Source organism: Dama dama, chromosome 6 (genome assembly GCF_033118175.1).
Source record: "Dama dama isolate Ldn47 chromosome 6, ASM3311817v1, whole genome shotgun sequence".
NCBI lineage: Eukaryota > Metazoa > Chordata > Mammalia > Artiodactyla > Cervidae > Dama > Dama dama.
In genome coordinates, this window is record NC_083686.1 from 45,992,658 (window position 1) to 46,236,450 (window position 243,793).

General features: G+C 40.8%; 2 protein-coding genes and 1 long non-coding RNA gene across 21 annotated transcripts; 1 reads left to right on the top strand and 2 right to left on the bottom strand.

The window, feature by feature from the left end:
* Positions 1-13,572: 13,572 nt before the first annotated feature.
* LOC133058886 (uncharacterized) lies at positions 13,573-80,556 on the bottom strand. 2 transcript variants are annotated; one of them, XR_009693417.1, is made up of 5 exons: positions 80,360-80,556; positions 39,902-39,941; positions 25,617-25,933; positions 19,539-19,605; positions 13,573-14,144 (listed from the first exon to the last, which is right to left on the bottom strand). It is a non-coding gene; the product is annotated as an uncharacterized LOC133058886 (long non-coding RNA). The 2 variants fall into 2 exon arrangements; XR_009693416.1 differs by lacking the exon at positions 39,902-39,941.
* Positions 47,189-176,126, top strand: LNX1 (ligand of numb-protein X 1). 3 transcript variants are annotated; one of them, XM_061145953.1, is made up of 11 exons: positions 47,189-47,413; positions 66,085-66,577; positions 136,943-137,181; positions 137,674-137,826; positions 144,266-144,468; positions 146,848-147,219; positions 162,671-162,805; positions 166,320-166,497; positions 167,509-167,737; positions 174,966-175,124; positions 175,529-176,126. In XM_061145953.1, exons 2-11 carry the CDS (start codon positions 66,186-66,188, stop codon positions 175,662-175,664), a joined length of 2,196 nt encoding a protein of 731 aa, XP_061001936.1. In that variant the 5' UTR covers positions 47,189-47,413; positions 66,085-66,185; the 3' UTR covers positions 175,665-176,126. The 3 variants fall into 3 exon arrangements, with proteins under 3 accessions (XP_061001936.1, XP_061001937.1, XP_061001938.1); XM_061145954.1 differs by lacking the exon at positions 47,189-47,413 and adding an exon at positions 47,428-47,532; XM_061145955.1 differs by lacking the exons at positions 47,189-47,413; positions 66,085-66,577 and adding an exon at positions 75,116-75,250.
* An 882-nt stretch (positions 176,127-177,008) lies between these two features.
* Positions 177,009-242,214, bottom strand: FIP1L1 (factor interacting with PAPOLA and CPSF1). Of its 16 annotated transcripts, none has more exons than XM_061145957.1 (18): positions 241,893-242,211; positions 240,707-240,751; positions 240,564-240,603; positions 237,180-237,237; positions 236,038-236,141; positions 231,331-231,395; positions 230,696-230,803; positions 230,134-230,264; positions 229,779-229,847; positions 222,619-222,728; positions 207,229-207,322; positions 205,338-205,494; positions 193,768-193,794; positions 191,697-191,751; positions 189,968-190,023; positions 186,224-186,437; positions 178,154-178,291; positions 177,009-177,377 (listed from the first exon to the last, which is right to left on the bottom strand). In XM_061145957.1, the coding sequence occupies exons 1-18, from the start codon at positions 241,975-241,977 to the stop codon at positions 177,230-177,232; spliced, it is 1,704 nt and encodes a 567-aa protein (XP_061001940.1). In that variant the 5' UTR covers positions 241,978-242,211; the 3' UTR covers positions 177,009-177,229. The 16 variants fall into 16 exon arrangements, with proteins under 16 accessions (XP_061001940.1, XP_061001939.1, XP_061001947.1 ...); XM_061145956.1 differs by having other exon boundaries at positions 230,696-230,806; positions 241,893-242,210; XM_061145964.1 differs by lacking the exon at positions 229,779-229,847 and having other exon boundaries at positions 241,893-242,212.
* Between the last annotated feature and the right edge of the window lie 1,579 nt (positions 242,215-243,793).

Below are 243,793 nucleotides of genomic sequence, written 5' to 3' on the forward strand. Positions count from 1 at the left end.
TTATGAGAGTGTTGTTGTACGAACGGTCAAGATAATGCCATGCAGACCTTTTCTCCTGCTGATTTCAATTCACGGAGTATCAGAAGGATGCACAGAATGCCTGTCACTCAAACTCTCGTCCTTCCATGGATCAATCTTTTCTCAGCTGCTTAGACAGAGGGGGATTAAGAGCAGAATTGGCAGTTCTACGTGACTTTTCTCAGTGACAGCCACTCCTACTACTACAATGCAATTTTTGTGGCCCTTGAACCTTCTGATTTAAGTAGATAAACCTCTTTCTTTCTCTGGACTAGCCCAGTGGGGGAAATACCTATGGATACACATTCTGACTGCTTAATACTGAGAATAGCCCACACGAGGGAAGGAAATTCCTACATCTATTTATTCACGCCCTGCATGAGAAGTCTCTGCCACACTCCTGGGCTGGTGACCTAATACTGGGAAACCTAATCTGTCTTCTAGAATGCTCCTGGGAGCTCTTTCATGGCTTCAGTGTCCAAAGCTTCTTAAGGGCTAACAGAGCCCAAAGGATTCCTACATTGCATATCCCCTAAGTAGAGTGCATACCCATGTTTTCAAATATGTCTCCTGCCCCACAAGAAAACGCACAGGCAGAAAAAGAGTTAAGCACATTTTCTACTCTTATTTTTTGGCCTGGGGGTTGCCTAGCTGAGTCCTTATCACTGGGATTATCTCTTGGCTCACTGGCGATTTTGGGACTCACTCTCCTACGCTTGGCAAGAACAAAGTATTGTCTGAGGTCCAGGGCCAAGCTTTACTTCTCCCTCACTCTTCTGAAAGCTGAGAAGAGCCTTTGGACTGTGCGGGTTGTAATCCCTACCCAGACTTCCTCCACTCCATTACCATACTTCTCTGTTACTCTGACTAAATGTCCCCTTTGAGCCAACCTCACAGAACTGGTTCTCTGGGTTTGCAACAATGACCTTCCAGAAACACCCTGAGCTCAAACTGGCTCGAGCCTCATAGGCTCTGCTTGGCCATCTGGCAAAGAGGCCCTGCTGGTGCCAAAGTATCCGACCCCACCTGAGATCTGATCCAAGTCACCTGACATGGAATCCTGCTCTATCCCGCAACGGGACAGCCCAAGAGTCCCCAAGGATTTGCTGAAAGAGTCCAAGCTAGTGCTGTTTCTGACAAACTTCACTGTGTAAATTTCTTTCCATGGACCATGAACAAATATATAGGCTTAAATCTATATACATGCATAAATACCTCAATACAGACTATGTTGTTTCAATTTAAATCATTTTTCATTCATTTCTTTTTATCACTAAAGTCAAGTTGAAAACAGTGCATTCAATGCACCCATTGGGCTTTGTTTCTATAGAGAGGGTTAATATTATTACGACTTTTAAAGTAAATGCTTTGAAGACTAATTAAAAAAAGTTGTCACAAGCTGGCACCTGGGGGCTAGGAAACACCTAGAAAAGGTGCTTTGAGTTCAGCAGGTGCTTAATTCACAGAATAATGATAGTCACTTCTGAGTTCTTTTCACGTGTCAGACCCTGTCAAACTCTTCACGTGGCTTGGCTTATCTGGTTTAATTCTCATGCTTCTGAAGACTACTAAGGTCATTTCTATGTTTCAGATGGAAAACTGAGGCTTAAAGAGGTTACATCATTTGCCCAAAGTCACTGAGCAGCAGAACTGGGTTTGAAGCCAGGTCAGTTACATGGCAGTTCTTAACAGGGGGGAGAAGGGAAGGCGGTGGCAGGGTCAGAGGTTTCGGGCAGCTCACTGCTCACAACCCCTCAAGCTTCATGATCAACTCTCTGTGTCTATACTGTGGCGCTCCTCTGCTTAAAGGACATAGAACCAGTTTTTCAGAATCTGCAGTCATATTTTCTGTCCATTCTTGTTGACAGTTGATTGAATCATACAAGTAATGATTTCCCAACCTCGCCAACACTGGCATTTAGGGCTGGATAATTCTTGGATGTGGGGAGCTGTCTTGTAGAATATTTTGCAGCATCCTGGCTTCTGCTCACTGTATGTCAGTAACATCTCCCAAGTTTTGACAATCAACAATGTTTCCAGATTTTGCCAAATGTGCCCTGGTGGAGAACCCTGCACTGGATACTATGAGAGGTGAGAGGAATTAAAAATTTCTCAGAGGTGATGGTGAGATTCCCCAGAGGACAGGAGCTTCTGTGAGTGTGGTTGGGAGGCCTCTGGGATTTCTTCACACAAAGCTGTCCCTCTCCTAGTCACCCCGCAATCCTGACCTCAAGCTAAGTGGAAAAGGTCAAGGCTCCAATCATCCAAAGAACTTCTCTGTAGCTCAAACAGTAAAGAATCTGCCTGCAAAGCATGAGACCCGGGTTCGATCCCTGGGTCAGGAAGATCCTCTGGAGAAGGGAATGGCAATCCACTCCAGTATTCTTGCCTGGAGAATTCCATGGACAGAGAAGCCTCATGGGCTACAGTTCGTGGGGTCTCAAAGAGTTGGACACAACTGAGCAACTAACACACACCCCAATCACCCAAAGGAAGCCTCAGGCCCCATAGTCTTGCAGGTGGGTAGAGCAGAGGGTCCCTCCAAAAGGCCCTGATGGCCATGATTGACCTTCCCAGTGTCACCATTCTGCTGGAAAATTTGCATTGATATGGGAAATGGTCCTTTCGTCCATAGCCATCTCTGTAGCATTCACTTGACCCCAAGTATAAATGGCTATAGAGTGACCATGCCAGATGTGACTTTAGGGTACATGGGGTATGTGAGAAGTATCCAAGCTGGCCCTGGTGTCTCATGACTCATCACAAGGCAGCCAATGGAACACCAGAGTCCTTTGTCTCAGGCCCCACATTGGACTTCAAATTTAAAGTGTTAGCATCCTTTCCGATGTTATAAACATGCTGAATTTTTGCATGTGGTCAAAAGCACTCATTTGTTCAACATATACATTTAAAATGTATCACACTTTTCATATGTCTATTTTGGAATTTCTTTTATTTTAAATATCCTAAGAGCCTCAAAAAGTGGGCATGATCTGGGCCTGTCAGACATGGCCTGCTTGCATCATGATAAGACAGCCAGGCACACAGCAAGAGTGCTCTCCAGGCGCCTGAAGGCCCTGGGCCCCCAAGTCATTCCCCACATGCTCTGGTTTGTTATTGCCATTGTTGTGTATTCGCTAAGTCATGTCCAACTCTTTGCAACCCCGTGGACCATAGCACACCAGGCTCCTCTGTCCATCACTATCTCCATGTTTGCTGAAATTCGTGTCCGTTGAGTTAGTGATGATATCTAATCATCTCATCCTCTTCTGTCCCCTTCTCCTTTTGCCTTCAGTCTCAGCCAGTATCAGGATTTTTTCAAATGAGAGCTCTGATTAGTTCTATCAAAATCATCTATGCAGTGTCTTACATTCCATGATAACCCTTTAAATAAAAATATCTCTGGGAGAAAGTATAATGACCTCTCAAAACTCAATCATGAGAAAATAGACAAGCCAATTTAAGAAATGATTAAAAGATTTACACAGTCACTTTGCCAAAAGATGATTTACAGATAATAAGTAAACACATGGAAAAGATGCACGACATGATTAGTCATTAGGGAGAAGCAAATTAAAACCAGACTGAGACACCATTACATACATATTAGAATAGCTAAATCTTAAAAAAGAATGACCATACCAAACGCTGGAGAGTACAGGACCAAATACAGGAACTGCACCTACTAGTGGGAAAAAAAAATGGTACAACTACTTTGGAAAACAGTTTGCAGTTTCTTAAAAAGTTGAACATATACCTGTCATACAATCCAGCTATTGCACTGCTCAGAATTTACCAAGAAATGAAGGCTTATATCTACATAAAGACTTGGGCACATATATTCACAGCAGCTTTATTTGTAATCACTTCAAACTAGGAACAACCCAATGCCCATCAACAGTGAATGAATGGACAGACTATGATACATCCCTACAATGGAATACTACTCAACAATAAAAAGAAAGAAACCATTAATACATACAATATGAATGAATCTCAAAAAGTATTATGCTGAGTGAAAAAAGTCAGACAAAAAAGATCATACTGTCTGATTCCACTTATGTGGGGCTCTAGAAAATGCAAATAATCCATAATTAAGAAAGCAGATTGATGGTTGCCTGGGGATGTAGAGTGGAGGAAAGAGTGAGAGGAGGGATTATAAAGGGGCATAAGGAAACTTTAGGGGGTGATGGACATGTTCATTATCTCGATTGTGGTGTGGATAAAAAGAGTTACCTGTTGTATCAGTAAACAAAGGATGTTGCAACCAGCAAGCTAGCAGCCACTGCAGCAACCCCCCACCCCTACCCCAGGATTCAGGATAGAGGAAATCAGCATCCTGGCCCTAGATATTACTAGTTAAGATGCATATCAAAGGAATGATTTTAGTGAGCCCAGACTCTTGCATCTTCCCATAGATCAAAAGGCACTAAATTCATTAACTTGAGATGTGAAGTTTTCTTTAATAGTAATCTGATTACCTGGGTTTTGTTGCAGAACTTCTATACATCCTGACTCCTCCCTTGCCTCTGTGGAGCAGTCCCCCAGAGCTATCTGAGAGGCTGTCTTTCATGCTTATATCTTCAGTTTTGTCCGCCGAATAAAACATAACCCTTAACTTTTAGGTTGGCATTGTTTTCAGTCCACAGTGGTGATTTCATGACTGTATCTGGATGCCAAAATTGATCATACTGTACACATTCAATATGCGCATTAGGATGGAGATCGGGCACTAGGGTGTTGTGAGGGGAACAGAGGCACTGTCATTAATTAAATCCACCTGGGCAGTTTCTCCATCTCCCTCTCCCTGGGCTAAGCACAGAGGCTGTAGCCATCACTCTTGAATGCTGCCTGGATTATATCACTAGTCAAGTGTGAGAAACCCATAAAAAATGCAGCAGCTTCTGCGTGGGTGAAAGCCGGGCTGTGACATCCTCTCATACTACCTGAAGGGCACCTCTTGTCTGGGTAAGTTCTCTTGGGGCCAGAGAGATTAGATCAAAATATACTAGATTTATTAATACTTGCAGGGCTAAAAATCCCTCCTTCAAGAGGAGAGAAAAGAGGGTCCCTCTCCACTAGAGTAGAGAAAGTGGCTGAGCAGCTTGGATCCCCTCCAGACAATTCAGGCTAAAAGAACCATGCAGTGTCCCAGTGTTCATCGAGGAAATCAAATGCACACACACACACACACACACACACACACACACACAGAGCGGCCCCAGAGCCCAGCCGCCTTCCAGGCTGGGGTCTGCAGGTGCAAACTCCAATTAGAGCAGCCGGCCTTCCAATACCTTTTCATCCCAAACAAGGACTGGGTCTCAGCCCCCGCCAGGGATTGAAGAAGGGCCCGGAAGCACTGCCGACCAGACTGGACAAAACAAAGACTGTCCAAATAAAAGTAGTTCATGTGAGTCGAACCTGAAATCCTCCCTTCATTTTTAATACTCTTGGGAGAATTAACCAATGCGCACTTAGTGGAAAATCAGTCACTGGCCACAAGGAAACAAACTGCCTTCCAAGGCGCTCCACTTCCTCCCCTAAGTTGGGGAGATTTCTTTTGCAAACCAGCGAGGCGCAGTATTTCTATAATGGCACAGTCTCCTTGGTTCTCTCCACCGTCAACAACGGTTCACCCTAAGCTGATGTTACTTTCAGGATTACGGATGCAGTGTGGTCCCTTTGTGGCTCTTTAACATCAATTTCCCATCAAGGTTTAAGAGAAATAAGCCTAATGGTTAGCAAATAAGTGTATGTTTGATATGCTTGCCAAGCCTCTATCCTCAGCAGAAAAATATTAAGACCACAGACTCATTTTCTCCACTCCTCCTCTTTTTCCTCCTTATTTTCTTTTACTGACTTTTAAACAGAAGGCTAGAAAGGTCAAGAAACTTAAATGGAGCTCGGTGCTTCCTCTATAGTCAAGCCAGCTTGTCCCACAGCTAAGGAAGCACTCCAGAGGTGGGAAGACATCTCTGCAGGGGAGTCACACTGCCTTCTGAGCTCTTTGGGTGCTTAGCCGCCAAGGCTACCACCCCCCTTCAGCGAGGGCTTCCTCCCCTTCCTGACAAGCTTGCTTGTTTTCTGCTATCTAAATCTCTGAAGGAGTATCAGCAATTAGAAATATAAACAAAAGGATGTTTAAAACGTTCTCGACCTTTTTAGTCTTCTCTTTAAAACTTTAAACATTTGTTTGAGGTCAGAAGGTCTGCGTTTGAGTGGTGCTTCAGTCTCCATTGGCAGCCTGACCTTGAACAAGGCGAACATTTCCTGCTCTGTAAAAGCGGAAGTCCAGAGTTCATCAATTCAAAGGCATTCATTCTTTCACATCTTAACATATCTGAAACTACGTGGTCTTTTTGTTTTGTTTTACAGTTGATGGTGTGTCGTGGTTTAACTGGCAGCATTCTGTTTTCTTTTGGGGTGGTACATAGAATAAAGGTGAATATTCCACCCGTTGGCCTCTTAGAAGTGGTGAAATACAAGAATAATGATACCTACCTCATGATATCTTGAGGACTGGGAAATGCTGCAGCTTTACAAGGTTGATGTGAAAAAGTAAACAGAGTGTGAAAGGATGTGAACAGTGCAGACGACTTGCAAATTAGGGGATTGTTATCATGACTGGGAGTATTTTCTTGCTCCTGGAATAGATCAATCTTTTTACTTTTGAAGTTACTCAGGAAATTTCATAAAAGCTGCACCCGTGATCCCCTATGACTATATTTTTCATGCAATGGTTGTTACAAACAAATTAGTTTGGATCATGATATGTTTTTGTCATTGGAAATAGATTCCAAAAAGAATTTGAGAACTACTGCTTTGGGAAAAGCAAAACACAAGTTTCTGGGGGCCAGAGCAGTCCTTCCTCCATGTCTGTGATGTTGCAACTGTGAGGTTGCATGTGACCTGATTATTGGGATTCTATTATTTGCATTTTGAGATTCTTTGCCAGTAGAAATTGGATTTCCTCTCATAAAACTGCTTTCGCATATGTTCTGTCATTTCAGTGGTAAAAGGGATGTGTAACAATTGAGGTAATAATTCAGTCCTAAATTATTAATATACCCCAAGATTCTTTCATGTAGTTCATCCAGATTATCACCTCAATTGCCCTTTTTTGCAGGGGTGGGGGGAGATGGGATGGGGAGGGGGAGGAAGGAAGGTTACCTGGATCCTCTGTACAAGAGAAAGCTTATAACACCTTCACTCCAAACAGATGTCTTAAACTACAGATCTTGGCCATGTTTCCTTATACATGTTTGTTTGTTCCTTGATATAAAGGAACAGTATAAATCCAAGACATTTCTGTGGAGTCTAAATACAAGTTTAGGGTGGGATCTGTTGATTATGTGTGTAGGACTGAATATCTGCTGAGGGTTTGCTCCCTGAGAGCAAAATACAGCAGTCTGTGGTCCTATTGCTGACTTCCTATCCAAGTAAGTAAATAAATGGAAGGGCTAGAAAACCAGGATTCATCAGGCTCCTTTTAAGCACTATTTTATTAGGTGCTTGTGCTGTTTCAACATACTTAAACATGAGCGTTACTGTTTCCATGTCTCTATGATCAAAACCTGGCACTTGAAGGTAAGATGATCTGTGTTAAGGTCACAAGAGTTTCAGAACAGAATCACCCTAACATCCAAGTCCTGTCTCAAAGCCCAGCTCTTCTATTCTAAGGGGCAAGAAGGGCCAACCAATGTCCCCAAGATGTCGTGACAATCACCCTGCCATCCGCTTGTCCTACTGCTGATGCTAAGTCACTTCAGTCGTGTCCGACTCTGTGCAACCCCATAGACGGCAGCCCACCAGGCTCCCCCATCCCTGGGATTCTCCAGGCAAGAACACTGGAGTGGGTTGCCATTTCCTTCTCCAATGCATGAAAGTGAAAAGTGAAAGTGAAGTCGCTCAGTCGACTCCGACTCTCAGTGACCCCATGGACTGCAGCCTACCAGGCTTCTCCGTCCATGGGATTCTCCAGGCAAGACTACTGGAGTGGGTTGCCATTGCCTTCTCCGGCTTGTCCTACCACCTTCTCTAAAGGGAACAGCAAACCTGACTACTTTATTCACATGGTTATTTTCACAGTGATATGCAGAAGCAGATGCTTGCTAATTTTTTTGAGACCGCAAAGTTTCATTTTTCTCTAAGACTGAAAGGATACATCCCTTTCATCCCACCACTTCTCCTCTCTTAAAAAATAAGAGAAAAGTTAATAGAACAGCGGTCTCAATGAGAGTCCCCTTCGGTTTCCATTCTGAATAGCAGATATTGTCCTCAGGGGTTATTACTTTCAGAGAGCTGGCCAATAGAGATTAGTATCTCCTTTGTTTAAATGCAGTGTGAGAACACAGATTTTAATTGACCCGCTCAAGGTCACACAGGAATTAGCAGTGGAGCCAGAAGCGGGCCCAGTGCTCGAATTCCCCTTCTCTGGCCACACTGCTGTTTTATGTACACTCAGTAAATATTTACAGCCTTAAATATCTTCCCCATTGCAGTTAGGACAAGAAGTACTTTCATATACGTGCATGTGCATGCAAAACAGATGTGAAAAATGTAAACTTGAATTACATGGACACAACACCCCTGATTGTCAAGTACGGAGTAAAACCCAGAAAACCTAAGATTCAAGACTACAATTTTGTCCTTTCCCACCTCTTGGTGGTTCTTCAATGTTGTGAACAGAGAGTACGCCTTTGACTAAGAGACCTAAAATCTGTGTCCACCTAGAAGAGCACTGATGAAAAAGGACGAGGAAAGCCTTCTCTGCGTTGCAACCTTCCCAAGTTCATGATGCCCTAAAACAGCCTATGCTGGGAAAAGGAGTAAAGCCCATTACAAGATGGCTGAGTTTTGTGTTGGAAAGAATGTTGATCAGATCATGCCCTACTTCCTGAGACATTTTTTATATTAAATCATATATAACTCACACCAAGATAGTGATTCTACTTCTCTTTATATGTGTGTTAGTTGCTCAGTCATGTCCAACTCTTTGCAAAACTGTAGCTGACCAGGCTCTTCTGTCCATGCAGTTCTCCAGGTAAGAAGACTGAAATGTGTAGCCGTTTCCTTCTCCAGGGGATTTTCCTGACCTGGGATCAAACCCAGGTCTTCTTCAGGTGGATTCTTCTCCAGGTGGATTCTTTACCGTCTGAGCCTTGAAATACTATTGACCCTTGAATAATATGGGGATTAGGGCACCAACGGTAACCAAAGTTGAAAATCTGCCTATCACTGATAGTCAGCCCTTGGCATTCACATTTCCTCTGTATACACAATTCACATCCACAGATCCAACCAATGTTCAATTGGGTAGCACTGTATTTACTATTGAAAAAAAATTGCATGTTAGTGGACCCACGCTGTTCCAACCCATATTATGCAAGAGTCAACCGCAATTGCAATATATTAACACTAAATGGACTCATTCTCTTCTAATTGCATATATTCTTTAATATACGATACTTGAAGGAGAATATCTATCTGAATGGAAGCTTAGATTTTTAAAATTAGATTTTTAAAATGTTGTAGTAAGTTATATGATATAACCTCAAATCTGACTAAAGAAAAAGAGAGATTTCATTGGCGCACGTAACCAGGCAGTGCAGAGCAGGGGTTCTGGCTGAAGCAGCGTCAGTATTTCCTTCTCTCTCCACATCTGGCCTCTGTATTTGTAACACTTTGGCTTCTGGGTGTGTTGGTAGCATTCTCTCCACCCCCACCCCCTGTGACAGGAAAAATGGATGGTGGGCTTCATCCTACCAGCTTGTGTTTAAAAAGATGGAGGATACTACCCTTCTAACTCTTATTCCAAGGTACTGGAGAAGGATTCTGATTCACTTGATGAGCTGGCCACCCCTTGGACCAATGCCTGTGACCAGGGAGAAGAGGACTGTTGTCAATGGAGGCTGGGTCACACACCCATCCCTCCTGTAGGGGACGGGGTGAGTCAGCCGGGCAACAAGCCACCATGATCGCAGACCCACTAGGACTCTGGAGAGACAGAGCTCTCCAGAGGAAAAGGAATGCCACTGCCAGAAGGAGGAGAATAAAAGGAGCTGGGCAGATACAAAATATTAATTAGCTCCAGCTGTTCCATTAAACTTATGGTAATAATTATTATTAAAATCCACTTGAGCAGCTGGTATTGGGTTAATACCAATTGAACCAAAGCTAATGTGTGACTTGCAGATTTCCCTCCCTCTTCAATGGAGGATGTGATCGTGACCACCATGATATACTCCATGTCCCACAGAGTTGAATTGCAATGGTTTCATAGCATTATTAACAAGAATATTGGTAACAATATACATTGTTCTCAGTTGGTTTCTGCACCGGGTTCCCGTGCTTCCCTCCCAAAACATTTTATGAATTCTAGGAGGTCCCTAGTGAAGTAGCTGGCACATATTCTGCTATAGAGCCTTCCTGGTGATGGAGAAACTAGACTCCAAGGAGGTTATGTAATCTCCCCAGTCCCACAGCTAGTTTGTGGCTGAGCCAGTAAACTCTTGTCTCAGGTCCTGACTGTGGTGATCAGCTCCCTCCTGCTCCACTGTTTGGCCCAGAAGTTGCAGACTGATGTTGATGAGGGTTCTTTATGTCCATCCAGTGCTAGTGTAATTGGTTTTTAATGGCCTTATTTTCATCTCACAAGGAAAATAACATATCCTTTCCTGGCTAAACACTATCTCAGAAAGAGCCACAAATCAACCCCCTGAGTCATGTTTACAGAACTGAACCCAACCTAATTCTGCTGAACTGGCAAAAACCGATAACTTCACTGCTGCTTCCCTGGCCATGGCCCACAGAACAAGGACCTGTGTTTCTGGATATTACTGTATATCTTTGTTAGTCTATCATGGCTGGAGGAAGTGAAAAGCACTACAAAAAAATGAGATGAGGAACCCTGGGGAAAGGAGATGGTAAAAGGATAATATAGAAGGGAAGAAAGAGAATGGAGAGACTAAGAAAATCATAGTGCAGGGGCACCAAAGACATCAGTGGAGAACTAAATTTGGAGAGAGGTGGCAGGAAGGTTCTAGGAGGCAACGGAAATTAACATTACTGGGTCTCTACTATGTGCCATGGAATTTCATGTCCATCCTCTTCCTGCATTTAATATCATCACAACATCCTGGTAAGGGATGCACGGCCATTCCACATTTTGTTGATAAGGAAATAGAATATCAGAGCTTCCAGGTAATTTGATGGATTCATGCAACTAAGAAATGCTGACATTGGGGGTGAATCCAGACATATCTGACTCTGAGGTTCATATGCTTTCTGCCTCACCCTCCCCATCACCCACATACTATCTACTCATTACTTGTCCTACAAATTATCTACAGAAGCGGAGCCTGAGTCAAGGATTTTTATACAAAGGATGTCTTGAGGAAGGGCTCTCAGGAGAAGGGGAATGAGGGAAGCAGGATGGGGCAGGGAACCTGTAAGCAAGAATAGAGCCACAATGAGTCTAGCTTTAGCCTGATCAGACAGAGCACATGGATCACCCTTCAGAATTCATCCCATCTGAGGCAAGAGAGGCACCCCAGCTAGTCTGTCATTGTCTGTGGACGGTCCCACCTGGCCAGGGTGGAGAGCCCTGTGGGGGTGTAACATCTCAGGGGAGCATCCGTTTAGGAGAAGGGGGCCCTGGAAAGAAGAAGCCACTATACTCGTGGTCACTAAAGACCCATGCCAGGTACTGGTGTCAGCTCCAAAGGCCCGACCACTGAACAGCCAAACTGTGGGTAACAAGATTTACACTGGGGCAGTTCCTGTGATGATGCAGCCCTTGGTCGGTCTCCCCACCCCAAATACCCTGCTCCCCTCAATGGCCCACCTGACTCCCCTCCCAGGTGACAGTTCAATGGATTAGAAGAATCAGAGGACCAGGATCTTTGAGGGTAACCAATGGCTGGTCTCACTTTCACTACATTCATATATCTATCACTTTCAAATATTTTACCACATTCATATTTATCACCAACTCTTTCCCCACTCTCTATCTTGCTTTTCTCCAGCAGATTTTATTTCAAACATGTGATAACTATCTCACTAAACCAAGGATTCTCAAAGACTTTAAAAAATATACACCAATGCCCAGGCTTTCTCTACCTTCAAGGGGGTTTTGAATTGATTCACCTGAGATTTAAGTACCTGAGTGATTCTAATGCAGCCAGGATTGAGAATTACTCTATTAGGCATACTTCAGTCACCTGGGGCCAGTATATTACAATCACCAAGGCATTGAAAAAATTACCCATGCTTAGGTCCCATCCCCCAGAAATTCTGCTTTGATTGGTCGTAAGTGGGGGTCTGACATGAGGGTTTTTGAAAACTGCCCATATGCTTCAAATGTGCAGTGAAGGTGGAAAGTTGGGGGATTTTTGAACTGTGCCACAGGGAAGCCTGTCAGGATAGGAGGTTTGGAACTGTGTTGGCGTCAGAGTGCTAACGAAAAGAGGACTCTGGGGACAATTGCAACAGAGGTGAAAGAAGAGACTCCCACTTTTAATTTGACAGCCAATAGCCAGTTTGACTACATTTCTTATCAAATGCAAAGTAAAACCTGGAGAAGGAAATAGCAACCCACTCCAGTATTCTTGCCTGGAAAATTCCATGGACAGAGGAGTCTGGCAGGCTCCAGTCCATGGGGTGGCAAAGAGTCAGACACGACTGAGCAACAAGCGCTTGCGCACGTGCACACACACACACAAATAAAGTAAAACCAGATTTTTCAGGAATCTTTATATGTCTTCAGATCTTGTTGGGGAGCTTTCTGGTCGTAGTTTTCTACTGGAAGTCCACAGCAGGATCCCCCCAAGTGATGCATCTTTGTGCCTGAAATCAGGCCCAGAATCAATTTACCCAATCAAGACGGCTCACGCTCCTGTATTATCCCACCAAACTCTCGATCCTTCAACCATGAAAACCAGCTGGATACTGAAATTCTTTCCAAGAGTCTCCCTCCTTCCCCACCCATCTCCCTTTCTCTCCCCCTCTCTTTCACACACACATACACTTCTCCATATTGACCCGATCCATAAGACTATACTTCTAGCCAGTGGATACTTATTGCAAACTTCTCACCTAGCTCCCCTCATTGCCTTACCTGGACTGGCTTTGCATGAACTGGCAAAAATGCACAAAACTGCACAGAAATGTAAAAAACAAAAAAATGTAGCATTGAACAGATCATGAAGAAAACATGTTTGTAGTATGAGAGGTGATTAAAGAAGGCAGCTGGGTCTGAGCACTTCCACAGATGACTGTGAATGTGTCACAGGCATCGAATCTGGGATTGCAAATACATTTTAGTAACTAGGAGAGTCCACAAGTATGGAATCTACAAATAAAAAAGATTGGCTGTGTAAGCATCCTGTTCTGAGTGACAAGATGTTTTAATGCCTTGAGTCATTATTAATTTAAAAGCCTCTGTTCTAAGCAAGAATTCCTGAAATACTACATAGCTCAGGTCAAGAGAAAACTCACACAGTGATATTACATTTCTTTTTTTTTTTTAACCAAGAAATAATTTTTGTGGAAAAATGTTCATACTTTCAAAGATGATTGAAGGTACCCCCTGCCACGGACCAATGAAGCATAATAGAAAAAATCACAATCAGTACATTGTGTAGATTTTGGCTTTTCACTAGGGTAGTGTTTTGTCATAATGAGAAAAACATTTCAGTTCAGTTCAGTTCAGTCGCTCAGTCGTGTCCGACTCTTTGCAACCCCATGAACCGCAGCACGCCAGGCCTCCCTGTCCATCACCAACTCCCGGCGTCCACCCAAACCCATGTCCGTTGAGTCGGTGATGCCATCCAGCCATCTCATCCTCTGTCATCCCCTTCTCCTCCTGTCTTCAATCCCTCCCAGCATCAGGGTCTTTTCCAATGAGTCAACTCTTCACATCAGGTGGCCAAACTACTGGAGTTTCAGCTTCAACATCAGTCCTTCCAATGAACACCCAGGACTGATCTCCTTTAGGATGGACTGGTTGGATCTCCTTGCAGTCCAAGGGACTCTCAAGAGTCTTCTCCAGCACCACAGTTCAAAAGCATCAATTCTTCAGCGCTCAGCTTTCTTCACTGTCCAACTCTCACATCCATACATGACCACTGGAAAAACCATAGCCTTGACTAGCGAAAAACATTTATTTATGCTCTTTTGTGGATACATGGAGAGGTTCTTCCCACCCCCCAACTTTGTGCAATATTGTATCGTTCATTAAAAAAAAATCAGACCATAGCCTCTGTGTCACATAAAACAAAAGGCTCCCGCCAAGCCAGGGGTGTTGGTCTCAGGGTTGTTCCACTGAGATCTGCTGGAAAGAGGCACAGACTTACCACCACCACCCTGATCACCCCCAAAGACTGAGCAGATTTCAGGAGTGGGTGTGTTGTTTCCACCTCCCAGGTCTGAGCCTGTCCCTGCCCTCTGGTTCAGTTCTGTTACAAACGGCTTTGCCTTTGGCTCAGTGCACCCTTGAACTGGGCTGCAGCCTGTGTACAGATGAGCCATTTGGAAGGCACACTCCTTTTTTCCAGGTCCAGGAGTAAAGCCACACTTTGGCATTGCCTTGAAAAAAATTGTTAGTTGCTCAGTCACATCCAACTCTTTATGACCCCCATGGACTGTAGTCCTCCAGGCTCCTCTGTCCATGGGATTTTCCAGACAAGAGTACTGGAATGGGTAGCCATTACCTTCTCCAGGGGATCTTCCTGACCCAGGGATTGAACCCGACTCTTCTGCATTGCTGGCAGATTCTTTACAGCCTGAGCCACCAGGCATTGCCTTGGCCACATTTGAAAGGATGGGTCAACGCAGGTCAGAAAGAGCTAGAGAGAGTTCTTAGCACTGAAACCCTGCCGCTCTGCTGGATGGTGTGATACTGGTCTGTTTCTCGGTGGCAAGAACTTTGTAGCCATCATTCTGCCCACCCCACCCCCCCCCACCGCCCCACCGCCCATCTAGGGGCAGCTTCCAGTCTTGTGTTTGTGGATACGCTGAGGAATGGCTGGAGGTGTGGGGATGGGGGATTCCCTGCCCTGCCCATCTCAAGTAGCCCCTCAAAAGCCCACAGAAACACTCAAAACCTGTGCGCCTGCCACATGCACTCAGCTTCAAGAAGTCTCTACCTGCCCCATCCTCACAACCAAATGGCTGCCTCCACACTTTCCCTAATGAAAATCCTGTAGATGATTCTGTTCCCAGTGAATTTAATTTTCACTCCCACTTGAAAATGAGAAAAGGTGCTAAAGAAAAATGCCTTCGGGTTGGAGCGCTGTGAACCAACACCCACGATCGTCTCTTTTAGTTGCTTCCTAAATGCAGTTTCCCTCAGAGACTTGTGAAGTTGGAATTAGGTAAATCCCGGGTCCACTTGATCCAGAGCTGAACACTCCCATTGGGCACCCCCCTGGAATCCTCCCATGGGAAATGCAAAGAGGACTGGCTAATAAGAAAGGGGTGCAGGCTCCTTAAAACCACGTCTGAATGCTTCAGAGGGCCAGCAACGGCAGTGGAGGCTTTAATAGGCTCGAGGTCAGCTCAGAGTATTACTGTTTTAAAAATAAATTTTAATTTTGAAGTTTTTTAATTTCTTAAATTTAAAAACATTATACACTTTTAAAGGTTACTTTCCGTTCGTAAATTGTAAGGTATCAGCTGTATTCCCTGTGTTGTACAATATACCCTTGAGCCTATTACATGCAATAGTTTGTACCTCCAACTGCTCTACCATCTACCGCCCTCCAGTCCTCTTGGCAGCTTCTAGTTTGTTCTCTGTATCTGCGACTCTGCTTCCTTTTTGTTGTATTCACCAGTTTTGGTTGTAGTTTTTAGATTCCACAAATAAGTGATATCATGCAGTATTTGTGTTTCTCTGACTTATTTCACTTAGCCTAATGCCCTCCAAGTCCATCCATGTTGCTCAGAGCAGCATACATTTGAGCAGATTATGGTATCTGTCTTCCAGAGGTGTGCTAACTCAAGACCGCTTGACCCTTTACCACATTTAAGAAAGAGCCACCAACTACTTTGTTTCCATATACTCAACAATTATTGGATTTCTTTAATATTTAAATTTTCTTTAGGTTGTGAGACTCTAGTCTGGGATTATTTCATTTTATTGGAGTCAAAGGAAAACCAATTCCAAGTTAAAAAAAAATCGCTATTTTTTGGAATGAGTTGTTCGCAAGTGAGTTCCTTTCAAGATAAAAACTTGCCATCAGTAGGAATTCTCATGGAAGAGATGTGTGTCAACCCAAGTTATTTGGAAGCAAATTAAACTTTCAACAAGATTGCTCAACTCTGTTAGAAACAGTTTAACACACCTTGATTCGGCTTTCCTTATAAATGTTAATGAGTACTGGGCAGAGCGATGAATACATTCTGAGGGCCACATTGTACCTTCAAGGACCGTGATAAGAGAGTTGAGAGGATGGGGCAGCCCATAGGTAATTAATGACTCTAAACCAAGTCCTCTTCACGCCATCTAGGAGAGTCTCACTACACCAGCTTAAGTTTTCCTCCTCCCTGAAGACATAACTGGCCTAGGAGACAGAGGCTGGGCACCAGCTTGAACTGCCCTGTGAAACAGCCCCATTAGGTACCGGGGACAAACGAGGTCGGGGGCACCAGAGGGTGACATGTTGGAGCAGGGGGCCTCACGTGCCGGTCTTGTACAAGCAAGCTGGCCTCGGATCCCCGGCCCTCATTTCATGCCGTGGTTTGTCTGTAGCGTGTGAGGAACGAAAGCCCAGTCCTCCGGATCTCTTGCCATATTCCCACCTTCACTTCCATTTCAGACTCTCGGCAAAGATGGGCCTATGGCATGCTTTTTATCAGGTTTCAAAGGTAAAATTAATACTCGAGTCTTCAGTATTATGATTATAAAGCTCTTTCCTGAACACCCTGAGAAACTCTGGAGCTTTTTATTTTGGGGGATCACAAAAAGGCTAGAGAAGAGCTTGTTTCCCTTCTTGCTCTGTCATTTATGGTGAAAAGAGTGTCGAGAAGTGACTATTGACCAGCAGCGGCGTGATGCTCTGTATCGGCTAACTCCCAATGTTTCCAGCTCTGCATGTGGCTCTGGGTGCCCATTCCAGCCTGCTTGCCACAAATCTTTTTCATAATGCTGCTATGCCTAGCTCCTAACACAGTCCCTTCTTCAAAGAATGTTCCACAAGAATTTGGTAAATGAATGAATGAGGAAATGAACACTAACTTGCAGGTAGCCAATCCCTACTTTTTTCCTTTTAAAAATGCTTTATTGTGTTATAATTCACATACCACAGAATTCACTCTTTTAAAGTGCACAATGCATTTACAGGGTTGTGCAACCATCAACACTATCACATTTCAGAACATCTGCATCACCCGGAAATGAAATCTAGACCCTGTCACAGTGCCTCTCCACCCCCTGCTCTGCTCAGTCCCTAGAAACTTCTGATCTATTTTCTATCTCTGCAGACTTGCTTATTCTGGACGTTTCTTTTCAGTGAATCACATGATATCTGTTCTGAGTCAAGCTTCTGTCACTTACTGTAAAGTTTTCAAGATTCATCTGTGCTGTAGCATGTATCAACACTTCATCCCTTTTTATTAGTGAATAATATTCTATTGTATGCATAGCAGGGCTTCCCAGGTGGTCTAGTGCTAAAGAATCCACCTGCCAATGCAGGAGACATAAGAGACGCAGGTTTGATCCCTGGGTCAGGAAGATATCCTGAAGGAGGAAATGGACTCCATGCCAGTATTCCTGCCAGAAGAATCCCATGGACAGAGAAGCCTGCCAGGCTATCATCCATGGGGTCGCAAAGACCTGGACATGACTGAGTGAGCACACGTATGGATATACCCTATTCTGTGTACCCATTCACCAGTTGCTGCTATGAACATTTGTGTACATATTTTATATGGATATGTATTTTAAATTTTCTTAGGGATATATATTATATAGAAGTGGAATTGCTGGATAATATGTTATCTCTGTTTAACATTTTGAGGAACTACAGAACTCAAAAGTGGCTGCACTATTTTACAAATTCAGCAGTGTATGAGGCTTCCAATTTCTCTATATCCCTGCCAATGTTTTTTTTTTTTGCTTGGTTGGTTTTGTTTTGTTTTTGCAAGTTTAAGGTATAGTGTGGCATTAAATACATTCACTTCTTGTGTAACAATCTCCACCATCAATCTCCAGAACTTTCTCATCTACACAACCTGAAAATCTGTACCCATTAAACTATAACTTTCCATTCCCCTCTCCTTAAGCCCCTTGCAACCACCATTTTACATTCTGTGTCTATGAATTTGACTACTCTGGGTACCTTATATAAGTAAAATCATACAGTATTTGGCCTTTGTGACTGGCCTGTTGCATGCAGCATTATGTCTTCAAGGTTTATCTATGTCATAGCATAAGTCAGAATTTCTTTCCTTTTTAAGGTTGATTAATATTTCATTGTATGTATATACCTTTTCTTTATCCATTCATCCATTGATGGAACTTGAATTGCTTCAACCCTTTTGCTGTTCTGAATAATGCTTCTCTAAACATGGGTGTTGGAGAAGGCAATGGCAACCCACTCCAGTACTCTTGCCTGGAAAATCCCATGGACAGAGGAGCCTGGTAGGCTGCAGTCCATGGGGTCGCTAAGAGTTGGACATGACTGAGCGACTTCACTTTCACTTTTCACTTTCATGAATTGGAGAAGGAAATGGCAACCCACTCCAGAGTTCTTGCCTGGAGAATCCCGGGGATGGGAGCCTGGTGGGCTGCCGTCTATGGGGTCGCACAGAGTCAGACACGACTGAAGCGACTTAGTAGCAGCAGCAGCAGCAATCATGAGTGTAGAAATATCTGAGTCCCTGGTTTAAATTCTTTTGGATGTATATCCAAAAGTGGAATTTCTGAATCATGTGGTAGTTCAATGTTTAATTTTTTTTGAGGAACTACCATACTGTTTTCCACAGTAGCTGTACAATTTCACATTCTCATCAATAATGAACAAGTGTTAGGATTTCTCCACATACTAGCCAGACTTTTTATTTTCTTTCTTTCTTTCTTTCATTTAAATAATAACCAATCTGATGGAAAGGAAGTGATATCTCCTTGTAGGCCAATATTTGTCCTGTCTTTTTTATTTTAGATACCCTAGGGGTCGCAAAGAGTCGGACATGACTGAGCGACTTCACTTCACTTCACTTCAGTGGGTATGAAGTGTTATCTCGTGATTTTGATTTGTATTTCCCCAATAATTTGTGATGTTGAACATCTTTTCATGTACTTATTGACCATTTGTATGGTCAAGACAAATGTCTATTTAAGTCATTTAAGAGAAGTCATTTGCCCACTTTTCAACTGGCCTGCTTGTCTTTTTGTTGTTGAGTTGTAAGGATTCTTTATACATTCTTTTAAAAATTGTTTCTATTTTATTGCTCAAGCACAGAAATTGAGGCAAACCTGGAGAGTTCCTTATATTAATATATTCTGAAGACAAGTTACTTACCTTATATATGATTTGCAAATATTTTCTCACATTCTATATGTTCTTTTTTCGTTTTCTTGATGGTGTCCTTTGGAACACAGAAATGTTTAATTTTGATGAAGACCAATTTATTTCTTCTTTTGTTGTTTTTTCTTATGCATTATTTCTAAGAAATCATTACTTAATTCAATCTTCAAATCATAAAGATTGACTTTTATATTTTCTTCTAAGAGTTTTAATTTTCACTCTGGCATTTAAACCAATGATCCTTTTTAAAACTTGAAATGTCACTGACATATAACATTGTATTCATTTTAGATGTATCACATAATGATTTACACATATTACAAAATGACTACCATTAGGTTTAGTTAATATCAATCACCACACATAATTACAAAAATATTTTTCTTGTAATAAGAACTTTTATGATGTACTCTATTAAGAATTATCAAATATACTGTACAGTATTGTTAACTATAGTCACCACGCTAATAATCCATTTTGTGTTAAATTTTTATATATTACGTACCAATAATTTAAAAAGTATTAACCAAAAACATATAAATCTTTTTTAAAAACAATTGAATTTATTCCTTACCCTATGAAAGAGGGCTGTTGCTGAAATGTTGGGCAGTTTCCTTAACTAGAATCATTTTCTTATGAATTATTTAAAAATATAGAAGGATGTTTATGTATAAAAACATTTTTTTTCTGATCTTTAACCATATGGGCATTGTATTTAAGAATTTTTTTTTATTAGTTGGAGGCTAATTACTTCACAACATTTCAGTGGGTTTTGTCATACATTGATATGAATCAGCCATATACATGTACACCCATGGCAGATTCAAGTAAATGTATGGCAAAACCAATACAATGTTGTAAAGTAAAATAAATAATTTAAATTAAAAAATAAATTAAAGAATTTTTTAAATCTTTGAATATATTTTTAACCAATCATTTAATAAATTTTTGTGTGTCTAATGTGCACAGGCAGGATTCCAGGCAGTGGACGGTCTGTGGGGCCAGATGCTGCAGAAAGGTCAAGGTGAAGGACAGCCAGGGAAGGTCTTCGGGTTCGGTGGTTGAAGGTCATGAGTGCCTATGAGGATGCACTTCAGCAGAGCTAGGGGGTGGCTTGTGAGGACCATGAAGTTGAAGCCAAAGAGCTTACTTGTTGAGGAAAGGACAGAACTAGGATAATTATTAAAAACTACAGAAGAGTCAAGAATTATTCAGCATAAGGGTAACTGGAACATGAGCATGTCGAGAGGGGACAGCCAGTAGAAAGATGAGCCTGAAGGTTCCTCAAGAAAAGGACAATAGGAGAGCCCAGTTCTCAGGGGGAAGGGGAGAGGGCAGCTTTAAGAGCATAGGTTACTCAAGTAACTGGGAAATCAGGAAAATCTATATTCCTTTGATGAGTAACTATCTAGAGATAGACCTTTCAATGCAAGACTGTCATTTAAACTATTGTGAAAGAAGTTCAAAATGTAGAACTTGTACTCCAGGTGCAAATAGACCTGGGTTTAGATTCTGGCTTTGCTACTCATTAGCTGAGCAACCATGGGAATGTCATAACGCCACAGGGCTTCAGTTCACTTGTCTATAAAATGGGAACAAAGGAGGCCTACCTCATCGGACTGTGTATGTGAGGACTCTAAGGAGGACCACATATACATCTCTGGACAATTATACATTCTCTAAAGCTCTAGCAGAAATGAAACACATCCGTGTTACTTCAGCTGAGAATTCAGTGGGTTGAAATGATATTTTATTCATGTTCTATGGAGTCAGACCTCTTCCCCTTCCATCCTCTGGTGCAATGGAGATGAAGTTAGCCCTATTTAAGTCAAGCATTCACAGTGGCTGACCCGGACATATTCTTGCCATACGATGTATGCAGCATCAAGTGCTCTGTCTAGAACGTTGGATCCTGAGTGGTGACTCTGCACACCATTTTGAAATCTCTTTCAGCCCTAAGTTTGGATAAGTTATTAAAGCTTTTTAAGACTAAATACCACCATACACCATGTCCCTTAATCTCTGGCTAATGAAAGGACAAGCTCTTTCCATCTTTATTGTACAACCATATTCACTTCTAGCCAAAACTCATGAAAACTCCCCTCCCAAAGAATAATAGTTTACTTCTAAGAGAAATGAAATTGTGAGAGAAAATGCTGCTGATTTCCAGTTAAATTAGATTTTTAAAGTCCTATAACATAGACAAGGGTGAGGGATCTTTCTGGCAACATATGGGACAGCTCTACTCAGCCACTCATTTCTCCAGCAATGCTGTTTTTTTCCCAGCAAATGCAAGAAACTGTGCTAGAGGTATTTGGTTTTCTCAGAAATTTTTCATTGACACTTTTTAAACCTTTTCCTTCTCATGAGCATCCTTCTCTGTTTTCTTTACTGTATCCTGTTGTAATAAGAGGATTTTGTTTTTATACCAATTTGGAAAACTTCCTTCCTGGCATTCAGGCTCTCTCTTCAGATGTCAGAATGAGAGATAATGGTGCATTGCCAGCCCTGGGGTGGCGGAGCGGTGGAGAAACAAGGGGAGCCCCAGTCTCCCCAGGCCGGCCAGGTTGACGGTCTCCGCGTGTGAGAACAGTCCAGTGTGCGCCAACAGTGCCTCTCTGTTCCCTCCCGCGACACCGGGCCATTAACATGCAAGGCTAGTGTTTTGAAAATTGTCAGTATTTTCTAATCAACACACTCGTTGAGGCGTTAGCCGGTTTTTTAAGGAACTTAGTCACTCAGAACAAAGTTGGGTTTATTGCAAATGCCAGCTTTCTTGATCAAAATCCACTCTTCCTGGCTTACAATACGCCTAGGTCTTTCTGAAGCAGGTTCCATTCAACAGATTCCTTTTCATGAAAAACTAAAAATATAATAAGCCGTGATTTAAGAAAACGTCTGGGGAATAGGGAAAGCATATAACTTAGTGTAACTCACCTATGAAAGAGATTTTGAAAACTGATTATCCTCCAGAGGCCTGTTTAAATAAAACCTGAATTTCCCAAAGTCACTTGCATTAGATGGCATTAATATCTCAGAAATATTAAAACTTTAGTGTTTAAAGCAATCTATGGTGGGGCAGGGGAAGACTGAGGGGGTTTCTGAGTCCAACTCCCTCACTTATTAATGAGGGGACAGAGCCCGAGACGAGGAAAGGAAAGGACCACAGTGATTCACCCCAGAGCAGCATCGTATTCAGAACCCAGCTCTTAACCCCTTGTTCGTTTCCTGTCATGTCACGGCCTGTCTTTTGAGGTTGGATCTGGGAAATCAAAATAGAATGAGAACTCATAATGTGATCTTTTCAAAAGTAGGAACTGGATTAACCCCTGGCCACTCCCCAGTCCCCTGTTGCCCTTTCTGTCCTGCGCCCACTATGTCCAATGAGGCCAGTGTGGCCTGAATCTCTGCAAATTACAGAGAAAAATAGAAAGCTCCCTGACCTTGAGAAACTCTCAGTCTAGTACTAAAGACAAACAGATGAATAAACAACTGCAGTCTGGTGCTGTCATGGAAGGATGTCCGATTTCTCTGAGGGTCAGAGGAGCCAAAGGACGAAAGGATAGTCCGGACAGAGGGCATTACGCAGGATATAATTGAACAGTTTAGGAGAATGGCTTGGTCCTTCCCTCTAGCTAGAGCTGTACTTTTGAAACTTTATTATACATGCAAATCACCTGAGTTCTTGCTCAAATGCAGATTCTGATTCTGTAGTCAGGAATGAGCTCTGAAACTCTGCATTGCTAAGGAGTTCTCAGGCGATGTCAGTATGCTCTGTGGGCCCCTTTGAGTAGCAGGGGCAATAGGAGAGATGAGGTGGGAACAGATGTAGGAGCTGGTTAGTAAAGTGTTTTAAAAGTCATGCTATAGAATTTGGGTTCTCTCCTGAAAGTATCAGGAGTAACCAAAATACTTGAATAACCTAAAACTGATGTTGGCTTTCTAAGCTTATTGGAAGCTCAATAAGGCATTTCCTCCAGGAAGCTTTCTTCCCTGGGAGGAGCATCATACGTTAATTTAGAACCAGCTGCACCATAAGGTAACACTGAGCTACCCTTCTATCAAATTCACTTGATTCTAAATCCTGGAAGGACAATGATGTCCTTTTCAGTATTGAAGGCTCTGATAGAAATCATCAAACTCCTGCCACTGTATCTGACTCATAGGGGTTTATCTATAAACTGTGATCCTATGACATTCTTGCTCTAGATCAGTGGTTTTCAAATATTCACATGCATCAAAATGACAGAAGGCTTGTTAAGACAGAAATTGCTGGATCCCACCCTCAGAGTTTGTGATGCAGTAATTCTGGACTAGAGCCCAAGAGTTTGTACTTCTAACATACACACACGTGATGCAGATGCAGCTCGTCTGGGGACCGCATTTTGAGAACCACTGGTCTAGAGGAGATCATGGATTACTTCCTACCAAGTAGTACTAACAAATGAAATAAAGCAAATTACTGCCTTAAAAGCATGGACCCTAAGCCGTGGAATCTTGAGCAGTTAGTTAACATCTTCAGGCTTCAACGTACTCATCCATAAAATGAAGATGGTAATTCTAGCACCTACCCCCTAGGGCCAATGTGCCAATGTGATGATTCATTGAGCTTATACACACACACACACACACACACACACACACACTCAGGAATCACAGATAATATTAATTGTCATTGCTAGAAGCAATGACACCAGAGAAGCCTGGTGGGTTACAGTCCATGGGTCACAAAGAGTCGGACATGACTTAGTGACTAACACTCTCAGTTTACAAGTAAACTTGGCAAATGTGAGTTTTACCCCTCTTCTTTGAAATCTGTAGAAATACAATAGCCCCTGTTGCATTTTTGTAAGCACAGTTTTCAAATTTTTAATCTGTAAAACATTAGCTAACCCCACATTTGTTAAATTTCACACTCATCATGATGGCTATAATAAAAAAAAAAGTGAAAATATTAGTCTCTCAGTCATGTCCGACTCTTTGCAACCCATGGGCTGTAGCCCACCAGGCTCCTCTGTCCATGGAATTCTCCAGGCAAGAATACTGGAGTGTGTAGCCATCCCCTTCTCCAGGGCATCTTCCTGATGCTGGGATCAAACTGGGTCTCCTGCATTGCAGGTAGATTTTTTACTGTCTGAGCTACCAGGGAAGCCCTATAATAAGAGAGTGGATAATAACACACATTGATGAAATTGGAACCTTCATACACTGCTGGTGGGAATGTAAAATGGTTCAAACACTTTGGAAAACAGTTTGGCTGTTCCTTAAATTGTTTAACACAGTGTTAGGATTTGACCCAGAAATTCCATTCCTAGGTAGAATTGAAAACATATGATCTCACAAAAACTTTTACATGTTCATAATAGTATTGTTCATAGTAGCTAAAATGTGGAAAGAACCCAAAGTCCCATCAATTGATGAATATGTAGTTAAAGAAAATGTGGTATATATCCATACAAAGGAAGAGCATTCAACCTTAAAAAGGAGCGAAGTTCTGATACATGCTACAACATGGATAAAGCTTGATAACATTATGCTAAGTGAAAGAAGTCTGATACAAGAGGCCACATATACTGTATAAATGGGTCCATTTATATAAAATGTCCAAAAGAGGCAAGTCCATGGAGATAGAATGCTCTGTTGGGGCTGGGGAAAAAGGGGAATGGGGAGTGACTGACAATGGTATGGAATTTCTCTGGGGAATGATGAAAATGTTCTGGAATTAGAGGTGATAAAGAATGGTAACAAACAATCTTGTGATAATAATAAAGAGCGTTGGATTGTATGCTTAAAAGGATGAATTTCAGTGTGTGAATTATATCTCAACATAAAAAATTATTTAAGACGCTATAATCCTACTTGGCGAGAAAAACATTTTTACCCTAGAGTGGCACTGTCCCATAAGGTAGCCATTGGTTACATGTGGCTCTTGAACTCTTGAAATGTGGCTAGTCCAAAGGGAGCTGTGCCCTAAGTGTGAAATGCACACTGCAAATGAAAGTACATTTTAAAAATTGAAATGATTCTATTTTACATGCATTTAGTTAAAATATAATGGTAAAATCAACTTACCTGTTTGTTTTTACTTTCTAAAATGTGGCCACTAGAAAATCTAAAATTCTGCCAGTGGCTCTCATTTGTGGCTCACATGAGCCTTCGATTGGCCTGATCTGCCTCCAAGGTCCTCCTCACTGGCTTCAAGGCTTTGTCGAGACACACGAAAGTGTTTGCCTCTGGGGTTAGTGTATCTGAAGCTGGTCCTTTTCCTTGACATAAAGGGCTTTGTACCCAGGACTTGATTAGCTCTGTTCCATCGGCATGACTCAACACATGTAAACAGGGCAATTCAATGGATGCTTCCAGTTTTTGTTCTTTGAGTAGAAGGCCACCTGCAAAAACAGAGTCTTGTTATCTCAAAGAGCAAGGTTCTGGACCGTTATTATTTGAGAAAGTACTTTTTGTGTCTCTTGCTAATGAACTACACAGCAAGTCATCTGAAAAAGAAATTTTTAAGGCATAATTTCTTTCCTCTTCACAGTTAATTTTTTTTCAAGGCTCAAGTTCTGTGTCAAAGTTTTCTTAGCCTGGATATAAATTTCTAGATATCAGTGAAAATTGATCATAAGAATTCTTTGGGAAGGGAAAATTGTTTTTAAATAAACTGAAGACAAGGATTTATTTGGTAGGCAAAGTACTTAAGGGCAAACTATTTAAATATTGCAGGACTGTCTACCAGTAAGTTAAGTAGGTTGATTGCTTTTAAAAATTATAATTTGTTATTATAAAAAATGCTCTTATATATGCACTTTTGAAAATAATAATATATGCTTTTTTGAAAAATTTCAAAAACAACAAAAAGCAAAGAGAAGTAAATAGCCAATACTCCTAATCCTACTACCAGAGATATTCATTGTTAATATATACTAATAGATGTTTATCCTCCTGGGAACGGAAAGGTCTAAATTATCCTGTATAGAGAAAACTGGCCCCAGTTCTATTAACGTTTGGTCAAAAAATAGTAAAACAGTGATTTTTTATCCAATAAAAATAATCCTATTGGCACTCTAAATTTTGAGAAGATAAATCCAATTTTTATAAGTTTGGTTATAATATTCCTGTGCTACAATTTACTTGCTGGGCTGAATGTAATCCTTTAGCCTTTACTTCAATAAAACAAGAAAGATATTTACTTTACACACATCAAAGATGTGGGTGGGCATGTCTCTATACATTTTCCTCCTCTCTTCACAAACAAGGTTGTATAAAAATATTTACTGCTTCCCCATAGGTTCATGTGTGTGGTGCAGTGTCCACGTCATGAGGCAGAAGGATGGATTATTCACTGGAGTTTTTACGGACCCAGATTCAAGTATTTCCCCAGCTGTGTTTACAGCTTTGGGTTTCTAAGCCTCTTGAAAAGTAATCAGTTTTGATCATCTTAAATCCCAAAGTAAATTTTCTTTTCTGGAGATTATTCTAGTTGCTAACACAGGTTAGTCTGGCCTATTGAGCCATCTTTCAGTGCTGTAACATCCAAACATGAACTTTGTGGTTTTGCTTCGAGGAAACAGGGAGCTTTGAAATACGGCTCAGATTCTTCCCTGCAAGAGGTGAGGTCTCAGAAATGCTTTGGTCTTTTTAAAATTGTATCTTGTCTCATTCTCTGGTCATTTCACTTTATAAATCTGGTCACTTTAAAATGGTGTAAATACCTTTAAAGCCAAGTTCTCATATAATGCTATTTTTTGTATTAGTTTACATGTTTTAAAACTTTCTCTGTACAACTGCAGTAATACTGTCAGTAATACTTGTTCTTGACTAATGAGAAGTGCAGTGATATTTAAAACTTTGGGGATTGTCCATTTATAGGTGATTTCTTGTTAGATAACTTTTATAAATGACTATGTTCAATATTCTTTAGTTTAAACCTTTCTGCTGTAAGCATTTTAGCTACAAAAAGCCAGAATGTTTGCTAAAAGCAAGAAAGCTAAGACTTTACCATGTAACTGGGCTAGCCTGAGCAGATAAATTAGTCCATCTGTGCCTCAGCTGCCTTATGGAAATAATAATGAACTAATTAACTCAATTAGCTAATTTATGTAAAGTGATAGTGTGATGACTAATATATTGATAAGTGCCAATAAACTCTAGCTGCCGCTCCTGCCACCAGTAACTGTGGTCAGAGTCAGGTCCAAGCCTTTGTGACCCCATGGATCATAGCCCACCAGGCTCCTCTATCCACAGGATTTCCCAGGCAAGAACACTGGAGTGGGTTGCCATTTCCTTCTGCAAGGGATCTTCCCCAACCAGGGACTGAACCTGGGTCTCCTGCATTGCAGGTAGATTCTTTACCAGCTAAGCTCCCAGGGAAGCCCATAGTCAGAACACTCTTGTCCAAGGACATCAGTTCCCCACCAAGTGGAGACAGGCTCACTTCTTCCCCACTGGCAACTGTGAGAACTTTCTATGTGGAAAAGTGAAGCAACAAGGGGTCATCTGCAGGGCTGTCCAGGTAAGCCAAGCCAACCACAAGTCACCATTTGTTCAGTGACACATGCAAACACTAAGAAAATGAGATGAAAGCAACAGGTGTCTCACGAGATACTTAATTTGGTCAACATATGCTGACCATCCGTGGGTCACATGGTGCTGTTCTGGGTATGGGATACTGAAGAGCAGACACATAAGATGTACTGCCTGCCTTTAGAATCTTCTGTCTCTAAGGAACTTTTAAATGCATGGTATTTAGGAGTTATTTGTATCCATGAAGAGAATGTATTTTCCAAGATTTCTAAGGAAAAATATTTAAAAGGAGCCCCATTATACACAGAACACTAGAAAAGAGAAAGAAAAGATACTCAGTTAAAATATCCAAGCCTCGATGTTCATCACTATTGCTGTTATGATAAACTGCTTCAAACTCAGTGACTAAACCCACAACCCTTTATTATTTCTCTTAATTCTGGGAGTTGGCTGAGCTCTTCCACTGTGGATTTTGCCTGAGATCATGCATGAGCCTGCCTTCAGCTGCCAGGTCCGAGACGGCCTGACCACATCGGGGAGGTGATGCTGCCATTGGTGAGAGCCTCTGCTCTCTTCCAAAGGCCTCTCGTTCCCCAGGAGACTTGCCTGAGCGTCTTAACAGCATGGCCATCTCAGGGTCCCGGTGGGTAAGGGTGGAAGTTGCCAAGTCTCTCAGGGCCTAGGCTCTGGTACTCCCACAACATCCCGAGGCCCGAGCAGGTTGATTCACGGGGTGGGGACATGGTCCCTAATTCTCACTGGGAGAAGCATATCATATTGCAAAGGGTTGACACAGCATCAGTTAGCTACTTCTGCATAACAAACCACCCCAAAAGTTAAAGGCCTAAGACTAATCTCCCTCAGCCCATTCACCTCTTTTTAACTTGCTTCATGTTCTCTTTAGTGGCATGTGTAAATTATTCCTCCTGTTTCTGCAGTTCATCCATTTGAAATGTCAGGACAAAGTTAGGGTCAATGACTTGAGGAAAAAAGAAAACTACACTTCTTTCTCACTCTCAGAGTTCAAAAGCAGATGAATGCATTGAGGAATAGCTCCAGAAGTCAGCTTGGGATAAGATGAAGAGAGGACATGTTTCATTAACAAGAGGAGCCAGACTCGGAGGCGGGGCCTGGGGTCCTCCTTGCACCTGGAGCTTCGTTTGAAGTGAAGGAAATTGTTCCACCACGAGGAGGTGGAGGGAGGCAGACAGATGTGAGCACGGAATGTAAAACTAGTAAACACTCTGTACACACCCAGGGGGCAGTCAGCAGCGTAGGCTGACTAATGGTAGCTCCAGTTCGTTTTCTTGGCTTCTGGTATTTTACCTCACATGAGATGCTGAAGAAGTTCACAATTTAGACAACTTCAAAGTTCTTGGACTTATGATCTAAAGAGCAACTGGGCATTTTCCAGTACCTTCACCTTCTGCTTCTCTGTTGTGGGGAGAGAACCATGGCCCGACACTCCTAGAGAAGGGCCCCCAAATTGTGTCATTTGCTCTAGTTACAAAGGTTAACCTAGGAGTCATTTCACAGAAGGAAGTATAGACAAAAAGCAACAGAGGTAGAGACCCCAAAGGATGCTCGTTTCCAGAAGGATGTTGGAGCCTTTCTGAGTGCTGTTTCTGAGGTGAGACACTATGCCGAGAGGGTGCTGTTAGTCACTCAGTCATGTCTGACTCTGTGACGCTATGGACTGTAGCCCACCAGGCTCCTTTGTCCATGGGATTTTCCAGGCAAGAATACTAGAGTGGGTTGCATTTCATAAGCCTTTGGATTAAGAATGGAAATCCCAGAAGCAGAAATTGTTTCCTGGGGAATGTGTTGGTGCAGGTGTACAAATGGAACAACCAGTGTTCCTAGAAAGGAAGAAGTTATCAGGGAGACAGAATCCTTCAAACTGGCTGGGTGAGGTCTTTATGTTTGAACAATACGCATTCATGTATTTTCACAAATGCTATATGAGATCAGTTTAAACATAGGTGTGTGGCTGTGTGGGTGGTCTTTTTGCTTGTTTTCCTTTTTATAGACTTGGCACCTCCTCTTCCCTTACACACACATATATCAATTCCCAACATACCCACCTACACAGATAACTGATATTAATAATCTAATATGTATCTTTCCTATATTTACTGATGACTGTCTAGTCATATAAAAATGTATGCCTACACACACGTGAACTTTCTGATCATTGTTTGACAAAAACAGAAAAATATTACCCTTCTTTTTCCTGCATTGTGCTTTACTCAGTCAACAATACTTTCTGAAACCTCCTGTCAACTAGCAGAACTCTGTCATTCTTTTTGATAGCAGGGCTATGGAACACAGGGCTCCCCTATAGTTTATTCAATCACTCTCCTATTGCCAGAAACATTGTAGCTTTCAGAGACAATTTGCAAAATAGAACTAAAACAATCCTCCCCCTCCAAAAAAACACTTAGGTTCTAGCAACTACATCTATTGGAGTGTTTCCCAGGAAGAAGATTGCTGGCCTGAAAAGTATGTGTATTTTAAATTTTAGTAGGTATTGCGGTACTGCTTCCCCAAGAGGCTATAGCATTTCTCATTCTGACCATGAAAGTGATCCCTTTCCTACAACCCTGCCAGCAAGAAGTGCTTCAGATCTTTTAAATTTTAGAAAATCTGGTAGGTGTGAAATGATATCTCATCTTAATTTGCATTTCCCTCGCTTTGGGTGAACCTGAACATTTTCCATGTTTCTTAGCCATTGGATTTGCTTTTCAACGAATTGCCCATTCATATGCTTTGCCCATTTTCCTACTTGTTTGTTCTCATTGGTCTTGTCAAATTACAATAAATATTTGTATACTATAAAAATGAAATATACTATCTATACAATATGTATTTCTGCAAGCCTACTATGGTCAATGATATTTTTACAATAGCTTTGCCTTAAAGTTATAATTTTAGAGTTAAATATGCCTACCTTTTCTCTCATAGCATTTGACTTCTCAGTTTTGATCAGGAAAGTTTTCTGCACAATATAGTACATGTAATCTAGATTTTTCTTGCAAGAGCTTGGCTTTACCTTTATATTTTTAGTGGTGTATTTTACTCATGTATTTGTACCTTTAGATACACAATAAAATTGGGATCAAATAAGGTACTTATCTGAATACAATGGCTTTCTAGAGAGTTCTAATAACTGGTGAGGAAGTCTCTGCCCCATGTTTAGTTTTCTAAAATTACTTACCCTTTCTTCAGTATTTCATTTTTTTCTAGAAATGATATAATCATCTTATTTAATTGCCAAAGCCTAACAAACCAAAATACCCACCTTGCTGTGAGTTTTAGTGAAATACATACACAATTTGAGGGAATATTTTCATGGCATTGAGTCTTCTCATCCAAAAATATGGCATGTCTGTCCATTTCTCCTTTTACATACATATTTTAGTATGATTTTGTTATTTCCTTTTTTTGTTGTATCTATTTCTGAGTATTCCAGAGGGGTTGATTTTGAATGTTTTTTTCCATTCCTATTTTATTACTAGAATAGAGAAAAGTTAATGATTTTTGTTTTTTGCATATTTTTGGATCCGTCTACTTTACAAAATTCTCTTCTTAAATCCAGGAGATTTTTACCAGATTCCTTTGGGTTTTCTAAGTTTACAATCATATCATCTGCAAAAATAGATCATTTTTCCTCTTCTTTCCTAGTGTTTTCTCCAGTTTTCAAATTTGTTGCCATTAAGTTTTAAATTATATTCTCTTTTAATACTCTTGGTCATTTTAATATTTGATCTTTCTACTTTCTGATCTTTTATAATTTTGCTTTTTTTCTTTTAAAAAATTAGATTATCAAGTGGATAGAATTTTAATATAATAAGATTTTAAATTTATTTATATACTTTATTACTTTTCTCCTTTCTATTAAGATTTTACCTTTATTAATCATTCTTTATTGTTATTTTTCTAATTTCTTAGAATGTAGACCTAGTTTATTTACTTCTCATCCTTATTCTTTCACAAGGAAGGCCTTTTGACTGTAAAATTTCTACAGCTCTGTGAAATTAGAGTAGAAAAATTGTACAGTCAAAAGACCTTCCTAGTGAAAGAAGGTCAGTAATTTCCCTTTTGATTTCTTCAAGTCAATTGTTTTCTAACTATTTTTTCATTTTCAAGAAGACAATTTTTGGTCATCTTTTGATAATTTTTTTCTTACTAGCTGAATTAAGGTCAGATAATGTGACCTATAAAATCTTTATTTTTTTAATTTCTGAAGCTTTTTTTGTAGCCAGATATACGATCTTTATAAATGTTCTATAGACATATAAAAAGTAATAAAAATTATCTGTATTTGAAATGTAGGGTATTCTCCAGTTATTGTGTGTGGAAGCAGTATGGCACATAGATTAAAAGCAAAGAATATGGGAAAATGTCTGCTTTCAATCTCAAACTTACCATATGACCTTCACTGTGTGTGTAAGATATAAAAAATAATGGTATCTACCTCATAGGGTCTTTGAGAGAATTAAATTATTTAATGTTCTTAAGTACTTAGAATAGAAATTAGCACATTCCAAATGCTATATAATTAATTTTGTAAACAAAAAGTATTCATATATGTCAGTTCATAAATGTCCTTATTTCTTCTTTTCTACGGAATTGCCCAATACAGTCCAAAGAGATATATTGAGTTTATTTAAGCTTTTGCTGTTTTTAAGGATGGCTCTGTATCAAAACATTGTAAGTGAAAGTGAAAGTCACTCAGTCATGTCTGACTCTGTCACCCCGTGGACTGTCCATGGAATTCTCCAGGCCAGAATACAGGAGTGGGTAACCTATCCCTTCTCCAAGGGATCTTCCCGACCCAGGAATCAAACCAGGGTCTCCTGCATTGCAGGCAGATTCTTTATCTACTGAGCTATGAGGGAAGGCCTTATAAAAACACCATTCTGGTTCTATTTTAAATTTCAAATTATTAAAGTGATAGATTTTAAAATGTAATCCTTTTTTCTTCTTTAGATTTTCGATGCTCATTTTACTTCCTTGAATTTTTTCTTATCTCTATTACTTATATATTTTTTACATTTGATGCACAATTTAAAATTTCTTTGCCTTTAATAAACTTAGTCTCAGTCTTCCTTAATTAAGTTGCCTTTTCTCCTAAATCATACATAAATAACCACTCTCCTTATACTTTAGAATGCTGGATTTCCTTCAGAGCAGTTCAGGCAAATTAAGTAGCCTGTATAATCAGATTGGATTACAGGTGTGTTCCCAAAATGACATTAAGTGTACTGAGTTCTATAGTCAGTTCATTCTTAAAATTTCCAGTGTCCTTCATTTTTTGTGTAAGTCCAAGGTTTTATCTCATATTGTATTCCTCTTGCCTAAAGAAATCCCTTTAAAATTTCTTGTAGTTCATGTCTGTTAGTAATAAATGATCTAGGTCTTTGTTTTTCTGGAAAAAAGTCTCAATTTCCCTTCATATTTGCTATAGAATTTGGGATTGACAATTTTCCCCTTCTAGCATTTTAAAGATATTCCTCTGCAGCCTTAGGCTTTATTCCTTTCTCATGAGAAGTCTGATCTTTCTTATCTTCCTTCCATAGACCTGAACCATGAGGAAGGCTTTCTCCTACCTTCTACTCCACCACTGTCAAATCCAATCATTGAAAACAGCTTACCAACAGGGGCCATTTCCAAAGGTAAGCAGAGGGCCAGGGCAGACTCCGAGCTAGAGACAGTGTGTGTTTCAGGGGGTGTATAGTCATATAGTAGTAGTGCTCAGTCGTGTCCGACTCTTTGCAACCCCATGGACTGTAGCCCGCCAGGCTCTTCTGTCCATGGGGATTCTCCAGGCTAGAACACTGGAGTGGGTTGTCATTCCCTTCTCCAAGGGATCTTCCCAACCCAGGGATCAAACACACATACCTTGCATCTCCTGCATTGGAAGGCAGATTCTTTACCACTGACTCCACCAGGAAACCCAGGGGGTGGGTGAAGCTATTACCAGGCAGGAGAGAAGCAATGATTAGAACTCAGAGAAAGAGAGCTTGTGCCCTATGTCAGAAAATGAAGCATTGCATTACCCCGGAAGGGGAGTTTAAGTGCATGGAAGAAGACGTCACTTTCCTCAGAGTTCTATACCTCCAAAGCATCACCTTCCCAAGTTTCCTGCTCCTGCTTCTCTCTTTTCTTGGAAGAAGTAACCCATGACCTGCTATTTCCCACCCAACCGATTCAGGCCCATTCCAGACATGAACACAGATTTTCAGCCTTGGGGAATTAAATGAAAGAAAAATTAGTCTGTCTCTGCCTTTGGACTGATGTTTATAATTCATTTCTGGTGTAAGAAACAACAAATCCAGCTAGCCTAAGTATACCTTGGATATGAAGTATGCTCACATGCCGTTTGGATCTCTAGTTAAACTTGGCCTGAACCCCAGTACCACCTCCCACGAGAGTTCAGAGTCCTTGGTACAATCTCTGAGGGTCCTGGGTTCCTTTGTCTTACGTCTCCCTCTCTCCAGCTCCTACATCCACATGGGCTCTGCTAGTTCTGCTTAAGTCTAGACAGTTCATCAGTTTGCCCCCAAACACTCCCATTACTTCAGTATGTGCGTATAAAAACTTTAATAACAGGTCACATTTCATTTGGTCTCCATTTATTTTTTCTTCAAACACTCTCCAGTTTAAGGAGGATGTCCTGGGCTTGTGATAAGAGAACAAAGAAGTCCACCAGCAGTGGTTGCTAGTATATTTTTAGTGGGAGGGTGAGGGAAAAGTAATATAAATTCTTTCCTAGGGACAGTAGAGCAAAAATCAGCAGCTCATCAGAAACTTGGAATGGACTTAGCCTCAAGTGATAAATTACCCTCCCCCAAATTCATAGAACAACAAATGGATTTGAGCAGCTCCTCTGACTTCAGCACCACCACCTGTGAGAATTGTTAGTATGTGTGGTGGCCCCATGTTGCAGTGAATGGCCATCAGAAATAAATCACTTTCCATTTGTGAAAACATTGCCAAATATTCTAGGCAAATGTGATCATCCATATAATTGGGATGATTTTCAAAATATTTAATAATCAGTACAGCAGAGGCATCAACCAATCTGGTTAGACCTGACCAATCATTAGAGATGTTAGGAGTAAGGACCCATTACAGCCCCATGGTGGACACCAGCTGAATACCTACCCTGCCTACAACTTAATAACAACTCTGCTAATTCACATCGTTTTGTACCCAGATGCTTCCTTTCTCCTTCCCTTTCCAAACTATATTTAATTGGCCAGAAAAGTTTTATGGGAAAAACATTTTGGCCAACCCAATACTTTGTTCATTCATTCATCTATCCGTCTATTCAATAAAGACAAGATTAAGCTCTTCCATGTGCTTTCCCAAACTTTCTCAGCTCCTGTCCCATTACTCCTCATACAGGTGTCTTCCTTAATTAAGTCCTTGCGTGCTTAGCCTCATTCTGGCATCTGTTTCTCACAAGACCCAGACTGAGTCCTAATGGTGGTGTCACAGTTACAGACAACAGAGTAGTTTGTTATGTTTGAAGCCATCCTGGTATCACTATGGAGGGTAACCTCCTTTCCATTTTTGGGCATGCTCATTAACAGACCTTGATTACTGTCTCTCACTCTGTTCTTATTCCCATCACACCAGCAGAATTCTACAGCTTCCCAATGAGGACCTACTTTTGCTTTTTTATGAAATCTCATACGATCGCTTCCAGGGGAGGATAACAGTGTAACAGAAGTCAGCCATTTAAGCAGGAGTGAAGAAAGTAGGTAGCATGCGGATGCTATAGAACGGGGTGATTTGGTAGAGCAGGGCAGGGAGAAATAATAGCAATCAGTTTAGAACATTTGGTTTTGAGAATACCGGTACCTGGAACAGACCTGTTGGTGAACTCTGGCATGTGGTTCCTGGTTCATTTATTCCAGAGAAGACGCTACCTTAAGATGGGTAGAGGATAGACCAAGAGAGTCACAGATCTTCTTCCAACTTCAAGTTGACAGGAGTTAGTGTGGGCAGTGTTCTCTGTGGCAGAGATGAGGACATGCCCAACATAACCGCTGCCCCCTCTGCCAAAACCCTACAGCAGCATGACATTGAAGAATAAGCATCCTGAGGTCCACCCGGCTTGCTGCCCCACACACTCCAAAATCACAGCTGTGAGTTTATGGATGGGTAGACAGAATATGATCAGTGTTGATCCAGGTGCGGCCACATCACCGAGAAGGACTGGCCACGCTGGGGAGACACTAATGAGAGTCACCCAACACGGAGCTGGGAATACACCTGTGGCAGGACTTGCCAAAGACATGCTTTCAGGCAGCCTCTGGGGCAACTCAGAGAAAGTGGGAGAAAGGACTGGAAGGGCAGCCTCTCCCTTGCCACATGCACCAGGCTGCTTCAGGGGGACAGGCTGAGCTGGAAGGACCAGTCTAGCCATCCTAGGCTGATGGCCAGTACTGATATTGACACAGCTTCAAATTACAACAGGGCAAATGGGGAACTTAGTGTTCCAGGGCCTCTATTACCCAGGCCGGTTATTAACACTGCTTCTAGCTCTTAACTCTCCATAAATGTTCATGGAACTAAGCCGAATGGATGTGAAAATTAACTAGAGGCATCTTTCAGACACTCTCACACCCCAGAGAGAATAAGCTCCTGCTGCCTCACCGGTGCTCTGGCCACTTGGCCACAGTTGAGGTCAATATTTCCAGTGCAGGGTTAGATGGGCCACCCAGGGGTGGAGGACTCGAGGACAAGTTCACAGTGATAACAACGCCACATTCTCATAACTGCTGAGGGAGAGTAAGAGGGGACCCTATTCATTAATCTGTGATCATCTAAACTTCGACTGGAAGTGCAGCTTCTATGCTGGCCCTGGGAAGAGCAGCAGCTCCTAGGGCCAGAGGTACCTGGACTGGCCTTGGAGATGCCTTTGTCCACATCACCCGAGCCTGTCTGTGGCTCCACCTTGTTGTGGCTTTATGGCCACAAGGAAGTGCCCTTACCTACTCCAGACACCTCATCGTGGCTTAGTGGCAGGTGCCCAGGGAAATTCAGCTCTAAGAAGGGCTGAAAAGAGAGGCAATCATCCAGGTTCATTGTCCAAGTTGAGAAGGAAAATCTTCACCTGCTTGTGATTTGAGAAAAACCAAATGAATTGCCCCTTGCTGAGATTCTGTTGGAAGATTAACAGCTATCTCTGCATTAATGGTGAGTGGTTTTCAAGATATTCTTTCTTATAGTTGACTTTGGAGAACTGAAGGACAGGATTCTTGGCAGTGAACGCCATTTTTGAGGACCTGCCCTCTCTTGGACGGAGGCAAAGTTCATTGGGAAGGAAAACACTTCTCCATCTAGACAGCTGGCTTCTTCTGTGCTTATAACACCCAAAGGGACCAGCAGCATGCTTTGCCTCTTGTTTATGCCTTTTCCACACCATCTCTCATTGGGCCATTTTGGGTGTGTATCTGTGACTCACTGTAGGTCACTAGTTATTGTGAATTTTTAACTTTATCAGGAAGAAGTTTGAAGAAGTCGGGCTCTTAGGCCTGGACAGAGCACTCTATTAGACAACATAAAAGACAGCAATTATAAGGAGGTTTTGTGAAGAAAATGATCATTTGGTCTTATTCACCAAGGATTGACTATACAGAAAGTAGAATTAAGTGGGACTTAAATTATGCAACACTGAAAGTCTATGAAGTTTAAGGTGGGGGGTCTTTTTTTTTTTTTTTTTAAATTAGTGTCATTTATTTTTATTTATTTATTTTTTGCTTTTCTTTTTTTTTTTTTTTTTATTAGTTGGAGGCTAATTACTTCACAACATTTCAGTGGGTTTTGTCATACATTGATATGAATCAGCCATAGATTTACATGTATTCCCCATCCCGATCCCCCCCTCCCACCTCCCTCTCCACCCGATTGCTCTGGGTCTTCCCAGTGCACCAGGCCCGAGCACTTGTCTCATGCATCCCACCTGGGCTGGTGATCTGTTTCACCATAGATAGTATACATGCTGTTCTTTTGAAATATCCCACCCTCACATTCTCCCACAGAGTTCAAAAGTCTGTTCTGTATTTCTGTGTCTCTGTTTTGCATATAGGGTTATCATTACCATCTTTCTAAATTCCATATATATGTGTTAGTATGCTGTAATATTCTTTATCTTTCTGGCTTACTTCACTCTGTATAAGGGGCTCCAGTTTCATCCATCTTATTAGGACTGATTCAAATGAATTCTTTTTAACAGTTGAGTAATATTCCATGGTGTATATGTACCACAGCTTCCTTATCCATTCATCTGCTGATGGGCATCTAGGTTGCTTCCATGTCCTGGCTATTATAAACAGTGCTGCAATGAACATTGGGGTGCACGTGTCTCTTTCAGATCTGGTTTCCTCAGTGTGTATGCCCAGAAGTGGGATTGCTGGGCCATATGGCAGTTCTATTTCCAGTTTTTTAAGAAATCTCCACACTATTTTCCATAGCGGCTGTACTAGTTTGCATTCAAGGTGGGGGTCTTTAATAAAGGTTTACTAACATTGTCAATTCCACTTGAAAGGAATTTCAATTTGTCTAAATAGCTACAGATGTTACTGTCAAATGAGAGCACAGGTCTTTTTCAAGTTCTTCCCAAGGTACCAGCCAGTCCTGACTGTGGGCAAGAACTCCAAGACCACATTTGAGGCACAGTCTTTCTACCCACTCAAGATAAGACACATCTACATTTGTGAAAATCATTAAGGTATAAGAAGATCCCCTGGAGAAGGAAATGGCAACCCACTCCAGTATTCTTGCCTGGAAAATCCCTTGGACAGAGGTGCCTGGCAGGCTACAGTCCATGGGGTCAGAAGAGCAGGACATGACTAAGTGACTAAACCACCACCACCAAGAAGACTCAGGTTCTCTGAAGCGAACCTAGAGGCATGATGGGTCCCTGTTCTCATGTGCCCCCTTTTTGGCAAAGGGCCAGGGCAACGCCATGTGGGCCTGGGAACATCACGGGCACTAAAATGGACCTGCACCCCAGTGTAAACACTGTCATTTACCAGTTGGGCGAACTTGGGCAGAAGTTTTTAACAACTTAAATCTTTTAAATGAGAAAAAACAAGCCACCCTTCCTCTTTCCTGTAACTGTATGAATACCTGGCAATCTCCACCTTGGGTTTTAATCCTCTGTCTTTAACTCTGCTTCTTCATGGATGAGGAGTTCCTGAAAACTGAGATTCTTCTCACCCTTGACAGTGACTAGAACATCAACAGTTTAATACATTTTTTGAATATCTGAATGAATGAATCATGAAGGTCTAGGTTGTGGCATTACTGTGAAAATTAAGTGTAATAAAGTTAGTCTCCTTTCTAAAGTCCATAGGCTTAGACTCCTAGGAAAAGGAAGGGATCCTTCCAGGTGTAACCTAGCAATGAGAATTCCTTCATTCGTCCACTTGTTTTGCAGTCATCTTTAGTTCTTTTGACTAATGTCTGTTGAAGGCACTGGGCTATGTTCCTTCCAGACACTGGGCCAGGTCCTGCAGGCCTATGAGAAGCCATGTTCCCTAGCTGACTGTCTAGAGAGAAGACTATCTTTTAAAAATTACAATCAGGATCACTGCCTGAGTAGGGCATGCAGCGAGCACAGCGCAGGAGTGGATGTCTGCTCGGGAAGGTGAGGAGAGGTTCTATAAAGGAGGTGGCACTTGTGCCGAGCCCTGAAGATGGAGTCGGAGTTTCCCAAACTGAGGGAGGAGAAATACCCGAATGTCAGGTCTGCCTGTAACCCACTGGGCCATTTGGACAAGTTACTTTACCTCTAAGAGACTCAGTCTCCTCACCTGTTAAGTAGAGTTAGCTCCTGGGGTTTCTGCCAGGATCCTGTAAGAGAGCATTTAAAAGTGCACGACATCAATGCAGGTGATGCTAGATGAATGAGAACTGTTAGGGTGGTGATGCATGAGTCAGAGCCTAGCAGTGAGAGACCCTGGTTGTTACGGGAACCACATTCAGGTTTTCTTGGGTATCTAAGAGGGACCCCAACAAACAGTGCTTCCCTTTCCCACCTGAGTTTGGAATAATTAGAGAAAAATTTAAGAGTAATTACTGAGGCCAAAATACCACCTTTCAAATGGTAATAGCTAAGGTGGAGAACAAGACCTGGAACAAAGTAAAAAGAGCTTGAAGGCACCCAGCCCAGGCAGATCTGGGCATGATGTCTTCTCAAACAGAAGCCTGCCCTGGGAGGACTCAGCATATGGAGCAGCAGAGGAGAACCCCCACGACAGCCAAGGGAGGAGTGCAGCTGAGCTGGCCCATCGTTCTTTCCTATTATTCCACTGAAGGACTTGCAGGGGGCAGAGTGAGTGAAGGGCGAAGTATGGCTGGAGTTTTCTTTGGAAACCACTTTCTTGTGGAAACGTTAGGGCGGAGGGGGGCGGGGGCAGACCCCTCTAACACAGTGTTACTAGGGCATGGGGGCTGGGGCATGGGCAGTATTCTGTGGGTGGAAAGGATACAGAGATGTTGCTGAGGTATGATAGGCAGGCAGGGCCCAGGGTCATGAAAAGCCTGGTGTGCCAGGCCAGGCAAATGGACTGCAGGTGGGCTGACCACAGAGACGAGACATGGTGGACCAGGACTGCTGAAGAGACCAGCTCGAGAGGCTGGCATTGCAGACATATGGATACAGTGGCTCCAACCCTCATGCCCATAGGAAGAGAGAAGCCTGGAGCCCTGGTTCCGCCAGGCCTTTGGGAAGTTGAGGATGCAGGCAAGGAAGTGGGATCTGGGTCAGACAAGCTCAAAGTGAAAACAGAAGAGAGCGATATTCTTGGGTGAGCTCCAGAAGTCAAGAACCAGGAGTACAATCCATTCAGAGAGGAAAGCAAAATTTGAGTAAGGGAGTGGAAAATCTGAACAGTTAAAAGAACATAGGAGAGTAACATTCTCAGATTTTTTTTTAATGAAAGATTTTTGGATGATAAGAAGGTCCAAGCGGCAGCCCTGAAAACGGGCAGCTCCAGGGGAATAGAGGTAAATGTCCTTAGAGTTGGTGGGGTCAAGGATGTAGAGGGGTCATCCACAAGGACATGGACTCCCTCAGAATGAGGTCAAAGTTCAAAAGGAGAGACAACATTTTACACTTTCAACATATGGTATTGGGTCAATTGGGCTTCCCTCATGGCTCAGAAGATAAAGAATCTATCTGCAGTGTAGGCTACCTGGGTTCGATCCCTGGGTCGGGAAGATCCCCTGGAGGAGGGCATGGCAGCCCACTCCAGTACTCTTGCCTGGAGAATCCCATGGACAGAGGAGCCTGGCGGGCTGCAGTCCATGGGGTCGCAAAGAGCTGAACACGACTGAGCAGCTCACACACAAATGATGGAACCAAGAAAGACAGATACAACAACGTTCACAATATCAACAACCATCAGCAAAAAAATTAAATAACCCACCTGGTTCATGCAACAGTGGAGTCATATAAACACAGATATTTACAGTTGAGGAATATAGGCCTTGTAACATTTATAGAGGGAGCAACAATGAAGTCTTTTTTTTTTTTTCCCCCACTAAAGAAGAATGCTGGCTGCAGGCCCATGGAGGAAATCTTCACAAAATATGTGCCACCTCCAATGGCTAATGTACTCCCTCTTACCTCCAAAGCCCACACCCCGGAGCAGTGTCGGCCCCCAAACCGTAAATCCATCCAGTATCCTAGCAACTCATCTGCAAACCAGACAACACATGGGCTGTGAGCTTGTGAGAGAAATGCAATCTCTTCCACATACACAGAACCAGATGGCACTTATCCCATCAGCTGATATTTGTGATTATTACTATTATTTTCCATAATTGCCCTTCTGGGTCCTGTTTACTCATATCATGCTAAGTAATTGTAATTAACCAATGAAATATTTGGAGCTAGGCTAGTTCAAAAAAGAAACTGAGGCCAACATGATGGAACTTGTACAGCAATTCCATCTCATAATGCTATATACTTTCAGCTAAAGTATATAGCATTTTATTAAAATCAGATGGAATTTGTTCACTTTTCTTGTGGCATTCAGTCATCTTAGACAACCCTACAAACATGCTATGAAAAAAAAGGAAGCCAACAGGGGTAAAGTAATTCTGATGAATCTTGAGGTACTGTCTTAGCAACAGTTCTTTGCCAGGAATGTCTTACAATAGTTTTCTGCCAGGAAGAATCCTTGAGAATGCCAACCTTCATTGTGATGATCTAGAAGGAAAGAGCTTTGAAAACAGACCTCCTTTCCCCCATAGATTTCCCTGTCAAGATACATAAAAGAATTCAGACTAATCAAAAAGCCCAAGTGAGCTGGCTGCCTAACTAGGACAGGCCCAACCTTGAGTTCAGAGAGCTTTCTAATGCGTTCCATCTGTCTCTCCAGAGAACAAAGTTTACAGGATATGTTGACTGCAAAGGAGGCTTGCTTCTAACGAGAAAGATAGCTGAAATGGCATATCATGGAAGTTTAACTCAACTCTGAAAATACTGCTGCTCTGAATAAATGACGCATGCCCGAGATGCTGAATTTTTTTTCTCTTTCTTCTTCTCTCTTCCTCCCTCCTCCCTTCCTTCATTCTTTCCCTCCTTTCTTTTCCCTTCTTTCTCTCTTCCTTCTTCCCTTCCGTTCCTTCCTTCCTCCATTGCTTTTTTTCTTTCTGCCTCTCGCTGTTTAATCATCATGAGAGAAGTAGCCAGAAGTCCTGTGAAGACCTGAAGAGTCAGCCTTTGAGGTTCTTTATCATCTGGTCCACCTTTCCCATGCAAGCCGAGCAGAGGATGGCTCCTCTTCACCCCAGCAGGATGAACACTCCATTGTCTTTCCCCTTGTTTCCACTCACACCTTCCTCCCCAGCACTCACAGGCTGTGATCACCCCTGTCTCCACCTGCTGTCTGTGCTGGCTTTGTTTTCTTTGTCTTCATTGCTGCACACGCTTATCTCCAGTTTCAGAGAGAAGGGGGGCACTTTAGCTGTGGTACGTGGGCTTCTCATTGTGGCCACTTCTCTTACTGCAGACATGATCTTAGTTGCTCCAAGGCATGTGGGATCCTCCTGGATCAGGGATCAAACTCATTTCTCCCACATTGGCAGGCAGATTCCTTACACTGAACCACCAGAGAAGGCCCCTGCCTGGATTTTTCTGCCCCTCTCAACTATCTCCCCATATCCTTCAAGGTATAATTCATGTTCCATTCTCCATGAAATCTTGCCTAATGACACCAGCCAACACCAATCTTATCCTTTCCTGATTATCCCTCCTGCTTACTCTCAAGTCAAGGATAGAAATTGTCGCTGTGCTTGGACCTCTGTCTTGAAGATTCCTAGGTTACCTCTGAGCTGAAGGCCTTCTAGCAATAACGATGAGAATGATATAGGAGCAGCATGTGTCTAGTACTTGCCAAACCTGGTCTAAACTATCTAACTTGGTAGTGGTTGCATTGGAACTTAATTTTACATCATCTTGTAATATCCAACTGTATATAGTTCTAGGCTCTTATAGCCCTTCTGATAACATTTGCAGCTTTTAAGGGATAGGCCGTTAAAGTTTTAGAGAGAGATAACCATAAATAATGTCATAGAGAGTAACAACTGATCCCTCTGGAGGGGCCCCTCAAGTTGGCTTTCCCTTCTTGGGGTTGGTTTGACAGATCCCAAAATATGATTTTGAGGATGCACTCAGGGGTGATGGATTTCCTGGTGTGTTTTCTGACAAATACATGTATAAACATATCCATCTACATACTCAATATATAAACCAGATTAATAATTCTTCTGTAATTAGAGACAGTCCTTCCCAGAAACTTCTACAAGGCACTTCCTTCTAAATAGAGGATGGGTAAGAACTTTGATTAGTGCCCAGGAAGTTGCCAGGGAACATGAAATCAAAACCTTTCCACATTTCTTCCCCAGCGGATGAAACTGCTCTGGCCCTGTCACTTGTTGGCTGTGCTGGCCTTTGGCATGTACTCAACATCTCTATGCCTTGCTTTTCCAACTGTCTATACAAATAGCACGTAACTCATAGTGTCGTTGTAAAAAGTGCTCACAACAGTGAGTAGCACCAGCTAAGCACTTAGTCAATGGTGGTTTTTTATGATGATTATGTATATCTTTTCACCAGTATTTGAGACACACTTCCATAACAACACAGCAGCCCTAATGGAATAATAAAGCCCACACTGATTTTTTTTTGAAACTTCAAAGATTATTCTAAATCCAAGAGCACCAAGTCAAACGGCCTGCTTTTCCTTTGTCTTCTGCACACTGCCCCACTTGCTGTTTTATGGATCGTGATCTCCTGCTGGTTCAACTTCTTGTCTGTTTTACTCACCGAGCCGCAGGAGCAGAATGCTGTGTGCTGCGAAGCCCTTAGCCTCAGGACTTGTTGTCACTCCCTGAAAATGCTTTTCCCCAGAAATCTTGCTCCTCCTTTTACTACATCTTCTGTGAAAGTGCTAGCTGCTCAGTTGTGACCTATTCTTTGAGACCCTATGGACTGTGGCCCACCAGGCTCCTCTGTCCATGGGATTGCCATTTCCTTTTCCAGGGGATCTGCCCAGCTCAGGGATTGAACCCGGGTCTCCAGCACTGCAGGCAGATACTTGACCCTCTGAGCCTCCAGGGGAGCCTCGTGGCTTCCCCCTGCCTAGGTGGGACCTGCCTCCTTCCAAGGCGATTGACACACAAGGAAGGCAGCTGTAGGCAGGCCTGGATGATTCATGAGGCTGGCGGCCGGCCCTGCCCCTCGTCCTGTCTTGGGAGACACTCAAGCCAGCGTAGAAGCCTGTTTTGCAGGTGTTTCTTAGTTGAGTATCAAACCGGTGGACCGGTACTTATTCCTGAGACACCGGCAGGTATATAAAAGGCTTTGCTGCCTTATTCTTATGTAGTCATTGTTAATAATAAAGGAGTAGCCACATCTACCATAGTTTCTATGGATGAAAACGTGAATGGGGAATTTTTTTTTAAGCTTCCAGCTCTCTATGAAGTGCAGGCAGTTCCCAGGTGGGGACGGTGGTCTAGAGCAGCCAGGGACAGCTTGGGAGAGGACCCAGCTCTACTGCAAGAGAACGATGCAGAGCCTGCCCCGCGGGCCTGTGACTAGAATTTTCCCTCCTTCACTCCCTGGTTGTTTCACAAGTTATCGGATGACTGGAGGCGCCCAGTCAATGGGGAGAACTAGAGACTGCAGTCAACACCTTCCTCCCCGCCCCCCTCCTATTGATTCTTCTTCCTCCACCCCTCCCCCTCAGTCAAAACACCAACCCTCTAGCCCAATCCAAACACCTCTGAAGAAGTACAGTGTTAGACTGTGTGGAATCAAAGGATTAATAGTGTCAAGAGAAGAGGGGGTACAGTAGAAACTAACAACATTGTAGAGCAACTCTGCTCCAATAAAAGTTAACTTAAAACAGAGAGAGGGAAGAGGGGGACAGAATAAGAGGAAAAGTCAGAATTTCAACATTTTTTTTCTCCTTCCAGGAAAAAAATAGAGTATATCTCTCTGGGCAAGTAGGCCGTCCACCTCGGAGGGAGAACCCACGTGTTCCCCAGGTAATACATTCCAGAGAGTGAATAAATTGCTGAGAGATGCTGGACTGGGGCCATAGAAATACACGACGTTAAAATGCAATGATAGACGCTGTTAACAATCCTTCGAAAGATGCCAGAGGGTTTAAGAGGCAGCCGCAATACCTCACAGGTGCTGCTACAGCGCCGGCTGAGTTGTAGGGTTCCTGTCTTTTGCTGCTGGAAAAGCTGAGGCAACACAATGACTTGCCCAGGGTCACACACCACGCTTGGGACAGAAATAACCCTGACTCCTCCGTCCTGGCTCTAACCAGCTGACAACGCCACTTTATTACTGTACTATCATTCCAATCTGAATCATGTAAATTGCTCCTAATTGCAGGTCTGCAATGAACTATAACTTCCGTGTGACTTCTAGCTGCCAGACCGGCGATCTAGGAAGTGACTGAAGTTTCACAAACTCCCAAATATGGGATAAACTGCTGGGGCAGGGGGTGGGGGGTTGTTTGAAAACTTGACTCTGAAACTGCTGAGAAGCATCATATTTGGATTTTTTTAAATGAATTTGAATCATCACCTCTCACTTATTAAATCTGAACAGAGAAGCACTTGGGATCCAAATGGATGACATTCAGAAAAGCATTCAGGAATAAATCTCAGATATTTTCCAAGCATTCAATCTTCACACAGTTCCTTTTCATGCTCATTAAGTGACTGTCTGTTTTTGTATTTAAATATCCTAGGTGGAATCTAAAAGATAAACGAACAGATTCAGAGAGAACAAATCAGTGGGAGATGACCAGTGGGAGAGGGAAAAGCGGAGGGGCAAGATGGGGTAGGGGAAAAGTGAAAGTCACTCAGTCGTGTCCAACCACTCATGTCCGACTCCTTGCAACCCCATGGACTGTAGTCCGCCAGGCTCCTCTGTCCATGGAATTCTCCAGGCCAGAATACTGGAGTAGGTAGCCATTCCCTTCTCCAGGGGACCTTCCCAACCTAGGGATGGAACCCAGGTCTCCTGCATTGCAGGCGGATTCTTTACCGTCTGAGCCACCAGGGTAGGGGACTAAGAGGTAAAAAACAGTATATATAAAATAAATAAGGAAAAAAGATATATTGTACAGCACAGGGAAATATGGCTGTGATTTTTTAAGAACTTCAAATGGAATAAAATATAGAGACTAAAATAACATTGCAAATCAACTATACTTCAATTTTTTGAAAGTTGTTAAAATGATAAAAGTAAATAAACTTTCTTTTTTAACTCTTTTAAAGGCAGCTATTGGAAGGGGGTGGGAGGAGGGGCCCAGGAAGCAACCAGGCATAGAAATTCAGATCTGTCCTTGGGGCTGGACACGTGCCATGCTCAGGAAAGAAAGTAAATTCCAGTGGGCAAATTGCTTTAACTGATTCATTTGTCCACCCAGAGACGCCACCTACCTGCTCGCAGGTATTCAGGTGAATGACAGGTGGGCGGGGCCTACTGACTGTTTCAATAACTAAGGTCCCAGCAATGTTTTATCTGTCGAGGCTCCTGTGATGTCACACATTTCCTGGTCTCCACCGACCAATGCCCTCCTCCTTCCTCTAGGCACCTGTAGGACGGCGGTGGAGGCCGGTTACTGCTGGGGCAGCCCAGGGAGTTGCTGGACTCAGCCACAGGCGTGAGAACCGCTGGGGTGCTGCCTCTTTGAGAGCCCCGGGCAGCACTTGGAAGGGTGAGCTGAAACCCTGCTTGTTCCTCCCTGGACGTTTAGACCGTGGACCCCTGACGGATCTGAAGGAACAATGTGAGTGAAAAATAGAAGCTGAATGGTTTAGCCCTGGGTGTTTGTCCCAGAGGGAGGAGTTCTTTTTGAAAGGAAAGAGATGCCTTTGACATTTTGGATGCAGAGGAAAATTCTCCCAGGTCAGATATTTAATCCTTTTGGTTTCTCTTAATCATTAATCCAGCCTCTGCTTGTCTGGGAAGTTGAACTGATTATTATTATTTTTACCCTCTGAGGTGGAGTGGGTACTTTTTTTTGAAACTTCAAGATGCAGACCTGTATAGTCTGTGTTGGGAGGGGGCTGAAATCAGAGTTGACTTATTTTCCCTTGCTTTCGGCGTTCACCAGAGGCAATTTCCGTCTAAACCTGTGAGATGACCTTAATTATTCCCCACCGGCCCCCTCTGAAAATCTGTTCCTCCGGCAGGTAAATTCTATTGCCCTTACTCAGAAGCCTGCACTCCAGTCTTCTTCCCTCTTTCTTCTCTAGAGAAGTCTACTGTTTTCTTTGTCCTTTATTCTTTTTAAAACTGCTTCACAGACTTGGATTAGAATTGTTTACATTCAGACCCTGAGTTGGCTGCCTGCTGACCTTTGGCTAAAGTAAAGATCATTTCCTCAGTGTTTACAAGAATATAAATTCAGGTCTGATACGTAATTTTTTGGAACTCTTCCATTTTTTTTTTTTTCCTCTCTACCTTTTCTTTGCAAATATACCAAGGAGACTGTTCTGCCAGGACCTTTCTTTCTTGAGTTATTTTACCTCTAGGATCCATTTTGTTTTCTTAATCCTGACCACACAGACTGTTACCACTTCTGTTCTGGATGGTCCAGTAGCCACACACACTCTCCACCCAATACTGTTGTTAGAGGAAAAGAAACCATTTTCAAACCTGGCTCCCTACTGGGATGAGGTGGAAAACGGGGAGAAAAGTCAACCTGTGAGGGAGGCATTTCATCCTGGATTCCTTCATGGGCTATTTTTCTGAGATTTCAGTTAGCCAGGGAATCATCTGTTAGGAATATTCCTATTCCTATAAATATTCATATTCATCCACCCAGAAATTCAAAGTACATGTCAGTTCTCCTAGAGTATAAATTGACACGAATTGAGAACACTTTAGTCTCAGACGCTTGCTTCTCCCCCGAGACTCTGCCTCGTGCGTGTTGCCAGTCTCTCTCACTCCTCGGGGTCAGTTGCCCCTCAGCTGACCTTTGAGTCTGCCTTCTCCCCTGAGCCTTCTGTTTGGGTGGTGGCTGCTTGTCCTTCACCAATAGCCTCACTTGATTCAGAGTTTTGTCAGCACAAGAGAGAAAAAGATCTCTTAGATCCTAAATCTTCTGGATAAAATTGTGTCCTTAAAGTCACAAACCTCTTCACGATATTTCCTTCCCTCTATGGGCCGTGGTTCATTAGGTCTCTGCATAGTAGGTAATGTATGATTAAACAAATCGTTTTATCACTATCTGTCAGGGCTCCTGACTATTAAAGGAACAAAGCTATGGATACTACGCCCCCAGATATAAGAAAGAAAAAAAAAATTACAGAGACTGGAATTCAGAGTCAGGTGATTTAGAGTGCAACTGGTATCTTGGCTAGTGTGTACATGAGTTTTGCTCACAGGGATGAAAAGATCCACAGTGGTTCCCTTCCTGTAGTAACTCCATCCCTTGGTTAGGTGTAAAATGGCTTGATTGAAAACTGTACAGCCTCTTCCATTTACATCTTCCTCATATTACTTCTCTCAGCCCCCGTTTCTTCATCAGTAAAGTGAGAACTAATAATCCCAACAACATAAGATGGTCCTGAGAAGTACATGAGGTAACATATACAGAGCAGCTAGTGGTCACTGCCTGGTGTCAAGCGGGTGCCAAGCAAAGGCTAGATCCAGCCTTCCTGAGGGTATTTATCTGGATTGCTAGAGTAAATAGTCTGACCTTTCTGAGATAAAAGGTCTAATGTGGTTGCAATTGTCAGGAACCCTGATAGTTCTTGTTATGGTTATTCGTTGTAAGTAATTCACACCGATGTTCACAGTGCAGAGAAAGGAAGCAGGCAGGAGGGAGGAAAATGCTTAAACTGTGTCTTTAAACGGGCCAGGCAGACTGGTTTCTGCCGTTCTCCCAGGCCAGCTTTAGGAGCTGCTAGCCATGTTGTTACTCCTGCCTTTTTGCTCCTCGAGACTCTCATTCCTGTACAATAGCCCCACAAAATGTGGTCCTCCGCAGGCTTTCGGGGGAAACATTCTGTCGGCATTTGTGCAGTCTGACTTGGCAGACAGCCCTCTCTGCCCTCAACTGTGTTATCTCCAGGGCAGACTGTGCTTGGTCTCCTCCGGTCTTGCAGGTAAACACCCTCGACTGCAGCCTGGTGAGCAGCAGGGCTAAGTCCCTGGGAGGAGGAGCCCGCCCTGGACTGAGGAAGGGCAACGGGGAGGTCTTACGGATACGATCACCCCGTTAGTAGACCGTCATGTGCCCTTTGATGACCTTGAGCCATTGCGTGAGGGCAGGCGTGTTCCCAGTGCCCTGGGAGCTTCTCCAGGTCTCATCTTATCCTGAAAAGATAACGTTCCTTTTCATCATCAAGAGCAAGGTAACCGCCTAGTGGGTTGAGATCAGGGGTTCACAACCTTGAACTGATTACTAGCTTGCTCAGGGGAACCTGGAGATGCACCTCAACCTCCCCATCCATCAGTTTCCATATTTACCTTTTCCCCCAAAAGGGACGTCAATGTGTTATGTTTCACATCCCCAGGCCCCATAACAGAAGCTGGATGGGCGGTGCACCTATGTGAGTAGGTCAGGTTGGCTGCAGGGGAGTGGCCACATGCCTCATTAGGAAATATTAGTCTTATTTATTGAATTCTAGGTGGAATGGTGCTACTGCATTAGAACAGTGGCCTGTTTTCTGCCACCAGTCTCCCTGAGTTCAAAACCCATCTCCACCTCCTACTAGCCTTGTAACCTGGGATGGGTTATTTAACCTCACTTTACCTCAGCTATTAAGAAAATTGTGAGGCTGAAATGAATTGAAATGTTTAAAGTGCTTAGAACAGTCCTTGGCACACTGTCAACTATTATTTTCTTGAAAGGAAGGCATAGTGGCTAGAATCAGTCAGATCTGGGCCAGTTCCATCAGGTCAATTATCAAACTAAATCAGTAATTGAATATCTCTTTGTCTCAGTTTCATCATCTGGAAAACAGAATACTTACCAAACCCAGTGCTATTGTGAGGAATAACTGAAATGGTTTCATATAAAGCGCCTGCTATATAGAAAGCACTCATTAAGTGTTAAATTCTGTAGTATTAGAGGAAACAATTATTATATTGGATATAGCTAGACTTCCTGGGTCATGCTACAGTTTGGGTATAATAATGATTAAAACAGTAGTAAATTGAGAACCAAAGACTCTCTGAGCAAAACAGATTTCCCAAAAGGCCCCCAAAGGCTTAGAAGGAGAATCTGGTAACAAAGATTACTGATATCTTGTTTGTCTTGGAGTTACAAGCTAGAGGTGCTGTCAGCTGAAATGCCTGGTCCTTTGCAGAACTGTGGGTAGTAGGATTCTACGATGCAAATAAACAGTAGGGTTTCCTGGCTTCCTGGCTTCCAGCATCTCCTTTTTAGATTTGAATTCCTCACTTAAAGTAGAGAAGATAAGTTCTGCTAGGATTCTGACTACTTAAAAGGCCATTCTGTGCGATGCTGCCGAGAGGGGACTTATGAGAGATACTCTAAAATGTATCCTCCCCCTTGCCTCAGCATTTGTGGACTCTCTGGTGTACATAACTCGTCCTGATATTTGTGTGCTGGCAACGCATAGATTCACTTTTATGTGGGTGGCAAATTTATTGTTCTCTGACAGGGCCTCTAAATAACATGGGCTTTTTAAAATCGTTTGGTAGGAAGACTACATCAGTCTTTCTGGGTTAATAGGATTTAACCATCTATTATCTCCAAAGAATAAAGGTTTACACAAAAGACATGCAAATTGCAAAGCACAAAAACTGCACTGAGCTGAAATAAGAAACAGAAAACGTTGACTCTCCTCTATAAACATCTTCCATTTATCTTTTCCTCTCCTTTGGTTCTAAGATGAGGACAACACAGTGACCTGTTGCTTACCCACAGATATATTTCAGATCAACATAAGGCAGAACTTTCTAAGAATTAGAGTTGTCTAAAAATCCAGTAGACTGTCTTGTAGGGCAGTGAGTTCCTGTCTGAAGGTGATTGTTTTATATATTTGTAAATATTTATATATTTAGTACCTAGTACAATGGCAACCCACTCCAGTATTCTTGCCTGTAAAATCCCATGGATGGAAGAACCTGGTAGGCTACAGTCCATGGAGTCCCAAAGAGTCGGACATGACTGAGCAACTTCACATGTTTACTGGATGAACGAAGGACAAAGAAGATTTGCATCTCTTTAGCAGTACATAACGCTCATCTGTACAATAAGGATTTAATCACTGATCTCATAGGGTCATTCTAAAAATTAACTGAGAAAATACATGAAAAGTATCCAACATGGTATCTTGCACTTAGTGAACTGCTCATTAACTAATAATAATTATGTTTTATTTTACATTATAAAATATAATCTAAAAAGGAGGGGAGAGAAGGGATTCCTGGAATTCAAGTAGAGGAGAGACAAGATGACCCCCAAATTTGAGATTTGTGGTTTTCTACTCCTGTTCTCTTCACCCTGTCCTGCTGGGTCTGTCTTTCCAGAAGAATATCTCGTGCCCTCCCCCACCCTCTCTCGCATTTAGGGAGCCACACTTTGACATGGTGGACTGACGATACGCTTCTGTCAGTGGCTAAGTTATGCCCCAATTAACCAGAGATTTTTTAAATATATATCATTAATATGTGACTTAGAATGTGTGGACTTCACTTCCACCATTATTTTCCAGTGACTCTTAGTTGCTTCCTATGTTTGATGCATTTGTCACAGGGACAGAAAAGACTTCACCAATAGCAGAGTGGAAACTCTACAAGAATTTTCTTTAATAGCTTCTTGGCATGGAGCGTGGCAATAACACACATATGATGGTGAGGTCTAAATATGTCATTGCTATCTGTTGAGATGATTTACATAACTTGCTTATGACTGCTCTCACAGTCACGTGGCCTTTTTTGAATAGTACACTACATGTTTGGGCTCAAGCATACTCACGTTAACACATGAGTCATCTGGTGTTTTCAGATTCCTCATTAACTATTATCATTATGCTTGTCTTATGCCTTCCACAACACACGCACAAATTCAGCTATTCTACCTGTAGTTCTTTTTTCTCCCTTGGAGCCCTAGAAATTTGGTTTAACAGCCATCTCTGGAGACATCTGTGTTCTTGCTTAGCTATGGATTAAAATAAAATTAGGTTTTTATACTAGAGCAGAACTGCTCACAATATTGTCCCTGAATCCTGTAGAGAAGCATTGGAAAAGATCATGGGGAATGTGTACCCCCTTCTGGGTATACAGAGCCCTGTGTTCATTTCCTTTTACTGCAGTAATGAATTACCACACACTTGGCATCTCAAAACAACATGAGTTTATTTCCTCACAATTCTGGAAGCTAGAGTGTGAAATCAAGACATTGGCAGAGCCCTGCTTCCACTGGAAGCTCCAGAAAAGGATCCTTCTTTGCCTCTTTCAGCTTCCGTGCCTCCTGGTGCCCCAGGCTTGTGGCTGCTTCATTCCAACCTCGGTTTCCACATCACCGTCTCCCCGTGCCTTCCCTGTCTCCACATCACCATCTCCCCCGTGCCTTCTCTGTCTCCACATCACCGTCTCCCCGTGTCTTCTCTGTCTCCACATCACCATCTCCCCCGTGCCTTTTTCTGTCTCCACATCACCATCTCCCCGTGCCTCCTCTGTCTCCACAACACCGTCTCCCCAAGTCTTCTCTTCCTCTGTCTCTAAAAAGACACTTGTCATTGGATTTGGGGTAAATCAGAAAATCCAGGATGATCTCATTTCAAGATCTTTAACTTACTTTTATCATCAAAGACAAGACTGTTTTTCTAATAAGGTCACACTCAGGTACTAGGAGTTAGGATGTGGGCATATCTTTGGGAGGGACATTCCTACACATAGGCCCCTCCCACTTCTTATGATGAAATTCCTTATCTACTTGGAGATTGAAATATTGGGCAAAGTACAGGCAGGGAGAAACAGAACTGGCAACCTTCACCACTACCATTATTTATTCCTGTGTTCAAAGTTCAAAATACAATTGTTAAGTGTTTTATATGCTAAAGACCTGCTGAACCTTTTCAGTCACTAGTATGATGAATCTACAAAAACAAATCAGTGACGGTCATCCTAGGTTGCTTTAACAGATAGGTGGTATTCTGGCTAAGGAAGTGATTCCTCCACTCAACCCTGAGTCCATCATTGGAGATGTTTCGAACAGAAGCCAGTAGGTCATCCCCCAGCATGTCATAAAGAGGATTCTTGCTCTTGGTGAGAATCTAAGATCATCACCCAACTCAAATCCCTGTGACTTCTTAATAAGTTTAAAATCTCAGTCATGTGGGAACACCAGACACCAGAGAGTGGATTCCTTTTCCTTGAAGAATTTGCTCAGTTTCTTCCTTCTGCCTGGATTTCTTCCAACCTGCCCAAATTTCATTTATCTTTCGTGACCCTCCCTGAGGACAATCTGTTCCAAGAACTTTCCTTGACTGTTCTGAGCCACACCACACTGCTTCCTCACTCTATTCCTCCACACTTGTCCCTGGCTCCTATTTTGGAGGACCATGCTTATTGTGTGTTTTCTTACACTGTTTTAAGTTGGTTTGTTTGCTTATTTTTATATGAAAGCTCCATTTTCTTAATTAGACAAACTCGTTGAGGATGAAATTGAATTGCCTATGGGAACTGCCACAGAAATGCAGACAAGTGTCAGGAATGTAAGAGGTAAATACTGTAGAATTGAAACAGTAGAGAAATGTTGAGCACTTAAATATCTTCCTCTACCTTGTCCTTTCTTCCTTAAATCTTGGTTATATGATAAAAAAAAAAAAAAAAAGCATTTCCTAAGTATGTTTAGGCTACCCACTCCAGTATTCTTGGGCTTCCATGGTGGCTCAGACGGTTAAGAATCCACCTGCAATGCAGGAGGCCTGGGTTCAATCCCTAGGTTGGGAAGATCCCCTGGAGGACGGCATGGCAACCCACTCCAGTGTTCTTGCCTAGAGAATCCCCAGGGACAGAGGAGCCTGGCGAGCTGTGGTCCATGGGGTCACAAAGGGTCAGACACGACTGAGCGACTAAGCACAGTGCAGCACAAATATGGTTTTCAGCCGTGAGTGTAAGAAGGCCAGTCTGCTTCCTCACCATACTTCTCATCTGACATCAGCCCTGCCCAGGACCCTGTGGCAACTGACTGCAAGGGCCATGAGCCGCTGGTCAATGCAGAATATTCAGCCTAGATTTTGCTGTTGGCAGGGGTCAGTTCCATCTCAGTATGTTGGTAGACCAGGAAGTGGAAGGATGTCTTTTACGGGCCAGGGTTCTTACAAACAAACCCAAGTTTGAAAGATGTGCCTTAACACCCCAGGGGAAAGGCAGTAAAATTTTCTGACAAGATAGACAAAGCTCCTCTCCAAGAGGAGCTGGTGAAAGTCCATCACTGACTTCTAAAACTTGAATTTCTTCTCATTTAACATTCCCCTTGTTTTTCCCACTTTCTGAACATCTTCTCAGTTATTGACTCCAGATATATCACATGTTCTTTTAGTTCAATTTTCCTTTAATTTCCTGACTATATTTCAACCTCTTTAAAGATCATTTGTAATTTTTTTCTGTCTTTTATAGTGTTGGCAACACTATACAGACAGGTGTCATTTATAGACTGCGTTAATGAATTACTCTCTCTTAGAGACTGGTGATTTAGATATTAAGTAGGAGCAGAACTAACCCTGACCTGTGTAGCCCATACACACCTGCCCTCCCTCTGTCCCCTCTCTTTCCCTTGCAATGCATATGGTACCCCCCGTCTCCCCACCTCCACTTCCAACCCAGGCTCTTGGTTTGAAGAGAGTTTTTATCTGGTGCATGACTATTTTTATTCAGATCACTAAAGTACCTGGAAACGGAAGTGTAAGTCACTTAGTCGTGTCTTTCTCTTTGCAATCCCATGTACTGTAGCCTGCTAGGCTTCTCTGTCCATGGAATTATCCAAGCAAGAATACTGGGGTGGGTTGCCATGCCCTTCTCCATGGCATCTTTCTGAGCCAGGGATTGAACCCAGATCTCCTGCATTACAGGCACACTTTTTACCATCTGGGTCACCAGTGTGCTAAGTTGCTGCAGTCATGTTTCTGAGCCAGCAGGGAAGCCCAGCAAAGCCCCTAATTTCTCCCCACCACAAATGTAAGTTAAGGTATAGCCCCCAGAGCATTTGTCTAGCCTCTTATATATCTTAATTCAAAGTTGGTATTTATAAAAAAAAAAATGATGGCACTTTGATACCTGCAAGTCTCACACAATTTATCCATAATTTAACATGTAACTATAAATTTACATTGTTTAATAGAGAAAGAATGAAGCAGGGCAAAGGCCAATGGAGTTTTGCCAAGAGAGCACACTGGTCATAGCAAACACCCTCTTCCAACAACACAAGAGAAGACTCTACACATGGACATCACCAGATGGTCAATACCGAAATCAGACTGATTATATTCCTTGCAGCCAAAGATGGAGAAACTCTATACAGTCAGCAAAAACAAGACCAGGAGCTGATGGTGGCTCAGATCATGAACTCCTTATTGCCAAATTCAGACTTAAACTGAAGAGAGTAGAGATAACCACTAGACCATTCAGGTATGACCTAAATCAAATCCCTTATGATTATACAGTGGAAGTGACAAATGGATTCAAGAGATTAGATCTGATAGAGTGCCTGAAGAACTATGGACGGAGGTTCGTGACATTGTACAGGAGGCAGGAGTCAAGACCATCTCTAAGAAAAAGAAATGGAAAAAGGCAAAATGGTTGTCTTAGGAGCCTTACAAATAGCTGTGAAATGAAGAGAAGCAAAAAGCAAAGGAGGAAAGGAAAGATATACCCATTTGAATGCAGAGTTCCAAAGAATAGCAAGGAGAGATAAGAAAGCCTTCCTCAGTGATCAGTGCAAAGAAATAGAGGAAAACAATAGAATGGGAAAGACTAGAGATCTCTTCAAGAAACTTAGAGATACCAAGGGAACATTTCATGCAAAGATGGGCACAATCAAGGACAGAAATAGTATGGACCTAACCTAACCCTCTTAATACCTAGAAGATATTAAGAAGAGGTGGCAAGTATACGCAGAAGAACTAGCCAAAAAAGATCTTCATGACCCAGATAATCAAGATGCTATAATCACTCACCTAGAGCCAGACATCCTGGAATGTGAAGTCAAGTGGGCATTAGGAAGCATCACTACAAACAAAGCTAGTGGAGGTGATAGAATTCCAGTTGAGCTATTTCAAATCCTAAACGATGATGCTGTGAAAGGGCTACACTCAATATGCTGGCAAATTTGGAAAACTCAGCAGTGGCCACAGGACTGGAAAAGCTCAGTTTTCATTCCAATCCCAAAGAAAGGCAATGCCAAAGAATGCTCAAACCACCACAAAATTGCACTCATCTCACATGCTAGTAAAGTAATGCTCAAAATTCTCCATGCCAGGCTTCAATAATATGTGAACCGTGAACTTCCAGATGTTCAAGCTGGTTTTAGAAAAGGTAAAGGAACCAGAGATCAAATTGCCAACATCTGTTGGATCATTGAAAAAGCAAGAGAGTTCCAGAAAAATCATCTACTTCTTCTTGACTGACTATTCCAAAGACTTTGACTGTGTGGATCACAACAAACTGTGGAAAATTCTTAAAGAGATGGAAACACCAGCGCCTCTTGATAAACCTGTATGCAGGTCAGGAAGCAATAGTTAGAACTGGACATGGAACAACAGACTGGTTCCAAATCGGGAAAGGAGAATGTCAAGGCTGTATATTGTCACCCTGCTTATTTAACTTATATGCAGAGTACATCATGAGAAACGCTGGGCTGGATGAAACACAAGCTGGAATCAAGATTGCCAGGAGAAATAGCAATAACCTCAGATATTCAGATGACACAACCCTATGGCAGAAAGTGAAGAACTAAAGAGCCTCTTGATGAAAGTGAAAGAGGAGAGTGAAAAAGGTGGCTTAAAACTCAACATTCAGAAAACTAAGATCATAGCATCTGGTCCCATCACTTCATGGCAAATAGATGGAGAAACAATGGAAACAGTGACGGACTTTATTTTGGGGGGCTCCCAAGAATCACTGCAGATGGTGACTGCAGCCATGAAATTAAAAGGCACTGCTCCTTGGAAGAAAAGCTATGACCAACCTAGACAGCATACTAAAAAGCAGAGACATTACTTTGCAAACAAAGGTCCATCTAGCCAAAGCTATGGTTTTTCCAGTAGTCATGTATGGATGTGAGAGTTGGACTAGAAAGAAAGCTGAGCGCTGAAGAATTGATGCTTTTGAACTGCGGTGTTGGAGAAGACTCTTGAGAGTCCCTTGGACTGCAAGGAGATCCAACCAGTCCATCCTAAAGGAGATCAGTTCTGAATATTATTCATTGGAAGGACTGATGCTCCAATACTTCGGTCACTTGATGGGAAGAACTGACTCATTTGAAAAGACCCTGATGCTGGGAAAGATTGAAGGCAGGAGGAGAAGCAGACAACAGAGGATGAGGTGGTTAGATAACATCACTGACTCAATGAACGTAAGTTTGAGTAAACTCCAGGAGCTGGTGATGGACAGGGAGGCCTGGCATGCTACAGTCCATGCGGTCGCAAAGAGTTGGACATGGCTGAGCGACTGAACTGAACTGAATAGAGAAAGATAGAGTTTGCCCTGACTTTGGCAATTTCTTTCCCCCAGTAATCTAATTTAGGTGTTGAAGCCAGAGCCAGGGCAGTGGTTGGACTAATAATCATTGTAGAAAGGGAGGCAAGGCCATGGTGTTATAGGAATTTATCGGCATTGTCCCACCCTTTTGCTCAGAGGGTGTATATCTCTCTTCACATTTCCAGACTATGTTCCTGACTGTGTCTGTGATCTGTACTGTCTCTGTACTGAGACATGGCCGCAGTGACCAGTTCGAAACCAGTTCTGCAGCCATTCTGCCCTGCGGAGCTTCATCCAAACTTTAAAGCATCATCAACAGCAGGAAAACCTTAAGCTCAGTTTCTTTTTTTTTTTTTTTAAGGCTAATTCTTTTTTTTTTTTTTAATTTTAAAAGTTGAAGTGTAGTTGAATCACAATATCATGTTAGTTTCAGGTATATAACACAGTGATTCAGTTTTATATATATATATATATATATATATATGTATGTATATTTTCCTCAGGTTCTTTTACCGTATAGGTTATTAAAAATATTTAGTATAGTTCCTTGTGCTATACAGTAGATCCTTGTTGGTTATCTGTCTTATATATAGTGGTGCATATGTGTTAATCCCAACCTCCTAATTTATCTCTCCCCCAAGTAGGGCCAAGTGTCACATTGTTTGTGTAGCAACAGTTCATACAGTGTCCTTCCTTGAGAGAACTCTTTCTATTACTTGAATGGGCTCTCTTATGTACCCACAAAACAAAGCTCTTTCAGGATTCAGTTGTTTTATGATTGTTTTGGGGACCTGGCCTTAGGTTACATTTTCTTCCTCTCATTTGAAGAAAGTTCTTCCTCCTGCCTCCTGAACCCGTCAGCAGATTGCTCACCTGGTGCCTCTATCAAGCATGTATCAATACAACGATCAGTCAGATCAATTTAGACCTTGGTTAAAAGTTAGTGGTGCACCTGTGACAAGGTTGTAATTCTTCGCTTTTGCCATTGTAGCTGACTGGGAATCAGGGCAGGTACAAGGAAAATATTGAGACCCAAAGAGGTGGTTGGAAGCAGAGCTGAGTCCTAACCATGGCCTCAACACACAGCTCTCTCTACCTGAGTCTCTGAAATAACAACAGTGACAGGGCCATGGGTCGGTGAGGCAAATGCAGCACTTACCTTTGGGTGTTAATTTTAAGGGGACCCCCAAAACCCTGGTAATTGTGATAAGTACTGTTTTAATGCATTATTTTAAAAAACCAAAATTAAATCAAAAACCCATGATGAACAAACGATTAACATTTAAATAAATACAAGGATCAGTAGCTCAAGTTATCTAAAGATCATTTAAGGTTATCACTTAGTTAAAAGAAATTGTCAAACAGCAGTTTCATCACTTGAAAATCAGACAAAAGAATAGGTAGATTTTTGAAAATAGTATTGCTGGGCTTGCTTCCTTTAAAGCCAGGAAAGTGAAACTATGGGGAACAATTTTTGTTTTTAGTAAAGTAAAATACTTAAAATAATGTTGTACATTTAATATATGTGTTTTTCATGTTTCCCATGTTTTTTTAACTATCTTAATGATCTAGGGGAAATTAACCATTAAAAAATACATATGTATGTCAGGACTCATATCTCCTTTGGCCTTAGGCTGCAACATAGGGACTTCCTCGATGGCTCAGTGGTAAAGAATTCGCTTGCAATGCAGGAGATATGAGACATGGGTTTGATCTCTGGGTCGGGAAGATCCCTTGGAGGAGGAAACAGCAATCCACTCCAGTATTCTTGCCTGGAAAAATACCCCATGGATAAAGGAGTCTGGCGGGCTACAGACCATGGGGTTGCAAGAGACAGACATGACTGAGTGACTAAGCACACACTACATATTGCAACGTGAGCCACGTAGCTCTGGTGGGATAAGTGTATCTGTTATTTAGGGATGTCTTCAGTGGATTTTTTCCTGTGTTTGTCATAGGCTAAGTAGGAATTTTCTATAAGCAATGCTTTCTGGCAGATAAATGGAAAAGCCTAATGTTCCAAGGTGACTGGCTAGTAAGCCTCCTTAGGTACATTTTCCTTCTCAAGCACTTGTGCATCTTCTTCTTTTTTAAAGCAGCTGGACAGGAAGAGGTACAGAGCATTTGAAGTTGCAGAATTTCTAGTTTATTCCATCACCTGCCCCTTCATCAGCTGCCCTTGGCCCTATTTTCATTTTTTCATTAATAGTGAATTTCAGTGAAAGCTCATCAATGTTTATCCTCTGGATGGGAAAAATTATCTCAGATTTACCATTTTTTTAAAGTGGTTTCCATTGCCCTTGTGTTATGTATGTCAGGATATTGTAAAATACCAAGAGTTGTCAAAATAAAGGTATGCTTATAAACAAATGGGAGAGCCCCAAATTCCCTGAATACCATTCATTCTTCAGATCAGATTATATGCTGAGAATTCCAATCCTGGAACTGTTTGGCCATTAAGGACTTTATTTTGTTTATAGAAATCTAGCTAATGCCAGTAAATATCATTGCATTTTCTAAACTGCTCCAAGCCCTTGCTTTTGCCTTTTAAAGCATCTACTTCTCTACTTCATTAGCCTTAATTTTTTTTCACTTCTGTGGCCAAGAATTACTAATAGCTTCCGTCAGGGCTCAGGGTAACGTCCCCTGCTCAGCTCCGGCAGGACTGCAGTAACAGCCAAGGTGTGTATTGCCACCAAGAAAGCAGACAGAGGCAGTCTCTGGCTATGGGAGTAGTTGGTTACTCCCATTTCACTCTGTCTTGGAGGCTGTCCATACATTGCGGGACGTACACTGATACGTTTAGAGCTTGCTTTAAAAGAGTGTGGCCAGGCTCTTGGAGTCTGGAAACCTAAAGGAACGTCGGACACACCTGAGGCTGCTGAACCTATGGGAAGACTTGGGGGCTGTCTTCAAATAACTGAAATGGATTTAAGGAATTAGACATGCTCTAAATGGCACCCATGAAGGGGTTAGGTGAGTTCCAGAGAGAAAAAATTTTGGTCAATATGTAGACTTTCCCTCCCTAATAGGTTGTTGTTATTTAGTCGCTCGGTTGTGTCTGACTCTTTTGTGACCCCATGGACTGTAGCTCACCAGGCTCCTCTGTCCTCAGGATTTCCCAGGCAAGAATCCTGGAGCAGGTTGCCACTTCCTCTTCCAGGGGGTCTTCCTGATCTAGGGATTGAACCTGTGTCTCCTGCATTGGCAGGCGGATTCTGCACCACTGAGCCGCCAGGAATGCCTACATCCCGAGGAGTTATTTATCCTTTAACTGGAAGTTTTTATCTTTTGACTACATTTACCCACTCTAACTCGCCCCCCACTCTGGTAACTACAAATATGATCTCTCTTTTCCCAAGTTTGTTTGTTGAAGTATAACACCACGCTGGTTCCTGGTGGAGCACGTAGTGACTCAATATTTCTATACATTACAAAATGATCACCACAATAATCTGGTTACAATATGTTACCACATGAAGATATTATAGCATTATTGAGTATATTATTTTATAAAATATGAAACGCCTTCATTTTGTAGCTGGAAGTCTGCACCTCTTAATCGCCCTCCTGAAGGCTGTTCTTAAGGCCACTAAGTTTCCAGTCTATTGAATTTTCCAGGGCAGGTGACAATGTACATACAACCCCTAATGAGCCTCTTGGTTGCAGATGGTGCTGACTCACATTTGCTCTGAAATGTATCTTTGTTGTCAACCACAGATGTTTAGAATTTCAAAGTTAGGTAGAAGAACTTCTGGACAGATTTCAGGCAAAATGAAGTAGTGGGAAAGGAAGCAGGGATTAAGGACAAACAGAGGTGGACATTGTTATTTTTCCTGGCACTTCCTGGCATGACCCTGGTGGACTGCACATCTCTGTAAACGTCCCCTCAGGCTTCTATTCTACCCCAACTCAGAGACAAGGAGGAAGGATGGTTCCTAAGTCACAACAGTGCTGTATCAAGGCAGAGTAAGATATCCACCCCACCCCCATACACATACTCAAGGAAGGAATCTACTTCCTGCTTTTTCTCACTCCAAACTGCAAAAAAGCCACCTTGCATATCCCTTTCTCCTTACCCCAGCTAGGACCAGACTGCTGACAGCTGACATACAGATTAACGTGTATGGACAGACCCTCATGCTCCCTCTTAGGGGACAAAAGAGTTTGCCTTTTAAGCCTTAATGAGTTTCTATAATTTCTTCTCAGTTCATCAGCAAGACATATATATGTCCAGAAACATGACACATCATACGTATTTATAAGATGTAAACTGGAAATAAGAAACATCAAGTAAATTATATTAATCATACTTTTAAAAGTCTACCTATTTCTTTTTTTGGAACCCAACTGCTTTTTTAGCCAATTCTCTCATAATCTGTGTCTATTCATATGGGCTTTATTTAGTCTAAAGCAAAGTTGAAAAATATATACAGCAGTGTTTACATTAATATTATATGAAGAATCTGGTTTACTCACAAGAGTAAGTGCCAGGGAATTCAAATTGCTCTCAGATAAAAAAGAATGAAAAGAAAAACAAATTGGTGTTGGAGCTAAAACCTGCCATTTTTGCTTACTCCAATCCACTTATCCTGTCTTAGGCATTTTAGCACTCAGTAAAGTCAAAGAATCTTTTTATTCAGAGATCTTGGAAAACTCCATCTGCAACGGGGCCTACAGGGATTTTTAACCTTATAATTTCCTGGGGCTCTTTTATTTGGTTCAATTCCTGGGTCGGGAAGATCTGCTGGAGAAGGGATAGGCTACCTGCTCCAGTATTCTTGGGCTTCCCTTATGGTTCAGATGGTGAAGAATCTGCCTGCAGTGCGGGAGACCTGAGTTCGATCCCTAGGTTGGGAAGATCCCCTGGAGAAGGGAAAGGCTACCCACTCCAGTACTCCGACCTAGAGAATTCTATGGGATCTCAAAGAGTCGGACATGACTGAGTGACTTTCACTTTCCTTTTTACTGTTTTTGGATCCTGACTGTTCCTAGACAGATGCTGGAAGAAAAGGAGCAATGTTGTGAAGAGCAGTAAGGAGTTATGAGCCCCTGCTGGTTCCTTCTTTTTTGGTGTAACTGGCAAGTTACTTACCTACTACACCCAGTTTCCTCATCTGTTAAATTAAAAACAAAATCCCTGGGGATTTGTAAGGATTAAATAACATAATCATATATATACATATATATATGTAGGCCCCAGAAAAAAAAATTTCCCCAAAGCCAACCACCCTAAAGTACTTCAAGAAAACACCTCTATTATATTAGCACGGAACCATAGGACTCTGTTTCTGAAAGGGATTTCATAGTATCTAGTCCGGAGGATTTTTTGGTTTTTGTTTTCCTTAAGCCATGGTCCTTTGAGCAGAATCTTATGAGAAACCTAATGTGTGAGATGAAAGTGGAGCTGGGTCTGGGTGGAGTGGAAAATTGGACACAGCCCACCATCCCCCTTCCCTTCCCTGGAAGAGCCTGAGGCATCTGACACACCTTGCAGAGCACAGTGAGGAAACCAAACATCTGGTCCAGTTCCACCTTTTCACCTACGAGGAAACGGCCCAGAAATGTGACATTGTTGTTACAGTGGTCGGAGCAGAGCTACCACCTGCATTCCTATCACCCTTCCGTTCAGCACAATGAGAAAGAATATGTGGGAGTACTTGACACAACTCTGAGTGCTGAAGACATAGGGTTTTAGTTCAAAATATGTGACCTTTTTTTTCTATAGCAGATGATAGTCTTTTAGATGGCCCACTTCCATTTTCATGTTTATTTTTGAACTGTTTTTCATGCTACTGAAAGCATTTCCTGTGTGGTTCTAATATCTTCTCTGAGCCTTGAGGACAAATAGCAGCTGTGTAGGTTTCTATGAAATTTGACTATAAACAGCTTCACCCCCTCCTGCATCCTCTACCTTTGCCTCCTGGGATCTCTTCTGATGCTAAATAAAAGTCTGTGATTTCTACACGCTTTCACATTTGGGGCACTTTACTTCTACCTCTTGACCAGAGTGTTCTTCAAGGCTTATTAACACAGTGCAGAAATGTAAGCTGATTCAGTACAAGTTTGAAGTCAATGTATTTTCTTTTTGAGATAAGGCTATGTTTGTACAAACAACCTCAAACTTTACTTGGAAAAGAAAAAACTGTAAGGCAGTTTATGACTGCTGTGCTGTTTCTAAACATGGTCAGTTTCCTGTTAGGAGACTGATCTGTCTTTATGTTTCTGCGGAAAACTTAAAGTCATTTTAGTTACTTTTGGAAAAGAAGAAAGTTGAGTTGAGGGCTGGGATACCACAGGATTCTTCATTGTCATGAGTGTTGACCCCGAGTCCCCTAATGCTGACCTGTCTGCACTGCTTACCAGGGTTTCTCAGTCCTGGGTCATGTCCCATCCCCTGGGAAGATCTGGGGACTCCAAGAGGGTAGGCATGTCCTTTAAAGCTCTCTTGAAGGTCTCCCACACAGCCAGTTTGCTACCTAGCTCAAGATTGGTGCTCACAAAATGCTTATTGAAATCAGATGTTTATGATTATCATTGTCACTAATCTCACACTACTGCAGCTCATTAATAAAAAATATTGAAGGCAAAGAAAAAAATGTTTATTGACTGATCAGGAGACTTTCCTAGATGTTGATCAGGCATGTTGAGATCTCCATTTTAAACTCCTATACCAAAGGAAAAATAGTTTCCCTGGTGGCTCAGATGTGGGTGACCCAGGTTCAATCCCTGGGTTGGAAAGATCCCCTGGAGAAGGAAATGGCAACCCATTTCAATATTCTTGCCTGAAGAATTCTATGAACAGAGGAACCTGGCATGTTACAGTCCATAAGGTTGCAAAGAGTCAGACACAATTGAGCGACTCTTTCACTTTTCACCAGTGGAAAATACATAGTGTGATAATATTCTACTAGTTTGAAAATATATGTATAATTGAATGAAAGAGCACTATGAGAACAAAGCAAAAAGACCCGTGAGAGGAACTATAGCTTTCAGTTTCCAGGCCAAATGAGCTCAGCTGGAGACAGAATGACTTCAGTAACAAATATATGTAAGAATAGTTAATACTTATTGGGTACTTACTGTATTTCAGGCATAATTCTAAGGAGTTTTATGCCTCATATGTCATTCACTCCTCACAACACCCCTCTGAGATAGGCCATTACAGTATTATCTCCACTTTACAGACATGGAAATAGAGACTTAAATCATTGGTGTGCCGTGGTGGTAGGATTGGCCCAGGCAGCCTGGCTCGGGAAACACCTTTACCGTGAAGTAACTGAATAAATGAAATGCACGCAGAAGAAAACAATGCTTTCGTCATCATAAAAATACAACTGCCTCAGCAGCTCTTATTTCTTCTCAGATGATTTAGTTGAAGACTATGAGGTGTCCTTTATTTTCTGGGTTTTAGAGAAAAGTAGTGAAGAGAGATAAGAGAAAGCCATGAGCACATTAACTTTTTCTTCTTGTCGTGATCTGACAGAGAACTTTACAAATCACTCGTCTGTTTTGTCAGGGCCTGTTTCTGGACGTTCCCAGATTTCTCTCAAATAATTTTCACTGCACTAATATGAGGACGTTAGAGGTAAGTATTATTCCTACTAAGATAGGCAGTTAAGCTGAGGCATAAGGAAGCCAGGCTTCAGGTCACGTCAGTCAGTCACCAAGTGGTCACTCGGCCCAGGCCTTCCTAGTCACAGCTCAGTTCTGTCCACTGGCAGCACCACTGACGTCCATAACCAAGATAGATGAGCAGTTCTTTCTCTCTTTCAGGTCTGTGGATGGCTCCTAGAAGCTCTTGACTTACTCTGGAGGAAATACTGTTGTCCTGGGTTGGTTTCCTGTCTTACTGCCCCACCCACCCCCAGTCGACCATGAACCAGCCAGACCCGGCTGAGGACCCGGATCCCAGCCCTGCCCGGCTGTGTGTGGTGTGTGGCCAAGCCCACTCCGCCGAGGAAAACCACTTCTACACCTACACGGAAGACGTGGACGACGACCTCATCTGCCACATCTGTCTGCAAGCTCTTCTGGACCCTCTGGACACTCCGTGCGGACACACGTACTGCACCCTCTGCCTCACCAGCTTCCTGGTGGAGAAGGACTTCTGCCCCGTGGATCGCAAGCCCCTGGTTCTGCAGCGCTGCCAGAAGTCCAACATCCTGGTCAACAAGCTCCTCAACAAGCTGCTGGTGACCTGCCCGTTCTCGGACCACTGCACCGAGGTGCTCCCGCGCTGCGACCTGGAGCGCCACTTTCAGACGAGGTAGGGAGGCGCTGCCCTGGCGGCCCAGTGGTCAAGAAGGCGCCCGCAGTGCGCGAGGCCTGGGTTCGATCCCTGGGTTGAGAAGGTCCCCTGAAGAAGGGGGAGGCTACCCGCTCCAGTGTTCTGGCCTGGAGAATTCCACGGACTGTACCGTCCATGGGGTGGCGAAGAGGCGGACACGACTGAGCGCCTTTCGCTTTCACTCTCTAGGGAGGGGCTGCCCCTCGGCCAATCCTGAGAAGCCCCCGCCCTCACGGCTGCTGCCGCGAGGGCTGGGTGCTCCCGGAAATGCCTGTTTCTTTCCCTTCTGCTTTGCCGCCACTGAAAGGATTCGTTCAAACTAAGAGAGGGCTGAGGCGTTCTGGCTGCGGTTCGGTGTGAGGAAACAGCGTGCGGGGTGTGAGTGTGTGTGGGTGTGTTTATACAGTGGGGAGGTTTTCTGGTAAAATATAAATAATATAACATTTGCCATTTTAAGCATTTTTAAGTGCGGTTCAGAGACATTAAGTACGTTTACGCTGACGTACAATCACCACCAATAACCATTTCCAGGGTTTTTTTCATCTTCCAGAACTAAAACTTCATATCCATTTAAAAAATTAAAATAAACCCCCCTCATTCCTTCCTCTCCAGCCACTGGCAACCACCATTCTGCTTTCTGTCTCCATGAATTTGACTGATCTACAAACCTCATATAAGAAGCACCGTTCAGTATTTGCTCTTTTGTGACTGGTTTATTTCATTTGGGTGTATCTGAAATGTGAAAGATACTGGAGAAGCTAATGAGCAGCTTTCTCATCTCATTTTGTGAGGCTTCAGGTTCCCAAAAAGATATTCTGGAGGGCATTTGCTTGCCTTTTTATGGAAGAAAACAAATCCCTCCCAATTTGTCCCATGATTTGCTCTGTAGGAGAAATACCAAAGCCCAGCTACCCTTTGAGGAGACACAAGGTATTTTCAACTAAGTTTTTAAGAGGAGAACCTTACAAAACTTTTGTCCTTCTAGTGATTTGTTCTGCAAGGTTTTCAGCACAGGTGTGCATGGATGCAGAACTGTGGTGTGACTACTCCCGCGGGTGGTCAACACTGCCCGCCCGTTCCACCATCTACCTCTTATTTCACCCACTCACACTGTTGTGTTCCTGAGTGTACTTCTTGTGGACAGCCTCGGGGGCGGCCCCCGGTCTCAGCGCAGGAATTCCTCTCTTAGAGCCTCTGAGGTGCTTAATAAGACATGAACAGTAATACCAGAGTTATTTTGTAAGAGGGAATTTGGAAACTGGTATTTATCTTGGTTCCTGTTGTGACAGGGGCGAGAGGCAGGTGCGGGTGATTTTTTTTTCTAAAGGTCACATTCCTTAAGCCCTGAATCTGAGTCTTTGTCTTTGGGGACATGCAGAATCTCTAACATGGAAGTTTGCATCCAAAGCACCCGCCTGGGTATAATGCTTCATATATGTTTTCCATAGTAATTACGTCAGTGAACATACTTTCCGCCCCTAGATGTTGAGCCAGATGCATCTATGTCAGGTTCGTGAGTTGCCTCTGACCCTCTGTGATCTCAGGTGTGTAAGCTAGGATGTGCCCGGAAGGAAGCATGGCCAGAGGAGAAGGGGTAAGGGAGTCTGCGTGTGACCTTTGCTGCAAGTTTTGCCTGGGTAGGGGAGGTGTCGCCTGCAGGGCAGTGCTTTTGGGGTCAGAGATGAGGTGGATGCAGACAGATGCTGACACAGGGCCAGGTCCGAGATTGCAGCCACACCAGCTCAAAGAGGTGAGGAGCAAGAGGAGGAGAAAAGGCCCTGGGAGACCACCCTGCCCTTTCCCATGTTGCCTACTTTGCCATTTATATAATACATTTGTGTTTGGGAGCTGTATGCGATTCCTGCTGCTGCTATAACAAACGATCACAAACCTAGTTGCTTAAAATAATGCCAAGTGTGTTACCTTCCAGTTCCGAGTATTCGGAGTCCAACACAGGTCTCACTGATGTCAAGGTGTTCGGAGGCTGGTTCCCTTTGGCTCTGGGGAGAGTCTCTTTCCTTGCGGCCTCCAGCTTCCAGAGGCCCCTGCTTTCCTTGGCTTGTGGCCTCTTTCTCCATCTTCAAAGCCAGCAGCCTAGAATCTCTCTCTCTTCTCTCCTTTCCCTCTTTCCCTTCTCTCTCTCTCCTCTCCTTCCATCACCACATCTCTCTACGACTCTGATCCGCCTGACTTCCTTATATAAGGACGCCTGTGATGACACTGGGATCCACTCAGTGAATCCACCTGGATAGTTCAGGCTCCTTTCCTCATCTCAGGATTTATTTAGTCGCATCTATAAGTCCCCTTTGCCGTGTGAGGTGGCACATTCACAGGTTCTGAGGATGAGGAGGCAGACTGCTTCAGGGAGGGGAGTGGTCAGTATTCTGCACTACTGGAGTTTTGCAGGGGAGGGACAGAGAACAGAGACGAGGAGAGAAATAGAAGTGCTCTGAAGAGAGAGAGTGAAATAAGCAGCCCTTCCTCCTCCCCTCATCAAACACTGATGTGGGGCCAAGAATATCCCTAAGAACTGGGATAAGATAGCACGGGGAGCTGAGAGCAAGGCTGGAAAGAAGTGGTTCCGGGGGAGGTCTGCAAAGAGACTGGTGGGGCGGGGGGCTTCTGGGGTCTAGGAGAGAGATGACTCAAATGCACCTCAGCTGCCCACACCGGCTGCATGACCCCACACCTCGGAAGTCAGGGAGAAAGGTCTGCTGAACGCTCAGCGCGTAACGATTTGTGCAGAGCTGATTGAATTCACAGGTCTGAGCCGTGGCCTCAGAGCCCTTCACCCTCCCCTTCAGCAGCCCTCGGTGGCGAGGGAACTCTCAGGGCAGGTGTTGGGCCTCCACGCTTGCTGTGACTCCACACTTCAGCTTGCTAAGTAGGTTAAAACCAACATTTCCAAAAATAGGTTGAATTTGTTAGTCATCAAATGCTTAATATACACTTCCTTGCCTCCTGCTCCCTAAGCATTTTACTGGCCAGGATTCAGAATCTGGAGCTAATCTGGAACTTGACTCCAGAGCCCTCTTGGGCCCGGGGCTAGTGACCGGTTCAGTAGACTCTTTCTTCCTCGTCTTAGAAGAGAGGTTAAGATGAAGGCACTACTCCCGCTGGAGTCTCTTAAAGTAGGAAAACTCAGAGGTTACCAGGAAGCCAGCGTTTTCCTTACGTTCCAATATGAGGCCTCCAGGCTGGTGGCTGTTTGTATGGAAGTGTTGTCATATGTTTGTACTAGAAGATAAGTTTATAAATTTTGCATTCTTCATTTCAGTATTTAAAATATAATGAGTTAAAAATATTTTCTTTGACTGATGGTACTTTGATAACTATAAAGTAGGCAGGCTAAAAACCTAAAATGGAGAACTTCACTGTAATTCTGGTTGAGAACTATGGGGAGACCGACGTGGATCCACATGTCCTTCCAGGGGGCCCTAGAGAGCTAGCAACCCTGGGCTTCATGGGAAGCTTCCTACATAGGTTTCTCCACCTGTGCAATGGGAATTTATTTCGGTTGACTCCTTAAATACTAAACTCTTGCAGAAATGAATCACATTTAGAATGTTTCCATTGTCCCTTTAGTAAAGAACCTGTGTTCAAGAACTGTTTCCCCAAGGCCTCTGTTCACGGCCTGTCTGGAGGATTGCGCATGCTACGGTTATCGGGGATGCTGCCTGTTTTTCTGCAGAATTTATGTCATTTGTAAACATTGTCTTACTACTTCAGACCCTGGGTTGAATATAAATCCTAAAGTAAAGCATGTAGGGGCAACTGTGGGTGTGCATGACTGGCTGGACCAGCAATGACTTGGGTAACTATTTTTAACTTCAGACTGTAGAGTTCTTCTATGGGAGTAAATCTAAGCATGTGAGCTGATGTTTGGAATCTTCTGGATAATTCTGTTGTCCTCTGCTCTTAGATGCTTGCAGACTCCCATCACATGGGTCTAATATAAAGAATTCCCATGAGAGTGATGGGCTTGTTGAGTGCAATGGCAGACTTCCCCACCAAGGGATATTGGCAGTGGGCAAAGTTGGGGCACAGCAGAGGGCCAGTTCAATGCACCTCTCTTGACCCAGACTGGCAGTGAGAGGGTGTGTGGAGGTGAAGCTTTTACTTCCTTGATCCTGAGTGGGCATTTTCTTAGTCTCAAGACTGCATCTTTACTTTGCAGTATCATTCTCTGCATATATAATATTTATCAACAATCCACAATAGGCCAGGCCCAGAATGAAAGAAAAATCTATATAAGCCACAATTTCTGCGTCTGAGAAAATGACCTCTGAAAGGTAGAAGAGAGAATTTGAAAACACACACATGTTGAGTTCATGGGACAAGCCACTTGCCCTTGAGTTTCTCTCTTGTGGAAGATAATAAAAACGTGATATAGTAAAGCTGACCCCCTTCAGTATTTACTTAGCACAAACAAAGAGCTCATTGTTCAGTGTTTTGAAAACAGTCCTGAGTGAAGATGTGATGGTATTGGCACACCTGACTAGAGACTCTGTAGGGTTATTTTCTTGATTAAACCCAACGTCCTGGAAATTTCTTCCCTAAAGACCTACACTGGAACCTCTCCTGACCTTTTCTTCTATCAGGGGCCCTTCTCTGTCGTTGTTCAGTTGCTCAGTCGTGTCTGACACTTTGTAACCCATGGACTGCAGTGCGCCAGGTTTCCCTGTCCTTCACCATCTCCCAGAGCTTGCTCAAACTCATATCCATTGAGTTGGTGATGCCATCCAACCATCTCATCTTCTGTGGCCCTCTTCTCTTCCTGCCCTCAATCTTTCCCAGCCATCAGGGTCTTTTCCAATGAGTTGGCTTTTTGCATCAGGTGGCCAAAGTATTGGAGCTTTAGCCGTAGCATCAGTCCTTCCAATGAATATTCAGACCCTCCTCTGTACCATGTTCCATAAACACAGACTCAGCTAGCTGCCTACAGAGCAGGGAAGGGTTTGCTGCCAGAGTGAAGGACTAGGGACTATTACCCTATGGAAAGGTGGGCAAGTAACAAGTCTCGTTGGTCATTTTAGCCTGGCTTAACATCTCCACTCTGACTGTGCTTAACATGCATCCTTCACATGACTTTCCAACCCTGAACCCACTTTCTCCTGGCCCTGCCTAACTGAGAGCTGTTCTTTTAGTTCTCCTGGGCACAGAAGAGATGAGGCAATTTTCTGCCGTTGTTTTTGAGGGAACCATTGAGCATCCATCAGATTATGCTCCAAGCAATTCTTTAGAGAAACCACATTCTCCTAGACACTCATTCCCAGAAATCTTCCTTACCTTTTTCCTTGGTTCCTGGGCATTTATTATCCATCCATATACATGCTCAACCCCTGCCATCACTCTCATAAAGTTTGAAGTCTGTTTTTGCTAATTTGCCTGTGATCAAGAAAAACTATTCCAAGAAATGGTCTCTTTAACTGAGTTGAATTCTCTTTCATTCAACAGATATTTATTGAGTATCTACGATGTTCTAGGCACTGTGGTGAGGATACAGTAGAAAACAGGACCAGTAGAGCTCCTGCACTCAAGGAGTTCCCTGCTTAGTGACAAGAAAAAAAGACAAGAAAACTGAAGGTGATTGATGATTGGTGATGTCTGAGCTGACATTTAAGGATAAAGAGGACTCAGAGCCTGGAGCAAGGATTAGGGTTAAGACTCTACTGTTTATAGCAGTCCATGACCATGTGAAAGTAGGATATTATTCCCAAAAGATTATATTAGATAGGACTACATCTGAGGATGGGTAAAAAAAATTCAAGTTATGTTGATCTAACTATGTAGAAGTTTCCTTTTTCTCATTTAGCACAAAGTTTGGGGCTAGGAAGCCCACAACTAGTATGATGTTGTCATCAGGAATCCAGGCTCCTTCTGCTTTTCAATTAGCATTCATCCTCATGATCATTACCTCATGGCCTCAAAACGGCTACTCAAGCCCCAGCATCACATCCAAGTTCCAGGCAAAAAGAACCAGGCATCAAGGGCAAAATGCAATGTACAAACTAAGACTCCCTCCTTTAAAGAGCTTTCTAGGCTGCGTCACCCAGTAATTTCTTCTTATACCTCATTGGCCAGTGGCGTATTACATGGCTGCCTGTCTGTGGGAGAGGAAAAGTGCATCACCACCATAAACAAAACACAGGTGCTCTTAAAAAGCAGAAGATGAGATTAGATATTGAATAGGAAACCAGCTGTTTTTGCAAGAGTGACAGAAACAATAAAAAACAATACCCTCATTTTTATATTGCATTCATATCCATTAAGGCATCTTATCCTTTTGAAATGCAAGAAGTGAAAGTCAGACATCTTTCTTTTTAACAGAGACTTGGAGAAGCAATCTGACCTGCCCAAGATCATCAGAAATACAATCCAGCACACTCTGAAGCCTATAGTCTATGTTATATACAATGCTACTTATGAGTTGCCCTCTATACGGTAGATCCTGGACATTCAAGATGATCATGTCCCAGGACTCTGTGAAACTCTGTATTCAGGAAAAGACTGAGCAGGAAGAAAGAATGGCCAGGATGAGAACAGCAAAGCCTCTTGGAAATAGATACTGATCTGCCAGCCAGGCTCATCCACAATTATTAGTAGCTATTAATAACAACATTTACAACAACAGCTAAACACTCATGCAGTCCTTTGTTCTTATAGGCATTATTTCATTCCACCTTCATAACAACACTGTGAGTTAAGCATACTATTGTTGTCTTTACAAAGGAGGATACGGAAGTTCAGAGAGATTAAGCAACATGCCCAGTGTCACACAGCTCATTGATGGCAGAGTTAGGGCTCAGAGTCAAGCCTGTTTGATGACAGCATCTAAATTCCAAACCTAACTTCCTTTTTTATGCTCTTCACAGACTCTGTCTCTCTTGCATACCAGAGAAAGGGAGTGGAATTCAAATTAGGACCTCAAAAGAATGATAGATGCCATTCTTTATCAAGGTTGTGTATCCCAGATCTAAACTGTAGAAGTGAAATCTGTACATCCTCAGGGTCTACTGTAGTTAAAGTCTTTTAGCGCTGTCAAAGATGAAGGCAAATCTCTGACGCCAGTTTCCTGCGTGTGTGTGTGTGTGTGTGTGTGTGTAAGTCACTTCAGTCTTGTCCCACTCTTGTGACCGCATGGACTGTAGACTGCCAGGCTCCTCTGTCCATGGGATTCTCCAGGCAAGAATACTGGAATGGCTTGCTATTTCCTCCTCCAGGGGATCCTCCTGACCCAGGGAGTGAACCCATGTCTCTTATGTCTCCTGCATTGGCAGACACATTCGTTACCACTAGCGCCTGCAGTTGGTGTCATCCCGTAGATTTTCCTTAGTCTTCTTCCTGTGAAGTGGAGTTTGTTGTAATTGCCAGGTTGTGGTTAATGTAACTATCTTTTTGAGCCATTTCTATTAAGATTTGGGTCTTCAGTTAGAGAAATGGACTTTCATCTTCTTAAATATGAACTAGAAGGAGAGGAATCCGAGACTTCTATGGCATTCCAGAGCTTAGGCATGCAAAGAAGCCCTCTTGTTAAGACAGGTAGTATGGTCTGGAATCATAGATCTCAAAGGTGGAAGAGATGCTGTGGTCCAGCCTTCACAGAACTAAGGAAATAAGGCATTATTAGCTTCGTTTCAAAAATGAGATGACTGAGGCTCAGAGCTTCAATGAAATGCCCAGAATCCTGCAGCCAGTGTCAGAGCCTAATTCAGTTACTCCAGGGAGCAGGAGGAATGGAATAACTTTTCTTCTTACAGATCAGGAGTCTGTATACACTGTTTTTAAAGAACTTCATGTCTGTCTGTTGAGGCTTTTGGTTAGTCTCAGAGAGAATGACACAACCTATTCTGTCATAGGGACAGTTTTCAAAATTAACAGGGAAGACATCACTTCCCTTACCTCTGTCTGTGTGGTCAGGACATTGACAGGTGACTTACCTTAAGTACATATTCTAAATATACATGGAGAGGTGGAGCTGGTTCCTATTAACATTCCTGTGCAACAATATCCAAAGACTTGTTTTGAGCTCAGCTCTCTAGCCTCTGTTCCAAAGATGCTGATTTCAACCCGTGTCTTCCTCCAGTCAAGCTGGAGGACAGCTTCTGAGTATCTACTTGTTCAGACAGTGGGCTCTGCGTGTGCCATGTTCATGCCCTCTTCCAGCACAGATTAGCTTCCAGCCCGACTGCTCCTGGCCAGTGATGTAAATGTACCAGCTGCTTCCTGAGAACCAGTCGGCATTCTGCAGGAGGGGGCAGGTCCCTTTCCCAGGCATCAGCCTGCCTGCTCTCAGCCTAACCCTCTCGCCAACGTTGGTGGGTCCCTCTGTTCTCACATCTCCCCATCTGAGACTCAGAGCACCACACAGTCCTCTTATGAGCCTGTGATTTATCAACGCAGCTCCAGCTGAGGGCTCTGAGCCTGATTCTCTATGACTGCTGATTGTGGGAACATGGCAAGTGTTGTTTAAAGGGGCGGGCTGGGCTGGGCCCCTGCCACTGACGGACAGAGAGAAGGTGGCTGGTGGGGGGAGAAAGAGCTGCACCCTGATCGGAAAATGAAGGCGCTTCTGTTGCTGATCCTGCCTTGGCTCAGCCCTGCCAACTACGTTGACAATGTGGGCAATCTGCACTTCCTATACTCAGAACTGTGAGTCCCCCTCTCACTGTGCCTGCCTGTGTCTGGGTGTGGGGTGTCGGGGGTGGGACCTGAGTCCGTCCTTGGGCCGGCATGTCAGTTTAGAGGGATAAATTCCATATCCACTAGATGCACTTGGACAAAACATCCTGTCAGTAGTTTGAAGTCGCGTGCTTAGCGGTCTGTGACTTAACAGAGAAACACCATCTTACTGATGTGGTGCTTTCCCAACAAGGCATTTTTTCCCCTGCATCTGTGCCAACACTGCTTTCTTCCTTGCTTTTTTTTTGATACTGTGCTTTTTCTCAATAGATGCTTCTTCACTTCCCTCCATAAATAGAACCAAAGGACTGTTAAGAACAGAAGCTGCATGTACAGACCTGAAGTCTCTATTGGACATTTCTAGTTATAAACAGATATCATCCTTTTATTGAGACAATCGGTCTCCAATCCTGAAAACACCAAGAGTATCAGTATGGGGGCAAGATAGCCCTATATGTAAAAAATATACACCCTTTTTGTTTTTATTTTTGATAATTTTTATGCATCAGAAAGCAGAAGAACCCTGCACTGAATACCTGTATTCCTATCACCTAGATATAATGATTAACATTTTGCCAATTTTGCCTCATTTGTTTTATTTTTTTATGGAAGTGATTTGGAGTAGATTGCAGTCATCATAACATTTTACCTCTAAATATTTCATTATGCATCTCAAAAAAAAAAAAAAAAAAAAAAAGACATTTTCCTCCATGACCTATGTTCATTTTGTAAGAGGAAATGACTCACATCCCTGATCTTTACAGTGATATTTTTCAGGCTGTTTTTGTTAATAAGCTTTGAAAAAGGATTGCAGACTGATGTGAACAGCTTCTAGCAATCAGATGAAAAGTGCTGCAGTGTGTGTCTCAGTGTTGGGAGTATTTACAAAAATGTAGTTCTCAAAAATGAGTTCTCTGTACTCACAGACAGGTAAAAATAGCAAGAGTTGCTTCTTTATAAATTAGAGTTGGGGTAGGGGGCAAATGAAAAGAGGGACTCTAAATAGAGTCCAGACATCCCAGAATAGAAAAGCTTGACTGGTCAGATTTAAGTAGAGATCCTCGCATGTTTAGATATAACCAGTGCTTCTGTTATAGTTAGGCAGACTGATCAATTTGCCCAGCACACTAGATGCTCAATAAATGCTCCAGAAGTAGAGAAGAGAATAAATGACCTGGGTCTGTGAAGGACATTCATTTTGAGGACTCTTTTTTTCAGAATTTCCTGGTCCTACCTTATTGGAAGGTAAACCCAGTTCACCTTGGATAAGAAGGTTCATAGAGAAAGTATCTGGCTTAAGCCTGAATAGTAAGCATCTCTGGGGTAATAATGACATTGTGGAAGCTTTTCTGGAAAAACATACGATGGCAGATTTGATTGGGATTATGGAAAAGCCCCTTTCTCTCTCATGATGGATGCTGAAGCCATCTCTAAAATCTAGTGCCAGAAAGCTTTCCTCCAAACCCTTTCTCTCCACCCCCCACCCCCATCTGCTATCTTTGTTATTTGCTGTATTAGTTTCCCAGAGCTGCTGCAACTAAGTATATACAAGACAGCGCAGATTTATTCTCTCATAGTTCTGGGGGCTAGGAGCTTGAAATTAAGGTGATAATAGGGCCACACTCTGTGAGGGCTGTGGGGGAGAATCCTTCCACACCTCTCCCAGCTTCCGGGGGCTCCAGGCATTCCTTGGCTTGTGGCTGCATCACTTCAGTCTCTTCCTCCATCTTCACACAGCCTTCTACAGTTTGTGCTCTCCGGTTCTACATCTTCTTCCCCTCTTGTAAGGATACATGTCACTGGATTTAGGACTCATCTGGATAATCCAGATGATCTTGAGAACCTTAGTCTAATTGCATCTGTAAGACTCTTTATCCAAATAGGGTCACATTCACAGGTTCTAGGTGGCATGTTTTTAGAGGCCACCATTCAACCCATGTCGGGTCCTAATGAGGAACCTTTCCATTGAGTTACTTTCCATTTATAGCCTAATTAAAGGAAGGCTGTTCATACTGGCTTACAGTTTTCTTTTCCACAAATGCATGAATCCAAGGCAACTTTTCTGAGTGAATTCAAGCTAGCCACCTTTTCTGAATGTGAAGCAATCCAGGAGGCATGATATGAGGAAATTATAAATATCACATTCCTGTACTGATTTGATAGAACTTTCTTGGAAGCTCCCAGTTCTGTGCAGCTGTTACCTGATGCTGCTAGTGATGATGAACTAATCAGTGAATTAATGACATGTTTCAGGTACTGGGGCTTCCCTTGTGGCTAAGCTAGTAAAGAATCCACCTGCAATGCGGTTCAGGTACTGTGGCAGGTACTGGAAGGAATATACAGGCAGTAAAAATTAGTCACAGCACCTGCCCACGAGGAGTTGAGGATTTAATTGAGAAGATAAAACTTATACAGATAAGAAATATAAACAATGATCTAAGACATAAAGGTGTAAGTCTTTAGACAGTAGGTTAGGTAACCAGTTGAGAGGAGGAGGAGATTGTGCATTTTGGTGAAATTGATCAGGAAAAGCTTGGCAAGAAGATGGGGGCCTGAGCGGGAACTTGAAGTAATTAGGGAGGAATTAGGCAGAATCAAAGAGAACGACAGAGAAATGTTTCAGGCAGAATCCGTTGCACAAGAAAGGGTAAGAGGTGGCTGTGGTTGCCAGCAAAGGTTAGAAAACAACCGCGAGCTGTGAGTGGCCCTGGGGGTGGGTCTGCTCAGAGTTCTCGGCCCTGGGGCCGCAGGGTGGTGAGCCTGTCGGCCACGGGGATCTCAGAGGTGGAGTGCATTAACCAGGCTTCTTCAGACACCCTTGTCTGGGCTTTGGCGTCCAGGCCTTGGGTGAAGCTTACCCTGTGTCCCGAGCCTCCAACCACAGAACTTCTGGATTTTCCTTTCTCTCTGACACCAAGACTCCCTTAGCCTGAGTCCTCTTCCCTAGCATCCCAGCTGGAAAACTGGAGGTAATCCAGTAAATGGATTCAAATTTAATGTGGCCCCCAGGGGTCTCAAACTCAAATGCCTAGAGGAACCAGGCAGGAGTTATCTAAACATGTGAATCATTCAGATCTAAGACTACAGGAACACCTGAGGCATCCGATAAACTGCTGAGAAAATAAACATATAAATATATATGCATGTATATATATAAACATATATGAAAAGAAATTGAAAGTGAAGTCACTCAGTTGTGTCCGACTCTTTGCAAACCCATGGACTATAGCCTATCACACTCCTCCGTCCGTGAGATTTTCCAGGCAAGAGTACTGGAGTGGGTTGCCATTTCCTTCTCCAGAGGATCTTCCCGACTCAGGGATCGAACCTGGGTCTCCTGCACTGATGGCAGATGCTTTACGTCTGAGTCACCAGGGAAGTCCCATACACATATACACGTATATATAATGTCAGGGGAGTGTGTAATTTCCTTGGTTCTGTCTCATCACATCAAAAATGTGAAGCGACGGGCGTTAAAGCCTCGGACAGGCCGTGTCACAGCTCTCAGCTCTCGGACAGACCGTGTTACAGCTCAGTTTTATTTAGAAAATAAAAGGAAAATACATCCTCGAGGCACGAGGGCATGCAGACCTAAAAGACATGAAGAGAAGAGAAGAGAGAGCGAGCCCCGGCCCTTTGGCTCCTCTCTTTATATGTCGTTCCTCCCCCGGGCCTGCCCTATGTAAACTGGGATAGCCAGGAGTGCTGTTTGTTCTACCTAAGGTCCTCACTCGAGTCCTCTGACCTTTCTTTGTTCTATTTTCACTGGCTTTTCCCTTCCCGTTCTTTTAGCCACTGCCATTCTGGACTCCTTTTTCCTATTCTAACTACCTAACATATAATATACATATTATGTATACAGGTTCGACCCCTTGGTTCCAGGTTCCCTGGAGAAGGGAAAGGCTACCCACTCCAGTATTCTGGCCTGGAGAATTCCATGGACTGTATAATACATGGATGGGGTCGCAAAAGAGTCAGACAGGACAGAGCAACTTTCACTTTCATATATATGTAAACATGTATATGTATACATAGTAATAACATATCTATTTTGTATAGCATACATAATATATAAGGTAAGCATGTATACATATATACTGGCTTGATGCTGTTTTAGTTGCTAAGTCATGTCCTATTCTTTTGTGACCCCAGGGACTGTAGCCCACTAGGCTCCTCTGTCCATGGGATTCTCCAGGCAAGAATACTGGAGTGGGTTGCCATTTCCTTCTCCAGGGGATTTTCCCCACCCAGGGATCAAACCCATGTCTCCTGCATTGGCAGGCAGATTCTTTACCACTAAGCCACCAGGGAAGCCCATAGATAATGGCTAAAAGGCATTCAAATTCAACTTAACTCCAAATAAAAACACCTGTGTCCAATCCCACAGACACTTCTGCCTGCCTGGTTTGGCCTTGAGGGCCCAGAGTTTATGACCCCAGGCAGCCCCTTCTTTAAACATTTCCATCAGCACCTGTTGACATGACCCAGAGGAGAGTGAATTCCACAGAAGAAGCCGAAAACCAGGGTGTTTAGTATAAAGGAGTCCCAGTCAGAGAATAGGGGGCAGGGAGCCGGGGATTGCTCTTGGGGTCTACAGAAAGCCTGCCGAAAGGATCAAGGGCAGTGCTTTCTTTCATAAGCCCTCACCCCCAGACTCCCATGAACTCTTTCTGAACTTTCTAGACGCCCAAGCAAATTTAAGAAATAGACTTTGAGTTTCACACACACGAGCATGGGTCCAGCCTTATAGTCTTTCTGGGTCTATTTATAGCTTCATGCATGTCCAGACTTACAGGTGAAGTTCTTGGAGCAGTGAGGGTTCTGAGGACCACCCACATAACAACTGAGGGCTGATTTTTTTTTTTTTTTTTTTTTTTACCTTAAAATGCAGATGGTCGGGCTCTAAATCAATTCCCTAAAACAAAAGTCTTGGGTGGAGTGCATCCATTTTTATTCTCAAGTTCCCCTTAATTCTTATGAAGCCCATCCTATTTTCATTCTTAACAAACAACTCCCCAAGTGATCCTTTTGGGCATTACAATTGAAGAACCCTTAGTTCCAGCTCAGGTATCAACTCACCCTGACATCCTGTGAAAGTCATCTCCCCGTCCCTCTGCGCTCCTCTGTGGTGTACCCTCCACAGCGTCCCATCCACTCTGCTCTGCCTGGTGAGTCCTTAGAAGGAGGGCTGGTTGAGAGTTGTTTATGTCTGAACACCCAGCTTCTGCACAGAACAGGCTTAAACTGAACTAAATGAAATGAATTCGCGTCGTGTCTTGGCCAGTTCCGTGACAAGTTGTCTGTATCTCAGGCTTTGCAGAAAGCAACACAGGGCCTGAGTAACGGAAATGGCTGCTGCTGCTCAGGTTAATAAATCTCCTGTAGCTTTTGTAACATTTCTTTCAATATTTTGTTTAGCAAAAATCCCAAGGAGAAACATTAGAGTTGTGGGTGGTGGAATGATGAAATGAATTTTACGATACACTCCCAACTCTCAAAAGCTATTTACAGAAAATTGAAAGTTTTGTCATCTTTCCCCAACCATTCAGATTCTATCTCCTGTAGAGTCTGAAAACAGTTCTCACTTTGTGTCATATTTTGGTGGAAGCTGTGTTTATGCTTGTGGTGTAGAGTCTGAGTGAATTTCCAGCAGCTCGAGCCCTATTCTTCAAAGCAGGTGACTGTCCTTTGTTTGAAAGATGAAAGTATCAGTAAGGCAGCTAGGCATCGTCCGCCAGTGGGGGATAACTGGTCCCTAAAACTGGTGCTATGCTATTGCCAGGGGGCTTCTCAGGTTGTCAGGAAATGCTGGCTGTCTTTCTCACTTACAGTCAAATATTCTTGGTTTGGAACTGGCATCACTAGAAACAGAATCCATGCCCATATCTGGAGGGAGAAATTGCACTCTTTCCCGACCCCTGCAGAGAGAGTAGCTCTAAACAGGGACTGTTTATTCCCCCTGGAGTTTTGTGCTCGGGAAATTAAAATGCATGACTCCAGTTTTGCAACCTGAATCATTTAAGGCTATGGAAGGATGTCTCTGGAGAAGCTGCCAAGAACAGCAGGAGTTCTGAGGTGGCCCTGTGTGTGTCCTTCTGGGAAGTGGGGTAGGGCCCGGGAGTCAGAGACGCAGAAGACCGACCACGTGTCTCAGGTCCAAGGATCCCAGCCACCCTCTGCAGAACTTCCTCGGACAAACTTGCAAAACACACCTCTGACAAACGACAGTCTTCACTGGGGTTCACAGACCAATAAGAGCCTTAAATCACACCCCACTGGGCATCCTGGGCTTTCACAGGTTTCGAGATGGTTTGCCCTGGTCCAACTTCTCCATTTCCCTTTCTTTAGGGAAAGGTCATGTGGCAGCACTGGCCTCCTCCCCTCTGGCTTCAGCCAGACTTGGCCATGAGCTACACAGCCCGGGGAAGCATCTTTTCCAAAGGCTTTGTATTAAGCAGAGGTCCACACAAAGCACGTCGAGACTGTTGCTCTTGGACTCTTCTTCGTGTGAATGAGGAGGAAGAGGGTTGAGGGAGAAGAGGGCAGTAGAATGACCTCAGCATCCTTTTCCTCCTCACTTCATTTGCACTGTGTTAACGACTCCCAGCAGTTTCCAAGTTTAAACCAACAGAGTGAACTCCATGGGTTTGCCAGGAGATGCTTTCCAAGTTAAGTCTCAAAGAAATTATTTCTTTTTCATCAAAATTGAAAACAAAACAAAACAAAAACTGCCGATCTCTGGATTTTTCTCATCCTATGTTTTGAGAATCCAAGATCAAGTTTAGATTAGGATTTAGAAGCTAGGAGGTAGCATTTACAGAGGAAATGGGGTGAGGTGGAGAAATCCTCCTCCAGTAGAGGGGAGCAAGGTCCATTCTGGGGGAGTGGAGTCAGAGTCCATCTGTGTTCAGTGACTCTCAATGTCTTCCAAAGCATTGCAGCTCAGCACATGTCTACTAGGGCATTTCCCCCTTAAACCTACAGCTTGTGTATTTGGAGGGAAATTGAAGCTGCATGTTCCTGATTGATTATACTCATCAAAATGGTGCTTTGTAATGATGCTTTGTCCAAAGAGCATAGTGATCCTGTTTAATGGTCTTATTTTTTTTCTCCTTGAGAATCAGCAAGTTCTTTTTTGCCAGCCGAAAAGCAACATCAGTCCCAAATCATTTACTTCCTGATCTAAAATGCCCAACTCAGGGGCTTCAAGGTACCACTCTGGTGCTCGGTAAATTGTCTGCTTTTCTTGATGTCACTTAACTATATCAGGCAGATGAAAGACAGTGGGTTTTTTTTTTAATATCGGGCCTCACTGATTTCTTCATGTTTGGTTGATTTTTGTTTTAAAATTCTTCGCTTTTTATAGTGAAAATCTCAGTGTAAAAGTAGAGTATAAGGAATCCCCATGTACATTAACACCTATCTCCAATAATTAATAATTCATGGCTATCTTTTTTCATCTATATCATCTTTTGAAGCAAATCTCAAACATCATAATTCATCTGCAGATGTCTTAGTGTTTATCTCTAAAGAATACAGGTTCTTAAGAAATGTAGCCATAACATTAATATCATACAAAACAACCATAATCCCTTAATATCAAAATGCAAGCAGTTTAAATATGCAATCAGTTCAGCATTTCCCTGTTGCCTTTGCAAACTCCAAATACCAGGTTAGTAGCTAAAAAAATACAGCAATTATTTAATTTACTGTAAAGTTGAGGGAAATGTAAAGAAGACAATTGTTACATCCAAAATATGGAACAATCTTATGAATTCAACCAAGATGGGTATTTTTGATGACTTTGTCACCCAGAAGCTTTAAGAGGGGGAACTTAAAGAGGATTGGGCAGTATCTTCTCCTTGAAGTGATAATCTCCCAACTTTTTTCATCTCAGTGTTAGTCACTCAGCCATGTCCTACTCTTTGCAACCCCATGGACTATAGCCCGCTAGGCTCCACTGTCCATGGGATTTCCCAGACAATAATACTGGAGAGGGTTGCCATTCCCTTCTCCAGGGGATCTTCCCAACCCAGGAGTCACACCTGGGTCTCCTGCATTGCTGGCAGATTCTTTACTGTGTAAGCTACCAGGGAAGACCCTTTTTCATCACAGACCTATAGCAATACATTCCAGGCAAGAATACTGGAGTGGGTAGCCATTCCATTCTCCACGGGGTCTTTCCCACCCAGAAGTTGAACCCAGCTCTCCTGTATTGCAGGCAGGTTCTCTACCCTCTGAACTACCAGGGAAGCCCTTACCTATCCTGTGTGGTGTTGTGCTAAGTCGCTTCATTTGTGTCCAACTCTTTGTGACCCTGTAAAACCCTGACAGGCTCCTCTGTCCATGGGATTCTCCAGGCAAGAACAGTGCAGTAGGTTGCCATTTCCTTCTTCAGGGGATCTTCCTGACCCAGGGGTCAAACCCCCGTCTCTTATATCTTCTGCATATGTATGATTATTTGCAAATTGTATACATGTATTAATGTGTTATACCCATTATAAGACATACAAAAATGCTGTTAAAGGATCAGAAAATTCTGCATAAGAGTTCTATTATAGTCCCCCACATTCCTCACGGGTATCATCACTTTGGCGACTACCGCGGAGGAACAGCAGGCTCTCAGGACTGGTTGGCATCAGAACACAACCCCTTCATTAAAGTAAACAGGGGAAATTTCCCACTGCCAGTCTGTGGGATTGGCCTTGGAAGGAATAGGGCAGGAAATGGCCCGTTTCTGCAAGCCAACGAAAACTTGCAGACCAAACAACCAGACAACTTTTCTCCTAGTTATTTCCCCATTTTCAGTCACCATTACTTCTTCTGCGCGGCCCATGTGGACCCTACTCTCCTCCAGCTGCCTCTGTCCTGAACAACACCTGCTTTCATAAACATTGGGTCTGGTAGCAGTGGGGGGCGGGAGTGGTCCAGGGTTGTTAAACCTGAAGCATTTAGAGGAGTCCTCTTTAAAAAAAAAAAAAACCAGAATCATGAATTCATCCTGGCTAGGTCCCTGGTGAGGTCTTGGAAGGACTCATGCATGCCTTGAGCTGGAATCATCAGTCTCACAGTAACAACTGCCCCCCGCCCCCCTCCCGTGCATGAGCGCTGAAATACCAGCTGTGTGTCTGTGTCCCCTTCCCCTCCCCATTTCTCACTGTCTTTTAGTTCCCTGTAGAACAAGCTCTGGGAATTCCGGTGCCCCTCGAAGCCCACTCCTCCTGTGTTTTAACCCCCACATACCCAGAGCCAGAACAGTCTTCCTGATGATCTGTGGGCCGAGGGAGAACTTGTGGCCCTTCTCCACTGTCTTCCTTCATAATCAGTTCTACCCAGAAGAGCCAGAGAGAGGCCTGGGCCCCAAGACCTTTGTCACCCTGAGAATCTTAATGAAGTGGCCCACCACTGAAAAGTTGGAGGTAAGATAACGTGGTGATTAAAGCCACACACTCTGCAGTCAGACTCAGCTTCCTATTCAGTCTCTGCCAGCTGGGCAACCTTAGGCAAGTTACTTAGCCTCTCTGAGCTTTTCTCCTCTATAAACGAGGGTAGGGACACCTATCTCACAGATCACGAATTTTGAATCCAACTGTATAAAGCATTTAGTACAGTGCCTGGCACCTAGCAAACCCTTAAGTTATGGATTTTATTAGTAGTAATACAGTAGTTATAAGAACTTCTCATCAACTCTAAGATAATCCTTAATGTAAGAGCTGCCCGGGTCTTCTAATAGCACTGTACAGAGATAATGGGTAGTGCTTTTTTTCTATTTCTGTTAAATAATGCTACACTTACAACAGATGAAATCTTTAATGAAATTTGGTAATAGCTAAACTTCATCCAGGATGAGCAGGGATGGGCTGAGATCAAGAAAGTGGAGTTACTGAAAGGATACATTCCCTCCTTTCTTCCCTCCCTCTCTGAAGACTTAGCTCAGACAGGGATGACTAGTGTCTCTGGGAAAACCTGGAGAAACACCGAAGCCATTTGTCAGTGGACAAGGACCCTGCCTCCCACACGGCTCTGCGGGTCCTCGTCTCTGAACTGACTCCTGTGCTTCCTCCTCCCCAGAGTCATTCTTCCCCACTTAGCTCCTTGTCTTATAACCTTGACATTGCAGCGCCTACTTCTCCTTTCCTCTTTCCTATCCATCTTCCCCCTTCCCTAATTTGCAGAGGAAGACTGGATCCAGCATGGTTCTTGGCTGGAGGAGTCTGTGGCCCAGAGTCATATTTTTTTTCCTAGCCAAAGGGGGCTGTGGAAATGATCCAGTCTGCCCACTTTGTAGGAATTCACCCAGATAACTCAGTCCTACCAGTAACAAGCTATGTGATCTCAAACATGATGTTTTGGGGGAAACAATGTTAATGCATTCAGTATTTTAATTTTTCTTTAGGAAACAGTAAAACTGGAGTTAGTTATTAAAATTTAACTAACCGTTTTGGACAAAGCAATGGCATAGATGTGATAAAAATTATACATGTGACTATGCACATCACCTTTAAGGAGTGAGTGACTTCTGAGGGTATATGACCACCCAGGCATACTCAGCATTATTGTGGGACTTCCTTGTACAAATGCAACCTGAGGTCCTTAGATGAAGATAAAGCTTCACATCAGAATATGGCATTCCAAGGATTTTCATATAATCCCAAGGGTCTCATATACAAGGGATGGCAGCAGAGAGACAGGGTGGAGCCCAATCACGAAGCAGTCACAAGCATCAGCTTGCAGTGATTAAAACCATAGCTTCAGAAGGTACTCACAACTGAATTCAGCTTCTGACCTGTCACTTACCAGCTGTGTAACCTTGGATAGATTACTTAACCTCAGGTAGGCCCCAAGTTTCTCATCCTTAATCAGAGTTTTTAATGATAAGTACCTAACCCCTGGGTTAAAAATTAAATATATGCATGAAGCACTTAGTAGATGCTTGGAGCATTCCAAGGATACTATAAACATTTGCCATGGTGATGATAACCTAGCTCATTTGAACCTCATAGCAAATGTAATGACTCCGCATCTTATTGATGAGAAAACTAAGCTCCATTGAGGTTAAGGAGGTTCTCCTAGAATACAGGCATTCTGATTCAAGGGCCGAGGCTGCTTTTCTACTGCATCTCCCCTTGTTGCCATGGAGATGGCGTTGCTGAGATGTGTCTGCATCTCCCCTTGTTGCCATGGAGATGGCATTGCTGAGATGCGTCTTGGGTTGCTCCAGACCTTTACAATTCATTACCACCAGGTTGGGGAACTGAGATGGATTCAGAACCCAAAAATTCAATTGCTTTGTAGATGACACCTTTCTGAGTGAGTTATTTGGGTAGTTTCTCTGGCCGGTTGTGCTAAAGATAGAGCTTTCCAGCACGCACAACTATTTTTGCCACTGGAGTAGGCATAAGAGGTCAGACTACAAGTGGTCCCAAAGATGTTCTTTAAAGTTTTCAGCCAAAAATGGTTTTTGTCCCCATAAGTTAATTGATGATAGATTAAAGAGGATCAAAGGGATTCTGCTGCAAATGCATCTGGAATAACCCTTCCCTCCAAGATGCTGCTGCAGTTTTTGTAGAAAAACATCTGGGCACCATCAAAAGTAGAAGTCGCCTCCATCCTCACTCCCTCTATGAGACAAACCCTGTGCAGGTCGTATAGCATTATGGTCATGAGCGTGGGCTCCAGAAAGCCGGACAGACCCTGGCCCTGTCATTCACTATGTGTGGAGGCTTCAGGCAGCTCCCCTAACCTTCAAGATCACTCTTCTGGAGTGAGTGGGGACTACAGCCCCAGGAACGTGCCTGCCACATGAGCATCACAACCAATGTTAGCTGTTACGCTTTGGGCTTTTCTACTCTAAAGGCCAACTTCTTCACTTTATGCACATTTTTCTCTTTTCAAAAGAGGAGTGGTGTTGGTGTCTGATTACTGAAGGCTCCTTGCTGACGAGGTACCCCTCTTTTGGTCTCGTTGGATGCTAGTCAGGACAGCAGCCCAACCCCATCAGGGGATTATATTTCCTTTAACATCATGAAAGAATGACTCAACCCCTAAGAGGTACTGATTCTGCAAGAAAAGCCCCCAGACACTTATAGTCAGCTTCCGAGAATTAAACGGTCCAAGTGGCAACTGGACAGGAATGGTAACTAGGGTTCAAATACAGGACTGGGGAGGGTAAAGGAGAGGAAGAGAAAGTGTTCTCTTTAACTCAGCATCATTTCCTTACAAAAGAACCAACAACTTAGATTATTCTGTGGGAAAAGAGTCAGTTTGTTTGTTTAATCCCTCTTCAGTTTCTTGGCATCTGTAAAGAAAGCATCAGGGCAATGAATTGACTTTCTTCACCTGAATTTTCTCGGTTTCTCTGCACATCCGTCCATCCCCTCCTACTTTCTCAGTGTGGATAACAGAGACCAGTGGTCTGGTTCTCCTTCAGATTCTTTATTTAATATTTAACAAAAGCAGGGAGTTTCTATTAATAACAGTACCTTACAGAAACTGTCTGCTTGGCCCAGTAGACATAAATTAATATTCTGGACAAATCTAGCAAGACATTTCCTATTCTTCTGTTCAGCATTTTGTTTTATAAGTGTGATTTTTTTCCTAACTAGGCACCTTTAATAGATGGATTAGTGTGCATTTAGGTAATAAAAATAAAGCGTTTGTTCCTGAGAAGTGTATAATTTAGTAACAAATATTTATTGAGTACCTGTAAAGTATCAGACATGTTTGAGACTAGAGATTCTATAATAAACATATATTCCAGCGAGAGGGCAGAAAGCAAGCCAATATATAGCATATCAAATAAAAATAAGTGGTATGAAATAGAGGAGCATCTCCATACCCTGTTTGGTTGATATAAGAAGGTCTCTCTTACATAAAAAACATAGCACTTGAGCGGAATCAGGAGGTGTAGGTGGGGCAAGGTGTGAGGGTGTCTGATGTTGGGATGAGCATGGGTTTTGGAGCCGAGCTGTGCTGTTTGCAAGCCCCAGATCTGACACTTTCTAGCTCTGCGCCTCCTTATGTGGCCTTAAACTCTTTGTCCTCAGTTGTCTCATCTGTGAAATGGGAGTGGAGAGGCCTGCTGCACAGGATTCTGTGCTGACTACTGACTGACTACTCAGTCAGCAAGACCCACAGAAAAGGAGCTGGCATCTGGGTGGGCTGGGGGAATGTAACTTCCTGCTGCTCCCGCGTTCACCTTTTCTGGATTATTCCTCAATGAGGGTTGGTGGAGGGCAGTTACCTAGTTAAAGCTTGCTCTGAGTCATATCCTCTGAATATAGTTTTCAATGGAATCTCAAATACCAGTGACCTCCCTCTCCACACACATTTTTCTTTTTTAGATTACTTTTTGAAATCACATAGATATTTAATTAAGAAACTAATAATGCAATAATACTCAAATAGAAAGGAAGCATATGTTCAATTATCATGTTCCGTATTTCAGAGAAGAGGCATTAAGGATTTATACCATAAGTTTATTTACAAACCTATCTAGGATGCTGAAATTAAGTTTTATCCCTTTTTTATTTTATTTTATTCTATCCCTTTTTTAAAAAAAAAGATTGCACCTCTTAACATACTCCTCTTCATATCTGTCTCATGGATTATTTTTTAAGCAGTTGATGTCTTACTATAACTGGAGGAGGGCATGGCAACCCACTCCAGGATTCTTGCTTGGAGAATCTCCATGGATAGAGGAGCCTGGTGGGCTATAGTCTATGCAGTCACAAAGAGTCAGACACGACTGGAGCGATGTAGCCGGCAGCAGCAGGCAGGTCTTACTATAAAGAAAGGTGGAGCAGATCCAGACCCAAGGAACAAAGTCATCATAGCTAGTAACCTCCACATGTTTTCCATTGCAAATGGTATATTCATCCCTGGACCCTCCTCACAGTGGCTCCTCAGAGGTTGTGAACCTCCGGATGCCCTGTACCAACGTAGCACTGTTAGAAGCTCTGTGAAAGATGCAGACTGAAGAAGGCAGAAGAAACAGTGGCTGCAGACCAAGCGCTCCTTTCCTCACCACCTTGTTTCCCCTTTAATTGTTTTTTTTACCATTTTAAACTTTTTGTTTTGTATTGGAATATAGCCAATTAACAATGTTGTGATAGTTTAGGTGGATAGGGAAGGGACTCAACCAACAAATACATGGATCCATTCTCCTGAAAACTCTTTTTCCATCCAGGCTGCCACATAACATTGAGCAGAGTTCCCGGTGCTATATGGTAGGACCTTGTTCTCACATCCCCATTCTTAATCAGTATGAATTCATGTTTAATATTCTCATCCCTAAGCTGTGTTGTTTTCTAAATTTCTCCAGCCTGTTTGTATCTGTTTCCAGTGGATTGTCGCTTTGCAGATGTGTCTGTGTCTAACCTAGTTTATTTTTTTTCTTGCTCCTCTCTCATATTTTCCATGGCTCTCCCCACCAGAGTATCATCCGTAAATTCTGTGACACCCCCCCCTGGGTCATCCGTCAGTGTACTGACTGAGACTGATGTGGTGGCAGATTGTTAAGACATCTTCTGAAACATGTCCCTGTGACTGGGCTTAATACCATGTTTGTCTGAGATTTCTGTCCATTTTCAGCCTCCCTTCTGAATCTTCAGGCTAATGGTGAAATCTTAACTGAGACCCTGCATGTTCATGTCCCCCTCCTCATCCCTTTGCATTCTTAACTACAAGAATGTGTCAGAGTCGTCAAGATAATCTCAAGTTCATCTACAGTCATCTAAATGCAGACGTTGTTTTATTCATCTCTGCTATTCTGAACCTCCCTAAATTTTACCTCCCTAATGTTTATTCTGGCCTTCCCAGGCGACTCAGTGGTAGAGAATCTGCCAGCAATGCATGAGACCCAGGTTCAATCCCTGGGTCGGGAAGATCCCCTGGAGAAGGTGATGACCACCCCCTCCGATGTTCTTGCCTGGGATATCCCAGGGAGAGAGTAGCCTGGAGGGGTACAGTCCATGGGGTCACAGAGAGTCGGACATGACCTAGGGACTAAACAACGGCAACAACGTTTATTCCACAGCTTTTAAAACCAGCAGTTGCATATATCATACACTAATTTTCCACTACCCTTTCCTTCTGTTTTCTTTCTACATCACTGCCACATGTTGTTGGTCTTTTTCCAAGCTTCTGACATCCCCCTGTGTGCAAGGTAATTTTTCAGAAATAATTATTCATCTTTACTGCACCATTGTTCAGTAAGCATATTAGTCAAAGTCTTTTATTCCCTGAGGCTGTATGTCATCTGGAGCAGCTGATGTGTGTGTGTGTGTGTGTGTGTGTGTGTGTATGTATGTGTGTATATGTGTGTATGTGTGTACGTGTGTGTGCATATGTATGTGTGTGTATGTGTGTGTACATGTGTGTATGTGTGTGTGTGTGTGTGTGCACACCAAATATTCCTTTGTCTAATTTTTTCTTGTCCAAACTTCTCTGCCTAAGCTTAATTCTTCAAATTTTTATTTATACTTATTTGTACTTATAAAGATATCTTTAAGGAGTTTAGCTTTTCATGTGTTAACATTTTCCTTTCAGTGTTTGCCTCTTTTAAAAACTTAGATCTGTGTTCTTTCAAGCTTCTTGGCCTATTTTTTTTTATGACTCAGGGTGAGCTTACAGATTTTAAAGCTATTGCTAAGTATTAAATCCTCCTGTTTCAACTCATGTGTATTCTCTGAGTTTAGCAAAGTCCATTGTCTGGGCATTTTACTGTTCTTAAGTATTGAAAACTCTTTAGTGAGTCTAAGAGTTTCTGACATAGGACTGAATAGATGTCCTCTTTTTCCATTTGATATAAATAGTTAGAGACTGGAGTTAAAGAATTATGAACTATGGATTTCTTTCAGAAAATAAAGCAATGGAATATGCTGATCAGCTTCTTAGAACCCACCAAGGCTCATCTTCCCAAAGAGTAGAATTTTCCACTATGTGAATAGTTTGGCACTAATTATTCACTCTTTTCCTCTGAGAAATCATTTTATTCAACCCAGCCTCTTTTTTTAACATGACCTTGCCAAGTCATCATGCTTTTACAGAGCATTTTGCTGAAGTTTATTCTGTGTCCTGACTTGGTTGATACCTCCACCCACCCACTGGAGAATCCTCAAGTCATAGAACACATTCCTGCCAGTTATTTTTAGAGTCTAGTCCAACGCCTTTATTTTACTAAAGGCAAATGTTTGACCCCAATAAGCGAGGACACAAATCTGTAAGGACTCTTTGCCAGTGATGACTCCAACAGAAAACTCTGTTTCTGATGCAATAACCCTTCTTAATGAGCTTTGCCAGCTGGTGTGACCCTTGACTTGGAGGCTGTGTTGGAGAACATTTAAGTGAGGCTCCATTGTCATTTGAAGCTGTTGGCAATAACAGTGGCTGTGCTGTTTTATTGTATTATTAGATTTGGTATTGATTAGTAGCCTGAACAAAAAAGAATTGGAACAAACCCACATACTAAATTTCCAGTTTTAACTGTGCAGCCAAATCAAAACCTTTGTCGTGGATGACAATTGCAAGGACTGCAGAAATTATTACTAACTGCTGTTAGTGGTAGAAGAGGAAGCAGCCTGGTCATGGTGGGTCCCCTGCAAGCAGCTGTTGTCACTGTCCTCAGGGAGCAAACTTTTCACCTTAAAATAAGCAGTAAACAACGTCTTTGATAGTATCAATTTTATATAGATAACAGAAGTCCTGATGTTTGGAGACTTATGTATACATACACTCAAAAGGGATCAGAGCAGGGGTTAAAGCAAACAGGTTAGAGCTGAATTACTCTCTGAAAATGAAAGACTTTGTGTGAATCATGTTCCTGCTATGAGAAGAAAAATGTCAGTTCTAAAATATTACTTACCGAACCTCAAACTAACTACCCCCACACCCTAGGGCTGCTTTCACCTGAGACGATCTGCATTCTGCCTATGGAATGTGTATCTCTCTAAATAAACTTGTTTTCACTTTAAAAATTTTTGTTCTTTTAATAAAATATTACCCACCAAAGTCCTAAAATCTTATGCTTAAATGAGTCATTTTAAAAGAAGGAACTAAGAACCATGTGAGCATTTCTCAGCCCAGACATCACTCAGTGTGTGAATATCTGTATATCTCTTATGGACAGGAGGTAGAAGAACGTTCCCTCTTCTTGAGACTCTGATGAGAGCACCAGAAGGGTAGGAAATATTGCTGGGGGCCTTCTGGGAAGGAGATAGTGGACATTCTCTAGCTCAGGTCTAGCCTTGGGCAGCTTCATTTGGCAGAGGGCCCTCGGGGTCCCATTCCTGCCAGAGAGAGCCCTTAACCCATGTGGGCTCCTTTGATGAAGTGGGATATGGCTGATCCAGTTTTAGTGAGGAAATCTACCTCATTTAAAGTAGAAAAAAATGCAACCAGATTAAGCCCTTGGAACTGACCCCATTTTCAGTGGAACCGAGTTGATTTCATGCTCTTTCTGGAGCCCCTTCAGCCAGGCAGCTCTCCAGGAGTCCGTCAAGTAAACGTGCAGAAGTGTCCGTCAGCTGTTTGGCTTACTCCCTCTGATTGCTTCCAGAAGGGGTAGAACATGTTGTCCCTATTGAGGGTCTTCTGTTATCCCCTCTCCCTCCCTCCTTCCCTCTCTCTTCCCCCTTCCCCCAAAAGGGCCCTTGTTCCAATGTGTTTGGCCTTTCCTGACCACATGAAAACCATGAGAGTGGTTGCTAAAGACACCTGCATTCTGACTCTCGTGTCATGTCCCTAGTGAGCTTTACACCTGTGAATTTGAAGGTTCTTTCAATCACAGCTTTTGAATCACAGATGAATTCAGCAAGAACCAGGCTACACGCAGAAAGCTTTTAACCAAACAAATGCCATGACACTGGGCTTACAACATCTGGTAGAGCAAGCGGATTGACTGACTTTTTTAAAATGTGAGACTTGACTCAGATTAATTGGACCAGAGCTGTAATTTAGTTGTTTTCCAGAGGTAAACCCTAATCCATTCAGAAAAGAAGTGTAAGGGTTCTGCTCTCCTACCGCGCCTCCATTGATGCATGTGTCTCTTCCCTGCATTTCACCTGGAGTTATGAGCCCCAAATGCAGCAAGACTGTAAGGAAAAGCTGTTCTAAATAGCAAACGGTAGTGCTGCCAAAGGTGCTTTTCTGTCACTGCTGATCCTGGCTCTTAGGCTTGAAAATGAGGTCCCACTCAATACAGAGGTTATATGGCCAGGCTAGTAGAAAGAGATGCAGATAAAGCCCAGACACCATAGTGTCCCAGCTCCAGGTGCCATCCAGACACCCACACTTAGGGCTGTGTGTATGACTAATCATTGTCCCTTCCTCTGTGTTCTTGGCTTGGGAGTGGATTTTGTGATTGTTTGTGGGTTTTTGTTTTTTTTTTTTTTAATGAGACATTCATATTTAGCCAGTGGCTGTTTGAAACCAATTGCCATGCAATTTATTTTTATTTTTTTGGGCTCCAAAATCACTGCAGATGGTGACTGCAGCTATGGAATAAAAAGATGCTTGCTCCTTGAAAGAAAAGCTATTACCAACCTAGACAGCATATTAAAAAGCAGAGACATTACTTTAGGTAGTCTAGTCAAAGTTTCATTTAGTCAAAGCTATGGTCTTTCCAGTAGTCATGTATGGATGTGAGAGTTGGACTATAAAGAAAGCTGAGTGCCAAAGAATTGATGCTTTTGAACTGTGGTGTTGGAGAAGGCTCTTGAGAGTCCCTTGGACTGGAAGGAGATCAAACCAGTCAATCCTAAAGGAAGTCAGTCCTGAATATTCATTAGAAGGACTGATGCCGAAGTTGAAGCTCCAATACTTTGGCCACTTGATGAGAAGAACTGACTCATTGGAAAAGACCCTGATGCTGGGAAAGATTGAGGCAGGAGGAGAAGCGGACAACAGGATGAGATGGTTGGATGGCATCACCAACTTGATGGACTTGAGTTTGAGTAAGCTCTGGGAGTTGGTGATGGACAGGGAGGCCTGGCATGCTGCAGTCCATGGGGTCGCAAAGAGTCAGACACAACTGAGCGACTGAACTGAACTGCCATGCAAATAGAATTCTTTACATACTCTGGGTCCCCTAATATTTCACACTCTGAATGAGAAGCGAGAAGCAGTTGCTGACACTAGTCAAGCCTCATCCAGCTTTAAGATACTGTCTCAGATCAGCCAGCTCACTGACTTCCCTGTATCATGACCTGAAAGGAAGAAGCTGGATGGACCAGATTGTGTATTTTTATGAGGCAGACTGAGTGCTATTCTCAGAAAGCACTTTCTATTTTCAGTGACAGAGACCTTCTCTTCCTTGGCTCTGTGATAGAGTGTGGTTTGCTGGGAGTCCTATCCGATGGGGAGGCAGTGCAGAGGAAGGTGCCCAGGGCTGCCCACCTCTGTGGAGCTTGGACATCCCCGAGTCTCATGAGGCTGACAACAGAGCCTGGTGCTGGGTGCAAATCTGAGTTAGAAAGAATGGAGGTGAGAGGATACTCATGGAGCCTGAAGAGTGGCCACATCCCAATCCTTTGTAACTTTTCAGGGTGTGTGCACATGCACACGAGTGCATGCACTCCTATAAGAGGAATAAAACTAATGAATGGTTTCCAAGGAGCCAGCATCTGGCTACCTACTGATAGAAAAATAACAGCCTCTCTTCCTTCTCCACCTAGGAATAGAACTGGACATAGGATTAGAAATTGACCCTCTGTCAAAAGATTCATTCAGTTGAGAAAAGGTAGACCTAAGGCTGTTGAATACATAGGGTTTCAGGGCTGTTGTTTACCATTTCAAAGCATTTATAGGCATGCTCTTAATTCCTTTATGATTTGCTGGATGTTTGCATAAAAGTGCCAGGTGTTCATGCAAGTTGGCTGCCTTTAAATATATCTTTTTCACTTAGTTTAAGGCAAATTACATTTCACAGGAAAATCAGTGTACCTTTTCTGGTACCAGCCTAAAATGCAAAGGGAAGTGACCTAGAGGTGAATCTTTTCACTAGTGGCCTGCTAATGACCAGCTTAGACTAGAAATAAAGCAATAAACAAAAAGGTAAATTTTCCTAAGTAATCAGGAAGTGACTGCTGCTAAAACCATGTTAGTGATACTTAGAATTTACTACCAGCAGAGAAAATAACAGTCCTGGGACTAGAATAGAAATTCCATCCTGATGCTAATATTTGCATCTAGTGTGATAAACGCTATCTCCCACATCTTTAGTGCCGTTGTTCAGCTGGGTCAATGCATCCTTAGGTGGGGAATCAAGAAGAGGAAAAGAACCAGCTAATTATAGAAAAACAAAAGGGTGATTTCTCAAGAACATTTTGTGCTTCCTCAGTGCAATCAGGGGCTCTTGAGAGGCATTAAGAGCATTCAAGGAAACTGTCGCTTTGGCATCTAAAACTCTGAAGAAGTGACGTGGGAACAGAAACACTAGACTAGGAACGTGGTGGCCTGAGGTCTAACCTGGAGTTCGTCCATCAGGACTGCTGAACCAGCTTTGATAAAGCATAATTACAGAACACGCTGAGTTTTAGGGCAAAGGTGGAGGAGAAAGGGGAAATCTTTTTAGGTCAGGAGTTGCCTGTGGTCTAGGCACCATTCCATTCAAGAACATTTCTAGGTACTTTGCTGAGACCTGTCTTCCAAAGTAACAGTTCCTCAGGGGATAACCTCAGTAGCTGTATCTTCTGTGTTAAGATCATCTTTCAAAGAAGGGGTACAGTGAGGGGTACACCCTCCTCTTCTCTGGGTGATGAGTGTCTGCAGTTGATGGGGAATCCTGCTGGGCATTTCCCATGAAAGTCTGACTTGAACTTGAGGCTTGTTGTTCAGTCACTTAGTTGTGTTCTGCCCTTTGCGAACCCACGGACCGCAGCACATAGGCAGGCGCCTCTGTCCTTCACCACCTCCCAGGGTTTGCTTAAATTCACGTCCACTGAGTCAGTGATGCTATCTAACCGTCGATAGCAGACTAGAGACTATCAGAGGTGTATTCACAGATAGAGGGCTTTGTACTTACATAGCGATGGCCTTGCTTGTATGTTCAGTCCTGTCTGGCTCTTTGCATCCCTATGGACTACAGATCGCTAGACTCCTCTGTCCACAGGGTTCTCCAGGCAAGAATACTTCAGTGGGTTGCCTTGTTCTCCCCCAGGGATCTTCCTGACCCAGGGATTGAACCCACATCTCTTAAGTCTCCTGAGTTGGCAGGTGGGTTGTTTTTTTTTTTTTTTTACCACTAGTGTCACCTGAGAAGCCCCAGAGATAGCCTTATTCTCTACCTATTTCCTCATGGCTAAATGAGGAAACCACATTACCATGTTATGTGGAATAACTAACTAAACAATGGTAAGACAGTTACTTACTAGAAGCAGGCTAAAAGACTTCAGGTCAGGGTCAGGTGACTAACCCCCAAGGCTTACATTGGTGCAGTCCCTGAAAAGTTCTCAAATGTACTGGCCTTGATTAAGTCTAATACTCCAATATTTGAGGTTACCCTTCTGCAAAATGGGGGTGATGGTACCTTTGTCAATGGTTATCGGATGCTATATCAAATGTAGGAGTAAAGATAGTCCCAGCCCCGTTGCTCAGGAACTGAGCCAATAGTTGAATGAAAAATAATAAAGGACGTAAGAGAGATGTAACAGGAAGCGGGGACTGACTGTGAAGTACTTGGCGTCCACACGGGGCTGGGGAGCTGAAGCAGGGACGTGAGGCTGATCATTGAGTCAACTCATGTTTCCCTGGCTTTTGTCATTCCTCGTTTCATTCCAGTCTATGTCAAGGGGTTAACATGTTTTGTTTTGTTTTTTTTATAACTGATCATGTTTACCTTTGAGAAGATTAATGTGGTATTTAAAAATATTCACTAATAGAATATAAATATCTATTGATAAAAATAATCTTAATAAAATGTTAATAAAATTAACATTAGTTTATATGGTTTCATTAATGTTCAATTTCATTACAATGTGTTACTAATGAGCCAATCTGTTTTATTGGATTGACTTCTCATGTGACCTTGCAGGTAAACAGAGTAAAATAGTTTGCTCTTCTGGATGGAGGAGAGATATTTCATTTGTGGCCCCATCAAGAGGCAGATTTTGTGTCATGGAAACAACATTTCAGGGGGAAGACAATAACTGCAGTAGAGTTTGCAAAAAGGAGAAAAAGAACCATGCCTTAAGCATCCAAAACAACAAAGCCTTTTCTCTGTTGTTGATGGGGTCTACTGACCCTAATTAAACAGGCTTAGCTTGTAATGGAAATAGTAAAGTTGGTGGGTCCCATATGATTTTGATTATATTCTTTGTGTTCCTTTTAAAAAAAAAAGTCTAAACCTTTAAGTAATGATACAAAAAGAAAAATCTGCTTTTATTTCTCTTCTGATTCTTTATAGCCTTAAAAAATCATAATTATTTGAAGAAAAAGATCAACAGCTTCCCTCAACCCCATGACTTAATAGAAAAACATTTCCAACAGGTTGCCACTACTGGTTTCTTTCCTTTCACCTACAAACACATCACTTCTTTCCATTTAAATTTTTTATTTTTATTTATTTTTTTCATTTATTTTCATTAGTTGGAGGCTAATTTCTTTACAATATTGTAGTGGTTTTTGCCATACATTGACATGAATCAGCCATGGATTTACATGTCTTCCCCATCTCGATCCCCCCTCCCGCCTCCCTCCCCATCCTATCCCTCTGGGTCTTCCCAGTGCCCCAGCCCTGAGCACTTGTCTCATGCATCCAACCTGGGCTGGTGATCTGTTTCACCCTTGATAGTATACTTGTTTCAATGCTATTCTCTCAGAACATCCCACCCTCACCTTCTCCCACAGAGTCCAAAAGTCTGTTCTGTACATCTGTGTCTCTTTTTCTGTTTTGCATATAGGGTTATCATGACAAACTTTTAAAATTCCATATATATGCATTAATATACTGTATTGGTGTTTATCTTTCTGGCTTACTTCACTCTGTGTAATGGGCTCCAGTTTTATCCATCCCATTAGAACTGATTCAAATGAATTCTTTTTCATGGCTGAGTAATATTCCATTATGTATATGTAGAACATAGGCATTTAAATTTTTTAAAAGCACCTTGCTAAGACCTCTCAATGATCCTTCAGCAGTTCAGTGAGTTACGTCAGGCATTACCATGAGCGAGGACACCAGGGGCCCAAGAGACAGCAGCTTGGCCAAAGTGTATGGCTGCTAAGGAAAAAGAGAAAGTAGAGCAGAAATCATTTGACTCTCTATATGGAACTCTTGAACACTAGAAGATAGTGGAGAAGTTTCTCCCTAACTTTTTCACACCTCTCCCCAAAGAAAAGATGTGCAAAGTACTGTGGCACACCCAGTAACCAAAATATAAGCCCTAGAAATAACTCCCCATGATCCACTTATGACACGTAAGGTTGACGATAAGGCCCTACTATGTAGGAGCACAGTGCACTGGCAGAGAAGACTTGCAAACTCTCTTGAGTCCATCAAGCCAGCAAAGTTATAACAATGGGGAAATTGGCAGTGAAGCTGACATTTCAGAGGCACAGCTGCTCAGCATTCCCTTGCTTTTCTGCTTGGGGGTAACTGGACCCTATGGTTACTCACCCCCATGGTCCCATAATAAGTCCTATTAAAGTATCCCATGGGCCCTGCATGGAATAAATTTGTAAAGTGTGCTGTGACTGTCTTCAGTGTTACTTATCTGAGTGTATTCCATGTCTGCCTCCACCCACCCTCACTGCCCTGGCAACCTGATGTCATCAGCTGGCTGACAACACGGGTGGAAATTCTCAAACCTCAGAGTGCATTGGAATCACATGCAGAGTTTAGTTAAACACAGAGGTACTTGGCACTGCTCTAGCCCAAAGAGCAAGGTTTCTCAGCCTTGGGATGTTGGCATTTTAGACCAGATGACTCTGCTGTGGGGGCCATCTGTGCATCACAGGATATTCAGCAGTAACCCTGGCCCCAACCCACTGCAGGCCAGTAACCCCTTCCATAGTCATGACAACCAAAAGTGTCTTTAGACCTTGTCTCCTGGGGAGCGTAACAGTCCCTGGCTGAGAACTACTGTCCTAGGAATTCTAAGTCCTAGGGAAGAGTAGCCGGGATTCTCTTTTTAACATGCTTCCCTTCTTCCCTTTCAAAGCCCCATGTCCTTCAGCCCCTGCTTCCAGGGCCACTTAGAGGATGACTGCTATCTTAGGAAAAGTAAAAGGTAAAGCCCAGTTCTCCTCTTCCCAGGCCAGGCCAACTGTGCTGCCCAGAAGGCAGTTAACTAAATAAACAAAATCCTGCTCTGTGCTGTTGAATGGCCCACTCTGCATCCAGGGAGCATATGTGCTTAATACCAGAGCACTTTTGGAGGGAATGTCCCTGCTGTGGTTGTATAAGCCAAGAAAACAATAAATAGGCTCCCCTGATGGGATCTTTGGACCCAAAAGGGAGAAAGCAAAATTGGTACGGCTGGCTCCCAGAGGGGGAGATATTTAGAGCAGACGATGCTTGGTAGCAACTCCCAGGGCAGTGTGGAGCCTTCCCTGGGGAGGCTGCACCTGAACTCACGGGCAGGTGAGGCAGCCTCAGCAGAGCCCATCAGCCTGCAGCCCAGCCCAAGCTGGGTACCAGCGACGCTGAAGCTGATGCCTTTGTTGTAGTGTGAATGGCTTGGATGCGTTCAGGAATTCCGCTGTTTAGTCTGTCTCCTGTGGCTGGAACTTCCTCTCCAAACAGTCATACTGGGGATGTTATTTTCCAACTGGCACGAGGAGAATTTCCTATGGTAACCCTAAGTGCTATGTTCTGGCCAAGCTGGTCCATTTGAGGCAAGAAGGCCTTCTGTGGGGATTTTTACTGAAAGCAAACCTCTTGTTCAAAAGAAACCTGGTCGTGCTCTGAGAACAAGGGTTTCTGGTCTGTGGGCTTCCTTGTTTTCAGCTATTGTAGCTGGTGGCCTTGTGTTAACAGGTGCACCCTCAAAGAGGACACTGAATATATTGTTGGTATTGTGTCCTTGATCCACGTTTTCTGAAGAACTTAAGCCATTGCAAATGTACTTTGAAATAATGTTGTCTTGATAGGTTTCTTAGTGGAAGACCAGAATAGATGTTTGGGGGGTCAGCTCATGGCTTGGATATTTCTTAAACTACACCAGAGGTCTTTCGTTCCTTTCCAGAAAAAAAAAAAGAGTAACTGAGGCAAAGGGTGATGTCCAGTCTTCAAAGAGGCCACCCTGTGTTTCCTAGGCATCCCTGAAGAGACAGAGATAATTACATCACTGGGATGATGATGTGATGGGACAAGTCCTGAGCGCTTCGCCCTAAGATCCTTCTTAGAACTCCAAGCCTTCGTTATGGTCCCATGTCAAAAAAAATGAAGTGTGAACATCACAGTTTACCAGCAGCTTGGTCTGAACGTATTGCAAACGCGGGACATTTCAGTCTCCTGTTTAATCCTCATCCACAGTTTACACAGTGATCACAAGTTCATTCACCTCCCTTTATATTCTCCCCAAGCTTATATGTTTACATGATGGCGAAGCATCGAGCAGGCAAAAGCAAGCAGGCAGCTTCAAGCTAAGATAATTTATACTAAAAACATTTTGAAACTAAATATTGTCCTAACCACTGTCTTTTTCTATGTGCCTCATCCAGGAAGCTGTGGGTGTACAGTAGGAGACAGACGCCTGTCTGAGCCAGGACAAGCTGTAGGATGTTAGGATTGTTCTGGGCAAGAGAGGTGACCCAATTCAATCCTGTGCTTTACAGATGAACAGACTGAGGCTTTGGAAAATTAAGTGGCTTGCTTCCGAGAACACAGCAAGCTGGTGCAGAGAAGGGACAGTGGCATATCTTAATTTCTGACCCAGTCTTCTGCAAATCACAGAATTGTGTTGCCCCTAAAGTGTCTTTTCCCTGCCTCACATCCACAGCACTTTCTCATTAGATAAAAGTAAAGCTCTCAATCAATGCCAGTTGAACTTAACTTATTAGAACAAAGAGAAGGCTGAAGTTGTATGTATCAATGGCATGTATGAGTTAGCTCAGGCTTCCATAACAAAGTGTCACAGGCTGCGGAGAGGGGGGTGGGCTGAAAGAACAGGGGTCTAGCTGCTCACAGTTCTGGGTGTAGGCGTCTGTGACCAGGACATCAGCAGGGTTAGCTTCTTCTGAGGGCCAAGAGGGAAGGTCACGTTCCAGCCTTTCTCCTTGGCTTGCAGATGGCTGTCTGCTTCAGGTGGCTTCTTGTGTTCCTGACTTTCTACCCTTCTGTGTCCTAATTTTCCCTAAGGGCACCGGTCAGATGAGAGCTTACTCCAAAGACCTCATTTATCCTCAATTACCTATTTAAAGACCCATACCTGCAAATGGTGTCACAGTGAGGTACTGGGGGTTAGAGCTTTACCATAAATTCGTAGGGACACAACTCAGTCCAGGCAGCACATGCACATGTGTTCATTGCTGTTGTTTAGTCACTAAGTCAGGTCCAGCTCTTTTGCGACCCCATGGACTATATACAGCCCACCAGGCTCCTCTGTACATGGGATCTTCAGGCAAGAACACTGCAGTGGGGTGCCATGCCCTCCCCCAGGAGGTCTTCCCGACCCAGGGATTGAACCCGTGTCTCTTTCATTGGCAGGTAGATTCTTTACACTGAGCCCTATAGGTGCAAGCGTGTTTTGTGCAAAAGAGAGAAAAGGGAAGACAGTAACAGAAAATAAGAGCAGGAACAAGAGGTCCCTTGGAGGCCTGTCAGGGAGGCATAATCACTTCATGCCAGGACCTTGGCAGGAGACCAAGGGAGAAAGAAGAAGAAATGAGAAAGGAAGGGAAGTGGGGCTTCTACCTGGGCAAGTCCATGGACCCTCAAAATTCCCTACTGTCTGACAGGGCCAGGTGCACTTGAACTTGGTGTGTTAGTCTTCCAAGAGAACGGGCTAGAGGTTAGAGCATCATACTTCTAATGATTCTTTTGGTGTGCAAACACATCACCCAGGAGTCCAATACGAAGTCAGAGGGGCTTACAAGGCCTGGCTCTATACTGCTGTTACGGCAGCCAGAAGCCTCACGTGGCTCTTGGTCCTGCAAATGTGGCACTTCCAAGTCCAGATAAGCTGCAAACAGTCGATTTCTAAGACTTAGTTTGGAAAAAAAATGTAAATCATTTCATTTTTTTATTGATGTTGAAATAGCAATATTATACACTAGGCTAAAGTATATTAAAACTTCACTTGTTTTTTAAAATCTTACTTTATATAATATGGTGATTAGAAAGTTTTAAATTACCTATGTGACTTTCATTAATTTTCCATTGGACAGTTCAATGCTCTAAACTGCATGAAAAAAACACGACTTGAATGAAATTAAGCTTATTTTATATATTTTAAATATATATTCATATAGTTTCTATTGTTTTAAAATATATAGTATATATGATGTATATATAAGCAATTTTCTACCTTGCATTTCTTATTTTACATTGTAATCAATAATATTTAATATTCATAATAATTGAGTCATGTTTCCCTTTTATTTACAACTATGAAATAAACATTTCATTTGTTTATTCTATTATTTACAACTATGAATCTTATTCATAGTTTCTTTACAACTATGAATCTTAAGTTTGTAGGGTTGAGTTTTTCAAACATATGTAAAAGTAGAATAGTTTAAGGAACTCCTATGTGTACATCTCCCAGGCTCAATAGTTATCAACATTTTGCAACTTTATTTCATACCCTGCCCACCAGTTTTTTTGTTTGTTTGTTTGTTTTAAACTGGAATATTTTTAACCAAATTCCAGACATATATGTAATTTTACCCAGAAATACCTCAACAAAATGTTTTTCACTTGCTTCCTAGTATTCTACATTTTAGCATGTCATAATTGAATTTCCCTATGTCTAGAGAATAGACATCTTTAAATTTTCAGATTCTAACTACCCTAAGTAATGTGTGATGAACACCATTTGTGTGTTTGTATGATTTTTTTTAATTTATTTTTAATTGCAGGATAATTGCTTTACAATGTTATGCTGGTTTCTGCCATACATCAACATGAATCAGCCCCGGTTCACAGTGTCCCCTCCCCCGGGAACCCCCCTCCCCTGCCATCCCTCCCCTCTAGGCTGTCGCAGAGCCCCAGGCTGAGCTCCCTGTATTATCCAGTGGTTTCCCACTAGCTATCTACTTTACATATGGTAATATATATATTTCAGTGCTACTCTCTCAATTCATCCCACCCTCCTGCCCCTGCTGAGAACATTAGTCTGTTCTCTATGTCCGAGTCTGTGTTCCTGCCCTGCAAATAGGTGTGATGAACATCCTTTAATATAAACCCTTATTTTTTCAGACTGAAGTCTTAGTAGAATTACTTATTCAAAGTAGGAGACTTCAAAAATATGATACATATGCTAGGTTGCTTTCTAAAAATTTAAGTTCCTACTATAAGCATTTATCAAAGTGCTTCACCTTAAACACCCTGACCAGCAGTGGATGTTATCAATGCCAATTTGATAGATGAAATACTATCTCAGTGTTGCTTCTTGAATTATAATGTTGTGCTTCCTTAATCACAATGAGATCAAACAGTTTTTTTTCTTCTGTGTCACTGGCTGTGTACATGTCGCCCCTTCTCCCTTTGACCCTTATTCTCTTGTTTCCTGGGAATCCTAGTCTCCACATGAATGTAGAAATAAGTGAATGTGATTATAGTAGCTTGGTTGCCTGAAAAAATCAGCGCTCACACTATCCTCTTTTTCAGTTGGATTACCCTCTCTCGGTCTCTGGATCAGGGAGGTCTCTTCCATCAGGGAGATGGAAGAAAGCATCTCTTCCTCACCAACTCTGAGCAGATTCTGTTCTGTTTCACGAGTCAGCGCATCAATCCAGTTCCAGCACCCCATCTCCTAGACTGTGTCAGCTCATCGTCTTCAGTCTTTTCACTCTCTCTCCCCATCCACCTCTCCTGCCTTAATCATGTTGTGTTGACCTGTGTTCTCGTGTGTTGCTCAGGACTGTAGCTGCAGTTGTTAAACAAGCAAACACAGATGGCTCATACTGAAAACACCAGGCATCACTGGATGTTGGGTCTCCACGCCTCCACCAGTATGATTCTCTCTCACCATCTCATACTCTGTTTTTCCCTCAGATAGCTTCTTTCAGAGACAGCCTCTTCCCACCAACTGAAATGCAGAGTTTCCAATTGGATTCATCTGATGGGGGTCACAGGCCCATCCTGGACCCAATCCCTTTAGCTGTGGATGCTCTGATTGCTAAGATAGACCCCCTGCCTCACCCTTCTCATCTCCAAGGAAGATGGTGCCAGGGGAGATACTCCACTAATTCATAAGGCTGGCTTTGATTCATACTGTTCAATTATTTATTCTTGCTGGCTGCTATGTAGGCTGCTCTTGCTTTTTATTTACTTTTTTGAATAAAGATATAGTTGACATACATCATTATATTAGTTTTAGGTATACAGCATTATGATTCAAGGTTCATATATACTGCAAAATGATCGCTACAATAAATCTAGTTAACATCTGACTTCATGCACAATTACAAACTCTTTTTCTTGTGATGAGAAATTTTAAGGTTTATTCTATTGGCTTTCAAATAGTATGATCTATAGTCACCATGCTGTATATTACATCCCCATGATTTATTTAGTTTATAACGGGAAGTTTGTACATTTTGATCCCCCTTCACTCATTTTGCCCACATGTTCTATACCGCCCACCTCACCTCTGCCTCTGGCAACTACCAACCTGTTCTCTGTATCTGTGAGCTTAGCTTTTTACTTAGTCATAGGAGATCGTATGATATGTGTCTTTTACTGTAGTTTGTTTCACTTAGCACAGTGCCTGTAAGAGCTATTCGTTTGTCACAAATGGCAAGATTTCCTTCTTTTTCATGGCTGACTAATATCCCATTGTATATATACCACATTTTCTTCATTCATCTATTAATGGACACATGGGTTGTATTCATACCTTCACTCACTCCTTGGCTATTGTAAATAGTGCTGCGATGAACACACATGTATTCATTGTGCATGTATCTTTTCAACTTAGTATTCATTTTTCTTTGGATAAACACTTAGAACTGTTGGTTGTGTGCTAGTTCTAATTTTAATTCTTTGAGGAACCTCCATACCATTTATCATAGTGACTGCACAAATGTACATTCCTACCAACAATACATAAGGGTTTCCTGTTCTCCACATCCTTGCCAACACTTGTTATCTCTTGTCTTTTTGATGATAGCTATTCTAACAGATGTGAGGTGATATCTCATTGTGGTTTTGATTTGCATTTACCTGACAGAGTGATAGTGAACATTTTTTCGTGTACATACTGGACATCTGTGTGTCTTTGGAAGAGTGTCTATTCAGATCTGCATATTGCTATCTATTGCTCCCTTTAGGTTTGTTAATGTCTGCTTTCTATATTGGATGCTCTCATTTTGGGTCATAGATATTTACAAATGTTACATTCTCTTGTTGAGTTGGCTCCTTTATCATTGTGTAGCACCCTTCTTTGTCCCTTTTTACAGTCTTTGTTTTAAAGTATAGTTTCTCTGTTATAAGTATAGCTACACCCAGTTTTCCATTGATTTCCATTTGTGTGGAAACCATGTAGAAGCATGTAGAAGGGTCTCGGTTTTTTTGTCCATTCAACCACAGTTTTTTTTATTGGAGCGTTTAATCTTTACATTTAGAGTAATTATTCATTGTTGTTGTTGTTTAGTTGCTAAATCGGGTCTGATTCTTAGTGATCCCATGGACTGTAGCCCGCCAGGCTCCTCTGTCCATGGGATTTCCCAGGCAAGAATACTGGGGTGAGTTACCTTTTCCTTCTCCAGGGGATCTCCCAACCCAGAGATCAAACCCAGGTCTCCTACATTGGCAGGTGGATTCTTCACCACTGAGCCACCAGGGAAGATCAGTACATACTAATTGCATTTTGTGATTGTTTTCTACTGAACAGTAGAAAACTATTACTAAAAGTAACTAAAAGTAGTTACTCTACTTTCTTCCTTTGTGATTTAATCTCTTTCTTTAGTGTTATGCTTGGATTTCTTTTTCATTATCTCTTGCATATCTACTATAGGATTTTACTTTGTGGTTACCATGAGACTTACATATGACAACTTCTACTTATTATAAGTTCTTATAATAAATATATTTTATTTTAAGTTGATAACAAGTTTTGAGCACATTCTGGAGCTCTACATTTTAGCTGTCCCATGCTTTTGCTCTCACATCTTATATCTTTTTGTCTTGTGTACTCTTTAATAATTGTAGTTATTATTTTCACTACTTTTTGTGGTTAACCTTTATGGAGCTCCACAAATGATTAACCTACTATCTATACTAAATATTTACCTTTACCAATGAGATTTATACTTTCATATGTTTCTTCTTACTAATTAGCACATTTTCTTTTCAACTTAAAGAAATCCCTTTAACATCTCCTGCAAGGCCAGTGTAGTGAATTAGCTTTTGCTTGTTCGGAAAGCATCAGTTTTTCAGTTCTGAACTTTGCTGGGTAGAGTGTTCTGGGCATTTTTTTCTTTTAGCACTTTGACTATATTGTGTCCCTCTATTCTGGCTGGCTGAGTTTCTGCTGAAAAATCTCCAGAGAGTCTCATGAGGGTTTCCTTGTATGTAACAAGTTGTTTTTTCTCTTGTTGCTTTTCAGATTCTCTCCTTGTCTTTAAATTTTGACATTTTAATTATAAGAAGCCTTGGTGTGGATCTCTGTGCTTCTTCTCATTTGAACTCTCTGGGCTTCCTGGAACTGAATGTCAGTTTCCCTCCCCAAGTTAGAGAAGCTTTCAGCCATTATGTCTTCAAATGACTTTCTGCTCCTTTCCCTCTCTCTTCTCCTTCTGGTACCCCTGTATATAGAAAGTGTTAGGCTGCTTGATGTTGTCCCATAAGTCAGTATTATTTTATCTTCACCTCTAATTGGCATTTTCTTATATTTTCTATCTCTTTGTTGAAATTCTCACTGTGTTCATCTGTTTTTCTCCCAAGTTCAGTGAGCATCTTTATGACCATTACGTTGAACTCCTTTCATTAAACTTTTTTCCAGAGACTTTATCTTATTCTTTCCTTGTAACACATTCCTGTTTCTTATGCTCGACTCTGTGTTGGTTTCTAAGGTTATGTTAAATAGCCACATCTCCCAGTCTTGATGGAATATGCTCATGTAGGAGATGAACCTCATCATTCAACCCTGCCTTAGCTCTTGGCTGTCTCTCAAACCTTTGTGATATCCAAGCAACTGATTTTATTTTTAATAGCTCCCCATAGTTGAGGGTGTGCCAAGGCCTGTCAGTGTCTCAAAGGGAAGGATCTTAGCACCTAGATTCAGGCTGAGCCAGACCCTGAGGCAGCAACTGTTAAGGTATGCAAATAGACGCAGTCCTGCTGACTGCCACAGCCCAGTGATCCCGAGGTGTCCCTAGGAGCAGCTGTAGAAAGTGAGGCTGCAGATGTGTGTCTAAGCGCCTTTCTGTAAGATATAGAAATATTTTCTTGGGTTCCAAAATCACTGCAGATGGTGACTGCAGCCATGAAATTAAAAGATGCTTGCTCCTTGAAAGAAAAGCTATGACTAACCTAGACAGTGTATTAAATATCAGAGACATCACTTTACCAAAAAACGTCTGTCTAGTCAAAGCTATAGTTTTTCCAGTAGTCATGTATGGATGTGAGAGTTGGACTATAAAGAAAGTTGACCGCCGAAGAATTGATGCTTTTGAACTGTGGTGTTGGAGAAAACTCTAGAGTCCTTTGGCCTGCAAGGATATCCAACCAGTCAATCCTAAAGGATATCATTCCTAAATATTCATTGGAAGGACTGATGCTGAAGCTGAAACTCCAATACTTTGGCCACCTGATGTGAAGAAATGACTCATTGGAAAAGACCCTGATACTGGGAAAGATTGCAGGCGGGAGGAGAAGGGGACAACAGAGGATGAGGTGGCTGGATGGCATCACCCACACCATGGACATGAGTTTTAGCAAGCTCTGAGAGTTGGTGATGGACAGGGAAGCCTGGCGTGCTACAATCCATGGGGTCGCAAAGAGTTGGACACGACTGAGAAACTGAACTGAACAGTGAGGCAGAGGGAGAATACAAAGAAAGTGTCCCCAGCCTGTTTTCCCTGAGAGTACCTCTGGAGGCTCATAGGTGTGCACCCTGAACCTGAAGCTTGCCCCTCAGGCTGAAGCTCCAGGACTAGCAAATTTTCCTCTTTAACAGAAAGGCCGAGGCTGTCTGTGTGGTGCTTTGGGGGTGGTAGCCTGCCAAAAGCTATCTCTGGTTGTTACTGTCCCATGGGTCCCAGGACTGCAAGGCCTTCTACCTTATAGAACCAGGAGATCAATGGATATTCCCTGGGGATATCACAAAAATCAAGGCAGCAGATGTAAAAACTGAGGCACTAGACCTGTTAGAAATCCCCTTCAAGTGATACTGGTGCTCTGAAGAGCATGAAGACAGGGCCTGTCCTCCCAGGTCTCAGGAAAGCATTACAGCCAGCCTTTGTTGTTATTTAGTCACCAAGTCATTTCCCACTCTTTTGCAACCCCGTGGGCTATATAGCCCACCAGGCTCCTCTGTCCATGGGATTTCCCAGGCAAGAATACTGGAGTGGGTTGCCATTTCCTTCCCCAGGGGATCTTCCTGATGCGGGGATCTTCCTGATCCAGGGATCTAGCCTACATCTCTTGCATCTCCTGCTTTGGCAGGCAGATTCTTTACCGCTCAGCCAGCAGGGAGGCCCAGGATCAGCCTTAGATGTGTCTAATTAGATGTCTGCTGCTTGGGCTGCAGCCAGGATGATAAGCTGATAGGTTGGGAAAGATGATCTTCCAGGTCTGCTGCTGCTTGCTGCACCCTGAGGGTGGTGGCTGTTTAAGGGCCTTTTCTCCACTGGTTACTGTCCTGTGGGACCTGCAAGCATAAGCCTCTTGGGCCACCAGGCCCAGGAGATATAGAGGTGTCCCCTGGTAGCAGCCACAAAATTCAAAGAGCCCGACCAGGATATAAATGCTTCCCTAGGATATCGATGAGCTGGAGCCAGGCAGATGGAGAGCGCAAAGCCTGCATCCCCCGTCCTCCATTCCCTGAGTGCACCTGTGTAGCTCCTAGAAATGGGCCAGGCCAGAGGCTGCACTGAGCCAGAGCTCCTGGGCAAGCAGATAGGCTCCTTTCTCAGGAAAAATGGAGATGTTCTGGTCTGCTCTGTGCAGTGCCTTGGGGGGTGATCTGCCAAGAACTGTCTCTCTGAGTGTTACAATCCCATGGGACACAGAAAGGCAAGCTGCCCTGGCCTTCAGAGCCAGCCAATCAAGGGACGTCCCCTGGGCAGCAGCCACCAAAACCTGGGCATCATGTGCATATGTAGGAGTTCCCCTGCAGGTGATACAGGCACTGGAGTGTGGTAATGGAGAGGGTAAAAATGCCACGCACACCCCCCAGAAAACAGTGGCACTTGCAGGCTTCAGCAATGTGAGCATGGTGCTCACCAGCCTCCATCCCCGGAGAATATCCCAGCAGGCCCCTGCCCCTCAGGCTGATGCTCTGTTAGCAAATGAACACCTTTCCCATAAAGTCTAGGCACTTCCCAAATGGCTGCTTCTGTGCTGTATCCCAGCGGGTACGAGTCACAGGCTTGGAGCTCTTACAGAGCCATTTCTCAGTCTGGTGCAGTTTTGTGGGTCTCAAGCACATGGGCCTTGCTGGTTTTCAAAGCCAGGTGTCCGTGAGGACTCATCTTAGAGTGCAGGTCTTAAAAGAGAGGGTGCTTGGTAGGGCGTTTTCAGGAAGACACTTCAAGTTTTGAGTTCCCTCCTGGTTGAGGGTCACTGTGTCGGGGAAGGCGCTTGTGGTGAACTTGTGTCTCAGCCTCTCCTTCCTGCTTTCGTGTGTTTCCCTCTCACTTGTGCAAGATGCAGAAGTCACTCAGCTAGTTCCTAGTCTTTTTCATTCCATAGGAAGTGTTCCAAATCGTAGCTATAGACTCATTGTGTCTGTGGGAGGAACTGGGCTTAGGATCTTCCAGAACCTCACACTAGCTTTTTACTTATTTTGGCTATCTTCCCTGGGCAAGCATACACGATTGATTGATTGAAGTACCTTCCAATGGAGGTGACATTCTCAAAGGGGAAACATGGACACAAGGGGAAATAGGCACCAAGGGTTAAACAACAACATTTGTGGTGTTATAAGGCATCGGGGTGGGGCTGGGGTGCTTTCCTTGTGGCTCAGGTGGTAAGGAATCTGCCTGCAATGCGGGAGACCTGGGTTCAGTCCCTGGGTCAGGAAGATCCTCTGGAGAATGGAATGGCAACCCACTCCAGTATTCTTGCCTGGGAAATCTCATGGACAGAGGAGCCTGGAAAGCTACAGTTCTTTGAGTCTCAAAGACACGACTGAGCGACTAACACTTTGACACTTTAAGGGCATCTTAGAAGACAGATTAGAAAAACAATGGAACACAGGTAGGAAGTTTAGGTAATCTTCAAAAGCATAAAACTTTATCCCCAGGAACTGGCATGTAGTAGGCTCAGCTTTATATTTTGGCAGGGTAAATGAATGAATGGAAGAAAAAGTAGACTCTCAGACCACAGTCATCATCTGGTTGCTGGAGGCATTTTGCCCATGTAATGGGATTAGAATTCATCTGCTTGCTCTTTGATTGTTGGGGAAGATCTGAATCTGTCACGCAGAGGGTGGCTTCACAGTGTCTTTTGTCTTCAGGTCCACTGGCTGTCAGCCTCAGAGCGCCTACTCCCCGCCGCACCCCCCTGTTGCACTCGACACCCTCTGTGGTGGATGTGTGGATGTGGGCATTACCGGTGATCCAGAATTCAGGCTTGGTTGAGTGATGGGGGTAGAAGGTAAAGACACAGGAAATGTACAGAGGCTTCAAAGCATTTCCTAGACACAGTGAAGGGTTTGAGAGGGGACTGGGGCATACCTGCAAGATGGAGCCAGGGGATGCCCTGGGATTGAGGACTTTTACAACATCAGAGCCCGCACCAGGCATGTGGAGGCCGATTCTGGGTGTGGGGAGTCATGCAGATCCCTTCCCAAGGATTTTGAAGCCTTCAGAGAGTGAATACCACATCAAATTAGGAAAATATTTAGGTGTATAAGTGCCTAAAATGGAAAATTAGCTACAATGGTAACTAATTAGTTACAACCCTTTACTTAAATAGCATATTTGTACTGTGAACCTAGGAGTCAGCTAATTCATTGACTATGTAGAAATAGAATTTCAGTAAATGGATATAGTTTTATTTCAGATGCAGTAAAGAAGTTGACCCTGGTACTGAGAATATAGAACTGAATTTCTTTTTTAAATTATTATTAGTGGATTTATTAAAGATGTTAAAAATAGCTGGCAATCCATAATTTTGGATTTAAGCTTATGCTTTCAGTTATGTACATAACATTAAATATTGTGTGTAATGCGAAGTATTTTATAAAAATGGGATGACATTGTACAGTCTATATTTAACATGCCTTTCTTTTCACATAGCACTGCACTCTGAGTACCTTCCTATCTCACTGGATATTCTTCTCTACCTTTAGTCTTTTTTTTTTAAACTGAATTTTCTAAATTCCTAGCCATATATTTTAGTTGTAACTACTGTCTATAAACACGAGCTCAGGTTGTGTTTTTGTTTTTGTTTTTCTGGGGTTTGGGGGGAGTGGGGGTGGGAAGGTTCAGGAGTCTGAAATTTTATTTGACCCAGCATATCTTTGGTCTCTAAGTCAAGCGTTCCCTACCCCTTGTTTAGGCTTCATTTTCTATTATTTGGGGCTTCCCTGATAGCTCAGTTGGTAAAGAATCTGCCTGCAATGCAGGAGACCCTGGTTTGATTCCTGGTTCAGGAAGATCCACTGGAGAAGGGATAGGCTACCCGCTCTCATATTCTCTTGCTTCCCTTGTGGCTCAGCAGGTGAAGAAACTGCCTGCAGTGTGGAGGCCTGGGTTTGATCGCTGGTTGGGAAGATCCCCTGGAGAAGGGAAAGGCTACCTACTCCAGTATTCTGGCCTGGAGAATTCCATGGACTGTATAGTCCATGGGATCAGAAAGAGTCTGACATGACTGAGTGACTTTCACTTCTATTATTTTAAAATGAGTGTATACCTTACAAAGAGGAATTTACTCTGTATTTTGATTCATTCTGTAACCTTGTGAGCCTTCCATGGAGCCAACTACTGAGGTTATAAAGATTTTAATAAGCCTCTCTACAATTAAGATAAGGTTTCACTGAAGAGACTGAGGAATTTACAACTAATAATTGCCAAAGGTAACAAAGTTTCAAAAGAATAATCTTACCCTGAGAAGCCTAGGAGAGGTAAGCAAGCAGAGCCTAGAGCACGTGGAAAGGCACTGAGACGGTGGCCATTTGACTGCTGGACGGAGAAATCTCAACATCACGACTGAAAGGATGTGCATTCTGCATCTTTATCGGCTGCCTGGCCAACAGTTTTCCCTGGGCTTTAAGACTTCTTCCAAACGTTGTCATTCTAATAAGAAGTTACACGTGTTGATTTCCCCATCAGGTGCCAAGTTATTCGTCGGTTGACTGGTTGGTAATTCAGACGTGAGAATTCCGGATTATGGGAAAAGTCAAGAAGTAGCTGCTGTGTTTCACTTACACAGTAACCAGTCCTCGTCATTTTACATCAACGTGTATAAATTCCCCAAACTGAATTTCTGATGAAAACATAGGGATGAACACTTAGGAATGTGGCCAGTGATTAAGTCTTTTTTGTTGTTGTTCATATCATCATTGATTAGAAGAGTTTTCTTGTTGAATGTGACTTAAGTTATCCTGAAATTTTTATTACTTTTCTTTCTTTCTAAAACATTCCAAAACATGCTATGATGCTTTCTTTTAGGCAGCTTCTAAACAAATTGCCAGCATTTTTTTAAATTGAATACCCATAACCAAGTGATTATTTTGATTAAAGAATAATTAGATACTGACAATTTGCAAAGTCCAGTTTGCAGATTACCCCTTTGCCCATTTTTATAACATGACAGGGTGCATGCCAACACCAATCAGGTGGTATTTCCTAAAAATGTGACTGAGCTAACAACGAACCTCATTATCTTAACTATCAACCCAGCTTGCCAGCACCTTCCCACAGGCATACCCCTTCCTGGCCTTCCAGTACTCTCCCTGAAAGGGCAGGGCTGCTTTAGCCACTGGATAATAGCATTCACTACCAGGTTTTTTTTTTTTTTTTTAATTGAAGTATAGTTGGTTTACAATGTTGTATTAATTTCTGCTGTAGAGCAAAGTTATACATGTATATTCTTTTCATATTCTTTTCACCATAGCTCATCACAGGATATTGAATATAGTTCCTCGTGCTATACCATAGGACCTATTGTTTATCCAGTCTATTTAATGTGTGTAATAGTTTGTGTCTGCTAATGCTAAACTCCCAATCCTTCCCTCCCCGCCACCTCCCTTCCCACTTGGCAGCCACAGATCTGTTCACTATGTCTGTGAGTTGGCTTCTGTTTCATAGATATGTTCATTTGTGTTGTATTTTGGATTCAACATATAAATTACATCATATGGTATTTGTCTTTATCTGACTTACTTCACTTAGTGCAATAGTCTCTAGGTGTATCCATGTTGCTGCAAATGACATTGCTTCCTTCTTTCTCAAGGCTAAGTCGTATTCCATTTTATGTATGTACCACATCTTCTTTATCCAGTCCTCTGTCAAGGGACATAGGCTGTTTCCATGTCGTGGCTGTTGTAGCTGGTGCTGTGATGAACACTGGGGTGCATGTATCATTCCACAGAATAGCTTTGTCTGGGTATATGCCCAGGAAGGGAACTGCTGTATCGGATGGTAATTCTGGTTTGTTGAGGGACCTCCATGCTGTTTTCCATAATGGCTGCACCAACACTGCTGTGTTTTTGATTCAAGAACCTTCTATTGAAGGTTGACTCCTGCTGAGTCTCTACCCTTTCGAAATCTTAAATACTTGAGCTATTTCCAGTCACCAGGCTGATAGCTTTTTTCCTTATGGTAGTGATGGCCAGCCATCCTTGAAGACTAAAGGATAGGCATATTTCTGAGATTTGCTGAGATCAAAATAGAGTTGGAATTGCAGATTAGAAACCAAGCATCATTATGTGTGGTTAACTAGATAAGCTGGGCAAAGCATAGAACTGAAAAAAATAGAAGTAAGGAGGTGGGAAAAGACATGTTTTTATCCTCTTGGTTTACCAACTCTCTGACTTTGCACAAATGGCAGACTTTTAATTAGTTTTTCAAATCTGTAACAAGGGGTGCTCATGGCCTGCCTCAAGTGGCTCTGGGAGCTTTAAATGAGAGTGAAAGAAGGCCATGTGAAGTATGTGAAGGTCCTGTGGCTTCAGAGGCTTCAAAATGTAGCTGACTACGGTCTATGCTGCACATGAGAGCTTTCTGGGAGCTTCCAAATCAATCACAAATTCTCATCTGTACACTCAAAGATTCCTTCCACACCAGACCATCTTTAGATCATGTGTAAATTAGAATAAAGCAGTCCCTTAGCAAATGGACAGAGACTTTTTTTTAAAAGAAAGGGCCCTTTCCTCCTGGCAGGTGGACTCTCTGCTGGCTCTTGCTTGGAAGGCAGAGCACTAGCTGGATGCTGGCCCGCAAACCCTCACTCGGGCACCTTTGTGCAGGACCCAAATTGCCCAACTGTGCTTCCTTCCCTAAACCTTACTAGTAGCCCCCTCGGAAATGCAACAAACTTCCCAGGAATCGGATTCATTCTGAAGATGACATTTACTGGTAGAAAGATATGGACTTGAAGTCATATAGACCCATTTTTCTTTTCTTGATCTGCCATCTACCAGTTGTTAGCATTGAATGACTTCCAGGAAAATCATCTTGGTCTTCTTGTGTGATCTTGAGTGAATGACTTAGTTTCCTCTGACTCTGTTTCCCCATCTGTAAAATGGAGACCCAATAGTATGTAGGACACCCAGTAAATGTGAAAGATACCACGCATGAAAGAGTAGCAGAAGGCTCAACAAACGTCTGCCCAGCAGAGTGCCACTCACAACCTGGCTCATGGGTTATTACTGGGACAAGAGACCTCACTCTCTGTCACTAGCTCTTCAAATCACCACAGAATTTCAAGAAGATGATGAATAAAGTGCTGTCAAGGCCCAGTGAAAGCCTTGTTGACTATAATTTTAAAACAGAGGCTGTGGGGGAGAACCCACTTTAGTTTAAACATTGGACTGTTTCTTTCTTTCTTCTTTTTTTTTGGCTCTGCTACTTGACATGCAGGACCTTAGTTCCCCAAACAGGGATCAAACCCATGGCCCCTGCAGTGGAAGCACAGAGTCTCAACCACTGCCAGGGAAGTCCTCCTGGGTTGTTTCTTACCAAACCATATCTTCCCCAAACACACTGATGCTGTTAACATTAAGAGAGCAGATGTTAGCCAAATCTCCTGGTTTTCTGGGAGAACAAAGACTTATCCAAAATGTCAGTTTTATGTACTCCAATTGATGGTCAATTTAAGAATAGGCTGACCAGCCAGATGATGATTAATAGAAAAAAGTTGTCTTCTGAAGATCAGTTCTCAGTATTGAACTAACAGAATCCTCTACTGTAATTACCCAAATCCTCTGTCACTGACAGGCAAGCGGGGGTGGGGGTGGGGGGCGGGCAGGGACAGTGTAAATGGAGTCCCCAGAGGGTATCTTAGGACAATTGGCAGAGTGCCTGAAACCACCTGAATCCAGAGTGATTCCTGCAATATCTGAGCCTGTCTTCATATGAAGGGCCAAAATTATACTTTCAAGTCCTCATACAAATCAGAAAATCTGTCTGATTTTGCATGAGCTGTGCGTATTCATACTTAAACTCATTATACAGCTTGAGGTAATCATTTTCAAAAATCAGAGTATAACATTCTTTCTCTCTAATGATCCTTTACTTCGTCTAGAACAGAAACCCATGCCTAAGTTGATCTTCCCTTCGAAGATTTCTAGAGGGTCCTACTTTTTAATCTAGCTGGAGGTCTGTACAATTTTTATCGTATGATAAACAACTCATAGCAGATGAAAGGCCTGCCATCTAAATAAAACTTTAAAATATCTAAGAGTTCGTCCTTGGCTAAGAGGAGACTCTGCCTTGGGCCCGCCGGTGTAATAAACTGCACTCCGCTATCTGTATTGTCCTTCTGAGTGAGTTTGTTTCCCAGAAAGCGTGGCTATAACATTTGGTGCGTTGGCCGGGAAACTCCTCACTTTGAGGAGACAGGTCTCATTTGAGGCCACCCCGAGGCTTTGTAGCTTGAATCTCCTAGAGGGGGGAAGGCGCCTCGCCCCTCTGGAAGGATTCTGCTTCTCAACGCCGGGACCTTTCATGTCAGCAGGTAGTGGACGGCAGCAGGGGAACTGAGCGCTCAGGTGAGGAGGAACCCACCCGGCAGGGTGGAAGAGGGGGCCTGATCACCCCCCGGGAGGGACTAGAAGGAGCGGGGACCCACAGGAGCCTGGAATAGGCAGGCGGCGACTGCTGGGTACACAGGTCGATGAGCGTGCTAGGGTTTAGGAAGGAAATTTGTGAAGGTCATTTAGGAGGTGTGTCCACGCCGTCTCAGGGAAAATTATTACCAAGCTATCGCCAGGGGATTCTTAGGATAGGAAACTGGTCCTGGAAATATAATCCTGGAATCCGCTGGGTAGCCCCCAATGGGACCCAGTGGCTCTGTGGGCTTAACTTATGGCCATGGTTACCAGTTGGCTGGGTGCGGCGTTGCACATTAGGATTTGCTTTCGCCCATGGCAGAATTAAGCCTAGCCTATACCAGCCTCCAGTAAACCTGCCTTATCTGCATGCAAGATGGACACGATCTGTGTTCCAATGGTATGACTATGTTGCTGCCTTGTTTATCATACTGCTTTGTGGGCCCTGCTTCCTACAATGCCTCGTGAATTTTGTAACCCAGAGGTTGATAGCATTCTCTCATGTGGGTGGCAGGAGGGCTAAGGTACAATATATCTCAATAAATGATGCTCGTTATGGAAACTAAGAGCATCAAGAGGGGGGAATGAAGAAGGAATTCATAGGGCCTGGACTCCATCTCAGGCCTGTCTGTGCTGATCGTGCGCGGCCACCTCTCCAGTGGACTCTGAACTCTGTGCTTAGCGCCTGTGGGAATGACAGTGGAAGGATAAGACCCCCCTCTGGGCAGGGGAATGTTGAAGAAGAGAAAACAGACACTAATCACCCCTGCCTCCGGACACTATCTATCAGAATGTAAGCACAGGCTTATCGGTTATTAACTATTTGGAATGTAACTGCCGGCTTATTGATTATTGACTGTTTGAACACATAACACGTGAATGATGGGGTTATTGTAGTTGTATTTACCCTTCCTTTGTTTATGTAGGTCTCAAGGTAGTGGGTTTGGACGCATACACATGGGGTATAAAAGATTTTCACAAATGCTGGTCGGGGTCCTTGGCTAAGAGGAGACTCTGCCTTGGGCCCGCCGGTGTAATAAACTGCACTCCGCTAAAAAAAAAAATATATATATATATATCTAAGAGTTCAAATCTAAAGGCCGTTGGCATCAAAATTCCATCCTTTAGAGATGTAAGTCACCCACTATTTATGATAATACTCTTCAGCTTTACTTCCCACTCTCCAGTTCCCAGTGTTGGCAGATGGGTAAAAGCTTGCTCGAACAACTTGGAAGTCCACATTTCCCTGATAAACCTGGGGGCCCTGTTTACTCCCTCTGGAATAACTGGACAGATTAAACGTTTGACCCCCATTGATTTCAGTGCAGTTCTCTGATGATAGATTTTAGCCGTGAACAAGTTGAGTGATAAATTAGATGGTTGGCAAGCAGCCAACATTTGGGCTTCCTTATGTTCTTTTTCTACTCCCTTTGCATTCCCTAGGGGTTGCTGAATTCCTAGAAAAGAAAAAGGAAACCGAATCAAATGGATTGAAACCAAAAAGGCAAGCTCCAACCTCACAAGTGGTAGAAAGTCGGGGCTAAAGCCATGTTGAGGATTCAGTCAGGGTCGTAGGGGTCAAAACCAAACACTGGGTGTTGAAGGGTCACGGTGCAGACAGCCTTTAAGAGGATGCAAACCCTAAACTCCGCTTGTTGAAAGTCATTAAGAACACACGCTGGGTAAGTGCTACCGCAAGACATTCACCCACTTCAAGCATTTTATAAGCTGTGTGTGTGTGTGACAGAGAGAAAGTGAGAAGAGAGAATAGGGGAGAGAGGGTGTGAAAATAGCTTTACTATCAGTGTATCAGTGCATCCCCCCTCCAGTGTTTCTTAACCTTGGATGAACAGTAGGATCACCTGAGAAGATTGTTTAAAAGAGAGTGTGGAAGTAAATGGGATGATGAGAAAGTTAGGGGTATTGTTAGTTATTTTGATTTTAAATGAGACTGTCAAACCAGGAATCAGGTGACACTTCTACATAGGTTGTTGGAATCAAGAATCTAATTATTAAAATATGCTTGTATGAACACTTAACACGTGTTCATTGACAGCCTGTCATATATTGAGCACTCAGCCTATCTCCCAATAGGGATTTATTATTCTAAGCTTATAGAAGATAGAGCTGAAAGAGAACCCAATAGGTTCTATTAAAAGGTTTAACCATCTAGGATAATGGGAAAGACCTTCACATAAAAATCTATCACTGTGTTTACTGAGGTGACCTTTCAGTTTACCCTTTGTGATCATAATGGCCATCCTTTGATGTGTTGTTGGCCTGATTATATCTTAACTATACCATGCAAATAAAACTGTAAGAATTCAGCTAATTGCACTTCAGCTTCAACACTGATTTGTGCGGCACACTGCAGCCCCTCGCCCGCCCACACCCCCACTTGGCCCCCGGCCACGCACTGTGGAGGGTCAGGGTGAAGTGACCACTTGCCCGTGGAGGAGGTGATGGTGAGTCATGATCCTTTTCCAAGCCCAGATTTGATAACAGGGCAAGAAACACTATCCCACCTCCTTCCCTGAGGGAGTTGCACACCTAGTCCTCACCACCCCAGACTATCTCGAGGGATGGTTCCCAGCACAGACTTCAGGGAGGAGTGAGGGAAATAATTCAGCAGTACCCTGGAAGCCAGCACCCCTGATCGCTCAGAATCAACAGTGAGAAATGCATGGTTTCAAGGATTCACACAGCAGTGATTGGCTGACAAGCAGATCCAGGGAAGAGGCCCGTGGTGGAGTCATGTTTGTGACGGGGGACAGCTTGCTTGGGTTGCAGAAGTCTTGTCGAGGGCACTGCCTGCCACACCGAACACATGGAGCTAAGCCACAGCCAAAGGGCAGGCCGGCAAGACAGGGGGAGAAAGAAGTGTTCGATTATCTGAGAAAAATAAATAAGAGCTGGCGTTTCCTGCAAGTGCTCCCTCCCCCATTTGCATAACACAATTTGGGGGAATGAAATATGACTTACAGGAATCAGGGAATATAGTGAGAAGGAAGCAGTTCACTCAGCAAACAGAAGCTGGCTGGGAAGATAGGGGTTTTGTTTCATGCGAAAAGATTTGGCACGAAAGAGCAAAGTATCTTCACAAAGCATATTCTCAAGCACAGAGCAAGACAGAACCCACTTTCTCCATACCTGAGAGTCCTGTAAAGTCCATCCAGGAGGACTCTGGACACGCAGCCCAGAAAGAGCTTGGAAAAACTGGGGCGTTTTTGAGTTAGCCCTGAGGGCACTTGGAGGAAAGAAGGAGATGCTTTAAAATAGCATCTGGGAATGATTTCCACTGGAGGGTCCTGCTACCTTCTCCCACCCCTCCCCCATCCCTATGCCAAACTGTCACCTCTGAGCAGCCCCCAGGGTTGTGCAGATTTCACAGAAATTGAGGCTCTCAAAACCTCATCCGAGGCGGCTGGAAGCCTAGGCTGCTTTCAGAGCCCGTTGGAAAACCTCACTGGGCAGTCAGTTCCAATATTTAGAAAACCTCACCACCATGAAACCCACCCTTTCCCATTCCCCTAAACACAGTTCCTAGCCAACCCTGAAATAGAAAGCGCCATTGACCCATAGCCCAGTTTCCCAAAAATGAGAAGCTGAACCTTGGGCATTTCTAAGCATTTTAAAAGTAAAGATGACAAGTCTAAGTGGAGCCAAGAATTGCAGGGACCTAAATGTTAGCCCCCGAAAAACGACGACCCTCCCCACTACACACAAACATTGTAATCCATGGAAAGTTGGCAGAAGACTCCAATCATTTGTGCCTTGGGAACTGTCTGCTCTCCCTTCCCCCAAAACATCCAGGAAAACAACTTCGTGACCCCAAAGATGCCGGAGACTCACAGAACGGATAAACCATTGTAACGTCTCTGTGAGGAATTGACCTGGCATGTGGACTGTGCCTGAGCCTTCAACCATCCCTCATTAAGCACTGTCAACTTCACATCTGGTTTGGAGCTTAGACGTCACCCCAGGGAGCAGCCTGGTATTCATCAGGCACTCCTTGCTCTCAGCAAGGGTCTTCCTCACTAACAGGAGAAGTTGATTCTTCCAGTTGTGGGAAAGCCCTGGAATTGCACGTGCTTTGTACCTGCCGGGGATGCTGCGAGGCTGGCCTGAAGCAGCAGTGTGGGGAGGTGGTCTTCTGGAGGCCCTGCCAAGAGGGTGTCATCTGAGCACATACTGGGAGGCACTGAACCATGGAAGCCCCCACCCCAGTCACTTCTGCTTCTGTGAAATCTTGGAGCAAAATATATGAAAAAGGAAAAAATGCTGTAGCGTGCCATAGTAAAGAGGCTCCCCTGGTGTCTGAGACAGTACAGAATCTGCCCGCAATGCGAGACCCAAGTTTGATCCCTGGGTTGGGAAGATCCCCTGGAGAAGGGAATGGCAACCCACGCGAGTCTTTTTGCCCATAGAATCCCATGGACGGAGGAGCCTGGTGGGCTACGGTCCAAGGGGTGGCAGAGAGTTGGATATGACTTAGTGACTAGCACACACACCACAGTAAAGAGCGTGTTGTTTGGAGTCGTGACTCTGACTTAAACTCTGTTTCTGCCCCTTATGACGTGACCAGCTTGTCCTGGTGTGCCTGGGACTGGCCTGGGTTTGAAACTGAAAATCCTACATCCTAAGAACCCAGTCAGTCCAAAGACAAGCTGTCACCGTAGGTGTCACCTTGACACATGGCCTGTCACCGTAGGTGCTGTTGACCCTAGGCAAGTGAACCTTTGTATTATGTTTCTACATCTGCAACATGGGCATGATAATTGGATCTACCTCATTAGGTGGTGGTAAGGATTAAGTGAACAGAGGGGGAACTGCCGCGAAGCACCTGACCCACATTGAGGACTGATAACTTGACAGTTGCATGCTCATGCTAAGTCACTTCAGTCATGTCCAACTCTGCGACCCTATGGGCTGTAGCCCACCAGGCTCCTCTGTCCATGCGGATTCTCCAGGCAAGAATACTGAAGTGGGTTGCCATGCTCTCCTCCAAGGGATCTTCCCAACCCAGGGATCAAACCTGTGTCTCTTATGTCTCCTGCATCGGCAGAAGGGTTCCTTAACCACCAGTGTCATTTGGGAAGCCCATTACACATTTAAATCAGCAGCACGATCCCAGACAGAGCTATGTTCAAGTCTCAGCTCCTTTGCCTTAGTGCGGCGTCATTTTGGATAAACTACTTAACTTATCTAAGCCTCGCTCTCCCCGTCTGTAAAATGGGGATAACATAAGCCTGCTGGGGCAGTGTTTTCCAGCCTAAGCCCCACGTCTATGCCTGGTGATAAAAACCACGCTTGGAACAAATGACAGCTCAGTGGTTACTGATATGACTTGTTACTAATAGGGCAGAAGATGATGCACTCCTTACTGGTATGGGATGGCGATGTCTGCCCCTTTTCCCCTAGTAAGTTGTTTTCCACCACAAATGTGGTGTATTTGAGTGTATCTAAACATCTGGAGTAAAGAGCTCCCTCTAGAGGAAGAATAAATAAATCACAAGTTACCCACTCACCCAGCCCTGATTGTTTTAAGCCCCTGCCTGTTAGGAAGTTTGAAGTGGCACCTGTTCTCAGATAATTACGTTATGTTTGGAGAGGAAGGAACGCAGGAACACAGCGAGCCTGAGGGCACATGGGGACCGCTGCAGTTGCCTCACTCTACCAGCAACCCACCTAGTGAGCGCCACTGCCAGATGGCCCTGCTGACAGGGCAGAAACGAAGTTGCAGGCAGCTCCAAGCTCGCCGCTCATGTCTAACTGCAGGCCTGAAGATGCCAACGTGATCAGAACAGGCCACCCTTCCAGCTCATGCTGTCTGTGTTTCTTCTAGCAGCCACACAGTGGCTGGCAGCAGACAGTGGCTGTGGTGGAGTACACTGTTATAAAGGACCTTCTCATGTCTCCTGCCTTTTCCCTGCCTCCTACCTTGCAGTCTCCTCCAAACTGTCACCCACCAAAGATCATGGCATGTTACAGTCACGAGGAGCACACCTCAACGAAAATCCTGCCTGCTCTGGCTTCAGATCCTAGCCCCTCCACTTGCCTACTGTGGGACCTTGGGAAAGTTATTTAACCTCTCTATGCCTTAATTGCTTATTAGCAAAGTGGCTAATTGGGATGATGTGAAAACCAAGGAAATAATATGCGTAAAGCTTAGTATGGACTAAGCACTATTCTATATGCTTCGTACTGTAAGTGTTGGCTGTAATTCCAAATTATTATTAATATGTGAGTTGAGATTCGAAGGATAAAAAGATGAAGTCACAGGTTGTCTGACAGACCTAACCCTGCAAACTAACAGATAACATAGAAAAGGAGCCATTGACATTACATAAAAGAATGTCTGCCTTTCCCTGCCTAAATAAAAATAGACGCCATGCAGAGAAGGGCCAGCTGTCTCTCATGACTGCAGAGCACCAGGTCATCAGATCACAGGAACATATCTTTGGTAAACTGAGTCACGTGTGCCGGCTTCGTTGTCACTGGCCCATTTGTTTGTGGAGCCGATTACACTGTAAGAGCACCCTGCCCCTTTCCCCACCTCACCAGGCCCAGGAAACTGGGGCTCCAGTTGCCCAAAGCTTGGCCCGTGCTTCCAAGTCACTCTCCAGTTTGTTTTAAATTTCCCTTCCTGGGATTCATTAACAAGGCAGGCAAGGGTGGTTGGAATCACTGGGGATGTTCTCCCCTGTGGTTTGGAGGCAGAAGAAAGAAGCTAATGAGAGGAAGAAGTGCGTGGTTCGTGGTGATGTTAAGAAATCCCTTGGTCCTGCGGGGTGAGGGCCTTTCAGGCTCAAGTTCATACCCAGGGTCTAAGCTGACTCCCAGATGGTAGGCTTGTCCAGCTGATGACCTCTTTCACTTATTAACCAATGTTGGCTTTACCCATGAGTATACAATGGTGCTAATGACTTTTCTATGTATGGTTTCTCGTAGCTTCATGAGTCACCCTGTAATTCAATCCCAGGGAACATGCATTTTAACCTAGAGGAAAAAAAAGCAATCCAAAGAAAGAAGAACGACTTTACCTAATATCCTTAAACCAGAGATTAGTTAAGAAGCTGCAGGTATAACGAGTGAAATATAGAATTACCCAATCTAACAAAGAAAATGCCCAAAAAAGTTGCAGTGCTTAGGATCTACCTGCCGAAAACTAGAGGAGTCACATTAATAGAAGTTATATTATTGTTACTTGAGTCTTTCCAAGTAAAGTGATCAGGACTTAATTAGCAAGGGCGGGTTCTCTTAGAGGGTGGGCTCATGGAGCCTAAGTGGGCCTGATTTAGAATATGACTGATGTGTTTATTTTTATCGCAAACATAATCAAGATTTCCACTGTCTTGCATTTTAAAAGTTATAAAATGTTATCACATATTTTAAAAACACAGCCTGTCTTCCTCCAAAAAGAAGAAGGCAGCCTGCAACAATAGAAACGTATCTGGGTCAGCATGATTAAAAGTATAAACAAAAAGCATCTAATATAAGTAGCATAAAAATATATAGCGTAGGGTATTATGCTAAGAGAAATAAGACAGAGAAAGGCATATCCCATGAGTCTATGTGTGGGGACTTAGAAAGCAAAAACAAGACTCAGATATGGAGGACCAATCGGTGGTTGCCAGAGGCAGGGGGTAAAAGCTAGGCAAAATGTGTGAAGGGTGTCAAAAGCTACAATCTTCAGAGTTATAAAATAAGTCATGGGGATGTAGCATACAGCATGGTATATACAATCTGCATTACATATTTGAAAGTTGCCAAGGAAGTATTGGATTGGCCAAAAAGTTCATTTGGATTTTTCTATAAGAATGTATGGAAAAACTCAAATTCACTTTTTGGCCAACCCAATAGATTTTAGGGGCTTCCAAGGTGGTGCTGGTGGTAAAGAATCTGCCAGCAATGCAGGAGAGCCTGGTTTGATCCCTGGGTCAGGAAGATCCCCTGCAGGAGGAAATGGCAACCCACTCCAGTCTTCTTGCCTGGAGAATCCCATGGACGGAGGAACTTAGTGGGTACAGTCCATAGAGTCTCAAACAGTCAGACACAACTGAGCATACACACAATAGATCTTTAAAGTGCTCATCAAAAGAGAAAAATTTAACCATGAATGTTAGGTAGACTTATTGTGGTGATGATTTTACAATATAAAAATATCAAATCCTTATGTTGTGTACCTGAAACTGATTATAATGTGTTTATTGTCTCTCCATAAAATCAATAAAAAATACATCTATGTCAACATAATTAAAAGTATAAACAGAAAGCATCTAATAGAGGAAGTAAGAAAGAAACATAGCTGTTCCCAGAATCTCTCAGACTGCTCTGACACATGGCTGACCCCAAGTCTCTGAGCACTGTGTGGTGTGTTGAGGATTCAGTGGTGAGCAAGACATGCTGGACTCTTACTTTTGGGGGGAGACAGTGATTTAAAAAGGAAGCAAGTAAACATACAAAATCATTTCCAAAGATGTTCAGTGCTGGGAATTGAAAGCGAGTGCTGGGGGAAGAGAAGATCCACTTCAAACAGAGGGTAAGGGAGCCTCTGTGAGGGGGTGACTTTGAGCCTTCCACTGTCACCTTCATCCCTCTCCTGTATTGGCATCAGACTTCTCAATGCCCTAGTCCCCTGCGCCCACAGGCACGGCTTTAGCCCCACTAAACTCCAGAGGTGGCAACAAATGACTGGTCAAGTACCCAGGGCTTTCTCCTCAACACCACTGCCAGCATTTGTCTTCTTCTTTGGCCTCACTTCAGTTCTGTTTTTCTCCATCAATGTCTCAAGGGATAAGATCTGCACCAAACACAGTAATCCTCCCATGCACTTGCATTCTTGGGGTCTTTAAACATGGCATTCACACCTAGTCTGCCAGAACAATGTCACTCACTTTCCTAGACTCAGCTCAGATATCACCTCTTCTGGGACACCTTCCCTGATTACCCCTTGATAATGAATTACCCGCAGAGAGTAAGTGGTCCCTTCTCTGAGTTTTTCCAACAGTTGGCTCGTACCTCCATCTCTCTCTCATAACATGGCAGTTTTGTGTTTTCATATCAGTCTCCTCGTAGGCATAAACTGTATAATATGTTTCTTTGCAACCATAGGGCCTAACATTATGCTTGACATACAATAATCATGCTGATTACTGCTTATTGAGTTGCTAGTATATTCCAGGTACTGTTAGGGTCTTGGCATGGATCTGTAAATCTTAATATAAATAAACACTGAGCCCATTTTACATCTGGGAAAGTGAAAAGTGAAAGTGTTAATTGCTCAGCTGTGTCTGACTTTTTGTGACCCCATGGACTGTAGCCCACCAGGCTCATCTTTCCAAGGAATTCTCCAGGCAAGAATATTCAAACCCAGGTCTCCTGCATTGTAGGCAAATTCTTTACCAACATCTGGGAAAGGCTGAAAGAAGTCACAGAACTTGTCCACAGTCGCAGAGCTGGTGGTGCAGACCTAGGATTCATACCCAGATGTTTTAAACATGAAAGCCTGAGCTTTTTCCACATCACTCTGCTCTCTTTTTCAGGAGGTCCTCCATAAGTGCTCATTGAATGAAAAAACAAAGTATTAGTATTCAAAATCACTCATCCCATTGTAGCAGCATAATCCACCAAAAGAAGGCATATGGCAATTGTTTATTCCTCCTATGTACAGAATGGTTTTAAAACCCAGATCCAATAGAATCCTATTGAGTTATCAGGGAAGTATGTGAAAGAGAAAGAAGGTTAAAGATCTCACTTTTTTCCCTTCCTTCTCACTTCTCATCTCGCATCAGAGCGCAGGGGAATCATGAGTTTGCTGAGGGGAAAAGGCGGCCTGGCAGAGGCATCACAACCAACCACAATTACGTGTTAGTAGGACCGTGTGGGTGGATCATCAGCTCCAAGTCGGGTAATTTCAATAGAACACCCAAAGGGAGACTTCAGTCTAATTCAATACATGCTTGCCGACTGCCTGCCTGAGGAAATCTACAGGCCATGAGGACTCTCTGAAAGTCACCAGGTGGGCAAGACTTTGCTCTTCCTTCCATTCCCTTCCAGCTCCTGGAGCAGACATGCCCAAAGCTGACCAGGCAGCTGAGACAGAGCCGGTGTGTCTGGACTGTCAGCCAGGAGGGACATGGGAATCCCTGAGCTCACCCTTTCCCAAGAACCGATATGATGAAGCCCTTTTGATCCTACAGGGATAAAGTTTTCAAAGTTTGGTTCAGTAGGTTAACTATGGAATTAAACTCCCTCTCCCCCTCTTTGGAACTTTTACTCCAAAATAAGCAGAGGGGAGAGAGGTAGGGAAGAAAAATAAGAAGGGTTAGAAAGTGCCAGGGAAAAAGCTGCTGCTTGAAAAAGGGCACTCAGGGAAGGTGGGCTTCAATCACAGACCCACCCAAGGGCTGAGGGAGCAGAGCAGGAGGGCGTCTGGAGCACGCGTTCCAGACAGACAGCAGGAGCGGAAATGCACGGTCCGGGAGGCAGGCACGTGCTGGGCAAGGGTGAGAGCCAACAGGAGGCCAGCTGAGCGGGAGATGGAGAGGAGGACCAAAGTAAGACAGAGAGAATACAGGGCCCAGTGGGCTGTTCTGAGGGCCTTGTGCTTTAGTAACATGGAGAGCTGTTTTACAGGGATGACACTGCTGCCCTGTTGAGAATGAACAGGGGAGGGGAGTGAGTGCAGAAGTGGAAAGACCTCTCAGCAGCCTGTTGTAGTAATCCAGGCTTTGATGATGGCAGCACAGACTAGGGCCGTGGTGGTAGAAGTGATGAAAAGCATTTGGATTCTGGATAAATCTGGCTCCATTATATTTGTAGGACTGGGAAAAAGAAAGGAATCAGTGCTGACTCAGGAGTTTGGGGTCTGAACAATGAGAAGGATGTAAGGTAAAACAGAGAAGGGGCGGGAAGAGCTGGTTTGGCAGGGAGGTTGGGGGGTTTGGCAGGGAGGTTGGGGTGTTTGGATGTGTTAGGTTTCAGATGCCTGTTGAGAGTGAGAATGTGGCATGAGCGGTCAGGAATCTGACTGCACACCAGGAGTCTGGGGTGTAGGGTGAGCTCCAGGCTGGAGGCCAGGCCACAGGAGGGGAGAAAGCAAGGACCCCACAACTTGGATACAAGCCCCAGCTTCACTCTGACAGCTAGAAGGGAAGAAGGCTTTATCCAAGTTTTCATATCCTCATCTGCAGAGTGGAGGTGGTTTAACTGACTTGACAGCTGGAGCCACTGGGAGGGTTTAACAAGGTTTTAGCTGAGCCTAAGACCACATTTGTGAAACGTTAATGCAGAGTACACGGTAGTCCAGTAGATGTTAGCTCTTCCCAGCCCCTTTCTGGGTTGCCAGACCCTATCATGAGGCCATGATCAACACAGCTCGGAGATCAGCTCAGTTCAGTCACTCAGTCATGTCCGACTCTTTGTGACCCCATGGACTGCAGCACGCCAGGCTTTCCTATCCATCACCAACTCCTGGAGCTTACTCAAACTCACGTCCATCGAGTTGGTGATGCCATCCAACCATCTCATCCTCTGCTGTCCCCTTCTCCTCCCGCCTTCAATCTTTCCCAGCATCAGGGTCTTTTCAAATGAGTCAGCTCTTCGCATCAGGTGGCCAAAGTATTGGAGTTTCAGTTTCAGCATCAGTCCTTCCAATGAATAATATTCAAGACTGATTTCCTTTAGGATGGACAGGTTGGATCTCCTTGCAGTCCAAGGGACTTTCAAGAGTCTTCTCCAACACCACAGTTCAAAAGCATCAATTCTTCGGTGCTCAGCTTTCTTTATAGTCCAACTCTCACATCCATACATGACCACTGGAAAAATCATAGCCTGACAAGACAGACCTTTGTTGACAAAGTAATGTCTCTGCTTTTTAATATGCTGTCTAGGTTGGTCATAACTTTTCTCCCAAGGAGTAAGTGTCTTTTAATTTCGTGGCTGCTGTCACCATCTGCAGTGATTTTGGAGCCCCCAAATTTAAAGTTTCTCACTGTTTCCATTGTTTCCCCATCTATTTGCCATGAAGTGATGGGACCAGATGCCATGATCTTAGTTTTCTGAATGCTGAGTTTTAAGCCAACTTTTTCACTCTCCTCTTTCACTTTCATCAAGAGGCTCTTTAGTTCTTCACTCTCTGCCATAAGGGTAGTGTCATCTGCATATCTGAGGTTATTGATATTTCTCCCGGCAATCTTGATTCCAGCTTGTGCTTCATCCAGCCCAGCGTTTCTCATGATGTACTCTGCATATAAGTTAAATAAGCAGGGTGACTGTATACAGCCTTGATGTACTTATTTTCTTATTTGGAACCAGTCTGTTGTTCCATGTCCAGTTCTAACTGTTGCTTCCTGACCTGCATACAGATTTCTCAGGACGCAGGTCAAGTGGTCTGGTATTCCCATCTTTTTAAGAATTTTCCAGTTTATTGTGATCCACACAGTCAAAGACTTTGGCGTAGTCAATAAAGCAGAAGTAGATGTTTTTCTGGAACTCTCTTGCTTTCTCGATGATCCAGTGGATGTTGGCAATTTGATCTCTGGTTCCTCTGCCTTTTCTAAATCCAGGGCCCAGAGATGGCCCTGGGAAAAAAACTTCAACCTGGGGAGCCAGGACTTTATCCTATAAGCAGTAGGAAATACTTCCATGGGAAGTTTTTGAGAAAAGAAATTGTGTTGATGTGGTTGTGTTTAGGATGGATTGGATGATGGGGAGGAGGGGCAAGAATGGGAGCAGGGAGATGGACTGGAATGTGTTGAAAAGCCCTGGAGGTGTCAGGAGGGCCAGGATGGGGGCCCTAGAGATGGAGTTGGGAGCCAGACACATGACCAAGGCCCATCCTCAGCCTCTGGGTCACCAGCATCCTGACACAGACTCTTTCTGAGCTGGAGCAGTGTGGGTGGATTCCTTGAGGCTGCCAGTGGCCCATCTCCCAGACACCTTGTCCAAGGACACCAAGGAGAGGCTGTGGGTCTCTGATAGCAATCATGTCCTCCTGCAAGGGGCTCCCAACCTGGCCCCAGGGACCCCACTTTGAGTAAAGCTTCAGTTATTCATCCTGTTCAATCGAGCAGCTGAGCCTAAGACCCAGCTGTTAGCAGGGAAACTCGCTTCCCTCCAGAGCCCCCAATCTCGATTCTCTTGGCCTGAAAGAAAGAATTCACCCATTTGAGTTGAACGTGTCCTTCTGCATGACGCTGTAACTTCCGGCACATGACGAGCTCTCCCATGAGTGGAAGGCAGTTGGGAGCATCCCCTTCTCTGACTGGGATCAGGAATGGGGCTGGGGCAAATGTTGAAAGGGAAGCCCCATCTGAGGCCATGTTCTCTGTGCCTGCACATGCACACACCCCCACAAAAGTGGGGGGGAGCAAGCGAGCTCAGCGGGGGAGTGAGAGGAAGGTTGAGTTGCTTCCGGAGGACTGAAAGAGAAATGGGTCTGACTTACACACATTGGCAGGTTTTTTTTTTTTTTTTCCTATTCCCAAAGGCTGGAATTTGTCATCCCTTGAGATAGATCTGGCCTACAGATGTGTTTTGTTTGGCCCACAAAATGGCCTGAAAAGTTTTGAATTTGTTGCCAACTTTTAAAAATGAAGAGATTTCACATTAAAAACTGGGATTTAGGCTTCGAAATTGTTTGCTCTAATAACACTGGACCACTCATGTTTTTCTTCCAGTTTTATGAAGATACAATTGATATATAGCACTGTTAAATTTAACGCATGCAACATAATGATTTGACTCAACATACATCATGAAATGATGACCACAAAGTTTACTGAACATTCATCTTCTCATATAGATATAAAATTAAAGAAATGGAAAAGAAAAAATTTCCTGATGAAAATTCTTAGGATTTACTGTCTTAGGACTTTTCATATATAACATACAACAGTGTTAATTGTGTTTACCATGTTGTACATTACCTCCCAAGTACTTAGTTATAGCAAGAAGTTTGGACATTTTGACCGTCTTCATCGAATTCCCTCCCCTATCTCCCACTCCCTCTGGTTGACTCTGTCAATCACCAATCTGTATGAGCTTACTTTTGTTTTAAGATTCCACATATCAGTTCAGTTCAGTGCAGTTCAGTCACTCAGTCATGTCTGACTCTTTGCAACCCCATGAATCGCAGCATGCCAGGACTCCCTGTCCATCACCAACTCCAGGAGTTTACTCAAACTCATGCCCATCGAGTCGATGATGCCATCCAGCCATCTCATCCTCTGTCGTCCCCTTCTCCTCCTGCCCCCAATCCCTCCCAGCATCAGGGTCTTTTCCAATGAGTCAACTCTGTGCATAAGGTGGCCAAAATATTGGAGTTTCAGCTTTAGCATCCACATATAAGTGAGATCAAACAATACTTGTCTTTCTGTCTGATTTATCTCACTTAGCATAATGCCTTTAAGGTCCATCCATGTTTTGCAAATGGCAAGATTTCATTCTTTTTTATGGTTGAATAATATTCCATATATATATATATACACACACACACACACACACACACACACACACACACACACAGTTACTGTAGCCCACCAGGCTCCTGTGTCCATGGGGATTCTCTAGGCCAGAATACTGGAGTGGGTAGCATTTCCCTTCACCAGGGGATCTTCCCAACCCGAGGATGGAACCCAGGTCTCCCACATTGCAAGTGTATTCTTGACTGTCTGAGCCACTAGGGAAGCCCTGTATATACATACACACACACACAATTATTTATCCTTCAGAGGGCGCTTGGGTTGTTCCATGCCTTGACTACTATAAATAATGCTGCAATAAATATGGGGGTGCATATATCTTTTCCAGCTAGTATTTTCAGTTTCTTCAAATAAATACCAAGTGGAAATGGTGGATCATGTGGCAGTCTATTTTTAACATTTTGAAGAGCCTCCCTACTGTGCTCCATAGTGGCCGCACCAATTTATGTTCCTGCCAGAAGTGCACACAGGTTCCCTTTTCTCCACATCTTCACCAACACTTGTGATCTCTTGTATCTTGTCTTAACAGGTGTGAGGATATATCATTGTGATTTCAATTTGCATTTCCCTGACAAGAGAGTGATGTTGAGCATCTTTTCATGTACCTATTGGTCACCTGTGTGTCTTGTGTGGAAAAATGTCTCTTCAGATCTTCCTGTTTTTTAAGTCATATTGGGGTTTTTTGCTATTGAGCTGTGTAGATTCTTATTATATTTTCAATATTAATTTCTTATGAGATATGATTTGCAAATATTTTTTCATTTAGTAGTTGTCTTATTTTGTTGATGGTTTCCTTTTTTGTGCAAAATCTTTTTAGTTTATCCATTTATTTTTGCTTTTTTCTGCTTTTAGTGTCCGATTCAAACAATCATCTGCAAGACCAATATCAAGGAGCTTATCATCTGTTTTCTTTTAGGAGGTTTATGATATCAGTTCATACATTTGTCTGTAACCCATTTGAGTTAACTTTGGTGTGTAGCGTAAGATAGGGGTCCAGTTTCATTCTTTCACATGTGGCCGTACAATTTTCCTAACACCATTTACCAAAGAGACTGTCCTTTCCCCATCATATAGCCTTTACTCCTTTGTCATAATTGGCCATCTGTGTGTGGGTTTATTTCTTGACTCCCTATTCTGTTCCAGCAATTTACATCTGGGTTTTTTGCCAATATCATACTATTTTGACTACTATAGCTTTGTAATATAGATTGATATCAAGGAGCATGATGCCTCCAGCTTTGCTCTTCATTCTTAAGATTGCTTTGTCTATTTGGGGTCTTTTGTGGTTCTCCACAAATTATAAGAATGTTTATTACTGTGAAAAATGCCATTGGAATTTTGATAAGAATTATATTGAATCTGTAGATTGATTTGTGTAGTATGGACATTTTAATGATATTTTCCAATCCATGAGCACACAATATCTTTCCATTTATTTGTGTCATCTTAATTTCTTTTATCAACATCTTACAGTTTTCAGTGTACAGATCTTTTGCTTCCTTGGTCAAATCCCTAGGTATTTTTTCATGCAATTGTAAGTGGGATTTTTTAAAAATTTCCCTTTCTGATAGTTCTTTGTTAGTGTATAGAAATGCAACAAATATTTGTGTATTGATTTTGTATAGAAATGCAACAAACATTTCTGTATTGATTTTATATCCTGCAACTTTGCTGAATTTGTTCAGGAAAATTGTAGTGAGGTTTTTTGGGGGTTTTTTTTGTTTTTTTTCCTAGTCTTTGAGGGTTTCTATATATAATATGGCGTTGCAAACAGTGACAGTTTCCCTTTTCCTTTCCAATCTGGCAACTTTCACTTCTTGACTAATTGCTCTTGGGCTGGTATTCTTGAAGCAACACTCAGGAGGTCTGTAGGGTTGCCCGCCGCACTTTTGAAATGGAATAGCACTGCTCACCACAACCACCCCCGCCCCCCCATCCCCACCTGGCCTGATTAGCGTATGAGTTTGCAAGCCCTGGTTTAAAGTAAGAGCAGACTGAGCAATTCATGAACTCAATTTGAGAGCAGATTCAGTGTTTACCGAATTCAGAAGTGAACTGAGAAAGAATGTGAGGGAAGTTGCAGCATCAAAGAGAGGTGATACACTTACCCAGACTGTTATAATGAGTGTACTGAGGCTTGATTTCCCAAGGACCTCTTTTATTCTGTCATCAGAAAGGGGCCTCTCCTGCAAACCCACTTGTGCTGAGCTCTGAGCCCATCAGAATCTGTAAAGTACACCAGAGGTCCAACCTGCTTCCAGTCCACCCCCATGAGCAGTGAGCTCACGGACCCAGGAATTTTTGCAAGAAGGAGGTTCATTTTCTCTTCCTACTTCCGCCTCTCCCTTGCAGAAAAGACAAAAATTCCATGGCACATGCCCCCAGTGTCAGCATTTTTATATTAAGATAGATTTGCCTCCGTTCACTTTGATATAGGAGCTCAGGATCTCAACTCTGTTATTAACAAAACTGATCTTCAGAGCTGCTTTAAACAGATGGCATATCCAAAGTGGTTGAAAAATGGTTTACCACGTTCCTTGTATTCATCCTTCATGGCTGTCACCCATCACCACCTGAGAGTACTTAATGCTCAGGATAACTAAAGGGAGAATAAATCCTGTTTGCTTTGAATACAACCCAGGGTTCAGCATATGTTCCTGTATTGGCCAAGGCTAATCAGCTCTTTCCCCCTCCTCCCCTGACTTATGCCTGTAAATCAAGAGGCCCCAGGATCAGTCAACACGAAAGAGATAATTAGCAAGTACAAGCTGCTACCTTCATAGATCACCCTGTGCCTCAGATTCAAGCTCATCCAAGAAGCTGAAACAAGCAACATTACACAAGTGTGAGTCGCTTTAGCAGAACCTTTCTCATACAAAGCTTATGAGTCTGAAGGTTTAAATATACCCTCCCTGGCTATTGTAAGGATAGCTGGGGTATGGGACAGAGGGGAGTGATCTTAGCCATTTTATTATGTTTTCCTTTCCTGGACTAAAATGTGTCTTCGGAACCTCAAGGATCTGAAACAGAAGTGGTTTCTTAATGGCATAGTCTTGGCATTCAGAGATCTTTAAATACCTTGCCCCTCCTCACAGATGTGGCAGCAGAACAAGATGCTACTTTTTTCCACTGGGATATGCTCCATCCCCTCAGAAGTCCATGGCTTGTGCCTTTGCCGGTTATTTGTCCAATTGGAAGATTCATTTCCTGCTCTGGCAGGGCACATGGTGAAGAGCATTGCTGCCCCAAGAAAAGAAAGACTGTTTCTAGTCCAACAAAATAGTCTAGGAACTTCCTTCCCATGTGTTGCTAGTCTGAGACTGCTGGCTTACAGAGAAGTGTTCCACTCATGTGTTTATGACTTTGGAGCTGCTCAACTGCATGCTGGCTTTTATTTTTTCCATCACACAATGTTTCTTCCAATTTTTGAGCTTCTCATATCAACCACTTTGCTATTTTTAAGCAGAACAATTCAAAGCCAAAGTGGCTCATCAAAACAGTAAAATCTCACCAGTTCAAGCAAGAAGCTTATACTCTTTCAGGAAGGGGAAAACTAGTATGAGAAGCTAGAGGCCCATTTCATCTTCTGTAAGATAAAGATGTAGGTCGGGTTGTATAATCAGAGTCGTTTTCTACTAATATTAAAACCACATAAAATCATCATCATTGATTATAAGAAGCATCATGTTTTATGTACCAACAAGAAAATTTTAAAAACTGTCACTGGTTAAATTATTCCAAAACACTTAAAGATATCCTCGCAAAGCATGAGTTGGTCAGATCAGACTTCAAAATCCATTCAGACCTCTCCTGCCCTCTAGTTGTATTGTTTGGCATGAAAGAGGTCCATTCTTTTGGATGATGTGACACCACTTTTCATCTTCTTGGTGGTATCTTTCTTTCTAAGCAAATAAAGCATCTGCTTGTCTCTTCACAAGAAAACTGGAAATTGCTGTCCTTCTAATGACAAATATTTACTTTGCCAATGTCAAATTTACATAACACTGCTCTGTTTTTGAGAGTTTCTATTTATACAGTTACTTTTCATTTCAATGCTTAATTGTAATGTAATCTTTTCTAAGACAATGAGCAGCATTTAAACTTCTTGGCCTAGTACCAAGAGTGGATGCAACTCAATGTAAGGGACAAGCTGGACACCTTTGACCACATTTGCCATGCTCGGACAGTGGCATTTGCATCATGACTGCAGCTTGGCAACTGAAGTTTTGGGACCCCATCCATCTCCCATGCACCCTGATCTCAAAGAAGTTAATGTGATAAAACAGGAAACTTAGATGGTTCAATTATGGAAGTGGCTACAGTCTGTTGAGAATTTTCTCTATATCTGGCAAGATACTAAACTCTTGCCAAGACCTAATATCTAGCAGACTTCACAGCAAACCAAGATGTATGTGCAGATTAGAAAGTTTAACCACGTTAACAAAATTTTCCCAGATGACACAGCTAGGTAAATTTCAGAGCAAAGATTTCCATCCAGACAGAGGCCCTTCTATCCACCCACTCTATGGTTCTCTCAGGCCATATCAATCATGGGCACATCAACTGCAGGCTGCTTTTGAGAGCCAAAGAGGCTCTCAAAGTGTTATCTAAAATAGCTCAACCATATCCAGTTTTCTGTAATGAGTTGATGAAAATAATTTATAAATTAACATCCATTAAATGCAAATGGCCACTTCTTACAGGGACTCCCCCATTTGATTTCTGCCTTCATAACCACTGGGAAGTTGGTGTAAGGCTGGCTACATCCTCACCACAACAATGGAAGGGTGAAATCATCAGCATTTTCTGATCGAAGCCTACCTAAGAGCTGAGATGACTTGCCTAGTGACAATGGAAGGGCATTCACAGCAAAAATATGGACTCAGATCAACTCAAACCTTGGTCTCCTGGCTCTTAGGCTTGCTCTTTAATGTGGAGGGTGAATGGATGTAGACCTATTTTTTTTAAGACTGTGAATGTTGTTTTACTTTCCCAATGTTAGGAGACGGGCACGTTTTTAGTGCATGGGAGCCCCCAATCCCCAGTGCCTCAGAGGCCTGGCCACTCTGAGACCAGCCCCAAGGCAGGGGGGGGACTGGAAGCCAGCAAGCCGGCCTCCAGAGAGCCCTGGTGCTGAGCGAACTCCTGTGGCTTTGTAATGCGGGCGATTCTATTTCCATGGACGGTTAAATATGGAATCTGGGAGGAGTTTTGTGTTTATGTTCAGTGGTTTGGGAAACTAAACCCAAAAGAAAGGACTGAGAGGGTGACTAAGAGCTTTCATGGTCAAGATAAACCCCAGCAAGAAGGAATTACCACGTCCAAATAGTTGAAGATAGCCAGCCTCAAGCCCTAGTCTTTGTGACCCCATGACAATTCTCACAGTTTGCATTTCAGGCACCAGGATAGAGAGTGTTTTAATAAAATGCAATAAACAAACTTTAAAAACTGTTCTCTCAAGTTGTTCGTTCGTTTGATTGGCGAGTGTATATTGACTTACCTCCATGTGCAAAGAGAGGGGGGCCGGGGGGAGCAGACCAATTCCCGAGGGCAGCAAGCCCGCGCACTGGGAGAGGCCCAGTTGAGCAGTGCGAAAAGCCTTCTCTGACCTCCTTCTGGCTTTGTTGCAGCTGCAAAGGTGCCTCCCACTATGGCCTCACTAAAGACAGGAAGAGGCGCTCTCAGGATGGCTGCTCAGATGGCAGCGCCAGCCTCACAGCAACAGCACTGTCCCCAGAGATTTCCACAGTTCCCACCGTCTCCTTAATGACAGATGAGCCTGGCCTAGACAACCCTGCCTACGTGTCCACAGCCGAGGACGGTCAGCCAAACAGCACCCTGGACTCTGGCCGGAGCAACCGAACAAGGGGTGAGTCAAACGGGTGGTTGTCCGGGAATGGGCTCCTCCGCCGTGGGACTGCCCTCTGTGAAACGGTCACTGTGGACAGTCCTAGAAATGTTTTGTTTAAGAGGAAATCGTTCTGGTAGTTTTGGCCACAACCCAACGTCCAGTTCTCCAAAGTGAAATGAAACCACGAGGACTTGAGATCATTAGAAACGTGTGTAATCTGACTTGGTGAAAGGAGTTGAAGTTAGACCTGGTGATTCATCACTCCCGCGGCGTCCATACCTTCCCGCCCAGGCAACTCGAGAAAAGTGCTGTCATATTCCATCTGGCCTTGGAAAAAAAAAAGACAAGCAGATTTTAAATAAACCGTCCATATTTCGTTGTAGAAAACTGCGAACATACAGATAAGCAAATTGTATCATCCCACCACCTAGAAGTAATCACCGTTTGCATTCCGTTGTGTGTCTTACCAGCTGTGTCCATAAAAAAGACCTTTTTCTCTCTTGTCTTCAGCACGGCCCTTTGAGCGATCCACCATCAGAAGCAGATCCTTTAAAAAAATAAACCGAGCCTTGAGTGTTCTTCGAAGGACAAAGAGTGGAAGTACCGTTGTCAGCCAAGCTGATCAGGGACGAGAGGATTCTGAAAACACCACTATCCCTGATGGTAAGTTACTTCCCCATGAGGCTGGGCGTGGCCTGGGCTTCCAGAATGACTCCAGGGGTGATGACGATGGGACTAGACCTCACTTTCTATGACACCTCTCTTCCCAAGGGCATAAATATTTTTTACCTTGATTACCCTACTTCTTATATAAGTAACCAAAGGCACAAATTACTCCCCCCCGCCTTTTTCTTCTGGCTACATTGGGTACTTGTTGTGGCTCAGGGGCTTCTCTACTTCTGCATGGCCGTAGTTGCTCCACCACACATGTGATCTTAGTTCCTGAACCAGGGGTCATCCCCTGCATTGGAAGGCAGATTCCCAATGACTGGACCATCAGGAAAGTCCCTATTGTTCTCTTTTTACATAGACTGAGGGAAAAGATTTTGGAACCCTTACTTTCAGGTCTTAGCTTAGTGTATATAAAGAATAATATGGTTAAGTGAAGAGCAGTTAGAACAGAGCCTGGCACATAGTAAATGCTATATGAGTATTTATTCTTATTACCACCTTGTGTGATGCGTGATTCTGAGGGTTTTCTATGTATTAATTCATGTACTCCTCAACAACTCTATGAGGGAGCTACAGTTATCATCCCTGTTTTATAGATGAGGAAACTGAGGTACCAGGCAGTTACTTAGTTTGCCCCTTCTGAAGTTGGAATCCGAATAATGTGGCTCTAAAATTCATGCAAAGAAAGTTTCTGGATCTTAGATTTTATATCTTTTTTCCAACATAAATGGAGCTGAGAAAATACTGTCCTGTCCTTTTATTTTCATCTTACATTAGAACTTCACAGCAGTAACAGTAATAACTAAAAGAATTCTTTTGAGCTTTCCTGGGTGCCAGGTAGTGCTCTAAGGCATTTAAAGGTCGCAATGATAAGAGATGGGGATTGTGATTCTCAGTTTACAGAAGAAACCAAGATTTAGAGAGACTGGGTAACTAGCCCGAAGTCACCCAACTGGAAAATGGCAGTCCTGGGATTTTTAATTTGTGTTCTCTGGCTCCAGAGCCCACTCGTTTACTCACTGGATTAAAGTGCCCTCCGCTCCTTCAAGGTTGGGGAGTGAAAGAAAGTGAAAGTATTAGTCGCTCCGTCATGTCCGACTCTTTGAGACTCCATGGACTGTAGCCCACCAGGCTCCTCTGTCCATGGAGTTCTCCAGGCAAGAATACTGGAGTGGGTTGCCATTCCCTTCTCCATGGGATCTTCCCAACCCAGGGATTGAACCCGGGTCTCCTGCATTGCAGGCAGATTCTTTTCCCTCTGAGCCACCAGGGAAGCCCCCTCAAGGTTGGGGGGTAAACCCCAAACGTCTGTCTTTATCATGTTCTCGGAGAACTTTGAGCAGTTGTATAAGACCCCCCCTTAGCTCTCTTACCCTGAACATATACTACATGCTCTCACTATGCTCACCGCCGTCCTGTACACACTGTCTTTCTCTCACTCCCATGTTGTTGTCCAACCTGTCCTCTTCCTTGCCTTCAGCTGGCATCCTAATTTCTCTTTCCAGGCTCCGCATAGGCTTTGCCTCCTCCTGGGGGCCCTCTGTGACTCCCCCAGTGCTCTCTCCTTTGTGCTCTTAAAGCACCTGTATCTCTGTTACAGCAACGTCACCTTTCATTGTAACTCTACCAGTGGGGGCAGGGGTTCTTCATCTAAGTCTTTGTGTTCTCAAGGCCAAGCACAGTATCTAGTACATAATAGTTTTCACCGAATGTTTCTGCAATGAATAAAAGGATTATAACTTCCTTTCTGCCAGTCTTCCCCCTTATTAAAGCCTCCTTAATTCCATTCCACATAAAGTTTTCTCTTGCCTGAATAAGACTGATTTGCATGTTTATTGCAGAAACTTTTAAAAATAAGAGATTACTATGTGTAGGACATTGGCCTGAGCTTTGTGCTTTTTTAAAATTGAAGTATTGTTGATTTACAATATTGTATTAGTTTCAGATGTACAACATAGTGATTCATTATTTTTATAGATTATACTCCATTTAAAGTTATTATAAAATATTGACTATATTCACTGTGCTGTAAAATATTTCCTTATAGCTTGCTTATTTTGCATAAGCAGTTTATACCTTTTTCCCCGTTGTGTGCCTCCCCCTTCCCCTCTCCCCACTGGGTACATACTAGTTTGATCTCTATATATGTGGATCTGTTTTTTCATTTGTTTTCATTTTCCAGATTCCACATGGAAGTGATAACATAAAGTATTTGTATTTTTCTATCTGACTTATTTTACTTAGCATAAAATCCTCAGGTCCATCTACACTGTTGTAAATAGCAGAAGTCCATTCTTTTCATGGCTGAGTAGTATTCCAGTATACATACCACATCTTCTTTTTTCATCTGTTGATGGACACTTAGGTTGCTTCCACCTCTTGGTTATCTTGGTAAATAGTGCAGCTGTGAACATTGGAATCCATGTATCTTTTCAGATTAATGTTTCTGTTTTCTTTGGATGTATACCCAGAAATGGAATTGCTGGATCATATGATAGTTCTAGTTTTAGTTGTTTGAAAGCCTCCCTATTGTTTTCTGTAGTGGCTGCATCAGTTTACATTCCCACCAACAGTGTACCACTGTTCCCTTTTCTCTTCATCCTCACCAACATTTGTTATTTGAAGAATTTTTGATGATAGCCATTCTGACAGGTGCGAGGTGATTAACAATGTTGAGCATCTTTCTATATGCCTGTTGGCCAGCTGTATGTCTTCTTTAGGAAAATACCTATTTGTATCTTCTCCCCTTTTTAAATCAGGTTATTTGGTTTTTTTGATAGAATTGCATGAGCTGTTTATATATTTAGGCTCAGTGATTTTATATAAGAAACTGCCTGCCAATGCAGGAGACAGAGGAAATACAGCTTCAATCCCTGGGTCAGGAAGATCCCCTGGAGAAGGAAATGGCAGCCTACTCTGGTGCTGTTGCCTAGGGAATCCCATGGAGAGAGGTGCCTGGCAGGCTACAGTCCACAGGGTCACAAAGAGCCAGACACAACTGAAGCAGCTTAGGACGCACGGAGGACTTTTATACAAAGATTACAAAATCTAGTTCCTGGCTTCAAGGGGTTCATTCAAGACTAACAGAAAATAAAATACCATGAAGAGGGAGATATAAATAAATGAAAGTGGGGGCCACCAGAAGAGACACACCACTTCCCAATGGGACAGTGTAGTCCATGTTTAAGGGGCAGTTATGACCTGGACAGGCACTGGGATCTTGACTGTGTGTTGGGAAGTTGGGGAAGATGAGGTTAAAGCTGGATTAGAAGAGTCCTGGAGGCCATCTAGGAGTCTTGACTTGGGGCAGCGAACACACCTGAATGCTTTTGCATCAAGTTACAGCAGAATCGAAACTTTATTTCACGAAGATGAAGACTGCAGCTACATTATGTGTGTAGGGGCTTTGCATGGGAGAGAAGGAAATTTCCTTTTCTGCTCCAGGACCTACTACTTCACAATGGGGGAGGGACTAAGATTCAGTGAGGCTGGTACAGGATTTGTGAGGTAACAGAGATTTCAAAAATGACCGTAGGGTCTCATTGCTTCAGTAACCCATGGTTAGTGTGGTGAACTTCCATGGTTTATCCATCATTTTCATATCGGTAAAGAGATTGGCTTTGATATTTACCAGTCATATGACCTGGATGGTTTACTTGACTCCTGTAAGCTTTAGCATCTCATCATCTAAAAAAAAACAGGGATAATAATAACCTAGTTCCAATCTTAATCTATTGTGAGGACTAAACAAACAAACAAAAATATGCAAATTGCTTAGCTGAATGGTCAGCATATAATAAACACTTCGTAAATGATACTATATTCCTTGGTCCTTAAGTAAGGACACAATATTGGACAACTGTTTTTTTTCAGACCAGCACCGAGTGGGAATTAAAAATTTCATTAACTCTTGAAGGTCTCATTATTGTGGCTGTAATTAACTTTTTCAACTATGACTGAGTATGTCCTTTCAGACTATCAAAACAAACGGCCTTGATTGGTTTAGATTTGGGAGCGTGGTTTTTGTAACTCTGTTGGGAGAAGGGTAGAAAGGGAGGGGGAGAAGAGCAAAAATCAGCAGCTTTGATGATTATTTCCAAATCTTTCTTAGCTCAAAATGAATTTTTAAAAGAACTTCCATCCCCTTGTCACCAGACCTGTTCCAACAAGTACTTGTGGATAACGCCTACTTAAGGTAATCAAAGCAGTTTAGACATTAATTGAACTTGATCACTCAAGCACTGTTAGCACCAGGAGCTGACAGATGAAGACTGCTGCCCACAGCCTTACAACAAAGCCCAATTGCTTACATTAAATCAAAGCCCAACGGCAGTCAAGGGCCCGCATTTGCAATGTCTCTGGCTTCCTCTGGCCACTAAATTTCTTTGTTTATCATGCTCTCTCGTACTTAGAAATAATTTTAATTCTTTCTGTATTGTTCCTAGAGAGTTCAGTACTTGTTAATGAACTTGGAGTTTATCAGGGAAAATGAACTAAGGTCATGGGTTTTGAAAATAGTCACAAAGAGTGTTTTATGTAGAACTAGGCCTACAGTTTTGATCTTTTCCAGTGATATAATTAAGGGAGAATCTTAGGGCAATGGCTGCTGTCAGCAGCTCCAGGAGACAAAAGTAACCCCACCTTCAATGTCCAGACTCCAGCCTCCAGCATCTCGGGAAGAGCTGCGGCTCCTGCCACGCTGGGTGTCCTGTGGCCAGCTGGTGTTGCCTCTGTACCCGTCTATTCCCACCGAGGCGGAGAAGCATGCCAGTTGGCACTGCTGGCTCAGTAGAGTGTGTGTCTATAGAGCAAGTCCCCTGTGGGCCTGCTGCCAGCTATGAAGGAGGGAGCCTAACAGAAGCCCCAGGTTCTGACCCGGTTCTGGGGGCCACCACTGAACTGCCACCTCCAGCCGGTCATGTCACTTCCGTTCTCCCAGCTCACGCATCCTCACTTGTGAAATAAAGGTTTGACTGTGGCTGACTTTATTTTCTGGGGCTCCAAAATCACTGCAGATAGTGATTGCAGCCCTGAAATTAAAAGAACCTAGACAGCGTATTAAAAAGCAGAGACAGTACTTTGTCAACAAAGGTCCGTCTAGTCAGGGCTATGGTTTTTCCAGTGGTCGTGTATGGATATGAGAGTTGGACTATAAAGAAAGCTGAGCACCGAAGAGATGATGCTTTTGAACTGTGATCTTGGAGAAGACTCTTGAGTCCCTTGGACTGCAAGGAGATCCAACCAGTCCATCCTAAAGGAGATCAGTCCTGGGTGTTCAGTGGAAGGACTGATGCTGAAGCTGAAACTCCAATACTTTGGCCACCTGATGCGAAGAGCTGACTCATTAGAAAAGACCCTGATGCTGGGAGGGATTGAGGGCAGGCGGAGAAGGGGATGACAGAGGATGAGATGGTTGAATCGCATCACCAACTTGATGGACATGGGTTTGGGTGAACTCCGGGAGTTGGTGATGGACAGGGAGGCCTGGCGTGCTGCGGTTCATGGGTTCGCAAAGAGTCAGACACGACTGAGTGACTGAACTGAACTGATGGCTGTCAAACTGCACAGCCTGAAATGGTCTGTGTGTGGGCTCAGGGGATGGGGGCAGGGGAACCTGTGAAAGACTTCCCAGGGGAAGGGTCCTCAGTGAAAAGGTAAGGTTTGGAAACCCCAGCCTAGATCTCTGAATCTCCTTCTGGCTCTGAATTCAGCAATGCAAGCTGATCAGGGATGAACCCCTTGACACCACCAGCTGGGCCTGGGGCCGCTTTTCCTGATTGTGAATTAAGCCGTTTGACTTCCCTTCACTGACAGCATGGGTGGGTAGAGAGCCTGCTTTTCATTGAGACTGAAAGGCAGGGCCTCCCAGGAGGAAACCTTCAAAATGATCAGAAAGAGCAGAAGAACAGGTTTGTCTGTTTTTTCCCCTTGATAAGTAAGTGAGCAAACTGTGGTCCGTTCCATAATGACTGTTCATTCATTCCTCTTTGCTCAATAAACACTGGACAAAGTTTCCTATGTACAGAGATCTGTGCACAGACCTAAGAAACAAGGGTCTTAGAGTCCAATGGTGAGTATAAGAAATGGGCATGAGTAATAATAATAGTAATAGAAGGCTCAGTGCCCTGAGAAATACAGCTTTGTGGGAAATAGGAAATTGAGAGAGAGCAGGGGAGGAGGGAGGAGGGCAGAGTTTAATTGGAAGGGATCATTTCATGCAGGCCTTGAAGGAAAAATTGGGTTTAGGCCTAGGATGGAAAACATTCCAGGCAGAGAAACTTATGCTGGCTCAGAGGCAGGAAGATGGAAAACATGTACAAAGAATGATGAATAGTTTAGTTTGGCTGGAACCAAAAGCCTGGCAAGAAGAGAAGTGGTTGGAAATGGCCGTTGGTGGGTGTCTTAAATAAACATTCTTTGTCCATTTTAGTCTTTCCAAGGTTGTATCACCTGATTCCAGATGGTGAAATTACCAGCATCAAGATCAATCGAATGGATCCCAATGAAAACCTCTCCATTAGGCTTGTGGGAGGCAGTGAAACCCCACTGGTCCATATCATTGTCCAGCACATTTATCGTGATGGGGTGATAGCCAGAGATGGCCGGCTCCTGCCAGGAGACATCATCCTAAAGGTAGAGGAGCCATGATAATGGGCTTAATAAGAGTCACTTCTGAGCAAATCCCTGGATGCATGGGTTAGGGTTATGATGGGTGAGTGGTTGGACAGATAAGTAAAACACTAACATAAATGTGGAACAGTCACTTTCCATAGTTATTAGGCTGATATGACTCTTCATAGAAGATTAGTAATTTGCAATAGGTCCCTAACCCTTCTGTCTGTCTTGTTCTTCTGATCTCTTTCTCTCTGTATAAATACTATCTCCATATCATTTTGTCCCTGCTCTCCTCCTTTCTCTCCTCCTGTCTCCCCCTCCCCTTACTTTCTCCACCTCTTCGGTCTTTTCTCTCCCTTTTTCTCCTCCCTCCTCATTCTTCCTCTCCTACCCCTTTCTCCTACTCTAAGTTTAAACAATAACATAAAACAATGTAAAACTGCAGCATATATCTTCTTAAGTTGTTTTTAGAGCAGATTACTGGAACATTTTCTATTTTATCTAATCACTCACATTCACACACTCCCCTAAAGTAAATTTCCTATAGCTTAATGACCCTTCACCAAAGAAAAAAAAAATCCCTAAGCTATTCTGCCAACCCACAGACATTCCAGGGGAGACAGGTGGTGGAACAGAACGCCTTGGGCATTACTGTCCTCTGAGGCTTGGCTGAGGGTAAGGATGCTCGGGAAGAATTTTCAGACAACGAGAAAGGACAAAGGAAGAGTTGTTTATCAGACAGAAGTCTAACATGTGCCAAAAGCGATAAGGAAAAATCCCTCCCTTGGTCATATATTTCCTGTCTGACCCTCAGATGACAGTTTCATCCTATCCCTTCTGGGTTGCTGACAGGCCAGCTCCTAACACATTATGTGCTATTTCTCTGGCAAAGGAATTCTTATTTTTTGGAATAAGAGGAGAAAGAATTTGAAGCAGTTATTGTAGAATCATTGATATTCCCACTGGCCTCCGAGATGGAGGAGTACGAGGCAGGGCCCATCAACCTCGGGGGATGGTTGGCCATGCAATTAGCAACATTCTGCATGGCTTTCCTCCAGTTCTATGGAAGCTATGCTGCCTGGGAGGGTTGCATAAGGAAAACATTTTGATTCTTGTGGCCTTCAGCTGGCACTTGCAAGCAAAAAAGCTGCCAGGACTGTTTAGCAGGCGACCCTGACTTTCTCTTGGCCTGGGTGTGATGGGGAAAATTGGATATGGGGTAAGATGACAGAGCAGAGCAAGGTCTTTGAGCTTACCTGTGCTTGAACAACGGTTCTGAGCCCTGTCCATGCACGAAGGAGCCTCTGTGCATCCCTGGAGATGCAAGAGGACGTGCAATTGTACGCGGCAGGCAGGCCCGGGAAAATCTCGCTCTGCGACTCTTCTAACAGTTGGCTGCAAGTGCAAGAAATCTTCCCAAACCATAGAAATTCAAGAAGGTTGTTTCTCTTCTGTGGGGCCTCCTTCCTTAAGAACAGAGTGCAGTGCTGCTGTGAAATTATTTTCTTCCCAAGCAGTGACCACCACTGTGGGCCGAAGCCTTGAGGCTGGGTCTGCCTAGAGTAATTAAAACCAGAAAGCTCCACACAGCATCAGTCCCACAGATTACTGGTGAGGCACAAATGAGTGGGCCGAGCTGGAGGACATTTAAGCAGTCTAATAAAGTGACCCAGCCTTTCAATAAAAGAGCCTAGTGCTTCCATTTACATCTGTTCATTTGAAATAGCACAGATTTTTTTTCTCTTTTGTTGAGAACATGGGCAAAAGACCTTGTAGGAGACCACCTGGAGACTTCACAGATGTACACACTGTCACACACATTCACACACTTGCCGAAACACAAACACATGTATGTACACACACATTCTCTGTCTGTGTCTCTCACACACACACACAACCAGTGAAGCCTAGAAATTCCAGTACAGGTGACCTAGGGAGAAAAATTCATTTGGAGGAGATGTTTGGAAAGAAAATGTCAACTACTTTGATTTAAATAGCACTTTAACATAATCATTAATCAAAAATTTTCTTTTCTTCTTTGGCCTTTTCCCACTTTTTCTTCCTTTTCCTTCCTCCCTCAGCCAAAAAATAAGTTTAGCAAGCAACAGAAACGAGAGTTAGGACTGTATAAATAAACTTGAGGGCCTATGTAAGGAGATGGCTGAGAAAAGATTCTGTCTGTGGAGACAGACAATTGAAAAGGTGTGCAGATAACAGGGGAGGAAAGCTGGGTTACAAGTCCTGTTGGAAGATGGGGGTATTTGGGCATTTGGACAGAGAAGGTGACAGAGCAGAGTGGGCCTTTAGGAAGGGCCCTGGTGGGTCTGCAGGCAGGGCCTTTCAGGCAGGACTGTGGCAGGTGAAGCTGATGGCTCGGTGGCTCTCCCCTTCCTCCAGGTCAACGGGATGGACATCAGCAACGTCCGGCACAACTACGCCCTGCGCCTCCTGCGGCAGCCTTGCCACGTGTTGCGGTTGACCGTGCTCCGGGAGCGGAAGTTCCGGAGCAGGACCGACGAACAGCCCCCGGATGCCTACGGGCCCCGGGATGACAGTTTCCACGTGATCCTCAACAAAAGCAGCCCGGAGGAGCAGCTTGGAATAAAACTGGTGCGCAAGGTGGATGAACCTGGGGTGTTCATTTTCAACGTGCTGGACGGTGGCGTGGCAGACAGACACGGCCAGCTGGAGGAGAATGACCGTGTGTTAGCCATCAATGGGCATGACCTTCGGTACGGTAGCCCAGAGAGCGCAGCTCATCTGATTCAGGTAGGTCACAGACGATGACAAGATCCTGGTCAGAAACTGCCAGCATGAGCAAGAACGCTCATCACCGTGATCCACCTACCTGGTTTCTGCCCCGGGTAACACACAGTGCCTCCTTTTCAAAGAGTCAAGAGTGATGGGCCAGGTAAGAACATTGCTCCAGCAAATGATGTGTCTCAGGGTCATGGTCATTCTGTTAGTGTTGCCAGCCATCCAGTCTGACTGCAGGTAAACACATTGGGCTCTGTTGCAGCCTTACCAGGTTAAGATCACTCAGGGTCAGCAGGGTTGCATCATCCTTGTACCCAGAATGGTAGTCACAGACCTTGGGGTCACTCAAATACACTCTGAGGACATCCGGTGTGCTACCCCCGTAGAAGCTGTGCCGTGGGCCCTTCAGTGATCCTGTGGACCAGAGACCACGGTAGGATTGGCTAAGGTTGAGCCCCGTCCGTCTCCATGGCTAAGTCCAGCCCGCTTTAAAAGCCCGTGGGACTCAAATATGAGCCTAAGGAAGCCCTCCATAAGAGAGGCATACAAATTATTATTACTCAGGCAAATAGAGCTCATGACAGCCTGACACTGGTTCAAACTAATTCACTCTGCTGACAGGCATGATGCCACCAAGCCCCAGCCTGCATCTTGTTAACTTCAGCTGGATGACCTTGAGTGTTTGTTGATGGTTTTCCTTTTAAATTGAAGTATAGTAGGTTTACAATGTTGTGTTAGTTTCAGGCATACAGCAAAACGATTCAGTTTTACGTGTATATATATATACATGTTCGGTTCAGTCGCTCAACCATGTCCAACTCTGCAACCCCATGGACTGCACGCGTACCTGTATATATATATATACATATATAATTTTATATATGTATAAAATATATTCTTTTTCAGATTCTTTTCCCTTACAGGTTATTGCGAAATATTGAGTATAGTTTCCAGTGCTATACAGTAGGTCCTTGTGATTATGCATTCTACATATAGTGGTGTATATATGTTAATCCCAAACTCTTAATTTATCCCTCCCCTCCCCTTTGGTAACAATAAGTCAGAGGATTTATTTCTGTTTTTTAAATAAGTTCATTAATATAATTTTTTAGATTCTACATATTAGCAGAATCATATGATATTTGTATTTTTCTGTCTGACCTCACTTAGTATGATAATCTCTAGGTCCATCCATATTGCTGCAAATGGCATTTTTTCATTCTTGATTTTATGAAAAAAGTAGTATTTTTCATTGAGCTCAGTAATATTTCATTATACATATACCATCTTTTCTTTATCCATTCTTCTGTCGAATATTAGATTGTGTTCATGCCTTGATTGTTATAAATAGTGGTGCTATGAACATAGGGGTGCATTTTTTTTGCATGTATCTTTTTAAATTATAATTTTCCCCAGCTTAGGTGTGGGATTGCAGGATCATATGATAACTCTGTTTAGTTTAAGAAACTTCCATACTGTTCTCCATAGAGGCTGTTACCAATTTACATTTCCACCAACAGTGTAAGAGGGTTCCCCTTTCTCCACACCCTCTCCAGCATTTATTTGTAGACTTTTTGATGATGGCTGTTCTGACTGGTGTGAGGTGATACAATTGTAGTTTTAGTTTGTCTTTCTCTAATAATTAGTGATGTTGAACATTTTTTTCGTGTGTCTGTTGGCTATCTGTGTATCTTCTTTGGAGAAACATCCACTCAGATCTTCTGCTGATTTTTTGATTGGGTTATTTGTTTTTCACCATGAGTTTTTCTAATATTCACTGACCTTCCAGCTTTATTCCTAGAGACAGGCTTTGTTCTGGACTCTTATATTCTAACCCTTCAGTTTACTTCATTTAGCCAAAATGTATTAAGTTTTTGCTTCTTGCCTAGTTCTGGATCAGGTTGAGAGAACAGGGAGATGATAACCTCTTACGTTGCTCTCCCAAAGGAGCCCACAGTCTAGGAGAGGAGGTGTTTTTTTTCTAAATGACTGCCTTGTGGTGTGATAGTGTATCATGGAGAGATTAAGCGTGGTACTGGTTCAGACAAAGGAGAGATTTTTTTACTTAGTGGGGTCTAGAAATTCTTCACAGAGAAGGAAAATCTTGAACTGGGGTTTTGAGGTTCTCTAGGTGGTTGAGACTGAAGAAGGAAACGGCAACCCACTCCCGTGTTCTTGCCTGGAGAATCCCAGGGACGGGGAAGCCAGGTGGGCTGCCGTCTATGGGGTCACACAGAGTCGGAGACGACTGAAGCGACTTAGCAGCAGCAGGTGGTTGAGGCAGGGAGGGTCATTCTAAGGAGATACAACACAAAAGAATGTCTCCCCAAAAGCCAGTTAGGGAAATGGTTAACACCTGGAGTGTGGTATACAGTTTTAAAAGCAACAATAGATAAGGCAGGAGTGGTAGATAAGGACCAGATCATGTAGAGTTTTATAAGTCATGCTAGGAAGTTCAGACTTGGCCCCTAAGGCCATGAGGTATCACTGGAAGGCTTTAAGAAAGAAAGTGACATGATTTTATAGAAAGATCTTTCTGGAGGCAGTGGAAAGCTGATAGGAGAGGGACAGGAATGGAGGCCTTAAGATGTGTTTGCTATTATCCATACATTATGTCAGCTTCCCCTTGGTGACTTAGCATGAAGAAGTATTCATTCTTCAAGTATAGATAGAGAGTCAGCAGCAGTGGTTGAGTGGACCTTGTATCAACGTTCCACAAAGGATGACAGTCAGAAGACAGAGCCTTCCCTCAAGGACTTGATCATCTCACTACAAACATATCTCCCTCCCCTTGGCTTCTGGTCATGGACTTCTTCCAGGTGTTGGCAACTTTTCACTATCGTGTGCATAGAATCTTATCTCTGTGTTTTTTTTGTTTTTTTTTTTTGAGGAGAACCAAGTAGTAGATGAAATTATTGTCATTTTAGATGTGAAAAGCCTGAAGCAGAGGGTGCCAGGGGACTTCCCCCGTTTCTTCCATCCATCAGAACAGGAAGGATGCATGGTGCTTTGGCCCCTGATCTGGGGCTTTTGATGGTGTCTCAGTTCCAAGGTCATTCTCAATCTGGTGGATGCCCATGTGCCCTAAGTGGCCTGAGGTTATGCCCTGTGGAGCAGATGAAGAACAAACTAGAGTTACAAGAGGCATTTCCTTCTGGAGTTTATGTCACCCATTCCCAAGTTCACATGCCCAGTCCCAACTTTTCTGAACACCACACTTAGGTGGCCAACTGCCTACTTGGTATCTCCATGTGAGTGTCTGATAGGCATCTCAAACTTAATATTCAAAAGTGAAACCTTGGCCTCTCCACTCTCCACCCCTTGCTGAACCTGCTCTTCCCCTCAATCTTTCCTTAACTCTAGAAATGACATCATTTACTCAGTTACTAAGAGCAACAAGTATCTTGACTCTCTTCCACATCCCTTGCCTGTAGTCTATCTCACCACCTCCACAGCTTCCATCATTCAGGCCGCCATCGCCTTTAGTCTGGGCTGCTGCAAGAACCTCTTAACTGGTCTCCTTGCTTCCATCTCCACCCTCATACAGCATTTAGAATGACCACTTTACAGAGTTAATCCCACCATATCACTTTCCTGCCCTCAGCCATCCAGTGCTTCCCAAGACACTTATTTTCAAATATCAAATCCTTATAGTGGCCAGCAGAGCCATGTAATCTGGTCTTTAGTTGTCTCTCCAACCTCATATCTTAAGCAAATGGGAGGATTTCTGGTATTCTCCCCCTTGCTTAACCATGCTCTTCTTAACATTGCCTTCTTGCTATTGCTACTCCTCAAGCATTTTAGGAACTTCCTCATCCCAAGGCTGATGATCTTGCTGTCCCTCTGAAAGACTCTTCCAGATATCCGCATACTCCCGCACTTCACCCAATGTTACCTCAGAGACCCCTTCACTGACCATCCTGCTTAAAGTAGCATCCCCCACCCTCAATTCTATATCCTCTAATCTTATGTTCTACTAACAAATTATTTGATTAATACCTGCCAATCTAGCATAATATAGTACAGTATTCTACCTCAAGCAATTAGAGAAATGCCTGGCGGTAAGAGACACTCAATAAATATTTGAAAGAATAAATTTAGCAGGTTATGTTGGTGTTCAGTGGCTAAGTCATGTCCAACCCTTTGCAATCCCATGAGCTGCAGCACACCAGGCTTCCCTGTCCTTCACTATCTCCTGGAGTTTGCTATATAATTCACACATTAATTTCATCTCATAGGGATATTTTTTGTCAAACCATTTAGTGAAGAAAAAGCACCAAATCCACTTTTACATTATTTTTCCCCAAGGTAGAAGTCTTTTTGTCCCCTTGAATTTGTTCAGTTATTATTAGTTGAGCACCTTCTAAACGTCAAGAGGTGTGTAGGACAACAGTGAACAAGATCACACAGTCCTGGCCTCGTAGAATTTAGACTACATTCCCATCTATCCCCAAATGCGGTCAAGTCAGCACTGAGCAGGCAGTCTAGCCTGTATGTGCCAATGGGTGAGAACAGGAAATAGACAATGTTTATGAAAATATTAATCCATGGAAAATGAAGAGCCCTGGTTTTTTTCTTTATGAAGAAACTGCACTCTCAGCATGCCTTTTCTCTTTAAAAAGCAGACTCTTGGGTGATCATCAGTTTTTTCCACGCCTGTCAACTCCCTCTGCAGGTCAGTCTGTGCAGCTCACAGTCTAGAGATCACCTGCCAACTATCCTTCGCAATAGACAAAAGAAAAACTCCCTTATTCATGTCACTTGGAAAAATCTTGATTACACTTGGCATTCTACTTTTGTAGATTAGTAACAGAAAAGGAAAAAAATTTTTCCCTGAGAACGTTAACTTACGAAATAAAATCTTGCTTAACAGTGGGATTTCCTAAAAGATTCCTCTGCTTACCAAACAAAGCCAATGTGCTTTGTAGGCAGGGGAAGAAGAAGGGGAAAAAAAAATTGGGCCAAATGAGTTGGAAAAGAAATGGAAAAAGTAGAATGCTGAGCAAACTCAGTTAAGCGACCTCAAGTGTGGATTTTATTTATGAGATACTTGTAACATACACCCAGCTGGGGGGATTAAACCAAATGCCCTTCAAAAGTTGAGAGTCAAATTTCCAACCAATCTTTGACTGCACTGGCCTAGTGTGTCCACTCCATGAATCATGTTTGTCTTGCAGAGAAATTCCCAGACAACATGCCCTTTTGGTCATGTTTTCGCCCACAGTCCCACACATTCTACCTTTTTCTACATTATTTCAGGGAAGAGTTATTACAGAGAAGCCACAACTGTTTTAAATTTGACCAACTTTACATATGTGGAGCCCTAACCATGGCTTACTCAGCAGAAGCCCTAAGTACCAGACCCCAGAGTTAGGTTGAAGGTTGAATGCCTCTAGGAGAGAAACCTGGTGGAGGTGGAGGCTTCGAATATTGGGCACTTGACTTATTTAGAACTTGGTACAACTTTATTTTTATCTGTTGTCAATTTTAGCTTTTTGAGCACCATGACTAGAATTCTGCACGAAAAGGACAACTGTCTGGTGTCCTACCTAAAATAATAGAACAAAGAAATATGGCCAGAGATTTCAGACCCCGGGACATCTCAGCACCCCAAACCTGGAAGGTTCCACATATATCTATCCAATATTCAATATAAGAATTGATTTCTGCTGAGAGTTATACCTGCTTTGAGATGCTCTCATCTACCTGCAATTCTGAATCCATGAATACATATCTAGGAGTTCAAATATATATACATATATATATCAAATATATATATATATAAATGAAGAAAGCAATGATGGATTTTAAATTTGAGTATCTCCTTTGTGCCCTTTTTTCTTAGCTAACTTACCGTACTTGATGCAGAAGCTGAAATAATTCAAAACCATTTGCAGAGGTTGTGATAAGATGTGCTCTCATTCTTATAGGTCTATGTGATTTTCTTTCCCTTTCACATGAATTAATGTTTAAGTGAGAAGTTATTTCACTAAAGAGCAACTGACAGCCAGGTTCTTCAGGTTTTCTAGAAGGATATAATAGGCTTTTAAACAGATTCAGAAATTAAAGAATAATGGACTACTCACATTACCTACATTTATTCTGAATAGGTCCAGTTCATGTAGCTCAGGGGCAGAACTTTTGTCCCCTGGAGCCAGTAAGAATTGCCAATGAAATAAGAGTTCTGTGTGTGTATGTGTGTTTTATAGATTAGTGCAGCTAATATAATCCCTGTTTAAACAAATTTTCTTAATGTGGTATGGTAGTAAATTTAAAGCACATAAGACTAAATAAACAGTACATAGATTTTTAAAACATTCTTCTTGAGCTGAATTCTTAGAGTCCAAATGACTTTTAACACAAAGCTCCAGATTCCATGCATTCATGGTTCAAGCATGACTTGAAAAACTATTCAATTTTTCAACTCAGAATTTTATAAGTGAATCTTCTGCTCAGCTACACTGCAAATATTAGGGGATCTTAAAACTTCTCTATCCTTCCCCACCTCTCACTACCCTTCCCCACCTCTCATGTCTCCACACATGATTTTGTTTTGTTTTTTATTATTATGGAACAAAATCTATCAGAGTAACTTCCAGATGTCATAAAAGAAATGGCATTTGAGGACTTAGGTCGTTCTGCTGAGGTTCAGGACCTAAATTCTTATTTTGACCTTGTCACTGACATCTATTCGACCCTGTATAAGTCAGACTGTCATTGTTAATTTCTTAGCACTTACAAAATATGCTTCTGGGAACATAAAGATGTACATGGAGCTAAAGTCTAGTGGGAAAAATAGATCAAATTGCTGTCTCAAATCTCCTCTTCTACCCTCATCAAACCCTAAGGTCCTATTCGTCACTTTTCCTCAAAGCCTCCTTAATCTTTATTCTTGGCCTGACTCTGGTCACCCTTAGCTCAAGTAGCTGCTGCCTGTCTAAAAGACATTCACAATTTTTTTTAGACTGTGCTATGCTTTCTATGTGCCAGGAGCTAAAGTCTCAATGGTGAACTAGTCAACATACCAGATTTGCCTTCACCAAGCTCATTTTATAGAGACTAGCAATTAACATTGCCCCATTAGCTCAACCCGGGGTTGTAATTCTGGAGCCCCAACCTACTGCCCAGTGAGAGGGATTTCTTTTAACTTTTTCATTGAAGCATGGTTGATTTGCAATGTAGTTTTAATTTCTGCTATATAGTAAAGTGATTCCAAACTTCCAAACTCCCCCTTGACAACCACAAGTGTGTTTTCTGTGTCTGTGAGTCTGTTTCTGTTTCCTAGATAAGTTTATTTGTGTCATTTTAGACTCCACATGGAAATGATATCATGTGATATTTGTCTTTCTCTGTCTGACTTCACTTAGTATGATCATCTCTAGTGCATCCATGTTGCTACAAATGGTCTTTTTCGTTTTTTATGGCCAAGTAATATTCCATTGTATATACATAACATCTTCTTTATCCATCATCTTGTCAGTGGACCCTCAGGTTGCTTCCATGTCTTGGCTGTTGTGAATAGTGTGGTTATGAACACAGACAGGCATGTATCTTTTGAATTATAGTTTTGTCTGGATATAAGTCCAGGACTAGGGCTACTGGATCATATGGTAGCTCTACCTTTAGTTTTTTGAGGAACTGCAGTACTATTTTCCGTAGTGGCTTCACCAATTTACATCCTCAGCAGCAGCGTACCTTGCATGGAGACATGCTTCTGTTTCTCAGCTCCTCTCTTGCTCGCTGGCAGAAGCTTCGGGCAAGGGTTTTGCTTCTGTACCTCACAGTGCAGGGTGTTGCTCTGCCAGCAGGAACAGCTGACAGCTTTGTGACTCTGCTGGCGTATCAGTGGGTGACCCTGTCCGGATGCCTCCTATTGCCTGCATGGCCATGTATGGTCCGTGTGCCAGGCGGGATCTCAGAGCAGGCGGCACTGCCGTGATGCGTTCACCGCAGCATCTGGGGAACCTCCCTGCCATCCTTCAGTTAAGCAGCAATAACCACGACAGACACCTATGGAGTTCTTGGCCCCATAGAATAGAGATAGTCTTTATGCATATGAGAAGTGACAAAATGGGAACTCCATAAATGAAGTCCTGGGTGCAGCTGGTCCATCCAAAAACACTGTTTATTCTGCTGGTCAGACCAGGATATATCTTCTAGGTCTAATTCTCATATACACACCCAACTCAACTTTGTTAGAATGAGTTCAGAGTTCATGTTTTTGAGGTGACTTGTTAAATATGAAAGAAACTAGGAATCCTTGACCTAGAAAGGAGAAGAGCTAAGGGAGGGCCATGAGAGTTATTTTCAAATAGGCTTGTCACAATGGAAATTGATTGGGGTTGCCTGAGAGGACATGGCTAGAACCAATGGGCAAGCAAGAGAAAGACAAATTTAAACTCAGCCTAAGGGCAAGCTTGCTAATTAGCGCTGTCTAAAAACGGCCAGCTCCGCCTTGGGACACGGTGACCTCGCTGTTGGATGCATTGAAGCGCACACTGGGGCACAGGGAGCTGGAGGGGAACCGAAGCATGGGCTACGGGGGAACTGCTGGATTAGATGGTGCCTGACGTCTCTTCCTGAGCTGGGACTTCCCAACTGTGTGCAGCCGATGCTCCACACAGTTCCCCGGGGCTTTGTGAGCACGAGATGGATGAACTGAAAATGATGCTTGAGCTGAAGCTGGAAGGGGAACTCAAGTGGAGCAGCCCCCAAAGGTGCAGGAAGAACCATCTCCACAATTCAAGCTAGACTGTCTCACTCTGGGATTGATAGCTTACGGTGAGCGGTGTCGGATTCGTGATCTCCGAAGAAGAAGATTTAGCTTCAGGACCAGGACCAGGCTTGATCACTCAAGAGCTTTTGTGTAGCAGAGTTTCATTAAAGTATAAAAAGGAACAGAGAAAGCTTCTGACATAGACATCAGAAGGGGAACGGAAGAGTGCCCCCCTTGCTAGTCTTTAGCAAAGGAATTCTATATTTTTTAATTAGTTATCACAATAAATCAAAAATGTCTCAAGGTCGTAAAGATCGTACTAGACCCCATAATTTACATTTTAAGATGACAGGATTCACCAGAAGGTTTTCAGGAAGGAGGAATGGTCCTCAAGCAGGATACATTGTTGTTATATAATCCTTAGTACAGAGTTTAAACTGAGTTGTTTGTTGTGTAATTGTAATCATCAGGCTTAAAGAAAAAAAAAAAAAAAGTTTCATGTGACTAAGACTAAAGAATGTAGAGAAAAAAAAGATATTTGTCCTTTCCTCCTCCTTGAGATTTCCAGACCCTTATCTCCTCCTCAGCAGTGGCCACAGGACTGGAAAAGGTCAGTTTTCATTCCAATCCCAAAGAAAGGCAATGCCAAAAAAATGCTCAAACTACTGCACAATTGCACTCATCTCACACGCTAGTAAAGTAATGCTCAAAATTCTCCAAGCCAGGCTTCAGCAATACGTGAACCGTGAACTTCCAGATGTTCAAGCTTGTTTTAGAAAAGGCAAAGAAACCAGAGATCAAATTGGCAACATCCACTGGATCATCGAAAAAGCAAGAGAGTTCCAGAAAAACATCTATTTCTGCTTTCTTGACTATGCCAAAGTCTTTGACTGTGTGGATCACAATAAACTGTGGAAAATTCTGAAGGAGATGGGAATACCAGACCACCTGACCCACCTCTTGAGAAACCTGTATGCAGGTCTGGAAGCAACAGTTAGAACTGGACATGGAACAACAGACTGGTTCCAAATAGGAAAAGGAGTACGTCAAGGCTGTATATTGTCACCCTGCTTATTTAACTTATATGCAGAGTACATCATGAGAAACGCTGGGCTGGAAGAAGCACAGGTTGGAATCAAGATTGTTGGGAGAAATATCAATAACCTCAGATATGCAGATGACACCACCCTTATGGCAGAAAGTGAAGAGGAACTAAAGAGCCTCTTGATGAAAGTGAAAGAGGAGAGTGAAAAAGTTGGCTTAAAGTTCAACATTCAGAAAACTAAGATCATGGCATTTGGTCCCATCACTTCATGGCAAATAGATGGAGAAACAGTGGAAACAGTGGCTGACTTTATTTTTCTGGGCTCCAAAATCATTGCAGATGGTGATTGCAGCCATGAAATTAAAAGATGCTTACTCCTTGGAAGGAAAGTTATGACCAACTTAGACAGCATATTAAAAAGCAGAGACATTACTTTGCCAACAAAGGTCCATCTAGTCAAGGCTATGGTTTTTCCCGTGGTCATGTATGGATGTGAGAGTTGGACTATAAAGAAAGCTGAGCGCCAAAGAATTGATGCTTTTGAACTGTGGTGTTGGAGAAGACTCTTGAGAGTCCCTTGGACTGCAAGGAGATCCAACCAGTCCATCCTAAAGGAGATCAGTCCTGGGTGTTCATTGGAAGGACTGATGCTGAAGCTGAAACTCCAGTACTTTGGCCCCCTGATGCGAAGAGCTGACTCATTAGAAAAGACCCTGACGCTGGGAGGGATTGAGGGCAGGAGGAGAAGGGGATGACAGAGGATGAGATGGCTAGATGGCATCACCGACTCAATGGACGTGGATTTGGGTGGACTCCGGGAGTTGGTGATAGACAGGGAGGCCTGGCGTGCTGCGGTTCATAGGGTTGCAAAGAGTCGGACATGACTGAGTGACTGAACTTAACTGAACTGAACTGTCTCCTCCTTGAGGGCCCCAGACCCTCCTCTCTTCCTTGGAGACCTCAGACTTCCTATGAACCTGCTTAGGAATTAACTCTCTCCGGATCCTTGGAAAAGAAAGCAGTGGAGAATGCAGATGCAGGAGGGATTTTTTCAAGAGATGTTTGCTAGAACCTCTGATGTTAATGGATGGAGCACCAAGAAGAGACAAATCCTGCAAACAGCTTATGTTATTAGAAATCCAACTACAGCTCTTTTCTCTGTAACAAGAGGGCCCCCAGTCAGGCGGACCTGTACTGTGATATAAAGGGGGTGCATGTCTGTCTGCTCTGGGCAGCATGATCTCGATGCCCCTCAGTTGGTTCAGAGTCCCCTGTGTCAGCTGTTTGCATAGAACGATCCTCTGCAGCATTGAGGGGGTAGGAGTGTGGTAACTCTTTAACTTGAGATTTTTTGAAGCTAATATGTCAATGCAATGACCAAACTCACACAAATTACAGTTTACCAAATGTTTTATTTAAGCATAGATATGCTTAAATACAGGCTTCCCCAGTGCAGCAGTGAAGAATCCACTGCAATGCAGGGGTCACAGGAGATGCAGGTTCGATCCCTGGATTGGGAAGATCCCCTGGAGGAGGGCATGGCCACCCACTCCAGTAGTCTTACCTGGAGAATCCCATGGACAGAGGAATCTGGCAAGCTACAGTCTATAGGGTCAGAAAGAGTCAAACACGACTGAAGCGACTTAGCATGCATGCATGCACACATGTATGCTTAAATATAACTGTGTGTGTATACACACACACACACACACATATATATAAAGCAGCAAATGCTAGCATGCATTTGGTTTAACTCCAGTCTTTTGGACATGAATAGGTAGAGCGTTTGGCTTGGTCACCACGCTCTGAAGTAGAGGTAGTCCATCCACTCTTGCTCTGCCCTAACTAGCCTCCGCACAGACCATGCAACACTGGGCCAGTACAGAGTCCTACTCTGCTCCAGGGCACAGCTCTGCAGAACATCTCTCCTGGCCCCTGGTGCAGTGGCAACTTTGATCTCCACCTCTCTACTCTGTGAGGTGCCTGGTCTTTGTCACATCCTGACAATCAACTGCAGTGGGTTTTGTAGAGAAAAGAGCCATTTCCAAGCTGAACTCAAAGGAAGATGCTCGCCCTGGGAAACGTCAGTGTAGCACTCTCAGACTCTTCTTCCTTCCAGCTATGAGGGATGGGATTCTATTATTTTAAAATGGGCTAAATATAAATGTGGCTGCCGGACTATGCTTGCGTTTTATGACCTCTGCTTACTCTCATCATATAAACATGATTGGCAGCTTTGAGTCAAATCTCAAAAGAGCAGAGAAATCATTAAATGAAACAAAAGCAAGCAAGCTTTTCCATGAGAAATGCTATTCAGTTTTCCTTCTGGTTTTCTCTGAATATGAGATTTGTCCTGTTTTTTTCAGCTAGGAGTAATTGGTCCCACTTCAGGAGGCTTTTATGTGTATTATTCATGTCTCCTTCTTGGCACCTGCTTCAGACTTTTCCTGAAGTAGGACAACTCCCTGAGGGCAGAAGCCTTGTCCCCAAGGTTCTTAGAGGCTAGTCTAAAGCAGACAGCTGTCAACCATGGGGACAGAATGTTTGTAGAGAGGCCTGCCAGCAAGTAGAGGTCCACAGGGGAGAAGGTGGAGGCCATTAGAACCCCTCCCCCTTAACCAAGGAAGGGAGAAGAGGAAGTTAAGGCTTGGGTACTTAGAATAGAAAAAATACGGTATTGCAGTCAGACTATGCAGGTTGTAACCTCTATGTCCAGAATTTGTCTGGATCAAAATTTAGAATGTTTAAGGGAGAGAAGAGAAAGGAGAGGAAAATTACCTCTAGCTTGGTCTGTTACTTGAGTCGCAATTGTTAAACAGTTCTTTTGCCCAAATTACAGCATCCCAAGAGATGCCAGAAAGAAGCGGGGCCCCCTCTTCCTTTGAGAGTTATTTAAACAACAGGTCTGCTGCCCCCCTTCCTCCTGGCACAGACTATGTGGGTATGAAATAAGTGAGTTCTTGCCATTCTCTCCTTCATTCAGTCTTTCTGTGATCCCCCCTCCTTCTCACACTCATCCCACATTCACACTACATTCAACCAGTGGAAAGAAAGGCTATCTGGTGCTAAGGGCTGTTTCTCAGCCCTAAATCCAGCTGCTCCTCAGAGTTAAAGCCAGGATAAACACATTAGCCCATTTTCCACCTTCAACTTCAAATACTTGGAAAGAAAGAGCATCAAATAGCATCTCTCTGAGAGCAATTTATAAGGTGGCTGGTAAGAACTGGGGATCCAGCCTTGCAGGGAATTTATTTCCAAGTAAATTGATACCAGGGTTATTTATTGGAGTGTTATTTCTGCCAGAGTCGGCATTTGAAAATCCAGTGAGAAATTCATGCTGGAAAATGTGAATTAAATAGCTCTTACAGGCTACTCCTTGGCATTTGGGATTTTGCCTAGCGAGTTGATTCAATCTGTCTCCGATTTTCTCAATTCTCATTAGGTGCTTAGGCCTGCAGCTGCTGCTAGTCCAGATTGAACACGGCACAGCACGTGGGCCTAGACACAAACCTACCACTGAGATCTTTCAAAACGTTGGAGTTTCCCTGAAGATAAAGAGCACATTTGGGCTCAGCAGCTGAAGTTTTGACTTGAATGTTTGCCACTTCTTATCTTTTAGTGACTTTTGCTTCAAAAAGTTCCCAGAGATAACCTCATTTGGATAAGTGAGGCTTACAGTATAAAGAAAAAGCTATTACAAAATCCTCTTCCAAGAATTGAGTTTAGTTGGCTAGTACCATAGTTCTTCATGTCAGCTTACTTCACTGTTGTTTCCTGGGCTTGTTATTTTTATCCTGTTCTGACACAAGTTTTATATATGATGAGAAACATCAGGGAATTCGAGATAAGCAAATGAGCAGGGGAGACGAGTATGTAAGTGATGACTGGGCAGGGCAACAGAAGTGATGATCAAGGAGAGTGAGTGAAGGCCTTAAACTTCCTTTGTAGGGTTTTGTACATGTATGTGAAATGAATCATGCTGCCCACCATCCACCATGATGCTTACAATAGGCACTGTACTTTAGCAGCTGTTTTTAAACATTCATCTAATTTATAACCATCCGGCTGATGACCCCTACATTTCTAAAGAGTCCTGAGATATTAATAGAAGAATGTAAAGTCACAAAGTTTTGGGCTAGGCAACTGTAGGGATCTGATTTCACTGGTGGGGGTTCTCATTGCTTAAGATTTTAAAACAAGGTCCTAGTTCCTGAGAGTGACTTACAGGCCACGGGAAAGAAGAGGCAGAGAGGCAGGAAGCGAACAACTCCACTCCCATTGTCTGAACTCATGGAGAAGAGCATGGACTTTCTGTGGCCTCTTTCATGACCTGCCTTGTCCGTGGCCTGAGAGCCGTGCCTGTGGAAGGGCAGGTGGGCCGTCACCTGTGCTGTGATGCAATGGTCAGGGAGGGCATGCAGAGGGAAACGCCTAGAATTTAGTCTTCTCTTCTCCCATCTTCCTTGTCCCCAAACCTAATCTTTCCTGGTTTCCAATCAAATCTAGCCATGCCTCAGCCACAGTCAGCTTTTATTCAAGTGACAGGGAGGTCAGCAGGCCCCTTCAGCCTGGGCCATCAGGGAGCCTTGTTAGGTATGTTTCACAGGTCCAAGGTTTCATCTATCTGGCCTGCAGATCTGGAACCTCTGTAGTCAGCAGTTGTAGAATAATGACCCCACATGTTCTCAGACACAAGTGAAAGTCCTCAGTGGCAGAGAGCCAGTTGGTAAGTTTATGGCGTGGACTCAACCTTCCTAATAAGCCGTGCAGCTGCTCTTTGTCAGGGCACATAGCAGAGAGGACCGGCAACACAATTAGTGACTGTCACATTAAGAAAAAGGATCAGGGCAAAGGCCTTTAATCGGGTTGTGTTAGAGCCTGCTGTCATCCTCAGATTTCTGAAATGCTCATCCTTCCCAATCCTCGAGTGTTTGACACTGTCACTCACAGGGTTCGCGTTCCTGCAGTGGTAGTTTTGCCAGCACCAGCTCCTCTTCTTCTCTTTACTGTTTACCTTTGTTCTTAGGCCTTGGGTCTGGGTTCGAACTAGGCTATAACTTTACAGAGTACACTCCCTTCTGGCTGGAAAGTCCTTCAGTCGTGGCTTGTGTGCAATTCATTAAAAATAAGTTTGCAATGCCCAACAGTGTCTTTTCAAAGACTGTTGAATGAGTCAAATGTTCCTTAGTTTCTCCCTTTGAAGTGATGTTCATGACCTAAAGTATAGGGATAAAGGAAATAACTCAAGTTCTTGCCAAATTACAAAGTGGGTATAATCATGGAGAAGTGAGAAATCATGAGACAAGTGCTCGGGCCTGGTGCACTGGGAAGACCCAGAGGAATCAGGTGGAGAGGGAGGTGGGAGGGGGGATCGGGATGGGGAATATGTGTAAATCTATGGCTGATTCATACCAATGTATGACAAAACCCACTGAAATGTTGTGAAGTAATTAGCCTCCAACTAATTAAAAAAAAAAAAAAAAAAGGTAAAACCTTGGGGGAGAATGGATACAGGTATACGTATGACCGAGTCTTTGCTGCTCACCTGAAAACTATCACAACACTGTTTATCGGGTATACCCCAACACAAAATAAAAAGTTAAAAAGAAAAGTAAAACCAGACTCACATCTCGGGAAGTCATTGGTGCTGGAAGTTTAGGATGGAAGCTCCGAGTGGCTAACGCCTGTGTCTCATCACGCAGGCCAGTGAAAGGCGTGTTCACCTCGTCGTGTCCCGCCAGGTTCGGCGGCAGAGTCCTGACATCTTCCAGGAAGCCAGCTGGAGCAACAACGGCAGCCAGTCCCCGGGGCCAGGGGACAGGAGCAACACTCCCAAGGTGAGGCCCAGCCGGGATGTGTCCACTGCTCCTGCAGGGAGCTCTTTCTTGGGAAGCCTGCACACTTGAACATTTCTAAGTGTCATCTCTGGACTTCATCACTTAAACACTGTTTGACTTGTCTTGTAAAACAAAAGCCCTAAATCCCATCTTCACGACCTGGTGAGATAACAGGTGTCTCCTGTCCAGGGAGGAGAGGGAAAGGTACAGGAGTGTTTTGAAACTCGATCGTGAAAAGCAGACCTCATATGGGGACCTAAGTTCTAGTCTAAGCCAAATGGATGTCTTATTTTTTCAACAGGCGTTTTGTTTGAGGATGGTTCCCATTCACGTTGAAATGAGGAAGGTGGCTTGGTTTCTGGCTTTTGAAGTACCCAATCTGCCTGAAAATTAACGATTCTCTGCTGTCTTTTTTTTTTTTTTTTTTTTGGCTGCACCACAAGCCATGCAGGATTTTAGTTTCCCAACCAGAGATCAAACCCATGCCCTCTGCAGTGGAAGCATGAGGATTAACTCCTGGACCACCAGGGTTGTTTCCTGTTCTATTTTTACTGTGTTTGTTTTTGCAAGAACCCAGGAAGATAATAAAAACATTCAAGTTCATGTAACATTAGGGAGTAGTGGGGATTGGGACAAATTAGGGAGCGTATGTCCTTATGGTTTTCAATTCCAGAAAAAATTTAAAACACTGTGGATGGAGCAGAATGCATCTCTAGGCAGAATGCCTCCTTCAGATCAGCAATTTGTAGCCTGTCTTTAAGTGAGGTGACTCAGGCCAATGTGAACTTCTGTCTGTGGCTTTTGTTAGAGGCAGTACTGTAACCTCCCCATTTGGATGGGTGTCTGAGCAACACAAACCTTGCTTAGTCTTGTGCCTTGGCTTGGCATCCTACTGTGATGGCAGTGAGTTTCTAGCTGTCATTTCTCCTGAGACCTGGTTTCATTAAATCACTTGTCACTCAACTCTTATCGGTAGCCCATTCTTCTTGCAACAGATATTAGGAATGCCTACATTCTATATCGGGCTGTGTTTCAGTTTGGAATAACTCACAAGTTTGAGTTTTTGAGCAATGGATACAGATTTTTTATCTTGGAATATCTCTGCTTTGTATATTATTAACTACGTAGCCTGCAAACCTACACCACCTCTCCTTCCTCCAGCCAGCCAGCCATACCCCATAAATCCGTAAATTTTAGGTTTATTTACAATGAGCAATCGAGAAAAACCAAGTACCTCTTGCTAAAACCTTTTATGGATAACCACTACCTGGTGTCTTTTTTATAATAAATACCATTAATGTTTAAATTAAACCAATGGTATCTGTTAATGGAAAACTAGCTTATTAGCTCAATTATTTAAAGTTTACTGTTAGTTAACTAGACCATATTATATTCTGGTTCATTAAACCACTAAGAATGCGGCTTCCACCAGCACTGTAGCTTTATAGTCCCTTCCACCTAACCATCATGAATCATGGAAACAGCCAGGGTAATCTGATCAAATTTTTGCTGAAACCTTCTGTTGTGTGTCCTGGAAAACATACATAACAGACTGGTCTAGTGGGAAATTGTAATTATTTTCATTTTAATTTATAGTTCTATCTGCCTTCTGAAATGTCCTCTCTCTCTCTCACACACACACACACACACACACACACACACAGTGGTATATTTAAAATTAAAACATATAGACATTTGATGATTTAGTTTTTCATGATCCTACTCAAGTTTTTTTTTTTGTTTAGGAAGTAATGTGGCTTTTTTAAAGTAGGCACTTAATAATTCAAAGAAATACTGAAAGAAGGCAAACCAAGATTTGTGAGACAGAGAAGTTTTCAGCCAGTTGAAAAGCTAAAGACGATTGCCAGAGTGTGGTTACCTCTGTGGGAGAGAACTAATGCTTACCTACACAGCCAGTCTCCACAGGGCACTTCAAAGTTCTAAGGTTTATGTAAGCACACCCCTGATGTTAGAAGTACTAATTGCAGCATGTACCTTGCTATAATTATTAATTTCCAATTTATTATTCTATTACTATCAAAGACAAGGTGTGGCAAGTTGCAGTTTATCCATCCATTTATTCAACAGATGTGTACTTATTGTCATCAATGTGTTGAATGCAGTGCTCAGTGCTAGGGATACACTCATGTGGCATTCTGTATATAATAAAACCACTACAAAAGACATGGGTTATTTAAAACCATAGGAAATCATGAGGTAATAAATGCTCAAAAATCCTAGGTTTATCTTGCTTCATAATGAAGCATTAAAAATTGATTCTGTGCATGCAAGCATTAGTTCTGTATTATGAAAACCATCAAATTTACAGAAGTTTAATTATAATCCATTTGGTTTACTGAATACATAATATATTCACAGCATTCAAAAGATGGAAAGCATAGTTTCTCACCTATCCCTGCCCTGCCCAGTACTCACCTCCACCACTTTTTCTTTCAGAGCTCCTTTATGAAAATGCAAAAGCTAATACAAGTTCTTATTTTCCCTCCTTTTTTTTTTAACAAACAGAAGCACGCTTACATTTTGTTCTGTGATGGGATTATTTTTGTCAAATTTTTAAATTTTTTCTTTCTTTAGATAGAAGTATCAGCTATGTTTTGAACTATAGACCTCCTTGAGGTTTGATCAGGTGTTATAAATATTTATTTGCAGTGCACATGCTCACTTAATCTGCTTGGTCACTGCCCAAGCAGGAAAGAGAATAACTTTTTAGAAAAATACATATTGATATATATTCACTGATATATATTCCTTGACTCACTCTTAATGCTTCAGGATAATGTTGCATATGGCTTCGATGTTTTTAGTCTTGTGCTATTGAATCAAAATCACAATTCTCTTAATTTGTTTTAGAAGTTATTCTATTAATACAATGTGTATTATGCAATGTGTATATTTTATGTAACATTATTAAAGGTTATAACTGCACATTATTTAGAACGCTAAAGTAAGAATAAAGTTGTCAGCTGGGGAAAACCCAGATATTGGTGAGTTTTTAGAGCATAATATCTATGACGTTCATTATTTTTCTTTGCGGATTTCTGTGATTACCTGAATAATATGGTTACTCTTTTAACTTAGAAAAAATTGCTGATATTCATGAGTGACAAGAGTTTCATGAAATGCTGACTCACTCTATCAGGAATAAATGAGTCACGTGAAACATTTCCGGTGCAGTTCACTTTGTATGCTTAATATTTCTCCAGTGGTCTCCAGCCTGTTCCTTTCCATTTTTTACTTCTCCATTTGAAATGTAAATGTTCTGAGTCAGCCAGTGGCATTTGGGATAATGTAACTGTAGTGAGGACCAAGTGAGTTCTCTGGATCTCTCTCCCCCCAACTCTTTCCCCCTCCCCCGACTTCCTCTCTGTAAGACCAAGAACCTCCATCACATGTTTATGCAATCTTGGTAGTTTTTGTATGTAAGCAGTTCAAACCCACTTGTGAACAAATGTGCTATGTATTTTTTTTTTTTTTTTTTGGTCTGTGCCTTTAGCCCCTCCATCCTGTGGTCACTTGTCATGAGAAAGTGGTAAGTGTCCGAAAAGATCCTGGTGAATCACTCGGCATGACCGTTGCAGGAGGCGCGTCACACACAGAGTGGGATTTGCCAATCTATGTCATCAGTGTCGAGCCCGGAGGAGTCATAAGCAGAGATGGAAGAATAAAAACAGGTAAAAAGTAGAGACTTAAGGAACTAGGGCAGCAGTGTTAAAAGGAAGTAGTGTGGCTTCCCGGATTAGGTAACTGTTTCCAGAATTAACAAGAGAATGTGAGGGTGATCTTGGCCAGGACATCTCTTACTCATTGACCATGACTGGTTTGAGTATAGTTGCTGGACTGGGTTTCACCCCTCTTGGTTCATGTGGTTTGATTGTGGGCCACGTTGCTTGCTGGTAAAGTGAGTACCTGCCAAGGATGGCAAGCATTAATAGGCAAGAACTGCAGTTACAAACAAGCTGCTTGTATTAAGTGGAGTAATTTGGTTCTGTTCATACTAAGTGATCCTTTGTTGGAATGACCAGTGATGAAACTGTTTATGAATTGTATTTATGGGTTGGATAGGAAAAATGATTTGATTCAATGAATATTAAGTGAAAATACCGAGCCAGATACTTTCTCATTGGTGAAAAGTGTTTCACCACTTTAATCTTAATGTGATCCAGGGTACTCTAAGTAAAGGAAAGAGATGCCAATCTTATGGGAAGCTTATTTATTCACTCAATCTGTATTTATTGGGTGCCTACTACATGCCAGGCTCTGTGTACAGCTTTTGCCATGTTGCTCTGCCTTTGTGCTAAAAATAGGGGGTGGGGAGAGGGCAGGGAAGAAAAAAAAAGAAAAAAAGTAGGTTTTCTTTGATTAAATAGTGAATGTGACTATTTTGTCTTCCTCTCATCCTCCCTCTCCCTTCCTTCCTTCTTCCCTCCCTTCCCATTTTAAAGGCAAGAGCCAAATACCAACATGCATGTTTAGACCGACCCGCCCCAACACATATTTTATCAATACCTTGCAACATGCACGCTGCTCACAATTTGCTATGTGAGAACCAACCTCACATCATGAGGATGTCCTTTGCCCTCACCACATTTCTGCATCCCGATCAGCCCTGCCCCTTATCCTTTCCAGCAGAAGTTCCCATTTGCAGCCTCACTAAGAATGGCTTCTGCTTCTCTGGCCCCTAGGTGACATTTTGTTGAATGTGAATGGGATTGAACTAACCGAGGTCAGCAGGAGTGAGGCAGTTGGTTTGTTGAAAAGCACATCCTCCTCGGTGGTACTGAAAGCTTTGGAAGTCAAAGAGTATGAGCCCCAGGAAGATGAGAGCAGCCTGGCAGCCCTGGACTCTGACCACGACGCAGCCCCACCCGGCGACTGGTTCCCCTCTTGGGTCATGTGGCTGGAATTACCACGGTGAGTTCCAATGTGACATCCTTGGGGAGGTGTGGGAGGAAACAATTATAGTTTGTAGACCACTGTTTCACTCTCTTGGGCTGCTTCAGGGCACTAACAATCTTAATGAGACCCATGTGTGACTGTGGGTCTACTTGAAATAATTCGTCTTCCCTTTTGTAAGTGAAAACACGGTAATCCTCATGCAGGAACGAAAGCCTGAATGTGGGCTCTCCTGTTGAGGAGCTTACAGGGCTGCCATGGACAGCGGTGTGGGTCATACATGCAGCAGGAAGCCCCGCTGACAGGGACAGGAGGCTGTGTTCACACACCCTGGAGCCACAGGAAGGTCCCCTTTTCCGAATTGGTGAGCGGCAGCGCTGGGAACCTGCAAGGAGGCAAAACTCTTGCGTGGCTTCCCCTCTCCAGCTTTTGGGTGGCCCTGGCCAGACACAAAGTGACGCAGCAGCATGTTTTCCCTTTGCCCAGATGCTGGGGCATGTGCTGGTTGAGGGTCTGGCTCAGATCACCTCTCCTTAGTTCCTGCTCTTGTAAAGTTCTTGTGTAAGCCTTCAGGAAGTGGCTGGGTTGTCATTCCGGTGAGATGTAACTAGAGCCTTACAGGGAAGCCAGTTAAGTGTTTCAGAAGTTCAGGAAAAGATTTGGGAGCAGACTTACTCAGGGCTGGATACAGAAATCAAATATTTACAGGACAGATAAACTGAGGTTTCCTCACCTGCATCAGAGTGTGTGACCTCTTGGCCCACGAAGGATCGCCTTAATAATCCCAAATGTGTGATTTCAGTGTTAAACATGGGCGTTGCTGATAACATGCTGGCAGAGGATTAAATGAATGAAAGTAGGATGTTTGGTTTGAGTACATTTGGGGGGTGGGAATAGGTTGGCTTCTCTAATTTTTAAATGAGGTTTTAAAAAACAACCTTACCTTAAATAGAAACCGAGATTCCTTTTTGAGCCTTCACTTGATAAAATGTTTTTAAAAATGAGTACATTTTAGGTTGAAAATTGAGCACTGAGTTTAAAAATCTTCAAAAATTTTAAAACTGAGCCTAGGTGGAAGAGAGTATTACTTTAAAATTATGTTAAAAAAAATCTTTCTAAGCCTGCATTCTGTTAAAATAGATCATTTTGAAGTATGTTTGTACTTGAAAGCTATTTGTCATAGAATTGAAGTTCCTTGTTCATTCATGTAAAGCAGAACAAATGTGAGTTTTTTTTAGTCTAAATGCAACCAAGTGAATGGCTTTCTCTCCCTCTACCTTTTGCCCTTGACCTTGGCACAGCACTTCCCTACTGGTTTTCTGTGGCACCACTTGCAGGATCTTAGTTCCCCCACCAGGGATCGAACACATCCCACTTGCAGTGGAACTGCAGAGTTTTGATCACTGGACAACCAGAAAGGTCCCTTCCCTGCTCTTGCCAGAAGTCTAATCTGAATTTTGCTCATTTCCTTTAAGAACAGAAAGCATGAAATGATGCCAGCAAAGACAGCACTGGTTTGCTGTCACCCTGGCAATTCTTTATTTTCCTTCATCCACTTCTCTCCTTGCAGTCATGTCATAAGCAAAGTGAACATGCAGAGGCACCAAAGAGTGACCCTCTGACAGTGACTCAGCCCTTGCCTTTCAGATCTGCTCAACAGAGGTCACGGTTACCAGTTCCTTGTGTAATATTTCAGGGAGTGTCAATGTCAGAGGTTGGTAAGCTTTTTCTGAAAGGGCCAGAGTGTGTAGGTGTGGAGGGTCTTTCTGTCTCTGTTGCCACTATTTATTTCTGCTGTTGTGCAAAAGCAGCCATAAACAGTAAAGACTCAACACATAAATGAATAGGGATGGCTGGTTATTTATAAATCGGGTGTTGGGCAGGGCCGTAGTTTGCTGACCCCTGGTCTAGGTATAGATGTACACACACATACAATGGTAACATACATACTGTGTGCTATACCATACTTTTTAAAATCTAAAAATATACATTGGTATCATCTCACACCATCAGCTTGCCTCTTCTTTTCCGTGGCTCAGGGTATTCTCTGGTATAGATGTACTACATTGATTCAGCCAGTCCTATTGGTAGTGGACACTTAGGTTAACCTGTTTCCCTCTTGGCTTTCACAAGCAATGCTGAGAAAAGAATTCATAAGGTACAGTGATACTCACTGTAGCACTGTCATGCCCACTACCGGTGAGAACTGGTTAAAGAAATTGTGCTGCATCTGTACCGCCCCGTGACAGGTTACTTGGTTATGACACCATCTCATCACCTCTTTTTGGACTTTGTCGGTGATGCATCACTGCTGACTCCCACCGAGGGGTGGTGTGGAGAAATGAGGTCCGTCTCATTTCTTTCCTTCCCCATGTGGCTTGCTTTTTGCATCTAACATTCAAGATAAATGTTGTTGTTCCGGTTCTTCTTTTCAGGGAGCTCAGACATGTATTTGTATCTTTTTGTTTTGTATCTTTCCTCTTGAATCATTTTCAACTGTTAGCTTTCATTCTGCCTTCTTTGTTTTGATCGCCTCTTCATACTCCTGTGTTTTCAGTCATTCATCTTTGCCTTTGTAGGCACTTATATATTTGTGTTTTTTCTCTTCCACTTCTTTCTTCTCAACACTTTTCCTCTCATCTTTTATCTCCCCTTGGAATCTTGCGTCTCTGCCTTGATCTCTTATAGACCCGTTGTTTCAGGAATATTTTAAATTCATAGTAAAAGGGCTGGTGCTATAAATTTCCTTGTCTATAGCAGCAGTTCTTTTCTGTGGCAGCATTTTTCTGGTGAGTTGTTTTTTGTCTGTTACTGTTTTTACTGCTACTTTCCATCTTTTCTTTTATAATGTATCTCTACTGGTTCATTCTTTAACTTCTGAGTTAAATTTTTCCTGGAGTGGCTATTTGCTGGAACTTTATAATCAAAGGAAGGAACCAGTCTTCCAGGTGGTAGAAACATCTCTTTATGACAGAGTTGTGTGTTTTACTTCTCCCAAGCCAATTAAGATCTGCCTTGCAGGGCCACTCACAGTACACATCCTTCCCCCACCCTACCACCAGGATAGGTTGCTACTTCCTGCATTTCCAGGCATGCGTCCTGTATGGGTTATCTGTTTGGGTTTTCGTTGCCTCACTTATGACCTTCTTTTTGGCCAAACTGGGTCTGGTACTGTCTGCGGAATGGCATTCTGCACATCAGAGGGGCACTCACCATGGGCTCAGGGCTCTGCGGGCTTAGTTTTGCAAGCTCCCAGTGTAGGCAGCCTCACTTCCATCTACAATCTGACTTTCACTGGCTTTGGTGGCTCTCCCTCAGTTTTAACATGGAGTTCACGTTTGTTTCCATGATCCCCAGTTCGCATTCTAGTAATTTTCAAAAGCAGAAGGGGTAACAGTCTGCACTCTGACATTGAGAGGTGTGGTTCTTTTTTGGAAGTCCTTACAATTCAGTCACGCTCTTTCAAGTCTTCTCCAGCACAATTAAAAAGCATCAGTTCTTCAGCACTCAGCCTTCTTCATGCCTTCATATCCATACATGACTACTGGAGAAGCTACAGCTTTGACTATATGGACCTTTGTCAGAAAAGTGATGTCTCTGCTTTCTAATATGCTGTCTAGGTTTGCTATAGCTTTCCTTCTGAGGAGCAAACGCCTTTTAATTTCATGGCTGCAGTCACTGCAGTGATTTTGGAGCCCAAAATAAAATCTGTCACTGTTTCTATTGTTTCCCCATCTATTTGCCATAAAGTGAAGGGACAGGATGCCATGAATTTCGTTTTTAAATGTTGAGTTTTAAGCCAGCTTTTTCACTCTCCTCTTTCAGACTTAGTTCCTCTTTGCTTTCTGCCATTAGGGTGGTGTCATTTGCATATCTGAGGTTACTGGTATTTCTTTTGGCAATCTTTTTTTAAATTTTAATTGGAGGCTAATTACAATATTGTAGTTATTGTTCTTTTGGTAATCTTGATTTCTACTTGTGCTTCATCTAGCTTGGCATTTCACATGACGTACTCTACATATAAGTTAAATAAGTAGGGTGACAATATACAGCCTCGACGTCCTCCTTTCCCAACTTTGAACCAGTCTGTTGTTTCATGCCTGGTTCTAAGTGTTGCTTCTTGTCCTGCATTTAGGTTTCTCAGGAGGCAGGTAAGGCAGTCTGATATTCCCAACTCTTTAAGAATTTTTCACTTTGTTGTGATCCACATCTGATCTCTGGTTCCTCTGCCTTTTCTAAATTCAGCTTGTATCTCTGCAAGTTCGTGGTTCACAAGCTGCTGAAGTCTAGCTTGAAAGATTTTGAGCATTACGTTGCTAGCATGTGAAATGAGTGCAATTATACAGTAGTCTGAACATTCTCTGGCACTGTCTTTCTTTGGGATTGGAATGAAAACTGGCCTTTTCAGTCCTGTGGCCACTGCTGAGTTTTCCAAACTTGCTGGCATATTGAGTGTAGCAATTCATCAGCATCTTTTAGGATTTTAAATAGCTCAGTTTGAATTCCATCACCTCCATAGCTTTGTTCGAAGTAATGCTTCCTAAGGCCTACTTGACTTCACACTCCAGGGTGTCTGGCTCTAGGTGAGTGACCATACCGTTGTGGATATCCAGGTCATTAAGGCCTTTTGTATAGTTCTTCTGTGTATTCTTGCCACCTGTCCTTAATCTCTTCTGCTAGATCCTTGCAGTTTCTGGTCCTTTATTGTGCACATCTTTGCATGAAATGTTCCCTTGGTATCTCCAATTTTCTTGGAGAGATCTCTAGTCTTTCCCATCCTATTGTTTTCCTCTATTTCTTTTCATTTTTCACTTAAGGGTTTTTTATCTCTTCTTGATATTCTCAGGAACTCTGCATTCAGTTGGATATGTATCTTTCTCTTTCACTTCTCTTCTTTTTTCAGGTATTTTCAAGACCTCCTCCGACAACCACTTTGCTTTCTTGTGTTTCTTTTTCTTGGGGGTGGTTTTGATCACCACCTCCTATACGATGTTATGAATCTCTGTCCATAGTTCTTCAGGCATCTGTCACCAGATCTAATTGCTATTCTTTGCACTATGCTAAATCTTCACCAGTGAACCAGTGAAGTAGCTCAGTCACGTCTGACTCTTTGCAATCCCATGGACTGTAGAGTACCAGGCTCCTCCATCCATGGAATTTTCCAGGCAAGAGTACTGGAGTGGGTTGCCATTTCCTTCTCCACAAATCTTCACAACTAGGCCTAAATTTAGAGAACTGAGAGTAGGAAAAAAGCTCACATTTAAATTTAGATTTTAAATTCACTTAATTTCTCAAGGGTATATCCTCAACATTGATCAAGACAGCTGCCACATTTCCCAGTAGAGAGGGAAGTAATTCAACTTAAGAAAAAAATGCCCTAAAACTTACTCAATCCCAACTGACCAAGATCTGACTCTGAGAATTTAACATAGTGAGTTCTCACTGCTATAATGAAATAAATACTTAAGGAAAGCACTTAATGAAATTACTAACACTGAAATTCCCTCAAATAAAGCTACACAAGGCAGGGGTTTTACCTGTTTTGTTCACTGATATATCCCAAGTGCCTAGAGCATGGTATACTCATATCAAAGCAACAGTCTAAGAAAAAAGACACACTTGTGACTTAATGTTATGTTGAAAATTTTCTGCTGGTACATAGAAATTTTAGTTATTTGTATAGCTTGTCCACGTGGGAGAAAATATTCAATAAGATTGTCAAGGTGATACTTAATGAAAGAAGTCAAAAGGATGAGAAATACTTTTTTGAGTATTGCTCTTGGTACCCGTTCATATATTTTAAAGAATATAGAGATATATTTGGTCACAACCTTGGATAAGAAGCACCCACCTGCTTTCCCCCAAGTACTGGCATAGGTGAGAACATAGTGCTCTGGGGTTTGGGGAACAATTACCTGCTATGAACACGAGCTGTCAGGGTGCCGCTGTGTAAAACTCCACAACTCCTGTAAGGTGAGCTTATTAACATCAAGTCTTACTGTGAAATACAGCAGATAAAACATTTTACAGTAAAAATATGGTTATGTTTCATGTAATGAAATTAATACTTTTCAGCTGTCATTTCAGTGAAACCAATTACTGTAAATGCTCTATGATGACAGATACAAAACAAAAAAAACTGAGTTGAATTCTAGTACTACATTTTAAAATTATCCACTATCAAACCCAAATCTTATTTACTTCAAATGGGAGTTGAAATGGCAAGAAAAAGTTGTTACATTGATTAGCAAGGTTGATAACAATAACCAATTTTATCACTTAAAACATTTCACAAGAGATTTTTTTTTATTGGTTTCTCAAAAATCAGTTAATATTTTAATGTACAGTTTATAAACAAAATCTCCGTATCTTGATTTTTACCAACATGAAAATGCTAATTTCCTTTCAAAACAGTTCCTGGCCTGGGGGATTCTGGAGTCAAATCCAGCTCCTGACATACCTGTCCTAACTGTAACACAGTTTTGTACTTAGCTTGCATCTGTGTTAACACTGATCTAATTGCCACTGAATAATAAAGGACCAGCTTCCTCAATCTAGTTTTCTATTTTAGCTGAAGGTTCTACCCATTTACAGAAGACCTGTGGTCATTCTCCTATTCCTACTATAAGTTGCTATTCAGTTTACCGCTGGTTTTTCTCCCCTTCGATATGAATCACTCTTATTATCTTTAAATGTACCTCAATCTTTACTCACTATATTATGTGGCCTGCATGCTTCTCCATAACCTATCAAATATGTAGAACTATGTATAAACTGGTAAGTCAAAATAATACTTCAGACAATGCATTAATTAGGGTTATGTTTAAATTTTTTCAGATTAACCATCTATTCAAAGAATTTCCTTCATTAGAAATTATATCTATAATAAAAATATGGTACTGTAAGCATGCTTGAATGTGGTTCATCAGTAAAGATTTAGGCATAACTAACTTTTAATTGAGGGGTTAAATCTTCAAGTGAAAAGTGAATCTTTCCTAGTAGACATATAAACAGAATGTAATAAATAGATGGCCTCATTTTTTAAAGGGTGTTTAGAAAAGATAAGTTCAATTAGAAAAAGCCAGCTTTTTTACCACAAAGGTTACTGGGCTATGACAATTTTGAGTGAGACCCATCCCGTGCTATTAAGCCTAATAATGCCAATAAAGGGAATGGGAGATGAAACACAGTAATTACTATGAGTTCAAATTAACTGTGCATTTACATTGATTTTGTTCTATTTCAGGTACCTGTATAACTGTAAAGATGTTATATTACGAAGAAATACAGCTGGAAGTCTCGGCTTCTGCATCGTAGGAGGTTATGAAGAATACAATGGAAACAAACCTTTTTTTATCAAATCCATTGTTGAAGGAACACCAGCATACAATGATGGAAGAATTAGGTAATAATAATGACTGCTTAACAAAAAACTTATATTCAAAGATGGTGTTTTTTATGTGCAAAAGCTTGGCCCCATTTGAAATAAGGCATATATTTATTATGCATTTTTTTATTGGTCATAAATTTGAAACATTTATGTAGCATTCTATTCTCAAGTAATTCAAAATTAAGAGTTATTCTTGATCCCATACAGCAACTTCTGATACTTTTAGAATTCTTTCTAAAACAAGCTGAATAACAGAATTTGATAGAATTTAAGTGTTAGGTGTGGGGAGAATCTTAATTAGAAGTAATATAGTCAGAACTGACAAGCGTAGCAAAAACTAGGACCACCATAAAAATTGTTAATTTCAGCTATGGCTCAAAAGGTTAATCATATACCTTGTTTATTTATTTACTTTATAGATGTGGTGATATTCTTCTGGCTGTCAATGGTAGAAGTACAACAGGAATGATACATGCTTGCTTGGCAAGGATGCTAAAAGAACTTAAAGGAAAAATTACTCTCACCATTGCTTCCTGGCCTGGCACTTTTTTATAGAATGAATGACGGGTTATAGAAAAATAGGAAATCACAAGTAAGCTAAGTTGAAACAATGTATTTATCTTGTCAATTTTTTTTTTTAATTTGAAGGCTACACTGTAAAAATATTAAACCTTAACATCAGGAAAAGTAGAATCTAATGAAAAGTCAATTACACCTCAGAAAATGTAATTCTCAAAACATAAACATTACTAATTTTTATTCAGTGTGGAACATTTCTCATTACTCCACAGCTTTAAGATTAAATTTTCTATTCACTATAAAGCTCTTCAACAGCTGACATGGTTTGTATGCTCCCACTGAATTCAAATCATACAGTTTAATTAAAATTTGGTATGTGCTGAGGTCTGTAAAGCATTCATTATGGGCATTTTAAAAACAATTTCCACACAGAGGATTATAAAAGTGCACTGCTGAAAAGTGTTTATCAAATGAGAAATAAATATTTTTCAAAAACTATATAGCTGTCCTTTAGTATGTGATACTAAGTTCATTTCTATCATCACTATTTAAAAGTTCCTAGTAATTCATTCTTTTAAAACCATGTTGTTACCTTCACTGACAAAACGCCTCCTATGGATTATCCCTAAAAATGCTCACAGAATTTTGTAAACTCATATTTTCTTATATGTTACAGAAAATGACTAAAGCTCTTGTCATTTATTTTCATTCACAATATAGCTAGTAACTGTAAAAACCCGACATGCTGCTCAACCAATGAGCCTTGAAAAAGCATCAAGAAAAGGCCAAACCACCTTGACCCTGGTTTGGCTCATAGAAGATGGCCATGAGGCAATTCAAATTTTTGTCACAGTGATGAGTATGTGTCCATGTGCCTGCTCTCTAGAAACTACAAGTTATTTTAGAGGCAACCCAAATGCCGTTAGATTTTATTACTGTGGATATAAAAATTCCCCATTTAGTTTCACCATGAACCCAAATTTAGAACACTGAAAACCTGCTATAAAAAAGCTGTGATATCAAAACTGTATATGAGTTCTTTAATATGCAAAACCACAGTGCCACAGCAGTGATGAGAAAAGACTAGTTTTAATCTCAACACGCAGAGGTACCTTTAGATGCCTTTGCAGTGCAACCTCGTAAGAGACTGGTATTTGATTAAGTCAAGAAAACTGGCCAAGACCTCTTCTGCGGGGGTTGGCCCACTCTCTTACCCCAAAAGTGTACTGTTTGCCCGATAAATCTTGCCTTCTTGAGCTGTTAAAAAAAGAAAGAAAACTGGCCAAGAGGGAACCTTGACTTTTATCAGATACTGTGTATGTACACAGCTAAACATAGCTCTTTAAATTCTCTGCTGAGTAACTCATTCACATTACTTTCTTCCATACAAAGTCATTACTGCCTTTTTATTTTTTAAACATTACAAGACAAAATTTTAACTTAACATGAAAAATTCACTCTTTTATTTTGGAAGAGAAAATTAACTTTTCATACTAACAGAACAAGATGAAAGGCAAGTTTCTTAAACATTATCCAGAAAAATAACAAGATTTACAGTGTCTACTCCTGGCACTACTATACACAACAGGCCATGCCCACGCCTATTCTGCAGGTGTAGCTTCAGTGCTCTCCTGTTCAGGGGCAGGCTCACTGCCAGCTTCTTTTCCTTCTTTGCTTCTTTTAGATTTTTTGTGCTTGTGTCTCCTATGACTGTCTCCTTCTTCACTTTCATGGCGACGTCTACTATTGCTGAAGAAAAAAAGAAAGGCGTATTTTTCTTAAAAATGTTTAACTACATGAGTAGTGACAAATCAACCCACTTTACATAAATTATTGGTATAGCCACGGGTTTTAAATAACCTAGAACTGTTTTCCTCAAAATACATTTTGGGGAGTAATCACATTTTATGTGACTTCTATGCTGGGATTATACTTATATTTAATGCTCAGCTTCACTGTTGTTATTCTAGAACACTAAGGCACACATACTTTAGATTATGAGACTGACACAATGCCCACTGTGCCGAGAGGGCCAGTAGGGACCACATACTTGATTCTAAAAGACTAATTACAAATTAGAAACTAAAGTACTAAATCATAACAGGAAATACTTTCTAGAGTTGATTTTAGGCAAACAATACACATTAAAATGTAATGCTTTTTTTGAGACTACAGGGCCCTGAATGTTCTTTGATTAAACTGAACACTGCTTTGTTTAATATTATTTACTACTAAAAATTGATTCATGACAAATTCCCTCCCGCTCAACAAAATAAGTTTAATTTTCATATATTTTCATTTCATGCTAATTTTGGCTTATGGGTATTAAACACAATCTTGTTAGATTTCAAGGCCTTTGCTGAAATCTATGAAAGAACCAAACTATTTTAACAGGTTATTCTTGATCTTCTAATTAGGAACACATATACGCTCTCGTGGTTACTGGCAGTGTTTGCTTCTACTCCCGGAAGTCACATCAGTGTCTCTGGCTTCACCCCGACCCAGTGTCTTATTAAAGGGCAGACCTGCGCGAGGACTTGTGTCTGGCTTCCTCTTTCTCTCTGTGCCGTCTCTCTCTGTGCCGCTCTTCTTTCTCCCGACTCGCCCTGTGGCGCTCATAGCCCCTTTCTGCATACTCCCTGTATCTGTACCGCTCTTCATCACTGAAACAGAATAGGAACAAGTATTCTTGACAGCTGGACTGCTGATTCTGACGACTTCAAACTATAAAAGAGGTGGCCTGAGTCCAGAGGTCCCCATGTTAGCACCTTAAACACAACAGGTGCAAAGTACATGTCTGCTGAACTGAGAGGAAAACAATGCTGCTCCCAAATTAGTACCAGATCTAATACAAAATATACAATAATTACACGTTGTATTAAAGGATCAATACAAAATATACAATAATTACACGTTATATTAAAGGATCGAGTGTGTTCTATGCTTTCAGTTGTTACAGGGAAGAAATTTTATAAAAACGATGTTTTTCTTCAAAAATGGGAGCTGAAACTGATTAAAATTTTAATTTGCAGCTTCCCTTGTGGCTCAGCTGGTAAAGAAACTGCCTGCAATGTGGGAGACCTGGGTTTGATCCCTGGGTTGGGAAGATGCCCTGGAGAAGGGTACGGCTACCCACTCTAGTATTCTGGCCTGGAGAACTCCATGGACTATATAGTTTGTGGGGTCGCCAAGAGTCAGACACGACTGAGTGACTTTCACTTTATTTTACTTTTTAGAATTAAAAGCATGTTTGTGTATCTCAGATTTCCAACCAAAATTCTTATATTTATAAAATCCTAGGTACACAGTTAAAATTCTAAAAACATATTAAAAATATTTTGCTTTCAAATACAGATAAGGTTCTTAAGTTTTTGAATCACATAAAGAGCATGTTCATCTAAAGCAGCAGTATAAACACTAAGAACAGTGTGACACCAAGCAACTTCCACACAAAACGCAGGCTGGGAACCGCCCGTGTGCACCTGAACTCTGACATCCCGGTAACTCACTACTGCTGTGTGCGTCACGGGGGTGGGATGGAGAGGGGCCATGGGAACAACTTCCTCATATCCACACAAAATGCAGGCTGAAAACCGCCTATGTACACCTGAACTCTGACATCCCGGTAACTTACTACTGCTGTGTGTGTCACGGTGGGTGGGATGGAGAGGGGCCATGGGAACAACTTCAAATCCATATTAAGCTGCATCTCCATTTTCTGATCTTGGAGAAATGGACTAGTGAAACTGGGACTGATGGCTAGTGTTACAAGCGTAATCATCTTGACCTCCTGAGACCTCTCTTCAGGTCCTTTTGTGAAAATAGAGATATACTTCTGGTTTTTTCTTAATCTTTCAAGTCTTTTTGTTTAGCATACAAGCCAACATTCTCTACAGCCTAATATCAGTAAACTCTTTTAGAATAAAAAAAAATATCTTTTGGAACACTGTGTGCTAAATAGCTATGGTTTCTAGAAATTTTATGTGTAATGCAATTATTAAATTAGTAATTTGTACACAGCATCAAGATGCTAAGGAATCTTAGAGAGTAACAGGAAACAGAATCAGGTGGAAGTATAAGCCATATAAAAACCAATCAACCTAACAGTGGTCTCTTAGCAAAAGTGATAATTCAGGAGTGCTATACCTAATGCCAAGTCATATTGCTGACCAAGTTATTATTGCCTGTGATACATTTTTATTTTTAAAAGTATTCATATATGCAGACATATATACATAAACATGTATACACATGCACACACACATGAAAATTTTTTTCTAATCTTAAATATGTACTTGGTATTGGGAAAGTGGAAGTGTGCCACCAGAAAGGTAATGCACTATGTCCGGCAGTGGGAAGTAGCAAGAACAGTCTGGGCAGAGCAGGCCCAGGGGCATCCTGACTCTGCTATGGTCCAGGGTAAGTAACTTAACCTCTCTACTCAGTTTTCTCACCTGTAAAACTGGCCACAGTCTTTCTCAGGGTTGTTGCAGAACTGACAATAGTATTTATAAAGTGTGTCTGGAACAAGAGGAGGCCCTCAACAAACAGCCACTAACGTGTAGGCTCACCACCTTCATTAAATTTAATGCCAAAGTTTTCAGAAGCAGAATCCTTTTTGTAAAGGTAACTGGCTAATAAAGTTTCTAAAAGGAGAATAAACTCACACCTACCATGACAAATATTAGCATTAATGTTATCCTCTTTAAAAATAAGGTTCTTGGGACTTTCTTGATGGTCCAGTGATTAAGAATTCACCTTGCAATGCAAGGTACATGGGTTCAATTCCTGGTCCAGGAAAATCTCACCTGCCACAGGGTAACTAAGCCCCAGCGCTCTAAAGCCTGTGCTCCACACCAAGAGAAGCCACTGCAACAAGAGGCCCACGCGCTGCAACTGCCCGTGCAGCAGAGCAACAAAGAGCCCGGGCACCACGAGGAGGAGCCAGTGCAGCCAAAAAGAAATGCTTTTTAAAAAACGAAGCTCTTTGTAATGATTCCAACTGAATTTACATAAAAATAACTAAGGTCAATTATCTCACAATTTGTCATTTGTAACCTCTTTCCCTCTCACCCTGCCACCAATTTTTATTAGATTTGAGGCCTTTAAGATTCTGAAAGCAAGCCATCTGATGGAACCATTCCCACAGATGGGGGAAGATTTGGTCTCATACTCAAAATATAAAGACCCCTTTTCCGATAAGCAGCTGCAGCACAAGGGTTTTTCTGGGCCTGGAAATCATTAGAGCTCATTTCAAACACCCTAGAATGACCAGCCTTCCCCCTGGCCCACAATTAAGCAGACTAAAAAACCTGTTGAAACTAGTCTGTAATTTTCACAATGACTCAGTACTTTGTAACACAACACATACTACATGCCATATTTGCTAAAATGTCAGTCTTGAGGAAAAACAGCCTTTACTTATAGGTCACTTGGATTTTCCAGAGAACACTATTTCTGGGATAATTCAGAACAACACAGAATTCTTCCACCTCTTTTCCACTCTCTGGCCTTCAACTTTTAGTCAGATTTAGGTAAACATTACCCCTGATGCCCTACAGCTAGCAACATGAAAATCAAATGTGGTTTAACAATTAACACTTTTTAGCATCAATAAAAATTGATTAGAATCTGTGCATGGTGTGCCTGAAATTACACTCAACATATTTTATAAACACTGTATTATTCATGCAAAGTAAACTTACGAGCTCTAGCAAAGCAATTCATTTTAGACTTCTTTCCTATTAAGTTTTGCATTACGTTCCTTACCTTGTGAACATGTACATTCAAGAGATAACAGTACTATCTCAAATATATTAACTACATTAGAAATGATTCAACTTTCTGGAAAGTAGTGCTCTTGAATTTAACAGAATTCACGCACTTTTTGGACTCAAGTTAACAGCACATTTCCCACCACACAGACTCGAAACATATACCACACACGCACAGATACAAACATATGTATGGACCATACCTTCACTTATTTAGTCAATAAACTTTTACCAGGTGCCTACAATGTATAAGTCATATTATTAGGAGTTATTAGAGAAAAAAGATTAAAATCTTACTGAGTTTCTTTCTGTGCTTTTTTTACACAAACTTTTAAACTTCCAACCACAGTCCTAGTTAAGGTGACAATATTATATGGTTTAATCTGTAAGGACAGTATATGAGTAATTCTGTATCCTCAGCACACAACTTTGTCCCTGGCACAAAGCAGGGATTCAAAGAAAGTCAGTTAATGAATGAAAGAATTAATCTGATTCCCTACTACTTCTAAAAGAAGAAAGAAAAAAAAATCGAGTCCAGAAAAATAGGGAAAACAAAAGGCAACTGAATTTTTAAACTACCTAATTCCAAGACTAGAAATGATTTTAAGTAATAACCATATTTCCAGTAGATACCATGGCTCTACTGTTGGTTTAATTTCTCTATACTTCCATTCTCTCATCTGACAAGTCAAAATTTAGACTGGATAATCCTCAAGAACCTTTTTGGATTAAGAAGTACATAATTACATGATCACATCTAACAAAACAAATATTGTCTGAATCAGGCATATGCTCACATCCTGAACTGATACACTGCTTCATCTCACCAAGCAAAATCAGAAAACTGTGTACCTGTGTATCTTATGCATAAAAATAGCTGGTAAGAAAAAGTTATCTTAGTTAAAGATATTTCACTCTACATTGTGAAGGTACCTCAATGGATATGTTAATTAGAAAGATGTTCATATTAATGCTTTGATAATGATAAATGGTGATTTTTAACCATTTCAAAACCTATCTAGCTAACACAGTTTCACCAAGAGTTTTCAAGATCATAGAGACTATTGTATTCACCCACCTCCCTGATGTGTGTATGTCATTTTATTCACCGACATATTCATTATGTGCCAGGCATAAATGGACAAAGGGCTGAGAATAGAGAGATGAAAAATGGTAGTCAATGCCCTGAAAGAGGCTTACTAAGAAAGATATGCTCTAAAGAAAATACATAAAGTGCTTAGGGAGTATGTGAAGGAATAATTAATTCTTTCTTTCAGGTTCAGAAGAGCTCACACAAGACAAATGTGAGCAGAACCTTCAAGAATCAGTAAAAATCTATGAGGCAGTAAAGGATAGGAATAACATGAAGGAAGGAGGTATTAGAACTTATGAGGATTTCCAGATGTACAACTAGTTCAGTATAGACAAGAGCATTCAGTATATGGGCTTGGGAGAGAATTGGGGTTAAAATATAGAAGGGTGCACTGGACTTGTGACTTATGGGTCATAAAAAGAATTTTGAATTCCTTCTTTAGGCTAGCAATAGATGAGTTCTTTCCAATGGCACAACGTTTTAGGGAATCAATTTCCGTATCCTGAACTTCCATGTTTATTCTTTCCTACATGTGCTCAGTGGCTCAGTCGTGTCCAACTTTGCGACCCCTGCCAGGTTCCTCTCCATGGGATTCTCCAGGCAAGAATACTGGAGTGAGTAGCCACTGCCATCTCTAATTCCTTCCTAAATATGGAGTGCCTAATGATACACCTGCAGGTAAAACATCACACCACTTCTCCAGTTAATCTCTTCTCCATCATGCTCCTGATCTTTTACAAAAGAAAGGCATTCTTTTCAACAATTTTACTACAGTACATTATTGGCTCAGAGTATAAAAACCATCATAGCATCAATAAGATCTAAGTTAAAATATTAGTGTCAGTAAGACCAATTTTATTCCAGGGACCATAAAGTTTTTACAGGGCTTTAGGCCTGTATCTCGGATATATGCTTCTGTTACAAAGTATGAAGAAATGGAATATTTTGGCCTGTGTCTTGAGACATTCTAACTTCACATATACTGTAGAGGAGTGTGGTGGGAGTCCTAGGAATTTTCCCTGACTAGCGAAAAAAACTAAACCAAAAATTCCTTCTGAAGGAAAGCCAAAGTGTTGGGGAAGCAGCACCTTATTTTGAGTTCTATGATTATTTTATCTTAGACAAGGGATACAGATTAACTCATTTAACAGGACAAGAAAAATGAAGTCAGACTTTCCCCCCACAGAAATTGGGTGTAATGTGGCTGGCTGGCTTGTCAATAGGAGCTGTATTTCATGAATTATTTGGTAGCTATTTTCCAAAAATGGAATGGGGGAACTTTCCAGCTCCAGGTTTGCATGAAAATAAATATAAAAGTACACATAAAGGTGTTCCATTAATTTTTAAAGACATTTTGGAAAAGATACTAAAATTAACAGCATTTCATTTTCCTAACCCTTTCTGAGCATACTGAGTTGAACAGGGTACCTCTAACATGAAGAGTATTAAATATAATTTGTAGTCTTCTGGCAAGTCTTGGTAAAGTCTTTCTGATATTCCAAGAAACTCAGAAAACTGAAAACTTTGGAAACAGGGTCTTTCTGGATGTAATCATCAAGGCAAGATGAGGTCATACTGGATCTGGCTGTGCCCTAATCCAAAGACTGATACCCTTCTAAGAACAGGGACACTTGTACACAGACAGAGAGGAGAACGCTGTGTGAGGACAGAGACACAGACTGGTGTGAGGCATCAAGGGACACCACGGACAGCTAACAACAGCCAGAAGGGACGAGACGGGCAGGGAACACATTCTCTCTCAAGCCTCCAGACCTGTGAGAGGAAACTTCTATTGTTCTAGGCTACCAGTTTGTGGTACTTTTATTGTTACACTGTGTAACAATTGGGTGATTTTTAATTCTTTGCTTTTAAGAAAACTGACCCATGAGCTTATGGATCCTTAAAAGTAATTTTGGTGATACGTTAATTGTATAATTTTGACGTATCACTAAATCCTAAAGTGCTCAAATAACAATGACAGAGCCACAACAAAATTCCATGAATTCTTATTTACATATTTTATGTGAACAACATTTTTCAGGGCTTACATCTATACAATTAAGAAAGAAATATAATAATGGCAGAGCCTTTTTTCCCCTAACAATAGTAACATTCATTTATGGATACAAACATTAATTAAGACATGGGCAGAAGCTCTTTCATCACACTAAGGAATGGAGCTCCACTAAATTATTTTCAGAATTTGCATTATATTTATATATAAAAATACCAAAATCAGAAAAAAATTTTAAATACTTAATAGTATGGTCATTACATTTTTAATACATTAACTTACATATGTATGTTGCAGGGTAAATAGGATGGATAATTAAAAATACTTTTTCATAATAAAAATAAAATTCTTTGGGGGACATGGTTCAGAAATAAGAATTCAAGCACAAAAAGAAATGTAGAGTTTCCAACTGTTAAAGAGAGCTTACTTATACATTTTAAAAAAATGGATAACGATGTTTAACAAATCACTGTAGTATCCTTAATCCACTGGCTATGTTCAAAAGAGCAACGATAACTTTAAAAATTATGATACTTACTAATGATAATTTTTAAAGTTATCGTTACTCTTTTGAACATAGCCAGTGGTAAGGATACTACAGTGATTTGTTAAGTAATTAGCCTCCAACTAATAAAAATAAATGAAAAAAAAGGAAAAAAAGTAACCTCTAAAGATGGAAATATGAAACTGAGCCAGACAGATTACCAGCCAAAATTTTTGTGGGTCGAAGAGGGAAACAAGAGATAAATAATTAAATGTAACCTATAACCACATTTGCAATGAATATGTCGGTCAAAGCTCACTAGAACAAATATTATTATGATAGTTTCTGCCCAAAGGAAAAAAAAAATCTAAGTCATAGTTTAGGATCCATCTTTTAAAGTGCTATTACAGTGCCAAAAAAGATTTACAGTGCAGCCAATTAATTTTAGCCATTCCAAAATGTTATATCATCATAGGGTTTCTAGTGAAATAAACACACAGAATTGTAATAGGTATTATCATTTTGTCATTGAATGACATGAGAGAAATTAGCCTAAAACTCAACAAAGAGCATGCAATTCAGAAATACTGTTTGATATTATTTCTAATTGACCCTGCTATTGTAGATGTAAAAAGAAGGACAATGTCAGTGGTGATGATAAACATGTTATGTGCTAGAATAAAAATATTCTTCTGTGAAAAAAAAAATTATGATACTTATAATAGACTGGAAATTTTATCTATCTGGCATGGTTGGTTGGTTTAGTTGCTAAGTCGACCCCATGGACTGCAGCCTGCCTGGCTCCCCTGTCCATGGAATTCTCCAGGCAAGAATACTGGGGTGGGTTGTCATTTCCTTCTCCACGGGACCTTCCCGACTTGAATCAAACCCGGATCTCCTGCATTGCAGGCAGATTCTTTACCAATTAGCCAAATGTTTATACTAAAGATGAAAAATTTTATGTGGCAAGATAAAAATACATGAGGGGGTATGACATTTTCAAAACTGTTTTAAGGAAGAAATGAACAAACAAATTTGAACACTGCTGCTTTAGATAGTGGGAAGTCCTTATGAGTTGAACGAGAGCCTTGATGCTTTTAAAACCCGCTATCCTCACTACTCTTCAAACCACCCTTTCCCAGCTGAGCTGGACTTTCCGTCCTGGCACTGAACAAGACCCTGAAGTGCAGGTACAGCACGCTCGTGTGGGCGACGACGCGCTGGACGCACCTGTTGAAGACGCTGGGCGTGGGGCTGTGGTCGCGCTCCCGCTCCCGCTCCCGCGTGCGCTCCCTCTCCCTGTCTCGGTCCCGGTCCCGCTCTCGGTCCCGCTCTCGATCTCTGTCTCGGTCTTTCTCTCTCCTTGAGTAATAGTCCCACTGCTTGCTGGTGTCCACAAGACTAGGCCATGAAGGAGCAGAACCAGGAAGGTGGGGAAAGGCAACTAAAGAGAAAAAATAATAATTAAGAGTTACGGTACTTAAAAAAAACAAGACAGAAAGATGAAAAAAAAAAAAAAGGTAAAAATCCCACAAAAATGCTTCATTAAATTAAAAAGAAAATTATTTAGTATGTAGAAAAGAGAAGTAACACATGGTGAATACCCACAGTCTGGGGACATGCCAGAAACAAATCTTAAAGATATAACTCTTCATTTCCAAGGTGGACAGCAAATCAGAATTAGACACATCACCAACTTCCCAATATAGCAAAAATATAAACCAGAATACATTAGGACATCTTCAGAGTGCTGAGACAAAGTAACGGTGAACCTAGAAATGTGTCCTCAAAATTATATTTGAAGAATAAAACAAAAGGCATTCATAAACAAAAATAAGCAAAAGTTATAAAACAGTTCACACACAAAAATAACTTCTATTGGATATATGCATAATACATTTCAAGAGTAACCACTAAAAAAAATAGAGATAAATGTATTATTTCAGAACAATGTAGAGAAAAAGAGAATATTTTAAAAATCACCTGAAAATTTCAGTTACTTTGCAACAGAAAGAATGGGGGTCTGCGAGACAAGTCTGAACGGCTCAAAAACCACAGTAATACAAAGAGGATGGAATTAATCACCTAAGTGACAGAAGTTTAAAAAATTCTACCTATATTTTGAACATGAAACATAAAAACACAAGACGGTTGAAAGTGAAAGGATGGGAGAAAAAAACGGAAAATGGTAATATCCCCTAATTTCCATATGAGTAACTGTATATTATAAGTGGCAAAGCATACTCATACAAAAAGGATCACCCGAGGAAGAATGACTACGTGAAGATAGAGGATGCAACTCACTAAGAACACAGGACAAATTAAAACTTCCAAATATAACATAGCCTTACTTTCTATGGAATAAAAACTAATAGAAATAACACAGGTAGAAACAGAAAAACCAACCATGATCACTGGAGACTAATGTAATTTTTCAATTATCGAAACTTTAAGCAAAGAAAAAAATCACTACAGATATATAAGGACGAAGCAAAACATTGTTAATAGAGTTGATTTAATGAACATAACATAGAAATCTGCCAGGCAGGTAAAGAATACTCATTCTCCTCACCCATATGAAACATTTATGAAAATATATTATGTTCTTTCAAAGCATAATAGACATCATGTTTTCTGACCACCACACAATCTAAATTAGAAGTAAAAATTAAAAGTTATGGGAAAATAATCTCCATTTATTTCAAATTTAAAACACATTTTAAAACAAATTTAAAACACTGACCCTGATAACTCAAGGGTCAGTCAAAAAAGTCATAAATTTAAAATCATTTAAAAACTGAACACAAAGAAAAGTACAATATGTCAAAAGTCTAGAGATGAAAACTGTTCTGAAGGAAATTAATCTTAAAAAAACCTGCATTACAAAAGATGGAATGTGAATGAATCAAGCTTTCAACTTATGAACTTAGAACAAAGTAGAATAATCTAACAGAAGGGAGATAATAAAGAAATCATGTCAGCAGAAAACTACCATGTAGTAAGCAAAGGTAGAAGTTGGCTTTTAAAGACTAGATGAATAAAACATGATAATCTTCTGACAAGATTAGGAAAAATACCTTATAAAAAATATCAGAACCAGTAAGGGACTACAACTACAGATGTTACAGAGATTAAACAATACGGAGACTATTATATATTTTAGAGCAACATATTAAGTAATTCAAAGAAATCTTGACTAGTCCCATAATTATTAAAGACATTAAATCAGCAATTTAAAACCTTCCCACAAGACCAGATGGTTTTTACAGGTGACTTTTACTCATTTATAAGGTACAGACCAGCTGAATAATACAAAAACTTTCAGAGAATGGGAAAAGAGATTATCCCTCTAACTTATCCCATGTGGCTTGTATAACCTTAATACTAAAACCAGTTAAGGACAATACAAATAAAGGAAAATCACAGAACAATATTACATATGAACTTAGATGTCAAAATTCTAAGTCTGTATTTATTCTAAAAAAGTAATCAGTTGTGACCAAGTTAGGTTTATGTCAGCAAATACACAGTGGCTTAATATCAGAAAAATTGAAACTGCCACATTAACAGAGAAGGAAAACAATACGATCAACTCAGAAAGCATCTGATGAAACTCAATATCCATTCACAGTTTAAAAGCCCTTGGAAAACTAGAAGAGATTTTCCTTTTTCTGACAGAGGGTTCTATCAAAAATCTGAGAGTAAGAATTTCATAGTGTAAGTGTAAAAGCATTTCCTTAAAAAAAAAATAATTTAAAAGAGGGTAGGTGGGGTGGTTCCAGACAAGAGCTCCACTTGCAGCACTTCAACATTATGTAGAGGCGCTAGTCACACAGTAAGAGCAAACAGTGAGGGGCATGAGGGGTGAGGGATGAACACCTGAACAGGAGAGAAGGGCAGATGATAGTGCCTGAGTAGAGTTCAACAGGTAACGGATCAAAGTATATACTGATATCCCTGTTATACATATAAATAAAATGAAACCCAATTCTATTTCTAAATACAAGCAAATACAAACAGAACACGTAGCTTAAATGAAGTTACCATTTATAAGGACAATGAAAACATTAGGTACCTATGACTAAATCTAACTAAAGCTGTCTAAGAAGTGTATGTAGAGTTACAGCACTCAGTTGGAACACATTAAAGAATATCTCCGTAAATGGACAGAATGCTTGTCCAGACGTTAACTCAATGTTGTAAGGTATGAATTCCTACAAACTGATCTACAGCATCAATCTAATAATAATACAGTACAGTAAGAAAAAGGACTCTGGAGACAGGCTGCATGGTTTCAAATTCTGACCTGACTCTGCCACTTACTGTGTGACATTGGGCAAGTTACTTAATCTAGCTGCTCTTAAATTCCCTAGTCCATAAAATGATGATCGTAACAGTATGCCTGCTTTATAAGGCTGTCAGGATTACATGAATCAATAGTTTGTCATATTGTAAACATAATATGAGTTAGTTATCAATAAAAATCTCAATAGTTTTCAATGAAACTTGAAAAGTTGATTCTAAAATAGAAATATAAAAGCAATGGCCCCAAATCACTTCTGAAACAGAGTAAGATAGATTTTGCTAAAACAGATATCAGATTTACTATAAAACTCTTTAATTTTGAGTTTTATAGTAAGTATGGCACTATCAGCATAGAGATAATTAAAAACTAACCAAATGAATAGTCTAGAAAGCTAAGAAATAGATACAAGCATGCAGGGAACTTGATACACAAATGGAGATGATGCTATAGATACTTCAGGAAGGAAGGACAATTATATCTTTACTAAAGAAATGAAAAATATTCTGTTAAGTAACCTGGAATATATGTAAGACTAATTATTTCGATAGTAAATATTTTTTAATTCAAGATAGTACTTTAAACCATGGGAGTATGTTTCTACTATTCTAAAGTATTTAAGTACTTTACTGATTTAAATTGAATCCGGGCAATTAAAAAATAACACTTACCATTGCCATATGGAAAAGCACGTGCAGAACGACTATCATAACCAGAGGAATGTCCACTGTCAAAGAAAAATGTATGTTTACGTGTTGCAAGTTCTGAATTTTAGCTTGGTGCAAATAAATGCAAAGCCTAAGGCAGAATTATGACTTGCCGAACCACCATGTAATTTGTTCTGTTTGTTTTTGTTTGTTCTGTGTCGCTCAGTCATGTCCGACTCTTTGCAACCCCGTGGACTGTAGCCCACCAGGCTCCTCTGTCCATGTAGTGCTAAGTTTAATACTGTTAAATAGCTTGTGTTTTCAGTACTAAAAAATTAAGTTATTACGGAATTACAACCACCATAAAATGGTAGCTGCAATTCCATAATAACTTTATTTTTTAATCCTGAAAACACAGGCTATTAACAGTATTAAGCCTAATACTACATGTAAAGAAGATACAGCTTATTAGTATTTTTTAACATAAAGAATCCAGTCAATTCAGCCTGACACAACAGACAACAGAAGCTTTGAGGCTGACAGAGTACTTCAGACATAGTTAAAAGTTAGCCTTAGAAAACTAATTTTAATGAATAAAAATCAGAAATTCCACCCTACTGACAAGACTCGACAAATACTACTTAACATTTTGAATGAGAAAACATATGTTTAACAAGGACTTAAAATTAAATGCTTATGGTCTCACGAGTCACACTTTGCTGAGTTTTATCATTTCTTCTGAAAATCATATGCAGTTTGATGCTACTGATCTAAAGTTCTCATGATTTTTCTTTAGTTTGAATCACTTTCTCAGAAATACAGAATTTTTTTTTAAGTAGCATTTTTTTGCCACTTAAGAGGAAATAATAATAGCTACTATTTACTGGTTAGTTCTGTCTGTCAAGAATGGTGCTGATGCGTTATACTCACCTGAGTTGTTTGAATCTTCATAACTCTATCAACCCCATTTGGCAAAAGAGGAATCTGAGTCTCAATGAGTTATTATGCACCCTGCCTTGCCACAAAGCGGGGAAATTTTGAAGCCAAATTTGAACCAGGTTTGTGTGATTCCAAAGCATATGCTGTTAAACATGGTATTGCCGTCCATGAGGTAAATGTTCTTTACCACAGAATTCCAAATAACAAACTATAAATACAGGGTATTCAAAATAAGGTAACTGCCAGGCAGAAGGGATCCATTCTTCCTCTATGGAAGCCGAGCTGCATTGGGTAGCAAGGAATAAGGCAGCTTTTCTTTACTGTGGTCCCTGATAATAGCTATCCTTACTTAATCCTAAAACAGACACACATTATTCATAATTTCTATATATCTGTTTGTATATCCCACAAAACTTGACTATAGCCAAGTTTTTACCAATCTAGTTGTATCCCACAAAATTGTATATCCCACAAAACCTGACTATAGCCATGTTTTTACCAATCTGTTTGTATATCCCACAAAACTTGACTATAGCCAAGTTTTTACCAATCTAGTGGTTTCTTTAATAAGAGTACCACAAATCAAAGCAAGATAATTCAAAATACTATCATTTCGTTTTCTTTGTCCTGTTCTGTAATTAGGTATAGGTCCAATATCTTATCTAAGAGTAAATAACACAGATCTAGACTTATGAATTAAAAGACAGGTACTACTGTTTGCAAAATCAAATCTCTGAAAACATTACCAAGATACATATGGTTCTCCTGTCAAAGCCTATGAATGGTAAGAATTCACAGCGCCCACACTGATTACCTTTCTATTGTTGGTATGAGAGAAGGAGGCGGAGCACCTGGCGGAGGAGGAAAACCTGAAACATTCAATCATAAGATACAAAGAAGTTAGAATGTAATACAATGTCGAGTTAAAAGTTGTGTGTCACTAAATTTCTCTGGGACTATAACGTGCTTCTCTATGTTATAATGGACAGGAAAAAAATGGAGCTTACATTTATAAACAGATTTTTGGATCAATATTAACTCTGAATAACAGTCTGGTCTAATACACAGAGCACAAACTGGGAGTCAGGACACCCGGTCTTATTTTCAGCACCACACACAGCCCATTTTGTGAGTATGAGAAAGTTAATCTTAGTGCCTTACCTTTTCCATATATTAAACAGTAGTAGGCTTGCCACCAGATACATTTTAAGTATTTTAGAAGAAAAGCAAATAAAATAACATTTACCTCTTTCAAAAATATTTTGAGAGTTTAGATGTATAGAAATGGCCTTAAAATGCATAATTTTTAAATAAAATCTTAGCAGTAAATATATAATGCTTAAGGCTGAGAATATCCATCATAAAATATGTTTTAAATAGCACAACCCTAAAGAATTAATTTACAAAGAAAATCACATAATGAAGTTTTTAAATTAGTTTAGAAAGGAAATAATTTGCAGCTTTATATCATGAGGTCTGCATTCTGAATAATTCACAAAACCTAGATGAAATACCACAGAATACGGCTACCAGGGACCTTAACAGTTAATCTACTCTGCACTTTCAAATTCAGTCAGGCAAAGAAGCATCTCAACAAGGCTTGAAGGGTCTACAACTTACAATACCAATTCTTTATGACATCAATTTCTGCCAACTTTTAACGACCCTGACTATTAGGAAGTACATTAAATTATGTAATTTAAATCTCTCATACTACAATTCACATACTGATCTTAATGAGGACAAGAAGCAATCCAACAAAATACATGTTTGAAAACATTTCCACTAAGCCTCCTGTTTAGTATTCTATGTAAAAATGAATCTCAGTTTTCCTACCCCTTTTCAAAAGTCCATTTAAATCAATTTTTGGCCTTGTTTCAAGCTGTTTTAAATTCACCATGCTCATCTTCACTGTGTCAAGTTTTAGGTTCTCCTCTTAAATATCTTAGCAGTGTTAAAACTTAGCAATTACTACTTAGTCCTAGAGTCCACAATCCTATTTTAGACAACCTTACAATCACATTTTTTTTTAACCTATGAAGACACAACAATGACTCCTTTAAGACTTCTCCTGACAGGTCTTTTTCAGCCACACTCATACACAATCAGTGACTATCTGACAACTAAATATGTATACCATCCTAAGCTATTTAAACTCTATTTATCAAGGTCATTTTGAATTTAGACCCACCCTTCCAAGCACTGTCACCTCTCATCTCTTTACATTTCATGACTTTTAATACTGAACTTCATAAACACACTTGCTATCACAGCTGCATCACACTACAAAAGAAAAAAAAAAACACCCTGAAAAACTGTAAAACAAACAAAAACAACAACACTGGGCCGCATGTTACACTCCTGTTGACCCTATTCTTACAAGAGTGAACAATTAAACCACTGCTCTGTGAACAACCATCTGAACAGCTGTCAACCTATCAGTGTGGTTCAGAACATATTTTCTCACAATATTGAGTTACGTCAGGAGGGTGAAAACAATCAGAAACCACATGATAAAACCAAGATAAATGGACCTTTCTCTTCTCTTGCAGTCACTTCATCATATAAAAAATTCTTTGGTTTGAAAAAACAATTTTTAATAAAAATTTTCTTTTTAATCCTATACTCTGTTTTCTTCAATAAATTGATATGGTAAGAATTTTCTCAGAATCTCTGTTTCTACAGAAATGGGTAAGACAGGTATAAGAAAACTAAATATCTTAATCAAAACTGGAATGAAGCAAAGGCAGAGCTGAAAATAGGACCTTGAAATCCCAATAACCTATTTTATATTCTAACCACATCAACACCGTCCCTCCTGTAACTATAAGCTTGAAATTTCATGTTTATTAACAATGATGGAGAAAACATGAAAAAAGTTTTACCTGGAGGTGGTACAGTTATTGGAATACCTAAAAAACAAGTGATGAAATTTAATATAGTAACTGGATTTCAAAACCTGTTATGTACTTATGCCATCACGAAAGAAAACTTTGAAATAAAACCCCTCGCCTCATCGTCCTGGCTTATTCACTCAAAAGCAGCATTCTGTTTTCTTGCAGAGGACCAACAATTCGAGTATAATATCAGACTTCCTGATGAAAACCCAGCCTAACAACTTGATAACAAGATTTCCCCACTAATTGTAACCATGAACGAAGTGAGACGTTAGTTTAAAAAAAGCACCCTTGTGCACACACAAATATCAAACTCCATAAAATTAACACTAAGCTTGATAATCAACATCTGATCTTGTTATTTTAACAGTATAATAGGCAAAGTGGTAATGGGCTTATCTTAAATACTGCAGGTAGTACAAGGTAACTCGGAAGATGATGGATATTCACTTTAGTAAAGCTATGAGGGATGTTCAAGTATGGACATGAATTGTTTTTCTATTGTTGACAGGAGTGTGGAAAGGTTATTATTTCCCTTGACTTGTGGGAGTAGAGACAAGGGATATAGCCAATTCATAAATTTACAACCCTAGGGCACACTAAGATGAATGTGAGTGGTTTACTTCAACAGAAGTCAGTAAATACTAATTTGAGTGACTCTCACTCCCACATGTTATAATCTTTAAAGGAATAAACTAGGTATAAACATTCTCAATTTACACTGGTCAAGAAAGTGAAAGTGTTAGTCGCTCAGTCGTGTCCGACTCTTTGCGACCCCATGGACTATAGCCCACCAAGCTCCTCTGTCCATGGAATTCTCCAGGCGAGAATACTGGAATGGGTAGCCATTCCCTTTTCCAAGGGTTCTTCCTGACCCAGGGTTAGAACCTGGGTCTCCTGCACTGCAAGCCGATTCTTTATCATCAGAGCCACCAGGGACTCTTCGAATGTGCCCTTAAATCCTAATTTAAAATTTACATGTCATGCAAATTATAATTTTCTTATTTGAAGAAAAACGACTTTCTAAGTATAAAAATTTCAATATGAAAAGCTTTTTCAAGGAAAATATTAAATCATAAAGAACTTCAACAAAGTCAGAATGGTTTACTAAATCCTTTCTTAAAAAACTACATCAAAACTATTCCCAAACAGGAAAAAGTAACCTAAATTCATTAACTAAGAACATAGGAAAAAATAATGAAAAAAATTGCTTTCAAATGTTTGCTTGTCAATGGAAACATCTGCTAATAATTTAAAATTTTTCTATGCATGTTTTACCAGATTAAGAGGTTTATTTCAAACAGAACTTAAGGAACTAAGTAGGCCTTAAAATGGAGAATGAAGCACCTTATTTAACCACCCATGTAATAAAAGGATATGGTAAACTCAAACCAACAAGACGGAAAAGATAAATAACACAGCAGTCATGTTTCAAAAATCACTGGGCATCCACAAGTCTACTAAAATGAGTCACTCCATGGTAATTCCCGTAACTCCTGAGGCACCTCCCTGCTTCCTACATTACTAAGCTAGAAGAGTCCAGCAAATACAAACTAACAAAAGGTCCAGACACCACACTAAATGGGGAATTAAGGAAGGCAGAGTATATTAAATGCTCTTAATAGCTACTATTACTTGATCTTCATTAGAAGATTATAGATTTTTTAGGGTACTACTGAACTTCACTACATGTCCCAGTTCTAAATACATGACTATTTAATTCATGACCATTGTCCTAGGTATGGTAAGGTAACCATGCCGATTTCAGCAACCCACTCTGTAATCCTAATAACTTTACCCAAGTAAATACATCAACAGCATACATCACTTAAGCTAACTACAATGTGAACTCATATAAAATAACTAAGAAAATACTATTCAGCCCTCTCAACATTTAGACCTCAAAAACATTTAAGTTACCAAACTTTCACAAAACATAAAAATAAAAGAATATAACCAAACTATTAAGTGTGCTATGAAGACAGTTAAAATTACAAACATTCTGCTTTTAATTTTTCTTACTACAGTAGTATCATAAGAGAGATTCTTTTAAAAAATCAACTGAAAGGAATTAAGAACACAAAAATTATGCTACATAGATAGATACAGATGTCTTTCCAAACAATATCTACACATTAGAAAGTTGGCATGAGAACTAGAGAAGACCCTTTGTGTGAGATGTATATCTCATCTAAGATAATTCAAATCTTAATTTTGAATTAAAGTTCACTGAAACAGAATTTCAAAGTTGATGAAACACTATACGATCCATTCTTTTGACAATTAGCAAGTATATTTTAAAAATGCTACTTAAAAAGTTTAATATGTAATATAATGTTAGACCAACACAATTCTCATCTAGAAAATCACTATTTAGTATTTGACTTTTGTTAACAAGAGGGAACAGTAAAATGAAAGATAAAATTCACCTCAAAATTCCCTGTCCTGTTTCTCCCGGCACTCCCAACTTTCCTGGCCAACACACGTGCTGCCCAGCCAACAGATTTGAAATACACAAATCACACATTGTGTTTCTGTATCCTTTATCTTTAAAATGAGCAGCAGAAACAAAATGTTTTCCTGGAAAATTCTGCATACAGCAGTAAAATTAAGGTTTCTACTACTGGCCAAAAGCTTTTGGAAAAGTTATATTCAAGTTCTAAAGGGAATGAATAGATGGGGTTTTGAAACTTTAGTGACCATCAGAATTACTTCAAGAATTTGTTAAAATACAGATTGCTGGGCCCATCCCCTGGAACTTCTGATTCAGTAGGTCTGGCGTGAGGCAGAGAATCTGCGTTCCAAACAAGGAGATGATGATGTTGCTGACCAGAAACCATATTTTGAGAATCACTGGATTTACTGCAGAGCTACTCAAAATGTATAAATTCCACTTCAAATTTTTATTAAACAAAGCATGTGCCACTGTGAGATAAAACAGTACAGCTGTGTGACAGCCTACACTGTCTGGCACCTTCAAAAGAAAGAGAATAGGACTTAACTTTACCAGTATGTAATGTGAGCTTTTAAACGTAAAGAAGTGTAAGGGTGAGTGGAGGGACTGTTAGGGGGCTGAAGGAACTGGTACAAAGAAACAGAAAGGCAGCACGCCAGCAAAACGTCACATCAAAAGGAATTCAACTACATTTAAAATTCATTATTTTTAAAATTCTCACAAAAGTAATAGCTCTGTATTCAAGTTAAAAAATGGAATAAAAATTATCTATGAATTCATTCTTAATGTATCCCATCATTATTTTACATAACTAAGGCAAAAAAAGAGTTCTGCGATAGGAGACCTCCAACTTGGCTTCCAATGATTCCTGCCTCCTGGTATTCATGTCTTCTTATAACTCTGGTATTTATATCCTCCCCTTGAAGGTGGGCTAGATAATGATTTATTTCCAACAAATAAAATACAGCAAAAATGATGGAATGTCATTTCCATGACTGGGTTACAAAAGAGACGGACTTCTATTTTGCTGGTTTCTTCTATTGTGTTCTCAGCATTCATGCTATGATAAAGCAAACTACCATGGTGAAGAGGAAGTGAATCTTTTTAACAAAGAAGTCAGTGATTCTGAACATGAGTCTTTTCTTAGCAAATCTTTGAGATGAGCATCTCAAAGTCTGTGAGAGACCTTGAAGCAGAGGACCAGCTAAGCTGTCCCCACATTGCTAATCCACAATCACTGTTCAACAATAAACGTATGTTGTCTTAAACCATTGCACTCTACAAAAGTAATCTGTCGTGGATCAAGAGCTAACTGATACATATAGTAACCAGCTATCAACTACTTATTATTTCTCTATTCAGTTCAAATGAAAGAAAGAAGCACAGCAGAATAATGTGAACTACGCTTTCTATTTCTCACTTGGAAATTATAACCTTCATCAACACTTCAGTTCAGTTCAGTTCAGTTCAGTCTCTCAGTCGTGTCCGACTCTTTGCGACCCCATGAATCCAACACTGGTATGTTACAAACTCCAAAACCCCTAACCAGTTGCCTCAAGTCTCACGAATTACTACTTTCAAGTCATCAAGCTCATAGGTAAATACTGCACACACAAAAAACTGAGTACAGAACATCAAGGTTTATAAAAACCTTTAAATATGACCTTCCACCACCACATGCTTTTCTGTGTACCAGTGTTTTAAAGATTACATACACATACACATCATCTACAATCTACACTTAAAAAAATATATGAGGTAGAATACTTATAAACCTATAAAATAAAACAATTAATTACAAGGTACAACAAGGAATGGGAGTAATTTGAAACGAAACATTGTGTTAAAAGGCACTATGAACACTTAAAGCATCAGAAATAGTAATCAGCATACTCTACACCTAAAAAGTAAAAAAGATAATTTTACATTAACTATAAAATTGGTGAATTATTTTATCTTTATTACAATCTCTTACTCTTCCAATTATAAAATAACCTAAAAGCCTATGGAAAACAAAAATTCTATGTTAGACAAAAGCATCTCAGATTAGAAATATCAGTATTTTTACTTGTAAAGGAATTAAACTCTAAAGGCAAAATGACTAGAAGAGTAGCATGAATAAAAGCAAATATTAAATCATAATTAAATTCTACAATATACAGTATCTATGCTGGTGAAGAAGACTCTGAGAGTCCCTTGGACTGCAAGGAGATCAAACCAGTCAATCCTAAAGGAAATCAACCCTGAATATTAAGGACTGCTGCTGAAGCTAAAGCTTCAATACTCTGGCAAGCTGGTGAGAAGAGCTGACTCACGGGAAAAGACTTTGATGCTGCGAAAGACTGAAGGCAGGAGAAGGGGATGCAGAGGACAAGATAGTTGGATGGCATCACCAACTCAATGGACATGAGTTTGAGCAAACTCTGGGAGATGGTAAAGGACAGGGAAGCCTGGCATGCTGCAGTCCATGGGGTCGCAAAGAGTCAGACATGACTGAGCAACTGAACAACAAATGATGTATTGAAAATATAACTATTATAGAGGGAGCATCCACAGGGAAAAAAAGACATTCAAAAATCAACATCCTAAGGAAGCTTTTACATGCTATTAAACTTAAATTGTGCTCATTACAGACAATTAGCGTTATACCCTATTTTGAGTTTACTGAAAACACTGATAGACTATTGTATTTTTTTTAATATAGAAAACTACAACAAAACAGAAAATGAAAACCCCTTCAAAAACCCAAGAAATTATCTCTCAAAAGTTACTTTTGGAAACTACATTTTTAGTGACTACATTTTTGGCAAATAGCATAGATTAACCTGCAGATCTGCTATGTAAGACCAAAAATCTTGATGAAACTATAAAATCAGCTTAATGTTATACTCACAAAATAACTTCTCAACTAAAGGGAAAAAATTATACTTCCTCAAGGGTGCAGATAATATTCACTGAATATAAGTCAACCCTCTGCAAAGTAGCAGTTCTCAAAGTACTAGCTGGAGCTTCCTGGGGGGTTCCTAAGGCCCTTCTAAGAATCTGAAAGGTCAAAACTCCTTTCATAAAAATGCTAGGATGTTATTTGCCATCTTCATGCTCATTCTCTTACAAATGTGCAATGAATTTTTCCAGAGGCTACATGACATGTGAAATCACAATGGATTTAATGTGAAAGCAAACAGGCTAGTCCAGTTTTTTGTATTATGCCACATGAGTAAAGAGATTTACAAAGAGTAAAAGAAGGCCATTCTTGGCACTAAAATTTTTTGTCAATCTGCAAGAATAATTTTTTATTAAAATGTTATCTTAGTATGTAATTGGATTAGACATACATTAAAAATAGTATTTAAATATCTTAATTTCTTGGGCTTAATTTCTAATAAAAAATGAATATATCACACATAAAGAAAAGCTCTTTGAGGTTTGCAGTAATTTTTAAAAGTATAAAGGGATCTGTGACCAAAAAGTTTAACAGCCACTGCACTAGAAACCAGATTGCTAACAGGAAAATAATCAAAAGACAATGAAAACCCTGAGGAAATACAGAAAAACTGTAGAAGTGAACTGCTTTTCTCCCTAGCCCCATGTGTCATCACTAACTCAAATTCAAAATATTTAAGGAACAAACAAGATTTTTAGGTTCATATAATTTGTAGTACTAGATGACTACTAAGATGCTAATCGTCTTACCTACCTAACAAAAGTCTTTTAGGAAAAAAAATACTTTGCTATAAAATGCATAATTTTATACATTTTGAAATCTAGCTAAAGAGCTAAACCCTATGCATGCATGCATGCTAAGTTGCTTCAGTCATGTCTGACTGTGTGTGACCCTACGGACTACAGCCTGCCAGGATCCTCTCTGTCCATGGAATTCTCCAGGCAAGAATACTGGAGTGGGTTGCCAGTCCCTTCTCCAGGGGATCTTCCCAACCCAGGGAACAAACCTGGGTCTCCCACTCTGCTGGCAGATTCTTTACTGTCTGAGCCTCTAGGGAAGCCCACTAGATTCTATATCCAACTTTAAAAGCAGAGATGACTTATCTATGGTCTGGGCTGCATCTCCGTAAAGCAAAGAGCCTTATTCAACTTAGTAGAATTCTACTCATGTGCTAGATTTCAATTGTTTCCAAGAGTTAACAAAACAATACTCATATGAGCCTTAACACTGATTAAGGTAACAAGACAGGAGTTAAACTGACTCTTCCCTTCTCTTGTCCAACAAACTAAATTATATAAAAATGATCATAAAATATGACACTAAAAGTAAATTAACACTTAAAATCTAAATTAAAAATCTATCATAAAATGTAATACAGTTTGACCAAAGTTTAAAAATCAGTCTATTTACAACTGCAAATTAAAATGTTAAAAAATAATAATATAAACCAGACATGAAGGACAAATCCTGTATGATTCCACTTATATGAGGCACCAAGAGTAGGCAAATTCAGAGAGACAGAAAGAAGCCACCAGAAGCTACAGGAGGGAGGAAGGTATTATGTTTAATGAACATATAGGCTTTGTTATGAATGATGGAAAAGTTTTGGTATAGATAAGGGTGATGGTAACACAGCATTGTGAGTGTACGTAACGCCACTAAACTGTACAATTACAAACGGGGAGGATGTAATTGTCAATCTTATGTCATGTGATCACACACACACCCACCCACACAAAATCAACTGCTCTATAGTATCAATCCTTCCAATTCTACAATTTGTCTTCAAACATGCAAGTATCTAAAAACTGGTTTAATCAGTAAGCAGACTTCTTAACACAAATCAGGCAAACAGTAAAACCTCAATGACTGTTGCTGTTTGGTCACCAGGTTGTGTCCGACTCTTTTTCAACCCCATGGACTATAGCCTGCTAGGCTCACTCTATGGGATTTCTGAGGCAAGAATATTGGAGTGGACTGACATTTCCTTCTCCAGGGATCTTCTTGACCCAGGAATTGAAGCTGAATCTCCTGAACTGGCAGGCAGACTCTTTACCACTGAGCCACCTAGGAAGCCCCAAATCTCAATTAATTGAATTAAAAAAAATAATGTCTGATTCTTACTTTTTTAGCTACTTTTTTTTGTAGCTGAATAAAATAGGCATTCAAGCAAAACTGTCTATGTTCGAATTCTGGTTCTGCTCCTTTCTAGCTATTGACCCCAGTTTTCTCATCTGTAAGGCCAGAACAGTACCTACTTCAGATGGTGCTGAGAACCAAACTGAGCGAAAACATAAAATGTGCTCAGAGCAGTGCTTTCAATAGCAGCATTCAATGAACACTAGCTTTTATTTCTGTTGTTACTCAGGGAAAGCATGAAAGCACACTAATAATGTGTGTCTGAAAAAACTCATACAATACAAAGCATTTTCTGGATTACTAAAAATAACAGATTTTCTGAAAATTAAGGAAGATCTTGAATAAATTACAGTGTTTGTTTTCAAGCTACTATCAGTATGGTAGCAAGGAACCACATTACTTTTCCATTTAGAAAAGCTAATCCAGAAGTCACAACATTAATTTAGTACGAAAGTCCCTTACATGCTTATTGTACTCGCCAATACAAAACCTCCTCTACTCTTTAGACAAACCTACTGTGGCCAGAAGTATGACTTTGTCTGTTATAACAAGACTTCACATATGTTGTAGATGTGTGTTTGAGGAGGAGAGGAAACACATCTCTTTTCTGTTAACTATTTTACAGTGAAAGTTTCTTGAATGAAGCAGCTTCCCTGGTACCTCAGTCGGTAAAGAATTTGACTGTAATGCAAGAGACCAGGATTCGATCCCTGGATCAGAAAGATCCCTTGGAGAAGAAAATGGCAACCCACTTCAGTATTCTTGCCTAGAAAATCCCATGGACAAAAGGCTTCAGTCCATGAAAGTAAAAGTGAAGTCACTCAGTCGTGTCCAGCTCTTTGGGACCCCATGGACTGTCGCCCACCAGGCTCCTCCGTCCATGGGATTTTCCAGGCAAGAATACTGGAGTGGGTTGCCATTTACTTCTCCAGGAGATATTCCCAACCCAGGGATTGAACCCAGGTCCCCCGCATTGTAGGCAGATGCTTTACCGTCTGAGCCACCAGGGAAGTCCTGGGGTTGCAAGAATCAGATACAACTTAGCAACTAAGCCACCACTGTAAGGGTCTATTCATGCAATAAGCCACATCTGTACACCTCCAAGAGTTGATCATGAATGTCACCCTCCACACCAGGGCGCTTCTGAGTGAATAAAAACAATTAAGCTGGGACAATAGGTTTAAGAGGACTATTCCAGACAAATCTGGATTAACCCCAAATTAAGGGCATAATACAACATCACTATATTTGTTCCATCATATACAGCTCTACATTCTTAAAAACTTAAGCATTTGAAAGCTGATGTTAACAAAGGCAACATTAGAATGTTTAAATTAATTCTCCAAAGAATTATCCCATTTTTCCTTTCAGTATTTCTCAAGAAGGCAAAAAGAAAACCCAAGGTTTCTGTAAGACAAACAGAGTACTTTTAAAAGTAATACTTAACGAAAAGACTGCTTGAGCCACATCTTTCTTTCATTAGCCACTTACGATTCTTAAGGTGATCTAAATTATAGCAAACTCTACAGAACATGCTGTAATCATATGAGTCTGTGGCAAATGGTAACTGCAAATGTGGCTTTAATCATTGCCTATGTTTGTTCATCTGGTATATATATTAATGCACCCATACTATTGTTTAAAGCCAGTGCCCACTCTGACTGATAAGAGCTTGTGTGACTGCACCAACTGTCAATCTGAAAATGTCTTTGGTGTTACGGATACACGAATATGTTGCTAACTCAATTAGCTAACACATATAGGGAATGTCAGGTATCCACAGGGTCTCTGTGATTGGCACTGCAAGGAAACACAAATGGAAATGCACAGCTTATGCTCTTTCCAACAGCTCACAATCTAGTAAAAATAAGGAGTAATCCAGACAGTCTCAACTTACAAATATTTGGTTTTAACATGAACTGGTATCTTTCCCTCACTATCACCCCTAGCAAATATACCAGTTAGACTATGACCACATGCACTGATCATCTTTTAGTTTCATTATTTCACATTTTATCTTTCTCATAGGACAAAAGACCCATTATGAATCATTACATCCTCATTATTTTCTCTTTTCATTTAGTTAATTCTCACCCCATCAAAGATCCCAACCAATATATACTGCTTAAACCAGCATGAGAATTCATCTGAATTTGTATTCCTTAAATGCTGACAGGATGACACGGAAAGGTAATATAAGGATAAGCATCAAAAGAAATCTGTACAGTTGTTAAAACTATGGAAAGCATGCAACTGAAAATTAACATTAAATAGCTTAAACAACAGAAAAATAATCAGTGGTACTCTACGGTATAATTCCATAGGTAATCTAAACATTTTATTAAAAGATTTGTTATCCTTAAAAACAGAGATTATATGGCAAAGAAATGAAATGTATTTTACCATTTTGAAAAAGAACACACATCCAGATAATGCCACTGCCTATCAATCTCCTACAGAGCTTCTAAATATTCTTACACCAGTGAGGTATTTATTCCTTTGTTATTATTTTGTACCACTATTTTCTCACTTACTTTAATAACAAGTGTTGAAGAATACCTGGGGATATACTATACTAGGCAGTAAAGAAAATTCTTTTAAATCACCTGTAGTAACTAGTAACGTTTAAATAAGATTACAAAGCAATGTAAAGACTATGACCACATGCACTGATCATCTTTTAGTCTCATTATTTCCACATTTTATCTTTCTCATAGGACAAAAGATCCATTCATGAATCACTAAGTCCTCATTACTTTCTCTTATCATTTAGTTAATTCTCACCACATCAAAGATCTAAGAACCACAGGCTGAATCTTAATTTCTGAATGGTTTCAGCTTCAGAACAAGCAATTTATTGTCAGAACAAGAAATTCACTGAACTTGAGAAATAATGCAGTCTGGAGTAAGCAACTCAAACCTATCTAATCTTCTCTTTCTACTATTTTTGAGACAACAGATTCCCTAAAGCCATAGTCATGTTTCATAATTTTCTTATCCTTTTTGGAAAGCAGAGGTAATCTCAGAAGGAAATCAAAAAGGTGCTGTGGTTGTGGGGCTGATGCAATAGCTGAATTTTAGAGGAAAAGGATGAATATTACAAAGGATTATTCAGATCCCTTAAATGCCTCTGTACCCTAATCAAAACTGCCACCTCTTAAAGACAACTCTCTGGCAAATGCAAACTGAGTGAGTGAATGTGGCTCTCTAGTATAAACTGATTTTATTAATAAAAAGCAAATTTTTACATATGTGGCACATGTAGTTCTGGTTAGGACCAGCAGCTAATTTTGAGCACTTATTACTGGAGCTCTCCCCAGGAAGAAAATAATTATCTCAATCTGGTTAGTAAACCGGCTAAGGGATATAAATATTAAAAGCCTATTGTGAATAAAATAACAAAGGCTATCAGACAAAAGTTGAAAGTATACAATTAGGGAAGTATTTGTGAATTTTTTTCTATTACCATTGATCTAGCTTTTAATAAATAACCAAAAGTGGCTAAGAATATGATAAAAACTGACAATAATTTTCTGTCATGTTTAATAGGCCCCTGGCACCCAGAAACATTCTCTGAAAAAGAAACCAGTATACAAAGAATGATGACAACTAGACTTGACATTTTCATTTCATTCTCTTTATAGGATATAATTTTTTTTAACCTATGCCATTCTAAAAGTATCTTTAATTTTTTTTTTTTTTTTTTTTTCAAAACAAGGTAACACGACTCACTGTGAGTTTATACATACACAATTAGCAACTTTAATTTAGGGGAATCACTATATTTTTGGAACACAGTTTTAGTCCACTAGTCTCTATTTTAGTACACTGCCTCTTTGCTTTGCTGAAATTGTTAATACACATATACATCTGTTTCAGTGTGAATCTACTGAAGATTGAGCATAAATTTCTTGTTCTATTACTTTTAATGTAATGCAGTGAAGATTCTGTTTTCAAATATATACTTTACACTCACAGGCTATTTTTCTTTCAGAATCAAATGTCTTATTTACTATTTACCTGGTGGTGGAATCAGAGGTGGAGCAGTGCTGACAGTTGGAGGAGGTGGAAGAAATGGAGGAGGTGGAAGGTGAGTTGGAGGAGCTCCTGGAGGGAAAAATGGAGGTGGTTTGCTAAAATTGTTGTCTACTTCAGTAGCAGATCTTTCAGAAAGGACCTAAAATCAAAGCACAGTTAAGTAAAAAGGTGAATAAATATTCTTATCTAAGAGTAAACTCACTAAATGAATCTCATTTAATCTAAGAAATAAGTTTTATTCACATACACATATTTTGGAGAAGCAGGACTAATTTTTCTACGCATGGGGTATGTGTGAACATTACACGTATGTGAGTATACACTCAAACACACTTTTAAAAATGTTCATAGTCAAAGCCTAGGGAAAAAAATGAATCATTACAAGTAAAATTTTTATGGAATAATTAAGAGATTTAATAACATTGTAAACAAGAGACAATTAAGTATTTCACAAATAAAACGTAATGAGTATTATCTTTGTTACTCAACCAAAGTTAAAGTATTCAAATTAAGACAATATAATCATTAGTCACAGATATCAGGATTAGGAAACTAAGATGGCAGCAGAACCAGATATGCATTATACCAAAGCCTGTCACCATCAGGTTGCAAAGTAAGAGGCTGTAAGGCATGCATCACATAGGGTAACAGGCAACTGGATATATAAAAAGCTTCTTCATCTGAGCCTTATAACTTTAAGAAGGGTTTAAGGGTTTATACTCAAAAAGCAAAAGTATTTACAAAATACCAATCTTTGTGAATAGGCAAGGGACAAGCATCAAACCTACAGGAGAGTGGCACCTAGAAATACGAACTTTTTACAAGATCCCTGACGGATTCTAATGTGCAAATGTGTTTGGGAAAAACAAAAAAAGCAGGCAACATAATGTTATATATTTATACTTTTCAAATCCTTGCTGGCTAAAGCATATCATTTAAACATACAATCCTTCCTTTCATTAACTTTTCCTACATTTAAGTACAGTAATTTTTGTAAGGCTTATGTTGAAAAACTATTTTTTAAAGTAGAAAGCAGAGTTAATAAGCATGGCCTTTTAATGGTGGTGGGAAAAGAGCAGAGGACTGTCTTCCAGTTTAGGAATAATTTACCTTTAAAGGTGCTAGAAAGAACATTCATATGATTAATTTATTAAAGGTAATAAGAATCAAAACATTTTGGATATTTTTTAAAGTACTCAGAGAAAGAAAATTAATAATGAAAAAGTGTGGTCAATTAACAGCTGAAAATCTTAAGTTACTCAAGTTCAAACTTGAGTTATCCAAGCTACTAATAACTCACTCCTTTCATCCTTTTAACTGAAAAGCACGAGATCTATTTCTCTCAGAAATGTCACATTAAATAAATTATGGCACAGCCATAGAATAAATCTATCAAGAGGAGATTTTTAAATCAAATTGTTAAGAATATGGAAAAATGCAAATGATAATTTTAAACGGAAAAAAATGGATACACAAAAATATAATCGTAGTTGTATCTGTCCCAATCTTACTTAGTGACGAGGAAAAGATCTATCAAAATGCTAAGAGTAGTTATCTTTAGATGGCAGAACTATGGAGATTTTATTTTCTTCTTTAAACTTTTCCCATATCTTCCTTTTTTAGTCCAATATATCACACTCATAGCAAGGAAAAAGAAATTTTACTGAAAAATATCCAAAGATTATACATTTTAAATAGAACAGTTTTTGTAATAACATAGTGATTATGTTGCAGTGATTGATTCACATTTTAAATCCCCTTTGTATTAAAAGCACTGAAAGTACCTAACACATAGAAGAGTGCTATGACTGAATAAATTAAACTAGAACATAGAATCTTTCATTTAAAAATAATAATTCATAAAATACTAAACCTGTATATTGCTGTTTTCATTTGCTCGTCGCCTTCCTTCTACTCGGCTGATAGTTATAGTCTGACCAATAACATCAATTGCCCCAGGTAATCTCCTGTAACGTAAAAATGGAATCATTTCAGTTTCACCTAACTAGATGTTTGGACAGTAGTATACACATTAGGTGAGAAATAAAGCCCCAAACCCTTTGCAACGTAATTTAAAATAAAACTATCACAACACACTTTGGAAAAAACTTCATTTAGGTAAAAAGTTTTATTAATGAGCTAAGACTAGCACATCCAACAATGATCGTAATGCTAATTTTAAAGTATTTTTGAAGGTTTTCTTTAAAGTTTATTATTTTTTAGTAGTCTCCAACTGAATTTACCTTTGTGGAATTGAAACAGGTAGCAAACACTAAACAAATGGAAATAAAATTTATTGGCCACTATAATTGTAACACATATCACAGTTATATTACAGATTAAAAAATTCTTCAAAAGGGCCTGAAAGTATATAATGCTCATTTTGAGACACAAAGAATATTTTTCTTAGTAATTTATTCTGAACATTAGAAAAGAATAAAAAGGGAACCAGTTCTGCATTGTCGTTAGAAACAAAGCTTCAAATATTTAAATACCAGACCCGCCTCCAACTGTATTTACAACCATTAAAGTCTGTGAGTAGATGGAAAGTCTATCACAAAATAATGCTGCAAATTTAATAGGAAAATCTAACACGTTAAATTAAAAAAATAAAACAACATTAAAAGCCATTTATGCATGTAAGTAAGGACTATATAAAAATACATATGGTTAATAAAATACAAAAGTCACTTGTAGGCATTGGCAATGAAAAATGGACGCAAATTAGATGAATTTCTCTTTATCTGTACTTCAGTTCTGAACTGTGCTTTTAAAATTTTAGAACAATCAAAATACCATAAATCCCTCCACAGTCATCAAGTTAGGTTCCTTAAAATGACTAGTAACAGCAGCTACTATTTGTTGAGCAATTACATTCTATACCTAAACCTCACAATAACCCTTAAAGAAAATTAACATATACCAGTCAGAGATGATAAAGCTAGAGCTAGAGTGATGTCACTGACCTCAGGAATAACTAAATGGCAAAACTAATTTACACATCTGAGTCTTTCCGATTTCAAAGCCTCAGATTCCTTCCCTTGAGCCATGCTGCCTTCCAGCGAGATACAGGAGCCCTTGAAAAATTTAGGACTTTTGGAAAGCAAGAATTGGTGGAAATATGTCTCAAGTAAGCCTTGAAATGACCAATAAATAATTTTATGCTCAGAAAAAGAGAGCCCTATAAAAAGCCAATAATGTCATTTGAAATGTCTTCAACTACTGATCCTGCCCATATAAGATTTCTATTAATATATTTTATTAAACGTTCAAGCCTTACTGATTTTATGCCTGGGTCACTTACCTCCCCAAGTTTCCTCATGATCTCAAAGATCAAAAGTGATTTTCCTTCACTGGTATCCTTTAGTATAGCTGGGAAACTATCCTAACATGTATGGATTAGGAAAATTCATATACTTCTGACAGAACAAATACTGTTGTAACTTTTCCCTAAAACTTAAAATACTTATAAAGCTATGACCACTATAATTTCACATGAAATGCACATGTCATCCGTTCTCCCATATAAAAACATATCTCAAATTTTAACATCTTAGCAGATAAAGGTATATATCCTGAGGTCTGGACTTCTCTCACCATTTATTGTACCTAGACTTCATTGTAAAAGTCCTTATTTCTACTCTGTTTCTCTTCCGTTCTCTTCTGTTCTCAATCACTGGATTCTCCCCACTCCAATCTTTTAAAATTTATTCCTGTCAAGAATAAATTCTCACAAAGCTGTTTGGGTTTGCAACCTGCATTACAAATCCTCCAAATTGTTAAAGTAACAAAAGGGAAAGATTCTATAACTTTGACCATGAATTTCTAAGCATTTGTGCTTTCAAAATTTCAGGGCCACATGGGAGTACTCATTTAACAAAATTTGATCTGCAGTGTAGTTAGAGAAGCCTGATTATCTTTTTCAGCTTTAAATGGGTTACTCTATCACTAAAAGGGCTTCCCCAGTGGCTCAGAGGTAAAGAATCCGCCTGCATGCAATACAGGAGCTGCAGGAGACATGGTCTGACCCTTTGTTGGGCAAGATCCCGGGGAAGAAGGCATGGCAGCCACTCCAGTATTTTTGCCTGGAGAATCCCATGGACAGAGCCTGGTGAGATATGGTCCATATGGTTGCAAAGAGTCAGACATGACTACAGTGACTTAGCTGGCTATCACTAAAGATTCAAAATGGCAAATACTATGTTTCTAAAAACATACAAATGAGAAAGTAGTCTTAACAAACATATATGGCTAGAGGGAGTCTAAAAAATTGCAATTCCTTTTATTTCCATAATGGTAACATCTCCTTGCCCAAGCACTTTTACCACACAAATTGATTTAACTTAATCAAAAATTTTGTTAGGAATTAGAAACTGATGAGAAATTTTGTTATTTTAGAACAGATACATATGTATCACAGTAACATTTACTTTGATAATATTTAATGTTAACATAATTAAGTATCATTCTGATGCCACATTATGGAGAACGATATTGAACCATATTATTATTAAAGTTTCTGATGCACCACTTTCTATTTCAGTGTATAAAAAGATTTAGTAGAGCTTCACCATGAAGATCTACTATAACTTGGATTTCTACAAAGCACAGATTTAATTGGACTTAAAAACTTGTTCAGTAAGGCAGACAGCAGTTAATGTAGTTATCAAGATTCTCTTCTCTATATTAGACTCAATCACATAGTAAAAAGTGAAAAGACAGTAACTAACCATGGTGGATAGCTACAGTTTCATCAATCTAGTTTAATGCAGGCAGTAAATATTCACAAGAACCTTTACCTCTTCTCCTAACACAGATGAATATGAAAACAACTCTGAAATTTTAATGGAATCAAATTAAAATGCCATATTTTGATAACTCTGATGTTCCAGAAAGGCTATGAGAGCTGCTTACATAGATACAACAGAAAATCTAAAGTAATGAACTCGGGACCAAGAGAAGATAGACAAAAGGTTAGTTATTAATCTTTGGCCACAAATTTATCTCTGTTTATTTTTTAGCAGTCAAAATAAAGGACATTGTTAATAACAAAAGTCTCTAGTGTGCATTTAAGATAAAAACAAAACACTAGCTCTGAAGATTACTTTTCTTGGTAATTATGATAGCTAGCATTTACTGAACATCTACTATGGTGCTAGGAAAGCACTGTTCTAAGCACTTTACATATATTTACATCTCATAACAATCCTATGAGGTAGTACTTTACCTCTCTCATTTTATAGATAGGGGTAAAAAGACAAAAAGTTTCTCCTTTGATTACATCTTAAGTTTTTTTTTAAGTTGTTTTTAAGCTTTTAAACCACAAAACAGTTATTTAGTAAATATATTTTACACAGAAATCCAGCACATACATTATATAAAAAACAAAAACAGCAGTTTCATAAAACAGTACTAACACACACTATAAAGGAAAATCAAATATGCCTGTATTAATATTTACATATAATACAGGGGGAAAAAACTAAAACCAATTAATATTTGGTGGTTCAGACCACCAAAGTGATCTCATACCCAATTAATGGATGGCAATTTCATGCTTTGAAAAACACTGAAATAGCGACAAAGTTTCCAATATTACTACAGCCAAAATGGAAGTGAATTTCACATCCAGTTTCTCAAATTTCCTCCATAATGGATGAAGCATAACAATGTACGAGTCAATAAAAGCAATTTAATCAGGGAGCAAAACAATGTGGTCTGAGAACACTGCCCTCTTGATGGTCAGGCTTACTCTAAGGATTTAACTGTACTTCTGAACAAGAGTTTTAACTAGCATGCATGGGATACAGAGAAATCAAGAAGTCCCTGAACCTAAACATGTACATAAAAATACATGTATTTTCTAGGCAAAAGTCCACAGTTTGCAGCAAATTTTCAAAGGGCTTACTGCTTCAAAGAAAGTTGAGAACCTCTAGTCTAAAAAACCAGAAGGAATGAAACACATATCCTTGCAGAAATCTATGAATGTAGTTTTCTCACTACAGAGGTTCTAATAAGAACGAAGCAGGAGATATTTCAAGAGTGAAATCTCTAGGAAAACACTATGTGACTATTTCATATTGCCAAATTAAAGACAGATGTACTTGGTGGTATGATTATCTAACTCAGGTCATACATCTGAATAGATGGCTGTAACAATTCTGCATGAAAACTGATATTACATTTTTTTAAGCTACTTAGGAAAAAGAGCCTTAAAAGACATGTAGAATGGATTTAGACGTATCAAATGGGAAGGGAGGACATCTTAGATGAGGGAAGAACAAGAGTGGGGTAAATATTATGTGCTGGATTCCAAATATACTATCAACCAATCTATTTGCAACAGGAAAAGCAGAATCCACTTTTGGTAGAGAATACCATATTTTAAGCTCAGCTGCATTTTTTAAATATATCACTGATAGGAAAAGACATCCTTCTACAGGTAATTAAAAAAAATAAAGACCTTCATATGTCCAATCACATAAAATCTTACAAGCCACACAATATAGCAATATGCATTCAGAGTGCTCAAATGCTTTGAAGAACAGGTACATTTTTCTCAGTATACAAATCTCATTTTTTTCAGTATACAAATTAAGACAGAACAGTAAGCAGTGCAAGAACAAATGAGGAAGTCAATCTTAGGTTTAATGCTCATTTAACATCCACTTCAAAAGTCTTATGTTTGTCTATTATAAGAAACCGAAGCAAGTTTAAATATTTTAGTAATTCTACACTGTAATGGAATTTTTATTATTCCCCTTTCAAGAGTCTGATTTGGTTTAAAAGTATTATGATATTGGAAAAAAGCTTAATAAAACAATGTAGAATTTGCAACTAATAAACTAAAGGGAGCACAGTTTAAAATTTAAAATGGAAACAAAACACAGAAATAAACTGAACACTGTGATAAGACTAGAAATCATCTGCAATGCCAATTCTAATTTTCTGTGTTCATTCTACTTCATTCCTCTCACTAACTGGCTTTACGAGAGTAACAAATCTGAACGAACGAAACAAACTAGACTCAATACTAGACTGTATTATTCTTTACAGTGAGCTTCAAGAGCTAAAACAAAACAAAACACAGTACTATATAAATTAACAGTAACATGGTGAGAAAAGTCTGTGTCTCCAAATACAGTAATTTATGAAAAGGATTTCAACCATCGTACAATTGTTCTTATACAGACTTAAGGAATGCTTCAGAACTAACGCCCCATTTCTCAGCTACATTCATTATAAGAGCTGGAAAAGAGCTGGAATCTCATTCGCTATCTTCCGCTCTAAGAAAGTGTGTGCACTTTCACTTACAGTTTTTACTTCTAGTTTTCAAAAGCACAAAATACACACTGAAAATACAGTGCCAAAATTCCTAGTAACTACCCCCTGACATTAATCACAAAGTCAGAATAGGAGTTTTCTAAGTTACCGAAACCATCTTTTTTGGGGGGGAGAAGGCGAAGCCTGGGGGGAGTTATACAGTCTAAGTACTGAGATGTATCATTTTCAGATTAAAGAACTAGTATCTTCCTTTCAAGAAATAAGCTTACATCAAAACAAAAACTAAGTTAAAAATTGTAAGTCAAATGATCTATATAAAAGAAACTTCAGATGCTAAAACAGTAGCAGTAAAAGCAACAAATACAAAGTTTAAAGTTACATTAAAATAAATGTATTTAAGTATTTCTATGGCTTTGCTTATAAAAGTCAACTTGCCTGACTGGCAGCATTTGAAGGCAAAAAAAACAGGGATCCTTGCCCTGGCTCTGCCTCTAACTTAGCCATGAATCTGGGCAAATTCCCTAATTTCTCAAATCTCCTCTTCCATGTAAACCAGGGACTAGCCAGAAAATAAAGAATTTCAGGATTAGAAGGGCTTTTTCAGATAAAATAGTCCAGCCCCATCATTTTACAATCATGGAAACAGAGGCCTAGACATTTAAGGAAACTATCCTAAATTAACATAAGTGCAAACCCAAATATAATATCCAAATCCAATGTCCATGTCATGAAACTGCTGTAAATTTAAGAAAGTAGTCATTCTCTTTCTACAAATATGGCTACTGATTCATTATCAATAGTAGAATGACGAAAACAAACGCTCTATTGTCTGGCCCTTTGGGGATCAGTAAATAGGCTGTTCATGTTGCTGGCCAGGTTAAATATAAATCCAAGTGTTTATTTACACACTATAATAACAAAGTTAGTTATTAATTAGAAATTATATTAGTAACACTGCTATTAAATGTTGGGTTCCACAGAAATATTAAAAGTGAAGACTCAAACACCACTCCACACCAGTCACATCTAACTTTTCTTTATTCAAAACAACTCTTGAAATTTTCTATTTGTTCTTCAAGGAGAATTGCAACTTTAAAAACTAAAATTCCTGGTAGTCCCATGGTTAAGAATCTACCTGCCAATGCAGGGGACACGGGTTCGATCCCTGGTCCAGGAAGATTCTACATGCTCTGGGGCAACTAACCACATGAGCCACAACTACTGAAACCTGCTTGCTTTAGAGCCCATACTCCACAGGAGACACCAACACAATGAGAAGCTCGCGCGCTACAACTAGAGATTAACCCCTGCTACCCACAACCAGAGACAAGCCTCACACAGTAACAGATCCAGAGCAGACAAAAATAAAAAATATATTAATTTTAAAACTAAGATCAATATAACACATCTGCAAAAATATCAATGAGGGTACCTTTATAATAATAGTCATATATGCAAACTGTCATTCTATAACCTATTAAAATAATATATGCAACGAGACTATTCTAAGACTATAAATAATATATTTCAGTCTGCATCAATGATCATTTGGATATTTACTGAAAAGTCAGAATATTTTTGACTTTCTGATAAATACCCTTTTGAGAATGAGTAAGTTTATTTTCTCTTAAGAAATTTTATCAAAGCCAAGTTGACCAGAAAATTCATACTCACAGGGAATATATAATGGAGACCCTCAAAGAAAAGAAATTGAAGAAATAAAATTTAGACATGGTTCCTCCCTTTACTTTTCTTTTAGGTGCTGTGACCAAAACATCTGATCATAATTTATATATTTAAGTCTGTAAGTGAAAGTAATTAAAAGCACACTAATATAGCATCAAGTTGCACAGGAAAAAAGCTTTAAATTCTTTAACAATAAAGACACACAAAATACACTTCCATATACTATCACCTTGTTTAAAACTTCAAATGATAAATTAGGAAGGTTCTTAGTTTGCATTACTAGTCAAGCAAAGTATAATTGCTTAGACTGATAAGTGTTGGCAATGTACTTTTATACCCTAACATACTTGCTTCTCATTACATCCTTTAGTCTAGAAATTATTACTCCCGTTTTGCAGACACAAGAGTTTACAATATCCATCCAAGGTTGTACACTTTGTAAATTTAAGATTTTGAACACAAACCAAAATTCTATGAAGAATGGATATGAGAAATAAGCATAGAAACAATAGGGAGATACTATTTCCAAAGACACCTGGTAGACCCACCTAAAAGAAAGGCGGGTTTACACACTGTAGTTGGAAATAAAGGTGGAAAAGATTCAGTCGTGTCCAATTTTATACAGGTCCTAAAGACTGAAAAGGTCAATTTTCATTCCAATTCCAAAGAAGGGCAATGCCAAAGAATGTTCAAACAACTGCACTCATTTCATACGCTAGCAAGGTAATGTGCAAAATCCTTCAAGTTAGGCTTCAGCAGTACAAGAACAGAGAACTTCCAGAAGTACAAGCTATGTTTAGAAAAGACAGAGGTACCAGAGGCCAAATTGCCAACAACTGTTGGATCATAAGGAAAGCAAGGGAATTCCAAAAAACATCTACTTCTGCTTCACTAACTACACTACAGCCTTTGACTGGGTGGATCACAACAAACTGTGGAAGATTCTAAAAGAGATGGGAATTCCAGACCACCTTACTTGTCCCCTGAGAAAGCTCTATGCAGGACAAGAAGCAACAGTTACAACTGGACATGGAAGAAAGGACTAGTTCAAAATTGGGAAAGGAGTACATCAAAGTTGTATGTTGTCACCCTGCTCCATGCAGAGCACATCATGTAAAATGCTGGGCTGGATCAATCACCAGCTGGAATCAAGATTGTTGGGAGAAATATCAACAACCTCAGCCATGCAGATACCATAACATACCATCCTAATGGCAGAAAGCAAAGAGGAACTAAAGAGCGTCTTGATGAGGGTAAAAGAGTGAAAGGTGGCTTAAAATGCAACATTCAAAAAACTAAGATCATGGCATCTGGTGTCATCACTTCATGGCAAATAGAAGGGGGAAAAGTGGAAAGAGTGATAGATTTTATTTTCCTGGGCTCCAGAATCATTGCAGATGGTGACTGCAGCCATGAAATTAAAAGACACTTGCTCCTTGGAAGGAAAGCTATGACAAACCTAGAAACTGTATTAAAAAGCAGAGACATCATGTTGCCAACATAGCTCTGTAGAGTCAAAGCTTTGGTTTTTCCAGTAGTCATGTACAGATGTAAGAGTTAAGACTATAAAGAAAGTTAAGTGCCGAAGAATTGATACTTTGAAATTATGGTGCTGGGAAGACTCTTTTGAGAGTTCCCTGGACTGCAAACCAGTCAATCCTAAAAGAAATCAGTCCTGAGTATTCATTGGAAGGACTGATGCTGAAGCTCCAATGCTCTGGCCACCTGATGCAAAGAGCTGACTCATTGGGAAAGACTCTGATGCTGGGAAAGACTGAGGGCATGAGGAGAAGGTGACGACAGAGGATGAGATGGCATCACTGACTTGATGGACATGAATCTGAGCAAACGCCAGGGGATAATGAAGGACAGGAAAGTCTGGTGCACTGCAGTCCATGGGGTTCCAAAGTGCCAAACACAACTGAGTGGCTGAACAACAACAAAGACTGACTCGGGTGGGTAAATTTTATTTCAGATAGTGAAATGCACCCAGGGTTTTTGAAAATAATTAAAGTTGTTCAAAGTAAAATTCTAAAGAAAGTTAATTTTATCTTGTGTGTTTAACTACTTCACTCCTGCCAACCCTTTAATACCCTTTTAAAGCAATAGGAAAAATATATATTTATATTTACACATCTGCTTATTTATATTAAAAAAACAGGAAGAATAAACAAAAAAACTATATGAAATGAAACTTTTTATTGACAGAAATGAAAAAAACTGGGCAAAGAGTAATTTGAGTATACTTTTAGATAGCCTTGCCCGTGGAACTATGTTAAATGCTCTGAACATGTACACAAAAATAAGTGTGGAGAAGAAATGCTAATACTGAATAGCAACAAACAATGGATCAAATTAATTTTAAATGATTAATAAGAAGATTCAATTTGAAATAAGGAAAGAGGAGTAGAATCTGTGGTTTCAAACTGGAAGTAAATGAAACATGACTGTGTGACTAAAATTTTACAAAAATAATGTACATATGGCAATTTCATATCAAAACTGCTTAATTTTTCCTATCTCTGAGTGCTGAAAAGGACTAGAAGGACCTCAAGAGCAATGAGATAATTAGTGCCAAGAGTGTGGTTTCTAACTACCGCTTCCAACTAAAAAGCATCAGGATCCCTCAAGAAATGGATGCTACTATGGAAGGGGCAGGGAAAGTATAAGACAAGACTAAAACATCTAGGAGTACCAGAAAATAAAGAAGTCATCAAAAAAAGAGATGGTTGGGACATGTCAAAAGGTCATAGGAGCTGGTTTAAAGCTCCCACAGACTAATTTTGAAATAATTTGAGAATCAGTATGAATCACAGTGTGTGTGTGGTATCCACACAAAGTAATAAAGCAATATTAATGTCACACATACTCTCTCAAGCATATAAAATAAAAACTTCATCTAATAATAAATAAGTGAGGGAGGTGGGAAAACTCATTTTTAAGGTGGAATGCCAACTAAAATGTAGAGGAATAACAGACGATAACTATTTTGAAGTAATAACTGATTAAATTAAAATCATAACTGAAGATTAAAATTCTTGGGAAAGTCTAAAGACAAAGAGAATATTGATGCACTCTCCTCACAGATTACTTTATTTATACAGTAACTTTGTAGAAACCCAAAGGACACCACAACAACTAAGTAATTAAGTTATCATCACTAATAATGAGACAAATTGACATCAAGCACCTACAGGCTAACTCAATGAGAAGAACACAGCATTACTTAGGTAGTATTCCTGTCCAAAAAGCAAAACCTAAACCTAATAATACAGAAATATCAGACAAAACCAGATCGAAGGACGATTTACAACATAACCAGATAGAATTATTTAAGAGTTAATGTCAACAAACCCAAAGAATGCTCATGCTGTCCTAGATCAAAGATAGAGATAAAAGAATTAATTGTAATGAATAATATTAGACTGAACCCTAAATCCAGGAGGAAAGAAAAGAATTATCATGAAAGATATTATTGAAATATAGTAATCAGCAAAATTTATTGGTTATATACTAAAGTACTGATTCATTATTAGATGTTCTGACTTTGGTAACTGTTCTCTGTAATTATGGAACACAATGTCTTTGTTCTTAGGAATATACATTGAAGCAGTCAAGGAAAAAGGGTATAATGTCTATAATTAGCATTCAAATGGTTCAGAAAAAAATATTTCTGAGAAATTATAAAGCAAATATGGCAAAAAGTTAATAATTAGTGAATCTGAGTGAACTGTGTATAATACTTTTCCTGCACCTCTTCATAAGTCTAAATTTTTTTTCAACACTAAAAAATGAAAACAATAAATGAGGGGGCACAACAGGGGCTTCTGGTGGTAATGGTAATATTCTGTTTCCTGTTCTATATGAAAACTTTTAAAAACTAAGCAAAACATTCTGATATGTTCAGTATTAACATTTTATTTAATTATGTCAATTTGCTGGGCAGTACAGAAAGTCAGAAATCCAACATTTCTACCGATAAAGTACAAAGAACCATTAAAAAATAATTTATATGCAAACATTCTATCAGTCACCTATATGTTAATAAAATAAGATTTTAAAAAAAGAAATAGTGACTACATCAGTAGTACACCTCATTACTGCTAAATACTTGCTATGCGGTCTCTATTATGAATTAAAAGACATTCACTGTCTTCCCCCTAAAGTCAATAGAAGCTTACTTTCAAAAACATCTAATTTCCATAAATACAGAGAATAAAACAGATACACTTTGTAAATATATAAGAATAAAAAACAAATACTTATTTAGAGAAATACTTCACAGTGGCTGAAAAGCATCCTTTTGATCAAGTAAAGATGAAACCCGAAAACAAATTCTTCTAATGAGCAATGAATACTGTTCTCTGTATCCAAAAGTGACTGTATGGACATGTTGGGTTTGTTTCTACAAGCTGTGGTGGGAGTATCCATTCTTTTCAGTAGTAGTGATGAGTCAGCTAATTCTTTTAATCCTTTCATTACTTTTCAATCCTTTCAGTCCTTTTTACTGTGTCATACCCACCAGTGTCCCTTCATCACTCCTTGCATCCATGATTCCTCATTATAATCGCGCTTTCAAGTACACCTTCTTGTCCTCTCTATATCCCTTTGTCATACATGTCTGGTAAAACTTCAACTCCTGCTAAATCCAATTCCAGCCACTCTTCATGAACACATGAACACCTGACAATGGACAGAGCAACATACCCAAACAAGTTGACTGGTCTCATTTCAACTTATGGCTATCAACCTCAAGAACAGTTCGGAAGAATGTAGAGTCTCTTTTCCTGTGTCACCAATTTTTCACTCTTCTAACTCATTCCTAACAGCATATAAAAATGCTGTGATTTCTCCCATCTGGGGGGATAAAAAGCCCTCACTTGACCCCACATTTCCCTCCAGGTAACTGCCTAGCAATCCTACTTCTTTTCCCTAGTTTATTCATACCCCTCTAAATAACTATTTCCTATCATCTCCTCTCCTCTCAAATATTCAATACTCCCTTCCATTATTCTCACTTTTACCAGGTAAGTCTGCATCCTATGCTGCTGGGAAAAACTGAAGCAATCACAAAGAGAACTTTCAGTGGTTCCCATCATTATTCACTATCCACCACCCTCACCAACCCCCACACACCTTCACTGAATCCTGGCCTTCCTCCTATTGCTGTTTAGTCTGTAGGCTGTGTCTGATTCTTTTGTGACCCCATGGACTGTAGCTCACCTGGTTCCCCTGCTCATGGGATTTACCAGACAAGAACACTGGAGTGGGCTGCTGTCTCCTACTCCAGGGATCTTCCCAACCCAGGCATAAAACTTGTGTCTCCTGCACTGGCAGAAGGATTCTTTACCACTGAGCCACCAGGAAAGCGCTCCTTTCTCCTACTACAATAAATGAATTGCCTCTGCTTCTCCTGAAGGTTAAATCCTTCACTTGCACACTACATCCACAAGCTCTGACCTTAAGGACATCGCTTTAACAATGGTACTTTCTCCTTTCTTACATCATTAATTTTCCCTTCTAGTAACTGATTCTCATAAATATAAAAATATGTTATAATTCCATTTCGGCAAAAGCAAACAAACAAAAATCTCCTCCCAATCCCACGTTTCCCTCTAGATACTGTCAGAAGTATCCCAAATTTCTCTCTAGATACCCTCAAAAGGAAAACAAAAAACCTCAAAAAAAATTGTTCATTCTAATCCCTCGTTCTAGTTGTCTCATTCTAATTCCTTCCTCTTATGTTGTCTCCTGAATCCGTTCCAAAAATTCTTTCTAAAATCTTCATCTTACACCATTTTAAAACGATTCTGGTGAGAATCACCACAACCTTTGCATTCTAAAATCTCAGTCAGCCCCAGTCCTCTATTCCTGGTCAGTCAATATTATTTGATAGTTAAACATTCCTCCAACTTTGTTCCTTTTTAAGATGAACACTGGATTTTCTTATTTCATTAGTCATTCATCTCTACTAGTCTCCTCTTACTTACTGGTCCATCCTTATTTTTCTGACCTACATGGAAGTGCCTCAAGGCTCTGTCCACTTATTACTTCTCTATTAATACTTAACTCTTTCATAGTCTAATTCAGTTTCACAGACTCAAACAAATACTATTTAAACACTGATCATTCCCAAATTTGTACCTCTATTCTATACCTTTCCCCTCCACTCCAGATCCATTTATCCATTTCCCATGAAAATTTTATACTTGTAAATCTAGAAGACATCTCAATTTTATCATGTCCTAAACCGAACTTCTGAAATTCTCCCTCCAAAAGTAATTTCTCCTATAGTCTTTTCTACCTCAGATATAAATGATCTTTTTACGTTTGAAATGTATATAGTATCTGACTAGGTCTCACCATCTGTACCACTACCACCTTGGTCCAAGTTACCATTATCTTTGCTAGATAATTGCTGCAGCCTCCTAACTGGCCTCCCAATTACTACCCTTAATCCCTCTGTAATCCGAGCTTAATAAAGCAATTAAATTGAGACTTTAAAAACCCAAATCAGATTACTTCATTCCCTTGCTCAAAATCTGAGGGAGACTCCCCATATATTTCATGTACAGGAAAAGTCAAACCCTTATAATGGCACAATGTCCTACATGATTTGACCCAAATTTTTAAAGCGGGGCGGGGGGGGCAGTGCATTAGTTAGAAGTGGGCAAAATACAGAAAAACTGCTATTGATTCAATTAGTTTAATCATGATAATGACATCTAAAAATAATTATTATGTATGCACTGCTATTCTAAACACCTTCAATAAATTAATCCATTTAATATACATTGAGGGTATTATTGTAATATTATTACTGCATTTTGGAGAAGGCAAGGCACCCCACTCCAGTACTCTTGCCTGGAAAATCCCATGAACAGAAGAGGCTGGTAGGCTGCAGTCCATGGGGTCTCAAAGAGTCGGACATGACTAAGTGACTTCCCTTTCACTTTTCACTTTCATGCATTGGAGAAGGAAATGGCAACCCACTCCAGTGTTCTTGCCTGGAAAATCCCAGGGACAGGGGAGTCTGGTGGGCTTCCATCTATGGGGTCACACAGAGTGGGACATGACTGAAGCAACTTAGCAGCAGCAGCAAAATCACTGCATTTTATAGACTAAGAAGTGAAAGAACAAGAAGACAGGGGATGTACCCAAGAACACACAGCTTGTAAGTAATACAGCCAGAAACTTAACCAAAAGTCTGGCCCTGGAGTCCAAGCTCTTACACCATTTTAGAGTGCAGAACACCACAAACTCAATGAACGAAAGTTGGTCTCATGTAAAATACGAAAAAAACAAATACTATACGTTAAAAGAACCAATATTCCTCACTTATCATAACTTATTAGACAAACATTTTATGAGATCGCATTCAGTTTAAAAAACCTTATTTGGAAACATCCACAACTTGTAATTGTTAAGCTGAGAAAAGACAGTCAAAATCTGAGATGGCTTTATGACCTTTAATTTTGGCCAAAAGTTTTAAAATTTTCTTTTAGAGCTAAACTACATGCTTTCTTCCTACAGTCATACAGTATGAAATATCATAATGACAGTAAACTACATAAAATAAGTAAGTAACACAAAAAGTAAATGATCTGGCTGAGAACTAGTCACAATTGAGTTATTGACTTGTTTCAGGTTATAGAAATAACTGATTTAAGTCATCTTTATCTAACCCAAGATTAACCCGCTGACATCAAACTTCCCTAATTTTGGCTTACCCTTTATCATTTTTCTGGTAACAGGCTAATCACGTGTTACGCTTAAGTTAAAAGGACGTTTGCCAAAATATTTGCCTCCTACAATTGGTACCCTATGGAACTTAAAGTTAGGTACTATCACAACAAACCAAAGAAAGAAAAGAAAATGGCTTTAATTTTGAAAGATTCCTCAGGCTAAAATTTCTATGATGTTTTACTAAAATCAGTAAACATCTTTAGGGCAGTAGCTCTAGACTTAGGATGTTCAATAATTCCTTATGAAAGAACAATAAACACAGAAAACAGCAAGGCCACTGTTATCACCACCTTTCTGGAATATGAGATTATTGTCTCTTTGTATATACACATATAACCATACTCCATGGTTCATTCCTTGCTTACCTAGATTTTTCAGATGAAATAGCACTCAGCAGAGTTTTTCACAAAGAATTCGTTTTGTACTAAAAACCAAATAGAAGGTTCCAATTTTTTGATGTATCATTCGGAGATTTTATACTTTACATAGCACTTAAGGTGAAGAAACCAATGCCTCCAAAAAACTAAATCATCAGTGTCTTACTAACCTGCTTGGTGGGAGTCCAGTCTTGAACAAAGAAGGAGGAGAAGTAAACTCTGCTTTTGTAGATGGAAGCGCTGTTTCCTTCTCTGCATTTCCAGTTCTTCCCTGCTGTACCTTAAAAAAAAGGGTTATTAGCTTGTTTAATGAAACACTGAAAGATAATACAGTAAAGATGTTGACATAAATTCATAATGTTTTATTTCAAATTAAATATGAAGAAAGTTTTGTTGCCAAATATATAATAAAATTAAACCTATTTTAGAACAGCATTAAGTGAAAGGCACCAAACATAGATCGTGGGATCAAAATGTTTCCAACTACTAAAAAGTTCAAATTAATGTCACTTAAAGTCCAATAAACTGTAACTCTTAAGGACTTTCATAAACTCCCTCAGATCACTATAAATATGTCCAAGATACTTGTTTAATACTCCATGTTTCAGAGTTCAAGAAAGGCCTTGGAGAATTCAGTACACCTAGAAGCTTGAAGTCAGGCATCTGCCTCCTTCATCTTTCTTCTTACTCCTTACATTCGGTTATAAACCAAATCTACTTAACTCCATAATTTCCCCCATATTTGCCCATCCCTTGTGCTCCTATCAGATCCTTGAGTATGGTCCAATCATATTCCTTAGATTGGTGAAAATCTTTATGCTCTTTTGCTTTCATACTCATCTTCCTAACTTAAAGTCATCGCTAATTTATTAAATTTAAACAACGTTCAAGCTGACCTATACTTAAAAACATCTCTACTATCTTAGGCCCTATTTAAATTCTACTGCCCCTGTTCAGTCTAAATTCAGCATCACTCTCCTTCCCCATGAGGCAAAGGCCAAGAGAACTCAAGACACCTTGACTCTGCTATATTCAAACTACTGATTCAACTCCAGAAACCATCTATCTCTCAAATAAACATTATGTGGAACTCACTTTCAAATAAAATATTAATGCTAAATCCTAATTATATAAGAGATGATGAGGATCAGCACCTAGACAATGAGGATAGAAAGACAGAAATAGATTTGATAGACATGTGACAGGAAAACTTCAGAGTGTAGTGACAGGGAAAATAAACATGATTTATTCGTTCAACATTTATTGTCTACTATGTACCAGAAACTGGGACCACAGAGAGAAATACAACAAAATCCCATACTGTGGGAAAATACAGACACACAAAGCATCAGAGCAATTTAACTGTTATGAAAAAAATAACTGGGATAAAAAGATCCTATGAGAACATAGAAAAAGAAATGTGCTGATCTTCCTGGGGATGTGAAGGATACTCAAAAATGACAGTAAGGTCTCAAGTGCACTCCCGAGCACCTAGCTTCTTACCATGTCTAACAAGCATCTCAGACTCATATGGACAAAACAAAGCTACTGACTTCCCTCTATCCACCAATCTGATCCTCTCCAAGTCTTCCTCCTATTAAGTAAATGGCACCATCATCTACCGAGTTGCTTAGTAAAAACAAACAAAAAAAAAACAAAACCTTAGCAATTAGCCAATATGTCTGCATATCCGATATCAACTTTACCTTGACAATATATACCAAATTCAACCACTTGTCATTATGTTCACTATTAAAATTCAGGTCAAACCCATCACCACATCTCAACTGTTCTGCTACATTACCTGGACTCTTTCCTTTGATCTTACCTCTCTAAAATCCATCCTCTGTACACAGCCAAAGCAATCTTTGGTATCGGCCCTGCCTACCTCCCCAACTTATTTTAACAACATCCAATCACAATGGCCTTTTTTCTTCTTTTTAACAGATAAGTTCCTCCTTAAAGTTGCTTTTGCACTAGACGGTCCTTTTGCTTTATAAGATCATCATGACAACCTCCTTGCAATCATTCAAGTACTGTTCAAATATTTCCTTGAAATGGCTAACCCCAGTCTCCATCATGTCATCTCTGTCACATTACTATTTCGTATTTTCTTCATAGAATTTCTTACTAGTATCGTTATCTAAAGTCCTCTTATTTATGTTTATTGTCTGCCTGCTGCCACTATAACATAGGATCTTGGAAAACATGGATGTCATCCAGCTTAAATCTATATCCTAATAGCCTAAATATACTGGTACGCAGTCAGTGCTCAAATATATTTGCTATGTGACTGGCTTTGGGACTTAGCTTAAATGTCACTTCTTTTAAAGTCATTCATAAAGGAAGCCCACCTGGAGTTTATAACAACATAATTTTTGCCATGATTTTCTAATTATCTTTCCCATTAAGTCAGATAATCTCTAAGACCACAAAATCTATGTCTATAAATGCTTATTTCCTCTTTCCATTCGAACCTAAGAAACTTCCTCACATAGTCAATGCTCAATTAAAAATTGGGAAGGAAGAAAAATAAAAACTAGGAAGGAGGAAGGGAGAAGGGTTGGAAAGAAGTAGGGGGTGGAGGGAAGAGAGTAAAAATTAGAGTATTTATAATACAGGAAAAAGTGAGAGAAGGTAACAGGAAGACATGGTACATTTTTAAACATGTAAAAATTGCTGTTTCCTAACTTAGTTTTCTTTTCTTGTTAATTTCTTCATAATATACTCAAACAATTCTGAAAATCTTCACCATTTTAGCAACCCTCCTAATCAACTTGCAATAGCACTATCACCTTATCTTCAAGTTACACTCAGCATTAATAGACTCAAAACTTGTTTAGTCAGAACATACTGAGATTACTTTTTCCACATGATCTAATATTTTAATAAAAGACTATAAAAGAAATAACTCTAAGACATCGTGACTGGTTTTATAAAACAAACTCAGATTTTATGTATCCAAAGAAAAGTTAACTGAAGTCTATAACCTTAAGAAGCTATTTAACCAAATTATCAAATTATGCCAAAACTTATTTTGTAAAATTTCCTTCAACTGCCCTTTATAGCATTATTTACATGCTTAATATTATAAAATAATATCTAAAAATAAATTGTGAAACACCCAAATAAAGGAATATGCAAATATTTATAAAGTGTTATTTATCAAAAAACTTATATTAACCTAGAAAAATACCATATGTTAAGATGAAAAAATAAAAGTAGAAAACCACATAAATTATTACAATTTTATTTCAACTCAGAAGAACAAAAATATTGGGAAGACAACAAAAGTCAGGACTTTGAAAGCAGATGAAAAAAAAGTAACTGAGCAAACCAAAGAATCTGAATCCTAAGTCAGCAATGAGAAAGCAAAGACACATTGATTTTCACAGCAAGACCTGCAAAGATTCAGGAACTGACAACTCTAGCTGCCAAAACACTTCAACCAGTCAAGTATAAACATAAACCCTCAGGTAGGAGACTAACGTCTTCTCTGAAAACTCAGGATTTCAAAAACAAAAACCCCCAAAAGCAAAAAGATAAAGATACTAACCATCAGAGACTGAAAAATGCTTAACCCTACAGTCAAGTATACAATCAAGTTCTACCCATATGCACAGACCTCTCAATGGTCTTTTCAGTGGCCCACACGCTCATGAGTTAGTAATGGCCAGGGATCAACAAATACTTGAGAAAAGTCAAAGGCGAAAGCCAACAACAACAAACTTAAAAGATCAACTTGGAGAAAACAGACTATGCACAAAAAAGAAAGCCTAACAGAAAATACCATTAAGATATTCTGAGAGACAAGAGGGAGAAAAAACACGGCATGCCTGAGTCAGAACAGGATGCTAGGGGTGTCCCTAGTGGTCCAGTGGCTGAGAATCCACCTTGCAATGCAAGGGAAACCGGTTTCATCCCTGGTTTGATCCCTAGTCCAGGAAGATCCCACAGGCCACTGAGCTATTGAGTCGAGAGCCTGTGCTCTGTAACAAAAGAAGCCACTGCACCACTAGAAGAGTAGCCCCCACTCGCTGCAACTAAAGAAAGCCCACATGCAACAACAAAGACTCAAGCACAGGTAAAAACTAAAAATAAATATATATATATATATATATATATATATTTTTTTTTTTTACAGAAAAGAATCGATGCTACAGTTAATTACTGAAGAAAAATCTTCTTATATATTCAAAAACATAACAGCAGAAATGAAAAAGTGAACAAAAGCACTCTGAAGCCAAAGAAATCTCTAGATAATGGAAAACAAAGAGAAAGGAAAAGAAAAAGGAATCAGCATGAGACCCAATTTTTGAATAAGAGGTCCAAAAGGCAGATGAAGACAAAGTAAAAAAAATAACATAAGAAAATACCCCAGAAATGAAGGATTTATAGTTCCAGATTAAAAAGGTACAAATAAATGCTTAGTACAATGGATAACAGACCAACACATCTTAAGAAATTCACAACGGTGACAAAGCTCATACATGCTTCCAGAGTAGGGGGTGGGGTGGATGGGAAACCAACATATGCAGGTGTGCACACACAAACATTAATACTTTAAGAGAAGGCTGTGGTCAATTTTTCTTAAACATATCACCCATTCTTACTAGTCACTTTTTTCTTGCCCTCACTCCCAATTATATAATTATACAATTGTTATACTCAATTGACTTTATACTGAAGTGCACAAAAAGACTTTAAGAATGTGAAAACATTAATAAACCACTTGAGACACTATAATAAATACATGGTGGTTCATTTGTACAGTGAAATGGCAACCCCATTCCAGAGAGTCCCAAAGAGTCTGACAGACTTAGTGACCAAACAACAACAGCAAATCTACTTGTTAGTATGTTTGAAAATTTACTCAATAAAAAGTTTAAAAGTTATTTTAAAGATGCTGATTGGCCGTCACTCAGATAACTAACGATAAAACAAATATTTGTATTAGATATAAAAATAACTTTAAAAACCTATTCTTTTGTCCATTCACCAGTATTAGTCTGAGTCCTTGTTCATTTTGTACCTATACTACACTCCAACAGTTTCCTATCTGGACTCTGACTCACATTTCCCCCCTTTATACTCTACGGGTCACCCTGGTTACCAGTTCTTTTTTCTGAAAACCAGATTTGCTTATGCTATTTTTATACCCAAGAACTTTCAAATGGCTTCCTACTATCTATCCACACGTCTGTAAGCTAGTTGCAGATTAGTCTTTCACATCATTTCTACCATTTCCAGACTTCTCTCATGTATCTCTTATTGATTCTCAACTCTTCTTTCACACTATCTGGTTTTGTTCACATTGTTCTCTCTGCCTACAATCTTCTCCACTCTCCTCTCTTGTAGTAATGCAAGCTTACTCATTTTTCATCACATCCCATTTGAATTCTTCTAGACTCTGCAATGTAGGATAACCCACTCTGGTCTCTGAACTCCTTACTGTGTTTTGTCAGAACACCAATGTAACACTTTCACAACACAATATGGTTATCAGTTTGCATGTATACATCACTCAGACCATGAGCTCCCTGAACACAAAGACTGTTTTACTGTAGCACAGGGCTGGGCACAAGGAAGACATTCGGATATGTCAATAAAGTTGGGCAAGTTTTTTCCTTCTATCTCCTTCTCACCAATCCTAATAATTACAGTTCAAAATGGTAGAGAAGTGGACAAGAGCTTGGACTTTACTCAACTACACCATGTACTGCCACCAAAACAGTAGGACTGTAAGCCGCTCTCCTAATCACGAACAGGCAAGAATTCCTCAACTCATCTTCCTGGTCTCTAGGCTTTCTAAAATTACACCACACCCTACAAAGCCATATCTTCTGTTCTCCAAAGAGAACTAACTCTCTGATCCAATAAGGCTGATTTCTTAAATAATTTGACTACACGTATCAAATTCAAGTCCTTCTTCTCTCAGAAGTAAATAAATCAGAATGGAACAATCATCTCCTCTCACATGATCAAAAGAAACTTCAAAATAATTTTTCAGGAGACTGTATGTATAACTTATTCACAATGGCTACCTTTAGCACCCTAGCAGTTTCTTCTTATTCTTTGCTTTTAGAAGCTTACTGCAAGAAAACACAAAGTATACAAAAACTCAAAGTTTAAAAAGGCAGTTCTCATTTCTGTTGGAAGAAAATGAAAAGCACCATTGCAAACAAACTATATCCTCATCAAGATAACTTCTCTATTCATTGCAATTGTAAAAGACAATATATTCAATGTCTAAATAAGTAGGTTATCACCAAAAAGAACTTGATGACCATTTAAAATAAGAGAGACATCAAACACTTTCAAAATATTTACAGCAGAACAAGAACCAAATACTTACCCAAAGTAGGATGTAAATTAAAATTAAATTCTCTATACAGAACTGTGTCCAGCAGAGCGGCTACATCTGCGGATATAGCACATGCATTGCATAAGGCAGTATTTTGAAGGACAGGGCTATAAGCCCCAAAAGGGACACAGAAAAGTTCCTGCCCATAAAAATTCCCTGAGTGTATAGCTCAAACTAAAAGTCACTACCAGTCTTCATCCCAGTGTGACTCAACACAAGAATCAAGAATTAAGACTTAAAGTAAAGGAAGAAGAGTTTACAATCAGGTTTTGAGAAAAGTTTGTGGGATGCTGTGTATCACACAAGTATGAAAATATATTATTACTCTTTGGAATGATCATATGGAATAGAGAAGCAAAAAGTCAGACCTGATACCCAAGTGGTATCAACCTACAAGTTCCTCACTAACATGCTCCTTTTAAGTATTCATTTAAAAAATCAATGACTTCATCCTAATTCTGTTGAGTCTTTCTTGCCAACTCTCAAAGAATACCTAAGATTCTTGAGATACCTTAAACTGTAAGAGACATCACATCAATGATTTCAGTGTCACACAGATAACAGTGTCACACGGTATGCCATCTACCTTACCATTTTTTAACAGAAAATCAGGAAAAACAAGTCTCCAATTCTGATAAAAATTACAGCAGGATCTACAATGAGTGCTTAGCCTGATGGCATGAATTTTTATATCCTACAAACAAACATACACTCGACTCAAAATAAAATCACAACATATAGCAAGAATAGTTTTACTTTGCATTTGTTAGTATAATAGGCTATAATTCACATGCTTGCAAAAGTGGAGATAAAACAACAATCAGCAAATTTGTAAGTCACCAGGAAGCTGAAGATTTGGAAAAAAGGTAGCTATTTCCATTTTAATCTTGTCCCTCAAGTAGTGGTATGGGAGCAGACTCAAGAACAAAAAATGAGAGCAACCAAGGATAATTTACTAAAATTCACCTTAAAAAGATTGAATCTGCCATCTTGGATCTCTGCACCTGGTGTAACTTCCATAGTACAGTCTTCGGCCTAAGTTAAATAACATATTCCCCATTAAGATACCACATAATTTTTAATTGACAGGCCACATAAAGACAAACTAGCTGTGGCTAGTCTGCAACATGAAACTAAAAACATCAGATAATCATTAATATGAAACTCTGAAAGGGAAGGAAGGGAAAAAAACAAACACGGTAAAATGGAATTTTTAAACTATCATATAGCATTTAACCACCTTTATAGGGAAAAACTGATTTAGGGAATAAAATTGGGACAGCAGAAAAGGCTGGGGTATTTTGGAATATTTACTAATTACCGTAATTTTATTTGTAGTAGAGGTAACTGGTATAACTTCAAGCCCCATTCGTATCCTCTTCTGTTTTTCACAGTAGGCCTTCCAGGTATCTTCATTAAACCCGTAATTAAAATAATCAGAAAGATCAGCACCTAAAGATAAAACACACTTTCAGTGTACAAATGATTTCAATTCTATTTTTATGTAGTACATAAAATATAATAAACTGTAAAAATATATAGAGTTCTATTAAGTCTTATCGCCTCTTATAATTTTACCAATTCTCCCAATACCATAAAGCAACAGAACTATACAAACTTTTGACCAAAATTATTTCCTCTAGAAATAGCATTATAATAAAAACAATGAGTCTACTTTTATATAATGCTAGGTCACCTGTAAGATTTAATAATATAAGTCATTATTACTTGTGTGCTTAAGACAATAAAAATTACATTTAAAAAATAATATTCTATGCTGGAAAAACTCTAATGATTGTTCATACTGATGCTGAAAAAAATTTTGCTAATGATTATTTATACTAAAAATTTTTTCAAACTGATATAATCCACAATGATCTTACCAGGTTTACGCCATGGTTTATCTTCAAAAGAATCCAAATCTACCTCCAAGAGTGGAACTCCATTAATGCTTCCAGGTGCATCAAGATCTACTCCTTTGACTTTCGTTCCTACTTTAGAAAATTACAAAACGGTAAAGGAACCATATTAGTGAGAGATACCACAGACAAATAAAAAACAATAACACCTTTTTACTACTGCTAATGCTAGCACTAAATGTGGCAACGATTTCACACTAAGTAGTAACGTTTCCACAAATAAAAAGTGAGGTCAAAGTTTATGGTGTATTTATAAGATAAAATAGAGAGATTAGAGACTTCTTATTTATAATAAGGGATTCCTGTACCAAGAAACTTCCCTGTTTAAAATCATTATCTTCATACATTCTGTCAGCTAAGAAAGATTTCTACCTTTTAAAAAAGCTGTAGAACAAACAACAAAAAAACACATGCAACAGGAACCCTACGGGACCCACACAGCCTAAAGTATTCATTAACTAGCCATTTACAGGAAAGTGCCCACGATATATGGTCAATACTGTTCTTTTTAACTGAGCTGTAATAACTAACGTCTATTCATGACTTATTCAGATATATGCCCGATTTTCCTATTGATGCAACTGCGAAAATAAATTTACCAGTAGTTCCATAAACTCTTCCTCCGGTCTTGATATTAAGATTTACAGGTGCTGTACCGTAACTCCTAAAAGCAAAACAATAAAAATTATCCTGAAATGCTGAAATGAAAACAGTAAAATATTCAGTATGTACATATAAAGTATATACCCACATATTAACTGGATAAACTGACACTAAACTCAAACATTTTAGAAAATGTTTTAAATTTTAAAAGTCTGTCACTTGCTTAATAAAAGATAAACAGAATTTTTTTTAAAGTATGATTAATTTTCCATCTTAAAAACCTACCTGTAAATAATTCAATATTCCACTGTTACAAACTAACCAGAAATTTGGCTGGAAAGGAAAGAATAGTTTACATGCCTTGTTTTTACTTCCTCATCTCCTACTCATTCATTTGGACTTGCAAAAACTCACTGCTTCTTGCTTGCCTAATAATGTTCATCTTTTGCCTCCAATGTGTTAATTGTGACACCTAGGTTATTCTGCCTAAAAAAAGAAAGGCTATATTCAATAAAATACTCAAATATTTGTATAAAGCTCCACTGCTATAAATGTAAGAAATATAAGGTAGCCCAAACAAAACTGTTACTATCAAGGAGGACCATCATTATCAACTTAAAAGGTTTTATCATCTCATTGACTAATTAATTAATCTAATAAATGCTTCCGCCCATGGCTTAGCGGTAAAGAAGCCACCTGCAATGTAGGAGAGCAGCAGGAGCCATGGGTTCCATTCCTGGGTCGGAAAGATCCCCTGGAGAAAGAAATGGCAACCCACTCCAGTACTCTTCCCTGGGAAATCCCACGGACAGGGAAGCCTGACAGAGTCGTCGATGGGGTCGAAAGAGTCACACACAACAATAAATGCTTGAGTACCAACAACGTATCACATATAGTTCTAAGCTAAGGAGAGAGAATGAGGAACTGGACAAATATGGTTCCTGCCTCTTAATACTTACATTTCAACAATCAAGTTCAGCACAGCAAAAGCACTCTGAGGTATCTATATAAGATATACAAAAGTCCCAGCTATTTGAAAGTCAAAGTACAAAAAACAAGGACTGTCTCCAAATGGTCCTCTAACAGAACTGCTAAAGGATAAACCAAAACAGTATTTATGGCTTACCGTAGTTCATTACATGAAGTTCTTTACTTCCCATCCAACTACTTTCCCTTCCCCATTGTGCCTTTTAAAATGTTACTTTTCTTTTTTAATGCCACCAAGCCTTTGCATTCATTGTGCGTAAAGAAGCTTCACTGTCTGGAAAACTGTATTCAAGTAAATCTGACACCAGTCAATAGCTGCCCTGCCACCATGAGATCTCAGGCTTCTCTAGGGGCTAGATCTCATGTACCTGGATGTCTAAAGGAGCCTCAAATTAAATGTGCCAAGAAATTTTATTTTAACCTGCTCCTCCCACCGTACCCATATATGGTAATACACTGTTACGTATACAATGAACTCACCTAGAAATCTCCAAGTCATTGAGTCCTTTATCTCCTTTTCCGTCTATAACCACCCATTACCGCGTTATTTCCATTTACTCTTTGCTCACACATATGAAATTATCCCATCCGCCCCTGTGGACTGCTGCTGTTTAGTGCTGATCATCATCCCCTGTGCATGATCACTTCAAACCTACTAATCTGTCTAGCACATCTCAACTACTTCTGCTAGACTTTTATTTCAAATGTGACCTACCTATTAACCTTGAAAGGTTCCATGATGACATGGCAAAAATGTACTACCCTCCCTCTTCTGTGGTTTAAAGAAGCAACCTTTCTCATCTACGTTATTCTCCAGCATTCTGATTCCTCCAAGTCATGCTTCTACTACATCTAAGTAGCTTCCTCTGCCAAAGCCATCAGTCCATTTCCTTCTGTCTCAAGAATTGTTGAAACAAACTCAAATACTACCTCCTCTAGAATTTTCTCTTCAACACATGTAGACTTTTAGCAATCGTCCTCTCAAACCTTTTAAATCACTGTACATGTTTCCGGCTAAGTACTTACACAGACTCGCTCGAAAGTGTCTGCTCACATATCTGTCTTCTTCACTACTTTTGATAAACAAGAACAGTTTATATTCCCATCTTCAATTAAAAGAATGCCAGACAAGCTATCTTTAAAAAGTATTTAATGAATGAGCAGATGAATTTCAAAGACATAGCTGAGAAGCCACTCTTCTATACAAGGTAAATTATTCCTACCCTAAGATTTGCTTTTCTTCCTACCCTACTTATAGATACAATAAACTCTGTAACAAAAAGTATGTTACCTACAACAATTCTAGTTTTTACTTTCTAGCAGCTTACAATAAACCAATTTAGCACTGTTCCTTAAAAACAATTTGCTCTTTAAATTTGCTTCTGAAAACACTGCACAAAGTAAATATTCATCAAATTTTATTTTCTCCTTGGCTTTCTTTCAGTTTTCAATGGCTATATCTTGAGATAGCAAGGTTTAAAAAGCTTTATACTCTCCAGAAAGATCTGTAACTTAGTTTGAAATGCATTAAAAAACACAAAAGAAAAGATGGACTGATGAGTGGGTGGAAGCATGGAGGTAGGTAGTAGATAGGTGATACAGCAAACACAGCAAAACATAAATTATATAATCCAGCTGATGAGTAAATGGGTGTCCACATCAATTCCTTAAACTTCTTTGAATGTTTGAAAATTTTAATGGTCAAATGTTGAGGGAAGAAAAAAGTTCAAACACAAATGTGTTTTTTAACATGCAGTCTATTTACTAAACAAACATCTACTAAATACCATATGTTGGAAAATGTAAGAAATAGGAAAATTCATAAACCATGGTTTCTACTCAAAGATTTCAGAGTCTAACTGTGATAAACATGCAAACATAATTACAATCCATGAAACTGCTATAAGAAATAAAGTTCAGATAAAGTACTATGGGAGTCTATGTGTATTTAATATTTGTATGAAAGTCTTACCCCAAAATTGGTCATATTAATAAAAAATAATCACCATTTCCTTTAATTCTTCTATACTTACAAATACAAATAATTTTAGAGAACAATATTTACTAAAAATGCAATGAATACTACAGTATTATTTTAAAGTGTTCCTTCTGTGTAGTGCAGATAAAAAAGAAAGTCGAAGTGTCAGTCACTCAATTGTGTCTGACTTTTTGTGACCCCAGGGACTGCAGCCCGCCAGCAGGGCTGTAGCTCCTCCTGTCCATGGGATTCTCCAGGCAAGAATACTGGAGGCGGTAGACATTCCCTTTTCCAGAGGATGTTTCCAACCCAGAGATTGAACCCAGGTCGTCTCCTGCACGGCAGGTGGATTCTCTACTATCTGAGCCACCAGGGAAGCCCAGATGACAAAGGCCTATTACCGTAAAGGCTTACTAACATCACAAGCTCAACACTAATCATTTAAGTGGGAATGAGAACATCAAACATTACCCTAACATGAATCATTTAAATCCAGCCCCCCCAAAAGTTGCTAGGGTCTTAAAATTCCACAAGCAGTCATTATCACAATGCAAAACTAATTATGACAACTGAATAACCTTTAAGCTTCCTGAAACAACTTCAAAAAATTTCTCTACTAGGTAAAATATTCAAAAGCATTTATGTATATATTGTTCCATTTCAGATAAGACTGCCTAATAAACCATAGCGCAATTAAGGAAAAGTTTGTTTCCAATGCGCTAGTAACACAGTATACATCCAAACTGAAAAGCACAGAAAAAATGTCAACTCTTACTCTACCACCATAACAAAATCACAATCCATACTTTATTCCTCAGCAGTCCATTCACTTGATTCAGCTTTACAGACTATAGACCCTGAGACAAGATATTGGCATAAACAGCTCTCAGGATTATTAACCACTTGAAAAATACACTATAAAAAGCAAAAAAGTGGACTTTGGGTATTGTTTTTATTGAACAAAAAAATTAAAGAACCTAAACTCAGGTCTGGAAAAGTAATAAAGTGTTAAAAACAATATAGATGCAAACAACAATTTAAGGTTTTCTAATTCTAATTAAAGAATCTGTGGCACTCAATTAATTTGTAAAAACACTTCAAGAATAAAAAACTGCTTCTTCCACACAAGTTTACCTAACTTTATATTTAAGGAAAAAAATTTCATTCTGAAATCCCTTTACATCATGAGATGTAACTAGATGCACATATGCGTGCCAAGTCGCTTCAGTTGTATCTTGACTCTTTGTGACCCTATAGACCATAGCCCTCCAGGCTCCTCTGGGATTTTCCAGGCAAGAATACTTGAGTGGGTTGCCATGCCCTCCTCCAGCGGATCTTCCCGACCCAGGGATCAAATCCATATCTCTTATGTCTCCTGCAATGGCAGGCAGGTTCGTTACCACTAGTGCCACCTGGGAAGCCCTATAACTGACATATAATACTGTATTAACTTTAGGTTTACAACAGAATGATTTGATATATGTATAAATTGTCACAACGATTACAGTCAGTTTAGTTAACATCCATCACCACAGATAGTTACAAATATTTTTTTTTTCCTTGTGACAAGAACTTGTACCTACTGCCTCAGCAATTTATCAGATGAAATTTTAATAAGAATTCATATCCTGGTCAGATGGAAAAGTTGTAAAAACAATGGAATCAATCTCTACTTGCCTGATACAGGCACACTGCCTTTGATTTAAGCACATACAACTGTTACTTAATAATAACTCACCCATACTGTGGTGCTCCTGTTTTAATGTCTCCTATAGTGACGTGAACATCGTCCTCATCATCATCACTGTCGCTGTCACTGTCATCTTCAGTCTCAGTCACTTTCTACACCAAAAAAACCACCACAAAATGCACTCATTAATCCATTTCAACATTTGAGATGGAAAAGGTAACTGCTTTGCATTTTTTGAGCTCCTTTTAAGGAAAAAGTTATAGTGCTGCTGCCTATTGCAACTCATTTACAACTCTGACGTTTTACATGACAAAAGGATAACGATGTTAAGTAAAAGTTTTTCTCATCATTGTCTTTTTGTAAATAACACCACATGTATTCTTCCTATTAAGAACTGTTGCTCTTAAAAAAAGATCTAAGGCAACATACTAAAATATCTAGAAGACAAACTTAAGAAAATTTGAGGAATTCTTAACAGAAAGAACATGAAGGTAAAAGGAAAATAATTTTTAAGGGTCACAGAGTCATGGTTAAAATCACCACAGTTAAAAAACAGTTCATTTACTCCTGACAATCATTTACACACAGTAGAGGCCCTGCATGCAAATGACTGAGGGAATACTTTGTTTCTATGAGTAAAAGTTGGGCCATACACAAAGGTTTTATTTTGACTCTAAAAGGCTGTTTTGTGCTTAGTCACATAACAGTAAAATTAAAAAGTAGAACTCATAGGCTAAGTCTTTTGTATACAAGTTCGAGCTAGCAGAATACAATTTCTTTTTTATAGGATTAAAGCATGTTAAAATATTCCTAAGACCAATGATTTGTTCACCTGCAAATCATCACTTTTAACAGGCATATGGTCAGACTGTCATACACACACACATATATATATATATATAAATAAAATAGATATATCTGCTAAAAACACTTGATAAACTTGGGTTGCAAGACTCAGTGTTTGCTTTGAAAAAACTAGGCTATTATTATTAATAATAAACTGCTCTTTATTAAAGCAATAAACATTAAGACTTTGTAAATGCTCCATTTCATCTAGAGTTTCCTCCCACTAATTCTCATGTAAAATACTGCAAGTAATGCTAAATTTGGGGTTTTTTCCTAGGTGAACGGGAAACTACAGATAAAGATTTTGAACAGAGAAGTAACCAGATCTCAAAGCCTTGTGTTACCGGTTTAGGTACGCCATTTTCAGGAGTTTCATCTTCAATTCCAGATGGAGGATTGGCACTACAAGCAACAAAAACAAGCACACGCTTTGTATTACTTTTCTGAAGGATGGAGCACTGTAGTATTTTTAAGCTATGTCTGATAGTTTCTTGAAATTACTGTCTCCGTTGGATAAGAAAAAAGATGGTAAAAACCACTTGTCTTACTCTGTTATTCCTAATGCCTATACAAAACATGTACATTCAACACTGTAAGTAAAATGGAATTGCATCCACAGTTTGTTAATGATGCCAAATTTGCAGTTTGATGGTGGGGAACAATTTGAGTTTTTTACATTTTTAAAATATGCATCATACTTAATCTTATTTACCCTAAAACTACCTTGAACATTGAGTTACTGTAGGAACTGCCAAGGTCTATGTAACAGTTTCCTCTTTTCCCTGGTGCCAAAGGAACTCAGATGGGTAGTATGATCATATTAACCCAGTATTCAGTTAACACACAAGCTTCTTCCTCATTTTATAGTTTCATCTTATTGGATATATGTCCTTTGTCAAATAAAAAACAAATTTTAAGATTAAAAAAAAAAAGTTAATTTTCATTTAAGACTGCCTTCCAGTTTGGCAGTGAGGAGCTCCAGACCTAATTTTCACACATGACAAAAATACTTTTTTAAGGCTAGTTATTAACTTGAATTTGCCCTGTTATAACAAAATTGCTAAACAATAATAAACACTCTTATTTTCACGAGACAGCATATGACCATTATCCATGAAGTCAAAGTCCCAGTAGTGTAATGCAATTGGTTTTTTATAGTTTTAACAATTATAATTTTTATAGTAGAAATTAACCATTAACCTCATTTTACAGATAAATAAACTCAGGTACAAGGCAACTCACAATTATTTAGGTAAAGCATTTCTAGGAAAAACATCTAGATGTTGATACAGTTCAAAGCTCTTTTCACTGAATTCCTGCTAATCTCTTCTAAACTTCACTTTTTGTCAAACAGTTTCTATAGGAATCAATTAAATCTCTAAAGTGTTTTTTTTTTTTCCATAATACAATCTCCAAATAAAGCAAAATGAAGGGTAAAACCTGAAAATTTATCTGTTAAATTTTCATTGTTCTACACTGGCCCAAGGAAAAAACTATGCAACTATAATTATTCAGTACATTTCTCAGAAACCAGCTGGGCTTGTTCTTTTAATGTCACAAAACAGTATATTTAACCGAAACTTGGATCAATGCAACATGACAATTAGAGATAGCACAATGCAATGGTTAATGACAATTTCAAGGATGGGTTAGTCACTTTTTTAGTCACAAAGAATCTGGGGAAAACTAATAGCAGGAGCTCGCTCATTTAGGGCAATGTAATATGTACCACTCTGAATACCAGAACACAGGTTTGTCAGGGTGCTTGTGCTCAACAGACAAGCTTTTATTCTCTATCACCACTAAAATGCTAGAAATGTGGTAAAATTATAAGCTTTCTCTAGAAAAATAAAATTTTAAAGATAGATCTTTTACTTTGGATGACATAAACAGCTTTCCAAATAAAGTGCTAATAAGGAACATGTAGATATTTTGACAATGACAAGGGAGGGAGAGGGCTTCCTCTCCAATCAATTTAATCAGGCTGTGTATTGAGGAAGTAAGAAATCAGAAAATCAGAAAATAAACTTCAAGAATGGTAGCCAAGAACTCATATTAACAAAATAAAATAAAAACTAGTTCACAAAATCGTGTTATTATCCTTAATTTCTGGACTAACTGAAAAAGAGGATAGGAAGTAATATTACCTTCATCACTGTACACTACACAAATCCTAACTTTGTGATTTATTGAGATCAGGGTTAGGAACTGGTTTGGATATATCCATTTCAAAATTAAATAACAAGATTTCAGATGATACAGTACTGAGTTAATAAAAAAAAAAAAGATAAGTCCAAAATAGGGGTATTTTTAAGCGAAGAATAAGTTCAACACCCCCTAAGCTGTTTCCATTTCTCACTTCTTCCCTTCATTCACTTTTAAAAAAATAACAGCAGAGATACAATTCATATACCATACAATCTACTCATCTGAAGCATACAACCAGAAGATTTTTAAGTATGAAGACAAAATACTGTTATCTAATTACATTTCCATCATCCCAAAAAGAAATCTTACAGATTTGGTTGGTCTCCATTTTTTTCCTACCCCGGTAACTACTAACTACTTTCTGTCTCTTTGTATTTACCTACTGTGTACACTTAATATAATCAGAAACGCAGTTACTACGCAGTACTTAGTCCTCTGTGACTGGTTTCTTTCACTAAGCGTAATGCTTTTAAGGTTCACCTGTATTCTAATACATATCGGTACTTTGTTTTTCTTTATTGGCAAACAGTATTTCAACTTATGAATATACCCCTTTTCTAAATCTGTTCATTCATCATTTAATGGACATTTGGGTTACTTTCATATTTGGCTATTATGAATAATGTTGCTATCTATGAACATTCACATAAAACTTTCTGTGATGTGTGTTTTGATTTCTCTAAAGAATCTATCTAGGAGTAGAATTCCTGGATCACGAACATGTGGCAGCTCTACATTTTAACCTTTAGAGGAACTATCAGACAGTTTTCCATAGTAGCTGCACCATTTACAACTCCACCATCAGAGTTACAATTTCTCTGTATTTTCAGGAGCACCTGTTACTACCTGTCTTTTGATTACAGCCATCCTAGTGGGTGTGAAGTGGCATTTTCTCCTCTTTTTAAACCCAAATATTCTTTAAAAGTCCTTTTTGCAATCATGCCTCCCCCATTATAAGACACTAAGGAATCTGGTCAGAGTAATGTCAGCGTGTATCCATGTACTTGTATCCATGAGCTATTTCAAATTTAGGGTAAGTTTCTGGCTCCCTGATATGCTCAATAAATGACACTCAGACTTTTTAATAATCTAACAAATGCTTTCAATCTTATAACAAATTCATTAATTCCACTTTTAATTTTAAATTTGAAATATTTAAGTTGTTAAGTTGTCAAAGTAGTTACCCAAATAATCCTTTATTTTTTAAAAATTTAAACCTTTTTTCCTTAGTAGTGTAATGGTTATACTGTATACTCCACTACTGAGCTCACTTAAGGTTATGAAGTTACTTAATATGAAAAATATTCAAACCCTTACCTCAAAACCTTTTTGTCCCCTAGGCTATTAAGAAACAGAATTGGTATAAGATACATCCTGAAATAGTAATAAACCATAAAGGACTCAGAGTCTTCCAATCTCATTCAAGCCAATGATTACAATGAAATAATTTTGACAAGTCTGTTGACAGGACCACTGTACCACACAATCTTTGTTAAGTATCAACAAGAAATTTCACTAACCTGGCATTTTCTTCTTCTGGCCTTTCACCTTCATTTTCATCTACCAAAAAAAATACATACATAAATAAATAAGATTAACAAACAAATCACTCTTAAAGAAACCGTTATTATGAAAATCTGAAGGGATCATCACAAGCACTAACCTAGGTCCTTTGCCAAATCACTGTGCACATGCACGTCCCATGGGCCTATAAGCACATCCAGAGTTAGATCACCTTATAACGACTTAACAAGATTATGCTTTTAATGAAAAGTAAATTAAAAAACCAACTTTTAAGGATTAAAGATTTCTAGATCTTTGTAAAAGAAACCCTACACAGTTACATCTCAAAGAGTACTAAATCTTGCACCAAAGGTAATGTATTTTACAAGTTTTTACCAAAATCAAAATCTGTCAGAGTCACGTCAAGGAGCGGCAAGGTGCCCAAACATGCACTTTTACTAGACTACTCTGAACACAATCGAGAATATGCCTTTTAGGCACTTAACAAACATTAACTTGCAAACTTAGCGCTGGTAACAGACGAAAAGGGGCTGTGACTTCATGGAAGTTAAAAAACAAATGTCAAATAACTCTCAACGGGGAAGTGAAAGATGCAGTAAATTCATTTTGTGGAAAAGATAGATACACGAGATGATACTGAAAACCATAAGCCTAAGGGACATGAGGTACTTCTATGTGGGTTAAAGCGCAGTCTCTTAAAAAAGAAAAATTTCACCTTAATACAGGAGACATTCGGGATTTTCTTTATGGGCCATAAGGTATTCCATCTCTTTCTCTCACTCTTTTAATTAATTATTTTTAAAGCACGACTTTCAGACAAGGAGGTACCCTTGCAGGTGCATTCCACACAAACTGACCATCAAGAAACAAGACGTTAGTTTTAACACAGCATCAACTTTATTCAGCTATTATTACAGAATGACTGTTTGTGGGACAAGAAGGGCATCCTACAGTCAAAGGGCAACAAGAAACACGCCAACAAAGCTCAGAACCGATACAAGAAACAAGTGAAAGAGTGCAGAGGTGAGGCGGCCGAGAAGCCCGGGCGCGGAGCAGAGCGAGGCTGGGCTCCGACCCCGCGCCCCCGGCCCAGCCGGGCCCGGCAGCCGCCGGCTCGTTGCGCGCTGGGGGCGTGGGCTGGGCGGGAGGAGGCGGAGGGGGGCGGGGAACGCGCACGCCGCGCTCGGCCTAAGGCAGGCCGGAGAAGCTCCGCACGGAAGGCCGCAGGCGGCGGCGTGAGGGGCCCGGGATGCCGGCAGTTTGCGGGTCGGGAGGGGAAGCCTGAGAGAACCCGGGAGAGAGAGAAGGGACAGGAAGTTCCGTACCGCCATAGAGCCACTCTTCCTCCTCATCCCCTCCGGTCCCGCCGCTCAGCTCCGACACTAGGCGCTCGACCTCGCCGGCCGACATGGCCGCCCCGAGCACAACTTAAGGGCGGTGGTCAACAGCCCCCTCCAACCCCTTCCCCTGCCTCGCTGACCAGGGGCTCGAGAGGGGCGCGAACCCGCCGGCGAGCGGACGAAGGAAGCACGAGACTGAAATCCGGGGCAGACAGCCGCGGAGGCGGCAAAGCAGACGACTCCGGCGCCGCTCCGCCCGCGCACGCGCAGCAGCACCCAAGCGGCGCAGCGTCTCTAGGTGGCTTCACTTCCGCGGCGGCGGCCACCTGAGTCTGGGTGCGCATGCGCACCGTGGCTGGCCCCGCCCCCCACGGGATCCCGCCGGCCTTTCAGCGTGGCTTTCTCTAGTGACGCTCTACGTCGGCTCAGATTCCCCTCCCCCAATCTCGGCTCTGGCGACTTGTCTTTCCACCGCTGGAGCGTGCAGCCTTGTTACTTTCTGCGTTGTCTTCTCTACCGGCTTGGTTTGGTTTTCCTAAATCTTCCGAAAGGCGTTTCATTTTTCACTTGTATCAGAAGTGATATAAAATCGTTATCCTGTCAGTCCCTGTTTCTCATTAGAGAAGAAATCTAATTCATGCGCACTTTCTTGAAAAATAGTTTTAACAGTAAACAAAAGGCAAACCAAAAAATGAAGAATGCGTTCTCCTTGTCAAAAAGACCTCATCCACCACCCTCCTTTCCAGACGTAGGTCTTGTTTTTCTGTTTCATGCGCAGCATTATGAAATTTTATACATAGTTGTTTCAAGTATATTGTTGTGGAAGAACCTGAGATTAATGAGCCTTAAAGTGTGCAGAACTGTACATATTATTGTGTACGTCTTTTGTTTGCCTTTTTTTCCTCAGCAGTGTCTTGAAGATCTTTTCCGTGCTCGTGTATATCAAACTGTCCATTTCTTAAGTGCTTCATGATATTTTTTTTCTTTTTTTTTTTTAACAGTTATTGAATATATGCTGTTTAAGAACTTGGGAGATAAAAATATGAGTAAAACACAGCCCTCCACCCCCACCGTTAAAGAGCGCTCAGTTTTTTGAGAAAGTCGGAAGGGTGGTGAAAAATTAACTCTCCTACAAGGGAAAACTGGGTCTTAATAGAAGAATAAAATGTTTTTATACCACCAGTGCCACCCCATCTTATGTTATTTAAGTCATGTGGCTTTTATCCTCGTTACCGTTAAATATTGGACCTTTCCGCAGGCTCAGTGGTAAAGAGACACAGGTTCCATTACTGGGTAGGGAAGATCTCCTGGAAGAGGGCATGGCAGCCCACTCCAGTATTCTTGCCTAGAGAATCTCATGGACAGATGAAGTTGGCAGGCTACAGGGTAAGGCCGCGAAGAGTTAGACCTCACTGAAGATTTCGCATGGTTGTGTGCACCATTGAACGTTCCTGTATTGCTATTCTCAGTCTCCCTTATCTGGAGAGGTTAATCCCTTGCATATTTCTGAAGTCTGTTGAGATACAATCAACTTTTTAAAATCTTTCCTGAACCGCATTTCTTTATCCTATAAATACGGAGGGCCTACCAAGTTCTGAAGACACTTCTAAACTATGTAAATTCAGCAGTGAGTAAAACAAAGTCCTTCCTCTCATGAAGCTTTCATTCTAATGAGAAAGATAATAAACAGATAAATGTACAGTATGTCAAATGGTGATAAGGATGATAGAATAGACAGGAAAGGGGGACCCAGAGAAAAGTGATGACGAGGGATGAGACGTCATGTTATGTGGTAGGAAAGGCCACTCTAATGAAGCCATAGAAGAGTAGAGACCTGAAGGAAAAGAAGGAAACTTGTGAATCTCTGGGAGAATCCTTAGCAGATG

What these genes read in the sequence shown, in the direction of transcription:
- LNX1 (XM_061145953.1), top strand. Translation starts at nt 66,186, where the DNA reads ATGAACCAGCCAGACCCGGCTGAGGACCCGGATCCCAGCCCTGCCCGG. An exon ending in AAACACCACTATCCCTGATG is followed by an intron (nt 137,827 to 144,265) that starts GTAAGTTACTTC and finishes TGTCCATTTTAG; the next exon opens with TCTTTCCAAGGTTGTATCAC. An exon ending in GCGCAGCTCATCTGATTCAG is followed by an intron (nt 147,220 to 162,670) that starts GTAGGTCACAGA and finishes CTCATCACGCAG; the next exon opens with GCCAGTGAAAGGCGTGTTCA.
- FIP1L1 (XM_061145956.1), bottom strand. Translation starts at nt 241,977, where the DNA reads ATGTCGGCCGGCGAGGTCGAGCGCCTAGTGTCGGAGCTGAGCGGCGGG. An exon ending in CCAGAAGAAGAAAATGCCAG is followed by an intron (nt 237,238 to 240,563) that starts GTTAGTGAAATT and finishes TGTTGCTTGTAG; the next exon opens with TGCCAATCCTCCATCTGGAA. An exon ending in TGCTTTTCCATATGGCAATG is followed by an intron (nt 186,438 to 189,967) that starts GTAAGTGTTATT and finishes TTTTCTCTTTAG; the next exon opens with TTGCCTTTCCCCACCTTCCT.